Genomic DNA, 258,689 nt, shown 5'->3' on the forward strand with positions numbered 1-258,689 from the left:
ACATTGCGGACAAAGGTCCACCTAGTCAAAGCTATGGTTTTTCCAGTAGTCATGTATGGATGTGAGAGTTGGTCCATGAAGAAGGCTGAGCACCAAAGAATTGATGATATTGAATTGTGGTGCTGGAGAAGACTCTTGAGAGTCTCTTGGTCTGCGAGGAGATCAAAGCGGTCAATCTTAAAGGAAATCAACCCTGAATATTCATTGGAAGGACTGATACTGAAGCTGAAGCTCCAATACTTTGGCCACCTGATGGGAAGCACTGACTCACTGGAAAAGACCCCGAGGCTGGGAAAGACTGAAGGCAAAAGGAGAAGGGGGCAGTAGAGGATGAGCTGGTTAGACAGCATTACCGACTCAATGGACGTGAATTTAAGCAAACCCAGAAGTGACTTAGCAGCAGCAGCAGCAGGAGATAGTGGAGGACAGAGGAGACTGGAGTGCTACAGTGCAAGGGGTCACAGAGAGTTAGACGTGACTTAGTGACTGAACAACAATATGATAATGCAGTATATACGTATATATGGTATAGTGATTAACAACGGCATTAGTGGTGAAGAATCCACCTGCCAATGCCGGAGATGCAAAAAATGCAGGTTTGATCCCTAGGTCGGGAACATCCCCTGGAGTAGGAAATGTCATGCTACTCCCATTTTCTTGCCTGGAAAACACCTGGGCATAGGAGCCTGACAGGCTGCAGTCCATGGGGTTACAAAGAGTCAGACATGACTTAGCGACTAATCAACAACAAAACATCCTAAGCCTTCAAATAGTAAATAACAAGGTGTTAATTTTTCAAAGTATTCAGAAAACCCATTTTCTAGTCATTTTTCCTGTGTTTGGATTCAGTGTCTCTAATGGCAGCATAATAGAAAACTATATTAAATAACTTTTAAATTGTGGTTTATGAATATTGGTGATTGTTTATAGGCTAGTTAAATCCTTCCTTCCTCTCTATCCCACCAAGTATGTTTATAAATAAATAAAGTATTAATAAATAAACGTTTTGATATGTATAGGTATATACATCAAGGAATAGTTAGGCACTAGCCTAAGTATTTTATATATTTCATCATAAAGTCAGTGAAGTATTATCGTCATTAACAGATAAGAAAATGGATACATTTAATATGTGACAGAGTGGGAATTTGAACCTAGGTCTGTCTAATTCATAAGCACCAGACAAGTCTATTTACCAACATCTAGTTCACAGAAATAATTTTGTATAATATAATACCCATAGGGGTGGGTGATAAGATACAGCTGTCATTTTTTGACTGTCCTTTCATTTTTTCATTTTTACAGGAATTTTCAAGATGAATTATACCATGTCTAGCCCACTGGCAGAAGCAACTGCAGTAGGTTTTACGCCTGAGTTAGAAAGAATCCTACCTGTGCCTTCCAATGAGACCACTTGTGAAAACTGGAGAGAGATACATCATCTAGTTTTTCATATAGCAAATATTTTTTTCGCAGTTGGATTGGTTATTCCAACTACACTTCACCTTCATATGATACTTCTTAGGGGGCTGTTAGCTGTAGGTAAGATACTTAACTGATGTTATATAAAATTTTTCTATAACTTGCATCTGATGGGCTTATGTATTGGGGAGGGTCTATAGCGTACCAAAACTGTGAGCCTTCATTAGCAAATTAGCAGTACATCAAGTAAGGCAGAACATAGGCCTTCACCCTTTTGTACTTCAGATAAAGCTAACAACATGTTCATACATTGTTTAGATTTTCCAGACATCAGAAATCCGTTTGTGAGTAAGAGTGCAAACTTTGGAGCCAGACTGTGTTTTTACAATCCTGGTTTCAGCACTTGCCAACTGTTATTAACTGGGGTAATAACCTTTCTATAGCTCAGTTTCCCCAGGTGTCAAATAAGGGTAAAAATAATACCACCTCCTGGGGTTTGAGAATTAGGTGAGTGTTTATGAGTGTGTGTGTGTATGTGATATTTGACTTACAGTAGTGCCTGGCATCGGAGAAGGCAATGGCACCCTACTCCAGTACTCCTGCCTGGAAAAATCCCATGGACAGAGGAGCCTGGTGGGCTGCAGTCCACGGGGTCGCCAAGAGTCAGACACAACTGAGCGACTTCACTTTCACTTTTCACTTTCAGGCATTGGAGAAGGAACTGGCAACCCACTCCAGTGTTCTTGCCTGGAGAATCCTAGGGACAGGGGAGCCTGGTTGGCTGCCGTCTATGGGGTCACACAGAGTCGGACACGACTGAAGTGACTTAGCAGCAGCAGCAGTGCCTGGCATATAGTAAATACTCTATAGTTTTAACTATCATTATTTGAATAGTCGTTTACTTGCTGGGAGCAGTAAAGCAACACTGGGAACAAAAATAGTTGCCCAGACACAATAGTTCAAATAAAATTTTAGGGAGATACTCTGTTAACCCTGATGAAGCAAATTAAAATAATCCATATCAAAATACTAAAACAGATGAATTTACCATTTTAGCCAGTGATTCTGGACAAGTTACTCTCTATGTGATTATGTCCCTGGTGATTCATTTATTCAGATGCATTTTTGAGCATCTGTAAAATGTCAGACAGAAAGTGAACAATGAAGTCTGCATCCTTGAGAAAGACACTGTTTTGGAGGCCAGAGAGAAACAGGTGGGCAGTCACATAGGACACATCAGATGCTGTGATGCAGGTGGGCATTCCAGTGCCAGGGAGAAACGGACAGGGTGATGGGCTCAGCGGGAAAGCAGACCAGGGTGTGCTGCAGAGACGGCAGTGGAGCTGGCTTTGGGAAGATGAACAGGATTCCTCTGAGTGTGAGTGTGTGTGGTATCCAGGTCAAAGGAGAGGAGGGGGAGATCCAGCACATTGAGGGAGGATGAAAAGTAGCTCACTGTGCCTGAAATACATGATAACGACAAGGAAGGGTCAAAGAAAGTGCTGGAAGGGTGGCTGGAAGGTAGGGTTCTGTGGCTGTTACCTCTGGGTCAGGTAAGGATTATAGCAGGAGGAACAGAGCATCGAGGGAAGAAATAAAACCACACCCGATAAAAAAGCAAAATAATTATGCCTTTTAAGACAGAACTTTGGAGGTGGAACAGACCAAGGGAGATCAGCTAGTCCAACACTGTAGAAACAAAGCAACTGAGGCCTTGGAGAAATCAAATGAATCATCCAGGGTTAAGACCAGAGAAAACTAGCCAAACCAGGACTATAATTGGGGTCCTCCAGCTTCCCAGTCAGTCCTTCCATCATGTTACCCTGTCTCCTTTAAGTAATAAGATTTTACATGTCTTCAGTATTTGCTGTGGCAACCCACTCCAGTATTCTTGCCTGGAGAATCCCATGAACAGAGGAGCCTGGTGGGCTACAGTCCACAGGATCGCAAGGAGTCAGACATGACTGAGCGACTTCACTCACTCACTCATTAGCTAAAGAACATTAAAATTTTTACATTTTGGGTTATTATTCAGGTGCCCCACGTCATTTTAATGAAATTTTAAAATTGCAAGTGAATAACCTTTTAAAAATGGAAGACTTAGTTTTTCTGTGTGTATGTGCTGTTGATATATTTGTATTGATAACTGATATGGGTAATTTTAAATTTAAAATATATACTGATTCTCCCATCATAAAGCCAATCAAATTTGTGCAGATTTGAAACCAACCAACCAACTGATTTGTGCAAATTTGCACAAATCTTTTGGAAAACAGTCCTTTAATGTCATCAGAGTCTATAAAGCTTATTCTCTTAGCTCACTGTTGGGTCATCCACCCTAAGCAAGTAGTCACAAGAACAGATACATTTTTATATATAAAGCTGCTTTTATAAAAAATTACAGGGACTTCCCTGGTGGTGCAGTAACTAAGACTCTGCGCTTCCAATGCAAGGGGCTCGGGTTTGATCCCTGGTCAGGGAAATAGATCCTGTATGCCACAACTAAGACCTGATGCAGCCGAAATAAATAATTTTTTTAAAAATTACAGCCAAAGTATTTCACCTGTCCGCCAGCAGGGAGATAGTTAAATTATGGTTTATCAGTTACAATCAATTAAAACTATGTATTCAGTTCAGTCGCTCAATTGTGTCTGATTCTTTACGACCCCATGGACTGCAGCACGCCAGGCCTCCTTATCCATCACCAACTCCCGGAGTTTACCCAAACTCATGTCCATCGAGTCAGTGATGCCATCCAGCCATCTCATCCTCTGTCGTCCCCTTCTCCTGCCACCTTCAATCCCTCCCAGCATCAGGGTCTTTTCCAGTGAGTCAACTCTTCGCATGAGGTGGCCAAAGTATTGGAGTTTCAGCTTCAGCATCAGTCCTTCCAATGAATACCCGGGACTGATCTCCTTTAGAATGGACTGGTTGGATCTCCTTGCAGTCCAAGAGACTTCCAAGAGTCTTCTCCAACACCACAGTTCAAAAGCATCAATTCTTTGGTGTTCAGCTTTCTTCACAGTCCAACTCTCACATCCATACATGACCACTGGAAAAATCATAGCCTTGACTAGATAGACCTTTGTTGGCAAAGTAATGTCTCTGCTTTTTAATATGCTATCTAGGTTGGTCATAACTTTTCTTTCAAGGACCAAGCGTCTTTTAATTTCATGGCTGCAATCACCATCTGCAGTGATTTTGGAGCCCCCCAAAATAAAGTGTGACACAGTTTCCACTGTTTCCCCATCTATTTCCCATGAAGTGATATGAAGTGCTTTAATGAAATGAGAAAATCACTGCAATAAGTAAAAAAGTAAGTTTTAAATTGCGGATTCATTAGGTTTGCCATCAGTTAAAAATACAGAAAAACTGAGTCAGTATTAACTATCAACAATGGCTATCTTTTAAGTAGTAGAATTATGAGGTTCTGTTCTCCTTTTAAAAATGACTTTTATACTTTACAAGTTTTCTGCAACAACATGTGGTTTGGTTTGGTAATCAAACAAAAACCAAAATGTAACAAAGTGATATTTGACATGTATTTCCAAGATGTGTTTGGAAATATTTTATATACAGAAGATGACAAATGTATTAAGCTACATACTGAAGCTACAAGACAAGCTTGTTAAGCTACAAGACATCTTACATGCCTACCTCGTTGTTCACAGGATGTGCCCTTTATGTCGTCTGGGCCACTCTCTACCGATGTGCCTTGGATATCATGATCTGGAACTCGGTGTTCCTGGGGATCAACATTCTGCATCTTTCATATCTTTTGTACAAGAAAAGACCGGTAATTACTAACAATTAATTAATAAGTAAGAGATTTTAAAGCTAATCAAGTACTTTGTTCATATTTGAGAATGAGCATCTAATATCTTTAGGCCCTTTAATATCATTTTTCTGAAGATGAGACTTTTTGTGTATATATGCCTGGAAATGAAATATTTGAACATCATGAAATTTGTTCCACAAACGAGTTTTTAAAACATTTTTAATCATTAGGGCAATTTAGACATGAAAGAACATGACAGTATTCTCTCTTTTTAGTCATCTAAGCTCATTATTTCTTCTTCCTATTGGTATTCAAATGTCATTTGGTAATATCTTTGTCTAGTTATAAAATTAAGTGCTCATAGACAACTTTCAGAACACACTAATGATTTACAAATAGCTCATGTTATGTTTTATGCTAGTTTTTAAATGTAATAGCTTTTTTTTTCCTATGTCCAAAATACTCATTTAAGGAAATCACCATTTTCAGTGAGTTGTAATGAAGACAGTAATATTTAACTTTTTCTTTTCCACTCCAACTTATCTTGCTGTGTTTCCTTGGTCATACCAAGAACAAATTGGTGCTAACAGAAAAGGAAAGTAGCATGGCCTCTAGCAATCACTGCATAGCTGTTTGTTGACTGTTGACCGTCAAAGCACGTGCAAATATTCAGTAGAGCAAAAGACAACATGCTTGCTCTAATCTTATGTTCAAGGCCAGACATGCACATAGAAAAGTGTTAGAAACGATAATTCTTAGGAAATGACAATTTCCCTGATACAGATTGATATGTGTCATAGACATTCCACTAGATTGTGACCTCCTCAAACCTTGTAACCCACTCTGTTTTGCTTACTGTATTAGTCAGTTTTCACTATGTTATGCTGTGTAACAGTCTGAAAGTCTCAGTGCCATATAACAGCAACACATTTCTTCATCACCTAATATATGGACTGTGGCAGCTGTGTACAGCTGTAATTCTATTCCACGTGTCTTCTTCATTTCAGGGTCTCTGCTGAAGCAGCAGGTTCTATTTGGACATGCATTGTCACAGCAGAGAGAGAAATAGAACAAAAGAAACACTTACTGTTTCTTAAAACTTCTGCTCAGAAGGAGCATATATCAATTCTGCTTGCCAGAGCAACTGACATGACCAAGCCTGATGATGTGGGAGTAGGATGGGGTGAGAGGATACACGATCCTCTTTCATGGGTGGAAGCAGCCAGGAGCTGCAAACAATAGGATCGTCTACCACGCTTATTGTTGTGTTCTCTGTTCTGGCCAAGCATGGCTGGCATGTAACTGGTGCTCAAAAAAACCTTTGATAAGTGAATGCTTTCAAAGAGAGGAATTTAGAGGGCTTCATGGAAGAACTGGGACTTGAGCTAAGGCTGGCAGGATGAGCAGATTATGAATTTAAGTCAGTTTTTCAGTTCATATATTCATCGTGCCACACTGGCTAGTGTGCACGCTGAAAGTGAGACAGATCTGTGATTTAATTAAACACTCATTACGAAAGCTCTAGAGTGGAGAAGGTAGATGATAGCAATAATAAGGATTTCAGCTTCTCAATATCAGAACTTCCTAGAATCCCACATTCTGAACATAAGATTCAGTAGTTGTTGTTGATGTGATAGTGCCACCGAGGAAGTAAATCACTCAGTATCTGTGCTTTTGTTTCTTCTCAGGCTATAAGCCTATCTTTTTGAAAAATATAAATGCTAATTCTTCATTAAAATGAAACAGCAGGAAAGTGAGAGTGTCAGAACGGCTGCAAGTGACATCTGAGCAGCCCTGATCTCCTGGGTCTGTAGCTTCATGGCATAGCTGCTACAGATTTCATGGAGATGGAAGACCACTTGAACATCAAAGTTCATTTGCATGCAGTACAGATTTCCCAGACTAACGCTGAGCACACAGATAGGCTTGACTTGGGCCTTAGATAGTCTGACAACAGAGGCGACTGAGCCATTTGAATTTTACATTCTTCACTTTGCTTTGGAATAAATACATGAGAAGTAGTAATTACAGCTAAGGATATTTGATTTCCTGTATTAACTCACTAGATAATAATTGCACATAAGAAAAACATTTAATACATCAATCTTTGTAAATTTATTTCCAAGTTGATTCCTAATTTATATACTTATTTCCTTGCTGTAATATTTCAGTTACTGTAACTTCCTTCTGTGAAACAGAAATGTTCTAAAATGAAAAGCATTTATTAATATGTTATTTATAGAAAATGCTAAGATGGGCAAGGTGAATACTGTGACAACAATCAGAACCTCCACGGTTGCTTGACAGTGCATAGAAAGATGTAATCAACAGTGCAGATCTTCACCATATGCTGTCAGAGTTCAGCTTAATTGCAAAAGTGCCCTTTTAGCATCGAAACTTACATCACCACTTACTCTTGGTGTCAGATTCCACTGACCAAAATATAGAAGGGTGAAGGCATGAATTGCAGATCCGTTTATTCTGAAAACTCTATTAAGACCACAGCAGCTGATGTTTCAGGGTTGCTACATTAGGTGTGGCATTCGGTTACTGCTTGCTTTCAGGTAAAGATCGAAAAGGAACTCAAAAGCATCTACCGGCGATTGTTTGAACCCCTCCGTGTGTCTCCAGATTTGTTCAGAAGATTAACTGGACAGTTTTGCATGATCCAAACGTTGAAAAAGGGTGAAAGCTATGCTGTAGAGGAGCTAACCTCAGTTGACGACCGTCTGAGTATTCTCCTGAAAGGAAAGTAAGTGCTCTATGGAAATCAAAATGCCTTGTTTGCCTGGAATCTTCTGGCCTCTGGGTAGGAAATGAATGGAAGGGAATGTTGCAACTAATGGAGTAAGTGGTCATGAAGGTAAATTCTCATCTGGACAACTGCATTATAGAATGTTACAGAGTAATGTGGTAACGTTATGTAGGATTTCTCTCAGTGAATCATGTTGCTAATCAGGATTTTTACTTGTGAACAGTTTTCACCTTTTTAGTAAGTTTAATGAGGTAAAACTGGAATAGGTTTAAATTGAGTATTAAAATTTAAGAAGCTTATGCGTGAGTCTGAGTGAACTCCAGGAGTTGGTGATGGATGGGGAGGCCTGGTGTGCTGCGATTCATGGGGTCGCAAAGAGTCAGACACGACTGAGTGACTGAACTGAACTGATCTGATGCATATTTTAGAGGTGACTTGCTTATTTTTTTGAATATCACAAAAATGCAGCTTCTAGGAATATCAGTCTCCTGGGGAGACAGCAGTGTCTATTTTCTCTCAGAAGTGTACCAGTTTGAATAATGAATTATATGGTCATTCCAGCTAGACACTCAGAGAAGGCAATGGCACCCCACTCCAGCACTCTTGCCTGGAAAATCCCATGGATGCAGGAGCCTGGTAGGCTGCAGTCTATGGGGTCACTAAGAGTCGGACACAACTGAGCGACTTCACTTTCACTGTTCACTTTCATGCATTGGAGAAGGCAATGACAACCCACTCCAGTGTTCTTGCTTGGAGAATCCCAGGGATGGGGGAGCCTGGGGGGCTGCCGTCTGGGGGGTTGCAGAGTCGGACACGACTGAAGTGACTTAGCAGCAGCAGCAGCAGCTAGACACTGATGAAATTAAACATGTCTGCTTCAATATGGACACTTTTTTCCCCTTGTTGTTAGTGAAACTTATTTTGAAACTAATACGTGTGCCCTGGGAAGTGCTTTTTAATTATGTCAGTCTCCTGTCGGGTCTTTAAGATTTTACAAAATAAAAAAACCCATAAGATTAGGGAGATTTTAAGGCTTGTCATGTTATGTGTGAATTATTATGCACTTATTAACACTAATTTCTGTTTTATCAGAATGAAGGTTTCCTATCGAGGACATTTTCTGCATAACATTTACCCCTGTGCCTTTATAGATTCTCCTGAATTTAGATCAACCCAGATGCACAAAGGTGAAAAATTCCAGGTATGTTTTGGCATGATTTTTAAAAAGATTGAAACTAGTTAATGTCTTATTCAAAATCCAAAGGATATGGATGGAAAAGTGACCATGACTTATTGAAAAAAGAGATTACCATATGGTATAGATAGTATGATCCCATTTTTGCAAAAATTTTTTAAAATTTATTTTTGGCAGTCCTGGGTCTTCGTTGCTGCACGCAGGCTTTTGTCTAGTTGCAGAGAATGGGAGTTACTCTTCAGTGTGGTGCATGGGCTTCTCATTGAGGTGGCTTCTCAGGTGGCAAGGACTTAGTTGCTTTGTAGCGTGTGGGATCTTCCTGAACCAGGGATCAAACCTGTGTCCCCTGCACTGGCAGGCAGATTCCTAACTACTGGACCATCAGGGAAGTTCCTTGTAAAACTGAAAGTGGTGTGTATAGGTACACAAGAAGAGGCCTATAAATATATATCCTGATTTAGCCATTATGTTAACACTTATTTCTGAAGGTCTGATTGCTTTGTTTTCTTCCTTTTTGTTTGTATAATTTTTCCATAGAGAACATCTAATGCTTTTGTTATGAAAAAAAGGAAAAGGTCAGTTATGGATAATCAGTGTACTTAAAACATGTAATTGGTTACTTTTACTGGGGAAAAGCAGGAAACTGATTTTGCCCTAGAGAACCTACTTTGTTAATCCTCATGAAAAAAAATTTAACCACTGTACTCTTTTAAATGTAATGAATATATTTAAGGGCAAAGAATGAAGTTCTTTACAGTTAGAATAATTTGAAGTACTCAGCCTGACTCTTTCACTATCTTAAAAAAGAAAACAAAACGCTCCATTATGTGATACTTCGTTCTAATTCTTCCTGTGAATGTCCAGCTGTCCTATTTTATTCCCCTCAGTATTGTCAGGAAAGTAACCAAGAAAATGGGTGAGAGTTTCCTTAGTCTGAGCCTCTAGATAAACAGCAGTAAGGAAGTATCCTGGGAATAGGGTTTCTTATGAACAGGAGCCGTGTTAGGCATTACTGACAGGAGGGTTGATGTAAACATTTAGGTGGGAAGTGGAATAGAAGGGGATGCTACCACCTGGCAGAGGAAAAATCAGTGTTTCTTGGTGACAAAGTGTTATTGTTGAGTCTCATTTTGAGATGCCGCACTCTTAGGGATGCCACATGGAGATACAAGGGGACATTCCCAGACACTAGCTAAGTGGATTTACAATGGTTTCAGGCCTGCCCCGCTCCTACCCTGCCTGAGTAACCACACAACATGTTAAAGTTATGTGCGTTTACTAGAGGGTCTCATATAAATTTACTACCTGGCTGCAATGTTGTCCCCAGGCTTGCTGAGCTAAAGATACAGAAGGAAAAAGCAGAGCCTACATCCTGCCTCCTCTAACTTACACACTCCCTTGGGTTTTTCTGGGGTCAGCTCTGCACTGAGATTTATTCTTACAGTATCTTTAATCACCACCACCTATAAACTGGTCCAGGGCCACTTCTTTCCTCTCTCCCTCATTCCTCTGACCTGCTTCCAACTTCTTCTTCCAAAGCCCAACATTTATCTGTTGCATCTATTTCTGTTTATAGTAGCAAGTGATTTTACACAATAACTGTTTCATAGGATCCTGAGGAGACCAGCATTTGGGGAAAGGAAGGGGACTGAACCTCCTGTGTTTCCAGCAGCTTGTAGCCCCTGGGACATAGCATGTACTGTCTTTAACACTGGACTTCAAATTATATGTGTAATTAAATTAACATACAAAGGAATTTCTACCTCTCATCACAGTTCTCCTGCTTCTTCAGGACAGGGGATTGGGATTTGGCATTTGAGAAATAGTCCTCATGATTGATTTGCTTCTCATGTTTCTAAAAACATGACCAAACTCAAGGTACCCTACCTGGGTGAAAAATACTGGTTCAGCCTCCCCAAGCACTAGTTAGCTTTTCTCTGCAGAGAGTCTGGTGTGGCTGATTGATCAATGGATAAAAACTGCTCTGGCATCATCGAGCCTAAGTCCCATACAGTTGAAGACTCTCATCAGAGTAAGCCCTCGGGAGAGATTCTGTTTTCATTGTTCACCAAATGTTCCTATTGGCGGATACTCAAGAGTAAAAATAGCTGTTGCACATCTGTGTAGGAGTATATTGCCTCTTCCTGAAGCAAGTTCCCAGATGAAAACCATCATGTGCTCCCAGAGTCAGCTTTTCACTCTCTATGCCAGTGGCAGAGGACACGAAATTATCAGTGGCCAGACTTCTGCACCTACACACCCTCTTACCTGCTAATTTCATTTTTCTCTAACTCTGGATAGTTATACGTGTTCTGACAAGGCGCTGCTTCCTTTGCACTTTCGTTTCTTTAAATTCATTCTTTGGTAGGGGTGCTAGTGAATTCAACAGTAGGATGGAAGGAGGAAAGGAAGCCAGTAGAATTGGCGGCTGTCCCTTGAGATCACACAGTGAACATTGTTCAGGAACGTGCGGTAATTATGATGACAGGCAGTGACAGAGCTGACCCACCAACTCTAATCAGCCAGCTGCTCCCTTGGCACTCTGCTAGGACTTATAGACACAGGCTGCTGCTGAGAACTCTTGGGAGAATCTTGAGTATCAATACCACAAAAGGCAGAAGTAGTGTTTTGTGTCTTATTTCTTCTTTGTACAGTCATTTCATCTCCAGTGAGCTTTGCCATTTTCATTTTTCTTTCGGGTTCTACCTCCCGCTGTTGCCTTCCCATAATCGATAGCACATCCTGTGCTGTGAAGCTTGAAAAACAAACCTTTATTGACTTTAAGGGAAAAAGAATGTCTTGGAGGCAGATGTCCAGGCTCTGGTGAAATAAAGGAACACTGAGTTTTAACTCCTTTTAAATAAAACCTTCTCTTAGTGTTAAGTAAATCTTTGGGTTGAGTTGCAAAGCAGTTTAATCTGCCAGCTTTGGCTCTGCTGTGTTTTAGTGCGGATGAGAATTCAATAAAAATTAGCTGAATGGACCACTTCTGGGACATTTTCATGTGTGAAATGTTGTGCAGTACACAAAGAAAATAATAAGGTCTCCCCTGAGGACAGTCAGTCAGTCATAATGTCAGACTGCCATTTCCCACGCTAGCACATTCAGCATTTCCCTCCGACACCTGGTTCTTGATAAGGTGTTTTCATTGAGTGAGGGTGTAAGATTGATTTGGGACTAATCCAGCACCTTGAGTAATTGCAGCAAACCTGGTTACAAATGCTTTGTCTAATTCTCTACTTGAGAGAAATTCTTTTGTGTCTTCCACTACTTTTAGTTTATTTTTTTAGGCTTCTATTTCTTCTGTAAAATTCTTCACAAGAACTCAAGCATGGCGCTGCTGAAATACCCTAATAATCTAAAAAGCAAATGTATTTTACGGAAGCTTTAAGAATTCCTAGGTGCTTCAAAAAATTCCTCATTAAAGATATGTTTCAGTTGGCTGCTGTGACAGGAAATCATTAAGTAAAACTGTCTATTTGACAGAAATGAAGCATTAGCTATCTAGTGAAATGACCTCAGTCAAAATGCTAACTACCTGCTTCCAACTAAATGCTTGACCTTGTGGACTTGGAAGACTCAACTTCCCAGGTGTCACTAGTGGTTAAGAACTCTCCTGTCAATGCAAGAGACGTAAGACTCAGGTTCCATCCCTGGGTTGGCAGATCCCCTGGAGGAGGGCATGGCAATCCACTCCAGTATTCTTGCCTGGAGAATCCCATGGACAGAGGAGCCAGGGGGGCTATGGTCTGAAGGGTCACAAAGAGTTGGACATGACTGAAGTGACTTAGCATGCATGCATAGCTTATTATATGAATACTGTTACTATATTTAAATTGAATAATAATTTAAACAGGTTTAAAGTACTTTTCAACCATCAATAAAAAATGGTTTCCTAGTCACATATAAAGCAATGAAGTTAGAATACATCCTCTCATGCACACAAAAATAAACTCAAAATGACTTAGGGACTTAAACATAAGACATAATACCATAAAACTCTTAGAAGAGAACATAGGCAAAACATTACCTGACATAAATCATACCAATGTTTTCTTAGGTCAGTCTCCCAAGGCAATAGAAATTAGAACAAAACAAACAAATGGGGCCTAATCAAATTTACAAGCTTTTGCACAGCAAAGGAAACCATCAAAAAAAGTGAAAAGACAACCTACAGAATGGGAGAAAATATTTGCAAACGTTGCAGCTGACAAGGGTTTAATTTCCAAAATATACAAATAGCTCATACAACTTGACAACAACAAAAAGTCCAATGAAAAAAATGAGCAGAAGAACTAAATAGACATTTCTCCAAAGAAGAAATACAGATGGCAAATAAGCACAAGAATAGATGCTCAACATCACTAATTATTAGAGAACTCTAAATCAAAACTGCAATGAGGTACCATCTCACTCTGGTCAGAATGGCCTGGAGAGGGTGTGGAGAAGAGAGAACCCTCCTACACTGTTGGTGGGAATGTAAGTTGGTGCAGCCACCATAGAAAACAGTATGGAGGTTCCTCAGAAAACTAAATATAGAATTACCATATGTTCCAGGGCATATGTCCACACAGAGCTATAAGTCAAAAAGATACAAGCACCCCATTGTTCATTGCAGCACTATTTAAAATAGCTAAGACATAGAAGAAACCTAAATGTCCATCAACAGATGGATGGATCAAGATGTGGTACATACATATAATGGAATATTACTCAGTCATTTGCAGCAATATAAATGGAACTAGTGTGGATCACAATAAACTGTGGAAAATTCTGAAAGAGATGGGACTACCAGGCCACCTGACCTGCCTCTTGAGAAACCTGTATACAGGTCAGGAAGCAGCAGTTAGAACTGGACATGAAACAACAGACTGGTTCCAAATAGGAAAAGGAGTACGTCAAGGCTGTATATTGTCACCCTGCTTATTTAACTTATATGCAGAGTACATCATGAGAAACGCTGGGCTGGAAGAAGCACAAGCTGGAATCAAGATTGCCGGGAGAAATATCAATCACCTCAGATCTGCAGATGACATCACCGTTATGGAGAAAGTGAAGAGGAACTAAAGAGCCTCTTGATGAAAGTGAAAGAAGAGAGTGAAAAAGTTGGCTTAAAGTGCAACATTCAGAAAACTAAGATTATGGCATCCGGTCCCATCACTTCATGGGAAATAGATGGGGAAACAGTGGAAACAGTGGCTGACTTTATTTTTCTGGGCTCCAAAATCACTGCAGATGGTGACAGCAGCCATGAAATTAAAAGACGCTTGCTCCTTGGAAGGAAAGTTATGACCAACCTAGACAGCATATTCAAAAGCAGAGACATTACTTTGCCAAAAAAGGTCCGTCTAGTCAAAGCTGTGGTTTTTCCAGTAGTCATGTGTGGACGTGATTGGACTGTAAAGAAAGCTGAGCGCTGAAGAATTGATGCTTTTGAACTGTGGTGTTGGAGAAGACTCTTGAGAGTCCCTTGGACTGCAAGGAGATCTAACCAGTCCATTCTAAAGGAGATCAGTCCTGGGTGTTCATTGGAGGGACTGATGTTGAAGCTGAAACTCCAATACTTTGGCCACCTGATGCAGAGACCTGACTCATTTGAAAAGACCCTGATGCTGGGAAGGATTGGGGGCAGGAGGAGAAGGGGACGACAGAGGATGAGATAGTTGGATGGCATCACCGACACAATGGATGTGAGTCTGAGTGAACTCTGGGAGTTGGTGATGGACAGGGAGGCCTGGCGTGCTGCAATTCATGGGGTCGCAAAGAGTTGGACATGACTGAGCGAATGAAATGGAACTGAAATGGAACTCGTGACTATCTAAGTAAAGTAAGTCAGAAAGACAAAGACAAATACCATATGATGTTACTTATATGTGGAACCTAAAATATGGCACAAATGAACCTATCTACAAAACAAACAGACTCACAGGCATAGAAAACAGATTTATGGTTGCCATGGAGGCAGGCGTTAGAGAGGGGTAAAGTGGGAGTTTCAGGTTAGCAGATGTAAGGTATTAAGTATAGAATGTTTAAACAACAAGGCCCTACTGTATTGCACAAGGAACTATATTCAATTCCTATGATAAACAATAATGGAAAGGAATATTAAAAAAGAAGGTATATGTGTATAACAGAAGCACTTTGCTATATAGCAGAAGTTCAGTTCACTTGCTCAGTCACATCTGACTCTTTGCAACCCCATGGACTGTAGCACACCAGGCCTCCCTGTCCATCACTGACTCCTGGAGTTTGCTCAAACTCATGCCCATTGAGTTGGTGATGCCATCCAACCATCTCATCCTCTGTCGTCCCCTTCTCCTCCTGCCTTCAATCTTTTCTAGCATCAGGGTCTTTTCAAATGAGTCAGTTCTTCCTATCACCTGGCCAAAGTATTGGACTTTCAACTTCAGCATCAGTCCTTCCAATGAATATTCAGGACTGATCTCCTATAGAATGGACTGGTTAGATCTCCTTGCAGTCCAAGGGACTCTCAAGAGTCTTCTCCAACACCACAGTTCAAAAGCATCAATTCTTCGGTGCTCAGCTTTCTTTATAGTCCAACTCTCACATCCATACATGACCACTGAAAAAACCATAACCTTGACTGGATGGACCTTTTTTGTCAAAGTAACGTCTCTGCTTTTTAATATGCTATCTAGGTTGGTCATAACTTTTCTTTCAAGGACCAAGTGTCTTTTAATTTTATGGCTGCAGCCACCATCTGCAGTGATTTTGGAGGCCCCCAAAATGAATCTGTCACTGTTTCTGCATCTATTTCCCATGAAGTGATGGGACTGGATGCCATGACCTTAGTTTTCTGAATGTTGAGTTTTAAGCCAACTTTTTCACTCTCCCTTTTCATTCATCAAGAGGCTCTTTAGTTCTTCTTCACTTTCTGCCATGAGGGTGGTGTCATCTGCATATCTGATGTTATTGATATTTCTCCTGGCAATCTTGATTCCAGGTTGTGCTTCATCCAATCCAGCATTGAGCTTGATGTACTGTGCATATAAGTTAAATAAGCAGGGTGACAATATACAGCCTTGATGTACTCCTTTCCCGATTTGATGCTATAAGAAATGGTATTCAATCTTATAATAACCTATAATGAAAAAGAATCTCAAAAAGGAGAAATATATATGTATAAACAAATCCCTCTGCTATATACTTGAAACACTAAATCAACTAAACTTCAATTTTTAAAAATAGTTCTAAGCAATGGTTCTAAGCAAACTATAATATCATATTAAAAGTATTTTTGCCTCATGGAAAACTTAAGGTTATTAAAATGGTTGGAAAAAAGTTAAATGCATGTGCAATATCACCTGTGCAATGGCACCTTCTTTTCCTGGATGATTTCCAACTCCTCCTTTACTTCTTCCCCCACTGTGCATGAATTGTATCTTCCAAAGGTATGGATGACGTCTTTGCAGAATGAAGGGACTTCAACTTTCTTAACTCTTTCTTCAATGCTTGGATGCAGGACTGGGTCATCCTGAATGCCCAGTGCTCACCTTCTCTAAAAATACTCCCTCCTTGAGAATATTATTCAGTCGCCTTTTGTTTACATACACATCTCCTACTGTTTCTGGGAACTCGAAAGGACAGGCTTCTATGTCTCTTGACCTTATACTTCTCTTCCTATAAATCTTTTTGTTCTTGGTCACATATCCTTACTTATTACCAGCTTGCTCCACTAGAATGTAGGCTTTATGACACTATGTTCAGTTGTTCTTTACACAGAGGATTCTTGATGGTGAGTCAGCCTTATGCTCACTTCACCACATGGCTTTCTTGGTGATTGTCTTGATGAATCTAGAACATTTCCCAATCTAGAACAGAATCCCTCAGATGAAATGGAGTAGCCATCATGGTCAACAAAAGAGTCCGAAATGCAGTACTTGGATGCAATCTCAAAAACGACAGAATGATTTCTGTTCGTCTCCAAGGCAAACCATTCAATATCACAGTTATCCAAGTCTATGCCCCAACCAGTAACGCTGAAGAAGCTAAAGTTGAACGGTTTTATGAAGACCTACAAGATCTTTTAGAACTAACACCCAAAAAAGATATCCTTTTCTTTATAGGGGACTGGAATGCAAAAGTAGGAAGTCAAGAAACACCTGGAGTAACAGGCAAATTTGGCCTTGGAATGCAGAATGAAGCAGGGCAAAGACTAATAGAGTTTTGCCAAGAAAATGCACTGGTCATAGCAAACACCCTCTTCCAATAACACAAGAGAAGACTCTACACGTGGACATCACCAGATGGTCAACACCAAAATCAGATTGATTATATTCTTTGCAGCCAAAGATGGAGAAGCTCTATACAGTCAACAAAAACAAGACCAGGAGCTGACTGTGGCTCAGATCATGAACTCCTTATTACGAAATTCAGACTCAAATTGAAGAAAGTAGGGAAAACTGCTAGACCATTCAGGTATGACCTAAATCAAATCCCTTATGATTATACAGTGGAAGTGAGAAATAGATTTAAGGGCCTAGATCTGATAGATAGAGTGCCTGATGAACTATGGACAGAGGTTCGTGACATTGTACAGGAGACAGGGATCAAGACCATCCCCATGGAAAAGAAATGCAAAAAAGCAAAATGGCTGTCTGGGGAGGCCTTACAAATAGCTGTGATAAGAAGAGAGGCGAAAAGCAAAGGAGCAAAGGAAAGATATAAGCGTCTGAATGCAGAGTTCTAAAGTATAGGAAGAAGAGATAAGAAAGCCTTCTTCAGCGATCAATGCAAAGAAATAGAGAAAAACAACAGAATGGGAAAGACTAGAGATCTCTTCAAGAAAATTAGAGATACCAAGGGAACTTTTCATGCAAGGATGGGCTTGATAAAGGACAGAAATGGTATGGACCTAACAGAAGCAGAAGATATTAAGAAGAGGTGGCAAGAATACATGGAAGAACTGTACAAAAAAGATCTTCACGACCCAGATAATCAAAATGATGTGATCACTAATCTAGAGCCAGACATCCTGGAAAGTGAAGTCAAGTGGGCCTTAGAAAGCATCACTACGAACAAAGCTAGTGGAGGTGATGGAATACCAGTTGAGCTGTTTCAAATCCTGAAAGATGATGCCATGAAAGTGCTGCACTCAATATGCCAGCAAATTTGGAAAACTCAGCAGTTGCCACAGGACTGGAAAAGGTCAGTTTTCATTCCAATTCCAAAGAAAGGAAATGCCACAGAATGCTCAAACTACAGCACAGTTTCACTCATCTCACATGCTAGTAAAGTAATGCTCAAAATTCTCCAAGCCAGGCTTCAACAATACATGAACCGTGAACTCCCTGATGTTCAAGCTGGTTTTAGAAAAGGCAGAGGAACCAGAGATCAAATTGCCAACATCCGCTGGATCATCGAAAAAGCAAGAGAGTTCCAGAAAAGCATCTATTTCTGCCTTATTGACTATGCCAAAGCCTTTGACTGTGTGGATCACAATAAACTGTGGAAAATTCTGAAAGAGACGGGAATACCAGACCACCTAACCTGCCTCTTGAGAAATCTGTATGCAGGTCAGGAAGCAACAGTTAAAACTAGACATGAAACAACAGACTGGTTCTAAATAGGAAAAGGAGTACATCAAGCTGTATATTGTCACCCTGCTTATTTAACTTCTATGCAGAGTACATCATGAGAAATGCTGGACTGGAAGAAACACAAGCTGGAATCAAGATTGCCAGGAGAAATATCAATAACCTCAGATATGCAGATGACACCACCCTTATGGCAGAAAGTGAAGAGGAACTCAAAAGCCTCTTGATGAAAGTGAAAGAAGAGACTGAAAAAGTTGGCTTAAAGTTCAACATTCAGAAAATGAAGATCATGGCATCCAGTCCCATCACTTCATGGGAAATAGATGGGGAAACAGTGGAAACAGTGTCAGACTTTATTTTGGGGGGCTCCAAAATCACTACAGACGGTGATTGCAGCCATGAAATTAAAAGACGCTTACTCCTTGGAAGAAAAGTTATGACCAACCTCGATAGTATATTCAAAAGCAGAGACATTACTTTGCCGACTAAGGTCCGTCTAGTCAAGGCTATGGTTATTCCTGTGGTCATGTATGGATGTGAGAGTTGGACTGTGAAGAAAGCTGAGCGCTGAAGAATTGATGCTTTTGAACTGTGGTGCTGGAGAAGACTCTTGAGAGTCTCTTGGACTGCAAAGAGATCCAACCAATCCATTCTGAAGGAGATCAGCCCTGGGATTTCTTTGGAAGGAATGATGCTAAAGCTGAAACTCCAGTACTTTGGCCACCTCATGCGAAGAGTTGACTCATTGGAAAAGACTCTGATGCTGGGAGGGATTGGGGGCAGGAGGAGAAGGGGATGACTGAGGATGAGATGACTGGATGGCATCACGGACTCAATGGACTTGAGTCTGAGTGAACTCTGGGAGATGGTGATGAACAGGGAGGCCTAGCGTGCTGCGATTCATGGGGTCGCAAAATTTGAACACGACTGAGCAACTGAACTGAACTGAGAGCTGCTGATGCATTTCTTAAATGCCAATGTGTTTCGTTTGGTGGATTTATTATTTAATATTATTTAACATAATATTTTAATATTATTTAACATGATAAATAAGTACAGTTTTATTTTCCTGGGAACCCTGACCCATCTTTTGTAGTCAAACCCTCTGATTTACTGAAGATCAGATTTCAGCCACTTATACAAGGAGAGAAGCTGGGTTTTCTGTTTTCTCTCCTAGTAGAGAGAAAACATATCCTTTCATCTGAAATACATTTAGTTTTCTGACTAACAAGGGGTAAAGAGCTCCTTTGGAAACCTTTGCTCTGGGCCCAGGTATGACTTCATGTCAATTTTGAAAACTTTTATTAATCTCCCACTTGGAAAGGCATTGGGTTTAATGTTAAAGATATAAAAACACTTTTTGCCTTAAGTATTTGTGTTCATCTGTTAATTCCTTCTTCAGTCAATCTGCACTGAGCACCCCTCTGTGTTGAAAGCCAGGCACTCAGTATGAAGGTGCAGTCCCTGCCCTCAGGGTGCTCAGCAGAGAGAATGGACCACGGATGAGCTGGAGTCAGTGATAGGCATGCCATGTGAAGCTGACGGAAGGACCTGCCTGGCAGGAAGGGCATGTGAGGATGAGCTCCTCGTTCTGGAGAGAGGATTTCTTTACGGAATACTTGGGCTCTGCACAGTGCAATTACAATGCTCTCCCACTTTCTTATGTAATGACCCTAAAGGAAAGAGTACGGTTTCCCAGTTCTGAGCTAGCTGGAGCTTTTCTGTGTGTGTCCCCATCATGCTATCCCTTGGTAGTTCACACATGAGAAATACCTGTGACAGAAGGAACCAAAAAGGACCCTTACTAGCCTTATTCATCAATGGCAATCTGGGTCCTAAAATCAACTCACATGAGCTCATACTTTCATTCTCTAGTATAATAATCCAAGTATAAAGAAATATTTAGCCATCTTGAACACTGCTAGTACACTCTAGCAGTGCTATTGACATGGAGGCCAATCTTCTATCACCAGACCTCACAAAACAGAGCAACAAAACCTGAAGACTTCATTTCCACTTAGCCTGCAGAACGCATGCTCAGTTGCTTTGGTCATGTCCAGCTTCTTGCGACCCTATGGACCATAGCCCACCAGACTCCTGTCCATGTGGATTCTCCAGGCAAGAATCCTGGAGTGGGTTGCCATGCCCTCCTCCCGGGGATCTTCCCGACCCAGGGATTGAACCTGCATCTCTTATGTCTCCTGCACTGCACACGGGTTCTTTACTGTGTCCAGTGTACAGACTGCTTGATTTTAAACATAATGTTATATTTATAGAATCTTGTGTTTATGAATCTTATTTTAACTAATATGATAAAACATTGCTACAATAGTATCCATTAAATTATTCCACTCTTCCCTTGTCCCAAGTTACTGGCATCATAATTCGTATACATTTTTCTTTCTGTTTCTTTGGCAGGTCACCATTATTGCAGATGATAATTGCAGATTTTTATGCTGGTCAAGAGAAAGATTAACTTACTTTCTGGAATCAGAGCCTTTTCTGTATGAAATATTTAGGTATCTAATAGGAAAAGACATTACAAACAAGCTCTACTCATTGAATGATCCCACCTTAAACGATAAAGTACGTATTTTTCTGAGTCCCTTTACTTTGTTAAATACACAAGTAGAGTGAGGTATCCCTCCTTTATGCAGTGTATAGGTTCCTGAATCTTCATTAACTAATCATGAATTAGTTCTTTGTTAAATGAAGTGGGGATGCTTATAATTGAGAGACCCTTCAGGGGATCATTTCTCAAGAATGAGAAAATACCATGTAATTATTATATCTCCCATGACCTAGTGAAGTTGTCTGCACATGTCAGACACCTGATATGTAGTGAGGATGTGCTGTCCTCTTCATAAAATGCCTTTCAAGGAATCTAAAGAAGGTGGTAAGTGAGACGGAGGACTAAGGGCAATGTGTGTGGGCCAGGGAAGGCAGGGCAGACTGATAAATGCTGATCAACCCCAGCAAGCAGGAGGTTGGCATTTTAACCCCGTGTCTTCCAGTCTTGCACATCCCACTGATCAGGTCCCTTTCCAGAAAGCCCATAAGTGACAAGAGAGGTATAGGATGGAAGCCTGTGGCCATTCATTTAGGCATTTCAGAGCTATATGGATCTTCAACAATTTGCAGTTAGATCTTCATTTCCCCATGTTTGATGAGAAAGAAATTTAAATGATTACAGAAGAAAACTAGCAAAACATTGTTTCCATAAGTACTGTTCCCCAGGGACTATGAGTATGGGTGTATGCACTCTTCAAGTTATCTTGTCTAGGCTGTTATCAAATTAGGTTGGTGCTTAGCATTTTTCAGATTAATAAATAGTCCAGTGAGTATATTAAATTTTTATAATGTATTTGCAGTAATAGCTTATAATAAAAAAAATTATAGCTACTATTTATTTGGCACTATGTACCAACAGTTCTTTATTTCAAGGAAAAGTAAATGCTACTTACAGGAAAGCTATGATCTAAGTCCCATAGCTCTCAGAAATCTTAAAACTTTGCTTTACAGAAGATCAAAAAGTTGGACCACCAGCTCAGCCTTTGCACTCAGTTGTCCATGCTAGAAATGAGAAACAGTATAGTCAGCTCCAGCGAAGACGAAGACGGCTTACACCAGTTTCTTCGGGGCACCTCCAGCATATCCTCTCTTCGTAAGTTATCCCCTCCCTGGGATTCTGATGGATGTTGCTAGAAAAGGACAAATGACAACTTTGATCAGAAAAGTAACTTTTCAAGTTGAAATTATTTGACAACCTAAAGGTAACAATAAAAATAATCACTTTTTCTAGCTTTTTTTCTCTATTGCCCATCAGGTAAAATCTAACTAGAATTCCTATTTCCATTTCCATTTGCCATATACTTTTCTCAAACTGTTGAGTGGAGTAGTATGAAACAGTCCATATGGCTTTCTGGGCATGGTCTTCTTGTTTTCACGATTTTCGTGGAAACTACATCCAGTGTTTAAAATGGTAGGAGGCAACAGCTGGAGGTTATACTGCCAGCTGGTTATCTGGAGGTTATACTGCCAGCTGGTTATCTCAATGTGACCACCCAGAGTTAACAAGTGATCAGTTAACAGAACTTTCCCTAAGATGAAGGGGGCCACTCAGCTCTACTGTGAATCACCTCATTCACCGAAAGGCAAGTTTTTCAAGATTCTGCTATAGCTTAGATTGCTTTAAAACATTTTAAATAGCACTAATGACACGGACGTTAAAGTTAATAAGATGCAACAGAATTATTTCAAGAGATGCTTAATGTTAATACTTAAAATTATTTCATAATAAGTATTATTCCAATAATGGCGGTGTAAGAATGTTGAACCAATTTATGGGAAGTAGCAGACAGGCAGATTCTCTCACTGCATGAACTAAAAACTATTCATCTTTGCAATCATATGTAAAACCAAAGTAACTTTTAAGAATGTCCAGATACACATTCAACAATCCTAAACATGTATGTAAATGATCTTGTAACTTTGGATGCTTTAGAGAAAATGGATCAAGGATTTTAAGTATTGCACATTATTGCTGGAATTGACAAGGCCATGTAATTGGTGTAAGTGTCAAAGCAAAGACTAGGCACAGAAGTGCATTATGGGCCTAAAGGAGCTTTCAGAAATAATACAGATGAGAACCTAGAAATGGCTATATTTTATTCCAAAGTAACTTTTTGAAAGTACAACTGAGGTTGACCAAACTCTGAATCTACTAGCATGTCAGATGTATTATCTGCCTTATTGAAACAGTTTGGTGGTCATTAATAAGTATTTTTCAATGGACCCATCTTAATTACTCATACAGTGATTTCTAAGAAAGGCCAGCAGAAGGGGAATTACACTGAAATATTGTGTGTGATTATTCTTCCTGTTGAATGGCTTTTTTGTAGTTTTTATAGTTCTTCAGCATTGCTGAGGAAGCCCTGAGAACAAGCAGTACATGGGATGGCCATTCATTTTCTTAAAATCAGCTTGGTTTTTCTGTAGTATTTTATTGTATAATCTAAAGCTTTTGGACATTTTGAAAGTGAAAGTGTTAGTTGCTCATTCATGTCTGACTCTTTGTGACCCTATGGACTGTAGCCCGCCAGGCTCCCCTGTCCATGGGGATTCTCCAGGCAAGAATACTGGATTGGGTTGCCATTCCCTTATCCAAGGGATCTTCCCTATCCAGGGATCAAACCTGGTTTTCCTGCATTGCACGCAAATTCTTCACCGTCTGAGCCACCAGGGAAGTCCTTTGGACATTTTAACATTTTAGAAAAGAAAACCTTCTCTAGGGTATGTTGTTTAAACAGAATGAGAACATTTTTTCAAGATTAACATGTGTACTATGCTTGCCTCCAGAAGCCTAGATTTCCAGGTATTTTGTGGATAGATTACACATCTTGTACATACAGACCTGGCTCCTTGCTCTAATAATTATAGTTGTATGACTTGGAATAAATTGCAGGACCTTTTTAATCTGACATGAGCTGTCATATCAGATTGTCAGGGCACAATTCCTGGTCTGTTTCCTTCCCTCTTCCTTATAGTGAATTGTGAGTTTAATCCAAATGGCTGTTTCTTGCATGGGTAATTGAAACTTCCATGTCTGAAGAGGCAGGCAGCCCTGGGGGACAGGGTGGCAGCTTTCCTTCTCAGTTCCCTTGTTCAGTTGTACTTTGCTGTACTGAAAATGTGTACAGCCTGCTTATGTTGTTTATTTAATTATTAAATATATATTTTAGCCTCAGGTTTATTGTACAAGCTCTTACACATTATGATGTAAATGCATCGAGCCATATATATGCATAGTTTTGAGTGTGTGCATGTGTGTGAACTGTACAGAAGATGGATGTTCATCCCTGCTTCCTTTTAACAGTCCTCATTCTGAGTTTCTCTGCTTCACCTCTGCAGCTTAATGGAAGACATTAGTATTTGAGCACAACACTGATATTAATTATGAATTATTCATCCTACCATGTGATTCATTAAAAATTGGTTAGTTCTTACTTTTTCGTACTTAGATTTTTGTCCCAGAACTACAGAAGGCTGTTTTTGCTTTTCTTTTGCCCAACCCATCAATAGGGCATCAACTTATCCAATTTACATTCCTTGTAAAACAGAGAATACAAAACCAATCCCTTAGGACTATCAGGCTGAAATAACAAAATTCAGCACACTTTGAGCCTGTGAAGTCCCCAAAACAAATGCCTAAGCTCTGATTATTCTGGATTTCTGATATACACATGGGGGCAGCCAGGGCAGCTGGACTCAGCAACAGCAAGTATCAGCTTCATGAATGCTAGTGGAAAGACGGGAACACACGTTTATTAACAATAGCAATTATTATTTTTTCAGGTACTCTCTAAACATAATCACATTTAATCTTCACTGCAGTCTGCGTGGAAGAGAGGTATCTTAGCTCTCGCTAGACGACACAGTGCTAACAGATGGTTCCCCCAACCTCTGGCTACGATAGAGAGGCTGCTTTCTTTATTTCTCACATGCACATGGGTGCTGCTGGGTCCTCCTCACTCTGGGACACTGAAGGAGCAGCTGCTGTTTGGGTCACTGCCACTCATGACTGAGGGAAGACAGTGATGGCAGAATCACAACATGGCTCTTAAAGCTGTTTAATTCCTTTTTGCTCTCCTGTTGCTTCATTTGCTTGAGTTCCATGTTTGGAAGTGTGATTGTGAGACAGGATGTCCAGGATGTGTGAAGAGGATTTAATGCCCTTCAGTTCAGTTCAGTTCAGTCGCTCAGTCGTGTCCGACTCTTTGCGACCCGATGAATCGCAGCACGCCAGGCCTCCCTGTTCATCACCAACTCCTGGAGTTCACTCAGACTCACATCCATTGAGTCAGTGATGCCATCCAGCCATCTCATCCTCGGTCGTCCCCTTCTCCTCCTGCCCCCAATCCCTCCCAGCATCAGAGTCTTTTCCAATGAGTCAACTCTTCGCATGAGGTGGCCAAAGTACTGGAGTTTCAGCTTTAGCATCATTCCTTCCAAAGAAATCCCAGGGCTGATCTCCTTCAGAATGGACTGGAGTCTCCTTGCAGTCCTAGGGACCCTCAAGAGTCTTCTCCAACACCACAGTTCAAAAGCATCAATTCTTCAGCACTCAGTCTTCTTCACAGTCCAACTCTCACATCCATACATGACCACTGGAAAAACCATAGCCTTGACTAGACAGACCTTAGTCGGAAAAGTAATGTCTCTGCTTTTGAATATACTATCTAGGTTGGTCATAACTTTTCTTCCAAGGAGTAAGCGTCTTTTAATTTCATGGCTGCAACCACCATCTGCAGTGATTTTGGAGCCCCAAAAAATAAAGTCTGACACTGTTTCCACTGTTTCCCCATCTATTTCCCATGAAGTGATGGGACCAGATGCCATAATCTTCGTTTTCTGAATGTTGAGCTTTAAGCCAACTTTTTCACTCTCCTCTTTCACTTTCATCAAGAGGCTTTTGAGTTCCTCTTCACTTTCTGCCATAAGGGTGGTGTCATCTGCATATCTGAGGTTATTGATATTCTCCCGGCAGTCTTGATTCCAGCTTGTGTTTCTTCCAGTCCAGCATTTCTCATGATGTACTCTGCATATAAGTTAAATAAACAGGGTGACAATATACAGCCTTGACGTACTCCTTTTCCTATTTGGAACCAGTCTGTTGTTCCATGTCCAGCTCTAACTGTTGCTTCCTGACCTGCATACAGATTTCTCAAGAGGCAGGTTAGGTGGTCTGGTATTCCCATCTCTTTTAGAATTTTCCACAGTTTATTGTGATCCACACAGTCAAAGGCTTTGGCATAGTCAATAAAGCAGAAATAGATATTTTTCTGGAACTTTCTTGCTTTTTCCATGATCCAGCCCTTATATAGATATAAGCTTTCTTCCCTTTGCTCCTGGACCAAGGTGCTCATCGAGGTGCCTTGTCACTTCTGTCTTCCCCTCCTTACAGGTTTAGCTCCCTACACGTAGTATATAAACATGCATGCAGACTGACTGTCCTTGACAATTCCATCATGATAAGTGGTGCTGAGCACAGGCATTGTCATGGCAACAGGTGGACATATGATGTTTCTTTGCAAGTTGAGAACTTTATTTAATTGGAATTAAATAATCTATTGTTTGTTTTTTAAAAATCCTGAGTCAGTGTAGGTGATCCAGTCTGTTAGAACTCATCTTTGAAAGATTTTGCTAATTTAAACCATGTTTTTCAGAAATTATAATTAAAATTTATGATTTCTTTAACAGACTGTGGAATAGTTAAGAGATATTTCTTCCTGACCAAAAAAGCCTTTTCAAGTATTTTTTGATTATTAATGTCAAGAAGGCACTCTGGAAAGTGTACTAATTTCATATGACCTAGGGAAAAGGGAAAGTGAAAGTCACTCAGTCGTATTCGACTCTTTGGGACCCCATGGACTATAGTCCATGGAATTCTCCAGGCCAGAATACTGGAGTGGATAGCCTTTCCCTTCTCCAGGGGATCTTCCCAACCCAGGGGTCAAACCCAGGTCTCCCGCATTGCAGGTGCATTCTTTACCATCTGAGCCACGAGGGAAGCCCGACCTAGGGGTGCAGATCTGTGCTAAGCTGAGTTCGTTTGCATCTGGTTAGTATTCTTGTCTGCTAAGACTAGGCAGGTTATCTGACATAATAAGTTTCCCTCAGCTCCCTTATATATTTCTTTACCTGGAAATATACAAAAAGCCAATTCCATCTTCTGAGTTTCATGAAATAATCTTTTCAATCTAATTTGTATTTCATTTCCCCCTGTGAACAACTGTAGGCTTACAAACAGGATTATAGGGAGAGGTGGAAAGGCAGCAGGGACCCAGAGATGAACCTAAGAACTGTTCTCAGATCCACCAGAAGGGCTAGTGAAAAGCAGTGCCCCTACTTCGTCGATGAGCAGAGTGCAGCTTAGGAAGGTTAAATAACCTGCTCAGGGCCGCTTGTCAGCCCTGAAACTAAGAAGTACTGAATTGGTTCCAAGGTTTTGCTTTGCCTCTGACTTTACAAATACCCGTGCATGAGTGTAAACTTGTTTGGGAATATTCAGCCCCTGTTGCAGCCACTGACACATCCTGACCACTGTCATACATGTTCTCATTTCATCTTCACTCACCTTCACAAGGTAAGTCTTGTATTTCCCCCTTCTCATGGCAAGGAATATGCCATTCATCTCCTCTGGGACCTTAGCGCACCAGCTCCTCCTGGCTGGGGGACCGTCTCCAGGGCCCCAGCCCTCACCAGTCCTTTAAATGGCTTCTCTCCTCACCCAGCATGTTCCCATCTGTGAAATGACTGTAAAATAATTTTATTGGGCTGTGTACTTTCAGTCTTTTAATAAAATAAAATTAAAATCATTAAGTTAATATGCAGTTATCAAATAATAAAAAAAATTGTTTTCAATGAAAAGAACTGACCCCTTTCAACCTAACCACTCTTTAAGAGCAATCATATTGGAACAACTTTTGTCCAAAATGCTAAACAGTGTGCTGTTAATTGACTTATCCTCCTAACCTTTATCTTCTAACCTAACTTAGTTCACTTTTAACTTCCCTTCCCACTTCTGCTCAGTATAAAATATGACTAGTTTTTATCCCTTTATTGTTTACATTTGTAACATTAAATAATACATCAGTTCAGTTCAGTTCAGTCGCTCAGTCGTGTCTGACTCATTTTCTGAATGTTGAGCTTTAAGCCAACTTTTTCACTCTCCTCTTTCACTTTCATCAAGAGGCTTTTGAGTTCTTCTTCACTTTCTCCATAAGGGTGGTGTCATCTGCATATCTGAGGTGATTGATATTTCTCCCGGCAATCTTGATTCCAGCTTGTGTTTCTTCCAGTCCAGCGTTTCTCATGATGTACTCTGCATATAAGTTAAATAAGCAGGGTGACATATAAACCTCCATTTCTTTTTCTCTCTGAAGCACTTCTAAAGGTGAGGACATTAGCTTCCCTACAGTTACTTATTCTTTCCCCTTCTACCTTCAAACTCTTGTCTCTTCTTTAACTTTTCAACAATCAAGGTTGAAAACATATTTCTATTCCTTTTTTATTTATTTTTTAATTGGAGGAAAGCTGCTTTACAACATTGTATTGATTTCTGCCATAAAACAATGCAAATTAGTCAACATTTTATGTATATATATCTCTCTCCTCCCTCTTGAGCTTCCCTCTCAGCCCATCCCACCGCGCTGTGTTATCACAGAGCACCAGGCCGGGCTCCCTGTGTTATACAGCAACCTCTCAACAGCTGTTTTACACATGGTAGTTTATATATGTCAATGCTTTTCAATTCATCCCATCCCTTCTTTCTTGCACTGTGCCCACAACTCCATTCTCTATGTCTGCTTCTCCATTCCTCCCCTGCAAATAGGTTCATCAGTACCATTTTTCTAGATTCCACATAAATATGCAGTAATACACAATATTTGTTTTTCTGACTTACTTCACTCTGTATAACAGGCTCTAGGTTCATCCAACTCACTACCACTGACTCAAGTTCGTTCCTTTTTATGGCTGAGTTATATCCACTGTATGTATGTACCACAATTTCTTTATCCATTCATCTGTCATTGTAAATCTAGGTTCCTTCTATGTCCTGGCTATTGTAAATAGTGCTGCAGCAAATGTTGGGGTGGGTACTTGTGCCTTTTTGAATTGTGGTTTCTCGGGGTATATGCCCAGTAGCTGGATTGCTCCATCAGATGGTAGTTTTAGTCCTAGTTTCTTTAAGGACTCTCCATACTGTTCTCCCTAGTGGCTGTATCAATTTACATTCTCACCAAAAGTGCAAGAGGGTTCCCTTTTCTCCACACCCTCCCCAGCATTGATTGTTGTAGGCTTTTTGATTATGGCCATTCTGATTGGTGTGAGATGATACCTCATTGTAGTTTTGATTTCTCTGATAATGAGCGATATTGAGCATCTTTTCATGTGTCTGTTGGCCATCTGTTGTCTTAATTGGAGAAATGTCTGTTTAGGTCTTCTGCCCATTTTTTGATTGGGCTGTTTTTCTGATGTTGAGCTACATGAGCTGCTTACATATTTTGGAAAGTAGTCCTTTGTCAGTTGCTTCCCTTGCAATTATTTTCTCCCATTCTGAGTGTTGTCTTTTCATCTTGTTTATGGTTTCCTTTGCTGTGCAGAAGCTTTTATGCTTTTTTAATTGGAGGAAAATTGCTTCACAATGTTGTGTTTCTTTCTGAATTGTTTTTTAATGTGGCAAAAATACATGTAACACACAAATTACCCATCTTATCCATTTTTTAAATGTACAGTTCAGTTCAGTTTCAGTTTAGTCCTGTCCGAATCTTTGTGACCCCATGAATCGCAGCACACCAGGCCTCCCTGTCCATCACCAACTCCCAGAGATCACCCAAACTCGTGTCCATCGAGTCGGTGATGCCATCCAGCCATCTCATCCTCTGTTGTCCCCTTCTCCTTCTGCCCCTAATCCCTCCCAGCATCAGAGTCTTTTCAAATGAGTCAACTCTTCACATGAGGTAGCCAAAGTACTGGAGTTTCAGCTTTAGCATCATTCCTTCCAAAGAAATCCCAGGGCTGATCTCCTTCAGAATGGACTGGTTGGATCTCCTTGCAGTCCAAGGGACTCTCAAGAGTCTTCTCCAACACCACAGTTAAAAAGCATCAATTCTTCGGCGCTCAGCTTTCTTCACAGTCCAACTCTCACATCCATACATGACCACTGGAAAAACCATAGCCTTGACTTGATGGACCTTTTTTGGCAAAGTAATGTCTCTGCTTTTGAATATACTGTCTAGGTTGGTCATAACTTTCCTTCCAAAGAGTAAGCGTCTTTTAAGTTCATGGCTGCAGTCACCATCTGCAGTGATTTTGGAGCCCAGAAAAGTAAAGTCTGACACTGTTTCCACTGTTCCCCCATCTATTTCCCATGAAGTGATGGAACCGGATGCCATGATCTTTGTTTTCTGAATGTTGAGCTTTAAGCTAACTTTTTCACTCTCCTCTTTCACTTTCATCAAGAGGCTTTTTAGTTCCTCTTCACTTTCGGCCATAAGGGTGGTGTCATCTGCACATTTGAGGTTATTGATATTTCTCCCGGCAATCTTGATTCCAGCTTGTGCTTCATCCAGCCCAGCGTTTCTCATGATGTACTCTGCATATAAGTTAAATAAGTTAAATACACAGCCTTGACATACTTCTTTTCCTATTTGGAACCAGTCTGTTGTTCCATGTCCAGCTCTAACTGTTGCTTCCTGACCTGCATACAGATTTCTCAAGAGGCAGGTCAGGTGGTCTGGTATTCCCATCTCTTTTAGAATTTTCCACAGTTTATTGTGATCCACACAGTCAAAGGGTTTGGCATAGTCAATAAAGCAGAAGTAGATGTTTTTCTGGAACTCTCTTCCTTTTTCAATGATCCAGCAGATGTTGGCAATTTGATCTCTGGTTCCTCTGGCTCTTCTAAAACCAGCTTGAACATCAGGAAGTTCATGGTTTAAAAGGTATTAAATATGATTATTCTCTCTGCCAATTATAGTTATGTCTTCCTCCCTTCATCCATGGCTTATTTGATAAAGTTTAAAGCAAATAAATAGTATTGACATTACGCTTTATTCATAATTTAATAATGGGCTCTGACTACATCACTTTCTTTGGGTTCCCGTGGCATCATGATTCCTGATCTGTTCAAAAAGTCTGTTTCTGTTAAGTTCAAATGGATTCTCCTTTTTTAAAAACACAAATAAGTAATGCCACTGTAGTTTACTTCCTGCCATGCCTCTCCTTTTTTCCCTTAAAGTTTTTCTCATGCCTTACTGTCAGGACCATCTTATTCACCAGATCCCCAGTATCTGCTAGTGGCTTTTTGTTTTGGGTGAATCATTTCATTTCTTCTTAAAGTCTGAGTAGTTATTTGATATTTGAGTCATGCCTTTTCCTACTGCTTTTTGTTTTCATGGATATCTCTAGTGGCCTCTCTTTTTCCTTATCCTTACCTTTTTGGTCTCACATCCTCATTCTCCTGGGCCATCAGTTCCATGTCCCCTTTGTCTCAGACCTTCCTCATAAGGCCTCTCACCCTCCTACCTCATCCCATACTGGTGATTCTCTGGCTCTGCTGCACAGCTGCCATCCTTGAACTGCCTTTCCTATTCCCCTGAGCTTATCCACCAACTCTGCAACCCTAAAGCTTTCTCTTTAGGGCAGGAGAGGACTCAGGCTATTCCTTGGCTACTCACACCTGTTGCCCAGGCATCTCAGGGCCCTGGCCACCCATCTGAGAAGCCAGGAATTGATCTGAGAACCTCTTCATGAGAGCCACTAGCCTCCTTATCCTCCCCATTTGCCATAATTTGTATAATTCTTTGCTGGATCCCTCAGTGGTCCTCAGTCCCTTCAAGGAAATTAGGTCTAAAGGCATGCCTAACTCTTCAGCACTATTATTCAGAAAACTTCCATCCAAACTCAGTTTCTACAATCTGAAATAATCTCATGACCTCAATGAAAAACACATTTTTTAAATTTAACAAAGTCTTATAATACACATAAGGCAAAGGCGTAAAGGGGATGATAATCCTTTTCTAGCAAAAAAGCCATTACATTTTCCCCCATCCTCATACATCAAAAAATGTATAATCTAATTAAAATTCTAAACCCCTGTAAGGTTTTTAATTACTTGTTAAAGCAGTCGGCCAGATGGTTAAACATAATAAAAGAACACTTTGAAAGGAATGAAGAAAATGTCATCAAAGTTAACAAAGGAAAGGGGAAAAACATCTTACCACAATTATACTGGAGAGTTTATAAAAGTGTCATTCCTTGTTAAAATTTCTGAAGCAGAGAGAGAAGTCACTTGACAAACTTCATATCATGGTCCTTTGCTTACTTAAAGATCAAACTTGAGGTCACTTACTCATTCTCTGGAACAAGTGTGACCTTCACTCTGGATTTAATAAGAACAACTATGTCTGTTTACTTTCTCCTGCAAGGAGAAGCCCTCAGGCCCTCATGTAATCAGAAGCACACCAAAATAGAAATAAGCTCAATAAGGATAGAGTTCTGTCAAAGGGCATTTCTCCTACCTAATTTTTTAGCACTTATAGCAGAGTTTGGACGGATGGTTATGTAAGATCCCCTGGGTCTGTGTATAAAAAGGCTTCCTGTGTTTAATTCGGGACTTTAAGGTACAAGGCCTGGCAGGGCAGCCTGAGCCCATCCTCCGTGGAGGCGCCTGGCTGGTTTGCCCCTGCTGGCAACAACCCTCAAGGACGCAAAGCGCATCTTGATTGCCAGCTCCTTTTCTTTTCAGCTAGGTTCACGCACAAGCTGCTGTCTAAGCAGGTGTGCCGAGAAGAGACCCTGCTTCCTGGATCCAAAGCCACCTGTGGGTGTCCTCCTGTGGTCTGGCATGAGTAGAGGTGTCCACTGTTTGGTTCAGAGCTATTCCTCTAAATCTGTCTTCTGCATTGCTCAGAGGCCATGTTTTTTACTTTTACTCTCTTACGTCCTAAGGACGATGGCTACCTGGTTCTCCCATTCTCTTTCCCACCTAACACACCGAATTGGCACACAGCTCAGAGTCAGTTCTGCTTTGCTGGCTGGTGTTCTCCAGGCCTTGCTATCAATGGAAGCAAGTACATGTCTTCTTCTTGGCAGAATTTTTTTTTTTTTTTTTTTTTTTGCCAAGCAAAAGTAACTTTTGATGTAGCTGTTTAACAAGGCACACCTGATAAGTCTGGATTGAAGCTCAGTGAGACATTTGTTTTATTTACTTTTAGAATAAATTGTGTTAATTGGCAGCCAGGGGCAATTGGATGATATTGATAACTAAAAGCCAAAAATAAGGCTAGTGTTCACTTCTTGATTATAATAAATATCAAAGATACAGTTAACCACTTCTGTGTCTCAACTGTAGAAGTAGCTTTAAAAGAAGAATAAAAATCAGTTTCCTAGAAAATTTATGGAGATGGAATTATTTGCCCCTCTAGAATTTGGCGTAAATGAAAAGCGAAGCATTATACAGAGGTCATGAACCTCATAGTCATGTCCTCGAGAGGCGAAAGTAATTTGAAAATGCACTTAGCTAAACATGAGCTCAGTTTCTCTCTCTGTTCTGTCCTCATGCTCTCACACTTAGGGAAGGTATTGGGCCTTCTGAGCAAACTTCTGATGAGGCATCAGTGCACAAGGTTAGTGAAAAACTGGGCAAACTTGTAGAAAGAATTTTTATTAACCTTCAATTTTTGAAATATAACTAGTCTCCTCGAAGTAGGATCTTCTTTTGTTGCTGTTGTTCACACTCCAGATTGGGTTTTAATTAGTGGACAAAAATGATTTCTGGCAGCATGGTGATGGCCTCGGAGTCTTTCCACTGAACCAGTGGTTCTCCTACAGAGGGCAGAGAACACCAGATCAGGGTCAGTGAGCTCCTTCTCCAGGAAGCTCCTGGCTGTGACTGTGGCCAATTCCCAGGTAGGGCCAGATGACTATCATACTTGGCTCTCGGTGGCACAGAAGCCAGGCCTCCTGAGGTTGAGACAAGAGCGTGGGCTCTGAGACGCCAATCCCTCTCGGGGGTCAGACAGCCTGCTGGCTCTGGCGGCTTCTGGCAGCTGTAAGTCAGACTTCATTCCTGTCACCTTCCAGTGCATCGGTCTGCTCGATGGAGAAAACAGCAACAGGCGCGGTGGTGAGAATTGGATGAGGGGACTTGTGGGCTCTAATGCACCACAGAGCCTGAATTTAGTCCTCTCCGTGTGGGGGGGAAAAAATCTTTAGCTGTCAGTCTTGCTGGGCTGTCAGCATCTCCTGCTTTGCCCCGGCCAGTTTTGTTTCTCAGTGTTTCCCTCTCTGGTGGGAACGGGGTTCATCCACATCATCTCCCAGCTATTCTTCTTAGGTGTCCAGGTTGTCTCTGCTTTAGCCTCTGTGTAAAAATACTGATATGGATGCTGTAAGGATGAATTGCTCCTCTATTGTACAATGGAGTTTCTGAGAAGTAAGATGGAGGCAGAAACGAGGTTTGGTTTGCTTCTATTTCCCTAATGTTTAACCTAGCCTCTTGCACAGGGTAGTTCCTTGGGGTTCCTCTAGGCCGACTGGATGAAAACTCTGTAGCAGGTGATAGCACTGATGCACCTCGCTGATGCTGACTTGGACGGATGGTACTCCTGCCGGGGCTGCAAGCACTGTCGAACCATCAGTGATATGAAAGTGATTTCCCTCAAGGCACGTAGTACAGAAGGCAGTGATAACAATCACTTTTGCAGTGAGGTGTTACTGTAAACTGAGACCTGCATGCATCTGAGGGCCACTGATGGTGGCCCACTGGCAGGACTTGGACTTGACCCATCAGAGTTCCAGTGTGTGGTTGTGTGGTTTCCCCACGTCCTCAGGGAAGGCCCCATGCAGAGTTTCAGAGAGGGATTTTTCTCATGTACTAAGTAGTTATCAAGGACCTAGCTACATGTGGGTACTTCAGAGAGGCTGCAGGAGAGAAAAGGCTGTGATGACTCCCATAAGATGCCTGTTTTCTAGTAAGGGAGGGATGCAAGTACTTGTCTTTTCTTGAAAAACAGAATCACCCCAGAGAAGGAATTAGGGAAGACTACAAATGAAGGCGGTAGAGCTTGAGGCTCACCTTGCGGAGTGGAGAGGAATTTGGTGGGGAAAGTGGAGAAACCAGTCCACGAGGAGAGAAAAGCAAGAGGAGAAGAGGAAAACACTGGGCTGGATTTGGGGCACTGAGAGTTTGCCAGAAGGGAAGCGGGCCCCTGGATGTCACTCCAGGACTGGAAGTAAATCTTGTTTACTTTTTAATGTTACATACTAAGACTACAGTTCTTCCTTTCTCAGGCAAATAGAGCAGGAAGAGAAAAAATTCTTTCACAGAATAGTGGTAAACAATCTGCCTGCCAATGCAGGAGACAAAAGAGATGAGGGTTCAGTCCCTGGGGCGGGAAGATCCCCTGGAGTAGGGCATAGCCACCCTCTCCAGCATTCTTGACTGAGCACGCGTCAGTGAAAAAGAAATGCTTCCTGTCATATCAGTAAACAAGATGTTGCAGTCGTCAAGTCATCTCATTACAGCCACCCTGATGGTGAGCCCTGAGGGAACTCAAAATTCAAACAGGATGCCTGCCACATAGCAGTTAACCACTGGAGCCCCCCTGACCACACACTCTGAGGAGACTCAGGATGAAAAAGCACAGGACACTGGCTACAGACAGCTGAGGTGCACGGCCAAGGAGCGATTTCAGTCAGTGCAAACTCTTGCGTCTTCTCATACATAGAAGAGTGCTCAATTACTTGAGATGTCTGGTTTTCTTTAATTAACAGTAATCTTTTGATATTCTGACTACCTGGTCTTTGTTGCAAAAAATCCTGTATATCCAGGCCCCTCCCTTCCCTCGTGGGACCAGTTTCTCAGAGATATCTGAGAGACTATGTCCTGGGCTTAAGTCCTCAGTTTTGTCTGCTAAATAAAACATAGTTCTCAACTTTTAATTGTGCATTTTTTTTCAATTGACAATAGAGAAGCTAAAAGTTCTTCCAGAGTTTCTCTGGTCATTTCTAGTTGTATTGGTTCCCCTCTTCATTCTCTCTTTCAACAGAAAAAGGCAGTGATTGGTGAGGTAGCTAAAGGGGCAGATAACATTTTGGCCCCAACGTGGATAACTACCTCAGGTTACTATAGAAGCTGTAGTACCATGCCTTTGGCTGGATAATTCTAATGTTTAGTTCTCTAGTTTGATAGATGGGGTTAAAATCTTCAGACCAGTTCTCCCCACTTCCCCAGCCAAAATGCAATGGGCATGTTCGTGTTACGTGTATCGTACATCTTCGTACGTCTGGATGCTCTGCATAATTGATTTGGCATAATGCTCTTAGGCATGCCATTTTGCTTGTTCTCAGGGTCTATCTGATTGCAGATACTCAGCCTAAGTTAATATTTCATGAGATTCAATCATAACTTGAGGCTACAAATATGATGGAAGTCATGCCTATTGTTTTTCTTAAAAAAATAATAGACAATTTTGCTGCACTCATACACTGAGCAACACAAAATGCTATTTGAGCACAAGTCTCATTTCCTTTATTTGCTATTCCTATGAGCGATGATGAATTTTAACAAGTTTTCTAATGATTTAGGCCATTGCTCTCCTAAGGCCATGTTATTAAGTCATTTTACTGACTTATATTTACAAAGGGATTATGATATCCTAGGCACAGATATAAGAATTTAACAAGTTTGAGTCATGTAATCCTCTTAACAACCATATGAAATACATGCCATTATTATGACTTCTATTTTACAGATAGAGAAATTGGGGCACAGAGAAGTGAAGTAACCTGCCCAAGGTCACACAGATAGGTTACATTGCCATTTGAATAATTTACATGCAAATTCCAGGTTATGGTTGGTATGTCTGCTATAACCTGTGTGAAAAAGGATAAAAAGTATATGTCTGAGAGATTCTCCCATGCTGTGCTCGAGGCAGAATTGTGTTCCTAGACTGTTTTAATAGAAGCTAATTTTCAACCAGTTACATCAGTAGTTGTCTCCCTGTAAACTCAGTATTTTAACTAACTGTAAATGTTTAAAAGTGAACAATTTCCATTTATATATGACAAACACACTAGCTCTGCCAACGTCCAGCTCCGCACTGTACAATTATGATCTTTTATGTTGAAAGATGTAGCTGTGGATCATGGCATCTTCCAAGATGGCAATGACTATATAGTTAATAATAAATGGCAGTTACTGTATATAACTTTTTGTATATACTTTTTGCTTCCCCTTGTCCCCCTGAAAAAAAACTCAGCCATAAAAGAGAATGAAATGTTGCTATTTGCAACATGAGTAGACTTGGAAGGTATTATGCTAAAGTGAAAGAAGTCACACAGAGAAAGACAAATACTGTATGATATCACTTCTGTGGGGATCTAATAAAATACAGTGAACCAGTAAATATAACAAAAAAGAAACAGACTTACAGAAAACAAACTAGTGGTTACTAGTGGGGAGAGGGAAGGGGGTGGAACAATACAGAGGTAGGGAATAAAGAGGTATAAACTACTATGTATAAGTTACGAAGACATATTGTATACCACAGGAATATAGCTAATATTTTATAATAAGTGGAATATAACCTTTAAAATTGTAAATCACTATATTGTACACTTGTAACTTATAGTATTGTACATCAACTATACTTCAATAAAATTAACAAAAAAAATGTAATGTTTATGTAATGGTGTTATATGAATCTCTAACTGGAAAACAGTGATAAATGTTATATATGCCAAAGAGACTTAAGTGAAAATAATTTATATGTAAACGAATCCTTTCTTTGATGGTATTGATGTGCTAACAATGGGGACTGATTCTGAAGCTGTCAATGGAAGGAACACAGAGTCCCCAAAAGTTACTTTCCCAAGTATCTTAATCTTGATCTCAAAATTTGATCTAAAATAAGCAATGTATACTTTTTATCCAAGTAAGTTGAAATATATATATATATATCTTGAAAAAAAAATGACAGCAACATTTTATATGTGCCAAGCACATTCCATGATTATTTTGTTTAATCCCCTGAACAACTCCATGAGGCAGGTCCTGTGAATGTCTCCTTTCCACAAAGGTGGAAACAGGCCTAGAGAGGTTTAGTAATGGAGGACAGGTCACACAGCCAGGAAGCAGCGCAGCAGGGATCTGAACCTTGGAAGTGTTTCCTGAGCCTCTGGTCTTGGCCACTGTGCTCTGCACCCTTACCCCTGTGTGTAGGGTACACAGCTGCCTCTGGCTAGGGATTAAGAGCTGATCCTGATAAATTTCTTGTTGCCTTTTTATGTCTTCATAAGATCCCACTACTCTTCTTTGCTGTAGAGCAAGTATGTGAAGAGTCAGATTTCTCCAATTGTTCCTCCTTCATCAACCTTACACTTAGACTGAGTTCAGCATTTGCTGATAATATTGATTGCTAGCTGACCTCACCCTGCTGGAGGGTAGAGCAAGAATATGGCTCAAGCCTGGGTGGGGCCGAGGGAGACCCTCATAAAGTGGAGCCTGACACAGAACGTGGGAACTATACAGGAGGGAGTTTGTGTGTGCTATAATAGTAGGCACCTTGAGAAGCCTATGCACTTATTTATAATAACGTCTACTCTTACTTTTAGACAGTGTTTTTTCTTCCATCAAGCATGGTGTCCATTATAGTAGAAGCTCAATTAGCACTTGGTGAATGCATGAATGAATGAAGGATAGACAGAATGAATGGATTGTTTATTTGGTTTCTTTGATATAAGGGCCTCTGCTGCTTTTCTGGATTATATTTGCTCTATCCAGCTCTTCCCTCCTGCGTGCCTGGATTCTCCTCCTTGCCCCCTCCTTCTCTCTCTCCCTCTCCCCTGTAAGTCCAGGGAGTTACTGGACAGTTGGTGGCAAGAAATATTCTTGTGGGTGATGTTCCAGATGGTGGAGGTTCTATAGTTTCAGAGTAGAACCTTTCCTTAGGGAAAGTAGGAGTTAAATCCACCTTCAAGGGACTAAAATTACCACCTATGATATTAATGTAGGAACGTGCATTCTGAGCCCTAAGCAGACTTTGGTGCAAACCACTGGAAACTGCATATGTCTGAGAAGCTCATACCATCCAAGCACCTGAAGTGACATCCTCTCTACATCTGGTCTCATGGACTATCAATGGCTTATTGACTTTGTTGCTTTGCAGAACATTGGTCTATAAGACATCTGGTCCATGCTAAGGTCCTTGATGTTCACAGGACCATGTAGTGCTGTCTAAAATGTCCAAAGACATTCGGTCCATGCGAAAAGGTCCCTAATATTTGGTCTTGCCCAAAATGATTTGGCATGCACAGCAATTAGCGAAGAGGTAAAAGGGACCCAAATTGGAAAAGAAGTAAAGCTGTGACTGTCTGCTGATAACATGATACTATACATAAAAATTCCTAAAGATGCTACCAGAAAACAATACTAGAGCTCATCAATGAATTTGGTAAAGTTGTAGGATACAAAATTAATACACACAGAAATCTGTTGCATTTCTATACACTAAGAAAGAAAGATCAGAATGAGAAATTAAGAAAACAATCTCATTTACCATCACATCAAAAAGAATGAAATACCTAGGAATAAAGTTACCTCAGAAGATGAAAGACCTGTACTCTGAAAACTATTAAGACACTAATGAAAGAAATTGAAGATGACATAAACAGATAGAAAGATATACTGTGTTCTTGGATTAAAAGAATCAATATTGTTAAAATGACTGTACTACCCAAGGGAATCAACAGATTCAATGCAATTCCCATCAAAATACCAATGGCATTTTTCACAGAACTAAAAAAAAGAATTTTATGGAAACACAAAAGAACCCAAGAAGGCAAAGCAAACTTAAGAAAAATGGAGCTGAAGGAATCAGTCTCTCTGACTTCACACTATATTACAAAGCTACAGTAATTAAAACAGTGTTGTACTGGCACACACACACACACAAACCAGAAATATACATCAATAGAAGAGGGTAGGAAACCCAGAAATAAACCCATTAATCTATGACAAAGGAAGCAAGACTACACAATGGAAAAGAGACCACTTCTTCAATAAGTGGTGCTGGGAAAACTAGACCACTACATGTAAAAGAATGAAATTAGAACATTCTCTAACATCATACACAAAATAAACTCAAAATGGATTAAAGACCTAAATTTAAGAATGAATACTATAAAACTCCCAGAGGAAAACATAGGCAGGACACTCTTTGACACAAATCACAGCAATATATTTTTGAGTCCATCTGCTCCAGAAAACAAAATAAACAACTGAGACCTAATTAAACTTAAAAGCTTTTGCACAGCAAAGGAAGCTATAAACAAAATGAAAAGACAACCTAGAGAGTGGGAAAAAATATTTGCAAATGGTGCAACCAACAAGGGATTAATCTCTAAAACATATAAACAGCTCATGCAGCTCAATATTAAATGAATAACTTTAAAAATAAGATTTCCTCAGACACTTCTCCAAAGAAGACATACAGATGGCCAAAAGCCATGTGAAAAGATGCTCAATATCACTAATTATTAGACAAATGAAATCAGAACTATGAAATATCATCTTACACCAGTCAGAATGGCCATGATCAAAAAGTCTACAAATAATAAATGCCAGAAAGGGTGTGGAGAACAGGGAGCCCTAATACACTGTTAGTGGGGATGTAAATTGGTGCAGTCACTATGGAAATCAGTATTTAGTTTCCTTAAACTGAAAACAGAGCTACCATATGATCCTGCAATTTCACCTTTGGGCATATATCCAAAGAATACCATAATTCAAAAAGATACATGCACCCTAGCATTCACTGCATCACTATTCACAACAGCCGAGATGAGGGAGCAATGAAATGTCCATCAACAGAGGAATGGCTAAGGATGTGGCGCATGCATACACTGGAATATTACTCAGCCTTGCAAAAGCAAACGTGAGTGCCATTTCCTGGGCTTCCCAGGCGGCACTGGTGGCAAAGAGCCCACCTGCCAATGAGGAAACAGAAGAGACGTGGGTTTAATCCCTGGGTCTGGAAGATCCCCTGAAAGAGGGCATGGCAACCCATCCCAGTATTCTTGCCTGGAGAATCCCCGTGGACAGAGAAGCCTGGTGGGCTATAGCCCATAGGGTTGCAGAGAGTTAGACAAGACTGACGTGACTTAACACACACACACGCAGCGACATGGAGGGACCTAGAGATTATCATACGAAGTAAACCAAATATCATATGATATCACGTGTGAAATCTAAAAAAAGATACAAATGAACTTACTTACAAAGCAGAAACAGACTCAGGGACTTTGAAAATAAACTTATGATTGCCAAAGGGGAAAGGTGGGGGGAGAAGGGATAAATTAGCAGTTTGGGATTAACATATACACACTCGAGCTCAGTTGCTTCAGTCGTGTCCGGCTCTTGGCAACCCTTTGGATGATAGCCCACCAGCCTCCTCTGTCTGTGGGATGTTTCAGGTAAGAATACTGGAATGGGCTGCCACTTCCTGTTTCAGGGGGTCTTCCCAACTCAGGGATCAAATCCACCTCTCCTGCACTTCAGGCAGATTTTTACTTGCTGAGCCATCAAAGAAAACTCTACATATACACGCTACTACATATAAAATAATCAACAAGGACTACTGTATAGCACAGGGAACTTTACTCAATATTCTGTAATAACCTATATGGGAAAAGCATTTGAAATAGGGTAAATGTATGTATAACAGAATCACTTCACTGTACACCTGAAATATAGCATTGTAAGTCAACTACACTCCAATATAAAATAATAATTCAATTTAATGTTGAGGTATGGCAGAAACCAACACAACATTGTAGAGCAATTATTCTCCAATTAAAAATAAAATTTTTTAAATTAAATTAAAAAGAAAAAGAAGATGCAGTATTAGGGAAACTGCACTCTTGGTGCCAGCTATAGTCTCCCAGAGAGTTTTATTTTCCAGTTGGAGTTTTTCACTGATACATCTCGCCAGCATTAGGGCAGGCTGTACATTAAGTGGTTTTCCTTTCTGTGTCTTTGACAGATGTACCATCCCCACACCAGCGAGCCTCGGCTAGGATGAAACCGATAGAAGAAGGCGTGGAAGATGATGACGAGGTCTTTGAACCTGCGCCTTCAAATACATTTAAAGTTCGTCAGTGGCCTTGATCCCAAGAGAGGATTCAAGTTACCAAGAGGGAAACTGTCTTGGAGAGATCCTGAAAAATACCAGCACTTTTTCACGGCTTTTAGATTTTTTTCTGCTTTTATACACCCAGCTTGGTAGAGTCTGAGGGCAGGAAAGTGAGGGAAATTAAAAAATGGGAAGGTTACCTTCACTTTTACTGGTCAGCTTTCAGTTTCACTGAGCCTTCTGACTAAAATGTGTGCTATTTTTGGGAGAGACATTTTCACAGTGTTTTATAGATATATTATCATTTAAATTTTTAAAAAATCTTAGTGCTTTGTCATTTCAAATGCCTTCACTTATCTTTCCAAGTTGTTGTTCGCTTTCATCAGAGAGTTTATTCTCTGCTGTGGCAATGGGGTTGTCCATTTGATTGAGGTGGAGGGAATGTTTAAAAAAAAAAAAAACAACAGGGAATCTCAGGCTTTGCTCAATGGATTTTCTGGCTGGAACATTTTAAAGAAAGATGTGGTGCAACTCATGTATATCTTTCTCTCAGACCAGATACATCATTCTACTAGAACATCTCACATTTGTGGACCCTGTATGCATAGGCTGATAATGGACAAAGCTCATCAGACTTTACTCACATTACCCTGATATTACAGTGTTTGAAAGTTGGGATGAACCCTAGACCTGGAAAGGTAACAGTGGAAGCAGTTCTGAGCTCAGGGTCACCCTTTGGCTAAACCAGCTCAGCTGTGATGTGGAGCCATCTTGCCCCATGCTCTGAAGCACATTACTTCAGAGTCAAGTGGCCAAAGAAGCGCCGCAGAATGACGAGGCTGACACAGCCACTGCACTCTCTGGCTACTCCTCTGATGTTCAGATGGTTCCTCCAGGGGCACAGATGGCTCCTTACTGTGTGTGTGTCAGACACCAGATGCCAGGGCTGCAAACGGAGACACAGCTGTGAGGCAGACGGTCCACCACGAGCTCGGCCGTGATCACCCAACCTAGAGAGTGCTGTGAGGACCTTGATTCTAGATCTCTCTTTTCCACCAGTTGTGATTCTAGACACGGTGGTGCTTGGGAAATTTGCATAAATCATCAAGTGGGTCAGTGTGACTGTGGCCCTTCACAGGCCACCCATTTGGGGGAAGCCCTTGGGCTTCCCTGGTGGCTCAGACGGTAAAGCGTCTGCCTGCAGTGTGGGAGACCCAGGTTCGATTCCTGGGTCGGGAAGATCCCCTGGAGAAGGAAATGGGAATCCACTCCAGCACTCTTGCCTGGAAAATTGCATGGGTGGAGGAGCCTGATAGGCTACAGTCCGTGGGGTCGCAAAGAGTCGGACACGACTGAGCGACTTCACTTCACTTCCCCTGAATGGCTGTGCTCCATCATGCCCCACTACCTTTATTTTGTGTACTCCGACTCTGAGTTAGTCCCATTATGCTAAATAACAAGAAAAGTTCCATAAGAAATTATGTTCAGGTGAGCTGAGCCAAAAGCATCTTTTGCCAAGAGGTGATTTCTATGAGAGAAGATATAAAACTTAAGTACTCCAAGGTCACTTCATTTTCCTAAACTCATTTTTTAAAGCCAGTTATTTTAGTAATCTCAATTGAGTCAAATTTACATGCTTGATCACTCACTGAGAAAACTTCCCCAGACTGGGTATCCAGCTCCTAACACAATCAGCAAATGAACAGCTTGTTAACCTCACCATAGAAAGGCTGATTTCACTTTCTGCTGTAGTGGTCTCTTCTGTTTGCTAAATTAAGATTTTATTTTGGGGAAATGAAACAAAGGTGAGTGAATGACTTTACCTTGACTTTAAGACTTCAGAAACAGCAGACTGAACTCTCTCTTTTCAGTGCCTGAATCAAGGGTATGAAGTAATGGTATTAATACCACTTTAACTATTGAAGTGACGCTGTGTTGGCCATTGAGTTTATACATGCATAGGACTAATTTATAAAATCGTTCAACAGAGTAATTAGATATTACATCCTTGTCTAAGTAGAAAGCAATTTTAGATTCTACAAAAGCCATGTTTGTACTGTTCTGTGAGTCCACAGAACCTTGAGATTTTCTTACCCTGACCCATTTTCAGACGCGTCTCACTTAATCAACCTTAGACAGCAGAGGGGAGCATCTCTAATGATCAACCTGGATGTGTTTAGAGGTTATTTTCTGTAGTGTTGGAAAAGCACACTGTTTAAAAGCACACTGCTAAAATTAGGTGATATGAAGTCATTTACTTTTTTAATGTGTTTGTGTGTGTCAGTGCCATCGATAATGAAGATTATAATCTCAAGATTAGGAATCTTCAAAGAGCCACTTATCTTGAATAGGAAACACAGAATTATCTGTAAATACATCCCTCTAAGGATGACAGTGAAGGAGCCAAAGCCATTGAGTAGTCCTCCCATTAGACTTGATAGCAATGAAGCAGATAAGAAAACATAAAAGATCTCTTATGGATGATTTTTACAGATTCATGGACACAAGTGTATCTTTGTGTAACATGTAGATAAGAAACACATTTGTTGCCAAAGTGACCAATAAAATGCTTCCTGTGTTTCTTGGCCTTCACTTAGCTGTGTGACCAAGGTCCAGAAAATGGCCTACAAAAATTACTCTATTTATCACCCCAAATCCACTATGTTGAAATGTAACTTCAAGTTCCTTGTATGAAGCTGGAGTCAACATTTATACCAGAATGTGTGGCATTTATAATATTCTGCAAGCTCTCATAAGTGTTGTATTTATAAAATAATAGCACAAACCCTATGATGTTTATAGATTTAAATTAGCAATAATGGGTGCTATATAATTATTTTTCAGTTACCTCCTTGGCTTCCTGGGATCTTTTCTGTTTCTCCCTGTGGTTCACTTCACTTTAATCATTTTGTGCCTTTGTGCTTTGCTCCCAACAATGTGTTTTGCCTGCTGGGAGACACCACCTTCTTCGCATCTGGTTCTCCTTCCACACGCCCGAAGTTTTTCTGATTTTGTAACTTGGAGCTGCTGATTCTTGCTTCCCAGGTCCTATCGTGGCCTCAAAGGCAGAGTCACTTAGATGCTAGAAAAAATATTTGGTAGAGAAATTTATGTAACTACACACTTAGCTCTGCCCATGGTGCACCCAGGTGACGACCTTGCCCTCTGGTGTGGATTTAATGCTAGCATGTGTGGCACCCAGTCGAGCCCTTGGGCATGCTGGTTGGTCCAGACCCTGGGGTGCAGCTCCAAGGATTCACTGTTATTGTTTTTAAAATCCATTTTCCTGGTCATGTGTAAAGCTGCTCTGCAGAAACCATTGACTCTGCCATATTTCCCCTCCCTTCCCTCTTTCCTAACCTGGTTTCACAACCCTTTTCTAATTATGCCCAACTAGAGTGATTAGAAATTCCCACCCACTCAATTCCAGTTCTCCATGTGAAGGGATAGGACTGTGCGGGGAACTCAAGGTTGTTCCACACTCATGACACATCTCACTGACCCTCTGATCATTACAGGACCCCCCATGACATATTGTAGGGGAAGTTTAAGAAGCCCACTTTAAGCACTATTTACAGATTTTACTAATATACCTACAACTTAGTTTTAAAGTACCTGAGAATTTTGTGAATGCTTTATACAGACATAGTATTTATAGGAATTGCATTCTTTCTGCTTTTAGGTGCCATTTACATGGATATCATTTTACTTTATAATAAATTTACATTTTTGTCTGAATAGAGCTTTAGAGTTTAAAATATCTTCATATTTTGTCATTTGATCAAATAAACTTCTTACTTGGAATATGTACACTTTTTAAAAATTGTACTTTACAATACTGTATTGGTTTTTAAAATTTCATTTCTCTTATATGTAGCTGGTTTTCTCTAATGCCTAAAGGTTCAAGAATGAGCCTTCAGAGGCTATGGGAATTGCTCTGGTTTAGGCAATCTGAGCAGACATGCACAAGGCATGCTCCTGGGTTAGCTCCAACTGGTTCTGAAGGCCTGCTATCTTGCTGCCTTAGGTCATGAAAAGGGTGGGCCACGAGGCAGTGGACAATCCTGCCTGGATGCAGCGACTGAGAAGCCTCCAGAGTTTCAATGTGAGGATACATATATTTCAAATTTTTAATCCACTGTGTTTGAAACTTCATTTCTAGTTTTCGTAAGGTTCAGCAATACAAGGAATCACATGAAGGGGACAGAACACGTCCCCTGGGTCTACTCTGGTGGGCAGTCTTTCTTTTCATAAAGAAACTCATATTTGCTTCCATCACCTGTGCTCGATGTTAAACAGGGACTGGAAAGCCCATCTCTTAGCCGTTTGTAGTAGATACTTGACACCTAATTAACTTGCCCTGATCAGCGCCAAGATGAGACCCAGCTGGACCAGGCATCTTACATCACTAGTTAAAGAGTTAATTCTCTTGCCTGATAAGCCATGTCATTCAGGCCTAATGTCTGGTTCTAAGACCTGACTTTCAAGCTGACCCATCTTTGGGGCAACTTCCCCTTACCCAGCCTGTGCTGTGAGACTTAAGAGTTTCCATTATGCCCATGAGGGGTTTTCTGTGGATAGGTGTGGGTACAACCCAACATGAGCTAAAATCGACAGGACTTGGGTCCAGATTTGTGGGAGCAGAGATGGTGGTGAGAGGGGAGAGTGTCACAGAGCTCCAGCTGGAGTTGCTGCTGGTTACTCCCTGGTGAGCAGCAGGTTCAGTAGAGAGACTGCTTTCTTCATGTTGCGTTTGAGGGGCCTCTGGGACAGCAGAGGTGTCAAATCTGAACTCAGAGGTGGGGTTGGGGCTAAGGATACAGATTTCTGAGCTGAAGATGGCACCACGAGCTTGACAAATTCCCAATAGGTAAAAAATTTTCTGTTCAAGGGTGTGTGTGTGATGAATAAATATGAATGAATACACTACACCAATATTTCCTTAATGTGGATGGACCTAGAGATTATCATACTAACTGAAATAAGTCAGAATGAAAAAGACAAATATATGATATTGCTTATGTGTAGAGTCTAAAATACACAGATGAAATTATTTACAAGTCAGAAACAGACTCACAGACACAGAAAACAAACTGACAGTTACCAAATGGGAAAAGGGATGGGGACGGTATAAATTAGGAGTTTGGGATTTGCAGATACAAATCACTATACATAAGATAGGTAAAAAAAACCAACAACAAAAAAAACAAGGTCCTACTGTGAAAAAATTTTTTCCTTGCTATTTACTAAGGGCAAATATATCCCCACTTTCAGTTTCTCCCAGCCTCCTTTGTCATCCTTTCACAAGATGATTACCATCTTCCCAGCTTACAGCTAAGCTTTCTGCTTTTCTGTCCCTTTTGCCTGGTCCAGCTGCTCAGTACAGGCAGGACTTCATATCGCAGGACTGACCCCAGGCCTGCTCCTGGGAAAGCAGCGCCGTGGCTCAGGATTTCACCCTGACTTATTGCACGACAGACCAGCAGAGGCAAATGTGGCTTGAATGAAGCGAAACTACCTTACAGCTGAGCCAATGAAGGGTCACAGCCAAAACCCAACTGGTAGAGGAAGGGAGCCTTCAGGGAAAAATGACTAGCACCGTTTACCTCTTGATATTTCTCTGCAAATGCTGAAAACTTCAGAGCTGCTCCCGTTCCTTGGTGGTTACGTATAATTAGGTCATTTGTGTAGAGACGGACAGAGGTGAATCCTGGAGTCCCCTTGAAAAAGTTCGGACAGGGGCCAAGTTTCAGGCTCTGGCCTCCCACGGGGGCCTTGCTGCACAGAAAACAGAACAACCGTCAGCTGCTCTGAATTCGTTTCTCTTTAAAGGGTTTCTGTTATCTTGCAGGCCTCCCTAATGTTTTTCAGTGTGCTTCCCACTATTTCTGTTGTTCTCATCTAACCTCGTTAACTCTTCTCTTTATTAGTACAGATACATTTTGCTATAAGAATAATTACGATATAATGCAGTAGTAATAGCTGTCTACTAAGTACATATTATTTACCAGAGACTGTTAAAGACATTTAAAACAATTTAGTATTTTCACAAAAATCCCGTAAGGTGGTTAACACAACAGAACGGAAGTCCAAATAAGCTGATTTTGCCAGAACAAACCAGCCAGGAAAAGGGCCGTGTTCCATCCCAGATATCTCAGCCTGTGGCCCTGCTCGCCCTGCTGCTTTTTCCCGTCCTCTTCGACAAGAAGCCTGCAGCCGCCACTACCACCTGTTCTCAGCTTCTCACCTTAGGTTATCAAAGGAGTTTCCATGCTGGAATTAAAGACTATAATACTTCATATTTTTTGTACAGAAAAATATGTATTGTTTAGGGAGAGGCTTTTTTTTTAGAAAAATGAAAAGCCAAGATTTATATTGACTTGTAACATAATCTATCAGCTCATGTGAAAATACAAGGTCCTAAATACATGATGTCCCAAACTGGTTTCTAATCTCTGCTGTCCACCTCTCTTATCTCAAAGCACTGACTTGAAAAAGGAGGCAGAGTCTTTGCCCTTGGACATGACTTCGAAGGCAGGCAGATATAGTTCTGAACACGGGCTCTGACCATGTGATCTTCACCAAGTCCTTACGCCTTTTAAAGCTGCTGTGTCCTTACCTGTATTCCGCTGCTGCCAAGTCGCTTCAGTCGTGTCTGACTGTGCGACCCCAGAGACAACAGCCCACCAGGCTCCCCCGTCCCTGGGATTCTCCAGGCAAGAACACTGGAGTGGGTTGCCATTTCCTTCTCCTGTATTCTAGAGCCTTTCCAAAGGCATAGTTGGCACAAAGTACAAGTTCGTTCTCATCCCCTTTTCCCTTTGGTTGCCACGTTGAATCCTTAATGATTCTGGAGTCTCGGTAACCACAGTTCTTGTATAGAGTCAGAGAGTTGGTACCAGCAGGACCTGAAGGACGGGTAGCGTAGGGGACAGGCACCAAGGCCCCTCCTGCTCACAGCAGAAACGTCTGTAGGCCTAGGGCGCAGATTCCAGGCTGTGGTCTCTCTGGACATCTTCGGCTGAGGCAGAGAGAAGGCCATCTTGACTTCCACACGTGCCCCCAGAAAGCTGGAGGCGGGGGAAGGAGGCTGTAGGTGCCTCTTGTGGGAGGTTGCTGTGAGTAGAAAATACCAGCATTAGGTTAAATGAGGCTCTCCAGGAAGTGAAGAGATAACCGTCTTCAGCTGTGGTTGTTTTGAACAAATACCTTTTGTTCAGCTCCCCACGGGGACCACGTGAGAGCCAAGAGCAGGTGCACTGGATACGTGTGGATGGAAAGAAGTTCCTCTATACCCCAGAGAGTAAGGGTGGAAGGGGAGGTCTCAAACACTAAGGAGACGGGTATTCCTAATGCAATTTGATTATTCAAGAATGCTAGGACCCTGGGCAGCTCACGTCTCCCAGGGGAGCCCCAGTTTTATCTGTAAAAGGTGGTGCAACCAGATGAGAGAGATGCCAGTTCTGGTAGTTTAATTCCCAGTGTGTGGGCTTCTTAAGGGCTACCATGATGTCTTCTTGCTCCAAGTGTGCCTTGTGGTCCAAGCGACTTACGACTCTTTGTTTTATTTTCGCTTGAGGATGACTTGAGGGGTTAGACAAAGTCTCACCTGCTGTCTTTCTATCCAGAGTTCCCCCATCCTTGGACTGCCCTTCACAAATGCTGTATCGTCTGTGTGAAGTTGAATAGTATTATCACGATAATGACTCGCATCATTACAGTCTGTGTTTCTGGTGTATCATTTAAAGTTTTCTCGAAAGTTGTCTTCAAAACAGTCAGCTTGCTGACAAATCCCTTCCAGACCTTTCCAGAATGGTGTAGACTGTGGTTTTCCTTTGGAGGGAACAGAACTGTAGAATTTTAGAGCAGGTAGGTAAATTTCACCAGGATCACCTGGAGGCCCCTATTAAAAACCAGCTCGGGCACAGGTGTGGCATTCTGCCTGCCCTAAAAGTCTTGCAAGTTCCGGCCTCTTATTGGAACCTTTTGATGCTGCCCCGGGTTCTGCCCCAAGACCTCAGAGCCCTTGATGACCAGTATGTGAAGGACGCCTGGAAAAGGAAATGGCAACCCATTCCAGTATACTTGTCTGGAGAATGCCAGAGGTGGAGAAGCCTGGCAGGCTACAGTCCATGGTCACAGAGTTGGACACGACCAAGTGACTAAACACACACACACACAATGGGGCTTTCCCAGTGGCTCAGTGGTTTAAAAAAATCTGCCTGCAATGCAGGAGACTCAAGAGACTCTGGTTGGATCCCTGGGTCTGGAAGTTCCCTTGGAGGTGGGAATGGCAACCCATTCTAGTATTCTTGCCTGGAAAATACCACGGACAGAGGAGTCTGGTGGTCTACAGTCCATGGGGTCACAAAGAGTCAGATATGACTGAAACAACTTAGCACACACACGTGAAGGACAAAGTTAGGAAACATAGGACCATTGGTTATAAGGAGGCCAAGGGAGTCTTGCAGGAGTGCTATAAGAACAAGCTAATGAAAGCAGACGAAATGCAACTATAAAAGTTGTTTGGAATCTCCCTACCAGAAGAAAATCTTAATGCTATTTGTGGTGAACAGATTGGCAAATTGCAGGAGCTGATGCAAGAAGCCACTAAACCCAGTGGGCAATTTAGTACTAGTGAGTCTAGGAAACCAACATTTTAGTCTATGCAATAAAGTTTAACAAAGGGGAGGGGGTAACAACTCACCGGATCCCATCCCAGAATTTGATTCGATATAGCTGGGGTAGAGACCGAATGCAGCAGTTCTGAGTTCCCAGATACTGTTGATGCTGCTATTAAGGGGTCCATTCTTTGAAGTCCCCTTAACTAGCCCAGCCCCCTTATTAGCAGATGAGAAGGGTGTGGCTGAGAAAACCGAACCCAAGAAAAACTAGAACCCAAGTATCCTTGTCCATAGTCCGATGGCTTTCAGTTAAAAAAGCAACTTTTTTTTTTTCTCCAGATCAATAGTTCCCAAACTTTTAATGAGTCAGTTAAGGAATCAGTTAAAATTTGGTTCCAGTAACTCAATACACCTAGAAGAGTGAGTCTTAACCTTGGCTGTACATTGGAGTCAGAGATTCTGAAGTAATTTATCTGAGCATCAGGATTCTTAAAAGCTCCCCAAGTAACTCAAAGTGAAAGAAAGTGAAGTAGCTCAGTCGTGTCCAGTTCTTTGCGACACCGTGGACTGTAGCCCACCAGGCTCCTCCCTCCATGGGATTCTCCAGGCAAGAATAATGGAGTGGGTTGCCACTTCCTTCTCCAGGGGATCTTCCTGACCCAGGGATCAAACCCTGGTCTCCAGCATTGCAGGCAGACGCTTTAACCTCTGAGCCACCAGGGAAGCCCAAGTAACTCAAAGGGGAAAATAAATTTGAAAAGTTTTGGTCTGGAGGAAGGTCAGAAAGCTTCACTAATCCAGACATCCCAGGTGATTTTGCTGTAGCTGCAGGCTGGTCTGTACTTCGCAGGCAAAGGTTTTCCTGATCTTACTTCCTGCTTTAGGAAACAAAAAAAAAACCACTGAAGTGTTAGTGTGAGGTTTGAGGAGTGAACACCAGAGGCATAGGTGGGTCTATTTTCCTATGATAACAATATTTACTTTTGGGACATTTAGTCTCTTTTTATTAAGACATGATCAATCTAGGACAGTATATTTCAAGTGTACAACCTAATGGTTTGACATTTGTATATATTGTGAGATGATCATCAAAATATGTCTGATTAACATCCATCACCACACACAGTTACAAATTATTTTTCTTGTGATGAGAACTTTTAAGATCGACTCCCTTAGCAACTTTCAAATGCGTAAAACACTGTTTTACTAGAGTCACTGTGTTGTACGTCACATCCCCAGGACTCATTTGTAGCTGGAAGTTTGGGCCTTTTGACCACTGTTGGTGTGTGATTTTCATCCTTCCAACTCCCTTACTCTCTTTGGCTCCCTGTGGCTTCCTATGTATCAGAGTTAGAAAGAAGCTTTCTACCTGGTTTTGGTGTTTGGGAGGAAGAAAGTTAATTAGAAGCAGAATCCTGAAGTGTCTCTTCTAGCTCCAAGTCTGTTTGTGTAACCTGAGCAGTTAATGTCATCTCCCTAAGTACAATTGTACACTTCTTTGTAATACAGAAATAGTTATATCTGCCATCTTTATCTTAGAAGGGCTTTGTGAGAACCAGATTTCAAAGCCCATATAAACTATGAAACACTATAAAAGTGAAAGCTATTCTTAAATTAACCAGCGACACACAAAGGGAGCTTAAAGTGAAAGAAATATCTCTTCACTAAACTATGTCTGGGAATTCTGTTGGAACGTGTGTCTAATTTGTCCTTGCTCTTAGACTCTTAACATTCAAACCCCAGATCCAGAAGACCTGGGTGTGATAATGTGAGCACTTTAACAAAATATGGTTTCTTCTCAGATATTGGGAGCATAGACAGACTTAGTAAGATGTCTAAAGTGAAAAAAACACTGCCAAAGATTTAGGTAATAAAATACCAAACAAAAAAATTTAAAAGTCTTTTATTTCTTATAGCTTGAAAGGTAGATGGGAATTTCTGGGGTAATAATGCAACATGAGTATTTAATTCTCTAGGGTTGTTTACCCTTTTGAAGTTTCTTATGATAAGAAAACTTAGAAATAGATAAAATACTTTGTAACAAGTTAGCATTATCAGTATCCCTTCAGCATCATGAACTCCACAATGACAGTCTCTCTCTTGTTCATGAGAGCCTATAAAGCCATTACTTATAAGTACATATTTTTCTAGGCAGTAATTTTCCTAGATACGTTTTATCAATCATGATCAGAAATTCAAATATGTAGTAGCTGAGGTGATGCAAAGTGAGTGAAGAGTGCCCTCTGGTGGTGTCATGCATAATTGAACTGTATCAAGGTGGTTTTAGTTGCTAAATCCTCTCCGACTTTACGACCCCGCGGACTGTAGCACGCCAGGCTTTTCCTGTCAGTGGGATTTCTCAGGCAAGTATACTGGAGTGGGTTGCCCTTCTTTGCTCCAGTGGATCTTCCTGACCCAAGGATTATGCTTGGTCTTTAATTGAAGAATTACTATACTACTGTTCTACAGTTTCTTAAAAATCAGACTTTCATCTTTTTTTCTTTGACTAGTTTTATTTATTTTGGCTGTGCCGGATCTTTGTTGCTGCGCCGACTTTTCTCTAGTTGCAGGGAGCGGGAGCTACTGTTTGAGATGCACGGGCTTCTCATTGCGGTGGCTTCTCTTGTTACAGACCATGGGCTCTAGGGCGGGGGGCGGAGGCTTCAATCGTTGTAGCGTATGGGCTCAACAGTTGGGGCTCGAGGGCTCTAGAGCACAGGCTCAGTGGTTGTGGCTCACAGGCTTAGTTGCTCTGTGGCGTGTGGGAGCTTCCCAGACCAGGGATTGAACCGGTGTCTCCTGCACTGGCAGGCAGATTCTTTAGCACTGAACCACCAGGAAGCCCCCAAATCGGAATTTCGTCTTAATCAGAGAGAATTTTTATATCTCCAAAGGCCCATTGTACAATGGACTGTATTAGAACACACCTTTTAATTGTTGTGTTATTTAGGTTCTCTTTTACAGAAGTCCTAAAGAAAATTCTAATTGAGACAGTGTTCCATTAAGAAATAATTTTTAATTAAAAAGCACTGTAGGTTGTTAATATGGCACCTCCAAATGGAATCTCTTAAAAATCTGACCTTGGTCCAGAGTTTGAACATTTAGACATTGTCCTAGGGTTTTTACAGGACTTGTTGAATCTTTTCTGACAGGCTTGGGAATAAAATCTGGGATGATCCATGTGATCTAGGCAAAGACAGAATATTGGCCCAAATGACATTCTAGTGTCTCTTCCAGCCGTTTTGTTCTATGTTAAACTTTCCTTTGCAACCTGATACATTTCCATCATTGCTGTGCAGTATTAACAAGTAGAAGGAAAATACACACCTAAGGAAATAGAATGAGCTCCGCCACATCTCCAGAATGGTTCTGCAACGGCTGCTCACACTTTGGCCCCCTCCTCTGTATTTTTTCCAATTTTTTACCAATTTTTTATTGTGGTTGGAATGAGATTTTATTATTACTGTTTTAAATGGATTGCCCTGAATGAGTGGCAGAAGCAAGTTTAACACAGGACCAGCAAACTAATATCTGGACTAGCTAATGAAAGTTATTTGTTCAGAATTAATTTCATGAAGAAATGAAAGAATGTGAAGAGTTCATGTGAAGATAACAGTCGTGGCTTGAATACGTGAAATGATGAGCTAAATGAAAGAAGTGATTATAAATAGGACTTGAAATATCTGCCATAGATACTTGAGGCCACATTCCTAGAGGAAAATGTGGAAAATAGAAAGTATCATATGTCAATAACACACATATCTGAACTAACTCAAATCAAATATGGTTTGTGTCTTAAATTTGAAACTGTCTTTCACTATACCTTGATTTTGCAATATTGCTGCTGCTATAATACTTAGGTAGGAGTCCAGTTTTCCAGACAAAAGAACAGAATGAACCATGTCATTGGGGTGTAAGCAAAACACTCAAGGTTGAAAAAATTTTTTACAAACTGGAGCAGGCAGCTCTAGATGCTATGGGGCTCAGAAATTAACTAACAATTGAGGCCTTCGACCTTGAAAAAAATAATTCACATCTTCAAGAAACTTCATTAATTTTAGAAACAAAGTACACACACATGTCCTAAAGTCAGGAAGCTTTTAAAGTGGAAATACTATGCTAAGAAACATGCCTGATATGCAGCCTCAGAGACATTTATCATTTTTCAGGGTACCTAAGATACTTCAGAAAGTGTGTATGTGTGTGTGTGAGAGAGAGACAGAGAGAGGATTACACAGAATAACATATGATGAAGAGATACCCCACGCCAAGGTAAGAGAAACCCAAGTAAGATGGTAGGTGTTGCAAGAGGGCATCAGAGGGCAGACACACTGAAACCATACTCACGGAAAAACTAGTCAATCTAATCACACTAGGACCACAGCCTTGTCTAACTCAATGAAACTAAGCCACGCCCCACGGGGCAACCCAAGACGGGCAGGTCATGGTGGAGAGGTCTGACAGAATGTGGTCCACTGGAGAAGGGAATGGAAAACCACTTCAGTATCTTGCCTTGAGAACCCCATGAACAGTAGGAAAAGGCAAAATGATAGGATACTGAAAGAGGAACTCCCCAGGTCAGTAGGTGCCCAATATGCTACTGGAGATCAGTGGAGAAATAACTCCAGAAAGAATGAAGGGATGGAGCCAAAGCAAAAACAATACCCAGCTGTGGATGTGAATGGTGATAAAAGCAAGGTCCGATGCTGTAAAGAGCAATATTGCATAGGAACCTGGAATGTCAGGTCCATGAATCAAGGCAAATTGGAAGTGGTCAAACAGGAGATGGCAAGAGTAAATGTTGACATTCTAGGAATCAGCAAACTAAAATGGACTGGAATGGGTGAATTTAATTCAGATGACCATTATATCTACTACTGAGGGCAGGAATCCCTCAGAAGAAATGGAGTAGCCATCATGGTCAACAAAAGAGTCCAAAATGCAGTACTTGGATGCAGTCTCAGAAATGACAGAATGATCTCTGTTCATTTCCAAGGTAAACCATTCAATTTCACAGTAATCCAAGTCTATGCCCCAACCAGTAACGCTGAAGAAGCTGAAGTTGAATGGTTTTATGAAGACCTACAAGACCTTTTAGAACTAACACCCAAAAAAGATATCCTTTTCATTATAGGGGACTGGAATGCAAAAGCAGGAAGTCAAGAAACACCTGGAGTAAGAGGCAAATTTGGCCTTGGAATGCAGAATGAAGCAGGGCAAAGACTAATAGAGTTTTGCCAAGAGAACGCACTGGTCATAGCAAACATCCTCTTCCAACAACACAAGAGAAGACTCTACACATGGACATCACCAGATGGTCAACACCAAAATCAGATTGATTATATTCTCTGCAGCCAAAGATGGAGAAGCTCTATACAGTCAACAAAAACAAGACCAGGAGCTGACTGTGGCTCAGATCATGAACTCCTTATTACCAAATTCAGACTTAAATTGAAGAAAGCAGGGAAAACCGCTAGACCATTCAGGTATGACCTAGATCAAATCCCTTATGATTATACAGTGGAAGTGAGAAATAGATTTAAGGGCCTAGATCTGATAGATAGAGTGCCTGATGACCTATGGAATGAGGTTCATGACATTGTACAGGAGACAGGGATCAAGACCATCCCCATGGAAAAGAAATGCAAAAAAGCAAAATGGCTGTCTGGGGAGGCCTTACAAATAGCTGTGAAAAGAAGAGAGGCAAAAAGCAAAGGAGAAAAGGAAAGATATAAGCATCTGAATGCAGAGTTCCAGAGAATAGCAAGAAGAGATAAGAAAGCCTTCTTCAGCAATCAATACAAAGAAATAGAGGAAAACAACAGAAAGGGAAAGACTAGAGATCTCTTCAAGAAAATTAGAGATACGAAGGGAATATTTCATGCAAAGATGGGCTTGATAAAGGACAGAAATGGTATGAAGCAGAAGATATTAAGAAGAGGTAACAAGAATATACCGGAGAAGGCAATGGCACCCCACTCCAATACTCTTGCCTGGAAAGTTCCGTGGACGGAGGAGCCTGGTAGGCTATAGTCCATGGGGTCACTAAGAGTCAGACACGACTGAGTGACTTCATTTCACTTTTCACTTTCATGCATTGGAGAAGGAAATGGCAACCCACTCCGGTATTCTTGCCTGGAGAATCCCAGGGATGGGGGAGCCTGGCGGGCTGCCGTCTATGGGGTCGCACAGAGTCGGACACGACTGGGGCGACTTGGCAGCAGCAGCAGCAGCAACAAGAATACACAGAAGAACTGTCCAAAAAAGATCTTCATGACCCAGATCATCACGATGGTGTGATCACTCACCTAGAGCCAGACATCCTGGAAAGTGAAGTCAAGTGGGCCTTAGAAAGCATCACTACGAACAAAGCTAGTGGAGGTGATAGAATTCCAGCTGAGCTATTTCAAATCCTGAAAGATGATGCTGTGAAAGTGCTGCACTCAATATGCTAGCAAATTTGGAAAACTCAGCAGTGGCCACAGGACTGAAAAAGGTCAGTTTTCATTCCAATCCCAAAGAAAGGCAATGCCAAAGAATGCTCAAACTACAGCACAATTTCACTCATCTCACATGCTGGTAAAGTAATGCTCAAAATTCTCCAAGCCAGGCTTCAGCAATATGTGAACCGTGAGCTTCCAGATGTTCAAGCTGGTTTTAGAAAAGCCAGAGGAACCAGAGATCAAATTGCCAACATCCGCTGGATCATGGAAAAAGCAAGAGTTCCAGAAAAACATCTATTTCTGCTTTATTGACTATGCCACAGCCTTTGACTGTGTGGATCACAATAAACTGTGGAAAATTCTTCAAGGGATGGGAATACCAGACCACCTGACCTGCCTCTTGAGAAATCTGTATGCAGGTCAGGAAGCAACAGTTAGAACTGGACATGGAACAACAGACTGGTTTCAAATAGGAAAAGGAGTATGTCAAGGCTGTATATTGTCACCCTGCTTATTTAACTTCAATACAGAGTACATCATGAGAAACGCTGGACTGGAAGAAACACAAGCTGGAATCAAGATTGCCAGGAGAAGTATCAATCACCTCAGATATGCAGATGACACCACCCTTATGGCAGAAAGTGAAGAGGAACTAAAAAGCCTCTTGATGAAAGTGAAAGTGAAGAGTGAAAAAGTTGGCTTAAAGCTCAACATTCAGAAAACGAAGATCATGGCATCTGGTCCCATCACTTCATGGGAAATAGATGGGGAAACAGTGGAAACAGTGTCAGACTTTATTTTTGGGGGGCTCCAAAATCACTGCAGATGGTGACTGCAGCCATGAAATTAAAAGACGCTTACTCCTTGGAAGAAAAGTTATGACCAACCTCGATAGCATATTCAAAAGCAGAGACATTACTTTGCCAACAAAGGTCCATCTAGTCAAGGCTATGGTTATTCCTGTGGTCATGTATGGATGTGAGAGTTGGACTGTGAAGAAGGCTGAGTGCCGAAGAATTGATGCTTTTGAACTGTGGTGTTGGAGAAGACTCTTGAGAGTCCCTTGGACTGCAAGGAGATCCAACCAGTCCATTCTGAAGGAGATCAGCCCTGGGTTTTCTTTGGAAGGAATGATGCTGAAGCTGAAACTCTAGTACTTTGGCCACCTCATGTGAAGAGTTGACTCATTTGAAAAGACTCTGATGCTGGGAGGGATTGGGGGCAGGAGGAGAAGGGGACGACCGAGGATGAGATGGCTGGATGGCATCACGGACTCAATGGACGTGAGTCTGAGTGAACTCCGGGAGTTAGTGATGGACAGGGAGGCCTGGTGTGCTGCGATTCATGAGGTCGCAAAGAGTCGGAAACGACTGAGAGACTGAACTGAACGGAACATATGATGATTTCTATACTGAAGATGACTGAAATTACATTTGGATAACAGTAAAGGCTTTTCCTTTAAATTTCAATTGTTTCTAGAAAGCAAAACAAAGAATTCATAGAAGGAGTTTTTGAGGGGAAAGAAATCAATCTCATGAAAATAATAAGAAAACTGGAGCAGGATTTAGCCACAAAATTGTAGACTGGCAAACAAGCTTTTTTTTTTTTTTTAATTTAGTATCCTGGCAAGTAAAAGATTCATATAAAGCCTCTTACAAAAAGCTTATTCAAGAGATGGCTCAAATGCAGTGCTCTGTGTACATAGAAGGATAGCCTAGGATTCTGGGGCTCCCTCCTATCCTGAATCCTGTACTCTGTAAGGTTGTTGTTCAGTTGCTCAGTCCTATCTGACTCTTGTGACCCCGCGGACTGCAGCATGCCAGGCTTCCCTATCCTTCGCCATCACCCACAGTTTGCTCAAACTCATGTCCACTAGAAGGAATGATGCTAAAGCTGAGACTCCAGTACTTTGGCCACCTCATGCGAAGAGTTGACTCATTGGAAAAGACTCTGATGCTGGGAGGGGTTGGGGGCAGGAGGAGAAGGGGACGACCGAGGATGAGATGGCTGGATGGCATCACTGACTCGATGGACGTGAATCTGAGTGAACTCCGAGAGTTGGTGATGGACAGGGAGGCCTGGCGTGGTGCTATTCATGGGGTAGCAAAGCGTCGGACATGACTGAGCAACTGAACTGAACTGAACTGATGTCCACTGAGTTGGTGATGCCAACCAACCATCTCATCTTCTTATCATCCCCTTCTCCTCCTGCCTTCAATCTTTCCAGCCATCAGGGTTTTTTCCAATGAGTCAGCTTTTCACATCAGGTGGCCAAAGTATTGGATCTTTGATTTTAGCATCAGTCCTTCCGATGAATATTCTGGACTGATTTCCTTTCGGATTGACTGGTTTGATCTCCTTACAGTCTAAGAGACTCTCAGGAGTCTTCTGCAGCACCACAGTTCAAAGGCATCAATTCTTCTTCAGCGCATGACCCTTATTTCTAGGGTGCGCCCTCCTGGGATCCAGACAAAAAGCTCAGGTGTTTACTAAGGCCCATCTCACTCTGAGACTTCAGATTCTCTCTCCAGCAAAGATGGCTGAGGATACATCCAGTAATTCCCTCAGCCTCCCAGCCAGTGGCTGCACTAGGGCAGGGCGAGGATGCTGCCTTGGCCAAGGAACCTGCCTGAAAGTGAGCACTCCTGAAGTTTTACACCCCGGACACTTCTCTGGCCTCATCCTAGCTGTGACTCTGCCCTCAATTGCTATTTTCTGCTGGATCTGCAGATTGTCGATGACTTGGAAGGAATCTGTATGAAGATTTTGGGGGCTCCCTTTTTCATGAGCCCTCCTCTCCAGGATTTATCCTTTTTTTTTTTTCTGTTGCTCCGGTAGCCCTACCTTTGTCTCCTCAGCTCAGTGAGACTGCCACCTCTGGTGTGGTCTAGCCACCTTGTGTCGTCTCCAAGACCTAGGAAGTGACCACAGGGGAAAAGCCTGGGGCAAATGTGCTCACCTCTCATGGTTTTCCCTTTGCAAACTTGGACACCCCTCACATTCCCGGTTGCATCAGTAGCCCTCCCCTACATTCAAAATGTTGCTTTTTAAAATGCTTTGTTTGGGACTTCCCCAGAGTTTCAGTGGCTAAGACTCTGCCCTCCCAATGCAGGGATCCAGGGTTTGATCTCTGGTCAGGGAACTAGATCCCACATCCCACAACTAACACTCAGTGCACCCAAATAAATACTTAAAAAAAGTACTTCATTCCACCAAATTCATCTCTTTACTGGTTGATTAAACATGCACTGCTTCAATTGGATTCCGACTTTTGTTTATGCTATTTCTTCTGTCCCAGATTCTCTTCTCAGCCTCCCAAACCAAGCCCATCTTCCTGCCCACTGAATCTCACCTCCTCAAACCACACCTGCACTTATCAAAAATGTTGATTTTGAACAATTTTTACTGATATGACAAACAATATGTTAAAGTTGCAAACCATATATAATCTAATTTTATATTAAAATACCTGTATGTAATTTATTGAAAAAAAGACAATGAAGAATGTTAATGGTTATTTATAGGTGGTAAGATTATGTGTTTAAAAGGTTGTCCATATTGGAAATTAATAAAATTTAAATTTAGAATAAAATGCAGGTGATGGGATTATATACAATTTTCTTTCAAAGTTCTCCATATTTTCTGCAGTAAAGTACAGCACTACTTTTTAACAAAAAGCTACTATTTTAAATAATCAATGAAAGTAAACATGTTGAAATGTTTACTTAATAAGCTTCTCATGAGCATTCATGATCGAGCCCTTCACATCACTCACTGTTGCAAGAGGTAAATGTACTACACACTGCTGAACTGTACACTTAAAAATGGTTAAGATGATAAATGATGTTATGTTTTTCGCTTTTTACCATAATTAAAAGGTAAAGAGTTCAGTAGACCACAGGGGGGAAAAAGTGAATCATCCACGTATATAGACTGGAAATGAAAATCTATGTGATGGTGAGGCTGGTCAATTTATGGAACTCAGCAGTTTTATAAAGTTGGTTGCAGAGTATATCAAACCTACATTCACAGCTTAGATATTTGGTACTGGTGTCACATGTCCTTGACTGTTTTTTTCAAATACTAACATCCTTGGGAAAAAATTGCAGGAAAATTCTAAAATGGTTTCTCCAAGAGGGTGTGAACACTTTTGCTCCAGGCTACTTTTCCTGACCCCAGGAAGTATGTCTTGATTACCAAGCTTGCACAGTCCACGCTGGTTGACACAGGACGATTCCTAATGAGGACAGGACCCACCTTTTCTCCTTCATTCAAGTGGAATTTATTCACAATCTGTACTGTCACAGCTAAGTTTTATATTTAAAATAACTGCGACTTGAGGATATGTTAAAACTATTTAATTGATACTCATTTTGGTGTAAATACTAAGTAGCCTTTTTACCTATTCATTAAATTTAGCCATCACACACATCATGAAAACTCTCCAATACTCATCATAAATGCCAACGTTATATGTTTTATTTTTAATCAAGTAATTTCTTTAAACCTCAAAATATCCATAATTGACAGAATAAGACACTAGGCATGAGATGATAATATAAAATCCACAGTCTGCAGAAAGGCAAACAGTACTTGTAGTCCATCGAGATGACTGTACACAAGTGAAACGCCATTCCGACCATCTATTCCTTTTTTGTCCTTTAAAAACATACAGTTCAAGTGTTTTTTATTTTCACTTGTAAACAACATGAGCCAAAATGGACAATGAGGTCATCTAAAGACTACACAGGATAATTGTAAAACACTAGATAAAACACCATATTAAAGTCATATAGAAATCAGTGTTCACTTTGGTCTCTATTGTGGTTAAAGTTGTTAATACCAAAAAAGCAATACATACTAATTAAAGCCAGCTGGTGGTGGGTGCCAGTGGTTGGTAGCTGTAAGTAATTCAAGAGGTAGTCAACACCATCATTTTCAAGCTGGTTAACTCTTACACATGTGAAGCCACAGATATATTCAATGTTGCAATAGTTTCTCACTGTACAGTACTTGACCGTAACTTTGCAGCTTTGCTCCAAACAGACAATTTAACAATGATTCAGAGGTCAACCTCTCACTCTAACTGAACTATGACACAGATCACACAACCACCACATCTGAAAGAGGCTGTTGACAGTGATGTAAGACAGAATTTGATGCTTGTAACAAGTCGTTCTTCCCTAAAACAAATAAATCTCATTAAGACATCTAGAAAATTAAAGTCCGTGCAGCTGCACGTGTACACACTTTCCCAAATTTTATAACCAAAGGGGAAATACACATATATATCTTATGATAAACATTTCTTAGAGAAAACAGATAAATTAATTTAAATTATCTTTAAGACTTAATGAGATTTTCCATGTCCTGTATAACTCATCTTACAGTGAAAGTTACAAAGTCTATTAACACTTATGGGCTCCTATTCACAAACTACATACAACTAGCAGTAACTTGGGGCCACATTGGTGCAAAATAAAACTGGGCCAAAAAAAATATATATCGGCAATAGAAACACCTTTATTTGTAGATGGACCAATGCTAATAACATGATGTTTCTCGATCTTTTCCCATACATTGCACGCCAAATTTCCAAGTTATAAGCAGGTAAAAATCTTTCTAAATCTTTCAACTGTAAAAATACATCCAAAGTCTTCTAGTAAAGACGAAAAATGCAAGTATAAAAATGTTTCTACTATAATCTGCCACGTAGCAATGAATAGCTCACAGGGCTAGGAGACCGGTCGTGCATCTTTTCCTAGGAATTACATTTGTGTTGACATGGGTGGGGAGAGGTCAAAGGGGAACTATTTCACAGACCTCCTGCCCAACCCATTAGCAACTCCAGTAAACTGATGCTTCACACAGATCCTACCCCTCAGTAGCTAGAAAGGGCATTGCACGTCCACTGTATGTTCACTCCTTGGCAGCCAGTGCTGTTAATTATGTGCCTGGACAACAATGCTGCAATCACTTGGCCTCAGCGCAGCACAGACACAAACGAAGGAGACTGGCATCTTTGATACTTTTGCCCAGCACATACTACACTCATACAAGCAACCTCACTCCCTGACTTCTTCCCACTACCGACCTCTGGGCAAAGCAGCTATTCTGAAGATTGACTTGTGTGCTCTGTTTTGCTTCAGTAGAAGTGTCTATGTCTTTAAATACATGGTCACTTGAAGGAAATGCTCTGAGACTTCGTTAACTAGATGAGATGCTTCATTATTCACAAGTGTTTGTCAGAAACATGCAGTTATGAATTGCTATCTATATTCTAGATAAAAAGATTCTGTACCAGAGAATTATCAGCCACTGTAAGGCTGGAGCAGCATAAAGGTGTGCTATGCATCAACTATGAGGTAGCCTTTTGCTGTAAACAGAATATTTCACCCATGTAAATGGACACTGTGCTTATGTCAGTGATATTCACATCTGAAAGGAGTGGAGGAAGTCTCCTTGAGTAATTTTCACATGAAATTAAAAAAGGAGAGCTGATAATTGATATTTGGACATTTTGATCTATGTCAAACTCAGAGGTAGTTATTACTAACATCAGTACATAATACTTACATAAAGGTATAAGTTATTTGGTTTGTTTTGAGTAAGCAGGACTGTAGACTATTCTGTAAAGAAATAACAATTATTATACGGTATGTTCCCTGAGTGAAGTTCTTTGTCCTGAGTATGTTTATGTAATAGTGATAATATTCTTATATAAAAAATAAACCCCAACTTTTCATCAAAGATAGGTTTGGTATGTGCTTAGTTCAGTCTGGTGAGATGCTGAAAAGTGATTTCAAATTGCACCCATAAGGTCCACAGTTATGTTTCTTTTTTTAAATCGTGATCTCAGCTCTGAACTTTTTATATGTAAACAGGGAATGTCCAATTCTCAAGTCCATAATTTCCTATTTCTAATAAGGTCAAGGAACTTTGGTTTGAATTTTCAAAGTGACTTATTACATTTTGCATTTTTACTGTTAACCTGCTTATTATACCTGCTAAAAATTAAGCAATGCCACTTTGATTTGTCTACATAATTTAAATAAGCTTACACTCCTCACATAAGGCAAGGAAGTTCTTCTCTATAGCTATTTATCACATTCAATATCGTCAAAGGTAAGCTTTGCATCACAGCATACTGAGATTTCAGTACATCCCATGGAGACTCTCACAAACACTGTCAACTCAAGCTGAGTTGGGAAGGGCTGGTGGCCCAGCCCCAGGCTCGCTTGCTCTCCTTCCGCGTGGCTTGCTTGCTGAAACGGGGGCAAAACCGTACAACAAGTCTCCCTCGGCAGGACAAGTTGGGAGGGAGCAGAAACTGTTCAGCAGAACGTGTCTCATTTGAATCATGCTATTTTCTGTTTCTGATTATCTGAGCTTACACCAACAGGCTCATACAAGACTCTACTTACTGCCAATGTTAAGCCTTACTACTAATTGGTACCTTCTTGGAGATGTTCCCAAAATTCATCCATAAGATCTAGAACCAGGATGACAGCAAAATGAGTGTTTTTAATGACTGGAAGCTGAAGGGATCAATACTGTGGTTGGCCCCTAGCCATTGACACTTCTGTCTCTGTCTCCATCACTGAATGCTCATCCGGAATCTCCCGTATTCGTCCCTTCAGTACCAGTCATGAAAGAATTCTCGTAAGATCAACTGTATTGTATAAAAAACACTCCGCTCTCTGGTAGGAGAGGTTTGGGAACCTTTCTCCCCAGGCTCGTCACTCTAGTCGCCTGCCACCAAACATGATGCTTTTTCATATTATTCAAGGTCATACATCATGGGCAATTGTGAGCATCCACTCAATATTCATTCTCAACCCTGGCATTTTACTGTGCTGTTTTGCGTGTTTGTTTTAGAAACAAGTTAGGTAACTCTCCAGGGGGAATAAAAACAGCCACCAAAAACATACACCCAATGACTGGAGTTTTCCTCCAAGGTCTTCAGTAGTAAACAAGGAGGCCCCTGCTCGAAGTGATGGTTAGAAGGATTGACTTAGTCAAGGGGAGCTGCTGTCGCCACAGTCCCTCAAAAACCTCACAACAGTTAAGAGATTAAAATGAGCTGGTATCAAAATACCATTGAAAACAATCACTTCACTACATTTATACATTGCCCTCCCCCTTCATTTCTCTGAATAGGCATCTAATTTACAATCAAAACATTGAAATTGAAAACACTGAAATATCGGCACAGAGAATACACATTCATTGTCTTTTTGAATCTGGTTTGTATCCCAGATTCAAAAAAGCTTAAACGGCAGTTGGAGGCATATGGAGTTAAGGTACTGCCTTGAAAAGGGGTTGGGTGGGGGGATACACTGTACAGATACCAAGAAAAAGAGGCAATCCCAAATTCGGGACGACTGATGTTTTAAAAACCTTTAGTACCATATGACTGGCAGCTCTGAGATCTGAAGTATATCCTTTGGTTCACATAAAAGGTAACAGTCTTTTTTTTTTCTCTAATGTAATATAAAGGGAATGGTATTTCAAGAAAAACTCCAAGGGTTATTTTCAAAACCATGTAAAAATGCTTCACTGAGGGTTTTTAATTCTTGCGGGATGTCCAATTCTGTGAGGGAGGGTGTGTGCTTGTATCTCCATACACACATATATAAAGACAAGCCCTCTTTATATATATGTCTACATTCTAAAGAAAATCCTCCTACACACACACACAGACTCAGGCTCGCTCCCTCTCACACGTGTACATACAGATAACAGCATCTCATTCTGAGTCACATAACACATGACACCCTGCTCCAAGGTAATTTGCTTAGAGTGATTTGTCTGTTTAAAAACATTCACAGTTCCTCAACAGTAGTTAAAAATCCCAGGTCAGCTGCTGTATGTGAAATACTGTTCCCCTGAATTTGCATGAGGTAGACTTCCCAACCGGGGAGAGAAAATGATACGTTAAGGAAGGGTTATGTCTTTTTCCTTTTTTGAACGGAAGGCCCCTTTTTGCTTTGTTCTTCCGGTGCTGCAGATGACTTGGTGGAGGAAGCTTCTTGAGGGGCCCTGCCTGGCCACTCTGAGAGCTCGGACCTCGCCTCCTGAAATGATGGACAGCCGTGCCCCCCCCCCACCTCCCGAGGGAACGCCGACGTGCACGGCTGGGGCTCCGCTTCCTGTCTTCCCTGAGAACTGGCTGGCGGCTGCACCGCAGTTTTGTGGGGGCAGTTCGCCACCATGTGCGTGATGCTCTGACAGCAATGGCACTTCTTTGGCTGAGGAGGTAGACTGCATTCCTTAGCGTGATGATCAAGGCCACCACAGTTGTAGCATCTGCAGCAAGAACAATGAAAAACATCTTAAGTAGGACCAGGTGTATCATAAAATATCTCAGAAATCAAAATATGCTAAAATATAGTGTCAAAGAGATCAGCTGATTTCAGTATGCCTTCTTCACACACACACACACACACACACACACACACACAAAACCGTGTTGTACTAAACACAAAAATCAATGAAAAACCAGAATCTGAAAGCATGAAAGACTAATCACTTCCACAGATAAATGACTCCTTGAGATTTGAGTCAGGTTATGCTAAAGGAAGTTTAGTCCATTAGAGGGCAGCCGCGTTCAACAAAAAACAACCAGCTAGCTTGGAAAAAAGTTTTAAAACCCAGCAGTTGACTTAAAATGCAACACCAATTCAATCAACAAATGGAAAAATTATAGAGCAAATTAAATTTTATGAGTTTAACATTTCTTTAGGTGTTAATTATTTTGGCTATGGAAATTAGTTGAACTGGAGGAATTTTTTTTCCTTTTGCACAAATGAGTGCAGCGAAATATGATAAATAAAAAGTCAGACATCTATGGTGAATATCTGGGAAATAACCAAGTAATATTAGAGCAAAATAGAAAGTGTCTGATTCAGAAGAATGCTATAAAAGAAAGCTTCTAGATAGATACCTATGTCAGATTAATAAAGGTTGATGCTAGTTCAGGAACAGGAAAATCTTTCTGTAAGAAATTAAGTTTTCCTTCAGGGTAAATTCTAAATTGAGATAAATATAAATCCATCTTTAATTAATAAATGAATGCACACTGGGGGCACAGCTTGTACTATGTTTGAAATTTTGACTAAGATTCTAAAAGTTATTTGGAAGATATATTTCAATCAGATTTTCTTTTAAAATTTTATATTAAAAATAAAACATCAAGAGAAAATATATTTTTTATATTTGTGAAGGTTTTTAACCTACTTAGTTACATAATACAAAATTTGTTTGTCTACAAATGAAATGTTTTAAGGGTTTTTCTATTCTAAATTTATTTTCCAAATACATTTATGATTCCATTAATTCTCATCATGAAATACACACAATAGGTCATTTTACAAAATCAAAGCAAAACAGGTGGTAACTCTGGGAATCAGCTTAAGATCATGACAAAAAAGTTAGTTATAACTAACTAGCCAGCTAGTGTGTGTGAGACTAGAAAGTCAGTAACTTATATTACCAAGTATTTCCAAAACAAGCTACTATTAACCTACTGGGAAGTATATGTAGGATTGTTGTTATTGTAACTGTTCAGTCGCTAAGTCATGTCTGACTCTTTAGGACCCCATGGACTATGTATATATAGCTCATCAGGCTCCTCTCTCTATGCCATTTCCCAGGCAAGAATACTGGAGCTGGTATGCCATTTCCTTCCCCAGCGGATCTTCTCAACCCAAGGACTGAACACACATCTCATGCATTGGCAGGCAGATTCTTTAGCACTGAGCCACCTGGGACACCTGTTAATTAACTAGATGGGAGGAATTCTTTCAAAACACACATATATATCAAATAATCACAATGTACACTTTAAAAATCTTATAGTTTTACTTGTTGACTACATTTCAATAAACTGAGGTGGAGATGGGGCTTAGAATGTTTCCCTTAGAGGACTTCATGCCACCTTAACACTTTTTCTCTGCTCTTAGTTTATATAACTTTGCTACTTAATTCACTGGGATAGAAACTCATTTGAGACAAAAGGTCAGGAAACTTCTACTCGTTTTTAGTTCTACTGTTCACTAACTCTCCATCTCACTTGCAAGACAGTGCTAGGACTTGACACCTCTTGATTCTCTTCCAAGTTTATGATCTGGTGTCTCTCTACTTTCATAATGCGCAACTCAGTCTGATTTTAAGACTTTCTTCAAGAAATATCTGCCAGTCCTGTAGTGGGCAATGGAGGTAGAAAGGACCCAAATTCATCTAGAGTTGGAATTGGGAAGGTGGATGGCGGGAAGCGAAAAAAGGATGAGGGAAGACTAGTTTGCTCATAAAAGTGTTATTGAAATGACCCAGTCGAAGCTGGGGAGACTCCTGAGACCAGAAGTATCAATAGTCTCAATCTTCTCTAATTTCATTACCATATCAATTATATAATCTCAATTCCAAGAATCTCTGGAATTGAGATTATATCATAATTATCAATTATTAATAATGAAATTATACAATAATTATCACTCAATTGCCCCATGCAATCCTAGCACATCCAAAGCTGTTGGCAGAGAACATCTGTTTAACATTATTCTATTCTACTACTACTACTACTACTACTAAGTCACTTCAGTCGTGTCCGACTCTGTGCAACCCCACAGACGGCAGCCCGCCAGGCTCCCCCGTCCCTGGGATTCTCCAGGCAAGAACACTGGAGTGGGGTGCCATTTCCTTCTGAATAATATATTGATTACACAATTAAACAATTTTCTGATAATTGGCAAATAACCATATGGAATTTAAGGCTTTCATAGAAAAAAAAAAGAAAATTGAAAAATGATGTGATCATATAGAGGGATGATAAAATAATGAAATAAATAATGGCTATTTCATCATCCTTGTTATTGCACTGCCCAAACTACTGTCTTATCTTTCCAGAAGGTATAAAAGACATCAGGAGACAGGACTTTTGTTGTCTTTTTTTTCTAACTCTTTATTGAACACAGTTAAGAATTCAAAAATTTTTGTTTTCTGAATAATAGCAAAGAGAAAAAAACTGACATTTTTCAACTGTTAGATGGAAAAAAAATACAAATACAAAAAGACAGTAATACTCCAGACTCTAATGATGATGATGAAATTAATCACATAAGCTAAATCTCAGATTATGAGTCTTCACATACTGTATCCTAGAAATATATTTTATCAGACTCAAGAATGGATGAGCGAATAATACATGTCAGTGGACAAAAAGGAAATTTAGTACTTAGTTAATTCTTCAGGGAGGATGTTATCAAGCAATATTTTTTGATGATACATGTTTGCTAAAAGAACATGCAACAGTATTTTTTCACCTTTTATCAAGTTAGTGCTAGGGAATTTACTTGACAAGGTTCATAAGTGGAAAAATGCTGAGGCACTTACTGAAAGGAGATAAGTAGCACAGAAATGAAAAATCTCACTGAACTGATCATTCTAATCATATTTAGGAATATATATTTTATCTTCTAAAATAAGTTATAGAGTGAGTCTGTTTGTTTTTAATGTAGAAAAAACTAGGATAATGAACACCCTGCTTCTCCATTTATCAATATTACCTTGTAAATTTTAGAATAACGGAATCACAAGATGGGCTTTTATTTTTTTCAGTAATTAACAAATACTTATGTCAGGAAACAACAGTATCATATCTTCAAAAGTTAAAGGGAAAAAAATCACTTTTTAGGATTATTTATTATTATACTTTAATATAAAAAATTAATGAAATATTACAAAGCAGATTCAATATTGTTTTGGTGGTAATTTCTCGGAGATAATGCAAAATTAAACAATAAAAATTACTCACTAATGCTTCAAATTCAGGGTCCCCAAATATAGTCTAAAATGGCATCTTCGAGAAGTATAAGCCCATTACTTATAATAATGCTTTTCCACATACTTGTCTCCTAGTGCAAAGTGAATGCTTAAATTTGCCCATCTATAAAATACCTCCTTTTGAATTAAACTCACTTCCTTGAGGATAACACCGACTTAGGAGCTCATTTCTGAAGAGAGAGAAAATAGGTTAAAGGGTGAGTAATAGAGCTGCTCTCCCACGGACACATCAATTTCATCAGTCACTGTGGAATGCACACTGTTATCCAATTCAGGGAGCCACTTGCCCGCTCATTTACCAAGGGCCTCATGTCGGGATTTCATTTTTCCTCAAATGGGGTCTTCCATTATATTCCACATGTGCATTTACCACTACATTTATTTGGGTTCTGAAAGTTACTTTTAAGGACACTGCATCATTTTGGTTTCCTTGCATTTTGATCTGCATAGTTAATTCACTCCCTTAGCTTTTCAGATTTGTTCTATGATTACGCCAGACTGCCTTCCATGATGAAAAGACTTGCATTCAGTATATATGTGCTTAGCTTTAAAGGGGAGGAGTGGTATGTATTCTCCTCTTCTATTTAATCATTCAATGCCAATCACTCTTCCTAAGAGTGCAGATCACACCCCATTAGGAAACCGCTTCCTTCTCTAGGGACTGACACCAAAATGGAACAGCTCACAAATAATATCACACCACATTCTCTATACAAAGCTCTGCATGGTACCAGTCTCTTTTGTTCACTCTCTCAACCTCTCCAAATCAGTTTAATTTGAATGAATTTTATGTTATGATGTGAGCATTAAAACAAGTCCCAAAAGTGATTTTAAAAAATGAGGAGTGACACTACATAAACAGAAATCCAGTTTTTTCTAAAAATGTAACGGAAAAAGAACAAAACAAAACAATGTAGGTGCTTCTAAATATCTGAAAGTCTTAATAAGAAGATATATAGAAACTTATATTCTGAGAGCTAAGAGGGAGGCATTAAGGATAATGATACAGGCACCTCCCTAGCAATCCAGTGGCTAAGGTTCCACGGTCCCAGGGCAGCGGGTCCAGGTTCAATACCTAGTCAGGGAACTAGATCCCACATGCTGCAACTAAGAGTTCACATGCAGCAACTGAAGATCCCACGTGCTACAACCAAGACCAGGTGCAGCCAAATAAATGAACATTAAGAGAAACAGAAGATAAGGACACAGTGATCTGTAGGCTTCTAAAGAGGAAGGAAATGTTGAGAGAACCTAAGCAAGGCAGTCTCAGTGAAAGAGAACAAAGTGGGAAAAGTGCAGGCAACAGGGCAGGAAGGAGGGATAAATACAGGAAAGGAGTACATAAAAATCCCTGGAAGAGAGAGATGAAAGAAAAGATCAATAAAATTTCAAAGTGGAAGTCCAGAGGGGTAAAGAAAAGTCAGGAAATGTGGTTTATCAATGTTTTCTAACTCTCCTCTTGGTATTTTGGGGGGGTCCTATGGAGTGAATAAGCTATACCCAGTTGTGAATTTAGGTTGTTGGGAAACTTTCAGACAAAATGGGGTCTTCTGGAAGGTTGGCCTAGGAATCTGCCTCTCTTACCCTCAGAAGGTACAGGGGTGGGCAGATTGCATCTGTCACAGCAAGGCTGAACACACTGTTAAAAGAGTTAAAATGATAATTACAGGAATACTGAAGTTCGATTTATTAAGAGCTTACTACATTCCAGACACTGTGCAAAAGGTTTTGAATATGTAAAATAAAATCGAATTCTCCCCTGAACCTTATGAAATAGGTACTACAATATCAACATTGTATCAGGGCTGCCCTGATGATTCAGTGGTAAAGAATTGGCCTGCCGATACAGAAGACATGGGTGTGATCCCTGGTCTGGGAGGATCCCACGTGACACAGACCAGCTGGACCCACGCGCCACAACTATTGAGTCTGTGCTCTGGAGCCTGGGAGCTGCAACTACGGAGCCCACATGCCCCAAGCGAAGTCTGCGTGCTCTAGAGCCCACGCTCCACAACAAAAGCAGCCATCGCGATGAGAAGCCTGAGCACCGCAACCAGAGAAGCCAGTGCAGCAGTGAAGACCCAGCACAGCCAGAAATAAATGAATAAAAACTACTTTAAAGACTCACAGCGTACTGCTCTTCATTAAAAAAGTAAAACAGTGCATTGTTGAGAAAACCAAGTCTCAGAGAGTATACAGAGAAGGAAATTTTAACTGAAAAATAATACATTTCACTTGTATTTTCATTATATAAAAACATTATACCCAACAATATTGATGTAACTGTTATCACATGTAATCTAAAAAATACAGGGTCCTGAATTTAAAACAGTCACAAACACACAGATTTGACATCGATTTTTCTTGAGACTGGGTTATTGTTCTGTCACTGTGCTGTGGGGAAGCGAGCTTCTCTTTGCATCTATAAAATGAAAAGCAGCAACTAATCCAGGCCAGACTTTTGACTGCCAAGGCCCAGTTTCTTTCCTACTCCTCTTGTACTTTCTACTCTTCTTCTAGTGTCCAAAGTTTTTGTCTAAAAAAATCAGTAAATAATTTTTCTGTTCTTCTTAATCATATGTTTAAGACCATAAGTTGGAACTTCAGGTTAATAACCTATAATCAGAGCTATTAAAGTAACTTAAAGAAATTCCATCCAAAATAAAGAAAACGCGCCCATGCGATCGCACTGTGATATAAACAATGTATTCAGGCCTTGAAATACAAACTGCAATGAGATTCTATTGGCTGAAGCAAATATAAATTGCTCCTGGAGGAAAATGTGATAGCATAATTCAAAATATTAACACGTATCCTCTCTAAGCCAGCAACTCTAACTCTAGGAATTTGCCCTTCAGGAATATTCACTGATAAGCACAATGATCTAGGTACTAAAATATCACAGTGTTATCCATACTGGTAAAAAATTGAAAAATTAAAATGATAATAATATCAACAACAAGAATAAATATTTATAGTCAAAACCAGGTAGTCTGGTTACAGAATCTTTGCTCTGTTACAGTGAGCTAGATATGTGAAAATGAGAAAGAAATTAAAGCCCATATACTGAGAAACACTCTATAGATATTAAAAGGAATGAAGTAAAAGAATATTTTTTAAAATAAGGTAGATCTTTATGTATTGACATAGAAAGATCTCCAAGATAAATTAAGTGAAAAAAGCAAAACACATAATAATACATAAAAGAAGGTATGATCTCCTTTATGTTTCAAAAACACTATATACAAGTAAATGTATGCATTTTTAGATGCATAGAAAACCACTGGAAGTGGTTACATCTGGAGAGAGTAGATGTAAGGTGAAGGGGAACTTTCATATAAGAATTCCGTAAGTTCTTTATAGTTTCTTTTTAAAATAACCACCAGAAAATTTATAATTATTTGTACAATTGAAAAAGGAAGAAGAGCAATTATAAAGCTGCATTTCCATTTTACAATTTGACCATTATTATCATCAGTCATCTAACAGTTAACTTGCACATGAACAATTCTAGGACCACCTTGGAAGCTTTTTAAAAAATACCTATGCCTGGGTCCTATTGCAGACCAATAAATCAGAATCTTTGAAGGCACACCCCGGGGATCAATACTTTTTAAAAAACTTCCCTGTTGATAGTGAGCAGCTACTTGAGAACCACCACTATATACAAACCTGAGTTTACCACTGACAACTTTAACCAAGAGATCACCTCGTAATCCCAACCACAAGAAATGTGGCTCAAAACTGAATACCAAATATTCCCCAAACACTGTTTCAACAGTCCACTGATGCCTGGAAAGGAAGAAGGCAGAAAGGAGGAGGGGAGAGAGGAAAAAGGTTATGTATGGATCTTGTTTCTTTACTATGAACTAAAAATGATTCCCTGAAACTTCTAACAGCACAAAACCTACATCTTTTTATCATCACTGTGTGTGTCAGTCGCTCAGTTATATCCAACTCTTTGCAACCCCATGGACTGTAGCCTACCAGGCTCCCTGCTGTCCATGGAATTCTCCTGGGAAGAATACTGGAATGGGTGGCCATTTCCTTCTCCAGAGGATCTTCCCAATCCAGGGATCAAACCTGGGTTTTCTGCATTGCAGGCAGATTCTTTATCATCTGAGCCACCAGGGAAGTCTCCTGCTTATTTTGGTAGGAAAAGACTGCAAAAATCTATGGAGTCTAGGTTCCAAAGTAGTTTCTCTGTTTCTGAGGCCATTACTCAACTCTTAGTTCATCGTTATGGGTTAAATGTGTATGCACCCATATCATCAAAACAGGTGATAATTCACAGGCATTGAATCAACTGCTCCTTTCTCTAAATTTCACTATTATCACCAATTAATATTTATTGACTTCTCATAATAATTTTTTAATTCTCCATTTCTGTTGCCTCCATCTATAATAATTCTCAAAACCATATAAACTTGTTTCCTGTAGAGATATTCCTGCAAATATTTCTAATGGCCACATGCAAAATTAATATAAACATAATAAAAAGATGTTATGTTAGCCATGGAATTTTTAAAACCTCTAAAATGTAAACTACACTTCACCTAAAAGACTGCCACTGATAAAATTACTCCTGCCTACTGTTTTTTTTTAAACTTAAAGATAAATAAAATGTATAACAGATGGTATTGTTGTTCAGTCGCTAACTTGTGTCTGACTCTTTGTGACCCCATGGACTGCAGCACACTAGGCTTCACTGTCCTTCACTATCTCCCAGAGTTTGCTCAAACTCATGTCCACTGAATTGGTGATGCTGTCTAATCATCTCATTCTCTGGTGCCCTCTTCTCCTTTTGATGTCAATCTTTCCCAGCATCAGGGTCTTTTCCAATGAGTTGGCTCTTTGAATCAGGTGGCCAAAGTATTGAGGCTTCAACTTCAGCATCAGTTGACTCATTGGAAAAGACTCTGATGCTGGGAGGAATTGGGGGCAGGAGGAGAGGGGGACAACAGAGGATGAGATGGCTGGATGGCATCACCGACTCGATGGACATGAGTTTGGGTGAACTCCAGGAGTTGCTGATGGACAGGGAGGCCTGGCGTGCTGCGGTTCATGGGGTCGAAAAGAGTTGGACACGACTGAGCGACTGAACTGAACTGAACCTCTTTTTAACACCTGATTCTAGATACCTAGATACCTTAGCTGTGATGGGATCATGCAGGCTGTGCTGTCAGAGTGCCCACTGCATGTGAGATTGGGTCCTATTTTATAACGGACTGTTTTGGCCATTATATCTAGATAAAATTATCTAGATACCTTGTCTGTCAGTGGATTCAATTGCTTACAATACCCAAGAAATCACTTTCATAAATACATAGGAAAAATAGAAAAAAAACAAACACTTAAGAATATCTACGATGAATATCACTTCATACTAATGAAATATATGTGAATAGTTAGCTAAATGGTAATATACACATGTGTGTGTGTGTGTGTAAAATCTTGTTTGATGTCTTCGCCTAACTGCTTTTTGGATTGCTTATGTTTATTAGTTTTTGGACACTCTCTCTGATTAATGCCATGGTCTGTCATCTGTATCATAACACCAGCTAAAAATGTACCGCAGTATCTTGACAACCGGCTAAAATATAGTAATAGCTCTATTCGCAAACCTTTCATCATCTTATAAAAACAAGAAGATAAGATGGAAAATGTGTGGGACAGACATGTGATGAATGATGGTGCAGGGTCAAGAGAAGTAGGGACTGAACATACAGCAGATTTTAAAGAGCTGAGGACATGAAACGGGAGAGGAAAACCACCGGAAAAATTGGGGCAAAGGCACCCTTTTTCATGTAAAGGCCCTTCCATCAGTTATAAATATAAGCCAGGCATTTTTGTATTTCATTCCATTATGTTTAAAAGTACTTGGAAGTCATACAGCAATTCCATGGAACAATAATTGCTTGTTGAGAATTGGCCACTTTGTACCATAACTTGAGAGGGAGCATTATAATGAATTCTAGGTCATAAGTTAAACCTGTATTTGGAATAGAAATGTTATCTCTCTTTTAGGTGGCAAACAACATGCCACACAGGTAATCTCTTCTGGCTAATGGAAAAGCTGAAAAAACAAGGAGAAAGATAGACTCAAACATAGATAGCTTAATGCTTTCCAGTTTCTGGGGAAGTCAAAACAGTCTGTTATAAAATAGGACCCAATCTCACATGCAGTGGGCACTCTGACAGCACAGCCTGCGTGATCGCATCACAGCTAAGAAGTGTCCAGGTCAGGACAACATGCAGACACACACACACACACACAAACACACACACAAAAGTCACTGTATTTTTGAAGTGGCAGAGTTGCAACTATCCAAACTGCTGGTTTAAATTTGTTCTAGTTGGAACCAAGGTCAATTTATCTACCATTTTTGGTCACACCGAACTTTAGGTATAAAGTGTTTTTAGAAGGTTAATGCAGGTAGTAAAGTGAAAGACAGACATTCAATATTTATCTTATCTTGAGGTGTTTAAAATTAGATATTTACTCCGATGAAAGAATCAGATTATAGTAATCTGATTACAGCAATGTGAAAATGTTGGTTCATTTATCTATTACAGCAGTCCTGCTGAAAACTTAAAACCCCAGACCATTTCACATTCACCAGTGTCAGAGGTATGACACCTGCTATAAATAAACACTGGTTTGCCCTGAAGAAAGACAATTCCACCACTGCTTTTATGTCAACTTTTATAAATTTTGGGGGGTGTTTTTTTTTTTTTTTTGCTCATCACATGATTTTTTTTAAGGCACTGGCTAAAAATTAGCTTTATTTTTATGGCTGCCATATTTCACAAATCATTCTGAAGTGGTATCTTTCTCTTTATGTGTACATTGAATTTTTTATTAAACTTTTGGTTCAAAACACAAGAAATTTAAGAATTTCATTATGATTACTTGATAGGTGAAATAATAATTTGTTTTCTAGAGAAGTAGATATAAATATCAAAACAATTTATGAGATAATTTAAACACATAATAAAAAATACTTAAAGATGAAAATACCTTAGGTATTCAAATAAGGACTGCAAAATTAAAAAGTGACTAGCTCTATTTTGTCACACACACCTTCTCAGTTAAAGCATAAAAGGAAGAGACAGCATGAGAAATTTCAAAGGAAAGAATGATGTACAGAGGTCAAGAACCAATTTTAGTGGCATGACTGATGAACTGCACAGAATAAGGTTAGATAACAGTTCCAGATTTATGCTGGTTATTTGCAAGCTGGAAGCAAAAAAGAGGGCTGGATTAAGATGCAATCCTACTTTTAGCCAACTGAGGTATTGTTGTTGTTTTATTTAGCCAAACTGACTATAGCTTTGAAGTTACCAGGGCTTAATTACCTTTGTGCCAATAATAATGTTGGTAGCGTTTGAGTTTCTATGAAGACAGTGTTAAAACAACTCCCTATTACTGAATCAATATTTTTCATATTAACATTGAATTGTTGCTATATTCCTGAATTAATAAGAACTACTTGTAAGCTTTCTACATTGACAATGTTTATACAAGTCGTATTAAAATATATTTTTAAAGCACCTATTGCCCTAGAGCATGTTGCTTGGTGTGATCTATCCAAAATGTCTTTCTCAGGATTAATTCATGTGAAAGATGCAAAAGAAGATTGTGCCAAACCATCTTCCATCACTACAGCTACTCAAGAATCAGAAGGAGTTAAAAACTATCCTGCTGAAATCACCAAAGAAAGGCTTTTACTGATCGATAAGTTTGATCTCCTTCTGTTCCAGCACCAGCTACTGCTGAGGAAAATAATGAAGTACAGATGAGATGTAAATGACCTCTGTCCACTTCTCCCTCCAGCCCAATTGGTCTTCCTGTGACTGGCTATATAATATTGCGCTTTGTCAAGAATCAGCAGTTCTTATATCGTTTACCATGTCGGTATGTAGGTAAGTGCAAACTGAACAAAGAAAATCGCCACTATGTTCAGACAACCTTCATAAACTGTGATGTTATCCCCTCTCTGTGTAGGTCTCATTCTGAAAATTAAAGCTTAAAATCATGTAGGGGTTCCCTGGTAGCTCAGCTGGTAGAGAATCCGCCTGCAATGTAGGAGATCCCAGTTTGATTCCTGGGTTGGGAAGATCTGCTGGAGAAGGGATAGGCTATCCACTCCAGTATTCTGGCCTGGAGTAGTCCATGGGTTTGCAAAGAGTTGGACATGACTGAGCGACTTGGCTACTTCTTGTTTTCCTCCTTACTCGTTGCTGCTGCCCTTCATGTCATCCCACCTTTTTATATGACTAAAGATTGATGGCCAAGCTGCTAAGGTATTCTTACAGATCTTCACTGATCCCTTAAGAAATTTTGATTCCCTATTTGAGCATTTAAAGGCTGTGATTCTGTGAGTACACAGTCACTATAACAAAAAGAGACAATTGAGGAGCCAAGGATGGAGGTAAAATATGAAGTATGAGAAGGGCAGATAGATCCATGGACACAGCTAAGCCAGGACTGCTTACCCACATCCAGGGACTTTTTAAAAAATATATTTATTTATATTTGGCTGCACTGGGTCTTAGGCGGGGCACCATGTGAACTCTTAGTTGCAGCATGTGAGATTTAGTTCCCAGACCAAGGATCGAACCCAGACCCCTTGCACTGGGAACACGGAGACTTAAGTCACTGGACGACTAGGAACATCCCCCAATACTCTTAATAAGTAAAAACCATTAGGACTAGATTCGGCCCATTAACAAATTTACGTTTGCAAATTCTATAAGCCAAACTATGGCTTGCCCTGGAAACAATTCCTTTAACATTTGAATGATAGTCTTCATCTCCTTTGGTCATCCTTTAAATTTGGCTGATAAAGTTTACACGAAGAATCTCGTGTATCTTCTCAGTAGGACAAAAGAAATAAAGCCACTAAAGAATTTTTCTATGTGTCTCTAACAAAAAACTCTTTTTTTTTTTTGCTGTGCCACACAGCTTGCAGGATTTCAGTTCCCCAACTTGGGACTGAAACTGGGTAGGTCACAGCAGTAAAAGTCCAGAATCCTAACAACAAAGACACCAGGGAATTCCCTAACAAAAAATTCTTGAAAAATATCCCGGTAGAAGTGGTAAAAGGAGGTGCCCTTCTTTAGATAATACTTGATCTTTTCACTATAAAAATGTATGTATTTCAGAGAACAAATAAACATTGAAAAATATGACAGATGCAAGCGGCAAAGTGCTATTATCACACTGAGTGTGAAGTTCTCTTTATGTTTTATTTTTATAATTAATTGAATACAGGTGTGCTCAATCACTTCAGTCATGTTCAACTCCTAGCGACCCCACGGACTGTAGCCCACCAAGCTCCCTGTCCATGGGATTTTCCAGGCAAGAATACTGGAGCGGATTGCCATGCCCTCCTCCAGGGGATCTTCCCAACCTGGGGATGGAACCCCCATCTGCCTGCGTCTCCTGCATTGCAGGCGGATTCTTTCTTTACCCACTGAGCTATCTGGGAAGCCTGAACACAACATATGTGTAAGGAAAAAGTAGTGCTTCACTGGAAAACTGCATTGTCTAGACCCAGCACTCACAATTATGGATTATCTGATTCCGATTCTATGGGAGTTATCTTACAGCTCTTTAAATTGCCGATAACTGCAAAGTTATTCTTGCCCACACAGCGGCAAATTCTGCCCTGTCAGGTTCAATTAACTTTCCTTTCCCATGTGGAAAAAGCTAGTGCTGCCTCTATTTGCATGCTAATCTCAATATTTCTCATCTACACGTGTCTGTTCTGTGGATTCTCCTTTGAAAGTTTGTAGCATCTGCTTATTTCCCTCATTTGACTTAAAAAAAAAATCTTTAACACTTGCTTATTTTATATCTGTATGAAAGTTATGATGTCATCTTTTTTGAAAACTATCCTGTTAATTCTCATAGAGTAAATCTATATTGAAGCCACTTCATGAGATGCAAAGATCATTATGACCTCATGATGACTTTGTTTTTTAAGCACACAGAATCTAGAAAAGAGATCAGATGCATAAATGCACAACTAACTTTAACCCTCAGGTTTTTTGTGTTGTTGTTGTTATTGTTTTGGTTGCACTAAATCTTCACTGCTGTGCAAGGGCTTTCTCTACTTGCAGCGAGTGGGGGCTATTGTTCATTGTGGCACACGGCATAGTTGCTCCACAGCATGTGAAATCTTCCTGCACCAGGGACTGAACCTATTGGCAGGCAGATTCTTATCCACTGCACCACCAGGGAAGTCCTAACACTCAGGGTTAATGGACCCAATTTAAGTTTTTGTGTTTCTCTTCAGGAATGTTATTTTTCCTATACCTTGAAACATTTTGCTCTTTCATGATCCTGAGAAGTATATCCAACTATTGTAAGGAGTTGAAAAAAATAAGAAAATTTAAATTTTTCCAGAGAAGATATACAAACAGCCAACAGGTACAAAAAAAGATGCTCAACATCATTAATCAGGGAAAGAAAATTAAAACCACAATGAGTTTGTCACCTTACACCTGTTAGAATGGCTGTCATCAAAAAGACAAGGAGTAACAAGTGTAGATGAAGATGTGGACAAAAAGAGAAAGTTTGTGCACTGTTGGTGGGAATGTAAATTGGTGCAGCTATTATGGAAAACAGCATGGAGATGCTTCAAAAAATTAAAAATAGAACTACCATAGGATCCAGCAATATCACTCTGGGTACAGACCTAAGGGAAATGAAATCCTTACCTGGAAAAGACATCCCACTCTAACATTATTTACAATAGCTAAGACTTAGAAACAACCTAAGCGTTCACTGATGGATGAATGGATAAAGAAAATGTGGTATTTTTAAACACACAACGGAATATTATTTAGCCATAAGAAAGACAGATCCTGCCATTTGCAAAAACATGAATGAACCTCAAAGGTATTACATTAAATGTAATAAATCGGACATTGAAAGACAAGTACTTACATGGAACCTAAAATAAAAATTGTCAAACTCATAGAAAGAAAAGTGGTTGTCAGGTGTTGGATGGTGGGAGAAATAGGGAGAGGTTGGTAAAAGGATACAAACTCTCAGCTATAAGTTCTAAAGATCTAATGTATAATATGGTGACTACAGACGACAATGCTGTATTGTATAACTGAAAAATGCCAGGAGAGTAGAACTTAAATGTTCTTGTAAGAAAAAAATAAGATAAATATGTGAGGTGATGGACATGTTAATTAACTAGATGGGAAGAATTCTTTAGTAATGTATACATATATCAAATGGTAATAATGTACATTTTAAAAATCTTACAATTTTACTTGTTAACTACACTTCAATAAAGCTAGGGTGGGTAGAGGACTTAGAATGTTTCCTTTTCAGGACTTCATGCCACTTAATGCTTTTTCTCTTCTCTTTCATTTTACATAACTTTGCTATTCTCAATTCACTGTGCTGGACACTCACTGAGACAACTATCAGGAGACTTCCACTTTTGTTTTTAGCTCTACTATTAACTAACTCTCCATTACTTTCCATGCACTTGCTGGGCTTCCCAGGTGGTGCAAGTGAAAAAGAACCTGCCTGCCAATACAGGAGGCATAAGAGACGCAGGTTTGGTCCCTAGGTCAGGAACATCCCCTGGAGGAGGGCATGGCACCCCACTCCAGTATACGTGCCTGGAGAATCCCATGGACAGAGAAGCCTGGTGGGCTTTGGTCCAAAAGGTTGCAAAGAGCTGGACACAACTGAAGCCACTTAACACACACACACATCTCCGGTGCTAGGACTTGACTTCTCTTGATTCTTCCCAACTTAAACTGTCTATATCTCTCTACTCTCATAATGCACAACTCAGTCTGATTTAATGATACTCTCTGAGAAATATCTGCCAGATCCATAGTGGGCAATGGCAGGTAAAAGAGACTCAAATTTATCTCACGTTGGGGTTGGGAGGGGACCAAAGGATAAGAGGGACTAGTTTGCTTATAAAAGCATTATTGAAATGAGTCCATCCAAGCTGGGAGAGGGGCACCTGAGATCAGAAGCAACTCAAAGGATGAAAAAAGGGGATGGGGATAGGGGTGGGAGGGAGGATTTTAAATACCTAGACTCAAGAGTCTCAATCTTCTTTAATTTCATAACCCTAAATATCAATTATACTAAATCATCACTCAACTGCCCTGCACAAACCTGGCATCCAGAACTGTTGGCAGAGTCTGTTTAATATTATTCTGATCTGCCTCCAGAATAATCAATTAATTATACAATGAAATAACTTTCTGATAACTGGCAAATAACCATACTGAATTTAAAATTTTCACAGAAAATAAAGGAGAAAATTAAAAAATGATGTGATCATCTAGAGGGATGATAAAATAATGAAATAATCGCCATTTCATCATCCTTGTTATTGTATTGTCCAAAGTATTGTCCGATCTTTCCAGAAGGTATAAAAGACATCAGGAGACAGGACTTTTGTTGTCTTTTTCTTTTTACCTCTTCACTGAACACAGTTGAGAATTCAGAAATTTTCACCTTTTGGATAATGGCAAAGAGAAGAAAACTGACAGAAAATATTTTGCAGTTGTTACATGAAAAAGAACACAAATACAAAAAGATAGATGGTAATACTCCAGGCTGTAATGATGATGATGAAATTAATCATATAAGATAAAGCTCAGATCATGAGTACTCGCATAATATATCCTGCTACTGCTGCTGCTGCTAAGTGGCTTCAGTCGTGTCCGACTCTGTGCGACCCCATAGACGGCAGCCTACCAGGCTCCACCGTCCCTGGGATTCTCAAATATATTTTAGCAAACTTGTGACTCAATGAGTGAAAAATATACTTCTATAGACAAAAAGGAAATTTGTTACTCAGTCTTTCAGGGAGGATGAAATCATGTAATATTTTTTGAAAAGACATGTTTGCTGCAAGGACATGTAACAGTATTTTTTTTCACCTTTTATCAAGTTTGTGCTAGTGAATTTACTTGATATGGTTAATAAGTGGACAAATGATGAAGGCACTGACTGTAAGGAGATAAACAGCACAGAAATGAAAAATCTCATTGAACTGATCATTCTAATCAGCATCTAAAATGAGAATATTTTGTTGCTATTGACTGAGGAAAATTACCACACTCTCTTCCACAAAACTATGAACCATAAAAGTTTTAAAAGCACTGTATTTTGACAATACAAGTACAAGAAGAACCATAGGTAATAAAAAGCTGGAATTCTTAGAAATATATTTGAAATCTTGATCACTATTTGTAAGATGGCTACGTTCCAAGCTCATCCATGAGGAGTTACGTTCATTCAAAGGATACTGCCCATTTTGGGTGTCTATATCTTTACGTCAGAAAAGTATGGAATAAAATTTGAGTTTGTTACATTTAAATTCTTATTAATTTCCAATCCAGTTGTTTTTCACAACATCCCTTCATTTTTGTATCTGTAAATTATTTATAAAATGATTTTTAAAATATGTTTTACAAGAGGCCACTGAGCTCAGAGAGTAACTGGTGATGACTATTCTTCCTGGTATGCTGGTGGCTAATAAAATGTAGAGTTTGACAAATGGTGTTTAAGAGATAGAAAATGTTATATCTTTTCAAGATTAAACATGGTCACACTTTTTAGGAGCAATCAGAACGGTTTTGTAAGGGAGCTGACCTGGCTACAACAAGTTAAAGCTACTTAAAATAAGTAAGATTTGTATAGATGGAAGAGACAGCACGCCAGGTGAATCTATGGCTTGAATTAGAAAATGGAAGTGGAAAACTGGAGGATATATCTAGGAAGGCAACTGGTTAGCTTGCAAAAGCAAATGGAGAAGATTACTGAGCAGAATATTAAATATATTTTATAATTTAATATTTTTAAATCTTTCATCTTAAGAGTTGAAAAAAAATTGAGTTTCAAAGCTGATATATGCATTGCTCATGACCACAAACTTAATAATGGACAGCCCAGGATCTCCCTCTACAACTCTAGTGATGCATGATAAATGACTTAATATCTCTGGGTTTCCTCATCTAAAATAAGTTTCATCATTTAGGAATCCTTTTATAAAGATGATAATGATTCCCACTTACTTTTCATGCCCACTGTGGGTCTCAAGTGAGATAAATATTTTAAAATGCTTTGCAAACTACAAAGCTCTATATAAACAGTAGGTACAATTTCTCTCCCTTATCTTGGATATTATATTCCTGAAGCACTTCCACTTCATTGGTGGTGAGATAATGGTAGAAGAACTGAAGTTCTCATGAGTTAGGGTAAGAGAATGCAAAAATGAATTACAAGAGAAGCTTAAAATATCTTTTCAAGAATACTGAAGAAAACAAACTAAATAGCCTAATAATAATATTTTGCTTATCTTATAATCCTGGGTGTTCTTTGTAAGGAATGATACTAAAGCTGAAACTCCGGTACTTTGGTCACCTCATGCAAAGAGTTGACTCATTGGAAAAGACTCTGATGCTGGGAGGGATTGGGGGCAGGAGGAGAAGGGGACGACCGAGGATGAGATGGCTGGATGGCATCACGGACTCGATGGATGTGAGTCTGAGTGAACTCCGGGAGATGGTGATGGACAGGGAGGCCTGGCGTGCTGCGATTCACAGGGGCCGCAAAGAGTCGGACATGACTGAGGGACTCAACTGAACTGAACTGAACTGATAATGCTCTATATTTAATTTGTATTTACCGTTCTTTGTCCACTGGGATTTTCTTTACTATCTCTTACTCTGAACTTTGATGAGCTCTTAGCAAATTTATTTGGTTTGTTGCAGATGCCAAACATTTTTTCTTGTATATAGATAATTGTTGAAATGTTCAGTATTTTTCTGATTTATATCTTGGAGTACCTAAAAATCAAATGTAGAGTAACTTTAATAAATTCTATCAGTAATTCTATAGATGAAGAAAATTATAAAGACAATCTGGGTATACTGCAATTTTATGTATGGCAAATTGGCTTACTATTTGCATATTCTAGAAACTACTTTTTTCATCTAGCTCTTAGGATACTGTTATAATGACTTTCTTTCTACCTTTCTGACATTATTTGCCTAACTTATTCTCAGTATCTTCTTGGATTCACCAAGATCTAAATGTATGCTTATCTATTATCATCTCTCCTTTGAACAACTGATCCATTTCCTTAAGCAATTTTATTTATGCTGATCACGCATAAATTATTTCCACTTTGATGTCTTTCTGTAATCTCAAACTCAATTCATCTCTTCAAGGCCATCTGACCCCTTGTTTCCAGATGTCTTCCAATATTGATTAATTTTTCTGTTAGTTCCTTCATTTATCACTGCATTTCATAGTGTCTACTGTCTTATTAGTTGGTTGCCTCAAAGAAAAAGAAAAGGTATTATTAAAATCTACACTAACTTTTTGTCCTTTAGAAGCAAAATGGAAACATAAAGCTTACTCTTGGGTCAACTTTCCTAAACCTATAAACAGTCTTCTCAAGTACCTTGTCCATTTGGGGATAGACTTCTGGTCTTCCATCATGATGTCATACCAAAGACTGGTCATTCTAAGTGATATTCCAGGTACATCTATCAACCCACCTGTTCCACTCAATTACAAACCAGCAATGATCATGTTAGTATTATCTTAAATATTATAAGTGAAATAAAAACTTATTAAGTTAGTCACCCTGTATTATTTTTAATAGCATGATAAAAAATTAACAGTGAAAAGGAAAATTACTATGAGCTGCTGGAATCTGAAGGTGGAAAGAGAGAATTTAGTACCAAAAGGCTGAGAAGGCAATGGCAACCCACTACAGTACTCTTGTCTGGAAAATCCCATGGACGGAGGGGCCTGGTGGGCTGCAGTCCATGGGGTCGCTAGGAGTCGGACACAACTGAGCAACTTCACTTTCACTTTTCACTTTCATGCACTGGAGAAGGAAATGGCAACCTACCCCAGTGTTCTTGCCTGGAAAATCCCAGGGACGGGGGAGCCTGGTAGGCTGCTGTCTATGGGGTCGCTAGGAGTTGGACACAACTGAAGTGACTTAGCAGCAGCAGCACCAAAAGGGCATCATTATGAAAGTGATTGAGGTATAGAGTAACTAATGTCAAAAAAAAAAAAGAAAGAAAGAAACAAAGGCATGCATTCCCACCTACTTTACTCTCTGTATTGTCGTTACCATCATGTATTCTAGACAATACTGCAGAGGAAGAGGCACCTACTAGGCTGTCATATAACCCGGGGCAGCAGCCTCATCTCCTGGCAAAAACTACCAACTCAGCTCAATTTCCTCATCTTTTGACAAGTCTTTTGGACAAGAATCAGTAATCACTACATAAGGAGTTTGCACAGACTTCCCTGGTGGTCCAGTGGTTAAGAATCCACCTTTCAATGCAGGGGATTCAGGTTCAATCCCTGGCTGGGGAACTAAGATCCTACATGCTGGGGGGTAACTAAGCCTGTGTGCCAGAATTAAAGATTCCGTGTGCTGCAAGGCAGCAAAATAAATCAGTAATTTTTAAAAAGGAGTTTCCAAAGAAGTTGTAATGGAAGAACTAAAAGTTATCTGTCAGCTGACATGCATTCTGGAGGTACTGCTATTCTGAAACTTGAGGAGGTGCTAATGTTGAAGTCATGGATTTGGCAGACATCACTGAAAGGACAGATGGTAGTTTAAACTATAGGACAGAGGTCAACCAGCAAAACGTGAAGAGTGAGAACAGATCTGCAGACAAAGTTTTCAGAGATACTCCTATTTATAATTTTCAGGTGGAAGAAACAGCAAAGTGTCTAACAAGAAATTGTCAAAAGGAGAGCAGTGTTGACTGAAAAAAATTGCACAACCTAAAAATTGAGAGTTATGTGCAATTTTTTTTTCTGTTGACAGCAGGAAGGTGAGAAAAGAAGGGTTTCCCCAGTTAAAAATGAAAATAGTTTTGTAGTGGAGAAAGTGGCTAATAAGATGAAGTATTAAAATAATAGGTTGATGGATTTAGCAATCAGGCAGTAGTGAAAAGCCTCAGATAGAACATACAATAAAAACTAAAGAATTAAGGATCTAAAATTGAACTGTAGTGCCAGTATCAAACTTAACTTCCTGAGTCAAACATGCGTATCTTACTTAGGAAGTAGAAGTCTGTCAAAGAGTGCAGAAAAAGCCCTTTCCAAAGCTGTACACACTTTTTTGGAAAATCACCAGAATCAAATAGAAAAGCAGGGGAAAAAAAAAAAGAAAACACAAACAGGAAATTTACAAAAAGAGAAAAGAAAAATGACATAAAAGATTTTAAATACACTAGCAAAAATAAATTTTTTTTGAATCAACCATACCAAAAACCCCATAACGAATTATATTCCCCTCAAAGTAGCATATAAAAATACTCTGACCATACCACCAAAAAATAACTAAAAATACTGGACGAAATATTTTTAAAACATCTTTTGAAATGCATTACTGATCAGGCAAGAAAATAAGGAATGCTTAGAAGTCAAAAAGGAAGTGAAAACAGGAAACCAGGGCAGTAAGTGGAGCATTGAAACACTCTCACCCTGGAGGCATCCACAGAACCCTGCAAACCTTAAGCTTTGACCTTGTAAGGGGGATGATGAAGCAGAAGGGGAGGAAACAAACTCCAGGATCTGCCCGGAAGTTGGGGCTGTCAGAGGAGATCCTGTCCCAAGAGCCGGAACCCCCTCAAAACTAAACCCACAATGGAAAGATAAATGAAAAATAAATTTTTCCTGAAGAAGGGGATGGTATGGAAACTTTCCTAACCCCCAACATGATGCTGGGTGGAAGAGAAACCAATCTCCCCTGAGAAGTGATAACCACAACCCAGACTGCAGCTCACGTGGGGATGTGGCATGAGCTGAGCATGTCTTTAAAAATAGTTTCCAGTTGGTACAAATGTCTCCAGGCAAACACAAAAAATTCCTGGAAAAAAAATGTATTTTTCAAGCCAGGAGCCAAAGAATTCCTATAGGTAAAAGTCCAAGAAATATGATTGGTTAAAAAAAATAATGAAAAACAAAAGGAAAATAGGGTACCATGAACCAGCCAGCAGAATCAGACCCAAAGATCTCAGATATTGCATTGATTAGATTCAAACTGTAAAATAACTACATTTTGATATGTTTAAAGCAATGGTGTTTATCAGGCCCATATCTACTTTTTATAATAAATATTTTTGTAATGCCCCTATTCTTTTCATGAAAGAAATTTGATATAATCTACATACACATTATGTACCATATATTTATATACATATATGCAAACTATAAAATATAGGAGAGAAAGTAATAGTAAAGTAATATATATTTCCATTAAAAAATGCAGTAACAAAACCACACTAGATGACATAGTAAAATGGTCAGTGGATGGTATTTGTTTATGAGAGATAAATTTGAACTTAAGAGAAGCCATTCTGTACAAGTAAAGGAAAATGAAAAGAGGTACAGAGGAATACTAGAAAAAAAGTGTGAATATACTATACGCAAGGAGAAAGGGAATGACTGTAATTGAAATAGCATGTCAAGGCAGGTTTGAAAATAATCAACATATAAAAATGAGAAAGTAACACTCTTCAAATGAGCTACACCTTATTTATAATTGCAGTAGCCCACTCCCCATACTGTAACATGGTAGACAACTGTGCTGAAGTACAGCAGAAAACATACATCTTTCAACTCTACCTCATAAATTCAGTGTCAAGTGTATAAAAAGACCTTGGAAACCATGCCTTTTAACAGGTGACAAGAAATAGCTGATGAACTGGAAAATAAGATGATAATACAAGAGCTTATAGAAAAATTGTTTCTGGAGACAGTACCACAGTCGCTCTGATAAACAACCTGCAACTCCCAAATAAATAATTTCTATGTGCAATTTTTAAATCTCTATGTTATAGAAAACTTAAGATTATACAGATTCAGTAGGCTTCTGACCCTGACAGACTCACTAGACTTGCTCTTCTTCAGTAAACAACAACTGAAAAAGATATATGAAGTAACTGTTTACAGGCACTGGATGGGACAACAGGCAGTGAAAACCTGATGCTTTACGGGAAGGTAACATTCAGTATAAGCACCGTGTGTGATCTGGCTTCTCAAGCGGACCTGAGACTAAGAGAGTCAGAGAGACAGAATCCAGGCATAGCACAGTGATGTCAATGAGCAGAAGATTTAAAGATTTGAGTTAAAGGTTTACAAAGCAGTTGAAATTGTGGAACAGACTACTGGATAGAAGAAATCTATGCAAAAGAACATCCCCTACCCCCATAGACAGAGTGAGATTACTAAGCACAGCAGAAAGAAGCTGTTATTTGGTGGAAATATAAGCAGATACCCAAGGTCACACAGTGCTGTAAGATAACAGGAGTTCTACACAGACAAAGTAGTAAGACTACACTGGATTCCTAATCCAGTACCTTGGGCATTCAATTGAGATCCCAGAAACTAATAATTAGGAATAAGGAGCATACCCCAGAGGAAGGGCTGCATCCTAGGACTAAACACAAAACCAAAATAGATCTACACTAAGTTAGAATAAAAACAAGGCTGGCAGAATAAAAAAAACTAACAGTAATTCAATTTCCCAGAAGAAAACTCAACATCTGTAAAGAAGGTTAAAAACCCAGACTCCCTACAACTATCAGCAGTAATATTCTGCATTAAAAAAAAAAAAATTACTAGACATATAAAGAAGCAGGGGGGAAAAAAGGCAGACAAAAGATGCTGAAAAGACCCAAATGTTGGAAATAAAAGCACTCAACACAACTATGAGAAATATGTTCAACAACACAAAGGAAAAGAAAGACTCGCGGAATTTTAAAAAATGGGGAATCTTGGCAAGAAGATAAACAAAATAAACTGACTGGAAATTCTAGAACTGAAAACTATAGCTAAAACAAAAATTGCACTGACTAGAAATTTCAGAAAAAGAATCAGTGACTTTAAAAACAGACTGCAAAATAACATGAACTGGATTTCAGATAAAACAAAGGACTGAAAAATAAGAACAGAGTGTCTGTGACATGTGAGATAATATGAAATAGTGTGTTATATACGTAAGTCATCCCAGAAAAAAAGGAGAGAATGGAGCAGGAAAAAAATACTTGTAGAAATAATGGCTAAAAATTTCCTAAATTTTATGAAAAACATCTTGGATCAACAGATTTAAAATGCTCAGAGAACCCCAAACATGATAAATGCAAAGAAAACATACCTTAGCACATGATACTTACTACCAAAAATCCAAATATAGAGGCAAGGGGAACAAAAGGACACATTTCACACCATGGAACAAAGAAATGAATGACATTTAATGCCTTTTCAGAACTAATGGAGGCCAGATAACAAACAACATCTTCAAAGTAGTAAGATAAAAAATATACACTTTCAATTGAGTATTTTGAATCTTTAAAAATATCCTTCACAATTGAGGATAAAATAAAGATACCTGAGAGAACTTGTGGCCAGCAGACCTCCATAAGAAGAAATGCTAAAAAAAAAAAGGAAAAAAATTTCTTCAGGCTCAAGGGAAATGCTACCACATGAAAATTTAGATCTATACAAAGAAATGAAGAGAAATGGAAATGGGCAGTGTGTACATAAACATAAAATGCTATTTTCTACTCTTACTTATTTCTAACATAAATATCAATCTAAAGCAAAAGTAATAACACTAAATTGTGGAATTTATAAGTTTTATCAAAGTAAATATATGACATTATAGGACAATGAATGATCTAATAGCACAAAGCGTGACATAGGAGTGAATGAAATTACCCTTTTGTAAGTGCTTACATTTTACAGCACATTAAACAATATAAAGCAAAAAAAAAAAAAAAGACAGGGAATGAATAAAGACAGGAAAACAGCAAATAAATAGCAAAGTTGTAGACTTACATCTAACTATATCAATAATTAAATACAAATAGTCTCAGTTCTCCAAATAAAAAGCCGATTGTCAGGTTTGATTAAAAAAAACAAACAAACATGTTTTTAAAATCAGTGTTTTTCTTTTAAAACACTGGTTTTGTGTCCTTGGAGCTCTCTATTATACCTTCTATCTATTAAAGAAGTTGAATTAATAATAAAAAAAATTTTTAACAAGTCTGGTGGTTTTACTGGTGAATTCTATCAAATTTTAAAGAAAAAATCTTAAATAAATTATACAATATTACAAAATCTTTTTCATTATAAGGAAGGAAATTTTTTATAAGATCTAAATAATCCCAATACCAAAGCCTCACAAATACATTATAAGAAAATAAAATTATATACCCATATCCTTCATGAATACACAAATCATAGCAAAATATTAGCAAAAAGAATCCAGCAATATAAAAGATTATGTATCATGACCAACTGAGGTTTATCCCAGAAATACATTATCTCTTGGTACTATCATTGAAAAGTCAATTAATTGACTTAAAAGTCATATTAATAAAGGAGATAAAAACAGCTGATCATTTCAGTATATTCACAGAAAAGCACTTGAGAAAATCCAACATTCATTCACAATTAAAACTTTTCAGAAATTAGAAACAGAAGCAAACTTCCTCAAGCTGGCAAAGGATTATCACAAAATAATTAATATTGAAATACTGAACACTTTCCTCCAAAGAATGAGAAGGTAATGATGTCCATCACTCCTAAGGAGAAAAAAAAATCGAAAATAAAACCAAGAAAAAGGAAAGAAATAAAAGGCATAAAGATGAAAAAAGGGTTATCTTCATTGTAGACAATATGACTGTTAACACATAAAATCCTAAGGAATCTACAAAAGATAACAGAATTAATAGATAAATACAGTACTTAAGAAGTCAATCGTATTGTTATATACTAGCAGCAAACGGTAAACAAAATTTAAGGAAATCATATATAATGGCATCCAAATACATAAAATACTCAAGAAAAAATTTAACAAAAGACATGGAAGGCTTTTAATACTAAAAACTGTAAAACATTCCTAAGAGACATAAAAGAAAGCTTAAATAAATGGTTATACATCAGATTAATGAATCCAAAAACTCAAAACGATTAAGATATAAATTCTCACTGAACTAATCTACAGATTAAATGTAATCTCAACCAAATTTCCAGTTTACAAGTTTATTTGTAATTTCTATAAAATGCAGACGACTTGGAGAAGGAAATGGCAACCCACTCCAGTACTCTTGCCTAGAAAATTCCATGGATGGAGGAGCCTGGTGGGCTACAGTCCATGCGGTCACAAAGAGTCGGACACAACTGAGCGACTTCATGACTTTAAATATCCAAGGCAATTTTGAAAAAGATAAACAAGGTTGAAGGACTGATACCACCTGATTTCAAGCGTTACTGTAAAGATAAAGTTTTCCCGACCCAAAGACCGAATCCGCATCACCCGGGTCTCTTGCATTGCAGGCAGATTCTTTACCCACTGAGCCACCTGGGAAGCCCAAAGATACAGTAGGGTTGATCAATCTCAGCACTATGACACTAAGCCAGAAAATTCTTATTGTGGGGGCTGTCCTATATACCGTAAGATTCTCATCAGTGTCCCTAGCCTCTAAGCACTAGATGCCAGGAGCAACTCGGCTCCTCAACTGTAACAACCAAACATGTCTCCAGGCATTGCCAAATGTCCCTGCCAGGGCAAAATCAGCCCCAACTCTCATACAATAAACAAGACAGGGTGATACTTGCACTGGTTAGTATAAAAGAAAAGAATCCATAAACATGCTACCTTTGTGCAGCCAGTTGAGTTTCAACAAAAATTGAAGTTAAATCAATGACACAAAGAAACTCTTTATCAAGAAGACATTACTAAAATGGAGGTAGGACAATGTGTGGGTCCTCTGAGACGGTCTCACACAATGAAATTATCTGACATTCCTAAATAGTTAAACTACCCCTTCCCACTACTGACCAAAGCAGAGGAGATAATAAAAAACCCCTTTCCCATCACTGACTCCATTTGTAGGGAGAGTAACCACATCTCCCCCACAAATTTCCAAACATCTGTGTGATAGAACTGTGCTCATAAAGAACCTCTGATCTAGAGAAATAATAAATGACTGAAAATATGATCATGAGCTAAAGGCAAAGAGATTAAAAAAATAAACAGGATACCTAGAAATTTTTTAAAATGTAATTGGAACTAAAAAGTAAATGGATGTTTTTAAAAGTAGATCAGAAACAGCTGAAGAGAACATTAAGGACTTCTGCTTCCAGCAACATGACCAACCAGGTTATCTAAACAATGCAGATTAAAAAAAACACATATACCAGGCTTGCAGAAAATAAAGGTAACAACCTCCCCAAATAAAAAAAGGAAAGTTAGAGCAAGGAGCAGTGAGCTATAAGCAAGCTGGAAAGGCAGGGCTTCCCTAAGGATGAATAATATTAGTGCTGTAATAGGTGACGAGACTGAGTCATAGGCCCTGCAGCACCTCTTCTATACCAAGGCAAAGATCTTTCAAATTAGTTATAACAATCAAGACTATGGAAAGCCATAGTTCCAGGCAGAAGCAAACACAATTCCTTCTAGAGGAAAGTTTTCTCACTTTCAGTTCAGTTCAGTCACTCAGTTGTGTCTGACTCTTTGTGACCCCATGAATCACAGCACGCCAGGCCTCCCTGTCCATCACCAACTCCCGGAGTTCACTCAGACTCACGTCAATCGAGTCGGTGATGCCATCCAGCCATCACATCCTCTGTCGTCCCCTTCTCCTCCTGCCCTCAAATCCTCCCAGCATCAGGGTCTTTTCCAATGAGTCAACACTTCACATAAGGTGGCCAAAGTACTGGAGTTTCAGCTTTAGCATCATTCCTTCCAAAGAACACCCAGGACTGATCTCCTTTAGGACGGACTGGTTGGATCTCCTTGCAGTCTAAGGGACTCTCAACACTCCAAGAGTCTTCTCCAACACCACAGTTCAAAAGCATCAATTCTTCGGTGCTCAGCTTTCTTCACAGTCCAACTCTCACATCCATACATGACCACTGGAAAACCCATAGCCTTGACTAGCCGGACCTTTGTTGGCAAAGTAATGTCTCTGCTTTTAAATATGCTATCTAGGTTGGTCATAACTTTTCTTCTGTACTATTTCCATAGATTATAATCAAACACGTATGACCTTATAATCAAAGATGATGAGACACCAGGAAATAAATCACCATGAGGTAAGGGTCAGTAGAAACAACAAACCACCAAGTTAGATTTCTAAAATACTTAAATCGTAAAGAACAGCTCATTAAATAGCTAGAGACAAAGTTTATAAAGAAATAAAAGATGAAGTTATAAAAATGAACAATCAACAAGAGACCAGCAAAAATAACCAGGTATATTTGAAAATATAAAGTTCAAGAGAACTGTTAGATACCAAACCAATACTGCTGACATTTCAAACTTAGTGGAGTTATAAAACAGCACTTAGACACAGCTAAAGGTTAGATTAGTAAACTGGAAAATAAATATGAAGAAATTGCATGGAATACAGCATAGACAGTATGAAGAAACTGCATGGAATACAGCATAGACAGGTAAGATTAAAAATTTTAAAGAGAGTTTAAGAGATATTGAGAATAGAGTAAGAATGTCTAAAGTACATCATAAACGTGTAATAAAGAGAGAGCATAGAGAAAATAACGGAAAGTAATATTTGAAGATATAATGGTTGAATATTTTCCAGAAGGGATGAAAAACGTGGAATATATACATAAGGGACTATTACTCATACTAAGCAAGACAAAGAGAAATGAATCTACATGTATACATAATATACTGAAACAGTAAAAACCTAGAACAAAAAGATTTCATCAGCAGCTAGACATAAAAAAATCATCTGCAAAGAAACAGCAACTAGAATGATGGCAGATATCTTAACTACATTAATGGAAACCAAGAATCACTATCATAATATCTTTAAAATGCTGACAGAAAATATCTGTTAGTTAGAAATGCATACCCTGGGAAACTAGTTTTTAGGAATCAGAGTAAAATAAAGATATACTGAGATAAAAACAATAGAGTTTACTACAAACAGGTGTACTTATGGAAAATTCCAAAAGATATACATTGAGAAAAATTATCCCAGAAGGAAAGTCAGAGATGTAAAAAAAAAAGGAGTATACAATTCATTAAGCATGTATGTAACAATGACTAATATACAAATTATGATAATAATTATTTATAAGGTCAAAAAATAAAAATTGAAACATAACATAAAGGTTTGGAGGAGTTTCCTAGGCTTTACTCTAGTATTACTGTTTGAAGGAAAGGAATCAAAGCAGAAATAATACTAAAAATATTTAACAATTATTACCTCATGGATACTAGCCAATCAGAATGATCAATAAAATAATCAGTATGATGACTATACCAGTGCATTACTGATGAACATCAGCCTTAGTTAAGCTGCAGACGAACTTTAGACTTTGATAACTTATGTTAAGCCTGGGAGAATCTCAAGGGAATCATAAAAGACTAGAAATAAATTACATAACTTCTATACAACTGAGGGGGAAAGGTGAAACAAAGAGTAAATGACTGAAACTTCAATCAAGCAAAGGAGAAAGGAAAACAACATAAAAAAAAAAAGAAAAAAATCCAGAGTGAATAGACAGCACAAAACCTATAGTAAAAATATATCAATAACAGCATTAAATGTGTACAGACTACATGTACAAGTTTAAATACTGATTGTTAGACTAGATTTAAAAATATAAAAATCAGATATATGTTTATAAGGAACATATAAAACAAAATAATATAAATAGATTGAAAAAAAAGAGATGGAAGAAATTATATTACATCTTATATATCCCTTCCAACTGCAGACAGTGACTGCAGCAATGAAATTAAAAGATGCCTGCTCCTTGGAAGAAAAGTTATGACCAACCTAGATAGCATATTAAAAAGCAAAGATATTACTTTGTCAACAAAGGTTGATCTAATCAAGGCTATGGTTTTTCCAGTAGTCATGTATGGATGTGAGACTTGGGCTATAAAGAAAGCTGAGTGCCAAAGAATTGATGCTTTTGAACTGTGGTGTTGGAGAAGACTCTTGAGAGTCCCTTGGACTGCAAGGAGATTCAACCAGTCCATACTAAAGGAAATCAGTCCTGAATATTCATCAGAAGGACTGATGCTGAAGTTGAAACTCCAATATTTTGGCCATGTGATGCAAAGAACTGACTCATTTGAAAAGCCTGATGCTGGGAAAGACTGAAGGCGGCAGAAGGGACAATGGAGGATGAGATGGTTGGATGGCATCACAGACTCAACTGGACATGAGTTTGAGTAAACTCTGGGAGTTGGTGATGGACAGGGAGGCCTGGCGTGCTGCAGTCCATTGGGTTGCAAAGAGCCGGACATGAGTGAGTGACTGAACTGAACTGAACTGATCCCCTCCAAGGGGCTTCCCAGATGGCTCAGTGGTAAACAATTCACCTGCCAATGAAGGAGACACGGGTTCCATGCCTGGTCTGGGAGGATCCCCACATGCCATAGGGCAGCTAAGCCCATGCACCTGTGCTCTCGAGCCTGTGAGCGCCAACTACTAAGCCCATGTGCCACAACTACTGAAGCCTGTGTTTCCAGGAGCCAATGCTTTGCAACAGGAGAAGCCACCACAATGAGGTGCCCATGCACCGCAACATTAGAAAGTAGCCCCTGCTTGTTGCAACTAGAGAAAAAAGCACACATCATTGACGGCCCAGCAGAGTCAAAAATAAAAATAATAAATAAATAAAATTACACACACACACACACACACACACACACACACATATATATGGCAATCAAGGTTAAATAAAGTCTTACGGGTGATACTGTAATACAAAATGACTAGTACCCTTATAAGAAGAGGAAGAAACACCAGGTTGTGAGGACATAGTGAAAAGGCACCATCTGCAAGCCAAGGACAGAGGCCTTGGGAGAAACCAAACCTGCCTTGATCTTTTATACCTTGATCTTAGACTTTTAGCCTCTAAAACCGTGAGAAATAAATTGTTATTTGAACCACCCATCTGTGTATTTGGTTACGGCAGTTTCAGCAGACTAGAACATTAGACAAATATTAACCAAAAGAAAGCTGATTTTATTGATATTTACAGTAAAAATATACACTGAGGCAAAAATATATTCTTAGGAATAGAGGAGTATGCTACATAATGAAAAATAGCTCAATTTATAAATGCTTCTATGCATACATACAAAAATGGACAAATATAGAGGGAGAAATTCACAAATTCACCACTTTAGATACTAGTTATGTGAACCACCTGAAGAGGACATTTTGCAGTTATTTAGAAGAAATTTGAATATGGTATGGGTTTCAGTTAAGATAAAAATGTGTAACAATGGAAAATAGATTAATGACTAAAAATTATCAGGTTATGAAATAACCATATATTTAGGCAAATATGAATATATACATATGTAGACAAACACCCACACACAGACACTGGAAATATTTACCAAACACTAGTTAGATACCACACTAGATATCTGAGCCGCAAGGGAAGCCTAGTTATATATCACACTATATATACAATAAGAAATAAGGGATATCATATCCTATTCTCATGGATTTTATATGTCAAAGTAACTCAGATTGTAGGTCTCATGGCCTTTTGATCTATGACATATGCTTCTCTGAATCTTTTTTAAAAAGTCCTTTGAGAGAACTGAACACAAAGCTAGAACAAAATATTCTTTAATAATTCAATTACAACTAGGTGTCCCCTGATTATCTGTTTCTTAAAAATTGAGTTATAACTGATATACAACATTTCAGTAGTTTCAGTTGTATAACATAATGGTTCAACATTTTATATATTGTGAAATGACAACCACAAAAATATCCATTACAGAGTTACAAAATATTTTTCCTGTGATGAGAACTTTTAAGATTTACTCTCTTGGGAGGGAGGTGGGAGGGGGGTTCAGGATGGGGAACACATGTACACCTGTGGCAGATTCATGTAAATGTACGGCAAAACCAATAAAATATTATAAAGTAATTAGCCTCCAATGCTATGCTATGCTAAGTCACTTCAGTCGTGTCCGACTCTGTGCGACCCCATAGACGGCAGCCCACCAGGCTCCCCCGTCCCTGGGATTCTCCAGGCAAGAATACTGGAGTGGGTTGCCATTTCCTTCTCCAATGCATGAAAGTGAAAAGTGAAAGTGAAGTCGTTCAGTTGTGTCCGACCCTCAGTGACCCCATGGACTGCAGCCTACCAGGGTCCTCTGTCCATGGGATTTTCCAGGCAAGAGTACTGGAGTGGGGTGCCATAGCCTCCAATAAATAAATAAATAAAAAGACTAAAAAAAAAAAAAAGAAGACTCTCTTAACAACTTCCCATTATAAGTGCTTTTTTTCTCATTTAGATATACCTACTTAGCCTACATGAGTCCTACATACCTTTTACATCATTTGTAAAACACAGTCTTACATTTTATACCATGTATTGAATTTCCTAATAAAACAAAGTGGCTAAATCAGCATTTCTCAGATATTTTGGTAATCTATATCTGATTTAAGAAACAATTTTTTTAAATTAATGAGGCCTATAATTGACCCAATAATATAAAAACAGTGATTTTAAAACATTAAAATCCACTTAGTATTGATCAAAATTATAACTATAAAAAATGCCAAATAGAAGGAAAACAGTTCATGAATGAAAGAATATGGGAGCTTCAGATTTTTTAAACAGCAGTATTAGATAGCAAGGACATTGTATACTGACCATTTGGAGGCATGTGGTAAAGTTTACAGATCTGAGTTCTGGCCAGGTTTTTGCTTAGCATACAACCAACCGGACTTTGAAAAGGAGCCTGGCCATGCACAACAAGACATCAGACTTCCTTCCTGAGCCAAAAAATGAGTGATTTTTTAAAAGCATGGCTCAAGTGTTTGCCCCTGGGTTGGGAAGATCCCCTGGAAAAGGAAATGGCAACCCACTCCAGTATTCCTGCCTGGAAAATTCCACGGGCAGAGGAGCCTGGCGGGCTATAGTCCACCAGGCCACAAAGAATTGTACATGACTGAGCACACAAGTGTTTGCAGACGTGATAGCTTTTCAATTTCTTAAGAAAATATAATTTTAAATGACCGGGTAAAGGATCACTCAGTATTTAATTAAACAGATCTACCTATATAAAATATACCTAGAATAGACAAAGAAACAAACGAAGCCTTCAGTTACTCCCATAATTTTCAGTCTGTGATGGGATTATTTATCTGCTTTTCCTATTTCTACTTTTAACAGTTTAACTGCTATACATAAACATGTACCTATAGAATTATTGTTCCCTTTATTTAAAAAAGTCTATTTATTCATTTGGCTGTGTTGTGGCACATGGGATTTTATATCTTCGCCACAGCACGCGAGCTTCTTTTTCGCGGCACATGGGATCTAGTTCCCTGATTAGGGATCAAAGCCAGGCCCTCTGCATTGGAAGTACGGAGTCTTAGCCACGGGACCACCAGGAAGTCCCCTCTCTTCTGTCTTTAACAACATCTTTCAAATACACCAGAGATCCAAATTTACTTATTGCTGCTGCTGCTGCTAAGTCGCTTCAGTCGTGTCCGACTCTGTGCGACCCCATAGACAGCAGCCCACCAGGTTCCCCCATCCCTGGGATTCTCCAGGCAAGAATACTGGAGTGGGTTGCCATTTCCTTCTCCAATGCATGAAAGTGAAAAGTGAAAGTGAAGTCGCTCAGTCACGTCTGACTCTTAGCGACCCCATGGACTGCAGCCCACCATGCTCCTCCACCAATGGGATTTTCCAGGCAATAGTACTGGGCGGGGGGCCATCGCCTTCTCCAATTTACTTATTACATAGAGGTAAATTATTTTGAACAAATATAAAGATATTAAACTGTTGCAATTAAGTAATATCCAATAACTGTATTAATACAATTTTTAGAGCATGAAAAAAAGATCAAGGTATATAAAGTAATAGTTTACAGCTATGATCAGACTTATGACTCTATTATGAAAATTTAAATTTCTATTTATAGTATTGTTCCTCAGATTTATCAATTGTAAAGTTGGGATTCCTATACCTCAGGATTGAATAAAATGACTTGAATTCCTATCAAAATACCAGTGGGATTCTCTTGGTAGTGACAGGAAGACTTGACAAAGGGATTTAAAGTTCATCCAAGAGCTACAAGAATATTTTAGAAGAGTAATAAAGGGAGATTTGTTTTCTAGGTATTAAAAGGTATTAAAAATACAGAGAAATAAAGACAACTGGTTGAAGAAAAATCAAGATAAACAATTAGAGTCCTGAAACATACACATTAGAAATAATAATAGAAGAAATAATTATATAACAAAAGAAACTTCATAAATTAGTAGAAAGAGTTCAAACAAGAGATCCTAAGTATGGGGAAATTTAGAATGAAGCTTTATTTTAGGTAAATTTTAAAAACAAATTTTAGATGGATTTAAGAGTTAAAAGAAATAAACCAGAAAAAAATGTAGATCAGTATTTATCTGACATATAAGAAACAAAGACAGAAACAAAACACAGGAACTCAACAAATGAAAAAGCAGTAAAATTAGATACACCAAAATTTATCAGAGATGAAATAGAATTATTTGTAGGTGAAAACATTTCATACATGGGAAACCATAAATACTTTGAAAAATTATTAAACAAAATCAATTCTATTTAGAAAAAAGATGATAAAAATAAAAGAAGGAAAAACCGTCACTTTTAATAGTACCCAAACACATACACAATGATAACAGAATCCAGGATAGATTTTAGACGTGTTTACTTTTCTTTTACGCTAACAAAGCATTCATTTTCTCTATTTAGGTCCTACATATTTCTCATTAATATTTGTTGCTAAGTGTTTTCGTGTTTTGTTCTTTTGGTAAATTAAATATATTCTTCAGTAAGCAGAGGAAGATAAAGCTTCTCTTCTCTGCCCTCCATCCCCTCATCTCCCTATCTCCCTTAGCAGAAGGGTCATGTTTTCAGTCTACTGACAGCTCAGAACAGCAGAAACTATACCTTTCACAGCTTAGAGATTTGCCTCTACATAAGAAATGCTAAAAGGCAGCGCTGTATTCTTGTTGAGGGAAGGAAAACCATGACCTGAGAAATAAACAGTTGGGAGAAAAACGTACGGACAATGTAATCTGATGAAGAAACACATACCTTTAGAAAACGCGCCCACTGAAATTTCTCTGAAGAAAATTTTACCCTAAATCGCTAGTTCAGCACAGGGTGGGGAAAGTCTGTCTGGAACTAAAAGCATGATTTTAAATTTAAATAGAAAGTACAGCAAAGGGAGCGAGTAACACCTGAGAACTCAATATTCTGGAAGTTCAAGAGGGACAATCTTACAACAAAAAGTAAGACAGGAGATGGAAATGCTAAGGAAAGAAGAAACATTAAAGGCCAGTTTTGAAACTAATGGTTGAATAAAAGGGCTCTAAAAAGAGAAAAAGGAAATAAGAAAAGAAATATGTGAACAAATTACAGTAGAAAATTTCTAAACACATAAAGAAATGGATATTTAGCACAGGCAACCCTGTTTTTGTACTATGACTTTATCAGTGAAGGAAGTACGATGTTTTACATTACAGCACAAGTTCCTAGTGTTCAAGAACGGAAGCAAACAGTTTGCAGACCTGCTTCTCTGGATAGCACTGTTTTATGGATATCAATTGCTTTTGCCTAACTCATCCAACATTTCTTTTCATAACAGCACTTTGGTTTCTTTTGGAGACTTCTCTTTCCTCTACTTTAAATCCTTATGATTTGGATAGGGCTCACCTCACTCCTCAGCTCAAGGGTAGGCAAATGACTTCTGTCTAACAAATTAGAGTCCCACATTACAGGTTAGCCATAGACTCTATCCTGGGCCTCTGCTAGAACTGCTGTTAATTCTGTCCCTCCTGGCATGTGGATTGAGCACTTCAATTCAGGTATCTCTAAAGCTATTCTAATTCTTGGAATTATAAAATTCTGTGTTAATACCTTTCCTCTTTTCCTCCTTAAGGAGGAACCAGTGGTTTGCAAACTTCAGAGCACATCAAAATTACCTGGAGGGTTTGTTAAAAAATAAAAGACAGACTGCTGAGGTCCATATCCTGAGGTACATCTTGATGAGGCCTGAGAATCTGCATTTCTAACAACATTTCCATGTAATGTTGGTACAGCGACCACTGCCTTCTTGGTTCATATTATTCACACCAGAAGGAGTAGTAACCAACATATCTCCAGCCAGATGGACAAAAAATATGAAATAATCCTTGAAGCAAAAATGAAAGTGTTAGTTACTCAGGCAAGTCCGATGCTTTGCGACCCCACAGACTGTAGCTCACCAGGTTTCTCTCTCCATGGAATTCTCTAGGCAAGAATGCCTGAGTGGGTAGCCATTCCCTTCCCCAGAGGATCTTCTTGATCCAGGGATTAAGCCAGAGTCTCCTGCATTGCAGGAAGATTCTTTACCCTATAAACCACCAGAAAGCAAAATGAATACTAAAATGAAAATTTTAAGTTATCTAGAAAATAATTAGAAATTCACACCCAAAACTGCAACACAGTGAAGCTTTTCTTAAAGGAATACTTAAGTGAAATCTTTATGGTTAATAAAAATAATGACTAAAAATAAGTTAAATACTCAACTTCAGAAAATAGAAAAATACAATAAAATTAACAAAAGCTGAAGACTCTTTACTGTAAGATCTGAAAGAAAAGAAGTACAGAAAACCAACAAAAGCAGCAGAAACTATAAACAAGAGAAAAGCTAATTCTTTGAAAAGGTAATCCTCAAGAAGCCTGAACAGGAAGAGAGAAAATAAAAATGTAAAATCCTAGAGAGTATTAAAATCCAACTGCATAAATGGAAGAGACTAAAAGAATTAAGTGACTCTCACTGCAACTTTATGGCTATATATACTGGTGGCACTAGTGGTAAAAAGTCCATCTGCCAACGTAGGAGATGCAAAAGTCGAGTTCAATCACTGGTCAGAAAGATCCCCTGTAGGAAGAAATGGCACACCACTCCAGTATTCTTGCCTGGAAAATTCCATGGGCAGAGGAGCCTGGTGAGCTACACTCTATGGGGGCACCAAAAGTCGGATGGGACTGAGCACATGAGAAAATGTAAAGGAAGTAAATAATTCCCCAGCAAAATATACTAAATTTGACCTATAGGAAGCATAAAAACCTAATAAAAAAGACTCTGAAAATTAAAATTTTTAAACTATAAAAGGCAAATGAGGGGCTTAGATGTTTTGTAGCTCCATTCTATAACCTTCTAAGCTGCGGGTTCCAAGCCATTTTGATCACACACACTTATCAGTAAAATATTTTTGAATATCCATCCCAATATACATATATTTGTTTGTATTCATAAAGTAGATGCATGTGAAAGTCGCTCAGCTGTGTCCAACTCTTTGCAACCCCATGGACTATACAATCCATGGGATTCTCCAGGCCAGAATACTGTAGTGGGTAGCCTTTCCCTTCTCCGGGGGATCTTCCCAACCCAGGGATCGAACCCAGGTCTCCAGCATTGCAGGCGGATTCTTTACCAGCCATGCCATGAGGGGAGCCCTAAGTGGACGTGTGCTACTATACATAATAAAACAAAATATAAATAAAATAGTATCAAGACGTATTTGTTTCATGTATGAAGAAAATGAATCTATTACCTTGTCTATCTATTAGAGTGTAGATTTTCCAATTTGGAGACCAGTACTTTAGTTCTTGGGGCTTCCCTGATCACTCAGTGGTAAAGAATCCACCTGCCAACACAGGAGGCCTGGGTTTGATCCCTGGGTAGGGAAGTTCCCCTGAAGAAGGAAATGGTAACCCACTCCAGTATTCTTGACTGGGAAATCCCATGGACAGAAGACTGGCAGGCTATAGTCCACAGGAGTCGAGCACAACTTGGTGATTAAACAACAACTTTAGTTCTTATGTATATTAAAATTCCTCACAACATAGAAATAGACAGAAACCTCCCTAAAACATGAAACAAAGTAAACTTAATTATAAAATATGATGAGGAAAACACATTTTACAGCCCAAGTTCATGAAGACAAATAAACATTATGAAACTGAATACATTAGCATGTCATGACTAAGATGGGTTTCTCCGCCCCCAAGAATGTAAGAGTTATTCAACTTCACAGACTTTGTAGATGTAATTCATTTTATCAATAACTTGAAGTAAAAAATTACAGAATTATGTTAACAGATGAAGTCTTTTGATATAATCCAATGCTATTCACAATAAAGAGAAGGGAAGCAATTAAAATGATTATTAACTGAAAAAATTAACAGATTAAATCTGAAATTTAATAAAATTAAAATTTAATTTTTAAATTAAATTTTAACTATCAATATTTTAAAAATAATCCAGATTGATAAAGGTAGCTGTGTATTTGCTCATTTGGGCTTTTACTTCTTCTTGATTTGTCATCCTTTATACATTATGGATATTAATTCTTTCACACTACACACATTGCAAATATCTTTTCCCACCCTATATTGTATTTTCTGACTTGGTTTACACTGTTGGTGCTGGACTATTTTATGTCAATTTGGTTATGTCTGGTAACTATACTTCCCAGAGTCTTTTTCCTGGATGATTCCAGGTTGAATAATACTGCATGGATCACTCTGCAACTTGCTTTATTATTTAACATTATAGTGAGATTTTTAAAAGCAATCCAGATTGATAAAGGTAGCTGGAGTCAGCCAAAAGAGAACTCGGTATCCTACAAAAGAAAGCAAAAATAAAGAAGCTACAGTTCTTGGAAGGGTATCATGGTGAGACACAGCAGCCCAGAGTCTGCCCAGCATGCCCTAGTGTGTCCTCTGTGGCGCTCTGTACCTAGCTTGTCTTCCCAAATTTGGTCCTGCTGACCACCAGCCTGACACCATCACTTGTTTGCAAACCCAGAGCATGTGCATGCTCAGTGACTTAATCATGTCTGACTCAGATCCCATGAGCTCTTTGCAAACCCAGAGAGGTTGTGGCAACACAGAGGCAGCAGATTCCACAGCTCTCCCCAGTTCCTCTGCAATGCCAGATATGCTTGGCTTTTCAGATTTCCCTGCAAGCTCTGATTTGTCTATCTAGTTCAGGGCTTCTGAAGACTGGTTAGTGAACAGTTCTCTAATGAGCTGACTCTTCCCTTCCCCACCAACTCTCCCACATTTGTCTAAGTTCTAAATCTTTGGTTTTCATAACCCTTAAAGTGGTACTATCTCCCCGACTGAAATCTTTGTCAGGTAGAAGTTTTGAATTCTGAAATAGTCAATTTAACCTTATCCCTTATAGTTTGTGTGTTCTGAGTCTTGTTTAAGAAAACTAAAATCTTTCCCAAATCTAAGAGCTGTAAGTTTGGCTTTACACTTTCAGATCCTTAAATATCAGAGTTTAGACACCCAACTTCTACTTATTATGAGTTGCTTCTGGACCTTTTTTTTCCCCTAATAGGCATTACTTTAGTATTTATTTTGATTAGAATAAAACAGCAATCAGAAAATCAACAATTGTGATTATTTGCCACTTGGCTTCTGACCATTTTTATCAGTCATCTTGGGAGACCTATGCAGCGCCAAATGAAACTCAGCCCACACAATGTCTTGTGGAGGGTGATGAGAACCGCACATTGTCTGCCTGGTCTGAACAGAGGTCTCAGCAGGGAGAGCATCTGCTGAAATAATGTGAATGAAGGAAACAACCATAATTGCCTCATTAAGAGATCTCTAGCCAAGTAATCACAAGAAGAAAGGAAGCACCCTAAAATTAAGTATATAATAAGGAAAATTTGGGGGAGAATAAAAAATGCAGGAGAATTAAGGAGACTCGGGTATTCCTTTGGTGTTACTAATTTCCTTAGTCACTGTATGAATGAATGGAAATGTGGACTCAACAGTTCAGTTATTCAACTCTAGTCCTTGCCAGTAATTAGTAGGGAAGCAGAAGATGCAAATTCACAGCTGTCCAGGCTACAAACAAATGTAAAAGGGTGGTGGGAATTGCTTACTACAAACCAAAACTTAGGAATTAAGATTTAAAGTCTATTTTGAAATTACAATGAAAAGCATACAATTAAAGGCATAAGCAGGAAAGAGGTAAAATATGAAAGAGCAAAGTCTAGGAACAAGGGGGAAAAAAAGGGAAACTGTCTCCGCTTAACCAATTTACTTTATTTTCCATCTCTACTTTTTAAAAAGAGATTTTTCTTAAAAGTCAATAGCATATAGTTACAACTAAAGCCTTGGTCACTTTAAATTATATACAACTGAACATATATTTTATTCAACATGTTGATAAAATAAAACTATTTCACATTCAAAGCTAAAGTAAATATGTTCCTAATTTTAATTTAAATTAAGCATCTAAGTTGAATGAAAAACTAAAATGTACTGAAATTGTGACATTTCCACATTTCCTGATATTTCAAAAGATTAAGCTTTATTAATTTGTATTATACAGTTAATAACATATAAATAGAATCTTGAGAATTATGATTATTAAATTTTTCTGATTCCAGAAAACAGAGTAAAATTAGCTTGTTACAACCACAAGCCAGGTTTAAAATAAGCAAACTATTTGATGACTTTGATGTTTTGCACCCAAAATGTGCTGGCTAATTTTTCCATTCCATTTACCATTCCAGTCTTTAAACTGCCTTAATCTCCTGCCCTCAGATGTTGACCTTGTAAGAATAGGGGTCATAGGTCAGACTAGACAGACCTCAAAGGATCTGAACTATCAATTCATGCCTGAGAGATTTCTCTTCCACAATAGGAACCTACTAAACAGCAAATTCCTAAATCTAATCACACAAGGATCAGGGTGAAACAGTTATTTATTGGAATTTGTTGATTTACATTTTTCAAACATCTTCAACATTTTTATTTTTCTTTTGGGAGCAGGTTCTGGGACATAATAAATTAAAAATAATCACTGGGAGAACTTTTAATATAAAACAGATATCCTTAATAAAATAGCACCATAAACCTAGGTATGGCTTCATTATTTCTGGAAATGCTATGTGGATTTCAAAAATATAGCACTAGAATTCCTAACTATAAAGTACCTAGAGAACTTCACATTATACCACAGAGATAATAGGAAGAGATTATTTTGCCATAGAGGTTTGTGGGGAGAGGTGTGGAGGAGGCATACCACCAGTCAATTTTGAGCCCCCTTGCTCTAAAGGTGAATGAGGGCATTAAATAAATATTTTTTTCTTTTTAATAGACAAGTGAAAATATACAGTCCTTCAATGAGGACAAAGTAAATAGATTAAAAACAAAAGCAAAAAAAAAAAATCATTAAGACTTCAAAACCTTGCAAATTTAAAGAATTTGAAACCACAAAACTAGGACCCTGTAAAAAATAATTCTTCTATTGTACTGCTCTAATTTTTTTTAAAAGACAAGTAAGCTCTTAGAACAGAGAATAATTTAGACATATATAATGAATTTCTATTTACATTCACCTTGTTCTGGCCATAGATGGTAAATAAAACATAATGTACCATTCTAACACCATTTTAATACTGAACTATAATGATTTTCAAATTTCATAATCAATTTTTAAGTCTAAATGAAAACATCTTAAAAATGATACATTAATAAGTATTTCTAACATGAACAAATAAAAGGAATTTCCTGCACTTCCATGCCAAAAGCAGTAATAACGAACATCTTAACAATCAGCCTTCTTTCTAAACAAAAAACATTTAAACTTCAACTCATGTAGAAAATCAGGAAGCTTACTCATGTGCCAATGCAGTGATGCAAACGTATTACTGCTTGAAATAGAATAAAAGCAACACAACGTTGACATTATTTTCTAAGTTATTTTGTAAATCTCAAGTAAACATTGTTGAAAAGGAACCTGCATTATTATTATGAATAGCACTTCTTGGACTGTGTGGTTGGGTCAAAAGATGTGGAAGGTTCAGGAGAACAAAGAAGATAGTCACTCTGCTAGAAAAAAATCAGAATAAAAGAGGAGGTTTAAAAACAACATAAATTAAAAAAACAGTTTTATGTATACACTCAATGTGTATATACCTATCATATATATACACATTTCAAATATTTTTAAAATTACACATATTTTTGTTCTCAAAGGATTAAAATCATTTAACCTACATATAGAAACATTATCATACCATTTGTTTCAGTTCACATCCTTTTTACTAATCTGAACTAAAATTTTATTATATAAAATATTTAATTCTATATTATAGGTTGACATGATTATTTCATATAAATAGGAAAGACAGTGACAAAAAAATCATTCTCCTATCTTCCCCCACAATTTTATTCTATTAGAGGTCACTTTTTTTCCCTCAGAGTAAACTGCAGCTCTTCAAAGAATAAAAAGGTACCAAATATAAGCCAGTTTTTGAGAATGAGTTTTTAAATTTTTAATTAACAACAATTTTTGTTTTATCAGTAGCATAAAGAGAGCTTTTATAAGATCATTAAACCTCTTTACTCTCTGATAATGAACATAAGAAAAAAGTAAACAGCAAATATAAATAAAAAAATTATCCCATTTAAAATTTCAAGAGAGTATTTTAAATGAGGAGTTAAAATAAAACCAGTTAACATGTACTGCTATGACATAACGACACTACTACTATTGGCATACTAAACAGCATTCAGCAGAATTAAGAAAGAATTTAAAAGTAAACCCATTTTCTTCTATTAATAGTTTATTTAAAATTGACAATCTTTAAAATTATTTTTATTTCTTGCCACAGAATATAAATATTCACAAGATATAATTCTATTATATGTATATACATATATAGAACAAATAAGTTCTGAGTGATGAAACCAAATTTGAATGTATTAACACTATATAATATAACTTTAAAGTTTTAATCTTTTAACCTGAAATGATAGAGTTTTCAACAGATGGTGTTTCAACAATTCATGTTATTCAAAGGTGAAAAATGAGCCTAGACTTCAACATCACACCTCATACAGGGGAAAAAACTTCGTGATTAATCAAACCTGGGGTTAATCAAAGATTTTTTTTAAACATGACATACAGTAACAGATTGATAAATATCTTTACCAAAATTTAAAACTTTTGCTCTGTAAGAGATTGGAAAGATAAACTATAAACTCACAGGTAAAAATATCTGCAAATCACATATCTAAGGACTTATATCCACATTTTATATAAAGAACTCTCAAAATGCAACAATAAGAAAAGAATCCAGTATGAAATAGGCAAAAGGTATGATCAGACACTTCACTAATGAGGATATAAGGATGACACAAAAACATAAAAGGAGCTAAATATCAGTAAATATCAGTAGCTACTCGGGAAATGGAAATTCCATGATGAAATCTCACTGGAGATTAAAATGCTTAAAATTCTCTAAGAAGTACTGACAATACCTAATGCTGGTCAAGATGCTGAGCAACTGGAATACACATATGTTGTTGGAGGGAATTCAAAATGATACAATCAGTCTGGAGAAAAATCTGGCAGGTTCTTATAAAGTTAAACATAAACTTACAGCCAGACTATCCAGCAGCCTCACTCTTAGATAAATGAAAACTTATGTTCACACAGAAACCTGTGCACAAATGTTTGCAGCAGCTCTATTCATAATTGTCAAACTGAAACTACCTAAACGCCTTATTCCCTCACTAGCCCCCATTGTCTGTAGGGGATATTAATATATTTCAGGACTCTGAGAAAATACCTGAAACCATGAACAACACCAAACCCTATACATAAGATGTTTTTCTATATACATACCTATGATAAAGTTTAATTTATAAATTAGCATGTGTGCTTAGTCGTTTAGTCCTGTCTGACCCTGCAACCCCATGAACTGCAGCCAACCAGGCTCCTCTCTCCATGGGGATTCTCCAGGCGAGAATACTGGAGTGGCTGCCATGTCCTTCTCCAGGTGATCTTCCCAACCCAAGAATCAAACCCAGGTCTCCCACATTGTAGGCAGATTCTTTACCATCTGAGCCACCAGGAGATTAACAACAACTAATAAGAGAAACATTATAACAATATAGTATAATAAAAGCTACATGAACGTCTCTCTCACTCAAAACATCATACTGTATGAATTTAATGCCTTTCTCATCTTAACTATGAACTTACCATGCACTGTGACCATGACTTTTGCAGTTTGGTGTGCAACAGCAGAATTATCACAAACTTCCTTTTCCTTCTCACAACTTCACACACAGAAGACTTCTTCATATATTAGTAACCTTAGCATTTAATTTTTTTTTCATTAAGTCAAGAACTTTCTTCTTTTCACTTAAAAGAAGCACTTCGTGGATGTTCTTTGGCAAATCCCAATTGCCTGCATCACTATTCCTCTGCTTTGGTGCCATTAGTAAGTTAAAAAAAGGGTTATGTGAACACAAGCACTGCAGTATCATGACAGTCCATCTAGTACACAAGATGGCTACTAAGTGACTGATGACAGTGTATGCTGGACAAAGGGATGATACAGATCCCCGGTAGGACAAAGAAAATGCTGCAAGATTTCATCACAGTACTCAGAAGAGTGCACCGTTTAAAACTTACAAATTGTTTATTCCTGGAATTTTCTATTTACTGTTTTTGACAGTTGTTGACCATGGATAACTTTCTGGGGCTTCATGAAGTCCCAGAAAACAAAACTGCAGATAAGAGGGAAATACTGTATGGATATATTCAAAAACTTGGATAAATTTCAAAACCATTATATTGAGTAAAATAAGTCAATTTCAAAAAGTTGCAAATGAACGAAGTCCAGATTAGTAGAAAGAAGAAAATAAAGACCACTAAATAGACAACAGAAAAGATAAATGAAACTGATATTTCGAAAAGATAAACAAGACAGGCAAAGCTTGAGCCAAACTTAAGAGAACTCAAATAAATAAAATTGGAAATGAAAGAGAAGACATCACAACTGATACAACAGAAATACAAAGATTATAAGAGACTACCATGAGCAATTTTACACAAGCAAATTAAACAAATTGGCTTCCCTGGTGGCTCAGATGGTAAAGAATCCTCCTGCGAATGCAAGAAACATGGGTTCGATCCGTGGGTTGGGAAGATCCTCTGGAGAAGGAAAAGGCAGCCCACTCCAGTATCCTTGCCTGGGAAATCCCATGAAGAGGAGCCTGATGGGCTATAGTCCATGGGGTCGCAAAAGAATTGGACACGACTTAGTGATAAGCAACAACAACAAATTGAAGAAACTAAAATAAATAGATAAATTCCAAAAAACTTGCAACCTACCAAGCCTGTATCATGAAGAAAGAATATCTAAGCATATCAGTTACTAGTAAGTAATCAAAAGAGACTGAATCAGTAATCAAAAAAATCACACCTTATCATTCCCATCAAAATAAACAATTTCTTAATATTACTCTAATATTAATTCATATGAAAGGTCCCCAAGTCTCCTCTGGCAACCACCAATCTGTTTTCTGTTTACAAGACCTTGGTTTTTGCTTTTAGATTCTACATGTAAGGGAGATTACGTAGTATTTGCAAGGTAAATCGTATCATATTTTATCATATACTATTTGATCATATGGTATTTTACTTATATGTATATTATGTAAAAAATACATACAAACACACACATACATATGTATATTTCATAAGCTGAAACAGATATTTCCTATCTATTTGAGAAAAAAGATTAATATGGTAAGTGTACAAAGAGAAAGTGAGATAACAAGAAATGTATCGGTCTCTGCCCCTAGTTCCTGGCACAGAGCTCCTAAAACCCTTGTAATTTCATAAGTGATAAGAACACTAGGAGTACCTCTTTATCTGTTATCAGTTTTTGACGTCTGTTCCTGACACAGGGCTCTTGAAACTCTTGTAATTTCCTACATGATAGGAGGGTCTTCTATTTAATGAGGTGACAGACACTGAGTGGGCTCCTAGATGGCTCATGAGTGAGGGCTGGTCACTGCAAAGACCAAGCTATGACCAGAAGCTTGGAATTTTTAGCCCTATCCCAATTTTCTTGAGAGAAGTGAAAGGGGCTGAAAATCAAGTCTATATGATGAAATCTCCACAAAATTCCAAAAGTAAAGATCCAGAGAGCTCCCAGACTGGCATACACATCCACACTGGGAGGATAAAGCACCCAAACCCCTGGGAACAGAATCTCCTATGCTTGGGACCCTCCTCGACCTCACCCTATGTAAAATATCTCTATCTGTATCCTTTATCTGCTGTTATCATAATCTTTAATAAACTGGTAAATGTAAGGGTTTCTCTAAGTTCTGTGAGCTGCTATAGCAAATTAATCAAACCTGAAGAGGGGGTCTTGGAAACCTCTGATTTAAAGCCAACTGAGAAAGAAGTTGCAAGGCAATCAGCATCTGAAATATGGTAGGATGGTCTTGTAAGACTGAGCCCTTAACCTGTGGGGCCTGATACTATCTCCAGGTAGATGCTGTAAAACTGAGTTCAACTGTAGAACATCCAGCTGGATTGTGGAGAATTGCTTGGTGTGGGGGAAAACCTCCACACATTTGGTTATCAGAAGTTAAATGTTCTGTGTAAAAGTAATGGAGACAGGAAGGAGTGAAACACAACATGGAAGAACTGAGTTTTTCCCAGCATAGGAAAGAGGAAAACTGCGATTTTTTTTTCCTAAAGAGAGAACTTAGAAATCAACAATAACAAATGAACATCTCAGAAGAAATAAGCAGAGGACAAAGAACATGCAATTCATAGAAGAAAAAAATACAAATGAAAATCAACATACGAAAATATATTTAACCTTAGTGAAAGGATGCAAAGGGAAAAAATGAGCTGCATTTCTTAACCTATGTAATTGGCAACAACTTAAAAGATGACATTATTCAATGAACAGTCCCACTTTTAAAGGGGTTATCCACTGACCTTATCTTTGAAGAACAGTTTGGAAATAGATACCAAAATTTTAAAGGGCATAGTCTCTAATCCAGATTTTTCAGTATTAGGTATGTATCCCCTAATGACAGAATCAGACAATTTTTAAAATATACATATAAGTATTCTTACTACGATGCTATTGGTAAATTAAAAAGATTGGAAATAGCCTAAATTTAACACTTACATTAATTTAACAGAGCCTTGATTAAATTTTGTTACATTCACACAATGGGAATTTACATAGATGATAAAGACTGACATGAAATATTCCACAATACACTGTTAAGTGAAAAAAAATGCAAAATCAAAAACATTGCACATATATCATGATTCCCATCCACCTGTAGTTAAGATATTTGGTGATTTTTTAATATTTGAATTTTCACTAGTGAATTATCTTTCAAACCAGTCAAAACAATAAATGTATTCTCATTTGAAAAAAACAGGTGAAGTGTTAGGATGTACTGAGGGGCACCTACCTCTGTCTATTGGGAACTTCACCTATCTGAATAGTCTGGTGGAAATAGTGGTTAAGGGACTGCCCAGTGCCTAATGCTGAAGGCTCAGTTAAATATATTCTGTAGAAGAGTTCAAATTGCAGGATAGCCTATATTTCTGATAAATTCTATTCAAACACTCAGTGGTGGCATTTTATTTTATTGTGGCTAGATTTAATAGCATAATAAAAATATAAATTGAGATTTCAGAAATCTTTTCCAAATAAACTCACAGACTAACAAAGTAAAATGATTACCTGTCTCCCTTTGGTTTTCTTTTTTGTAGTGTCTTCCCTTTGGGTCTTCTTTCGCTTCCTAAACAGGGACTCCCACCAGGTCCTGTTACCCGTATTGATTCAAGGCCTTTGGAAGATTTTTTAAATGTGAACTCCACTGGTTCTCCTTCTTTTAGGCTTCTAAATCCTTCCATGAATAATTTGCTCTGAGAAGAGCAGAAGAGGAAGAGAGAAAAAGAGATTATGATTATTATTAATGCTTTATAAATTATCTCATGATTTTAAGATTAACATAGCAAGACATCTCCAGTTATTCATTATTAAGTATAAAATCATTTTTTTTCAAGTTCAGTAAAAGGGCTATCATTTAAAAGTTTCCTGTTGTAATAATGTGGCAGTGAAAGAATAAACTCATACCATTTCATAAAGAATCTGCCTGCTTCTGCTAATGCAGGAGATGCAAGAGACAAGGGTTGAATCAGTGGGTTGGAGAAGGAAATGCCAACCCACTCCACTATTCTTGCCTGGGAAATCCCATGGTCAGAGGAAGCTGGAGGGCTGCAGTCCATGAGTTTGCATAAAGGGGACACAGCGACTAAACAACAATCACCCTAAAGTCCACCAATGGGGAACTGATTAAATACATTATAATAAAGCTACATAATGTAATACCACTGAGTCACTAAAAGATCTACATGTATTACTGCAGGCAAGATAAATCTGTAATACTGCTGAGTAAAAGAATTAAGGGGAAGAACAGTGTATCTACCACAATATTCAGAGAAGTTTTTCAATGGTACATGTTTAACTGATATAGTTATGGGGTCTGGAATAACTGACAGAAAATTATATACAGTCATTTTCTCCAATCTTTTTTGGGGGGAAAGTGGGGAAGCTCTTGGATACACACATTATTGTACCATTATAGCTTTTTTTTTTTTGGAATTTGAAGAATAACGATTTTTTTTAAAAATTTCCTGATTGGAAAAATGTAACTTAGGTTACAAATAATAATCAGCTCTTTCAACCTATGTGCCAATTCAAACAACAATAAAGTAATTAAATCATTCTAATTTTATTTATTTTTCTGAACTCCCTTGTACGCAACAGATCTAGGTTCAAGCACCACCTAGCAATTCTTAAAGACTTTTCTGAATTTTGGGGAAAAAAGGAAGCCAATCTGAATAGGGTAGGTAGGAGACCCTGATTCAAGTCTAATTCTTTAAGTCAACAGTAATGCAACTTTGAATGAGTCAATTATCTCTTTTTTGAATTTATCTGTAAATTTAAGGAACAGTGTTCTGAGGAACAATGGTTCGGAAAAAGATTTCATGAGAAAAGGATGGTGGTAAAATAAGTTTGTGAATTGCTGCTAAATGTAGTTTCCTCTTAGTTGGATCATATATATGTGTATGTGTGTGCTCAGTTGCTTAGTCATGTTCAACTCATCTCAACCCCATGGATTTTAGCCTGTCAGGCTCCTCTGTCCATGAGATTCTCCAGGCAAGAATACTGGAGTGGGTCGCCATTTCCTCTGCCAGCGGAATCTTCCCAACGTAGGAACTGAACCCAGGTCTCCTGAATCTCCAGCACTGTAGGCAGATTCTTTACTGCTGTTAGCCTGTTTAAGTCTCTGATATTTCATACCCTCCCCCACCTCCACTAAAAAATCTTGTTTAACAATGTTTAACCCAGCAAATTCTCAACCTAATTGTTCCCAGAGACCTTTCTTAGATATAACTACAGAAGACTAAAATCCTTAGAGAAATGCTGAATTAGAGAAAAGTCTAACTTTCCCAAGTAATGACTCTAAAGGCAGCTAAATAATTACATATAACCAAATAATTACATGGAAAAGATAAAACCAACACTTCAAATTCTAATGCAAAAGGAGAATACTCATTGGAAAAGTAATATGACACACAAAACAGGGTTTTTTTTGCCACTTAATTTTGTAAATTGAAGGATATTTGCTTTACAGAATTTTGCGATTTTCTGTCATACATCAACAAGAATCAGTCATAGGAACACTCATGTCTCCTCCCTCCCAAAACTCCCTCCCCATCCTACCCTTCTAGGTTGTCATAGAGTCCCCAAAACAGGTTTTTCTTTTAAAACAAGTTTCTCATGCAGGTAATTTGACACTGAGAAGTCCCTCATGTGGAAGTATAATTTGGCAGCACTTTTTCTGTTCTCTGATGCTATGTAGGAATCAGAAGGAAAAAAAAAAATCACTGCCTATACACTATAAGATTGTTTAAAAATTGTTTTTAGAGCTTTATATAGTATTTCAGAAAAACATCTATTTCTGCTTTATTGACTAAACCAAAGCTTTTGACTGTGTGGATCACAATAAACTGTGGAAAATTCTAAAAGAGATGGGAATACCAGACCACCTGACATGCCTCTTGAGAAACCTATATGCAGGTCAGGAAGTAACAGTTAGAACTGGACATGGAACAACAAATTGGTTCCAAATAGGAAAAGCAGTACGTCAAGGCTGTATATTGTCACCCTGCTTATTTAACTTCTATGCAGAGTACATCATGAGAAATGCTGGGCTGGAAGAAGCACAAGCTGGAATCAAGATTGCCGGGAGAAATATCAATAACCTCAGATATGCAGATGACACCACCCTTATGGCAGAAAGTGAAGAGGAACTAAAAAGCCTCTTGATGAAAGTGAAAGAGGAGAGTGAAAAAGTTGGCTTAAAGCTCAACACTCAGAAAATGAAGATCATGGCATCTGGTCCCATCACTTCATGGAAAATAGATGGGGGAACAGTGGAAACAGTGTCAGACTTTTATTTTTTTGGGTTCCAAAATCACTGCAGATGGTGATTGCAGCCATGAAATTAAAAGACGCTTCCTCCTTGGAAGAAAAGTTATGACCAACCTAGATAGCACATTCAAAAACAGAGACATTACTTTACCAACAAAGGTCCGTCTAGTCAAGGCTATGGTTTTTCCTGTGGTCATGTGTGGATGTGAGAGTTGGACTGTGAGGAAGGCTGAGTGCTGATGAATTGACGCTTTTGAAGTGTGGTGTTGGAGAAGACTCTTGAGAGTCCCTTGGACTGCAAGGAGATCCAACCAGTCCATTCTGAAGGAGATCAGCCCTGGGATTTCTTTGGAAGGAATGATTCTAAAGCTGAAACTCCAGTACTTTGGCTACCTCATGCGAAGAATTGACTCATGGAAAAGACTCTGATGCTGGGAGGGATTGGGGGCAGGAGGAGAAGGGGACGACAGAGGATGAGATGGCTGGATGTCATTATGGACTCGATGGACGTAAGTCTGAGTGAACTCCAGGAGATGGTGATGGACAGGGAGGCCTGGCGTGCTGCAATTCATGGGGGTTGCAGAGTCGGATACGACTGAGTGACTGAACTGATAGTATTTCCAAATCTTCTGTTTTTTTCTCCTAAGCTCCCTCTTCACTAATTATAAATTGTCCTTTACTTTCTCTCCCTTTCTCACTCCCCACTCTAGAAAGTGCAGATTATCAACTCAGATGAAGTGGAGCACTGGTCAACTACTACAGTTAAGAGAAGGGAGAAATAGCAGTTTTAATTAGAGCTATCATATGTTCATGCTTTGTTTGTGTAATCAAAATTCTGTCACTTATTTCCCCATAGTTCCTAGTATATGGGTACACTTAATTTGATATCATTTCCTATTATTACAATTCTTGATATGGATCATTTGTTCTTGAACTGCTTTTCCAAATCTAAAGTAAAATCCTGCTCTTCTAATCTTCATGATATTCTGAAAAAAAAAAAACAAACACTTTTTTCCATTCTATCATATACTCCCATCCTTCCCCAAATGAGCACACAAGGCAATCTGGATTCACAATCATTCACCAAAAAAAAAAAAAAAAATCCCTAAGAAACTATAATGGCCTGCAAGAAAAGGACGCGAATTCACAGAGAATATTCTATCTTTGCTATTATACCAAAATTGCTGCTACATAAGTGGGAAGGATTTGTTGAAAGATGGGGAATTAGCTCATCTTATTACTTCAAAAAAATCAACTTCTTGCCTCAGCAATTTTTATTAAAGGTGCCTCTGTTTTTCCAGCCACACTGGTTCCAATCTTACATTTATCCAATCATTTATTGAATTGCATGTATCCTTCCTTTCACCTGCCCCAACCATTTCATTGGATTGCCACTGCCCTACTTCTGGTCCTAACTACCTTCTACCTGGATGAGTGTAATAGTTTCCTTATTGGTATTTCAGCATCAGATCTCCTCTCTTATGCTTAGCTTCTTCTACGCCTGTATGTGTTCTCTGAAGAAACTGTAGCCGGTTGGTCTCCCTGTCTCAAAAATTTACAATACTTGTCTTAAATTGTAGGTTAGACCACTCATAATGTTACCTCTAGAAATATTTTCCACTTCCTTTCCCATTACTCTAATCAAGCTGGCTAACTTAGCTTCCCTGGTGGCTAAGTGATAAAGAATCCACCTGCCAATGCAGGAGAAGCAGGTTTGATCCCTGGGTCAGAAAGATCCCTTGTAGGAGGAAATGGCAACTCACTCCAGTATTATTGCTCAGAAAATTCCATGGACAGAGGAGCCTGGTGAGCTACAGTCCATGAGGTTGCAGAGTCAGACACGACTGAGTGACTGGGCACACAGGCACAACTTGTACTTTCCTAAACACACTTCATGTTTTCTCATCTCTGTATTTCAACTTAGGCTGATGGGGTACATTATTCTCTTCGTCGTGGCTGTCTATCAAAATCTTACCGAAGAGTAAAGTATCATAACTCGTGATCCTTTATGCATTCATTCTCAATCGCCCAGGTCAGAAATAATCTTCTCTCTCACTTAATTGATTCTTTTATCTAGTTCTTACAATATATATCTATATAATATGGTATTTGTGTATGCATTTGCACTTTTGGATTTATCTTCTCCTGAAGGCCAGGGGTTGTGACATATGTATCTTAGTATTTCCCAAAGGATTTAGCCTAATACCTGCCAACAACTATCAAACAACTATCATTCAGTAAGTACTTAAATAATCCCGGATTTAGTATCAATAAGATCGTTAATGATTATTTAGTCCAAACCTCACTTGGAAAAAAGGTGGACTGAATTATAAGGGGTTAAGTGAATTGCTAAAGCCAAGTCGAATTTCTCAGCTGCTACTTCTGCTATATAAAATAACTTCTATTTTTAGTGCCAAGGTGACACGACACATGGTACCTCTGAAATAAAATGCTGATAGGATTATAATGATTCATGGTAATACGTTATTCTCTGACTCCATTCAGAGGTTTAAAGTTAAAGTGTTAGTCGCTCAGTCATGTCGAACTCTTTGGGGACCCCTTGGACTGGAGACCACCAGGCTCCTCTGTCCCTGGGATTCTCCAGGCAAGAATACTGGAGTGGGTAGCCATTCCCTTCTCCATGCGATCTTCCCAACCCCAGGGATCAAACCTGGGTCTCCTGCACTGCAGGTGGATTCTTTTTCATCTGAGCCACCAGGGAAGCCATTCAGAGATCAGTATGGATCTATTTTTGTTGTTCTTCCTTCTTTCAATATTCTCTAGTCACCCTCATTGATATGCTTCACAATACATGATATTCTGCCTATAAGGACCAAGAAATGCAGATTTATGTAGATTTGTATTCAATCTACATGTAAGACTTGCTTAAGGAGAAACATTTGGTGTTTGGGCTTACACTGTCATATGTGACATCTGTTTGGACAAAATAGGCATTTATTTTTTATAGGAAGGAAAGACAATTGTTGAATAAATAAATGAACAAAGGAATGATGAGAAAAATATAGAAGCATTTAGAAGCTGCAGACATGCCTGCTAAAGATATCCGGCACTTAGAAAGGGGATAGGCTGATTTTGAATGTGCACATATTAACCATCTTCTAACATCTCTAAGCCTCTCCCACTTCCCTTTATTCCACATTTTAAACTTCATCTTGGAAAAAAATTATTTCAGAATTATAAAAATACTGATGCTCAACTGTCTTGCTATATTCCTTTTCCTCCTCTCAATTGTTTTTAATTGACTTTCAATGAATGATAGAAACATGGAGTCAAATCAGAGTGGTCCAAATACTATACTTTGTTTGCCAAGTATTCTACCTACAGTTCTAATTAGTAATGAGACTCCTTATCTCTTTTGGCATATGCATTTTCTCTCCAACTAGACTGGGAAGGCAATGAAGTGTTGCCACAGTTTTATACTTGATTCTCCTTAGAGAAGCATAAGCTAACTTCCAAGTTAAGATGGCAGGCTGAATAAACATGTTTCATGTTACTCTTTATGGCATTCTATCATGTATACTATCATGTAAGAATTGAATCACCAGTCTATGTCTGACGCAGGATATAGCATGCTTGGGGTGGGTGCATGGGGATGACCCAGAGAGATGTTATGGGGAGGGAGATGGGAGGGGGGTTCATGTTTGGGAACACATGTAAGAATTAAAGATTTTAAAATTAAAAAAAAATAAAAATAAAAATAAAAGCCATGAAAACTAACAATAAAATAATATAAAAAAATAATAAATTCACAATAAGGAAGAGAAAAAGGAGTGTCACCAAGAAATAGCAGACTTAAAGAAATTTCTGGAAATTTAGAAAGATTGTGGACTGATCAACCAAGGTGAAGGAGCCATACCTTAGGAAAAGCCATAAAAGGATCTGCAGCAGAAGCAGGAACCAGCATTCCTAACAGAACTCAAAGAGACTGTGCTGGGACACTACAGATACTATGAAAACAGAACGGTTCATGGAAAGTTTGTATAAAGACTAGATGCCCATTTAATTCTCCCACCCCTCTCCCCACCTATACATGTGAAAACAGGCAAACAATATCCCCGTGCAAATAATGTGAGACTCTTCTGTTAAGAGACTAAAGGAAATATCTGGACAACTTGTGAAATACTGGATACCACACACGAATCTCTATTCATTCTGACAGTTAGGAAGCTGCTGGTAAATGAGCTGTCTCCCTACCTACCCACTCAACTCTAAATCATTCCGATCCCTTATTCTTTCATGTCCCCCATTCATACATCTGAAGGGTCAACCAAGAATCACTAAACATGCAGCACGATGAAGAAAAGCCAAGATAAATGAAGAAACAAAAGAAATTTTATCCACCATCTAATTAATATCTCCAGATATTTGAGACAATATACTCTCAATAAAACAACAACAAAAACAATCAGAGAAATTTAAAAATACACTCAGGTAGTTAAAAATGACTGCTGAAATTGTGAGTTGGAAATAAACATTTAAAAAAAAATCTCTCAGCACACAGAATAAACATAAATGGATCCCCAAAATATATGAAAGAAAGGAGAAACAAAGGATGAATCCAAAAGGGCAAATATCCAAACCTTGGACTAGGGTGTCCAGGAAAAAGAATATAAAAGAAGAAGGAAGATAAACTATGAAATGAACAGTATGAGAAAATTTCCCAGAGCTAAGGGGAATGCCAAGGAGAAGCTTATAGTGGGTAAAGCATATTTTATGGAATATATATCATGGAAGCTTTTACATGTGAGCTACAATTTTGCATGCGTGAAGAGAGAGTAAGATTTCAATGGGGAGTGAAGACAGTAATCCAAAGTGAGCTAATGGTTTAACCATGTGCTTGTACAGCAGGAATAATTAATAGATACTTGGGGAAGACAAGAAGCTTACTTTAAGTGTATTAGTATGAAAAGGGTGACCAAAATGAGGCTGGAAAATGCAAGTTAAAGCTAGAAAATGGAAAACTTTGACTAATATCCTAAGCATTTTATTCTATGTGACATAAACAATGATACATTTTTGCTTTCACAAGTTGCAAGATCAAATCTGTGTTTTAAAAAATATGTAACTTTTTTGGCAATACCATGGATGCATGGAGACATGAGGAATGTATGCCAGTTACAGGTGGATACCTGTTATAAGGTAACAGTCACAGTCTTAGCAAGAGATGGTTACAACTAAACTAAAAAATTAAAAGAGCAACTGGTTTTGCAAAACACATTCTGAGTCATACATATCACCTGTTATAAATTATTACTTGTCCCATGTAACAAATAGTTGCTAAATGGATAGCTATGTTATATAAGTTACACAAACATCTTTGAAAGACTGCTCCAAGTGTTTCATCACAGAAAAGATTATCTGTTGATAACACCGTCCACTGGGAGACAACAACTCTAAAAATCAAAATTTGGCATTTTTTAAAACTACCACTCCCTGAACAGGCCAATTAATACCTTCTTGATAGCTGCCTTACTCTAATAACAACAGTCACTTCATTGTTAGACAGTGTAATAAGAATACAATTAAAAATCAAGTTGTAGAATAATGTCAGTCCAATAAAGCTGGGTGATAACAGGTTTGTTAGAAAAAAATTCTTGAATACCTTATAATATTAGAAGGTAAAAGTGCTGAAAAGTCCAATATATTGTTTCTTTCAATATTTTTATATATTTTTTTATAAGGGAAAGTATTTTTTCTAAGGTATCAGTGGAAAACTAAACAATTAGTGAAGGGCAAATATGCAGTAGAGATAGCACACAATGTGCATGAGTAACAGTCAGGACTCTTTAAGGACTATATGCTTTTCATCTGCACACCAAGATACTCCAAGAATCAGTAAGTCTGAAGTCTGAACAATAACACAACAAAAATATCATGAGACTAAGTGTTAGGCAATCTGGGATCTAGCCTTTGTACAATCTTGCACAACAATGGACAAATTGCTTACAATTGAGTGGATCCCCTTCTTTTCTTTCTGTTATAGGACACAGGTCTCAATCCTTTGTTAAAATATATTTTTTAAATTCTACGACTTCACTCTATGTGGACATAAATTAAAATGAATGAGTATATATTTTTTAGTCAATGCTCAAATTTCCCTTTATGCTTTGTTATTATTTCCCAATTTACTAAAGAGGAACAAGGCTTTAATTCTTAAACTTAAGTCAAATCCCTTAAGAAAACAGAAGCTAAAAGAAGTATGGTGGCGCTGTAGAAAAGTCAATGTTTACTGAGCTTTATCTGAACAGATAAAACTCAGTTTAGCCCCAGTCAAATCATTCAATTTCACATAAACGGGATTAAAAATAATGAGTTTTATACTTTTCTTGATATTAAAGTAAACCTTAACTAAGTCCCTTCACCTGATCTGTACTTCAAAACTGAGAAGGCTACACTGAGACTGACAACATTGCTGGCCCAGTGGTTAGGAATCCACCTGCTAATGCAGGGACCATGGGTTCAGTCTCTGGTCTGGGAAGATTCCACATGCCACAGGGCAGCGAAGTCCATGCACTGCAGTACCTGAAGACCACATGCCCTAGAGGCCATGCTCTGAAAGAAGAGCAGCCACTGCAATGAGAAACCCAAGCACTGCAAATGAAGAATCGCCCCTGCTGGCTGTAACTAAAGAAAGCCCACACGCAACAAGTACTCAGCACAGACAATAAGTAAGTAAAAATATAAAATAAATATATATTTTTTAAGTTTTTTTAAAACGAGACATAATGTAAAGCAGGCAAAGGTTAAAGTTGGATTTGAATACTGGTTTAAATCCTAATTTTACTACTTACAACCTCACACTGCATGACTAGAGACATGTTAAAAACTCCTGTGCCCAAGTTTCTTTATCTATCAACTGGGGATAATAATATCATCAAGAAATAAAAAACATCTACTACTCAGTGGACATGATTTTGACCAAACCCCGAGAGACAGGGAAGGACAGGGAAGCCTGGCATGCTATATACAGTCCATGGCATCAGAAAGAGTCAGACAGGACTGGGTGAACAACACCAATTATTAGATTCTAAGTAATTAATGTAAAATGCCTAGAACAGTGCTTAGCAGGCTGAACAGCAGCTCAATAAATGGTTTATACTATTTCTATAAGCATCCACTCTGCATATGGGAGAGAGGTAAGAGAAAAACAAACAGGTTCAAGAATCTATTCAAAAACAAGTGCTGTCTCCACTACAGTAAAACAGCATGGTACTGGCACAAAAACAGATATATGGATCAATGGAACAGAACAGAGAATCCAGAAATAAACCTACACACCCATGGTCAATTAATCCTGACAACGGAGGGAAGAATATACAATGGAGAAAAGACAGTTTGTTCAGCAAGCGGTATTGAAAGAGCTGGACAGTCAGTGCAAATCAATGAGGTTAGAACACATCTTCACAGGATACACAAAGATAAAGTCAATGGCTTAAAGAATTAAATATAAGACATGACATCATAAAATTCCTAGAAGAGAATATAGACAAACTATTCTTTGACGTTAGTCATACCAATGTTTTCTTAGTCTCCTAAGACAATAAAAATAAAAGCAAAAATTAACACATGGGATCTAATCAAATTTATTAGCTTTTGCACAGCAAAGGAAACCATAAACAAAATGAAGACAACTTACAAAGTGGGAGAAAATATTTGCAAACAATGCAGTTGACAAGGGCTTAACTTCCAAAATATACAATAACTCATACAACTCAATAACAAAAATACAAACAAGTCTATTAAAAAAATGGGCAGAATACTAAAAGACATGTAGATGACCAACAAGATACTCAACATTACTAATGATTAGAGAAATGTAAATCTCAATGACATACCGCCTCATACCAGTCAAATGGTCATCACTACTGTTACTGTTACTGTTAAGTCACTTCAGTCGTGTCTGACTCTGTGCAACCCCATAGACGGCAGCCCACCAGGCTCCCCCGTCCCTGGGATTCTCCAGGCAAGAACACTAAGAAGCCTACAAATAATAAAGGCTAGCGAGAGTGTGGAGAAAAGGAGAGCATACTACCGTGTTGGTGGGAATGTAAATTGGTACAGCCACAGTGGAAAACAGTACAGCAGTTCCTTAAAAACACTAAAAATACAGTTGCCGTGCAATCCAGCACTCCCACTCCAGAAAAACTCTAATTCAAAAAGATACATGCACCCCTTTATTCAAAGCAGCACTATTTGTGATAGCTAAGACAGTGGAACAACCTAAATGTTCATCAATAGGTGGATAAAGAAGATGTGGGGTGTATATATATATAGAATACTAATCGGGCATAAAAAAGAATACGATGTCATTTGCAGTGACATGGATGGACCTAGAGATTAACTGAAGACAGATATCTTCAGATATCTTCATTAACTGAAGACAGTCAGGCAAAGACAGATTTCATACGATATCACTTATATGTGGAATGTAAAATATGACACAAATGAATTTATTTATGAAATAGAAACTCACAGACATAGAAGACAAACTAATGGTTACAAAGGGGAAAGAGGGTGGGGGAGGGATAAATTAGGAGTCTGGAATTAGCAAATACAAACTGCTATATATAAAACAGATACATAAGGTACTGCTATATAGCACATGAAACTATATTCAATACTCTGTCATAAATCATAACGGAAAACAAAAACAAAAACAAAAACAAAGTATTTTCTGAATGCTTTCATTTTATCCAACCTACCCTTACCCCTGACCCCCACTTGGCAAATGTCTGCACATTACCAAGTTTCAGTTTAAACATTATCTCATCTTTAAACTTTTCCATGACATTGTTGAGCAAATACAGGTACCTTTTAATCATATATGACATGTATCAACATTTTAACATCTACCATTCTGCATTACCATGTGTTTTCTTATAAGGCTACAAACTTCCCCAGAAGAAATACCATAAATTTTCATTTATATCCCCACCCCAAAACCATTTCTGAAACACAGCAGGTGTTTAATATATATTCAAGGCTATATATATACCAATCAGGCTGGTAGGGAGCAAAGAGAAGAGGGAGGGAGGAAGGACAAAGTATCTGTGACTTTGTCTCTTTTAGATGAGGACACTGAGAGATAAAAATCTGATTAATGGTAGAGCCACAACTCAAAGTCTGATCTTTTGACACCAAAAGTCCTGTATGCCACAATGCCTAATGTAACATTCTCCAGAATATTTCAACTGTCCTTCAATATGAAGCTCAAAACATTAGGCTTAGAATCTTGAAGCTGCAGGTCTCTGGCAGGCCTCCCTACTCAACTCATCCCTTAATTGTTTGGTTAAATACTTTCAAAAAATTTTTGCAAAACTTCCTAGCTGATACATTGAATTTTAAGAGATTCTTTGGAGGAGGGCATGGCAACCTACTCCAGTATTCTTGCCTGGAGAATTCTATGGACAAAGAAGCCTGGAAGGCTACAGTTCAAGGGGTTGCAAAGAGTTGGACATGACTGAATGATTCACACTTCACTTCATACATATTTAATCTATGTCTATTAGGACAAAGTGATTAATTGTACTTTTTAAGATTTTCTTTTGGTCCTAAGTGATTTTTGTTCCAGTTCTATCAATTGCTGTGAATAACATATTTAAAAAACTCCAACTATGATTGGGCTTTGTCTGTTTCTCTTTATAATTCTGTCAATGTTTGATTTCTACCTTTCAGAGCTCTATTACCAGATACATATTTATGATTGTTATCATTTATTGCATGCATGTATGCTAAGTCACTCCAGTTGTATCTGAGACTTTGTGAACCTATGAACTGTAGCCTTCCAGGCTCCTCTGTCCATGGGATTCTTCAGATATCAATACTGGAGTGGGTTGCCATGCCCTCCTCCATGGGATCTTCCCCACCCAGGGATCAAAGCTGTGTCTCCTGCAGCTCCTGGACTTCATTAAAATAAAAAATTTCTGTTCTGCAGAAGACAACGTCAAGAAAATAAGATATGCCACAGACAGAGAAAATTATGTGCAAAAGACACATCTGATAAAGGATTGTTATTCAAATATAAAAAGAACTCTGAAAACTCAACAGTAAGAACATAAACACTCTGGTTTTAAAATGGGCCAAAGATCTTAACAAACATCTCACTAAAAGATATAAAGATAGCAAATGAACACATGAGAAGACATTCCATATCATATATCATCAGGGAAGTATAGATTAAAAAGAAATGTCATTATATATCTTTTAGAAAGCCCCAAATCTGGAACACTGACAATGCCAAATGCTATCAGGACATTTAGCAACAAGAACTTTTATACGTTGCTGGTGGGAAGACAATTTGGCAATTATTTTAAAAAAACTAAACATACTCTTACCACAAAATCCAGTAACTGCATGACACTCCTTGGTGTTTACTCAAAGAAGCTGAAAATTTATGTCTACACAAAAACCTTCACACACATGTTTAATGCAGCTTTACTCATAACTGTCAAAACCTGGAAGCAACCAAGATGTCCTTCAGTAACTGAATGGATAAATACAGACAATGGAACATCTAGACAACCAAATACTATTCACCATTGAAAAGAAATCAGCTATCAAGCCACAAAAAGACATGGTAGAACCTAAAATGTATATTATTAAATGAAAGAAGACAATTTGAAAAGGCTGTATATTGTCTGATTCCAATTACATAATTTTGTGGAAACAGTAAGTTCAGTTCAGTTCAGTTGCTCAGTCGTGTCCGACTCTTTGCGACCCCGTGAATCGCAGCACACCAGGCCTCCCTGTCATCATCTGCAGTGATTTTGGAGCCCCCCAAAAATAAAGTCTGACACTGTTTCCCCATCTATTTGCCATGAAGTGATGGGACCAGAGGCCATGATCTTCGTTTTCTGAATGTTGAGCTTTAAGCCAACTTTTTCACTCTCCTCTCTCACTTTCATCAACAGGCTCTTTAGTTCTTCTTCACTTTCTGCCATAAGGGTGGTGTCATCTGCATATCTGAGGTTATTGGTATTTCTCCCGGCAATCTTGATTCCAGCTTATGGTTCTTCCAGCCCAGTGTGGATGTACTCATGTAAGTTGATGTACTCATGATGTACTCTGCATGTAAGTTAAATAAGCAGGGTGACAATATACAGCCTTGACGTACTCCTTTTCCTATTTGGAACCAGTCTGTTGTTCCATGTCCAGTTCTAACTGTTGCTTCCTAACCTGCATACAGGTTTTTAAGAGGCAGGTCAGGTGGTCTGGTATTCCCATCTCTTTCAGAATTTTCCAGTTTCTTATGATCCACACAGTCAAAGGCTTCGGCATAGTCGATAAAGAAGAAATAGATGTTTTTCTGGAACTCTCTTGCTTTTTCCATGATCCAGTGGATGTTGGCAATTTGATTTCTGGTTCCTCTGCCTTTTCTAAAACCAGCTTGAACATCTGGATATAACTTAAGATGTCATAAAGATAATTTTTAATTAAAAAAATATGTAACTCTGATTTTACTCAAAGTGTGGCAGGATATTAAGTCTATGTACATTATGAAAAGTTTAAGAATGAACACTTTGAGACAAGTATTTCTCAACCTGTTCTTCATCATCCCCAGCATAAGAAGCTTTTTTTCTTATTTGTCTCTCCCATGAAATTTAAATAACATAGATATACTGAATATTAACTTATATACTGTGGCTCTTTGCATGGCCACAAACTAATACAATATCCAGGATTTTTTTTTTTTTTGCTCCTACCCCTAAAACCAATTTACACATTCTTGAGATATCATCCTATTTGAGAATGCAAGCCTTAAAGCAACCACTAAAATAAAGCCAAAAGGTATAATCAAAAAGTCAATGGGTGAATTAAAATAGAACTTTAAAAATATCATACCGAGACAAAAGAAAGCAGAAATAGAATATAGGTACAAAAAAAAAAAGAAAAAAACACCAAGATAGGGTAAACAAAAATAGCATAGTGATAGATCTAAATCAAAGTATATAAATAATACATTATATATACATGAACTTAACACCAACCAAAGCACAAAGATTGACAGAATGGATAAAAAGGCAAGATCTGACTACTGGTTGTTTACAAAAGATACAGAACACACAAAAAAACGTAGAGGACTGAAAAGACATGATGTGAAAGCAATAAGCAGTAAGAAGGCTACAGCCATGTTAATAACAGAGTCAGATACGACTGAAGGGACTTAACACGCACGCATGCAATAAACCGTAACGATCATAAACAGGTATCTGATAATAGAGCTCTGAAATGTATAAATCAAACATTGACAGAATTATAAAGAGAAACAGACAGAGCCCAACGATAGTTGGAGGTTTTTTAATATGCTATTCGCAGCAACTGATAGAACTACAACAAAAATAACTTAGGACAAAAAGAAGATCTTAAAAAATACAATTAATCACTTTGTCCTAATAGACATAGATATAAATATGGATGAAGTGAAGTATGAGTCACTTAGTCATGCCCAACTCTTTGCAACCACATGGACTGTAGCCTGCCAGGCTTCCTTGTCCATGGAATTCTCCAGGCAAGAGTACTGGAACAGGTAGCCATTCCCTTCTCCAGGGAATCTTCCCAATTCAAGGATCAAACCCAGGTCTCCTGCATTTCGGGGAGATTCTTTACCACCAGGGTAAAGAGCCACCAGGGAAACCCATAAATATGGATATACAGATATTATATGGATAGATATAGATAGATCACATACACACATACATATATACATAAACTACATCCATTGACTATAAGATACAATTCTCTACAATTCCATATGGCCCATTCACCAAAAAAAGAGTCTCAATTCATTTTAGATGATCTTACAGAGTCTTACAGAGATCTCACATCAAAACAATTAAATAGAAAACAATACTAATTAAAAAATAGAAAAGTAGGTAAATGTAAATATTTGTAAGTAAACAAGATACTTTTGATTAAACTGGTAAAGAAGAAATCCCCCCAAATTAGGAAAATGTTTTATATGAGTGATAATGAAAAATACAACATAGCAAAATTTGTAGAATGTGGTTAAAACCATCCATAGAGAAAAACCTATAGATTTAAATGCTTATATCAGAAATAAAAGAGAAGTCTCAAATCAGTGTCATAGAGTTTCACCTAAGAATCAAGGAAACAAGAAAATCCAAAGTTAGCAAATGAAAAAAATACTAAGAGCATAAATCAATATAACAGGGAAAAATAGAGAAAACTAAGAAACTCAAAAGTCAGGGCTTTCAACAAAACCGATAAACCTTTAGGTAGACTAGTAAGAAAAAATTAGAACAACATTACTCAAAGAAGGAACCAAAGAACTAGAGCCTACATTGAAAGAATAATAAAGGATGTCATGAATAAAAGATTGCCAATAAAATTGGAGACCCAGGAGAAAAGGACAGTTCTTCGAAAAATAGGACTTAACAGCTGAAAGAGAAAACAGTAACTGAAGATAAAATAAAGCTCAACAAAAATTGTCAGCAAACTAGGAGCAGAAGGACATCCCAATCCATTAAATGACATGTATGAAAAACCTATAGCAAAATCAAACTGAATAAGTATTGAACACTTTCCTTCTCAGACTGGGGCTAAGCGAGGGTGCTCACTCCCAACACCTGTATTAGACATTGTGCTGGATGGAGGTCCCAGCCACCGCAACAAGAAAGGGGGAGGGAGAGGTAGCAATATATTTGGTCTTCACCCCAATTTCTGACATAGAGCTCCGAAAAACCTTTGATTTTATTTAAGGTGTCTTTTGTTATGTTAATAAGGTAACTTTGGGATAGCATCCTGGGGCAGGGGCTGGTTACCAAGGAAACCAATTTTGTGATAAGAGGGTTGGAACTTTCACTCCCCAACCTCTCATCAACCTCTGGGGATGGGAGCTGGGCTAGAGATTGAGTTCAGTTGCCAGTGGACAATAGTTTAATCAGTCATGCCTTTATATTGAAGCCTCTATAAACACCAAAATAACTGAGTTCCGATAGCTTCTGGTTTGATGAACACGAAGAGGTGATGGAGAGCTGTGTGCCTGAAGAGGTCAGGGAAGATCTGTCCCTCTTTCCACACACCTTGCCCTATGAATCTCTTCCACTGAGTTGCTCCTTATTGATACTCTTTTATAATAAAATAGAAATCTAATCAGTAAAATGTTTCTCTGAGCTCTGTGAGCTGCTCTAGCAAATTAATCAAAACCAGAGAGAGGGTCATAGGAGTCTCTAATCTAACAGTCATTAGGTCAGAAGCACAAGTGACATGGTGGGCTTGCAACTGCCATCTGAAGAGGGGGTTGCAGTTTGAGAGGACTAAGCCTTTAACCTGTGGGTTATGATGCTATCTCCAGAAAGACAGTGTCAGAATTGAGTTGAATGTAGTACACCCAGTTGGTATCACAGAATTGCTTGGTAGTATGGTCAAAATATCCACAAATCTAAATTGGAGTCAGAATCTTATGCAACAGTTAAACTATCATAAATTGTAGGTAGGAGTATAAAATGGTAGGTCTACTTTGGAAAAAACTTTTGCAATTTTTAATAGACTTAAACATATGCCTGTCATATGGCCCAGTATTTCACTCCTACGTACTTACCCAAGAGAAATGAAAACATGTCCACCCAAAGATTTGTATGCCAACGTTTATAACAGGTTTATCCATAATAGCTAAAACCTAGAAACGGTATCCTTTTTTTATCCTTCAGTGAAAGAACAAATAAATAAATTGTGCAATGCATATACAACAGAACAATACTGAGAAATAAAAAGAAATGAACTACTAGTGTACACAACACAATACTTGTCAAGAACTATAAAGGGTCTTTGATTTTACCTCAAATGCAAATTAAAAAATTAGCCTGCTAAAATTTCAGATTATGGCAGAAGGCATAATACTACAGATTCACACACAAAGAACAGTTTATTATTCAGACCAACATTAGTAACCAGGGACTATCAGCCTCTTTATGCTGGTTCAATAAGTCCCTATTCCTACAGGGTGATGTGAAAAAGGTCAAATAAAACATATACACTATGGGTTGCATTATGAGAGAGAAACACTGGCCTTAGGGAATCTGAATTTTTATAATGGGCAGTGAACATTGCCCTTTACACTGGAAGGAAACATCAGTCTCTATGTTCCAAGGCTGTTTGCTATATAAGTATTCTTGAAAATATAGCCGAGAACAAAAGTGTGTCAGTGCCTCACACACAAAACAGGCAGCAACCTAAGAAACCAAGAGAAAATTGTCTCCCAGTGGTACTGAGTGAAAGTAGATCTATACAAAAAGAGTACAGAATTGACTAGGAAGGACATAAGGGATCCTTCTGGAGCAATAATAATGCTTAACGTCTTAAAAGTGGCTTAGGTTACAAAAATGTAGTCATCTGTCAAAGTTACTGAATGGTGCACTTACACTTTGTGCATTTCATTGTATATCAATTTTTACTCAAAACAGACACTGAACTTTAGTTAATGATCTGCATGCTGAAGGATTTAGAGAGTAGTACATTGATGTTTGCAACTTCTTTTGAAACACATTAAGAAGACAGATTAATAGATCCATATTTAAAGATGTAGAGTTAAATGAAAAAACTAATTAGGAAAATGCTAACTGTACAATCTAGATATTGCATATAATGGTTTACTATTAAAATTCTTTCAACTTTTTTGTATATTTCAAATTTTTCATTTAAAAATATTGTATAAATACATCTTTGATAGATACTTTGAATGAGAGATATGTTGCCATTCTTAAAACTGCTTTAAAGTATTAAGTTGAAATTAAAGTTATCATTATTATATTTATAAGGCATTTAATAAGACCAGGTTGTATATGGCACTATATTGGTGGTTACCCTCTAATTTTAGAAAATTAAATATTCTAGTGACTTCAACATCTGACATTTTTAGGGACTGCCCTGATGGTCCAGTGGTTAAGAATCCACCTGCCAATCTGCATGGGACTCCGATATGATCGGGTTGGGGAACTAAGCTCACACATGCCACAACTAGAGAAAGCACACACACTGCAATGAAGACCCAGCACAGTTCCCCCAAAACCTGCCATTCTGTATTACTTGTATAATTGGAAAAGGGGAGAAGTGGATGGTGGGGAGAAAGGAAAGATGAGTAAGAAATAATGAATATAAACATGATTAGAACTGAGAATAAATGAATATAAGAACTTGGAATGAATAAGCGGAATTATTTGCAGACTCTACATTCTGGGCTGCTGCCTGAATTTGAAAGGCAGCAGGAAGGTGATTTAGACGACAGCACGGAAGAGATCTTGAACCTGAAGAGGACAACTGAGAGAGGAATACTGCTCTCCATTTTAGCATATATTCTGAGAGGAGTGACATTTGCTCCTTTCCTCCAAGGCAGTTTCTGCATGGAGCTGATGTGGGTTTGAGAGCAATACGCTATTCACCTTTTCGTACAATGAACATTGGCAGGGATGGGTAGCAGAGAAGATGATTCAACAAGAAGCACATCCACTTTCCCTTTAGAGCTAAGCAAAATATTAGGGAATTCTCAAGCTGCACAGATGATAACAAAAACTCCGAACTTTTCTTTCTAGGTTTATCCAATGCAGAAAAAAAATCAATAACTAAGACTTTCCACAACTCCCCTTACTTACCCCCATCTGAGGCCCTTTGAAAGAATGACTCTTAAACTTTGTTACTTAAAAAACTCTGGAATTCAGAGAAATACTTCAGTGATTCTACAATTGATTTGAATTTCTATTTTTAATTATCATTTTTAACTCTGTAAAGATCTATAACTTCCAACAACCATAATATACACTTAAATTAAGTCAGTAGGACATCTTAACATATTACTCAGTGCCACTAGCTTTACACATTTGGGTAGGAGGCGTGCAGATTTCAGAAGTTTCAACTAGTATATTTCAGTGCATATATTAAAACTTGGGCTTCTGATTTAAAATAGTACAGCCTTGTATTGCTCTTTCATTAAAGCTTCTGACTTGTTCAAAGCTACTCACAAAAAAGAGCAATTACTTCTAAAGCACGTGTGACATATACAAATGTGGCGAGACCCAGCCATATAATGTAAATTGTCAGCTGTGCATTAGGAAGTGAACACATAACAAGCTTTGTTATATTTTAAGTGTTCCTCTGAGTTCTTTCCTGATGGCTCCCACAGTAAAGCATCTGCCCGCAATGCGGGAGACCCCGGTTCGTTTCCTGGGTCGGGAAAGTCCCCTGGAGAAGGAAATGGCAATCCACTCCAGCACTCTTGCCTGGAAAATCCCACGGACGGGGAGCCTGATAGGCTACAGTCCATGGGGTCAGGCTACAGTCCATGGGGTCGCAAAGAGTCGGACACGACTGAGCAACTTCACTTCACTTCACTGAGTTAAGTATCAATGCGATGTGAGCTGAAAATAACTACTTTTAAAGTTAAAAAGAATTTTCTATTTCTTCCCTAAAAGTGGGACATTTAAAAATACATGTGAAAAAGTATATACATAAATAATATACCTGAATCACTCTGCTGTACACCTGAAACTAACACAATAAATATTGCAAATCAACTATACTTGAATAAAAAATAATTAAAAAATATGTTGAGTCTATTTAGAATTAAGGCAAAACACATTTCCATTATACTGATAACAAACTGGTCAATCGTTTACACTATGTGAACAGTGTCCAAATCTTTCACATAAATCATCATTTAAAGGCAAGAAAATATTATAACATTATTTCATGTTGGCATATTCCTTTTTGAAAATAAAATGTGATCAAACATACATATATTTCAAATAATGAGGCTGAACAAAGTGTTTGTATGGTCACTGTCAAGATACTATATCATTTTCTAAAACAGAATGAAAATAAAGCTGTTAATTTATTTTGAAAGGAAATTAAACAACTTAGTGGTTTGGAAAACAAAATTCTATCATTTCTTTAAAAAGTACTAAGTGGAGTATTTTGGAAAAACAGTCATGGACAAAGAAAAAGCTTACTGGGTTAGCATGTGGTGCTGCAGTGTCCCTGGGCTTACAAAGATAACATGAGCGGGAAAATTACAACAAAGTTTGAACATAAAGCACAAAATAAATGAAAGTTAGATTTAAAAAAAATGTATCTAACTGAAAAGGTAGTAAAATATTTGAAGTATTTTTTTAAATGATAAGATAGAATAATATAATTTTTAACAAGATATGTATTTTTTAAATACATGTTTATTTTCAACCAAGACCATTTAAGTTAACTAAGGTATCTGGTTGTTTAAAACCCCCAGTTGGATGTTTATAATTCAAGAATCAAGGCAGCTGTTAAACACTGCCAGTCACTCAACACAAAAACAAAAATGTCCTACCATTCTCTCAAGCATCTGAATCTTGAAAAAAATAAACTGCTTTTGAGGAAAATAGTTCCTATCTTTGACAGCATATTAGTGGGTTTATTTTTACAACATTTTTGGAACACAGTAATTTTCAACAAGTTGTCAGGGGTGAGTGGCAGTTTGCAAGTCATACATCCATAGACTTTGAAGCTGTAAGGGAACTTTAGACATATTCTCTTTTTTAATGCCTTTTCATACTGAGCTATTTCAAATTCTAAAAGATGATGCTATTAAAGTGCTGCACTCAACATGCCAGCAAATTTGGAAAACTCAGCAGTGGCCACAGGACTAGAAAAGGTCAATTTTCATTCCAATCCCAAAGAAAGGCAATGCCAAAGAATGTTCAAACTACTGCACAATTGTACTCATTTCACATTCTAGCAAGGTAATGCTCAAAATCCTTCAAGCTAGGCTTCAACAGTATGTGAACCAAAAACTTCTGGATGTAAAGTTGGATTTAGAAAAGGCAGAGGAACCAGAGATCAAATTGTCAACATCCATGGATCATAGAAAAAGGAAGAGAATTCTAGGAAAACATCTACTTCTGCTTTACTGACTAGGCTAAAGCTTTTGATCATGTGGATCACAACAGACTGTGAAATTTATAAAGAGATGGGAAAACCAGACCACCTTACCTGCCTCCTGAGAAACCTGTATGCAGGCCAAGAAGTAAAACTTAGAACCGGACGTGGAACAAAGGACTGGTTCAAAATTGGAAATGGAGTACATCAAGGTTGTTTATTGTCACCCTGATTATTTAACTTATATTCAGAGTTAATCATTTGAAATGCCAGGTTGAATGAAGCACAAGCTGGAATCAGATTGGGGGGAGAAATACGAATTACCTCAGATATGCAGATGACACCACCCCTAATAATAGAAAGCAAAAAGGAACTAAAGAGCCCCTTGATGAAGGTGAAAGAGGAGAGTGAAAAAGCTGGCTTAAAACTCAACATTCAAAAAATGAAGATCATGGCATCTGATTCCATCACTGCACGACAAACATATGGGGGAAAAATGGCAACAGTGATAGACTATTTTCTTGAGCTGCAAAATCACTGCAGGCAGTGACTGCAGTCACGAAATTAAAAGACGCTTGCTCCTTGGCAGAAAAGCTATGACCAACCTACACAGCACATTAAAAAGTAGAGACATTACTGTGCCAAGAAAGGTCCGTCTATTCGAAGCTATGGTTTTTCCAGTAGTCATGTACGGATCTGAGAGTTGGACTATAAAGAAAGCTGAACGCTGAAGAATTGATGATTTTGAACTATGGTGTTGGAAAAGACTCATGAGAGTTCCTCGGACAGCGAGGAGATCTAATCAGTCAATCCTAAAGGAAATCAACTCTGAATATTCACTGGAAGGACTGATGCTGAAGCTGAAGCTACAATCCTTTGGCCACCTGAGATGAACAGCAGACTCACTAGAAAAAACCCTGATGCTGGGAAAGATTGAAGGCAAGAGGAGAAGGGGATGACAGAAGATGAGATGGTTGGATGGCATCATCGATGCAATGGACGTGAGTTTGAGCAAACTCCAGGAGATAGTAAAGGACAAGAAAGTCTGGAGTGCTGCAGTCCATGGGGTCGGAAAAAGTAGGACATGACTGAGCGACTGAACAATTCTCTGTTTTAAAAATAATTTTATGTATTCGTTTATTTTTGGCTGTGCTGGGTCTTCCTTGCTGCATGGTTTTTTTCTCTAATTGTGGTGACTGGCGGCTATTCCCTAGTTGCAGTGTGTGGGTGGCTTCTCATTGCCGTGGCTTTTCTTGTCGTGGAGCACAGGCTCTAGGTCACTCAAGGCTTCAACAACTGCAGCCTGTGTACTCGGTAATCACAGCTTGCCAGGCTCTAGGGCATATACTCATCAGCAGTTGTGGCACATGGGCTTAGCTGCTTTGAGACATATGGGAATTTCCCAGATCAGGGATCGAACCTGCATCTCCAGCACTGGCAGGAGGATACTTTACGACTGAGCCACCAGGGAAGCCTAGGCATCCCATTCTTGAAAGAGAGATCTATAGTACAATCCATGAAAATGCAAGAGCATAAAGAACTTAAAGAACATACATAAGTGGAATACCATTGTGATAGCCATTATAGCTATTACAAACATTCTGGTTGTTCTCTCCCTCAGTACAAACCATAGGCTTGTACACCTCTGTCTTTTAAATTAGGCATGGCCATGTGACTAGCTTTGGCCAACGAAATGTGAGTAGAAATGACTTCCATAACTTTGGGTAGAACTTTTAAGGGCTAGTGCACAATCTGCTGTATTACCTACTCCTGCCTCATCAATTAGAGAAGGAAGTTTCATGATATAGCCTCCATTAGCCTGAGTCTTGAAATGAGGATCATGAGTACAAGGTCCTGCAGACCACACTGTACATGCAAGAGAAAAAAACTTTAATTGTATATGTCACGAAAAAATTGCGGTTGTCTGTCATCAAAACATAGATTTTCCTATGTGGTATAGAAAAAGGAATCTAGAACTGAGTTGTAACCATACCCCAAACCTAAAAGTATCTGCCATTATCTCACAGGCTGGCAAGTGGGAGAAAACAAAATTATACTAGAAGGCAATCCATGCCATGTGGTGTCAAGGCATTCAGTGAAACTGTCGCATAACAAAACATCTTGGTCATTCTTAAGAATGGACAGCCAAGAATCACGGTGCTTTCAACATGGGAGAAAGAGGTCAACGTAGGCAAACAGAAAAAAAGAGTCTGAAGGAAACATGGCAAATAGGGAGAAGAAAGCTTTAAAAATTTGCAATTAACACCTCAGATACACAAAAGATTATATTGCATTCATAAAACAAGTTAGAGTTCTCCTGAAAACAAGAGCTCTTAGAAATTGAATATGTGATTAGAGACACTGAAAATTCAACAGAAGTGTTAGAAATCTGATTAAATACTCCAAAAGTGCATAAAGACAAAAAATGATGGGCAATAATAGTGAAAAAATTTAAATACAGCATCCACCTGTAGGAATTACAGAAAGAAAGAAAGAAGAAAGGAGGCAAGGACTTTAAGAATAGTTTCAGTAACAGAAGGGCATGATTTTCTGTTCGGAGATAATCTCTCAAACCTCAGAACAACCCATGTTGGTGAGAAGGGAGTGACCTAAAAGTTTCTAGGGAGAAAGAAAAAAGAAAGGTGAAATCTCATAAAAAGGGGTAAGTATCAGACTGGCATCTGACTTTTCAACAGCAACAACAGACACTAGAACAAGACAGAAAAATATTTGCAAATATGAGGAGATACTATTTCCATATGAATTCTATACCTAGCCAAACTAACAGACATGTGGAGTCTTAAAATATTTACCTCCTTTTTACTCTTTCTTAGGAAGCAGTGTAAGGATGTGCTCCATCCAGGCATGGGATAAAACCAAGAAAGCTGATGATATGAGTTCCAGAAATAGTAAAGAGGCAAAAAATTTCACAAAATGAGTTTTTTTTAAAAAAGCATAGGGACAAGAGCTATCTAGTAGGTCTTCATAGAATAGAGTTTAGACTGGAGCAAGAGCATGGCAAACTTCAGGAGCAATGCTCCAAGAAAAATGAAATTAAACTGGCAAATGATCTGAGATGTCTGAAGCTACAGAGCAGCTTTCCAGTTCTGTTGAATATTTTGGAGACATAGTAATGATGTATACATAAAAAATTAAGAAAAAGGAAAAAACAATTATTAACTCTAAAAATTGCTTTAAAAAAAGGGAAAAAAATCACAGTACACTGTGATTCCTATCTTAACTTTCATGCACTACAATACCACTAAATACTTCTTTAATCAAAAATTGTACTAAACTTTTTTTTTTGAGGACTGAGGAGGTAAAGGTAATTTTCTGCAGTAGAAAGCCTGGCTTAAAACCCAACATTCAAATAAATGAAGATCATGGTATCGGGTCCCATTACTTCATGGCATATAGATGGGAAAAAAAGTGGAAACAATGACAGACTTTCTCTTCTTGGGTTTCAAAGTCAATGCATATGGTGACTGCAGCCAGGAAATAAAAGACACTTGCTCCTTGGGCCATGACCAACATAGACAGTATAAAAACCAGGGACATCGCTTTGCCAACAAAAGTCTATATAGTCAAAGCTATGGTTTTTCCAGCAGTCATGTACAGATGTGATAGTTGGACCATACAGAAGGCTGAGTGGTGAGGAATTGATGTTTTTGAATTGTGTTGCTGGAGGAGACTGTGGAGAGTCACTTAGACAGCAAGGAGATCAAACCAGTCAATCCTAAAGGAAATGAACCATGAATATATATTGGAAGGACTGATGCTGAAGCTGAAGCTCCAATCCTTTGGCCCCCTGATGTGAAGAGCCGACTCACTGGAAAAGACCCTGATGCTGGGAAAGATTGAAGGCAGGAGGAGAAGGGGACAACAGAAGATGAGATGGTTGAATGGTATCATTGACTCAATGGACACGAGTTTGAGCGAATTTTGGGAGATAGTGAAGGACTCTGAAGCCTGGCCTGCTGCAGTCTATGGGGTCACAGAGAGTCAGACATGACTGAGTAACTGAATAACAACTCCCTACTATGTCTAAAATTAACTAATTTGTATCCTCCATGAATAGTAACAGCAAATACATACAATGATTACTTGCCAGGCATTATTCTAAGCATTTTACACATACTAACCCATGTGTAAATGAATCTAATGAAAGAAACAGGCAAAGTAACCAGTCCTGCACCACAAAGCTAATAAATGGCAAAGCTAATATTTCAGACCAGGCAGTCTGGTTCAGAGATATAGCCTATGAGACACACACTGTGTTACCCCCACCAGTCACATCACTGTTTTCCTTGCTGCTGCTGCTGCTAAGTCGCGGCAGTTGTGTCCGACTCTGTGTGACCCCAGACACGGCAGCCCACCAGGCTCCTCTGTCCCTGGGATTCTCCAGGCAAGAATACTGGAGTGGGTTGCCACTTCCTTCTCCAATGCATGAAAGTGGAAAGTGAAAGTGAAGTCACTTAGTCGTGTCCAACTCTTAGCAACCCCATGGACTGTAGCCTTCCAGGCCCCTCCGTCCATGGGATTCTCCAGACAAGAGTACTGAAGTGGGTTGCCATTGCCTTCTCCACTGTTTTCCTTACCCAGTGAAAACTGACCATCATCCATCTAGTTGCTTCACACAGAGACATCCATCTCCCTCAACCCCCATATCAACCAGTCACCAACTCATATTTTATTTAACACTTGTAAGCATCAGCTCCTTTCCCCCCATTTTCCTAATATGAATTTTCCTCATATCTCACTTTAACTGGATTAATAGGTTCCTACTTGGTCTCTTTGCTTTTAAGCCGTTCTCCACACTGCTTCAAGAATGAACATCTTGGGGGTTTGTTCCTTCTCTCATACTTCACAATGATGCTCACATATCCAGTCTTGAAACTTTCAGTGTACCCCTGCAGGGTTCAGCATGAAGTTTAAACTTCTTGGTCCTTTAAATTTCTAGCCTCTGCTTGTATTCCCAGGCTTAAGTTGTACCACATTCCTCTAATCCTTTTCAATGTCTCACCTACTTACCTTGCATCCCAGTGTCCATGAGCACTCTCCTCTATCCGGAATACTCTTCCACTACTCTATTCTCTACCTTGGCCAGGTCTCAGGTGACAACCTTCCTTTCTGTTTTAAAATACCTGGCACATATGTATAATAGACTTTCCCTCTATTACTATAATAATGTGTCTTTCCCTCCGAATTGACTGCAAGTTCCAAGAGATACCACTTCATTTCACCCATCCAACTGGAAATGGAGACAGGCAGGTTATGTAACTTGCTCACAGTCACACAGTTGTTGATCAGGGGAAATGCTATCAAAATCCAGATCTGCATGAGAAGGTTTTTAGGAAATTTGTGATCAACATGTTCAGTTCAGTTCAGTCACTCAGTCGTGTCCGACTCTTTGTGACCCCCTGAATCGCAGCACACCAGGCCTCCCTGTCCATCACCAGCTCCCGGAGTTTACTCAAACTCAAGTCCCTCGAGTCGGTGATGCCATCCAGCCATTTTATCCTCTGTCGTCCCCTTCTCCTCCTGCCCTCAATCCCTCTCAGCATCAGGGTCTTTTCCAATGAGTCAACTCTTCGCATGAGGTGGCTGAAGTACTGGAGTTTCAGCTTCAGCATCAGTCCTTCCAATGAACACTCAGGATTGATCTCCTTTAGGATGGACTGGTTGGATCTCCTTGCAGTCTAAGGGACTGTCAAGAGTCTTCTCCAACATCACAGTTCAAAAGCATCAATTCTTCAGCGCTCAGCTTTCTTTACAATCCAACTCTCACATCCACACATGACCACTGGAAAAACCACAGCCTTGACTAGATGGATCAACATGTACATACTGCTATACTGAAAATGGATAACCAATAAGGATCTACCGTATAGCGCAGGGAACCCTGCTCAATGCTATGTGGTACCCTGGGGGGATGGGGAGTTTAGGGGAGAATGGATACATGTATATGTATGGCTGACTCCCTTTGCTGTCCAGCTGCAACTATTACAGCATTGTTAATTGGCTGTACGCCAGTACAAATTAAAAAGTTTTTTTAAAAAAGAAGGTTTTAAAAAAACAAAAGATTTTAGGCAGAAGGAGTGAACACAATATTTTAGGGTGACCTGCTAGAACTTAAGACCAACAGAGCCCTTCTCATATTCCTGGGCAGTGGTTTAGTGGTTTCTAACTGCTCTCTCCTAAGATGATTGTGAACAGGGCAGGTTCTCTTAACAGCTTCATCAATACCTTTTTTTCTTTGCACTACCTCTTCCATCAGGTCTTTGATCAAAAGTATATCTGAGGGAACAAAGGGCCCAGAATTTAATATTATAAGAAAAAAGATGTTAAAAATATTTTATTCAAACCTATAATACAGAGATAAAGAAATTAAATTGCAAATTAACTTTGGAAAATTAAATGCCTAAAGTCTTATAACTAGTTAGTGGCAAAGCTAAGACAAGATCACATTTCCTGTCTTCAAAGTTACAAAATGCTTTTTCCCTCAAGCTCAACTTTTTGTTTTACAGCTTAATACTGTGAATCTCCATTACTGATTAACTTGAATGAAACGCCCCTATAGTAGAGTTAGCTAACTCACAATTCCACTGCCACTGTAATGTACCATCAAAGTTACAAGAACAACATCTGCTCAACTCGAAAAAACACAATGGTTTCTCATCAATAAACCTACACTTTAAAAGCTACAGATAAAGCAAAATCAATGACTGCCTCAAAACATATATCCTCCAGAGGAATGCTGACCAATAGAATTTTATGCAGTAATAAAAATTCTCTGTATTTCAGCCATCCAAGATGGTAGCTGCTAACTAGCCACATGTGGCTACTGAGCACTTGAAATACTGTCAGTGTAACTGTGGAACCAAATATTTTGTAATTTGTACTACTTTCAATTTAAACAGCCACTCAGGTTAGTGACTGCCATCTTTAACAGTGCAATTTTAGAATTATGTCAGAAATCTGATAGGTACTTTACAAAGGAGGTTTGGAAATTGATCACTATACTGTTTGACTGAGGTTTCTGTTGTTGCTTCTGGCTGCACAGGGCAGCTTGTGGGTTCTTAGTTCCCTGACCAAGGATTGTACCCAGACTTTCAGCACTGAGAGCACAGCCGTAACCACTGGGCCACCAGGGAATTCCCTAGATAGCTATACAGTTCAGTTCTATTCATGTAGAAGAATGAACATAGGTATGACCATAAGATAGATTATTTTGAAATTTCTTTATAAACTGCATGACCACTTTCATTTTCCAAGCAATGTATCAGATTGTGGGGTATTATTTATCATGGGAAAAAAATCTTTATGGCTGGTGCAAGGTTGGGCAAAAAAATGAACAAACCCTCCTCCTCTAAAAAAATGAGAGGATCTCTTCAAGTGTCCAGCCTGCTCCAATGATCACAGAAGGGTCACAAAGCCCAGGGGATCTTCCCAGGCATGAAACAAGTTCCACAACTCTTCTCTTTCACTGGATAAATCACTGGATATATGTACGGCAATGCCCCAGGTATGCCACAATACAATCTCTACATTATTAAAAATTGATCCAAATAATCAGACAGAAAAAGATGTAATTTTAAGCAAGGGCTTCATTAATTTATGATGTGCTATGTATTTTATCCTTCCTCCCCTTTTCGTCTATTGTTTAAATGCTTGCTAAAAAATCAATTTCCAGCTTGGAATGTGTTCTTTTTTTATTATCAAGAAAATCTTAGAGAAGGGCTCATATATCCCTTTTATTCATACTACTACTACTACTACGTCGCTTCAGTCGTGTCCGACTCTGTGCAACCCCATAGATGGCAGCCCACCAGGCTCCCCCGTCCCTGGGATTCTCCAGGCAAGAACACTGGATAGGGATACAATATTTCTACAATTAGCTTATCATCTTTCAGTAATACTGTTTCAGTATCCATGATATTTTCACTAGCATGTTTAACCCAAAATTTATATTCTCCTGTCTTCCCTATCCAGTTGTTCTGAATACTTCATTGCCCTAGTTAATAATTCTTCCTTTCTCTTACACATGTCCCATTTTCCCTTAGAATCTTCGTAATTTTTAAAATTTTGGAAATGAATGATCTCTTCTTGAGAAAAAGCACATCCATAGAAATGACTGGTGTCTAAATGCACCTGGATCTCTCCCAACTTTTTTTACCTAGCTTTGTGAAGGCCCACAGGATCACAGATAACAGAGTATGTGAATGCTCAAGACAATCAGTTACTACCATAAATAAGTCAGGCATAAATCTCACTGACAGTGGGAAGTCTGGACCAGGAAACAATACTAAAAGAAATGCCATCTTCAAATATAAAAAACTGATTTGTGTATGTTACAAGGACAAATGACTTATACATGTCCCAGAGGCACAGTATATGGACATCATACATTTCTATATAAGTGTGGTGCTCAACTTACTTTAAAGCAAACACAGTAACTCAGGGCCACGCCTACCAAAGACAGGTTTCAAAAATGTTTTAACAAGAATGGGCATTGATTGACTTAGAAGATCCTCTTAATTTCCTTTCTGCATAGATAGTGGCAATGAGTGAAGCAACAGCAGCAGCAGGTTTTAAACGTTTCTAACAGGATGAGATAAAAACACGGAAAATCTTTAGACTTCTCTGATGGTCTGAGACTAGGACTCTGCACTCCCAATGCAGTGGGCTGGATTCAATCCCTGGTTGGGGAGCTGAATCCTACATGCCACAACTAAGACCTGGCACAGCTAAATAAATATTAAAAAACAAACTGAACGTTCAAACAAAATATAAAATATATACAAACATGTCAGTTCATTTATATATTTTGAATTCTTTGAAAACGAGAAGATATACTTATGTACTCTGAATATGACCTTGGTCATATTACTTAAGCTCTCAGTATATAATAAGAGTACCTAAACTGAGTTATTATAAGAATTCTATAAGTTAATATATATCAACCACTTAGAACAGTACATGGCATATAGTAGATCTTATAATTAATAATTAGTTGCTATTATTCTTGGGTAAAGAAACATTTTTTTTCTATGTTTTTAATTTAATACATATTTTTAATCCAAGTTCTGCTTATTGCCCTTATATATTCTTTAAACTTAAACCATTTTATCAATTAAAAAGAGTAATGAAAGAGAAACTCAAGTTACAACATACCATCTATTATATAAATAAAGTTCTCATGAATAGCTGGCCAACGAGGCCAAAACTAGTTCTGACTACATGCACATTTAAAGGGAAATTTGTATGTAAATTTAATAACATTTTAAAAGTATAAGTAATTGCTATTGCCTTTTCTCTTATCACAAGTAGTACCTGTAATTTTTATAAATTTAATAAAATAAAAATTTAATTAGAACATTTCATAAAAATATAAAATCTACAAATATAAAAAAGAGTAAAAGTCACCTGAAATTCCATCATACCACTGCTATCATTTTAAAAATCATTCTGTTACTCATCATCATTTTTTCCATTTTTTCATAGGCATGGATAGACAAGAGATTTGACTTTTTTCAAACAGTGAATGTTACTATAACCCAATCTTTCACACTACTATTCTTCATTTAGCAGTAACATGTGGAACTTTTCATTGCACTGAACCTTTTAAATTTGCACATGGATTACCCTTTCTTCAGACAGACTCTTATTTGAAACTTTTGTATAAAAACACTACCATATGATCTAGCAATTCCACTTCAAAGTATTTCTAAAGAAAACAAAAACATTAATTCATAAAGATATATGTACCCCTATACACACTGCAGCCTTACTGATAACAGCTAAGATATGGAAGCAACCTAAGTGTCCATCATCAGATAAATGGATAAAGGAATTGTGGTGTGTACACACACCCACACACCCACACACACACAATGAAACAGTACTCAGCCCTAATAAAGTATAGTATCTTGCCATTTGAGACAACATACATGGACCTAGATGGTATTATGCTAAGTGAAGTAAGTCACACACTGAAAGATGAATTCGGTACCATCTCCCTTATATGTGGAATCGAAAAAACAAAACAAAACAGGAACAGTCTCATAGATACAGAGAATAAAGTGATGGCTGCCACAGAGGAGAGAAGGATGAGCAAAACAGATGGGAGATTAAGAGGTATATACTTCCAGTTATAAATAAGCCAGAGGGAAAAAAGTATAGCAAAGGGAATACAGTCAACAATACTGTAATGACTTTAAGGACAGGTGGTGACTAGATGTATTGTGGCGATTATTTTGTAGTATATAATACTGAATCACTATGTTGTACATCTGAAATAAATATAGTATCGTAAGTCACTTATACTTTAATAAAAACAAAACCAAAAACAAGTAAAACAAAGCTGATGTGGTTGAAGCAGAATGAGGTCGTGTTCTGCCTCCTCCTCTTCGAGGGTCCTCAAACTTCCTCCAAAGAAATCAAGGGCACTTCCGAACACATTTGAACAATCTAAGTTTGAAAACATCATTTTATAAAACTGGCTACACAGTATTACATTATATGGGTGTTCATAATTTAATTACATAATGAACATTTAATTGCTTCTAATGTTTTGTTATAAAAAGTGTTAGAGGGTCGTCCCCAGCAGCCCCGTGGTTAAGACTCTGCACTTCCAAAGCAAGTTCAATCCCTGGTCAAGGAACTAAAACCCTCTGTGAGAAACACTGCATAGCCAAAAATAAAAAGACCCAAAAGATACTTCCACTAGAGGGTAAGCATCCCTGGTAGGGGAACTTCAGTCCCTGGTGGGAGAACTTCAGTCCCTAATGGGGGAACTAAGATTCCATATGCCAGGTGGAATAAATAAATAAAATAAAAGTTAAAAAGATCCTATGATAAAAACATTGTGTACATCCATCCTCACAGATTTTTGATATGTATCATCAAATTATACCCTAGAAATTGTATCAGCATGTACCTCTGCCAGAGGTAAATGAAACTGATCATTTCTCTACTTACATCAGGTATGATCATTAAAATAATAATAAAAATTTGCCAAACTTTAATGCATTAAATGCTGCTTTAAACTTAATTTTTATATATACTTATGAATTTCTATGTTCCTGTCCTTTGCCCATTTTTACAAGGATGCTTGTTTTTTCTTACTAAGTCAGAAGACTCCTTTATACTGCAAAGATAGTAAACTTCTCCCTCTGCATTGCAAATAGTTTTATTCTGCAACTTTCCTTTTAATTTCCTAACAAGTTTCTATAAGCTTTTTAAATCTAAGTAAAAATTAAAATAGAGTTAATATGAAAAAGATTCATGGTCATGCATAATATAATCTGGTTTATCCTATTCTATATTGATTTATGCACTTTATATAAATGTATACGACTCCAATGTGTAACTACACTGTAGCATATGGAATTAAAATATATTTGGAATAAAAGATTTCACTCATTAAATTGCTCACTACTTTTATAAACAATAGGTCATCTAAATTAAAAACTGACTTTAAGTGTCCATGTCAGTGAATGATTAATAATACTGGATTCTAAGAGGAAATGAATGAGCAAGAAGAAATTAATTTTTTATACATGCAGCTGTAACATGACACAGCTGGCACATTTGGAGAGCAAAAGGCAGTTAAATATAAGTGGTGACAGTCAAAGTTTTAAGTCACAAATAATTACTTGGTCATTATTGCTATCTATAATTTAAACATAAATTATTATACTAAGAGTAAAATTAGATAAAGTAAATCTAACCCTAAACAATTTTAAGGTATGTTCGTTGTTAAGTATGTTTCCAGCTAAAGTTTAACATCGAATAATCTAAATAAAATGACAAACCGTTACTTTTACATCCTTCTTTTTCTGAACATTATGAATGCAGTCTCAGGACTTGAATTATACAATAAATTGTACTGCAGTGAACTTCAACCATTTCCAACTTCTTTACTTATTAATTTTTACAACATGAAAAACTTCTTAAAATTATGATCCAGGAATTAGACATATGAACTTCAATATTCTGTTATACTATGGTTTGATTTGTGTAACAGTACTATAACTAAAACCATTCTAAATATAATTAAAACAAATCAGGTGGATAAAAAAGTACTCGTTTTATGCTATAAAAACATTAAAATAATTCTTTGAACAATCAGACTGCTCCAATAATGGAAACTTTCTGTCCTCAGTTTATTAGTGTGTTTAAATAAGACAGTTTTTCAAAGGCATCTAAAGAAACCACCTTATCAAATAGGCACCAGGGAATAAATTAAGGATGAAAGGCTAGTGTTCCTTCCGATGAATACCAACACTAATGGGGATGCTAGGCATCGAAACCCGTTACATGTCAGCCTTCACTAATGCTCTGAGACTAATTTTTATGGGATGTGAACCCAGCCACACATAGATTACAAATTCTGAGTTCAGTGTAAGTATGAACTTCTTAGCACTAGCACATTCTACCACCATCATAATCTTCTCATTGTCATCAAATGTAAAATCTTTTAACTAAAAACACATTTTGATAATCAGGCATTTTCAGGGTACTTTAACAAAAATAGCATTGGTGGGTATTACTTACTTTTGTTGATACTCTATTATTTAACAAAGAAACTAAGTTATGACCAACCTAGATAGCATAATAAAAAGCAGAGACATTTGCCAATAAAGGTCCGTCTAGTCAAGGCTATGGTTTTTCCAGTGGTCATGTATGGATGTGAGAGTTGGACTATAAGGAAAGCTGAGCGATGAAGAATTGATGTTTTTGAACTGTGGTAAATATAGTATGCTCAGTTGCTCAGTCATGTCTGACTCTTTGCCACTCCACAGACTATAGCCCACCAGGCTCCTCTGTTCATGGGATTTTATAGGCGAGAATACTGGAGTGGTTGCCATGCCCACCTCCAGGAGATCTTCCCAACCCAGGGATTGAACCTGCATCTCTTGAGGCTCCTGCATTGGCAGGTGGATTCTTTACCAATAGTGCCACCTGTGAAGCTATACTTCACGTTTGTCATTGTCGAGGCTTCAAAATTTTTTATTCTTCTCTTCCTTTACTCCATTTATCTGTAATAGAGGCTTGTTAGTTCTTATTCTAAAATGTTTGCCATTTCCCTATATCACTGTTTTTACTGTCTCTCCCTTTCTGAGAAAACTGATAGCCTCACATAAAACTATTGAAATGATCTTCTTCAAAAAAGTAATCAATCAATTCACTCAGTCGTGTCCGACTCTTTGCAACCCCATGGACCAGAGCACGCCAGGCCTCTCTGTCCATCACCAACTCCCAGGGTCCACCCAAACCCATGTCCATTGAGTCGGTGATGCCATCCAGCCATCTCATCCTCTGTTGTCTCCTTCTCCTCCTGCCCTCAATCTTTCCCAGCATCAGGGTCTTTTCAAATGAGTCAGCACTTCACATCAAGTGGCCAAAGTATTGGAGTTTCTGCTTCAACATCAGTTCTTCCAGTGAACACCCAGGACTGATCTAGGGATGGACTGGGTGGATCTCCTTGCAGGCCAAGGAACTCTCAAGAGTCTTCTCCAACACCACAGTTCAAAAGCATCAATTCTGCGGCGCTCAGCTTTCCTTATAGTCCAACTCTCATGTCCATATATGACCACTGGAAAAACCATAGCCTTGACTAGATGGACCTTTGTTGGCAAATGTCTCTGCTTTTGAATATGCTATCTAGGTTGGTCATAACTTTCCTTCCAAGGAGCAAGTGTCTTTTAATTTCATGTCTGCAATCACCATCTGCAGTGATTCTGGAGCCCAGAAAAATAAAGTCTCTCACTGTTTCCACTGTTTCCCCATCTATTTGCCATGAAGTGATGGGACTGGATGCCATGAAGAAAGGTAAAGATGCAGAATAAAGTGTATCATGGTGCACTGGGCAAAAACTTTTTAAAGTTTAGAATATAAAATTATAACTATAAAAGTGCAAGAAAGTATAGGGACAAGTATTTTTAATAAAAAGAGTTATTTTAAGTTACAGGCAAGGTGAAATGGTCATTAAAATCATTATTAGACATTTAATAATTTCAAAAGCAATTGAATTGCCCACAAACATTCACTTTCATCACACCATGACCTGATTTAGGAATCTACCTGAACTATATTCTAAGCTGATCATTTAAAACATTTCACCAATGGTCTCTCCTTACCCTTCCAACCCTCCTAATCTTACTATCCTTACTGTATTCCAACTACAAATTTACTAGAGTAATTCCTAATGTCATCCAACATTTATCTTTCCTACCATGTCTTTCTATCTTTTCTACCTATGTGTGGATCACAACAAACTGTGGAAAATTCTGAAAGAGATGGGAATACCTGACCACCTGACCTGCCTCCTGAGAAATCTGCATGCAGGTCAAGAAGCAACACTTAGAAATGGACATGGAACAACAGACTGGATCCAAACTGGGAAAGGAGTATGTCAACACTGTATAGTGTCACCCTGCGTATTTAACTTGTATGCAGAGTACATCATGAGAAACACTGGGCTGGAAGAAGCACAAGCTGGAATCAAGAATGCCGGGAGAAATATCAATAACCTCAGATGTGCAAATGACACCACACATATGGCAGAAAGCAAAGAGAAACTAAAGAGCCTCTTGATGAAAGTGAAAGAGGAGAGTGAAAAAGTTGGCTTAAAGCTCAACATTCAGAAAACTAAGATCATGGCATCTGGTCCCATCACTTCATGGCAAATAGAAGGGCAAACAGTGGAAACAGTGACAGACTTTATCTTTTTGGGCTCCAAAATCACTGCATATAGTAACTGCAGCCATGAAATTAAAAGATGCTTGCTCTTTGCAAGAAAAGTTATGACCAACCTAGACTGCATATTAAAAAGCAAAGACATTACTTTGCCAACAAAGGTCTGTCTAGTCAAGGCTACGGTTTTTCCAGTAGTCATGTATGGATGTGAGAGTTGGACTATAAAGAAAGCTGAGCGCCAAAGAATTGATGCTTTTGAACTATGGTGTTGGAGAAGACTCTTGAGAGTCCCTTGTACTGCAAGGATATCCAACCAGTTCATACTAAAGGAAATCAGTCCTGAATATTCATGGGAAGGATTGATGGTAAAGCTTAAATTCCAATACTCTGGCCACCTGATATGAAGAACTGACTCATTGGAAAACACCCTAGGGGCTGCAAAAGATTGAAGGCAGGAGGAGAAGCAGATGAAAGAGGATGAGATGGTTGGATGGCATCACCCACTCGATGGACATGAGTTTGAGTGAACTCCGGGAGTAGGTGATGGACAGGGAGGCCTGGCGTGCTGCAGTCCATGGGGTTGCAAGGAGTCAGACACAACTGAGAGACTGAACTGAATTGAAGTGAACCATGCCTTTGCTAAATTCTCTTCTCCTCTTACTACTGTTATAGACTGAGAAAGATAAAAGCAGTGCCCGACAGCTGGGGGCGGGCCTGTCACTCTGAGTCAGGCTCTGGGATGCTGGCTTCGCATTCATAGCTATGCTACAGTGTGCAGAGCATAACACTGTATTCTCAACACAAATGATTTCAGAACACCAACACCAGACAAGGCCACTCTGACGTTACCTGAACAGAAACCAAAACAAGAAACAAAATCATTGCCTAAATGAAACAAATGATCAAACACTCCTTTTTTCTGGCTAATTTGTATGCTTCCTTACCAATTCCAGTTATAGCTACACTCTGTTCTTCCTGCCTTCTAGAAAAGTATTATTAAGATACCCATCATAGAATGATTCCTTTCTTCTCATAGCATCCATTCCAGAGCAAATCTCAACTTCCCTGACCACTTTCCAAGATCATAAAGCAAAACCTCTAATCTTTTCTAACACCCCCTTTACTGAGACGCTCCAACTCAACACATGATATACCATGCTCCTTGCTGCCTCAAGATCATATATCCAATTTGTTTTTTTACTGTTCAGGTATATTCTTGATGGCAGTTACACATATATAATTATATAATGCTTTTTACTTTTACCTTTTAATCTTGTTCAAATCACATATTAACTAAAAAGTCTCCATTATCGGAAACTAAGCCATTTTTAGTTTCCGCACATACTTATACAGGTCATATTGAATTTTATGCATTTACTGATACAATAAATGTGTTTCCACCACAAGCCAATATACACTTGTTCCTTAAAAAAAAAGAAGATAAGCTTCTTGTGATCCAAACATTTGTATCTTTATTTCATACAAAGAAGGAAGGCACACATATGTCATTAATCCCTTTTATTAGTTGATACAGCCCCAAATTCTACACTGGCAGTAGAACAGACTGGTTCCAAATAGGAAAAGGAGTACATCAAGGCTGTATATTGTCACCTTGTTTATTTAACTTACATGCAGAGTACATCATGAAAAATGCTGGGCTGGATGAAGCACAAGCTGGAATCAAGACTGCCAGGAGAAATATCAATAACCTCAGATATGCAGATGACACCACCGTTATGGCAGAAAGCAAAGAAGAACTAAAGAGCCTCTTGATTAAAGTGAAAGAGGAGAGTGAAAAAGTTGGCTTAAAGCTCAACATTCAGAAAACTAAGATCATGGCATCCGGTCCCATCACTTCATGGCAAATAGATGGGGAAACAGTGTCAGACTTTGGCAGGTGTATCACTGCAGATGGTGACTGCAACCAGGAAATTAAAAGACACTTGCTACTTGGAAGGAGAGTTATGACCCACCTAGACAGCATATTAAAAAGCAGAGACATTACTTTGCCAACAAAGATCCGTCTAGTCAAGGCTATGGTTCTTCCAGTGGTCATGTATAGATGTGAAAGTTGGTCTGTGAAGAAAGCTGAGGGATGAAGAATTGATGCTTTTGAACTGTGGTGTTGGGGAAGACTCTTGAGAGTCCCTTGGACTGCAAGGAGATCCAACCAGTCCATTCTAAAGGAGATCAGTCCTGGGTGTTCACTGGAAGGACTGATGTTGAAGCAGAAACTCCAATACTTTGGCCACTTGATGTGAAGTGCTGACTCATTTGAAAAGACCCTGATGCTGGGAAAGATTGAGGGCAGGAGGAGAAGGGGACAACAGAGGATGAGATGGCTGGATGGCATCACTGACTCAATGGACATGGGTTTGGGTAAGCTCCAGGAGTTGGCGTGCTGCCTTTCATGGGGTCACAGGGAGTTGGACAAGACTGAGCGACTGAACTGAACTGAACAAAACAATTTAGCATTTCTGAATCAAGTTGAAAACACACATACCATATGATTCAAAAGTTCTATTTTGAGATACAGTCTAGAAAAATTCTTGTATATGTGTACTGGAAGACTTATAATAGAATGTTCAGTACAGTATCGTTTTAATGGAACAAAATATTTAAACATCAATTGATAATAATGATGATAATATGGTATATTCATAGAAGAGAATGCTGCTGCTGCTGCTGCTAAGTCGCATCAGTCGTGTCCGACTCTGTGTGACCCCATAGACAGCAGCCCAACAGGCTCCTCTGTCCCTGGGATTCTCCAGGCAAAAATACTGGAGTGGGTTGCCATTTCCTTCTCCAATACATTAAAGTGAAAAGTGAAAGTGAAGTCACTCAGTCATGTCCAACTCTCAGCGACCCCATGGACTGTAGCCTACCAGGCTCCTCCGTCCATGGGATTCTCCAGGCAAGAATATATAATACCAATTATAGATAGGTGAAAATCCATATAAGAATATGGATTAACTACAACTATATATGATGTCTTTAAATATTAAGCACAAAAACCAATTTTAAAATAGTTTTTAAAAAGCCGTAATAAACAATGATTTAATCAATTTCTAATCTCCTAATCCCAAAGAAATATAAGTGGGAGAACTATGGTGTAACTAACAAATTAAAAAATTCTTAAAATTAAAAGTTAAGCTGACAACTACTAAACTATTATTTCCTTTAAAATAAAAATGAATAATCTAAGTCAGCACTGTCCAACAGAATTTTCTGTGATGATGGAAATGTTCTATATTTGTACTGTGCAATACAATAGCTACTAATAATATTAGCTTCTGAGCACTTGAAATGTGGCTACTGCAGCAGAGAAATTAAATTTTTAATTTTAATCCATTTCAAGAGTGATTTTTTTATAAGTGATTTTCTGTATAAGTGATTATCTCATGAACAGCATAGACTTAAGTATTTCCTTCATAGAAATATAACCTAGAAGAATAATTATTCAATGCATAAAATATACAGTTTTGGCATCTTAATAAGTTGTTGATTTTCTTTAATAGTAAGTTTATATAAATTTATAACATTCTTTGCTCTTCAAGTTTCACCATTAAATCGAACATCAGATGTTAGATAGAAAGATGTTTCATTAGAAAAAAGACATTTTACATGTTTTTCTCTAGGCCCTTCCACATCTAAAAATCTCCACCGAAACTGTGTAACTACTGAAAGCACACAACTAAATTAAATTTCCATTCTCCCACCAAAAATGTAATAGGAAAGTCTCTATTGTCACCGATGAGAATACTAGCTAAGGCACTTACTACTCTATGATGTCAGTCAAGTTTATTTAACCTTCTGAGCTTCAATCTTCTCATTTTAAAATGAAATAATCTCTAATCCACATGACATGAAATGAAATGATACATTTACATTACAGTGTCTGATCCTTATTCAGTTCAGTTCAGTTCAGTTGCTCAGTCGTGTCCGACTCTTTGCGACCCCATGAACCGCAGCACGCCAGGCCTCCCTGTCCATCACCAACTCCTGAAGTACACCCAAACCCATGTCCATTGTGTCAGTGATGCCATCCAACCATATCATCTTCTGTTATCCCTTTCTCCTCCTGCCCTCAATCTTTCCTAGCATCAGGGTCTTTTCAAATGAGTCAGTTCTTTGCATCAGGTGGCCAAAGTATTGGAGTTTCAGTTTCAACATCAGTCCTTCCAATGAACATAAAGGAAGGACCGATCAAAATTTGGGGGGGGGAATTCCCTGGCAGTCCCATAGGTTAAGGGCCTGTGCTTTCACTGCTGAGGGCACAGGTTCAACCCCTGGTCAAGGACATAAGATCCTGGAAGCCACATAGTGTACCCAAATGCATTAAAAATGTATTTATTTTCAATTTTTCTATGCATATCAGTAATAGTACTAAAATTGTACTTAATAAGTTTAGCTTTATAACATTTAACAGCTCATAAAGAACATATTCTGAGGCATTAGTTATTCTTCAAGTTATTTTTTTAACAAATAACATATTTTATGCAAAGCCAAGCAAAATAAATACCTACATGTAGTAGGTATTCAATAAGTACTGGATGAATGAATAGGCCTTAATTTTTCCATTGTATGGATATATTATCATTTAAAGATATGCTGATTCTTATAGATTTTCTTCATCTCAGTATTTGCACTATTATCAATAATCAAATAAATTCTGCCGTAAGCCATTGCTTAACTGTTTCCTTATAAACCTGACTCTTCAACGAAGAATAATTTTTTATCTATTATGAGTTTCAACCTTTTTCCTTCTACCTTGGTGAAACTCCCTTTTCTTGAGAAAGCATATTAGTTGGACTACCTCTTCAGGCACAAGAATTTATATTTTATACAACTGTATTAGGTACCTACATTTAGGTAGGTACCTTTATTTTCTGAACAAACATTTAGATGTTAAAAATAAATTGCCTTTTTAATTAATACAGTTTAAGTAATTAAATACTACTTTAGACTTAAGAATTAAATACAATCTTGTCTTCACTATTTTATAAATGTTAATACCTTCACTCCATTATTTTAAGTTGCTCATTCAAGAGATTAAATTGTTATGTATATTAAAAATTAATTTCTATTCTGAAGGAAACAGCTATTGGGTTCAGATATAATTTTTAAAGTTTTATTACATGCAAAGTGTTAACACAGCCATTATTATATTTAAGTGAGACATGATGCATTTAGTACTTGCAGTAGACAGAATTCTGTCACTCACATACAATCATCCCTAACCCTTTAATAATTCCCTCCTTGGTGAAGGTGATGGAATATCACTCCTGTCATTATGTTACACAGTTGTAATTACAGTTACTAACAGTTGACCCTGAGTTAATCAAAAGGGAGATTACGGGGTGTGTCTTGGGTTCTATATAACCACATGAGTTTTTTCAAAAACAGAATTTTTTTCTGGCTGGTGACAAAAGGGGAAGGCAGAGAGATTTGAAGCAGGCAAAGAATGTGACCCACCATTGCTGACATGAAGATATTGGGTCCATGAGGCCTCCAGGACTCAAGAGTGGTACCTGGCTCCTAGCTGATGAGAAAATGGATTCTTCAGCTCTATAGCCACAAAGAAGTATTTTGTATTAGCAATAGGAATGAGCTAGATAGACAGCATTAAGCTAGAGATGAGAACAAGTTGACTGATACCTTGATTTCAGCCTTGTGATAATCTGAGCACCCAGCACTAGAGAGCCCAGCCATAGTGAGGAGATTTCCGACCTATAGACTGTGAGCTAATAAAAGGGCACTGTTTTAAGCCACTAAGTTTGTGGTAATAGAAAGCTAATTCAGTACCAAAGTGGGAGGAAGGAAAAGAGGAAGAAGAGAAATATAAAAAAACGTATACCTCATAAACAGCAGGAAGCAGTGTAGAATGTAGTGCTCAAGGACTATCGTACAGCTCAAAAATAACAGCCCTAGAGTAACAATAGCTCTTACACAGCAACTACCTACCAACGCAGTGTGGAAGGTTACAAAGAAAAGACCACACAAAATTTTAAGTCTTTGGAGTTTGTTTTCTACATTCTTTCTTATCTGTGAGTGCCTTTCCTCATCCATTGAAGATTACAAAATTCTTAAGACTAACAGTAATTCACTCTCTCAACCAAAACAGAAAAATATTTGAGTGATCCCTGGTATGTATTCACTAGCTAATAAAAATTAGCTTCATTCGGATGCTACTTACACTATCCAGGACAGTACTTCCCTTATAGCTATGCAGAAACTTGTATGACATTTTAAATACTGCATTGTAGAAATGCAAAACATAGGGACAATGTCAATGCTTGCAAGTTGTCTTTCTTGGGGTTCTTCCTTTACTCAGAGATGATATCCCTCTTATGAACTGAAAGTAATTACAAATACATGTCCTTATGTGGCAAAATAAGAAACAGGCTATGCAGCAGCATGCCAGAGCTAGCTCATACCAGCTAAAGACAGCTCATTGTTAAATCTGTAAGAATTTCATGAGATAGTTGTTAAACATGGCCAGTATTAAAAGTTAACATAAACATAAAAGTAAATAAATTATATGAAAAAATGGTTAAAAAAAATACTCAAAAGTTATTGCTCCCTAATTATTTTACTACCTTTACTATTACCTACATTGTGAGGTTATTTACATCTTCTGAATATGTACAGTGGAATTAGTACATAATTGTGTGTCACTGTGCATTTCACCCCAGTTCCACATCACTGACATTACATTGATAGCTTCAGATTGGCTATGGTGGAAGTACTGATACCATGAAAACTGGCAAGTAGTACAAATCATGGCACGGTGTATTGTTTTACTGATTGTCTACACACTTAGGAAAGTGATGGAGAAAATGTTAATAATACAGATTAAATGTAACAGTGATTCCTTTCTACAGCTGTTAAATTGTAAACAGCACAAAATTAAGGAAATATTTCAAAATATTCAAAATCTGTTATCCAGTTCAGCAAAAAAGTCACAATAAAATTCGAATATACATCTTTGTCTTTGTTGTTTGACTTACGGGCTAACTCATTAGTGCAAAAATATCATTTAACATTCATATATGAACTATATTTGTTCAGTTGCAAGCACAGTTTGGCTATAGATAAAAGTTCAGAAAAAAAAGATATTCTGTGAGAATCAACTGGCCACATGGAATTTATAATAAAAAGTATTATATATTATTTGCAAATTGTATTCTACATTAGAACTTATATGACACATTTTTATTTTAGAAAGCCAATTATTAAAAAGTTACATCATCCTATTTGTGTGTGTGTGTGTGCCTTTACTGGTCCACGAAAGTAACAAAATTACAATCTCTGAAACAGCACCTAAATTTTTAAACCACTTTTTTCTCTGGTTGTAGAACAAAAGGTTTAGTTTGTAGTAGGAAGAATTTCTGGCAGTTGTAAGTGGTGAGATATTTACCAGTTGAGAGCAGGGCGGAAGTGGTGATAATCTAGTAATAGTGCTGGTGCAGTCTGAGGATAAGTGCTGCTAAGTAAGCGGTTCATTACTGGACCATGACAAGTATACAAACTGAGAAAAGACTTGCACCAAGGTGTATCATCTGCAAGAGATCAGAAATTATTAACACTGAAAAAAAAAAGCTCAGAATCACTACTCTAGGACACCTAGAGTTTGCCAGGAGACTACACCTGATATAATCCTGTTGAGTAACGGAGGAAGCCACCTTCAGACTCTGCTCAGTTCAGTTCAGTTCAGTCGCTCAGTCGTGTCCAGCTCTTTGTGACCCCATGAATCGCAGCACGCCAGGCCTCCCTGTCTATCACCAACTCCCGGAGTTCACTCAAACTGACGTCCATCGAGTCGGTGATGCCATCCAGCCATCTCATCCTCTGTCGTCCCCTTCTCCTCCTGCCCCCAATCCCTCCCAGCATCAGAGTCTTTTCCAATGAGTCAACTCTTCGCATGAGGTGGCCAAAGTACTGGAGTTTCAGTTTTAGAATCATTCCTTTCAAAGAAATCCCAGGGCTGATCTCCTTTAGAATGGACTGGTTGGATCTCCTTGCTCTGCTACTACTCAAAAAAAGGGAGACAGCCATAAAAAAGAATGAAATTTTGCTATTGCAACAACATGTATGGACTTGGAAGGTACTATGCTAAGTGAAATAAGTTGTACAAAGACAGACAAATACTGTACGATAGCACTTATAAGTGGAATTGGGATTCCCTGGTGGCTCAGACAGTAAAGAATCTGCCCACAAAGTAGGTGATCTGGGTTTGATTCCCGGTTCAGGAAGATCCCCTGAAGAAGGGAATGGCAACCCACTCCAGTATTCTCGCCTGGAGAATTCCATGGAGAGAGAAGCCTGGTGAGTTATAGTCCATGGGGTCAGAAAGAGTCAGACACGACTGAGCAATTCAAACACACACATATGTGGAATTGAAAAAAATACAACAAACTAAGGAATAAAACAAAAAGGAAACAGACTCACAGATATAAAGAACAAGCCAGTGGGGAGAGGGAACAGAGGAGGGGCAAGACAGGGGTAGAGAATTTAGAGGTACAAACTTATGCTTAAAATAAATAAGCTACCAGGATATTTTATACAACTTAAGGAATATAGGTAACATTTTATAATAACTATAAATGGAGTATAACCTTTAAAAATTGTGACTCACTATGTTATACATCTGAAACATATAATACTGTCCATTAACTACTGCTCAATTTTTTTAAAGTAAAAAAAGAAAAAAAGATGCAGGAAGCCAGGTGCCACAGGCCAGAGGCCCAGAAGCTGCTAGTGAAAGACAAATGTGTACCATTTTTCTTTTTATTCCACTTAACACAGAACCTTCAGCCAAATTACAACTTTCTTATAATCACCACCAATACCATTTACCAATCTTGAGCTATTTTCACTCTCCTTAAATGCCCAAATGCATGGCTAATGTTTTCTAAATGTTTACCTGATTTTAGTTCATCTCTTAAGCTATTTTTATATGATGAACCATTCCCTTCTCCCAGCTTTAATGGATGTCCTAAATATTATTCATATCTCTGGTTTTATAAAATAAAAATATATCATGAAAATGTTTAGAAGGTGTTTAAAAGACCTTTAATTTCTTTCAATTTAAGGATAAATTATGAGCTAAAGAGTAAAGATGTTAGCATTTACTGATACACAGTATTACTACACAATAATAATTATATGATAATTGTAAAAAGAAATGGCAACCCACTCCAGTATTCTTGCCTGGAAAATCACATGGACATAGGAGCCTGGAGGGCCACAGTCTATGGGGGTTGCAAAGAGTCAGACACGACTTAGCAACTAACCAACAAATTAATTACTATTGATTAATTCGTGACCGTGCTGCAGTCCATGGGGTCGCAAAGAGTCAAACACGACTGAGCGACTGAACTGAAATTTGTGACCATCACCCAAGAATTTCTCAGTTTGTTCTCATGGAATCATGCCCCATGAGATGATTCTTTAAAAAAAAAAAAGAGGTACCACCAAGGTGCCAATGTTCAAGTATGTAAAATATCATAATCTGCATCTTTATCTTAGAAGCTGATAGCATACTTAAGTATAATATGGCATTGAAAAGTCATACATTAAATGAATAAACTAGCTGAACTTTGTGTAACCAAGAATTTCCAGAACTTAATGAATAAGGACTTTTTTTTCCTTTCAGGGAACACTTACTAAAACACCACAGAATACTCATTTGCAAAACATGCTTTGGAGCATTAGCCATCATTCAATTTCACCACTGGGCCTGAAGTCATTCAAATTAACTCCTTCCTAGGAATAGTCTTGTCTATTATCTAATACCACTATGTGTAAACACCTTTATATAATACCTAAGGAATAGTCCAGATATATTTTGGTCATTCTGTAAATTCTCTCATCAGATCGTATAAACCTTATTATCAGGCTAACTGGCAGCTCAAACTTGCCCATGACCTAAAGACAAATTCTTTTAACTCTGTATCTAAGTATAATAGTACTTGACATGTTTAAAGAAATACCTCTATTAAAGAAAAAGCAATATAGTAACTCTCCCTGGTTTCTCTAGATCTCACTGCATTAGTTTCTATGACAGTATGATTTTCTTTTAAGTGCTTTGGAAGTGCTCTGCCTTGGTTTTGTAGGAAAGTCAACAAGAGTTAGGAAAGAAATGCACTCATTTTGATTTGCAATCATTCCCTTATGAATAGGAAACAGCATTACAAATTAAATTGTGCAAGTATTAAAATCAGCTGTAACTGTCAAGGATGTATGAATTAAATGAAATTGGCTGTTCATCCTCCAGTATAAATGAGGTGACAAATTCAAGATTTAAAAGTTTATAATAAAAAGCTAAAGTGATAGATAGGAACAGAAGAGCAGATAGACGCTTGGCAGCAATGGGCAAATGACTGAAATTTCAAGCTAGTTTTCTTTTGTTAAAAGCAGCTTCTCCAGTAAAGAAAAATTGATTAATCAGAGAAACTGACAAGGATCACAGGAACCTGGTCAATTTCTCTTAGCAGCCAGCTCCATGTGTTAAAGACTTTGAAGCAGAAAGTCACCGATTATCAATTTCCTACAGAAGCTCTTTACACCAGGAAGAGAGAGTGGGGGTGGAAATTGAGCAAGAGGAGAAACACACACACACAACACGGTGAGAGGAGCAAAATGAGTGAAAGATTTCAAAACAGCAGTATTTTAGAAGAGATGGGGAAAATAATAGCACAGAGAAAGCAGAGGCAAAGGTGAATTTTAAAACGAGAAAGAATATATCCAGGATCCTTTGTGGTGCTTTCTTTTTACTAGCTAAAATAAGATGTTCCCAAACCGTGAAGTCCAACCTCCATTCTGATTAGCATTTATCTTGAGAATGGGCCAAATATCCAGGAGACAAGAGAAAATTTATAGCATAAAATCCATAGCAGAAACTGATAGCAACAGGCGTACCTTTGAATATGTGGTAGGAACAAAATTACTGACATTAGACTAAGGATGGACATTAGATTTCTCAGCACAACTGTTTCTCGTGGTTTTGTTGAGAAAATGAATGGCCTAGACAACAATTTAAGTGCACACAATATGAAAATGTTAATCCAATCTGAGTGTAGAAGGGGAATCTCAATGATTAAAGATACATGGGTGACAACTAACAAATATATGGATGAGCAGATAATGAATCAATTGCTGTTGAGAAACAAACATATACAGAGGGTACAATAAAGGCTATTTCTTTTCATAGTAAGTGAAAATTAATATAGGTTCCTTTAATATAGGTTTTTAACTCCTATAGTGTCAGACAGACCTAAAGTATATCTGCCACTGAAATCTAGGTCAGCATGTAATCTTCTGAGCATAAAAAAGGAATATATACTTTTGTGCATCTTTGAAACCAATTTGGGAATTTCAAGTTGAGAAGGGCTCCAGGGAACTCCTTATGTCATATATAAAAATTTTCAAACTCAAAATACGGACAGTTTTTACCTTTGACTATCTGCATTAATTTTCCTGCCAAGAATGTTTTTTTTCACTCTTTGATCTGTGGCCAAACATCTTCCTTTCTAAAAGAAATAAAAACTCACTTTCTCTCAACTGCATATAACACTAACAAGGTACTTAATATGCTTTTGTTATATATATAGATTCATCAAAGCTTGTACAAACTGATAAATTTTAATAATGGTTCTTTCATGGAATTTTACTTAAAAAATTTAAGATACTAAATTATAGAATTTCAAATAGTATATTTTAAAATGAAGGTCATCTCTAAATATAACTAGCAGAACTGAATTCCATATCAGCTAGGAAAAAAAAATATTAACTTGCCTATAAAACTGAAAACTAGTCAACAATTTAATAAAGACCTTCTAAATTTTTATACAAAATAAACAGAACATACCAATACTTTCTATATTTAGCATGCAAAAATTAAGACATATTAATATAATGCCACTGATTTTTATTGAATTTTCCCAGATGACAAAACTTTCTATATTAATTCATAAATTTATTTTCCTATTATAGTTTAATTAGTTTAAAATTTCTCTAATTTAAATTGGCAATAATTTGACAATTGAAAGCTATTTTCCCCATTTGCAAAAAAAGAAAAAAAAATTTTTTTTTCCAGTAAATAGCATAAAAAAATAAATGAAAGGTAAGCAGTGGTTAGCTCTGGATGGTGGAATAATGGGTGATTCTTATACTTTCCTTTGTCTAAATTTCCCATAGTCAACATATATGACATTTATCATCAGAATCATATGACATTCTGAAATTAAAATGTTAGAATGTTTCATACTTAGCTTTCAGTTCACACTGTTATTTAAATATGAATTTATTGGTCTTATCCCAAATGTTCAGGCCCTCTAAAATCACTTAGACTAATTCTGTATAAACAAAAGACTACAGATAATAATTATGAAATGTTAGATATTTAGTAAAGCACTTAACAAAGTCATTTAATCAGAGGTTCTCAAATAGGGGCAATTTTGTCATCCAGGGGACATTTGGCAATGATGAGAGATGTTTTTGGTTAACGCAACTGGGGAGGTGTGTTCATGGTATCTAGTGGATAGAGGTCAGAGATATTGCTACATACTCTATAAAGCAAAGGATAACCTCTCACAACGAACAATTATCTGGCCCCAAAGCTCCAACTTGGCCCAAAGTGCTAAGATTGAGAAATCCTGCTGTGAATCATTAACCTCTACTTCTCTTTATTGAGAATAATACTATATGTACCTCAAAGTATAATTAATTCAGACTTAAAGCCATCATCTCATATGTGTTTTTATTTTTTTCTTTTCTCCCAAAATAAAACCTTTTTTTAATGCACATGTGCCAATTCTCCTGAGATTGTTTTCCAGAGTTCAAACATCACTATGGAATTTCTTAGAGATACCATATTTTGTACTGAATATTGTTAGTCTATGTCCCTATTTTTTACAGTGAAACAGAAGACAAAAAAAAGAGGCAGGGGAATAAGAGTTAATGCATGAAAAAGGTATTTTTGTTCATCTTCTTCTGCTCATTGCTATATCTCACAAACTAGGTGTTAATCTGCTGAATGAACTGAAGGAGCTAAGTCCTGATGAAGACTGCCTACCACCAAGTCCCCTCTGGAAAGCGATATACTTGCAGAAGCTCACCAATGGAAGAAAGACCTCAACATCACATCTTCAGTCAGTCAATTCAGTCACTCAGTCGTGTCCGACTCTTTGCGACCCCATAAATCGCAGCATGCCAGGCCTCCCTGTCCATCACCAACTCCCGGAGTTTACTCAAACTCATGTCCATCGAGTCGGTGATGCCATCCAGCTATCTCATCCTTTGTCATCCCCTTCTCCTCCTGCCCCTAATCCCTCCCAGCATCAGGGTCTTTTCCAATGAGTCAACTCTTTGAATGAGGTGGCCAAAGTATTAGAGTTTCAGCTTCAGCATCAGTCCCTCCAATGAACACCCAGGACTGATCTCCTCTAGGATGGACTGGTTGGATCTCCCTGCAGTCCAAGGGACTCTCAAGAGTCTTCTCCAACACCACAGTTCAAAAGCATCAATTCTTCAGCGCTCAGCTTTCTTCACAGTCCTTCTCTCACATCCATACATGACCACTGGAAAAACCATACACTTGACTTACGCCTGTCTAATTCCAAAGCTTCTTTCTCTGATTTGCCTAACTTTCAGGTCTTTGCTCTTTTAGGTATGGAACCTAAGTAGCTAATCAAGGTTGGGTTCTGATCATTAAGATCTCAAGTACAGATGACAGGAAATTGTGTGACATTTTGAGATTATAAAAGCAGCAACAACAATTACTGGTTGGACACAAAGAAGAGATAGGAGTCAGAAATGACACTAACTTTTCTTAGCCAACTAAAGCACTTTGGTGAATGTCTGCGATAGGGAGAAGTGAAAAGGTATGTCCTACAGACTGGAAATCAGTATATATGAAAGGAATTGTCACAGGTGGAAGTTTTACCCAAGGAAAAAGAATAAAGTTCAAGCTCTTTGGACTTAAATAGAAAATGAGACACGTAAGTTCCTCCCCTCCAATATACTGCAGACATTTTAGACTTAGCAATAAACTGTGACAATAAATGCAGCACAGAAGCCACCATCTTTTCTGCTAAAAAAAAAAGAGAGGGGCAGAAGCCCCAAAGTGTTCTGGGCAGACAAAAGCAGAGTTTACCATGTGTAAATTGATGCATAATGAACATGTAAGAGTGATATTAAAAGAGAAGCAAATATAAGTTGAACACTAGGTTTTCTTAAAGAAGAGTTTACATATGCTTTTTTGAATAACATCCATATCTTTCATTCAATGGAAGATAGGGGAAATGTTCCTAATATATTACACTTTTTTAATGTTCAAGAAATATTTTTGTGTATGAATTATGAAAAGCGTTATACTGCACAAAATACAAAATTTGGTAAGAAAATTCCACTCAAGAGTTTACAATTTAGTCAGAGACACAACAAAATTTAACAGAAGACAATCTATGACAAATAGAGGTTTGAAGTTTCTGAGAAGTAAGCGAGCAATTCTAGCTAGAATGATGAGGAAGGTCTTCAGCAAAAGAAGGATCTGAATTTGGGGCTGGATTTTCAAAGATGGCAAGAATTTTCAAAGGCGAATGTAGGAAGGAATTTGGGTATTGTCTGTGCCAAGAGGAAGAGGCAAAGACATATAGGCTATGTTGTGATTTGACAAAAGACAACACTTTAAATAAGTATGACAAGAAAGACTGTAAAAGTAGATTCAATCAGGTCATGAAGAGTTGGAATGCCTGGCTAAAAAATCTAAATTCTATTTAAAAACAAATAGCCAATGAAGCTTTGGGGGGCAGAAGCACTTTAAAGAAATTAAAAAATAGCAACGTTTAAGGTGAGAACCAACGGATAAACCTGCCTAATGTCTAGCTGGCCCACCCAGGCCTGAGAGTTTCATCCTCCAGCACAGTTCCACCATGCCCTTTGCCTATTCCTTCCACCCAGTACGCATCTGGCACCCTACCTACTCACTGGCCTATAGAGGCTCTTTCACTTGTCATCTCTGCGCAAGTATGATGCGAAATGCCCTCCCAGGCTACCAAGTTCCTAGGTATTTCCACAGCAAATCTCAAATGGCCTCTTCTTTCATCAAACTTTTCTCACTACTAAAAGCACAGGCAATGCCTTAATGCCCTTATCCTAGCACCTATCACTCTGTGGTAACCACTGGTCACACACACAACACACACACATACACACATGCCCCTAACTGCAAGTTAAAGACAGGGACAGGATATTACTGATCTTTTAATCCTAACACATTGTAAAGCTAATGTTCATTTTCCCTCCTGCCTCTCTACACTCTCCCTTCCTCTGTTGAAATATTCTTTCCCTTATTCATTATCTACTAATTTTTCTACTCTCATCACAAAGCAGTCATCTCCAAAGTAGTCATCCTGACCCTGAAACTAGGTTAGAGCCCTCACAATTATATACTCACAGGACCATGTACCTTTTCCTCTAGGCACTCATTGTGGTTTTTATGTTACTTTCATTTATGTGGTCTGATTGTCTGTCTCCCCTACTGTTCTTTAAATTCGTGAAGTCAGAATCAGAATCCCTGTCTGCTTGTGGCTCACAACTGAAACTGAAGCACTTAGCATAAGATAAGCACATCAATATAAAATTAAAACAGCTAAAAATGTGGCTGGAACCCAGAGAGTCAACAGCACTGCTCTGGAGTCATATTGCTGGCTCAATTGTGTAAATTAGGCAATTCTAATTCTAAGATCATTTTTTTCATCTATAAATATGAGACAATAATAGCAACTATCTTTCAGACGTGAGAAAATTTAATGGATGTAAAACCCTTAGCATGGTACCTTGCACATGCAAACACTATAAAATTACATGATACTATTATTCTGTTGTTATTGATGTCACTGTGATTGCTACAATATTGATCGGCTGTAGCTGAACGGTCTCTTGTGTTGGCGGAATAGAAACCTTGATACAGGGGAGTCTGGACGATGGGAAGACGGGATCAAATGATGGTAAACTGGGGTCTATCCCCAGGGAATGATAGCAGCGGCTATAACAAACCAAATACAAATGTCTGTTGATTTGGAGAGGGGCTAGAGTAACAGAAAGGAATATATGATTATATTCTGTCTTTTTCAAGTTATTCTACCAAAATTTTACTTATACTCATCATTTTTACATTATTTGAAATATGCATGAAATTTTACTTTTATATTTGCCCTTTTGGTAAACAACATTCAAAAATTTCAAACATCTTTGATTTATTCTATAAAACATAAGTATTACACAATATTATTTATTATATTATTCATTTTTATCTTTCAGACATGAACTGTAACTTCTAAAATCCTCTTTAAGTTCATTGTGAGATTCCATGGCCATGCTGCTTAATTTTTTCAAAGGGTCGAAAGTATGAGAGACCTAAACACATGTGGAGCTAAGAAAAGGGAGTGCCCTTCAAAATGAAGAAATGCTGGCCCAAGTATCTACAGCACAAAGAAACTTGGGCCCTTCAGCAAGCTTATGCCAAAATTTACAGTGTTTACCCTACTAAACCTGCATTTCCTCACTCATCCTGAAACCAACAAAAAAAGCACTTTATGAACAATCTAAGGAAGCAAATAATTAAAACATTTCTAGATCTATCAGTATCAGTTTATTTTCACTGTTAGCCTACTTTATGAGTCAGTCTGTGGTTTAAAAAGCCTTCTAGGCAAAAATGTGTTAGACATACATTATCTTTAGATGACAACTTACACTGAGTGAAACATTTCATATATACTTTCTTTTGGAAATCTAGGAAAATACTTCGAATAATCATTAAGTGCTGAGAAACATTAAAATTACCTAACCACTCATGGTTTTCATTCAGAACTCACTCTCCTCTTCAAAGTTAGGAAAACTGCTGGCAACACCCTTTAGAAACAGTATAAAAGATTTAATTGAAGCTAAGAAAGAAAAGCGGTGAAGGACTAAATTTGACTTTGCTAATGCCCGAAACAGACAAAGTTGACTTAACACCATAATACCACAATAACACCACAATATCCAGCTGTACCAAAAATGTATTCTAAATAAATGTAATGTAAATTTGATCAACTCTAATTAATCTGTTTTTAACCTCTTCTCAACTACACGCTTCTGCAAGGGATGATACTTCTGCTAAAGACAGACACTTTCTGCTGAGTGATTGCTTTTCCTGGTATCTCTAGAGCCAGGGCCCCAGGCTTCCTTCCCGAAGGGGAGTGGGGGAGGGGAAAAAGGGAGGCGGACACTAAAGACAGACCACTTAAGGCAGTAATAATTCCTGGTGGCAGATCAAATGATAATGTTAGGGCAGGGAATCATTTTGGGACAACATAATACCTTAATAATTGGAGTAATTTCTTTTTTCAATTTACAGCTGAAAGTGGAAATCTATACATGTATATCAAAATAATGAATTCTATTCTGTCAAAATCTTACTCTGAAGACATTATTCTATGTCTTAAGAGATATTCAAAAAAATTGTTTGAATTTTGTAAATTTGAATAATTGAATACATGTTCAACACTGAATCTCACAGGGCATTATGGATTACCTTTAGGAATATTAATGACTTAATAGTGACCAAATACTTTAAAAATAAAGGCAGAGAATCAGGAAAAGTGGTCAATAACTAACAAGACAACTTCCCTAAGGTTACATACTAGGGCTTTTTTATATTAGAATATCTTTAAAAGAAAATACCTTAAAGAACATGTACTGAAACAAATGTCCTGTTTACTTGGACCTTCAGATATTTCAACAATTTGAAAAATCATTTCCCATTTAGTATAAAGTTTATTTTAGGAGAAAAAAGTCCAGAAATCAACTGATTCATCAATCATATATTTACAATAACCTTCATGAAAACAAGTAGCAATATCCCAGGTGGTACTACTCCCCACAAATAAACCTTGCATTAATACTTCTGACTGAACATGAAGAGACTTAGAGTCATCTAAATTCATTTAAAAGTGACTTTTCTCCACACAAGTTAAAGAAAACTTTAGCAGGAGGAAAATAAATGATAACGGGGAAAGCAACCAACTTTTCACTTTCTGATATCAAAGTTTAAAAAAACATGTTACACAGAAAAAGCTGGTAGTAATCTTTTATAATGTCTTTATTTCTTAATCTTTTATGTTAAATTCAGAGTGACACTAAGATACTAAATGGATTATTTCAACCAAAAAATGCCAGTACAAATTCAAAACCTTAAAAATAGACTGCTGGTGTTTTATGAATACTTTGTTATCCAAATAGTAAATAAAGGAGCATCACAAATTTGAAATATTTAGTATCTTAAACCTTTTCTCAATGGAAAATTTTAGTGGCAATTTATAAACATTAAATAAAAGATCAATAAATATTTAAAAGTAACATTAATGAAATAATTGGAAGCTCAAATATTCAATTGTACAACACATGGAAAATAAATCACTTACTATGAATTTTAATGCCCATGAAAACATGGACTAGCACATTACTGACTTCAAACCAGATCCTGGTTATTTACAAACTGATAACCCAGTATTATTAAACTTAAGCAGCTTTTCTACACAACTTCACAACATTTTCATATTAAAAAATCTAACCAAATAACTTTGGATGATAGCAAAATCATAGCATTAAATATCATTGCCTTTTTTAAATCTCTTAGACTTCGAAAAATGTAAGAAAAAATGCTTTTATGTATATTTTATTGAAACACATTTTAAATAAAAATGCATACAGGATTTTAAAACACAGACGCATTCTTCTTAGAAGTCTTAAAAATAATTATTTGCAGGGAAATAGCACTCTCAAAGAATATTATATTTTAAAAATCATCGACAGGATACTTCTTTTAGAACTACTGTTTTTAAAAAATCTTATTTATTATTTGAGGACAGGTCTACTGTTTACTAAAATAGATTTTAAAGGTTTGGGAGAACAGCTTAAAAACAGATTAAAACAATTTTAAAGATTAAAAATTTAATAGTAAATTGTAACATCATGACTAAATCACCAAATTGAGACTAAACATCAGCGTAAATATTCTAAGAGCTGGATAGCATTTTCCAACAGCTAGCTACACCACTTACTATTACAGAGAGGTGAGAGAAAAGAGGAGCAAAAAGAAATATACCCAATTAGTTCCTTCTTGCTATCAGCAAATTTTCCTTGCTAAAATCATCCCAAATACCACTCCTACTTTTTTTACACTGTGAGTTCTGAGAAATAAGCTACAGTTTAGAAACCTCAAACAATGCTAACAAGATAAATTTTTGAGTGAACTAAGCAATTACCATGATATAGATAAAAAGATCAGTATTCTTTTATAAATCTATTTAGTTATCTTTTTGGCTTCCAAAAAAACTGCATGGATGTAAAGTAAGTTATAGTTATTCAAAACAAATATTTTAATGCATAAAACACAGGAATTAAACAAGGGGCACATTTCAATAAATACTTCACATAACCTTTGATATCTTACATATTTTGAGATTCATTTCAACTCTGCAACTAACTAATAGGGAAGTCACATGACTTACACAATGAGAAAGAAAGAACAGTTTTCTTTCCTTTCCTTTCCTTTCTACAGGAAGAAACAAAAGCTCGGTATTAGCTATCCAAGGCCAATGGGTGGGGCCTGTAAACCAAAAAGCTGTAATGGATTGAGGTTAATCTTAATGGACGCCCACTCTAACCTTCTGAAAGCATCAAAAACGTGAAAACTGCAACCAGCACTTGTGTAAAATAACACATTTAATGTAAATTAGGTTTTTACAACTAGGAAATTCTACGGATACTGAAAACATAATTCAGTTTATAAACAACGGTGCTGTTCTGTTGGGATAAAATCACCTAACTGTGATTCCCTACACAGATACACACACCATCCCCCCACTGACACACAGATACTTCACAAGCTTCTTGAATAAATAGAAGTATCCAATGTCCAGGGTGATGGGTGGTCCTGAGGTCTTGAACCAGAGCTGTATACTTTTAAGGGATGCTGAGATAAGAACAAAGTGTTTTGTGTTTGTTTAAACCTGGGTTTATATTTAAAGTCTTTACACCATTATTGATACAGTTCATAAACTTGTGCTATAATTGATTCAGGCAAATTTTCAGTGTCAGCATACATGCTAGAAATTAAGCACTTCAAAACAAAATACTTTGGGGCTTTTTATAGATTTAATTCAAATTAACTAATTTAATTCACTTAAAAGTAATTACTATATTTTAAGGGTGTTAAATCTCAACCTGAGATATAATATTATATATCATACTTTCACTATCAAGAGGATACTTTTGAATGTCTAATGCCTAATGTCTAATGAAATAGCATGCATTTAAACAAAATTATGTACATCAAATAAGCTATAATGCCATGAAAAACTTCAAAAAGTGAAATTAACCCATGTGGATTCACAATCAAGCATCAACTATTAGGTTTATTTTCATTCTCCAGACTTTATTATAAGTCTAATATAAAGAGATTTTTTTTGCAGAGCAGAAAGGCAGGATTTACAAGTGGCCCAAGGAAAAGATAAGCAATGAATAGTTCTGACCCTGGCTTCTCTGGCTTGATCAAGTGGGTCTGCAACCTGAGCCAAAGGGCGCAAATTCCTCCCCATTCAAAATTCTTCAATGGCATGGGGGAGGAAACAGCGAAAGGGGCAAACATGCAAATCCAACTGTCCTGAGATTTAGTATTCAACTAAAAATTTTAATTAGAGAGCTAAAAAAAAAAGTGAGGTCAAGACTGTGATTACGTTTCTGACTCATAGTTTACCCGATCTTAAAAAGAGCTTTTTGTTTTTTCTTTTAAAATTGAAAAAGATTTATTCATTTATCTTTTTAAATGTATGGCTTATACTTAACTGTGTTAGGTACATGTCTCTAGTATCATTTAATCTATTTAAAGGAGTTGCTGAAAAGTGGAATTAGTTTCCAAGCACCAATGTTGCCATATTGTAAGCAAAATGATGTGTTATAAAAATCTGAGCTTCAGAGAAAAGTTGATGGGATTCATTCCAAGCTGTACAACACATCAATGATCTATTAAGTATTTAAAGTGATATATCCTGTGTTGTCAGACTTCTGTTACAGACTGAATTAAAGATAAAGATAATTCATTTGAAAGAAAACATGTTAGGATAAAAAAAATTTAGAAATTATAGTTAGGAACATTCTAGTTTCTATCAATAATGACTTAGGGAATTGCTTACAAAGCTTAAGAAACGTTCATGAACAGATGAAAGCCAAAGTATAATTAATTTGAAATTTACAAATAAAGAATAAAACAATAAATATTTTAGCTATTAGCAAACATACAAGATTTTTAAATGGAAGCTACCTTTAAGATTAACAAAGGTAACAAATTTCAGTGGGGTTTGATTTTTTAGGTGTCTTATAACAAAAGTTGGTAAAAATTAACCATTTTATTAATAGCACAATAAAATAACCTGACTCAGCAATACTAAAGATAGTTTAGTTTCTATACATGAAATCTGAAAACTATATAAGACTTATGAGAATGATTGTGAGGAACCATTGCATTTAGTTCAGAAGTTTAAAAACAAACATTTTTTTCATCATAATTATCTCCAAATTACCGGTAGAGGAGCACAATTAAACTTTGTAAAAAGAAAGTGAATAGTACATGGGAAAATGAGTCCCTGGCTCCATACCGTGTATGAAGAGAATGTGAATTAATTGGAAAAATCTTATTAAGAAGTTTGCTAAAAGGAAGAAAATAGGAAGAACATACAGCAATCTGGAGAGCAAAAGTCTTATTAAGTCTTTACAGTTAGTATGTGATCAGTTAAAAAAATAGTTGAATAGATAAATTACTGAACCGTAAGTTTTTCTTAGAGTAACCATTTTCTTAAAAGTTAATACTTGGATACAGCCATCTTGCTGATTTACAACTCTAAGAATATCTATACAAAAACTCAGTTGAGAAAGAAATCCATTAAATTTCTGACAAGAAATATGAATATCAGTAAGCTTAATTATGTCCTTTAGGCAAGCAGTTTACGTGTGTGAAAAAGTACCATTAGGATAAATGAAATTAAGATTGAAGATTAGTGAAATGTATACTAATTAATCTTACTTTCACAAGCACAGAAAACTACTGGTGGGGAAAAGGTCATTGGCAAGCAGAAATAAACAAAAACAAAGAACGTAAAATAAGGGTGGAATGTATTTCATAAAGGATACTGGATTGTTGCTTATAGCTAAATACACAAAGTTAAAAGAAAACAGGGCAGTTAACTAGTTAATATGACATCGATATCATACAGGACAACAGAGCCTTTCTTCTTCAAGGATGACTACAAATGGGCACAAGGGATCTTTTTGGGGTGATGAAATGTTCTGTATCATGGTGGTGGTAGTTACACAATGTGTAAAAACTCATCTCATTTTATACTTAACTTTGACGAACTGTATTCTATATAAATTATACCTCAATTAAGTTGACAAGGCAAAAAATAATTGACATGAGCTTAGTATCTTTTGAAAATTCTGACAATGATTTATTTGGTGAAAGTGTTACTAAAAATACAGTGCTTAAAATAAAGACTAAAACTAAACCTGGATCATTAGAATTGTTAAATGATTTTCATGTATGCTCCCTCAGTTGACCCCTACCACACCCCTCAAAAATAGAGACCAAAATTATTATTGCCACATTTTACCCATGAGAATACTGAAGCTCCTTCGAAGCAACTAGTCAAAAGAAAGAATTCCACCAAGTGGCACAGCCAAACTCAAACCTTCCTTTCTGGTATTTTCTCCCTCATTCTACCACATGACATCTCCTTTGTAATAGTAACTATGTACAAACACTGCTGAGTCCTTATGATCTGCCCAGCTCTGTGTTTAATGCTTTACATGTGTAGTAACATTTAATCCTCATAATAACCCTATACAAAGCAGGTATGTTCTTGTTCCTTCCTTTGTAAGATACTGAAACACTGACAAGGTAACTTACTTGCCCTACAAACATAATAAACTGGGATTTGAACACTGATCTATTTGACCAAATTCTATCCCACTGTATCTCATGAGGATTAAATAATTATTAATAGAGCAATAGGTATTAAATTGTCACAGCAGGTCTATTGAAGACAATATTTCATATCTTCCCCTTAGCTTACACTGAAAAACATACAAACTGAATATGTATACCTGAATACACAGGTAAAACCTCACGATACAACAAACCATTAGCAGTAAAACAAAAACATCACAAAATTAGGTCCAAGTCTCACTTTATATGCTGATGTGTTAAACAATATTAAACCATGCTGTATACCATAAAATTATAATAATAAGACTTATAGTTCAGTCATTAAAATTAAGCTATAATATTATGCAATACATTTTGTCTAATTTGACAGAGAGCACATAAAAGATACCAGTTTAATTTTTGACCACAAATACACACTACTGAGTTACACATCATATATATAACTTACTCAAGATTTTATCGTGGCAAAGACTAGTTTACATTTTATTTAGTCAACACATATTTGCTAGGCAGTTTATACAACAGAGCTCTAGTCTTCAAAACCCACCAAAAGTTAGGTATTTTTATTCCAATTTACAGTTGATTATAGAAAGAAATATAAGACTAAAGCTATCAATTATCTATAAAAGTTACTTGAGACAGCATTTCTAAACTGTCAAAATTTAGATATAGGAAGGGGGGCAATCATCAGATAATCTTCTAATTTTTTGCCAGATAGAAGATAAGATTAATCCTGATGTATCAAAATGCAACGCAATGAACACTTTCGTTACTCAATTGATACTCTTCAAAAAGTCATTTCTAAATGTACTCCCACTGATCTACAATTTGTTTTTTAACATATTACTGCTATCAATTTGTCTGATTATTAGAAAATATTATCAAATTATTTTAGAGAAGAATACAAATAATTTGTTTCATATAGACTGTATGTTACAGTGCCATACTACATACTGAACAAGTAGAACTTCCAAGGGAGAAATTTCTCAATATTAAGTTTCAAACCAAGTCTACAAAATATCATATTTAATGTGAAAATTTTCCAGTTTCATTAGTCAGAAATATCCTTTACTTATTGAGGTTATACTTGGTTTAAAAATAAAAACTACAGTACATCATATTTTTAACTAGTAAATTTAATTCCCAATACCAATAAAACTGCTCAGTTAAGATACACAAAACTATCTGTAATAGAAATTATATAATTCCTGAACAGGAAGATAATTCAAATTCAAACCCTTATTAGGGTTCCTTGGTGTCAAAAGCAACAAAATTTACAACAAAGGACCTAGCATGTTGAGGGCAGGTAACAAGTTTTTAATTTCTTAAGAAATCCAACAACTCTGAGATGAGTTAAAGATAGCTTATAAGATGTTACGCTACACTTGAAAGTGGCTTGCAACTTACGTATTGGTTTAAAAAAACAATTCTTCAATTTATCAGCTTCATTTGCTGTGAATGGTCTAAATAAGAGGGAAATATTTAAGCAATACTGCTTAAAATGAGGAGGAAAGACAAGGTCTTAATTATGTACACAATTCACATTTTATGTTTAAACCAAATGAGAATATCACTTTAGAAGTATAAAAGGTCCTGAAAATGGATCACCATTTGAAAACTAGAAGGAAAGTACCCAGTATCTTTTAAAATAATTAAAGCCTTATAAAATTTTTATTTAAATACCTTTAAATGTGACTTTATGATTAAATAACTTGAAAGCATTTCACTTGGGATTCTTTCGAATTGGTCAACTGGGAAATTCATCTGGAAAATTTGGTAGTTTTAGGAACCATTTTCAAAATGTTAATATGCATAACTCACTAACAAATTAGCTATAATTGTTACATGATCACATTTTAAATTTCTAAGATTTCAATCTAAATATATGTATTTTTTTACAGTGACATTTATCAACAGCACCAAGGATAAAAATAATCATATGTATTCTGAGTTTGGAAAATGTTTTCATACTAAACTATAACAAAAGTGATATGGCTAGTAAATTAACAATTAACTATTATGAAAAACCCTTAAACATGAGCACATTGTAGTAAATTAACTTTCATAACTGTGTAGCTAATTAATGTTAAAAACACTGAGTCATGAACTTTGTCCCATGTCAATTGAACTGTGTATAATACTTCAATTATTATATATTAAATATTAGCCATCTCCAATTATTTTTACATCCTATACTGTAATAATTACTCTTATTTCTTCTATTTCCATTATTCTTTGATATGTTTTTGAGCAAAGTAATAAAAGGAACATAAAATATATAACATCTTTGTAATACAGGCATTTGTATTCTCCATACACATCAAACTAAAAATCAGAAATAGAAAGCATAAGAAGAAAACATCAATAGTTAAAAGGTAAATAAAGACTTCAAAACCAAATTAAAATACTATTGAAGACAATTAAGATAATTGCTAAATGATGGTTATTTTTGAAAAAAATTCTTCCATAAATTGTGAAGCAAATGAAATATTTATGTTAAAAATTCTTTGTATCCTAGTTGATGGCTAACACTCCCAAATATATAATTCAACAAGAAAATATTATTATGCAAATGAGCTGTAGAGACAGTAATAAGGAGAATGGATTCTATACTTCCTCTGGACAAAACAAAGTTCAAATGATCATTTTATCTTATTAGTTGAGGTAATGACTTTAAAAATAAATGTAAAAACATGTAAAAAATGTAAAAACATAAAGAAAAAGTTACATAATAACATCAACAGGTAGTTATTGAGTAATAATGCCCTCCTTCATAAAGGTTCTAGTATTTAATTACCATGCGATTCATTTAAAAATATCATCACATATTAAGTTCTATTAAAAGATTACAATATTTCAGAAAGTTGACAAGAGACCTTTCCAGGTAATTTAAACATATTACTATATAATCTGTGGGTGCAAATTTTTAAAAATTTATTAATAATAATAAACTGATAAGAGTATTAATTATTGGCGCTTACATAACTTGACATAACCTGAATAGGAAGCTATACTTACATATCTGTATTAACCATCTATATTCTTCCTTCAGTTAAGAGACAAGATTCTGTTTTGCATTGTTTGCTTACGTAACAAATTTCTACAAATTTATTCAATTTACAAACTAAATCATTATGAAAAATTTTAAGGAACACCTTAAAACTATGACAAAATTCACAAATATAACATTTATACCTTTTTGTGAAGTTTTAAAAAATACTGAATGCTATCAATGTTTCACTATTAACATGTGTCAAAATACATCTATTCATTACAAATCCATAAAAATATGATTATTTAAATCACCAGTTAACATCAGGAAGTCCAACGAAGACAGTCATTTTAAACCAGTGGTCACATACCATGTTCAAATAGCAGTCTCATTATATTTATCAACAAGTCTGAAGACAGAGAAAGGACAGTACCTAAGTCTTGGGATTTATCTTTTAGGACATGGTGACATTATAGAAACTAAATCAAAGTTTGACTGTATTGCTGCCAATAAATTTTAAACAGAATTATGTAACCAAAAATGTCCAGCTCTATTCTAAGAATACATTCATATATTCTCTTAATTTTCATAGCAGCTTAATGCTTTTGATGTGCAGTTCTTTGCAGTCAATATTTTTAAAGGAGAAAAAAATATCCTGGGTGCTTTGGCATGAATTTTTAAATATTATTTTAAAGTAACTAAAACCATTTTTTAAATTTTTCCCGAATATATACTCTTAAAAACATGTTTCAGAATACTTTTTTAAAACTCCAGTAACACATGTACTTCTAAACAGTTTCAAAAAACTCCCATTATTTCATATATTTAAAATAATAATTAGATGCCACTGTAAACATTTAAAATTCCTAATTATCTATGATGCTTTTTCATTACAAAATAATACATATATAATGTATAATACATATTATAATTTATAATTATACACAAAATCTAGTATGCTTTCAAAAATGCTCATACAGTAAAAATGGGAGCTAAGAAATAATTTTTTAAATGTCTTAAAAACTTTTATGAAATCGTCATGAAACACAACCTGATTTTGTAAAGTGATGCTCACATGATACCTGCACACATCATTATGGCCATCAAATTGTTACTTGCAGTTGCGCTGCTGAAATCAGTGGAATTCTGCCTTCCTCAAAATTTTATATGTTATCAATATAAGACAGAAACCCCTTCACCTAGACATCAAAGTCAAGAAGAAACAAAAGCAGAAACGATAACAAAGAAATGGATTGAAAATAATTTTCCCTGTAGAAAAATAAATATATTTTAAAACACAAATACTGTAACCATTAAAAAAGGCCCTTAAATATCACTTTTTAATTTTAAATTTGAAGATTATTACTGCCCTGATATTTCTTACATCACAAAAATACTAATACTTGAGTTTTATTGACTTTCACATACTTTTTCCTAAGAATATATCCAGACTGTTCTTATGAAAACTACACATATATTTGACACATTTTAAAAATCACATATATCATTTTAATACTCTTCTTTAGTAAATACATGATGTGTAACAAAAGATTAAAGTAAATCTTATATGAATAATCAATGTTGTACTCTAGAAACTGTTCACCATTTATATAAAAAAACTTTTTCAGCAATACAGCATTTCTTAATTTGGTAGATATAGAAATGCTTATCAACATATAACCATGAAATAGCTTAAAATTGGATGACTCATTGTTCTAAACATTAATATCAGTTAATAAAATGTCTAATATTTGAACATATTAAAAGGTAAACATAGAAAACCAAATTATAACAAGGTGTGATAAGACAAAGAAAAAAGGGCTATTTTTTTTTCATTCATCTATAAAACAAATTTATGAGATTGTAAAGAACAATTTAACAACCTAAAGAAGGTTCAAAGAGGGGAAAGCCAGAGCCTGAGAGAAAATGCATTTGTCAATGATTTCAGTCATTCTGTGTAGGGAGGAGAAAAGCAGAAAATGGGGCTTCATTCTGCCATATAAAATAGGAGGCATAAAATCCAGTAGCCTGTCTGTGGACTTCTATTTATGTATTTAAACCCTGTTTCAATTCACAGATTATGCTGATCCTTCCACATGTAAACAGCCAATAATGATAGCCAGGCCTTTAGGAAAGGAAAACACAGCACACAGCAAGGTCAGGAAGCTACCAAGCACAGGACAACAGATCACAACAAAATGGTTTCATGTGTTTCTATTGTTTATATACTTAATTTGAAGATGATATTCCTTAGGGAGGAAAGGAGGCTGTAAATTATTACCAGGAACATGCAACATACTATCAATCAAAACATAATTTTTTTGCAAATACACTAAGTATTTCCTGCATGTATCTATGTTAGTGAACCTGTAAGACTGATATCCATGCATTCAATTCTTTTTAACTCAGATGTCAAGCTAAAATAAACCTCTTTAGTCTTAAATCCCTTTACTTCGAATAATTCTTTACAGATCATTTATATTTCTCCAACTTCTTTGGATTAAATAATCAAGCTTGCAAACTTGTAGATACCTTTTTTTACTAAGAAGAGAAGAGTGAAAGGGGAAGATGTATTCATTTTCTTGTTTCCAGATAAAATTGCGAAAATGAGAAGAAAAGACATCATACTTGTTATTTAAGCATCTTTTAAAATTACAACACAATATAAGCAACGGTGGAAATTTGCCTCAAGTAGCCAACTAGTACATTTTAAACACACAAACTAGAGCCGCCACTGGCCACGTTTTCTTTGAGTTCAGTCTCTTAAAGAGACAGTATCCTTGGATCTATGCCCTACACGGAGCACGTTTCTAAAATCTTTGATTACCAAAAATCCTCTCCTACATTTCTTCATATCCATACTAGATCAACAATGTCCGACTTTATTTTACTGTGAAATCAAATTATTTTAACTTGAATCTACAAATGACTATAGGCAAATATAAAATAATTGGGGAAGCTAGTGATTATTAGAGGCGTCTAAAATAAGGATACCTAGAGATTCTTATAGTAAAAAATTGGCGTTTTTTTTTTTAAACTTAGTATGATCACCGTTTCTTAATTCATTTTCCACACACAAACCACATAATATTGTAACCAGTAACACCGGAAGCTACATTACAATTTCGCTGTGCAAAGAGGGGAAATTACTGAAGTCAACAAGCACCCAGAACTGAAATTTCAAAGATTTCATTTTCTGTTTAGGAAAAGACACGCAGGAAAGAGCCCATGCACATACCCTAAAAACTACAATCACTCGTGATTTTAAAGATTTTGAAGGACACATTATTGTAAGTCAGTTGACAAAACTACCGGTCAGTTCCTCCACATAGAAACAAGTAAAGACGGGAAGCAAAAAACAAACAAAAAAACCACAGTCTGGCTTACTTGGTGTACAAATACATCGACTGGAATATCCAAGGGGCTTCCCTCTCGGCTTATCATGGAGATGAATCCAAATCCCATTCGCACGTTGAACCACTTGCAGTGGCCAGTTCCGTGCAAAACCTGGGATTCGTCCTCTGCCTGCTCTGGCAGCTTCCCGGGCTCTTCTCCACCACCTTTGCCTGCCCCGCCTAAGTAGAACAGGACAAAAAAGTCAGTTAGTCAGTAGTCCCAAACAGTTCACTGAAGGGGGGGGGGGGGGGTACTGCCTGGGAGTGGGGATCGGGGAGCGGAAATGGGGGGGGGGAGTTACTAAATCGTTGATTCCTTTTTTTCTGCAAAAAATAAAGGGTTAAAGAGGGAAGCGGAGGAGGGAGGAAGCCACAATGTTCTATCGATCACAACTTCCACGTTTCTGTACATACGTGTACTTTTTCATTTAACTCCGTTTTTCATCCACATATTACAGTACAGCAAGCGATACTTTACTTGCATATTGCTGATTTAACACTCTCATTTACAAAAAGAATTTTTCAGCGAAACTCTTTCCGGCATGCACGAGGAGGAAAGAAATCGTGAAGATGATTAGAACTAGTTAATGCACATGCGGCAGCACTGAATCCAGGGTTATTTGCAATGTGCATTCCCCTCCCCCCCAATAACTTTCGATTAAAGTTGGGGTGGAATGGGGGAGGGGGCAGGTGTATAAAAGTTTTCTCGGGCTCACTAACTGAAACTGCGCTTAATCACACTCAAACAATTCAAACAATAGCCCCCTGAAAGCTTTTCAAGTTGTGAATCAGTGTGGGCGGTACAAAACATTTTTGGAGATCTATAACAATAGGTTGCAGAAAGCCCCACTGCGCGACGGGGGGTGGGGGTATTGCTCAGTATTGGGGTAAAAAGGGGAAGGGAGGGACGGGCAAAGAAGGGTGGGAGAGGGGGAGGGGGAGAAGGAAGAGAGAAAATCACAGTAAAACAATAGAAAAGAAAATTAACCTTCGGCCATGTTGCCCCACGGGCCCTCTGCTCCAAACTCGTGAGATGAAAACTTTCCCTTTGGAACGGAGTGGTCTTCTGCATCAATCTAACATCTTGATTTTGTGCGATCACAAATTTAGCTCGCATGGTCTAATGTGCTTTCCCTCTTTTGATTTTTTTTCTCTTCTCTCTCCAGTTTCTGGCCCCCTGAGCACACGTGACTTTGTCAATTACATGCTTTCTTGCTACTAATTTCACCTCGGATCCTTAAGGGGCTGGCAAGAGGAAGAGATAACCAATCGCCATTTCATCTATGCTGACATCAAAATAATTTATGAATGAACACGAAAAACTCAAACATGTTATCTTAAAGACAATTTGGGACGCTTCTTTACGATAAATCAGAATGCCGATTTCGTGCTTTTACTTAAACACAATGGAGGGTCCTCTTGAATCGTCGATTTAAAGAAACGGCAGTCATATATGTGCACACGCGTGCCTTACACACAAGCCTGTCTAAATAATCTCATTTAGGGGGGAAAAGCCATTTAAATAAAGCAACCGATGTTATGCTCCCCCCTCCCCAAGAATTCAACTGATCGGTAACAACAAACCTGCTTAGGATGCAAATTTCACATTTAATTCAATTCTTAGAGGAAAATATGCAATTTACAAAGGACCTAATTGAACCTAATTACACATCCATGAAACTTTATATAATGGTAATCTACACCCACAGTAAGAGAAACGCACACAAGTACCTGATTGTGCCCTGAAATATTTCTCAAATTTAAAATAAAATCCTACCGGAAAAATCGCTATCACCTTCATGCAGTCAAATTGTGTTTAGGTTACCGTTTCGGAACATTTTGGAGGGGGTTGGTAAGGAATTGTACTTCACAGGTTTCTCCGCCATCTCTTTCCGGGGGAGGAGATGTGATTAATGACTTCCTAAATAACAGCCCAGTTTTCCAGCCTAACATAGAGTGAACCTCAATCAGTGGCGATTGTTCCCCAAGAGCAAGGCGACGTATGTATGGGCAGGGAGGGGGAGGGGAGCGCCAGGCAGGCGAGGTGAAGAGGAGCCAGAGAAAGAGGTGGGGGAGAAACAGCGGGCGAGAGTGGGGGGAGGGGTGAAAAAGAGGGGCCATTGGGAGGAAAAAGGTAAATTCACATCTTATTGACTGGACCCTGACATTTTAAAAGTGCACTACCAGTGGATACAAGAGTTGAATAAACGAAAATTTAATAACGGATTAGGCTCCTACAGTCCCTTCCACGGCCAGCACCCCAGTTTCAAAATGCTTACCCTTTTACCTTTCAGATTGTTACAAACGATTGTTGATTACTAGATGCTGACACCAATATTGCCTCCCTCATCGACTACTAAATACTATAGATCAACTGGAAATGCTTGATTTCCTTTAGAATATAAAATAACACTGATCTTTGAAACATTGAAACGCACCACCACCCTTTCCCCCACCCCACCCCCCATTTTCTTAAACAAGCAGTTTACCGAGAAACTGTACAGATACCACTTCCCTTCGGCAAAGCTACCGAGTTTACCCTCCCCCACCAAACCCGCAATCCACCTCCCCCCCAACACACTCCTAACTCTTAACACTGTTTCACACAAACTAAAACGTAGGGATTCTGAGTCCAAAAGCTTTGGAAAACCCACAGAATCCACCTATTTACACCTCCTCCCCATATTAAACAATGAAATGGACAATTAATTAGTTCAGATCTGAAATAAATGGATGTATACAAATAAATGTTATTTTCAGCTGTTTGTGGTAAAAGGCTTCATTGGAGACTGATGAATTTGAAAAGATTTTTCGTCCGTTTCTTTCTTTTGTTGTTTCTCAAGAGAGGGAGCAAAGCTATCTCATTTTATTTACTTTGGTGGAGAGGGGGAGATAACCATGTGCCAGCTGGTAGGGAGGAAAGAAAAAGTATAAAAATGCAAATTATTTTGCAAGAGTCCCAAAAGCTTGAAGCTCTCAAAAAAAATAAAAAATGCTAACATTTATTTGGCATTACTTTATTAGAAATCAACTGATTACACTGACCTATAATGAAATAACTTTAACAATGTTACTCCAGGTTAAATGTTTTGAATAATAGGAAATATAAAAATTAATTTAAATCAATAGTGGGGGTTTTAATATTTTAAATGAATCACTTTTAAAAATCAACATCTGGTAACAGAAATAACATGAAAAGTATTAACACAAATTGAGGACATGTCATTATGTAAAATTATCATAAAATTCACAGGCAGTGTAATTTAGTTTTGTCACTGACACACATCTGATAAACAATATTTTATGTTTGTTTTTAATCAGAAAATGGCCTAATCAGCATAAACTCAGAAACATGTAGGTGGGTTCTGAATTCTTATTTGTTCAATATGATGAAATTCAAACCTATAAATACATAGATGGAAAGTGGGAAATACCATAAGTGAACCACATTGGATGATATACATTATGAGATTCAGTTTTGCAGGAATGGGGGCCTCCAGTATTAGTGGAATTAAGGTAGGGTTCACTGGACTGGTCACTGGTGTCAGAGGTTATCGACTCATTCATTTCCTGAGAGGGACATCGGCCTTTCAAGTCGTGTAGAAAGCTTTTTCCAACCGGGAACTTTGAGAAATCCTCTAACATTCATTCACAGAGAATTTAAGGCAAATGCATTTACATACCTGGGGGAGGGAGGGGGAGTGTGGAGAGTAAAAGAAAGGAGAGGAGGGGAGAGGAGAGGGAGGAGAAGCAGGGAAGGGAATGGGTAGGGAGGCAAGAGAAAGGAGACAGTGACATAGAAAATACCAGTTTCCATTTCAGGGATATGGCACTGTCTTTGAACACAGACTCATCTTTTCCTGCTCCCTGCCCTCAATCTTTGGAGCCTAAGATCCTTGTTTAAAACTAACCATAATCTTTTTAAGCTCATAAAGTTCTTCTTTCACCTAAAATGGTCCCTTGAATCTCCTAGAACGCTTTCCAATTTGTCACCTTCCTGAAGTCTTCTGGTTTTAATTTTTGTCTCATTTCCTACTTGTTTTTAGTGCCAGAAAGACCTGTGCTTGACTCAAAACGAATGTTTTATACTTGTGGAAGCCAAATGTTTCAGTAGCTTGATTTATCATACTTCTTTCGAAATGTCTTTAAAATGAGTTCAAGTAGCTACAAAGAATCCTCAATGCACTAGGGGTAAAAAAAATATATATATACCAAGGAAATAACCTATTAAATCCCCGTTGGTTATCACAATCTAAAATTTCTACAGTTATGAAACGAAATACACAATTTTTTCTTTCTTTTAAAAATTCCAACAGTACAATGCAAGGAGCCGAAAAAGGTTCCAGAGCCCACCGTTGTTGTTTTCAAGTAAAAGCAATGAGTGACTTCTATACAGCTGAAACAATGCTTCGGTTCTTCTTAAAACTAGGAGGAGGGGCTGCGGCACCATGGCGAGCGGCTCCACCCGTGCTCCCCTCCCGGCAAATGAGGCCGGGGTCTGCAGCCCGCTCTGCACTCGCAGCCGCGGTGCTTCAGGCGCAGCCCCGCGCCCCAGGGTCGCCGAGACCCCCAGGTCAGCGGATCTGCCCCTTCCCTCCACCGCCCGCCCTTGCCACTTCCTCTCCCCTTTCTCTCTTCAGTCACCTTTTCCTTTATTCACCACATCACCGCCTCAGTTCTAGAAGCTGAGCCCTTCCAAAGAAGGCTGAGGATTTTTCACTAGTTAGGGTACTTTCACAGTTGTCATTTTGTCCCAACCAAATGAACACCGAACAAAAGGAACCCTTGCCTCCACTGGGATGGAGGCAACGTTTGGCACAATCTGCTACCTTCATTGCATTTCCAGACATATATCATTTATAATCTGATCTCTTCATCTCTGATATGTCAAAGTCTCCGCAATCAAAAAAGTGAAGTCGGGGGGTGGGGAGCGGTTATCAGAAGCAGCCAAGAAAAGGAGCACCCCACCCCCTACTCCCCGACCAGGCCATGCCTAAAATGGAGCTGTCTTCAGACCCCTGGCGCCGCCGTCCTTTCGGGAAGCCACGAAAACGTCGCCGTGCGCCTTTGGAGGGTCAAGAAAAGCCGTCTGTGGGGAAGGCGGTGGGGGGCAAAGGGAGTGGAGGGCGACCAGGGGCGATTTTAGGGAACCCCTTCTCTGGCCGCGGCGTGAGGTTTCCCGCGCAAAAGCTGCGGACCCGCACGTCGGGCAAACTGTTGCCGATCCCTCCCACTGCGTTTCAGTAAACTCCTTTACTGGCAAGTAACTTTCTGGAAATTCTTACAATACGGAGTCAAATGAAAGGAGTGCCTCTGCTGTTGATCTTACAACAGAGGCACTTTAGCATATGGGGGCTATTTGTTTTTTTTTTCCCAAAGAGCACAATTCCGTTCTCGTTTAATTTCCTAATCTGAAAGCAAAATGCTCTGTCTTAACACAATTGTTTCGATTTGGTAATTTTTACACAGCTATAAAAACCTCTTAAAATTTTTCCTTAAATATTTTAACATATTTCCCTAGGTATAATTAAATAAAATTACGGAAATACAGACAACTATAGCATTTTAAGTTTGCCAGACAAATTGCCTCTATAGTTCAAGCATTGAACAACAATGCTTGAAAACAACCATTTGCAAACGTTTTCTTCATTTTGGTTAGTTAAGTATTTAGAACAACAAAATTATTTCAGAAAGGGGATATTACTTTAACACCATCATTTTGTAAAAGTTTATTTTTTAAAACGAATAGCAAAAAATCACTGTTAACATACTTCAATTGAAACAAAAAAATTTTATTATTCACTCCTCCCAAATATTTTCTGAATTGTCCTAAACAAACACTTGGCTATGTAATTTTAATTATGACCACAATGTGTTAGAGAAATCATTTAGTAAGCATTTAGTTATTTTACCTTGCCCAGAATAGCACAGAATGAAGGTTGTGTTTTATTTGAAAAAAATGAGTCCCATGTTTTTCACCTGTACTACTTGAACAGGTATGCTTCATAATTTAAAGATCTTTTTGCAATAAATATTGAGTCTACAGAAATGACACTAAATAATGTAAGCATACAATTTTTTCCCCTCTGAAAGCAATGAATCAAAGTTTATTCTTTAAAACTTAATCTCATCAAAACAAATAATTAAGAGTAGGGGCTGTTTCCTAGGTATTTCCTTTAATGTCTTCATTTTCAGTCTATTTGGGGGAAAAAGGTAGGTAGGAGGAAAATGGAAAGGGAAAAAACACTACAAGAGTAAAAGATGAGGCAAATGAGAAGAAATCTTCAGGCTTTAAAGATGTCTGTGTGAGAGGAAAATCTGTGGAGAAAAAGTATCCAGCTACAAACTGGAGGCCAGAGTTCTGGTCCCATTTAATGACCTTGTGATCTTGGATCATTAAGCTTCTCCAGCCCTCAGTTTCCTTACCTGCAAAGTGAGGACCTTGGAGCAGTTGATATTCAAGTCTTAGGCATAAATGTAATATCTGACAATAATCTTTCTTTTGAGGAAAGTGCAACCCTTCCCTGGCCAACCCCTTTTTAATCACAAGGTAACAAAGACATGAAACTTTATTGCACTCACTTAACACATTGGTGTTAACATTACTTCCAGCAGAAGAGAAAAGGGGCTCTGGACTGCCTCCAGTATGCCCCCAGAGGAAAACCACAATCCAGAGTAAGGGGAAACTAGTTGGTAAATTAATATATTGTGGCAACTTTTCAGAATCTTCTTTTTCATGGTACTCTTTAGAGCATCACCTCTATGTCAAAGGATTCACTCTAGAAAAAAAGTAAAGTGCTGTCAAAAGACAATGCCAATCAGTGGTCTACTCACTAAACCTTCTGATCCCTACTGCTTGCCTCTCTCTACCTACAATCCTGTATTTGATAAGCTTAATACTAGAATAATATCTTTTTACTTGTACTTATAAATACTCATGAACTCTGTCATCTTATAGCTTTTAAGAGTTTTGATACATTCGTCAAGAGAAGAGCCAAGACATTAAATCCTCAAGAGCAGAAGCCAGAATAATACATTAACCGCATTCATGAGTGCTGAGGGGCTCAGTGCGTCCAACTCTGTGCAACCCCATGGACTGAAGCCCACCAGGCTCCTCTGTCCATGGAATTTTCCAGGCAAGAAAATTGGGTTGCCATTTCCTCCTCCAGGGGATCTTTCTCACCCAGGGATCGAACCCCCATCTCCTGTGTCTTCTGCATAGCAGGTAGATTGTTTTACTGCAGAACCAAGGGGGAAGCCTGGCAATAAAACACTGTTACTAATAAAACCATTTGGAAAGAAGAATGCTGTCAGTTTTCAGTTAGTTTCAGTAATACAAGAGAATATTTATACATCAAAAACCTAGGTTTTAAAGTACACCAAAACAAATGAAAGGGTATATATATTTTTAAGTGTAGGTTTAAGATGTTAAAAGTTCACATGACGAATTTTGTATTAATAGCATGTTAGTTGCTCAGACATGTCCACTCTTCACAACTCCATGGACTGTAGCCTGCCAGGCTCCTCTGTACAAGGAATTATCCAGGCAAGAATACTGGAGTGGGTAGCCATTCCCTTCTCCAGGGGAATCTTCCTGACCCAGGGATCAAACCAGGTCTCCTGCACTGCAGGAGGAATCTTGACTATCTGAGCCTCCATAGAAGCCTATTAATATAATGAACAACTAATTTGATACAAACTGGTGAAAAGCAAAATAAATGGGACTTTCCTAGATTAGGAAAATTCTCTAATTTCCTGAAAAAAAAAATGTCTAATATATCGCACTATTTATCTTATAGTAAATTATTTAAAAGCAGCAGCAAGTCTCTATTGTTAATTTAACAAACACTTGTGAGGCCTCTTTTCAAAATGAACTTACAAAAGGACTTACAAAAGTGAACAAGCCACAACTACTTTTTATTCAGGTCCATAAGCATTTAAATATTATCTATTTTGCCTGAGACAGGGAAAAAGCAATCACGAAATTCAATACTGCTAAAATTAGGAGGAAAAAGAGTTAATTAGAAGATTTCACCCTTGCAATTCTGGTGGGAGTTCTAGTTTATAAATGAAGCGATCCAGAATACAGTAGAATATATGATTCCCATCTTGCCACAGTGGAGAATTTCTGAGAGCTGTCACATTTCCTCATATGCCTCCAGTGATCTTTTTAAATAAATGTCAGTTAAGTAAAAATGTAATTGAAAAAAAGACTAACCTGGGGCTGATGAAACCTGGTTGAATGACCTCATTGTCTTCTGAAGAACCTAAAATCAAAGAGCTCAAGTCAGTACTACATTAATTGCTCATTTAATTGACTCTTCTTCAGCTTAATGGCTCATTAGAAAGCAGTAAAATGCTTAGGTTTTGACTCTGTGAAGCGACCTGTAAACTTTTCTCTTTTTTTTTACAATTTAAGACTCACCTAGCAAAATTAGATAACCAATTGGCATAAACTTGCCTTTCACTCCAATTCAAGGACAGTATTTTTAAAAAGTTCTAAAACCTATTAAGATGTAGTCAAAGATTCAGATTTCAGAAACGATGCAGTTAAAAAAAATTTAATATTTAATTTTACACTGCAATTCAAGAATCCCATTCTTTTTTAACCAGTTAACAATGAACCCAACCCACAATATTGTGTTCCTTGATGAACTTATTTGACTATTCTCTTCAGATATCTTTTAGAAGACAAATCATGAGACTCTAATTGTGATACTACACCACTGATCCTGGGTCTATTACATATAAATACTTTTGGAGAAAAAATTAACTTTAATGGTGGTAAATTTAATCACTGAATAAACTTAACTAAAGGAATCTAATGTGCATTAACACAGATTTTTAAGAAAAGTTCTTTTTTAAAAGATGAGTAAGTGATGCTTTTCAAACATATCCACTGGCAGATGTCACAGCACAGTAAAACTTGCAATAAAGAAGTCACTGAGCAATGAAATACAGCAACTGCAACAAAAACTCCTGATGACCACTGAATTATTATTTTTATCTTCAGGTCAGAGTTATTATGGCTTGCAAAACAGATTGGTTTGAACATGCATCCACTCACCTGCTACTACTAGGATGTCATTCCACTCTTAACTAAGTTTTATACTCTATATCTACTAAATCAATTCACAAAAAATAAATCATTATGTGTAAATTCTCAAATCACAATCTCATTTTTTTCTCAAAGCAAAATGGAGGGTTTTCCAAATTCAGAGTTCTACTGAATGTTGACCCAAGACTTTTCTTACAAAGGATGACAACCCTACTGAGTAAGATTTGAAAAGAATAGAGGAAGAATGTGAACAAAAGGCACGTGAACCTCTGTACATTAAATCCTTCAGTTATCCTCTGTTTACAACCAAAATACAGAGAAAATGACAGATCCTACTGTTAACAAAATTCATTATCAGAACTTACTGAAGTACTTTTCCTTTACATTGGCCTATATTAATTTTACACATTTGGTTTATGTGAGGGTGTATTTAAATATTATACATAAATTTCAGCAAAACCTAGCTCATATTTTTCTAATAGCCCAAAGCCCAGGCTTAATTTTCTCTGCTTATATTTACAAAAAAGTTCAAAATAACATATTCAAAAGCTGTGAAAAAAACAGAAAGTGTTTGCAAAAATTATTTTTTCAAATAATTCAGGTGCAAAATTACTATAAATGATAGATCTAATAAACTAAACATCAAATGGTGTAAGAATTAACTAACATTCAATTTTAAGATTTCTAACTAAGCTTTCTGGGTTTAATGAAATCCAGTCAATGTGAATGATAAAGATGTTCAGATTTTTCACTATCCAAACTTACATGTGATGCTTTCAGTTATTGATAGTTTTAATGTTATCATCCTTTTCAAAGGAAAAGGTGGAATTATTTCACAGATATCAATATATTCCAATGATGTTAAATAATGATTTAAAAATTTTCAAAAACAAAAGAGTTGGAAGAGAAAGTAGAATTGTTTAAATACGAATATTAAAATCTACCTATATGAACAACTACGATAGGAATGACAGATTGATGTTATATAAAATATTCATAATATTAAATGTTCATATTCTTACTATAGGTGACAATTTTTTGAAAAGAAATGATAATGAAAATAATTCTTTAATTGAAATGAAATATTCCCAAAATGGTTTTTTGTAATTTTATACATAAGCATTTTTGTTTATTATAATGTATTTATCTGCCCCTTCACTAGAATAATCCCTAATTAACATTTACATCTCCACTTGGCCCTGTTTTTCTCACTGTTCCATACTGAGTACAATGCCTCTACCATCCAGCACTGTACTATAGCTAACTATAAGTGCTCAAGAAGATGCTGTTCACTCTCCCAACTTAACTCTACGCTCTATGGTGGGAAGGAGAGTGCATATTTAGCTCATAATTGTAATCCTAATATTCTTTAGTGTTTAATACATTTTTTTTTAAATGAATCAATGACAATGAACTTCTGAACCTGGGTTGACTATCTCCAGGATGCCTTTTATGAATTAAATGGACATATAAATAAATTTTTCTTAAAAACTATCTTTTCTTCAAGAGAATGTGATACACAATCATTTGATTATTGCAAATAAAAAGTATGTACATATAAAGTGACTTCAATAATTTTATTTTAAATATGCCACAGACCTACCAATATAAAATTGCCTAATTTAACACCACTCATTACACTCGATTTCATATTTCCTCATAGTAAAATATGTAAAATAATATTCTCAAGTACATTACATAATGTTGTTAATCCACTATTGTAACTATTCAATGTAAAAGAAAACGATTACTACTATGCATTATACACTATAATTTATTTAAACTGACAAGCTGTTAAGCCCAGAGAATTGAGTAATAATAAATAACATACTGCTACATATTATTGAGAACTTTATTTAAATTCAATTTACATCATGTTAGCTTTTACTTCTAATATTAATAAAATGCAACAGTAACTTCAGGTTGGCAAAGAACGGTTTAGTAATCAAGAATAGTCACCATAATAAAAGCAAATTTATTTCATTATTCTCATCACCATAATTTCTCAACATCTACAAAAAGTTTTGTTTCTTATGAGTAGTATTTTCAAAATAATGTAAGCATAAAGTACATTATGGTTTGCTATTCACTTCATGCATGGCTTATAAAAAATTACAGTCTATTTACAGTATGTCTCAATCTGTCTTTGTAAAGCAAAGTAGGCAGGAATGTGACTTTCCTTGCTTAGAAGAACAGTTAGTTGGGGGTAAAGTTTTTAAATGATTAAAGTCACACAGCAAACCTAGTACAAACACCAGAGTGAACACAGTACAAACATCAGAGTAATAACTAAAGCACAGTATTTATTTACATTTATTATAACTTAAATATAGCATATACACATATGAAATAAAACATTACATGTGGAAGTTCAATGCTAACACTAATGTGTGCACTTTATGAAAAATAGTTTCTGAAACTGTCCTGTAAAGCAATGGTTCACAGGTAGGAAATGTTTCACTGTAATTATATTTTTACAAATTAGTCAACAGACTAAATTCAAATGCCACCTAAGCAAAATCAGGGTAAATTATTGTGTAATTTAACTCAACATCCTACTGTAACTTCAGAAAAAACTGAAAATGCTACACCTTCAACTATACAGATACAGAAAATTTAAAGAAATAATTTATTTGAAACTGAAGTTAAGACAAATGTTTACTTGTGACTTTATGTAATTGTTTTCCTGTTAAAACAGGAAACCTCACTGAACTACTTTAAAATTATCTTTAGAGAATGGAAAAAAAATCAATATCACTTTAGAAAACATTTCAAAATTATATTTTTTATATTTATGGAGCAAAATTACTTTTCATAATATATTTAAAAAAGTTAACCTTAAATTAGAGGCTAGTACTTGTCATACTGCTACTCGATCAGAGATGAATTTAACTTTCTCGACCATTTTACATATTGAAATTTTATTGATTTCACATAAAATATGGGCAGCTCTAGTCTTCTCTGCAACTACTGTAGTGAAAGATAATATATTCTAGAAAATAAAAAATTTCAAAGAGTAATCATTTAAGTCAACAGGCATATTGTCAAGATTGTTTAAAGGTACCAACCATAGCACAAATAATTGGTAAACACAATTCTTCAGCTTAAATGTGAATGTTGTAACACAACTAAGCCATGGCACAGTTGGGTTTGCTAATGCAAATAGTTTGTATTTTCTACCATATCAAACAAGTTTTATATGATAAAGCTCACAGCTGAGTCATTTGTTGAGGTCATATTGAATAGGAGGAAAAAATTAGTGGTTTTAAATTTAAAAGAGTCAAAATAATGGCAGAAGTCCCATCTTTAAAAAGCTGATCACATATATTTTGAAGGCTTACCATAATTTTAAGACAAAAACTTTAAAATAGCTTCTTTTTTTTTTTGGATAGGTAAGAAGTGGATTTATTTAGAGAAACATACTCCACAGACAGTGTGGGCATCTCAGAAGGCGAGAGCAGCCCCAGGGTATGGGGCTGTCAGTTTTTATAGGAGTGGGTAATTTCAAAGGCTAATGAGTGGGAGGAGTATTCCAGCTAGGGGAGCTTCTTGATATGATAAACAAAAATGATTCTAAGTAAACCTGAATATTTCTATATAAGTACATTAACAAGAAAATTTTATTTGATATACGTTTTAAGTTTTGATATACATTAATGATTAAAAATTTATATCATGAGATTAACAACTAAATGAAAACTTTTAGTGCACTTGAAATAGTTTTAATAAACACTTTATAAAGATCAAGAGATGTTTTAGAAGCTGCTCACTTTTACACACAGCCAGTGACCAAATAGTGTAATAAATGTAATTTTTTTTTAAATCAGGGTTTTTCACTAGCAAAGGAGATTATACCAAAAACCTAATGCAAGAAAGACAAAACATAATTTATACATGTCTTCTAAAATTTTTAATCTATAAAAAAGTAAATTTTGTTTTTAACTTATACAGTATAAATTATTTAGCTGAAATGGTTTTGTAGTACCTGAAAGAACTGTTTGAAAAATATAAATATAGTATTTTGGCTCTCTCATGCCCCAATAAGAAATATTGATTTGAAAATTTATAAAAAACTTAAAACATGTTTTCCCACCAATAGAAATGGCCATTCAATGCTAAGTCCTTCTTCCTATATAATTAGGCTTTTGTTCAGCCATGAAAAAACTAGAAACTGATTGCTTGAAATGAGCTGCATGCCCTTTGTCCTGGTTTGTCACCTTTGACCCTTAATTTGATGATCCTGCATGTCAACCCATTCTATTTTAAGGAAAATAATGTCAAAGTTCTATGCGTAAAATAGTACTTTTTACTGAAATATTAAACACATTACAACATTCCTTTCAGGTAATTTCTACAATGGTTTCATATCAGTGTTATTTTCATACAATACAGAACACAATAATATTGTTAGGGGTGACAACCTGGTGTTTATCTTGCTTCAAACAATAGAAAATTCCCACAAAATGCTAACTCAAGATTATTATAATTTCAAATTTATATTTTTCTCTTTATTTAAAAATGCATTTATTATTATTATTTCTAGTAGAACTTATTTTTATGAGTCATTTAATTTTATTATTTTGGTAACCACATGTTTTGATATTGGTTTTCATAATGCCACTTTGACAGTGATATAAAACCAAGTCAAAAATTGCAAATATCAAATTCATACTGAAGTTTACAGTGGTGTTCCCTAGAATCGGACAGTTTTTGAGAAAACTCACTGGTCTCTTAAATTGGTTTTAAAATCTTGTCTTCATCTGTAAGTGGCAATTTGCAAAGAAAGAGAAAACCTCTAGCACGCATCCCATTGATTTTACTGACATTACCCAAAATCAATGTTATATTAATATACTTCAGAGATGAAATTTCTCTATCATAATTTTTGGTTGATTTTAATGATTACCAAGTTTCATCTGGGTAAAAAGAATATATAAAAAATTATATATGAGATATATATAATTTTTTCTTACAGTGATGATGTTATTTGAACATCTACACAATTTCTGTGTGCAGTTTTCAGTCAGATTTAGCAATGGCCAACATGGCTGTCTTGGTTCAGCACTATGGTCAGCGACTTCATAGAGAGTCACTGTCAGAGAAATCCAACACAGTGTACACGTATATACCAGTAAGTTTCTCAAACCAATATGATTCTATACTCCATACATTCCTAGATATAGCCATATAAATCAATTTTAAGTATTGTAATGCAAAGAATTTTTAGTTATGTGTGACAAAGTAGAAATTCTTTACAATGTGGTTCATCAAAAACAGTTCAAAAACAACACTTACTTATAATCCAAACACAGTTCCTTCAAAAGGCAAGAAAATCAAGTACAGGCTCTAAAGCAATTAAACACAAAACCTTAGAAGTATTTATGACTACAGATTTTTAAAAGAAAATAATATTCTATTAAAAATTAACAAATAAGAAAACGCTTTAGCTGACCAAAATTTTGTATAGTCCTTTTCATAATCAATAGCTTAATTACTTCTGAACTGATTCATCTCTAAATCTCCATTTTCCTTTTTCTCCAATCAGTTCCACTATGGATTCAGATAAATGTTAACAGATCATTTCCTCACTTGCGCTTCCTAATAAGGTCCCCAAAATTAGCAGTTTTCAATAGCATTTTGTTTAAAGAAACATCAACTCTATACCTGAAGACTGTCATGAATACCATTACCTGAAAACATGCATACAAGGTTTATTTAATAACTTATTTTTCCCTTAATCATGATTTGTAAATTATGATAGCAGTGTGTTATAAATACAAAAAAGTTACATGATTAGATACCAAACATTATCAAACTATTAGGTAAAATCTGCTTAATCTCTTTGTTCAGAGTAAACAGGAAAAAAAAATGCTTATATCCACTTTATTTATTAAAATTCTAGTGTTTGTTTTTTAATTTACATGTACAACACACTTTAAGTCATTCTGAAGATTAATTTTGAATACTACCATACTAAAACTTAATCTATTTCACTTACACAAAAGTATAGTTCACTTCATTTACCCCCATTAATACAATTTTTAATCTAAATCCCGATTAACTTCACAAATTTTTCATTGTTTCTGAAAGAAATCTGGCACAGACATATAATAAGACACTCTACAATTTGACAAGGATTAATGGGACGTGATCGCTGAATTATTTGGTTCCAGATCTATTGAGGAGCATCAATAAACAGTTCTAGTAACCAACATGAACTACGAAATAATTCTATCCTTAAATTCTCTCGATATTTTAAGATCAAGCAATGATAAGCTGATCCTATTTGTGAAATGGAAAAGTCAAGTAAAGCATTTTATTCATTTTTAGTACCTTCCCCTCCCCAGCAAGTACTAGAAAGAGGCCTATGTCAATTTAATTCTTAAAGCTCTTTAGGAAATTTGGGCACACTGGATTGCCCTATTTCACACATTCAGAGAGAAAGAATAATGGGAAGCAAGAGCTGTCCCCCAAATGAACAAGAATATATTTAATCACTAATCTATATGGAACAGTATTACCTATTGTTAATTTATAATATGACTTCTCTCTTACATTAGTGCAAACCCATAACAGAAAAAAAACTAATGGCATAAATTCCATAATAATTAAATTTGTATTTTGAAAATCACACAAATTGGCATACATTTCCAGTAGTTCAATTTAAAATTTTGAAGTTTCCCCGAAGTCCTTAACAAATTAAACTGTTATGTTTCATAAGTTATTGTTGGACTTAAAAATATCCTTTACCATCAGATGCATTTTAAAAAGCGATACTGCATTATCACCTAACTAAATACGCTAATAATCTGAACAAAAAAAGAAAGGATTTTTTTAATCCGAGTAAAAATCATTTTGTCATACTTTTCTAAGGATGGTGTTAAATGTTTTAAATTCATTCTAACATCAGTTGTCATGTGTAATTTTAACTTCCACAATATTTTGACCAAGAAATTAAAAACTGCAATAAAACACGAGTCTATTTTCCCTTGCGTTAACAGCTATAGGGATAAAAATCCTCAATGGAGAATTTAGTTCTATGAGCAGTAATAATACTTGATAATGTTAATATCCTGTGGATGAAAACAAATCCACAGAGAGATCAGAAAGGAACTCAAGGAAACACAGGAACCTAAGATTTCAGTCTGTGTTACATGAAACAATTCAAAATGGCGGACTATTACTTACATTTTAAAAATTTCCGCAATGAGGGCACTAAATACATACTGCAAGATGTTACTCGAAAACACTCAATATTTACCAACGTGTAGTTTAAAAAAAAAAAGTTTTGGGAGTACAAATCCTCGTAAGGCACCCGCATTCAGTGTTCCAGTCAGTAGTCAGTTACTGCTCTTGCGAATGTATCGATTCTTCTTTGGCTTTTTTCCTTTTCAAAAGCAACCTAGATCCAAGTGCGTTTTTCTCTGTTCTCCTCAAATCCTTAATTTTAATTCATGAATTTACATTACCAATCCCGAAGCAAAAAGGATCCCCGACGCCTGCGGCTACAAAGCAGCTCCGCAGCGGAGTGCGCGAAGGGCAGGAGCGGACGCCCCCTGGCGGCGCAGCCCCGCGGGCCCGAGGCGCCCGAACCGGCCACCAGGACTCCAGCCCGCGCCGCACCATCGCACCCGAGTGGCCCGCGCCCCCTCCCGACCCGGCCCGCCAGCTCCAGCGGCCGGGCGGCAAACGGCTACGGTGAGACCTGGCTGCCGCGTAGGCAATGCCGCGCCGGCACACAGCGCCGATCCAGCGGCTCGGAGCTGGGAGAGAAAGGTGTGAACCCGGAAGTACATCGCCTGCCCGCATCTCGGTGGGAACACGGGGGCAATAAATCAGGGCCGGCGAAGGCAGGACACAGCTCCGGCTCCCGAACAGCAAGTTGCTGCGAGACCTGTTACTTCCCCACCTGGCCCCGTTCTGCCCCCTCCCTGGCGCTCACGCCTCCTCCCTTCTCCCGGCTGCGCCGCACCAAGCTCCCCTCGACGTTGCTCACGTGCCAGACCCGGGGCCGCGAGCGCCGTCTGCACCCGCGCGCACACCCAGCCCCTCGAACACTCGCCCGGCCGCGGGGCGCGCTGCTTACCTCCGGGGCCTCATGGTCGCGTTGCTCGCTCGGGTAGAGCGGGGGAGAGGGTGTGAGTACGTGTGTGGCGTTCAGTCCGGGGACGGGGCGGAGGAAGGGGCCTGGACTCTGTCACTTCCTGAGGGAGCGCGGCGGCCGGACACCCGGGATGAGCGCGGCGGGGCCGGGCCGCTCAGCACATTTTGAGCCGGCGAGGGGACGCGGCGCGGAGGGGCCGGGGAGCGAGGGCGGCGCTCGGCTGCCGGACTGGAATCCGCTGTCGCCGCCGCTCGGCCGCCACAGCCCGGCGGGGAGGAGGGGGCCGGGCCGGGGTGGGGGGGCCGCGGGGCACGGCGGCGGCGGCGACACCAGACTGCTCGACTGGAGCCCTGCGTCAGGCGGCGGCACGCGCACACCTGCCCGCCGCCGCTCCGGGCCGCACTATTGGCTGTCCGCGCGGAGCGCGCGAGATTGAACTTTCCATTCATTCTTGGGCCTGCCGGGCGCGCGCGGCGGCGGCGGAGCTTTCCCCGGGGTCTCTCGAGGACGCGCGCTACCCGCCCCAACCGAAAGGCGCGTCCCCGCGCGAGCTGTGGGCGCGCACGGTCTCTGCCGCCGGCTCTTCGCGTGGAGGTTGCGAGCGTCGGGGCCTGTCACTCGGGTCCCGCTGCGCGCTGCACGGGCTCCTGGAGGACCCTCAGCCGGCGGTCCCTGGGCTGCGCCTGGAGGGAGGCAGCAGCGAAACTGTAAGAAGGTACCAAATAGTATCCTCAGCCCGTGTCTGCTCCTTAATCAACAAACCCTCTGGAGGTACTGGGAGATAATGAATTCCTAACGGCAGTTCAGAGCAGTGAGCAACATCCCAGAATCTAGTGAGCATCGTAGTGTCAGAAGTTTGGTGGAACCTAATATCAGCTCTACATTGTATTTCCTAAACAACAAAATACTGAACCTCAAATTAAATACAGACGTTGTGTCACACAATGCCCAAAGATCTGTGGCCAAAAATATTGTGCTGTGTGTATCTATGGTATTTCCTTCCAAAATAACGCTTCCTTCGCCCCTGTTATTTTCTACCTAACGACTTCATAGTTATTTCTTGTCAAAGTTTCTATTTTCTCAGAACCAGATGCGAAGTCCTGATCAGTCGTTATCTGACCAGCTACAAAAATTACAGCCTTGTGATTTGTGAATGGATATGATCAAATATAGACTATTTGGTGGAACTGATTAAAAGGATTAAATATTTCAGCCAACTAAAAACTAGATGTGTATATATATCTAATTAAAGTCGAAAAATTTAAACATGACCAGTAAAGGCCAGTTAGCTGGATAACCTGTAACGAAAGGGCAAGCCTTGAAATCATTCCTATATAACGTTGATCATATTTTCCCTTCCAGCTCCTGGATTAGGATTAGGAAGCCAGTTCATCTGTCAGAGATAGCCACAGTCTAGAAAAATCACTTCTAGCCTGGAGTTGAGATAAGTGCAGACAAACTAATCAGAAGCAAAATCCCATTTGACTCCCTAAGAATTTTCCAGGTCAACCACCTTTCAAACATTCCCTAAATGGCTGCCTAATTGTCCACTGAGCATGTGTACAACTTGACTGACTTTAAAGTTGCCTTTTCATTGGGAAGTTCATAAAGTAGTTCACATTACTTATGGAGCAATACTGAGGATTCTTTCAGATACAATTCTTAGTTTTAACCATTGTATCAATCCATTGCAATTGATTTGCTACAATGCTGCATACTTTACAGTATGATTTCAAAGATAATTTAGTGGAAAATGATGCAGACATTGATCACTGGAAATAAAAACAGCAATTAATTATATATCACTACCTGAAATATATGATATGCTTTGATTTAGAAGCATTATGGTAAGTTTTTATTTATGAGTAGAGTTTACAAATGATACACTTAAACCTACCAGGACACTTAAGGTCCCTTGGCTACACCTGGAGGGAGACAGCAGCGAAATGGAGGACGGTACCAAATAGTATCCTCAGCCCAGGTGTCTGCTCCTTAACCAACAAACCCTCTGAAGATACTGGGAGATAATGAATTCCTAACGGCAGTTCAGAGCAATGAGTAACGTAACGTATCTCAGAATCTAGTGAGCATAGTAGTGTCAGAAGTTTGGGGGAACCTACTATCAGTTCTGGGTTTCCTCCCCGCCAGTACTCTTTCGGATGCTTTGTAAGACTTTAAGTATACTTATGTAATATCTGTTTAAACTACTGAGAAGACTTGTAATCAGAAAACAAAAATTAAAATGTTAAAATATAACCTAGACTTAGTATTCCAAACAGTCACAAAGTCATCTTTCTTTTTTATTTCTAACTAATTATTACAACGGCTCCATGCCACAGTTACGAAAATGAAAAATGAGACATTGTAATACTTAATGTATTATTTCATATCAGGTGACAGGAAGGGGAGATAATGAAGTTTGATAGACTAAGCACTTAGTAAAGAATATCTTAGCATGATTAGAAGTGGATGAAAAGCCACAAGAGAAAGTTAAAAGCAAATGAATTTATCATTTGGGCATGGCTCATGGCAATTATTAAAAATGTATTTTTCTACCTGGGGCTGTGGTGATAATTTGTAAGTGAGTGAGAGAAGGTCGCTCAGTCGTGTCTGACTCTTTGCTACCTCATTTACTGTAGCCCGCCAAGCTCCTCTTTCCATGAAATTCTCCAGACAAGAATACTGGTATAGGTAGCCATTCCATCAGCAGGGGATCTTCCAGACCCAGAGACTGAACCTGAGCTTGTTCTCCTGCATTGCAGGTAGATTCTTCACTGTCTGAGCCACCAGGGAAACCTAATTTGCTATACTTTAAAAATTATATCTGATAATTACTCCCAAGGAGCACAAGTTTTGTTTTGTTTTTTTTACCCATGTTAATATCCTCAATGCCTACAACAGTGCCTGACATGATGTGAAAGAAATGTCATTTTTTAATTAATGCATGAGGATGCATTCTGAATATATTTTCAAGCAATAATTAACAAGACACTGAGAAAATATAGAATGCAGTGTGTTACATCTCACCTTCCCCTTTTTAGTGACTGTAGTATATGAAAATAAATCCCAGACAGCATGACATTTTACTTATGCATTAGAAGTATTGAGTGTTATCATTTGAAAAACTAGGCTCTATATGTCTTTATTCTCCTGCTCAAAAACAATTTCTAAAATAGAGTTTAAGAATAATGAAAGATTAGATTTTTAAAAAAGAATAAATGTTGTATTTGTTTGCTGGAGCCTTCTCTAATTACTTCATCTTCATTTGATCATCTGCAAAGACCCTATTTCCAAAGTCACATTCACGGTATTGGGGGTTAGGACTTAAGCAATTTTTGGAAGGGACACAGTTCAGCCCATAAGGTATCGTTGTTAGAGCCGGATGGTTTTGCTTCTTAACTGATAGCTTTCTGCAGGTACTGACTAGATGCACATAGGATTTTTTTCCTCCATATTGTGGTAAGAGAAATAACTCCAGTCATGAAAGCTTGTTTTAGACTGCTATATGCCTGTCACAAATGTAATTTATCTTCTTTCCAAAATTAAAAGTTTATAAAGCAAGCACTGTCACCCAGATTGTAAGGTAAGGTATCTATTGAACTCTCTCTCATATACAAAAGAGAAAAATGAAAATGGACAGGAAGCTTAGCCTTCACAAAAGTTATAATCAACTTGTACTTGCCAATAGAACTAGCAAAAATCCTAGTTTGACAGCACTGAGTGTTGGCAAGACTGAGTAAATCACTACCTTCATACCCTACTGAGGGAATGCAAAAGGGGTATGACGTTTAGTAAGGGCAATTTTGTGACATCTTTTGAAATTATAAGTGTAGCCTATGACCTAGCAATCCCTCTTGTGGATTTGTATCCTACACATACAAATGCCCACATGGCAAATTATGTATATACCTGGGTTGAACATTCTTATCATAGCAAATAGAATAGAAATAACCTGGATCCATCGACAGAGGTCAAAGAAATAAAAAGCAATGGTACGTTGATACAATGGATGGAAAATTTCTCTGTGCACTTGCATGGAAAGGACTCCAGAATACATTATTAAATATGAAAAGTCACATGCCAGATTTCACATATACTGCCTTTTGTGTGAGAAATAGAGGTGATAATATGAGTATACTGCTTATATTTGTTGTTATTTGCATATAGAAACACTGGAAAGATACTTGGGAAATCAAACATTTGCCTATTGGGGATGAATAGGTCAGTGTGTATAGGCTAGGGGTGGGAGCAAGATGATATATGCCTGTTTAATAGTTTTGGTATGTGAACCATGTGAATGTGTTACTTTTTTGAAAAACTTTTAGTGAAAACAGTGAAGAATGACAAGGTATTAACCCTGCTTCTATGAAAACAAATGCTACTTCTATGAAAACAAATGCTGCTTCTATGAAAACCAATGCTATTTCTATGAAAACCACTATTTAAAATCTTTCTGCTTCTTGAAAACTCATTTGTTAAAAAATATCTCCAGAAAATGAGAAAGAATGGACTAATGAAGCAAATGTAATAAAACCTTAACTGTTGAATCTTGGTATAGGCATGTTCATCATATTAGTCTCTCTAATATGATGTGTTTGAATACCTTCATATTTCTAAAGTTCTCTCTGTTTATATGTAGGTTTTTCGTTCTTCTCATTTATTTATTTTTGGCTGTGCTGGGTCTTCATTGCTGTGCATGGGCTTTCTCTAGTTCCAGAGAAAGAGAGCTATTCTCTAGTTGTGGTGGGTGGATTTCTTATTGTGGTGGCTTCTCTTGTTGCGGAGCACAGGCTTAGGTGCCCAGCAGAATGTGGGATCTTCCCAGACCAGGGATCAAATGCATATCCCCTGCATTGGTAGATGGATTCTTAACCACTGGACCACCAGGGAAGTCCCTCTAATGTTCTCTCAATCATTAGGATTTATAAAATCTCATGAGTTATGTAAAAATTGGATAAATTTCTAAAAAGTTAGAGAAATCAGATATCACTTAAGAATTGTTAATACCAGGCTTCCCTGGTGGCTCAGTGGTAAAGAATCCACCTGCCAATGCAAGAGACAGGTTCAAAACCTGGTCCAGGAAGATCCCACATGCCACAAAGCAGGTTAAGCCCATGTGGGAGAACTATTGAGCCTGTGCTCTAGAGTCCAGGAGCTGCAACTACTGAACCCACATCCCACAACTTCCAAAGCCCACACGCCCTAGAGTCCATGCTCTGCAGCAAGAGAAGCCACCTCAGTGAGAAGCCAGTGCACCACAACTGAAGAGAGCCCCCACTCGCTGCAACTAGAGAAAAGCCCACAGCAATGAAGACCCAGCACAGCCAAAAATAAATAAGTAAAATTATCATTTTTTAAATTGTTAATGCCTAAATTTCTTGGCTTTGGAGGAGTCTGCCTAATTCAGAGCTTTAAGGCAGTTGGCTAGAAATAACTAGTAAAGCCTCCTTTGAATGGTAGTCTGGTCAAGTGAGCCAACCAGGAGAAAAGGAATGCTTGGTTGAAAGATTGCTTATTATTATAGTATCTTTCTATATGCAACCAACAGCCTTGCCAATAGTATATATCATAGTCGTACACAGAACTGTAGACCCCAACTTTTTAAAATTGAACTTCCTCATCTAGCTCCAACTTCTAAAAGAATCATTATAGTTCAATTTAAAATTTTTCATTTTAATTGAATTTTAAATTATTAGAGCTATGATGGTAAAGCGTCTGCCTACAATGTGGGAGACCCAGGTTCAGTCCCTGGAGAAGGAAATAGCAACCCACTCCAATATTCTTGCCTGGAAAATCCAATGGATGGAAGAGCCTGGTAGGCTAAAATCCACAGGGTTGGAAAGAGTCCAGACATGACTGAGTGACTATCACTATCACATGGTATAAAACTTGTATGTTTTACCTCATGAATGAGCATATATCTCCTCCAATATATATATGTATTTATAGCATGTATGCATACTTGTATACTAAAACCAGTATACTTTCTGCTCCCCTTTTCCCAGCATGTGTAATTCAGTGTTTACATTATTGACTATGATTAAGAATGTTTATATAGTTAAGATTATATAACATAATCTTACATAAGTGACATGTTATTCTTACTCTGTACTGCATTTTTATTTCTTTGAGTTAATAATTGACTTTGTTTGCATAGGTTTCTGTGTACTTATTGCTGATTCAATCCAAAACTTTATGTTCAGACCATAAAATTATATTGTGTACATGGTAAAACATGTACAAAGTAGAAATTTAAGATAATGAGGTAAAAATCAAATTTTGATTTTGTATTTTCCATTTCTCATTGGATTGTCTTCTGTGCTCTTTCCACTTGGAAACCATTGGATTGGAGCATCCATGTTGGATGCCAAGGACAATGCACAGTCCTGATCCTGCCCTGCTATTGCTTAAGGGCACAATGAAAATAGAAAAGTACAGATTAATAGAAAATGTATCCTCCTTTTTGAGCAAACTCTGGGAAGTAGCAAAGGAGAGGGAAGCCTGGTATGCTGCAGTCCACAGGGTCACAGAGAGTCGGCCATGACTTGGTGACTGAACAACAACATCATCCCCATTTCTTTACTTCTGCAAGACTAAGATCCAAGATTTAATGATGTGCATCAGTAGCATCATTTTTGTGTATTACAAGATAATAATATAGCCCCATAAGGACAGGTGTGTTTGCTTTATTCTTTGGAGTTGGTACACAAAAAAACAGTTGTGGATTAGATCCAATAGATGAATACTTGAACCAGTTTCACCCAATTCTCCCAAGTCTTTGAGACAGGAAAGGATTTATTAATACTAGCCACAGAAGGTCCAAAATGCTGGGTCTTGCAGTATTAAAAAGGCCACTACATGTTTACCTCATACAGTAAAACATAAAGAGTTTGGAAACCTTTGGCTAATTAAAAATTAGTCTTGAGGGGCTTTCCTGGTGGCTCAGTGGTAAAGAATCCACCTGCCAATGCATGGGACACAGTTTCAATCCCTAGTCCAGGAACATGTCACATGCTGTGAAGCAACTAAGCCCACATGTGACGACTATTGCAGCCCACATGCTCCGTGTGCATATGTAATCACAGGCAAGAATTCTTTTTATGTGGCTTCTCACACAACTTCTCCTACCTTTGCTTACTAACTAGGAAGCAAAGACAGGCGATTTTAGTTATTTAGGGAGGCAGGGGGCAATTGCTTCTAACTTTATTTGAGAAAAATAGAAGGTAAACGTATCAAAATAGAATAGAGGCTTTGTGGGTGGGGATGGTGAGTGTTGGCTACTGCAGGGTGGGCGGCTGGGTTAAGTCATTTACTTGGTTGCAAGCTGTTTGGACTTTGCAACTTCTGGGCCCCTGAGCTGGGCACACACCTGGAAGGTGACGGTGATGGTCATCTCTGCCAGTGGGGTGGCCAGTGTGGGCAACAGGACAAGAATTTCCAGGATAGACACACTTGTTCTGAGTTGCTTGCAGGGTGGGGGGAATAGGGGGTGGTATGTGGGCAACATAGGTGGAGGCCCTTTTGTTAATCTTCAAAACATACCCATCTTTTTTTACATAAAATTATGATTGATTCACTAGCCACTGAATGAAAAGGTTAATGAATGACATGCATATAAAAATAAATTCAAGTACTTCCATCTCTCTTCAATAATATTACTCAGAACTTCTAAATGTAAATCGTAAGAGGTACTCAGGCAGTATAGTTCAAGGCTCTGTTGTGTAATCATCATTTAACACAGAAAAGGAGTGCCTGGCATCATCTGCTTTTAGTTTCATCAGAAGCACAACATATGAGACAATATATTTTAAATAATTTTTATAATGGTTTTCTTTTTTTAAACTGGAAGTGCCCTTCAGACTTGTAGGTGGCGATAGCCATGAAGCTGTATCTACTCATTTTTAGAGCCCATTTTCATTTAGATTTTCCCCCAATAAAAATTCTCAGAGGGGTCAGGGACTGGCCTTAAAAATAAAATTATTGAGAAAAAAAAGACATTGGATTTATGTTGCAACATATTTTGAAATGTCAAAAAAGGGAAAAAAGGATGCCTCAAAACTTTGCAGATTTGCACACAGCTTGTCTTGTTATTTAACTTTAGGATAGATTATATTAAACACTTGACTTTTTAAAATATAGAGTTGATGCATGAAGAATTCCAAATTGAGATCTGCCCTGGGTCATTTTCTCCTTTAGTCTTACCTTAGTAACTGAAATTGCTGTGCTTTCAGCACTACAGATCAAGCTAGAAAGCTAGTGTTAAAGTACAAATTGCACTTGGTATTTAAGATAAGCATGGGAGCTTAAATTCCCTTCTTTATTTAAGATAATCATGGGAGCATCCCTGAGTGGTAGAGAAACCACCTGCCTGAGCAGGAGCCACAGGTTTGGTCACTGCTCTGGGGGGATCCCACATGACGCAGAGCGACTGAGCCCATGAACCACAACTGCTGAGCCTGTGTTCTAGAGCGCTGAGGCCCTGTCCACAGCTACTGAAGCCCCTGCACCCTGGAGCCCGTGCTCTGCAGCAGGAGAAGCCACCGCAGTGAGAAGCTTGCGCACCACAAGCAGAGAGTAGCCCACACTCGCCACAAGAGAATAGCCCACGCAGCAATGAAGACTCAGCACAGCCAAAAGTAAATAAATAAAATGGTATATAAAGAGGATAAGCATGAACAAGTTAGCTCAAATTATTCAACAGAATTAAAATATTGTGATAGCCATCTTGATTCCCATTTATTAGAAATGCAATATAATAATGGATGTTAACCTGAAGCAGGTGATAAACTAATGTTAAGCAGTCAGTAAAGCTATTCAGAAGTAAATCTAGCTGAAAACCAGAATGTATTTATTGTAAAGTGAATAGGGAGAATTTATATTGTAATTCACCACTTTTTTGTATAGTGGAAAATAACTTCTAAAACTGAAAAGACAGGGTGTGGGTAAAGAATTAACATGTATGAATCCTAAGTGCCAGACCCTGTTCTAAGCACTCACAGACATTATCTCATTTTCATCTCATAAGAAATCTATGAAATAAGCACAATAGTTTCCCTTTAGAGAGGAGGATTCTGAGGTTCCTCAATGTTTCTTACAGATCACCTATACCAAAACCACCCAGAGAGCTTAATAGAAGTTTAAATTCTTATACCTCAAATCAGATTCCCCTGAATCATAATTCCTGGGGCATCTTCAAGAGAACCAAAAGGCATTAAATACATAATCTCTTTTAGTGAGTGGATGTTAAAATCATCAGTTAATCTTTTTCTGTTCATGACAGAGTTCCTTAGTGACCAGTATCTGTATCTGTGATTACATTTCTATGTTATAAATGGTCAATTAGAGATTTTTCAACCTGTAAATAAAGACAGCATAATCAAGAGGAAAGAGACCAGCATTCTAGACTTTCATGTTTACCTAATCTCTTCCTCAGTTGACTGTCAGGAATAGCATCAAAAGCAATTGTGAGCACCATTCTTAAGGCACACTAGTAGTTATTTTAGTAATATATCCTTTTTATTTTGCTTTCCTTATTTCAGTCTCTCTTTTTGAATATCTTATTGTACACCAGTTTTTGTTCTCCCCTTACTGTGCCTTGGGTTTGTTACTAGTTTCTGCTGACTTGATGAAGTATTGAATAATAACTCCATTCTACTTTCCCAGTACTTAACCACTTAAGATATATACAGAGAAGCAAGACAGATGGAGATTAAAAAGCTAGATTGAAAACTAGGGCTTAGATCAACAACCAATCAAGCTTCCTAATACTTCTCACCATACAGACCTTGGAATGACCCACTTACCTGGAATCACTGCTTCAAATGTCGAGCCTGGAGAGTAGGAACAGAGACAAGTAGTAGCCTCCAGCCATGCTTTTAGAAGAAAGTTTCAAGTCAGGTATGGGTATTAATACAATTGTATTGAGACATATTTAGAATATGTATGAGTATGTATTGTGACTGTGTAGCAGAGAGTTCTGCTTTTTTTTTTTTTTTTGCTGCCATGTAGCAAAGAGTTCTGGATAGAATAGTATGACACAGTCTGTGGCAATGGTGACATTAATGGTGGAGTCGCTCAGCTTCAGATGAAGCCTCCTAAAGTGGTATACAGAGAGGAAAAAGACTGTCCCACCCTCACAACATTTATAATTTAGTAAATAAAGGAGATAGGAAGAACTTATATCAGTAGTAGAAATAAGAAGAGTCACAACAGCCAACATTTATCATGTCTTTACTGTATTCTAGGTGATCACTGATCATAGTTGATCCTTACCACAGAATCAATTCTTCTAGATACTAAAATAATTTTTTCTGTATAAATGGATAAACTGACACTTGGTGGGGGGAGGAGTTGGTATTAAATAGTGTGCTCATGGACACACAGAATAGTAGGTCCTTAAGCTAAGATTTAAACTCAGGAAAAAGAATATGACAAGTATTATGAACACAAAACCCAGCATATAAGATGGAAAGTCAGACCTAACTGGAAAAATGGTTGGAAAGCATGGTTGCTTTCCTCAACAGACCAACCCCTTGCCTAGAACACTATAGCTCTTGTTGAATTGTGGGTATATGAATAACCATGAAGAGCTTACCTTGAGTTTTGGAGAAGGAAGTGGCAAGAGTCTTATTATGTGATTTTTGATTCGAGTCTGTGTTTCCATGTTTTGCTCACGGTCTGAAGAGAGACAGAAAGGAGAGGGTTTAACAGGCGTGCTTCAGAACAGACGGAAGCCAAATCTGACGGTAAGAGAAGTGCCAAGAAATCAGGTCCCAGAGATTATGGTGGGTTCAGACATAGATAGCTAGGGCAATTAGAATATGCGAGTAATTAGCGAGAACTAATTAGTTAGCAACAGACTTCCATCTTAAGCCTTGACCGCATAAAGTTGCAAAGCCACTGAAATAGCTAAAGTAAAGCTTTAGAATAATGTTCCCAAAGTAGAACATTTAAATTGAAGCAGCAAACATGATTGTGAACAGGTCCAAAATACCTGAAGTGGGATATTTCTATTTTTCATAGTGGTAGCAAAGAAAACTAAACATCATCATAGATACAAGTTAAGATTCACTTTGTATAATGAATAACTGTGGATTCACCAAGCGAAAATACTGGAGTGGGTTGCCATGCCCTCCTCCAGAGGATCTTCCTAACCCAGAGATCGAACCCAGGTCTCCCACATTGCAGGCGGGTCCTTTACCATCTGAGCCACTGGAGAAGCCCCCAGTAAAAGTTTATTTACATTAAACATTTACTTAGTTTAAAGAATTGTCATAGATTCCAGTTAGTAGCCTGTGCTTTATAATCCATGTAGGGCAGCCCAATGCTATCTTATATGAGGAACTATAAGAAATATCTGATGGACACGAGATGCAAGGATGCAGAAAGTGACATTGCTTATTAATCTACCCATGTAAACCTCAAAGCAGGTCACGGAATTTCCTTTATTGTTTACAGACTCAGGAGCCCTTGGAGAAAACTTCGCACCTTAACAGCTAGGTCCTTGTGATAATGAAATTAGTAAAAAAGGGAGATGAAATCCCCTCAACATCTATACAGAATGAAGGTTGAGATTAATGCATCAAGCAGAGAAAACAGTTGACCACATAGCAAAAGAAACGTTCTTGCTGATCATCAGGAATAGAATATTCCTTTCAGCCTTTTTTTTTTTTTTTTGTCTGTCATTCAGGTTCAGTGAATTTTGTTTATCTGTCCTTTCCTGTTTCCATCTGTTCTTGCCCAAAGGTGCCTGTAGGAGGTGAGGTGGAGGGTATGAACATCCTGGGCCTGATGGTGTTTGCCATCATCTTTGGTGTGGCCCTATGGAAGCTTGGTCCCGAGAGAGCACTGCCCATCTGCTTCTTCAGCTCCTTCAGTGATGCACCCTGCTGCTGGTCTCCTGGATCATGTGGTAAGTGGTGGAAGGAGGAACATCTGCTCCTTCAAACCAGATGGCCTAGATTCAAATTCAGCGTCAACTATTCCCTGGCTATGTGACTTCTGGCAAGTGACTTTCTCTGTGCCTGTTTCCTCATCTATAAGATGGGGACAGTGCTGTATTCCATCGGAGCTAAGACTGATCCCAGAACCTTCTTGATCCCACTGGAAGGCAACAAAAAGACAGCTGAGCTGTGGCCACAGCCTGGCTGTGGGCCATCTTAGTTTTTGAGATTTCAGTGTCATCAAATGTTCACCTTTGGATCGATGACCAAAAATAGTGCCTGCTTGATAGGGTTGTTATGAAGATGAAATGAGTGACTGAGGCATAAGTAGAGCACTTAGAAAGTGTTTTAAATGTCTAGCACCTACTAATCATTGACTTAATGTCGGCTACGATTATTACCATTATGTATGTGCTTTTGTTAAATGGCCTCAGATAAGGAGGGAAAAAAACACATGCAGAGACATTCGACTTCACCCTTTCGACTTCACCCATGCCACTTCCCTCTGCCTCATCTCCACATGGTAACACACTGATACTCAGGATGCGTCCTGGATCAGAAGGTCAGAAATCAGAAGGCGAGTGATTTCCTGGAGGTCCAGTGGTTGAGACTCCGAGCTGCCAATGCAGGGGGTGTGGGTTCAATCCCTGGTTGGGGAACAAGGATTCCCACATGCCATGCGGCACAGCCAAAAAAAAAAAGAAAAAGAAATCCGGAGGTAAGTTAGGGCTTCTGCATTTTTACCGAGTGTTCCCCCAGTTCAAACCTGAGTCTGGGGTAGTTGATATCTAAGTTGCTATGTGGAATTAATAGAAACAGGTGGTCAGGTCAGAGCAGGCTCTGCAGCTGGACAGCCTGGCTTCTCATCCCAGTGCTGCCATTTCCCAGCTCTGTGCCCTCAGTAACAACAAGTTACTTATCCTGCTGTTCCTCAGTTTCCCCATCTGGAAAATGGACTTGATGGTACCAGGCACAAGTGAGTTAATACATGTAACCTTCACAGGACAGCGCCTAACCCATAGCGTGGCTATAGTAAACAAGCTTAGCTTTGTCAAGTACTTGTATAATTTTTGGGCACATCCCATTGGCTAGAACCTGGGCATTTGGCCAAACCTAGGTGCACAGGTGGCTAGGAAATGGTGCTTTTCTTCTGTTATTAAAGAGGAAAAGAGGTTTGAAGACTGGTGGCTCAAGTGGTAAAGATTCTGCCTGCCAGTCCTGGGGACATGGGTTTGATCCGTGGGTTGGGAAGATCCCCTGGAGAAGGAAACAGCAACCCACTCCAGTATTCTTGCCTGGGAAATCCCATGGACAGAGGAGCCTGGCAGGCTACAGTCCATGGGGTCACAAAGAGTCAGACATGACTTAGCAACTAAACAAGTTCACTGCTTCTATTCTGTCATCACTTTACAAATGAGCCCATCCAGTGATTTTTTTTATTTTGGTTATTGTGCATTTCAGTTTTCTATTTTCCATTTGGTTCTTTTCCTTGTATTTCTTTGCTGCAGTTTTCTGCCTTTTCATTTGTTTCAAAGGAAATCATAATTGCTTTTTGAAGCATTTTTATGATTGTTCTCTACAGTCCATGTCAGATAATTCCAATATCTGATGCACCTCAGTGTTGGCATCATTTCTTTTTTTACTCATTCAGCTGGTGATTTTCCTGGCTGTTAGTATTACAGGTGATTTTCTGTTGTATCCTGGACATTTGGGCTGTTGCGTTAGGAAATTCCAGGTCCTATTTAAATCTTTTTATTTTAGCAGCAGTCACCCTGTTTAGGTTTAGCATGCAGAACCTGGTCTACTTGTAGCCTGTGGTTTTAATGACACTGTAATGTTGAGCCTTTGTTGTTCTATTTTAGTTTGCCTGGCTTCTCTGCTGCCTCTAGGGTTTCCACTCATCCTTGCTGTTGCCACCTGTGGGGATGAAAGTCACTTCCCCAGTCCCAGCTACCTGGTCTCTGGGTTTGAAAAGGAAGTCTTCAGCCCACACCGATGACAAGTTTTTCCCCTGGGCCACTTGTTTTCAGAGGAGCTTCCATTTCTGTCCCCACTGCCAATGCCACTTGTCCTGCCTGCTGTTATTGGCAGGTCTCTTACTTGACTTAGAGGAGGAATGAGTCTACCTGGGGCATCTTCTGCCATCAGATCGGGGTTTAGGAGACATGGAGTATGAATTGCTTTTTATTGCTGGATCAGTTCAGTTCAGTCACTCAGTCGTGTCTGACTCTTTGCAACCCCTTGGACTGCAGCACTCCAGGCTTCCCTGTTCATCACCAACTCCTGGAACTTGCTCAAACTCATGTCCATCGAGTCAGTGATGCCATCCAACCATCTTATCCTCTGTCATCCCCTTCTTCTCCTGCCTTCAGTCTTTCCCAGCATCAGGGTCTTTTCCAGTGAGTCAGATCGTTAACGTCAGTTGGCCAAACTATTGGAGTTTCAGCTTCAGCATCAGTCCTTCCAATGAATATTCAGGACTGATTTCCTTTAGGATAGACTGGCTGGATCTCCTTGCTATCCAAGGGACTTTCAAGAGTCTTCTCCAACACCACAATTCAAAAGCATCAATTCTTCGGCACTCGGCTTTCTTTATAGTCCAACTCTCACATCCATACATGACTACTGGAAAAATGATAGCTTTGACTAGATGGACCTTTGTCAGTAATGTCTCTGCTTTTTAATATGCTGTCTAGGTTGGCCATAACTTTTCTTGCAAAGAGCAAGCATCTTTTAATTTCATTCCTGCAGTCACCATCTGCAGTGATTTTGGAGTCCAGAATTTATTGCTGGGTAGGGAGGATCATAAGATACCCAGCCACTGTGATGGTCCTTTCTTCTTGGGTCCCTAGACAGTCTGCCTTTCCCTTTTCACCTTTCAGAGTCCTCTATGGTTGCTTCTTTTGTTATTTCCAGGGTTTATAGTTGTACTTGGATAGACAAATCTATACCATTTTGTCTGGACAAAGCCCACCAGAAAGTCTATTTTAAAAGGCAGTGTTGTCGTAAATATTCTCCAACCAATCCTTGAAGGACCTAAAACATTCACTGAGCAAATGTTGTTGAGCACTTACTATGTATCAGGAAGTGTCATGGAGATAAAAAATGAACAAAGTATATTTGGTGCCTTCCCTCATAGAGGGGACTGACTGTTCAGTAGAATGGGGAATTATTTCATAGTAGAAGTTATACTTGGAGGCCAAAATGGTACCACTTAGAAAGAACACTTTATCATCTCTGTCTTCCACTGTAGGGTCAATATAACAAAGACCAGGAGCACATTATAGCTAGAGATGCAAAGAAGAGTGCCGACTTCAGAATGACAGTGAAAATAGTAGCCCAGAAGGCATTGCCAAGGAACAGAATCCTGCAGTGTTTACCAAAGAAGAACATAAGCTACATGGGTTGGTCAAAGGAATGGACTTGAGAGTCCTGGTCCTGATAGTAGGTAGAAACTCAGGCCAATTCTCATCACCTCCCAGAAACACGCTGGGGAGAGATGCAGAAGATGGTTTGATTAGTCCAGAAGTTGTTTGGACAGTAATAGGAAACATGTACAGCAGACAATTAAGGCTCTGTTTCACACAACTAATTAAGAAGCCAAATTGGGACAAAAATATCATCTCTGATATTGAGTCATGGAACAGTGTTTTTATCTAACAACTCCCTTTGCTATGGTGATGCTCCGACCTTCAAAATAAAGCTGTGGGGTAACTGGCCATAAAATAAACAGTGGATTCAGAGTGTTGTGGAGATGCTCAAAATCTTTAGACTCTCAAGTTTCTTCAGGGTTCACTAAAGCCTTGAAGCGCAGGCATCCCTATTATGCTGAACAGGTAACCTGAAAGGGGTTTCAGTAATCATTAGAGTAATATGAGAGAACTGTCTGATTCAGGTTATAATATCTGTGTGTTTGTGAGCATCTGCAATATAATCATCGTCTCACAGAAACACTTGGGAGGTTGTTTCAAGGGCCAGTGATTGATGCCTGTGGTCTACTGAGCTGAAATAGTTTTCATGATTATTGGGAAAATCAGAGTACATCTATAAATGCAAAAGTAGTCCCAGCATCTTCAAATATTTGAATATTTGTAAAGTCAGTTAATTCAATAAGAGGCCCTAGACCCTTTTTTCTTGAATATTTTCTTCAAATTGATAATTAGATTATATTGAACACAATTTTTGATAATTAGATTATATTGAACACAATTTTTGTTGCATTCCAATAAGATTAGTGCCCTTTCTCGGCCTGTGTACTTGTTCTAGTGTATTTATCTTCATTTGGAAAAAATTTTATTATTGCTGTTTCTTTTTAGTCATCATTCTATCAATTCTTCTACAAGGTGTTTTTATTTATACATAACCATTCCACATGTAAATTTCTGGTACTACAATTTTATTTTCTGAAATATTAAAGCTGATTAATTTTCTAAACGTTAATCTTAAAGTTATTGAAATGAAACAAGTTCAGAACAGGATAGAGGACATAATGTACCAAGTAGAATTTTCAGAGATAAGAGTTTGATATATACTTTACTATAGCATCAACAAAGCATTCCAATACTTCTGGTCATTTGTAGTTATTATCAGAAGTAAATCAAGATAATCAGCTGCCCAGTGTACCCCCATTTAAAAAAATTTTTGGCTGCACCGAGCGGCTTGCAGGGTCTTAGTTCTTGGGCAAGGGACAGAGCCCAGCACCCTTGGCAGTGGAAGCACAGAGTCCTAACCACGGGACTGCCAGGGGATTCCCTGTACCCCCATTTTGAAAGTACATGACTAAAAGCATGGGTGGTACCAAGAACAGCAGAGACCAAGCTGCCTGGAGCCCATTCTCTAGTGCAGATGATCAGTTGTAACAGACCCTGTGGTCCCTCAGTTCAGTTGTGTCACTCAGTCGTGTCCGACTGCGACCCTATGAACCACAGCGCGCCAGGCCTCCCTGTCCATCACCAACTCCCAGAGTTTACCCAAACTCATGTCCATTGAGACGGTGATGCCTTTAACCATCTCATCCTCTGTCGTCCCCTTCTCCTCCTGCCCTAATCTTTCCCAGCATCAGCACAAGCTTCTTCCAGCCCAGCATTTCTCATGATGTACTCTGCATGTAAGTTAAATAAGCAGGGTGACAATATACAGCCTTGACGTACTCCTTTTCCTATTTGGAACCAGTCTGTTAGCTACCATTAAAAAAAATTCTCCAGTCTGGATTCTTGGACCTTCTCAGGTGGCTCAGCAGTAAAGAATTGCCTTCCCAGCAGGAGATATGGATTCAAGATTGGGAAGATCCCCTGGAGAAGGAAATGGCACCGCACTCCAGTATTCTTGCCTGGGAAATCCCACGGACAGAAAAGCCCAGTGGGCTACAGTCCATGGGGTCGCAAAAGAGCCTGACATGACTTAGTGACTAAAAATGAAAACAACCTGGATTCTTAATCAGGGCAAGAGGGCACTGAAGTATGAGAGAGAGAGGAGTCTATGTTGGAAGTCAAATTTGCTGCAAAGGAACAAAAATGATGGGATGAAAAAGGATCAGGAAAGAAAGAAAGGAGGGAGGGAGGGAGGGAGGGAAAGGAAGGAAAGAAGGGAAAGTGAAAGTGGTTAACCAGTCAGTGTCACACTGACCTGATTTCTTAACTAAATTCTTTGGGGTTTTGTTTGTTCTTTGTTTTTATTGAAGTATAGTTGATTTACAATGTCCTGTTAATTTCAGATGTACAACATGGACATTCATATGTATGTGTACATATATATGCATATATGTATATGTACTCTTTTTCAGATCTTTCCCGTTACTGATTATTATAAAATCTATAGAGGTTAGGGCTTCCTAATTCCTCGGTGGTAAACAATCTGCTTGTCGATGCAGGAGACAAAGGTTTTATCCCTGGTCTGGTAAGATCCCACATGCATAGGGCAACTAAGCCTGTGCACGACAACTACTGAACCTGTGCTCTAGAGCCTGGCAGCTGCAGCTGCTGACCCAGGTGCTACAGCTACTGAGGCCCGCACACCCTAAAGCTCTTGTGTGTTCTGCAACAGGAGAGGCCACCCCAGTGAGAAGCCTGTTCTCTGCAACTAGAGTAGCCCCAGCTCTCTGCAACTAGAGGAAAGCCTGTGCAGCAACAATGACCCAGCACAGCCAAATAATTCTTTTAATATTAAGGTTAGTTCCCTGTGCTGTACCCATTGTTGGTTACCCATTTTGTATATAAAGTAGTGTGTGTATTTAACCAAATTCTTTGACTCATCCTTAAAGTAGAGAAAAAGCCAATACCCAAGGACATTCCACTGAATAAGAACAATAAAGTATTTTTCACAATTTGGCATACCTGGACAATGGTGGAGCTATAAAGCTATAACACTGTGGCGTCTTTCAGCCAAAGGCTTCTAACCCCATCCACCCCTCCACCCTTAGGCAACCAGGGCACTGGTTGATTATAGGATAAAAAGCATCAAAATGAAACCTCCACCTTTGTATTCGAAGGTAGTGATTCAGAGGTCCCCAAGTGAGTAAAGACATGCATTAAGATGATTCTACCACACTATTTTTTCAGCAAATTGCAATAAACACTCCTATGAAACCTGTGCAAAAATGCTAGAACAAAAACAGAATGGACTAGAGGATGAAGAGCACACTTTGGAAGAACAAAATTTTACAAAATTTATTTGATTCTAGATTAAAGAAAATAAGGACTCTACAGAGCAAGAAAAGAATGTCAAATAACCCAAATTCTATCTCTAACTCTCCATATAGTATTTACTAAAACAAGTAAACAAAAGCATTCTAAGAATCTTTTTCATCTTTGAAATGTAAAGGAAAACGTATGATCAAGTTGTGTAGGAAAGACCTGCCAATACACATTGAACCCACTTAAATACAGAATTAAGTTCAAATAACTCTGGTAATTATACTTAGAAGGCAGAATATAAATCTTATAATCACTAAAAGAAAATCTTGGTGTGTAACAATAATTTGACTAATAGTATGGGACAAAATTCTCAGAGCATGCAAACAAAATGGTGAGGCTGGGGAAAATGGAAAGCAGGATTAGTGCCTTATTTTCCTTCTCTGTCATAAGACCTGCTCAATAGAAATGTTAATTCTGTGGTATGATTTTTGCCATGTTTTTATTTTTAAGTGAGAAAAGCCTTTTTCATTTTCTTAAAACTAAATTCAGGTGATGCAACAGGCCAGCTGTATTATAGAGCCTCGCATATTGTACAACTGTTACAGAAGAGATCTCTGAGGCTATCTATGAAAATATCTAATGGCCTGACACATTCTATTGTTTCATTTCAGACTCGGAGCAAAATGATGCCAGTCAGCTGAGCCAAGTGTGTACATTCCTCACTCAACCCCAGACAGCTTAATAATGGTTCATTAAGCAGTTAATTAGACTTGCAGTACTTTCAGCCAGGCTCACAGACCCCGCCCAGTCGACACACCTTTGCCATGCTCCTTTCTCTTGGTGCTTCTCACTTGGTTTTGCTGTTTAGAAGTGGCCCAAGAGGGATTTTTATATTCTAGGAAAAACAAGCAAACAACTTTTGTATTTAAAGCATTCTGTCGGTGCAGTGATTTTTGGTTTGTTTTGTTGACTGTGCAGCAAAAGATGTGCACTAGGGAACTCAGTGATTCCATGACCTAAATCTAAAAGAAGAGACTGAAAATAGCTGGGCAGGTGCCAAAAACCTACACAGGCAGCACATCTGCGGGACCATAACTAGTGTGGTTCTTTCATGAAGAACATCTTGCTCTCATGACCTGAAGGAAATCCCAAAGACAGATTCAGATGATCGGGTATTGCTTGTGGAGAATCCTTGCACTTAGAATTTTGTCCTGGTCCTGCCTTTGCAAAGTGCCAGTTTGTGAACCTCCAGGGTCTGCAAACTGGTCACTTAAATTGAAATTTTTGTTCTTGTTTTGAGAATTGTCATAATTGAATTTATTATTTTCTAAATATAGTGTTTTATGTATTTCAAGCAAACATTTTATTTATTTACCAATTATCTTTTATCATCAATCATAATAAAGAAAAAAAAATTAAACGGACCTCAGAACTGTGGGCAGGATTGCCGTTCATAAGTGCTGACATCTAGTGGTTGCACTTTAATAAAGTTCTTTATTAAAGTACTATCCAGGGAGTCTTTTCTGCGAGTTCTATCGTAAGTGATTTATTTATTTATTGTCTAAAAGACACTTCATGGTACACATTTTGTTTACACTTTTGTACATTATCTTAATATGAGTGGGACCGCTTTTCTACTTGAGCTGTTTTTTAACCAAAGCAAAATAACCTATGTAGTACAAAGTGTTAAAATACAGCATAAAGATACAAAAACAGAGATACTAATTCTAACTGGGGCTTCCCTGATGGCTCAGTGGTAAAGAATCCACCTGCAGTGCAGGAGACGCAGGGGCCTCAGGTTCAAATCCCTGGGTCAGAAAGATCCTCTGGAGGAGGGCATGGCAACCCCCTCCAGTATTCTTGCCTGAAAAATCCCACAGACAGAAGAACCTGGTGAGCTACAGTACACGGGATCACAAAGCATCGGATGCAACTGAAGTGACTGAGCATGGCAATTCTAATTAGTAATGTAATCATCATGTTATTTTTTTTATAATCCACAATTTTGTCTAGAAAATCACACAAACATAGATCACTGATTTGAAAGAAATGCATAAATTTGTAGCAAGTCTTTGTAGTTACAAAAAAACAAAATTACCAAAGAATGCACAGATTAATGTTTATTTCACCTTTGTGTCATATTCCTGTATGCTTCACTAATGTTACATAAGGAAAAAAAAAGAAAAGCAAAACATGAAAAACTGAAATCACTAATGTTATCACTAACATTAACTAACATTGTCACTAACATTAATTATCACTAACGTTATCACTAATCACTAATGTTATCATTAGAAGCACTAATGTTATCAAGTAGGGAAACAAAATCTAGAAGCCATCAGCAGGAGTACAACACAGACAATTCTGTAAGAAGAAACAAAATTGCTAGAAAACTGTGCATCATATTCTTTCAAACTAGCAAAATGTGCTCCTGCATTCAATGGAATATAAACAGAATTGTTCTCTTATGAGGCACAGAAATGCAAATTCTTTTTTTTTTTTACTATTGTAGATGAATCAAATGTGTTTGTAGGTTAATTAAGCTATTACAGAATGGGCCAGGAACAACACATTTATGGATTCTGGAGATGATACCTACTCGAATTCTTTAAGGACAGTGGACCTGGTGATGTAGACCTAGTGAAAGTCGCTCAGCTGTGTCCCACTCTTCGTGACTCCAGTCCATGGACTTCTCCAGGCCAGAATACTGGAGTGGGTAGCCTATCCGTTCTCCAGGGGATCTTCCCCACCCAGGAATCGAACTGGGGTCTCCTCATTGCAGGCAGATTCTTTACCAACTGAGCTATCAGGGAAGCCCCAGTGGACAGTGGACACTCTAGCCAAAAAATTTTTTAAAAATATAAGCACAGAAGTACAGGATAAAGGTGACTGAGGCTTCTCTTATTTCTTAACATCATTTAGATGGAAATCAAATTTAAATGCAGTCCAACGTGCCTTTGAACAGGCTTTGGTTCAGCTCCCAAATCTTGATTGCTTGACACAGTCTCCTATGAGAATACTCAGAAGGTGTCATCTTAAACAACACACCTACTTTTTATGGTGGAGCCACTCTTAGTAAATGTGTCTTCGTGGGACTGATAACCTATCGCTATCTTTGGAAGTTCTAACCTTTCCTTGTCTCAGTTCAGTTCAGTTCAGTCGCTCAGTCGTGTCCAACTCTTTGTGACCCCATGAACCGTAGCATGCCAGGCTTCCCTGTCCATCACCAACTCCCAGAGTCCACCCAAACCTATGTCCATTGAGTCGGTGATGCCATCCAACCATCTCATCCTCTGTCATCCCCTTCTCCTGCCCTCAATCTTTCCTAGCATCAGGGTCTTTTCAAATGAGTCAGCTCTTCGCATCAAGTGGCCAAAGTATTGGAGCTTCAGCTTCAACATCAGTCCTTCCAATGAGCACCCAGAACTGATCTCCTTTAGGATGGACTGGTTGGATCTCCTTGCAGTCCAAGGGACTCAAGAGTCTTCTCCAACACCCCAGTTCAAAAGCATCAATTCTTCTGCGCTCAGTCTTATTTATAGTCCAACTCTCACATCCATACATGACCACTGGCAAAACCATAGCCTTGACTGCTGCTGCTAAGTCGCTTCAGTCGTGTCCAACTTTGTGCGACCCCATAGACGGCAGCCCACCAGGCTCCCCCGTCCCTGGGATTTGCCAGGCAAGAACACTGGAGCGGGTTGCCATTTCCTTCTCCAATGCATGAAAGTGAAAAGTGAAAGTGAAGTTGCTCAGTCATGTCCGACTTTCAGCGACCCCATGGACTGCAGCCTACCAGGCTCCTCCATACAGGCAAGAATACTGGAGTGGGTTGCCATTTCCTTCTCCAATAGCCTTGACTAGATGGACCTTTGTTGACAAAGTAATGTCTCTGCTTTTGAATATGCTGTCTAGGTGGGTCATAACTTTCTTTCCAAGGAGTAAGCATCTTTTAATTTCATGGCTGCAGTCACCATCTGCGGTGATTTTGGAGCCCAGAAAAATAAAGTCTGACACTGTTTCCACTGTTTCCCCCATCTATTTCCCATGAAGTGATGGGACCAGATGCCATGATCTTCGTTTTCTGAATGTTGAGCTTTAAGCCAACTTTTTCACTCTCCTCTTTCACTTTCATCAAGAGGCTTTTGAGTTCCTCTTCACTTTCTGCCATAAGGGTGGTGTCATCTGCATATCTGAGGTTATTGATACTTCTCCCAGCAATCTTGATTCCAGCTTGTGCTTCTTCCAGCCCAGCATTTCTCATGATGTACTCTGCATATAAGTTAAATAAGCAGGGTGACAGTATATAGTCTTGACGTACTCCTTTTCCTATTTGGAACCAATCTGTTGTTCCATGTCCAGTTCTAACTGTTTCTTCCTGACCTGCATACAGACTTCTCAAGAGGCAGGTCAGGTGATCTGGTATTCCCATCTCTTCAAGAATTTTCCACAGTGTATTGTGATCCACACAGTCAAAGGCTTTGGCATAGTCAATAAAGCAGAAGTAGATGTTTTTCTGGAACTCTCTTGCTTTTTCGATGATCCAGTGGATGTTGGCAATTTGATCTCTGGTTCCTCTGCCTTTTCTAAAACCAGCTTGAACATCTGGAAGTTCACGGTTCACGTATTGCTGAAGCCTGGCTTGGAGAATTTTGAGCATTACTTTACTAGCGTGTGAGATGAGTGCAATTGTGTGGTAGTTTGAGCATTCTTTAGCATTGGCTTTCTTTGGGATTGGAATGAAAACTGACCTTTTTTAGTTCTGTGGCCACTGCTAAGTTTTCCAAATTTGCTGACATATTGAGTGCAGCACTTTCACAGCATCATCTTTCAGGATTTGAAAGAGCTCAACTGGAATTCCATCACCTCCACTAGATTTGTTCATAATGATGCTTCCTAAGGCCCACTTGACTTCACATTCCAGGATGTCTGGCTCTAGGTGAGTGTGAGTGATCACACCATCATGATTATCTGGGTCATGAAGATCTTTTTTGTACAGTTCTTCTGTGTGTTCTTGCCACCTCTTCTTAATATCTTCTGCTTCTGTTAGGTCCATACCATTTCTGTCCTTTATTGAGCCCATCTTTGCATGAAATGTTCCCTTGGTCTCTCTAATTTTCTTGAAGAGATCTCTAGTCTTTCCCATTCTATTGTTTTCATTTATTTCTTTGCATTGATCACTGAGGAAGGCTTTCTTATCTCTCCTTGCTATCCTTTGGAACTCTGCATTCAAATGGGCATATCTTTCCTTTTTTCTTTTCTCAGCTATTTGTAAGGCCTCCTCAGACAGCCGTGTTGCATTTTTGCATTTGTTTTTCTTGGGAATGGTCTTGATTCCTGTCTCCTGTACAATGTTATGAACCTCCATCCATAGTTCATCAGGTACTCTGTCTATCAGATCTAGTCCCTTAAATCTATTTCTCACTTCCACTGTATAGTCATATTGGATTTGACTTAGATCATCCCTGAATGGTCTAGTGGTTTTCCCTACTTTCTTCAATTTAAGAAATAAGGAGTCATGATCTGAGCCACAGTCAGCTCCTAGTCTTGTTTCTGCTGACTGTATAGAGCGTCTCCATCTTTGGCTGCAAAGAATATAATCAATCTGTTTGTCTACCCTCCCTATTATGTGTAACACCGTCTCTCTTTTCACAGTCAAGGGTCCATATTGCTATTTTATCAGCTTTAGCTCTAACATTCACAACAGCACCACATATATTATCACTGTGAAAAGTGAAAGTGAAGTCCCTCAGTCATGCCCGACTCTTTATGACCCCATGGATAGTAGCCTGCATCTAGCTCCTCCGTTCATGGGATTTTCAAGGCAAGAGTACTGGAGTGGTTTGCCATTTCCTTCTCCAGGGAATCTTCCCAACCCAGGGATCGAACCCAAGTCTCTCACATTGTAGACAGACGCTTTAACGTCTGAGCCACCAGGGAAGTCGGTAGTCATCAAAAGATTCTTCAACAAGGCACACCAGCATCTCTAGCCAAAAGCGATTGAGATCACTTCACCTCTGCTGTTTGTTCAGTGTAATTAGCCATCATCCTCCTCGTTTGTTTTTCTCATCTTCCCACATAGGCTTAATTCCATCCTTAAAAAGTGAGTATTCACAACCGGGCATTAAATTACTAGGCAACTGGATATGGTTGTACAGAGCCCAAAAGCCTTCAAGAAAATCAAACTTAGAGACCAGTTGAAGGTTTGCTTTTGCCAAGTTTTGCTTTTATCATTTTTAAGAAGCCAGAGTGCCCATCTGTTCTGTAAAGGATGTTTCATATATTGTTCTGGATTAGCTACCTCCTGATTAGATTTCTGGTTTCTCTGTAGACAGGGATTAGGAGTAGAGGTGGTTTCTGGTTCCACAGTCACCATCTTAGATCCCTCTCCATAATAAGTGATTTTAAAAGTACTTCAAAGCATGCATTATTTTATTTCTCCTTATAAAGCTCTGTATTTCAAATGCTTTGGTTAAGAAAAACCAGTCTAAAACTTTGAAACTAAACACAGGGTTTTCAATCTTCTCCCCCATGCAACTATGCCCTTCACAAGTATGTTGTTTTCTCTTCATAACATCCTGCTCGATGCAGTGATTTTCAGGAGGGTCATGGAGGAGAGGTAATGAGTCCTAGGGTGCAGGTAAGGAGTTTCCTGAACCTCTTGAAACACTAGTTTTAAGTCAGTCTTTAGTTACTGCTTTTGAATGTGGATAGCATTGCTGGATAGTCATGATGCTTAAATTTGTTGGAATTTCCTGGAAGGTTAGATCACATACTATTTTGGTGATTAAAAAAAAAGACCACTTAGAATAAAAACATACAGTTTTTAGGCATGTGCCCAGACTAGCCCTAGGGATACAAGATGAATTGTTGTGAACCTTTACACTGAGAAATCTTAAGATCAGGAAGCCAAATGTGTCATAAAATAATTTCAATTTAGCATGAGAGGTAATGCATTGGAATTCCAGTAGAACTATTCGAAACTCAAAAGGATGATGCCATCAAGGTGTTGCATTCAATATGTCAGCAAATCTGGAAGAACCAGCAGTGGCTACAGAACTGGAAAAGGTCAATCCTCATCTCAATTCCCAAGGGTAGTACCAAAGAATGTGCTAACCATCGGACGATCGCACTCATCTCCCATGCTAGTAAGGTCATGCTTAAAATCTTGCATGCTAGGCTTCAGCATTATGTGAACCAAAAACTTCCAGATGCTCAAGCTGGGTTTAGAAAATGAAGAGGAACCAGAGATCAAATTGCCAACATTTGCTGAATCGTAGAGAAAGCTAGGGAATTCCAGAAAAACATCTACCTCTGTTTCATCAACTACACCAAAATATTTGGCTGTGTGGATCATAATAAACTGTGGAAAGCTCTTATGGAGATGGGAATACCAGACCACCTTACCTGTCTCCTGAGAAAGCTGTATATGGGTCAAGAAGCAACAGTTACAACCCTACATGGAACAACTGATTTGTTCAAGGTTGAGGAAGGAGTACGACAGTACTATGTGCTGTCACCCTGTTTGTTTAATCTATACGCTGAGCACATCATGAGAAATGCCTGGCTGGATGAGTTACAAGCTGGAATCAAGATAGGTGGGAGAAACATCAACAACCTCAGATATGCAGATGATACCACTCTAATGGCAGAAAGTGAAGAGGAACTAAAGAGCTTCTTGATGAGGGTGAAGGAAAAGTGTGAAAGAGCAAGCTTAAAACTAAATATTAAAAAAAAACTATGATCATGGCATCCGGCCCCATTACTTCATGGCAGATAGAGGGGGGAAAGGTGGAAGTAGTGACAGATTTCCTCTTCCTGGGCTCTAAAATCACTGCGGATGGTGACTATGGCCATGAAATCAGAAGATGTTTTCTTTTTGGCAGGAAAGTTATAACAAACCTAAACTGTGTATTGGAAAGCAGAGACATTACTCTGCTGACAAAGGTCCGTCTAGTCAAGGCTATGGTCTTCCCTGTGGTTACATACAGTTGTGAGAGCTAGATCATAAAGAAAGTAGAACACAGAAGAATTGATGCCTTTGAACTGTGGTGCTGGAGAAGACCCCTGAGAGTCCCTTGGACAGCAAGGAGATCAAACCAGTCAATCCTAAAGGAAATCAACCCTGAATATTCAGAACTGATGCTGAAGCTGAAACTCCAGTATTTTGGCCATCTGTTGTGAACAGCTGACTCATTGGAAAAGTCCCTGATGCTGGGAAAGCTTGAGGGCAGAAGAGGGTGTCAGAGGATGAGATGGCTGGATGGCATCACTGATGCAATGTACATGAACTTGGGCAAACTCTGGGAGATGGTGAGGGACAGGGAGGCCTGGTGTGCTGCAGTCCATGAGGTTGCAAAGAGTCAGACATGATAGGACGACTGAACAACAACAGTAAAGGAAAGGTAAAACTTTTGACTGTGCAAAGCACAAAGGAGAAAATCATCCGAGAGATGGAAAATCTTTACAAAGAAGTGATCTATAAGCCAGGTTTTGAAAATTATTTATGAATTACCTAAGTGACAAAACAGGCATTCCAGACAGGCCGTTAGCCATTCAATAAATATTTATTGAGTGTCTACCAAATAGTATGTGCCTCATGGGGTATAACGTGCAAAGGCTGGAGATATAAGTGATATTTTAGAATATGTTATTGCCAAAGCAGAAAATAGAAGAAATAGATGGAGCAGTAGGAAATGAAGATGTGAACTGAGGAAAGACAAATTCAAATCCCATATCCACCACACTTACTTGGTCTGTGCTGCTGCTCCTGCCAAGTCGCTTCAGTCGTGTCCGACTCTGTGCAACCCCATAGACGGCAGCCTGCCAGGCTCCCCTGTCCCTGGGATTCTCCAGGCAAGAACACTGGAGTGGGTTGCCATTTCCTTCTCCAATGCATGAAAGTGAAAAGTGAGAGTGAAGTCGCTCAGTCATGCCCAACTCTTAGCGACCCCATGAACTGCAGCCTGCCAGGCTCCTCTGTCCATGGGATTTTCCAGGCAAGAGTACTGGAGTGGGGTGCCATTGCCTTTTCTGTACTTGGTCTATAGACTTCAGCAAATAACATAAGCTCATTAAATATCAGCTCTCCCATCCAAACAATATAAGAAAGACTGTGTATTAGGTTATTGGGAAGTTAAATGAGCTTATAGTTGTAAAAGTTCATGACATCGAATAAGTACCAAAATATTAATTATTTTATCTATCACCTTTTGCTGAATAATAACTAAAAATATTTGTGGCCTACAATAATTAGCATTTATTTTCATGTTCATTGAATCTGCAGTTCAACTGGTGATCAACTGATCTAGACTGTGGTTGGCCAGGAAGTTCTACTTCAGGCTTGTCTGCTTAACCCACGTATCTCATTCTGGGCTCAGATTGCAGGGACAAAGGCAATCAGAGTATGTTCTTCTTAGAGTGATGGCAGAAGCACAAGCCCAACCATGCAAGCTCCTTTCAAGCCTCTATTCATGCCACATTCCTAACATACCTTCAGTCAAAGTAATCACATGGTTAAGTCAAAAGTCAGGGCGGGAAAGCACTCTATGCCTCCATGTAAAAATGACAAGGATGTGGATGAATAATACAGAGAGGAATAAGGATTGGCAGTGATTTACTTTTTTATGTATATATATATATATATATATATTTATTTATTATTATTATTATTTTTAATAGCAAAGGCCTTGTGTATCACCCTAAGGAGTTTGAACTTCATTCTTCAGGTAATGGGAAAACACCTGCTCAAACCTGTGATTTTATTTATTTATTTTTGATATTTATTTTATTTGGCTGTGCTGGGCCTTAGTTGTGGCATGTGGGATCTTTCTCTTTTTTTTTTTTCATTTTTGACTGTGCTTGGTCTTTGCTATCGCACCAGGGCTTTTCTCTAATTGCCGCTAGCAGGGCCCATTCTCTAGCTGCCATGTGAGGGCTTCTCATCACAGTGGCTTCTTTTGTTTTGGAGCATGGACTCTAGGGCACATCGGCTTCAGTAGCTGCTGCATGTGGGGTCAGTAGTTGCCGCTTATGGGCTCCAGAGCACAGGCTCAGTAATTGTAGCCCATAGATTAGTTGCCCTATGCCATGTGGGATCTTCCTGGACCAGAGATTGAACTGGTGTTCCCTGCATTGCAAGGCAGACTCCCAAGTGCTGAACCACCAGGGAAACCCCCCCAGGCAGAATCTTTAATCTTGGTTGCAGCCCATGGGCTCTTTTAGTTGCAGCATTTGGGATGTTTTGTTTCAGCATGTGGGATCCAGTTCCCCAACCAGAGATCAAACCCAGGCCTCCTGCATCGGAGCTCAGAGTCTTAGCCATTGGACCACCAGGGAGGTCGCAAACCTGATTTGAGAACACAGGTTGCCCTGATGTCGTGGAGAAGAGACACATATTGAAGACAAATATGACTAAAAGCAGAAATACCCTGACTAAATACAAATAATCTGTTGTAGTAATTTCTTAAAGATGACAAAGGTCTGAGCTAGAGTGGTGCCTTGGCCTGCATCGAGGCAAGAGACTCCATTGAATAAAAAGAAGACAGTAATACAGTAGGCTAAATCCTGAAGCTGATTCTTGAAGAATTTATTAATTTTATTTTATTGCTTTGTTCTTTAAAATTATTGAATAAGTCTGACCAGAGCAGTTCTTCAGGCCATGGAATTTAGACTTAATAAATGAGAAGTAATCTTGAATTGCATAAAATAGTCTCCTCTTGGATGATGTAGAAAGTGAACTCAGAGGTTTACTGCTGCTGCTGCTAAGTCGCTTCAGTCGTGTCCGACTCTGTGCGACCCCATAGACGGCAGCCCACCAGGCTTCCCCGTCCCTGGGATTCTCCAGGCAAGAATACTGGAGTGGCTTGCCATTGCCTTCTCCATCAGAGGTTTACTAGAGGCAGCTTATACTGACTTGGTAAGAAACAACAGTTAAGTTATCAGGAATTTTGTGAGCCAGTTTATTTACATATTAAAAATTAAAATATTGATTTATATTATTAAAAATTAAACTGTATAAACTTACAATGAAATATACTGAAAATAAAGATAATTACTCTGCTTCCAGTCAAGATGAAGTAACAGGAAATGGATTGACTTGTCCCAGGTGGCGCTAGTGGTACAAAACGCACCTGCCAATGCAGGAGATGTAAAAGACGTGAGTTCAATCCCTGGGTCAGGAAGATACCCTGGAGGAGGGCATGGCAATCCACTCCAGTATTCTTGCTTGGAGAATCCCATGGACAGAGGAGTCTGGTGGGGTCTCAAAGAGTTGGACACGAGGTGAAGTGACTCAACACACACATGAAAAACAATTTTTTTTTAACTTAGACAAAATTTATGAAATAGCAGTTTTCTGGACATTGGACATCTGGTAACAAAAGACAGTGATTCCCCAAGAGACGAGAAACAAATGAAAAGAAGCCTGGCCCCAGCTTCCTGCCCTGAGAAAGCTTCCCAGCCATGGAGCAGAGAGGGAGCATGCCAGGAGAGCCCAGGACTCGCTGAGCTGAGGAGATAGACCTGAGGGTCCAGGGTTAGCAAGGGAGCTCCAGTTCTCAGGCCAATACCAGGAGAGAGACCTGCAGAGAGAGAGCATCTTAGAATTCTGGATAGGGTCCCACTGGAATATTATGCAGAGTACCAACCAGTACGTGCATGTAAGAAAATAATTTGATCCTGGAAAAACAACTATCTGAAAGGATTACAGGAAATAGTAGTCTGTGCTCACACATGATCTGAAATAGTGCCTGTTCCCACAGCTGGAAAAACTCATAATTTGGATAAAATACTCAGAAAGGGCTTGCCTTTTGGTACTAGGGAACATCCAAATCTAGACTAAACACTGCTCTGGCCTCACCTTAAAAACCCTGAAAATTGAGGCCCAAAAGGAACAAACCGTTTTCAAATAACTACATCTCAGAAAAAGCTTAAGAAGATGTACAGGCGTACATCAATATGCTGCACTCAACCAAGGAAAATTCAGAATGTCTAACCCAAGATTACAGGATTGCAAAGAAGCAGGAAAACAGGAGCCAGAGAAAGAAAAATTAATCAATTAAAACCAACTCAGAACATCCAGAGCTCATAATTGGCAGAAAGAGTATAAAACTGTTGTTTATTTAAGCTATATTCCATGTGCTCAACATTTAAGTACAAATACAGACGTTAGGAAGTTGGTGAAGTTGAATACATAGCAATAGAAATATAACCCAAAGAGTAGAAATAAAATTTTTAAGTGAAATGAGCATCATTGAATTTGGAGATAGAAACAACCCAAATATCAATCAGTAGGTAGATGGATAAACAAATTATAGTATGTTCATACAATGGAATATGGCTCAGCAATGAAAAGGATAAGTTATTGATATGTACAATATGGGTGAATCTCAAAATAATTAGTCTCTGAGAGAAGTATAATGAAAGGGTATATACACTGTATGATTCTACCCATATAAACTTCTAGAAAATCCAAAATAGTGACAGCAGTTATCAGTGATTCCCTGAGGAACAGAGTAAGGATAGGAGGGACAGAAGGAAGGGATTATAAAAGGGTACAAGGGAAGTTTGGGGGGTGATGGATATTATACTGATGGTTTCATAGGTACATAAATATATCAAAAAATATCAAATTGTACACTTTACACATGTGCTTTTTATTTTATGCCAATTAGACCTCAGTTAAAAAAAAAAAGTCTGAACCACAGTGGTAATTGAGTAAAATTTAGCTGTATTGAACACACACACACAGGGATAAGAAATATTCAGAACTTATCATTTCCTAATTATTTTTCCACATTCTAATGTCATCTATGTTCTTGGAATCACTGTTTACGTCTATTGTATCAGTATGGTGACATGATACTGTGCCCCTTTTCATCTCTGCACAATTCCACATTCACTGATATCATGCTGGTAGCTTGAAATGGGGCATGGTGGGAACATATACCTCACAGAAACTGGCAAATGCTACAAATCACGGCCACTCACCTTCCACCCCACCCCCACCCCAATTCCAAGAGCTGTAGTTAGTTAGAGATACAGGTCTAAAACCAGGTATTCTGTTCCTAAGTCCAGTGATCCTTTCACCAAACCATGCTACGCATCTCACCAGCATACCTAGAAACTGCTCAGAGACACACAGGGGAGAGGCAGACTGAAGCTGAGACTGAAAGGGCCATTTTCTCTGCCTTCCAGCCCAAGGAGCAGCATGAGTTAACACTTTGAAACAGATCTGCTCTCAGACAGCAGTGCTTAACAAAAAGGGATACCTTATTTATAGTGGAATTTCATCAATCTCTGAAAATGATTTTTCTTTTAGCAAGGGTTCTTCCCAACACTTCTTGATGATAATATATGAATGTGTCAACTATATTTCTGCTCCCAAATGGGACATATAATTTAAAGATGAAATTTATGCATTTTCATGGTTTATTTGAAATCTGGATTTTACCAGAAAATCCACATATGCCAAATTTCTGTCTTCACAAGCCTGTGTGTATAACAAGTAGAGTTAAATTAGTTAAATGTTAATCACTTAGTCATGTCCAAATCTTTGTTTCCCAATGGACTGTAACCCTCCAGGCTCCTCTTTCCATTGAATTCTCCAGGCAAGAGTACTGGAGTGGATGGCCATCCCTTCTCCAGGTGATCTTCCCAACCCATGGATCAAACCCAGGTCTCCTGCATTGCAGGCAGTTTCTTTACCATTTGAGCCATCAGGGAAGCCTGGAGTTAAATAAGGGATCAATCAAATGTCACATTCCTGCCCCCAACAACTATCACTGGACTTCCAGAATCCCTCTGAATTCTAGCATGTTTCACATCAGCTTGGGAAGTCCTCTCAAATGCTCTGGGGTTCTGGTTACCTGGTTAATGTGTTTCCCAGGAAGGGAAGCCCTTGAAAGTTGTGCCTGGCACTGTTGCCTATGTCCAGTATAAGGTAGAATCTATCAAAGGTGCCATCTTTCATTGCTTTCAGAGCGGCCAAATCTGGAGGTGCCAGAGCAGCCCTATATTTTCTATTGCTGGTGATGCCAAGTCATGCTGATCTGTGAAAAGACAAGTGGGAGGATACTCCTTTTCCTGGATTATCTCAAGCTGTGTTCCCCTAGCTCCTAGAGTGCCATATAATACATTCCTTGAAATTTTTGGTAACTTTGCTTTCTGGAGGGCTCCAATAAGAACAAATGGAGTGGAGTCTGGGGACAAGTATCCAAGACACAGAGCTTACTGTTTCTTCCATCTTTGGCTTCAGGTATGTGATTGGGAGGGAGGGGGGCTATGCAGGTGTCGGAGATGGCAGAGGAGAAAAGAAAAGTAGAAAAACAAGATAGAAGTCTGGTCCAGACATGTCTAAATGCTGGTTTCGGCTCAACAGGGCTCTGCTACATCCAATAATGTGAATAACCTTTAATTTTTCCTATCGTGGTAAAAATTGGTCTCATTTGAACTCCTTGAACTAATTCTTACCATACTGGTGAGATGTCTGGGTGGCACATACAGAGATGGTCCGTGGTTGTTAAAGGAAATTATACAAGTGTTAGATCATATTGCCCAGTAGCTTAGCTTTTGTTTTGTTTTCTTAACTAATGGTCCTTCTCATTCTATCACTGAAACTGGTATTTTTGTTTTTGTGGGAGAAAAATTGAGAAGGATGCATTCAAACGGCAGGAAGAAATGCACAATAAAGAATCTTTTTTCCTTTTCCTTCTTTCAGATAATGTTAGCACTAACTAAGGAATAGATCCTAGCACATGCAGTCAGTTTTATAAAGAGAAAAATGAGGCTCTGAGGGATTCAATGTGTTAAATTCACAAAGCTCTATAAGGAAGAGAAGAACTAAAAGTCTGTGTCCCTTGACTCCTAAATCAGCAGCCAACCCTCTGTGTTGGCTGCTTGCTTATCACTTTATATTATCTGCTGAAATCATAAAGTCCAATCTGCTGATGTTATGGAGGGAAATCTTCCTGTTACATTTTGATATTTGTTCATGACTGCTACCCATGCAGTTGTTGAGGATTTTCACTTGTACAGCCTTTACATGGTGGGTATTTTGGAAATCATGAAAGCTTTACAGAATAGTAAAGTAAGAAGTCAAGAGATACCTGGCTGCTGCTGCTGCTGCTGCTGCTAAGTCGCTTCAGTCGTGTCCGACTCTGTGCAACCCCTGAAGTAACAGGCAAATTTGGCCTCGGAGTACAAAATGAAGCAGGGCAAAGGCTAACAGAGTTTTGCCAAGAAAATGCACTGGTCATAGCAAACACCCTCTTCCAACAACACAAGAGAAGCGTCTTCACCTGGACATCACCAGATGGTCAACACCGAAATCAGATTGATTATATTCTTTACAGCCAAAAATGGAGAAGCTCTATATAGCCAGCAAAAACTAGACCAGGAGCTGACTGTGGCTCAGATCATGAACTCCTTATTGCCAAATTCAGACTTAACTTGAAGAAAGTAGGGAAAAACACCAGACCATTCAGGTATCACTTAAATTAAATCCCTTATGATTATACAGAAGAAGTAAAAAATAGATTCAAGGGATTAGACAGTGCCTGAAGAACTATGAACGGAGAACTAAGAACTATGAACTATTGTACAGAAGGCAGTGATCAAGACCATCCTCAGGAAAAAGAAATGCAAAAAGGCAAAATGGTTGCTTGAGGAGGCCTTATAAATAGCTGAGAAAAGAAGAGAAGCTAAAGGTAAAGGAGAAAAGGAAAGATATACATATTTTAATTGCAGAGTTCCAAAGAATAGCAAGAAGAGATAACAAAGCCTTCCTCAGTGATCAATGCAAAGAAATAAATGAAAACAATAGAATGGGAAAGACTAGAGATCTCTTCAAGAAAATTAGAGAGACCAAGGGAACATTTCATGCAAAGATGGGCTCAATAAAGGACAGAAATGGTATCGACCTAACAGAAGCAGAAGATATTAAGAAGAGGTGGCAAGAATACACAGAAGAACTGTATGAAAAAGATCTTCATGATCCAGATAACCACGAAGGTGTGATCACTCACCTAGAGCCAGACATCCTGGAATGTGAAGTCAAGTGGGCCTTAGGAAGCATCACTAGAAACAAAGCTAGTGGAGGCAATGGAATTCCAGTTGAGCTCATTCAACTCTTAAAAGATGATGCTGTGAAAGTGCTGTGTTCAATATGTCAGCAAATTTGTAAAACTTAGCAGTGGCCACAGGACTGGAAAAGGTCAGTTTTCATTCCAATCCCAAAAAAGGGCAATGACAAAGAATGTTCAAACTACTGCACAATTGCACACATCTCACACACTAGCAAAGTAATGCTCAAAATTTTCCAAGCCAGGCTTCAACAGTACATGAACCATGAACTTCCAGATGTTCAAGCTGGATATAGAAAAGGCAGAGAAACCAGAGATCAAATTGCCAACATCCGTTGGATCACTGAAAAAGCAAAAGAGTTCCAGAAAAAAAAAAAACCCTACTTCTGATTTATTGACTATGCCAAAGCTATTGACTGTGTGGATCACAACAAATTGTGGAAAATTCTTGAAGAGATGGAAATACCAGGCCACGTGAGCTGCCTCCTGAGAAATCTTAATGCAGGTCAAGAAGCAACAGTTAGAACTGGACATGGAACAACAGACAGGTTCCAAATAGGGAAAGGAGGACATTAAGGCTGCATATTGTCACCCTGCTTATTTAACTTATATGCAGAGTAGCCTGGAAAATCCCATGGACGGAGGACCCTGGTAGGCTGCAGTCCATGGGGTTGCTAAGAGTCGGACACAACTGAGCGACTTCACTTTCCCTTTTCACTTTCATACATTGAAGAAGGAAATGGCAACCCACTCCAGTGTTGTTGCCTGGAGAATCTCAGGGATGGGAGAGCCTGGTGGGCTGCCATCTATGAGGTCGCACAGAGTCAGACACAACTGTAGTGACTTAGCAGCAGCAGCAGCAGCAGCAGCAGAAGCAGAAGCAGAGTACACCATGAGAAATGCTGGGCTGGAAGAAGCACAAGCTGGAATCAAGATTGCTGGGAGAAATATCAATAACCTGAGATATGCAGATGGCACCACCTTTATGGCAGAAAGTGAAGAACCAAGAGCATCTTGATGAAAGTGAAAGAGAAGAGTGAAAAAGTTGGCTTAAAGTTCACATTCAGAAAACTAAGATCATGGCATCTGGTCCAATCACTTCATGGCAAATAGATGGGAAACAATGGAAATAGTGAGGGCCTTTATTTGGGGGGGCTCCAAAATCACTGCAGATGGTGATTGCAGCCATGAAATTAAAAGATGCTTGTTCCTTGGAAGAAAAGCTGTGACCAACCTAGACAGCATATTAAAAAGCAGAGGCATTACTTTGCCAAGAAAGGTCTGTTTAGTCAAAGCTATGTTTTTTCCATTAGTCATGTATGGATGTGAGAGTTGGACTATGAAGAAAGCTGAACGCTGAAGAATTGGTGCTTTTGAACTGTGGTGTTGGAGAAGACTCTTTCTTGGACTGCAAGGAGATACAACCAGTTTATCCTAAAGGAAATCAGTCCTGAATATTCATTAGAAGGACTGATACTGAAGCTGAAACTCCAATACTTAGGCCACCTGATGTGAAGAACTGACTCACTAGAAAAAACCCTGATGCTGGGAAAGATTGAAGGCGGGAGGAGAAGGGGACAACAGAGGGTGCGATGGTTGGATGGCATCACTGACTCGATGGACATGATTGTGAGTAAGCTCTGGGAGTTGGTGGACAGGGAAGCCTGGAGTGCTGCAGTCCATGGGGTTGCAAAGAATCAGACACAACTGAGTGACTGAGCTGAGAGAATATTTCAATAAATCATAAGCCCCCAGGAATTCATTATTGTTAAATAGTGTGTTTTTATATCTCCTGTTATTCCTCAGAGACACATCGCTTGAAAATCAAAACTTCAACATTTAAAATCATACTTCTAAACTTCTAAAGCTGCAGAAGCAACTGAATGATTTAGTTCAGACAGGGGGTTTGTAGGACTTGGTTCTAATATTAGACAAATCAGTTCCTTCAGCTCTTGCTGACCTATTTGTTCATCCATCCAAGTCATTACCTTAATCTCTCTATAGCTTCTGTGTTCTGTACAGTAATTAGGACATATGGGATCCATTTGTAGCAAGCAGTGTCACAGACTGCAGCAGGCAGTCTTTGATAATAAGTTTAAATGCAAACATTTATGAAAAACTTCCTCCCCTAAGAGGAGCAGCAGATTGATTAATTAAAAACAGTTAAGGAGTACATTGCTTCCCAGGCGGTGCTAGCAGTAAAGAACCCGCCTGCCAATGCAGGTAGATGTAGGAGACGTGGGTTCAATCCCTGAGTCAGGAATATTCCCTGGAGGAAGGCACGGGAACCCACTCCAGTATTCTTGCCTGGAGAATCGCATGGACAGAGGAGTCTGGTGGGCTGCCGTCCATAGGATCGCAGAGTCAGTCACTACTGAAGAGACTTAGCACACAAGCAAGGTGTACCTTGGCAATGGTTGACAGGCAAGTGCAGAAGTCTCTTCACTGCAGATATGAATACTGCTCTACAGTGTGGCACTGGAAGACCTCTTCGCTAAATGAATGGGTATGTCCTATACCTTATGGGATGGGAGGCACTGATTGCAAAACTAGATGGCTGTGCAATGACCATTTTTACTCATCCAATCATACTGTTAGCTCCTTTATATATCTTTTGAAATTATGTATGAAAGCTGTGTTCTGCAAAAGTGGGAACTGTGAACTAGAGAAAATATGTAAATATAACTATATGTACACATATTTTATACATTCATTATTATAGGTGTGTGTATACATATACATATATATAGACATATATTTTATATATTTCCTATATCAAATACATACACCTATACTCAGATGGTAAACAGTCTGCCGGTAATGCGGAAGACCCAGGTTGGATCCCTGGGTCAGGAAGATCTCCTGGAGAAGGAAGTGGCAACCCACTCCAGTATTCTTGCCTGGAAAATCCCATGGACAGAGAAGCCTGGTGGGCTACAGTCCATGGAATTGCAAAGAGTTGCATACGACTGAGCGAATAATGCTGACAGATGATACACATACAGATTTTCTCCACATAACACAGAAGAAAGTTTCTTCTCTCGAATTGTTGCTTAAATGGCTCTGCTGTGAGGAAGAAAATCCAGGAGGATAATGATACTCCCCCGAGTCTGATTAGTTTACTCCTCAGTCTTTGCAATAAACACTGCTATAAATGTTGCTGCTCATATGGAATGGACATATCATACTCTTTTCCAAAGGACAGTGTCAAAAACAGAACATATACAGCATGGCCTTATCATTCCTTTGAAAAACAGAGTCGCCCATCTTTAGAAAGTTATTTATATTTCCCTGGTTTTCATTGATAGGCCCTCATCCCAGTACTTTTCTTTAGGCCAAGTAACTCTAATCTTCTAATCTTTTTCCTGGCGGGAGTTGACAAACTGTTTCCCATGGGTCAAATCTGGCTTGTTGTCTATTTAAGATTTTTTTTTTAACATTTTTAATTTTTGTTTAAACATTTTTTTTAGTGAAGGAGGATATGTGCTGGAGAAGAATATAGGGCCTACAAAGGTCTAAAAATACTTACTCTATGGCCCTTTATAGATACAGTTAGTCAATCTCTATTCTAGGAGTTAGCTCCAAGGCCCTAACCATTGCATGGTCAGAATGAAAATCATGATGGTCCAGGCTTGTTTCTTGATAGTCCTAGTTATTAGGCAAGACCTGACTGTGTTAAACACTAGTATGCTGCTGCTGCTGCTAAGTCGCTTCAGTCGTGTCCGACTCTGTGCGACCCCAGAGACGGCAGCCCACCAGGCTCCCCCGTCCCTGGGATTCTCCAGGCAAGAACACTGGAGTGGGTTGCCATTTCCTTCTCCAATGCATGAAAGTGAAAAGTGAAAGTAAAGTCGCTCAGTCATGTCTGACTCTCAGCGACCCCATGGACTGCAGCCTACCAGGGTCCTCCGTCCATGGGATTCTCCAGGCAAGAGTACTGGAGTGGGGTGCCATTGCCCTCTCCGAACAGTAGTATAGTTTCCTCTATATCTCTGACCAGAGAATGAGTCTCTTATCTAGAAAGTTATCCTGTAACCAACAAAGCACAAGTTTGGCAAAAGTACACATGGAGCATTGAACAAGTTTGAACCCAACCACATAGTCACATTATACCAAATCCACTGAAGAGGTCAATGAACTTATATCAATACCACATTACAGTTGCATCCATGATAATTATGCAGGTGATGTAGCAAAATAAAGTGGGTATATGGTCCTCTACTATTTTTGCTTGCTCATTTGCCAAACTCTTGAACTTCTACTTACAGGTTCTTTCTGCTTAATTTGCCAGTGTTAATCTCTGAGGAAAGAGTCTCTGATGATAAGCGTCTTACCTCTTATACTCTTGGTTTGTTTCTTTAAGACTGCCCTTTATTTAAAGGTACTTCCCTGGTGGTCCAGTGGCTGGGACTCCAAGCTCCCAGTACAGGGGGCCTGGGTTGGGGAACTGGTCCAGTTGGGGAACATGCCACAGCTAGGAGTTTGCATGATGCAACTAAGACTCAGTGCAGCCAAGTAAATAAATAAAATGAAATATTTAAAAATATGTAATAAGAGATTATAAGGATTCTGTTTTTACCCTTAAGCAAGAGGTGATTTTCTTCTTGAATGGAAAAAGGACTTTACCCTATATACTCTGCTTACTTGTTTATTTTTCCCAGTTGTTTTGGCGTCTCTTTATCTATTTTGGATAAAATCAAGACAAAAAGGTTTTCTCAACCTACATGCATGTGTACACACACATACACACACACCCACATTTGTGGTTTTCTTCCTAAAGCAGGTTCATATAAAGTCATTTTTTGTCTCGAAAGAAAAAGTTAAAATGAAATTCCTCACATAAGGATGGGAATAATCATGTCAGGTCTCTTCAGTTTTCCCTGTTCCCCGGTTACCTCACTTTCTTTTCATTTTTTTAAAAACTCTTCTCTGGTTCCCTGGGTTAGTGCAAATAATCAGTAGTGGATTAAGTTATTTGCTTCCAAAATGTCAGGACCATGAGGGCTCCAGAGGACCTAGGTCACAGATGTGACCTCCAGTCAGTGGCCTCCTATTAATGGTGCTCATGACTGTGAGCATTGCAAATGTTAGCTCTTATCTGTCCACACAGGATCATTGTTTAAAATGATTATCTCACTATTATTGGCATGCATTGAGTACTTTTGAATTTGAATCAACTTGAATCGAATTGAATCAGATCAAAGGGCAGGAAGACCTTACTCTCTCTGCCCTGTTGTTGGCATACGCTTGCCTGCTTCTTCACTTCAAAGTGCTGTTTCTAGTTCTGAAGTCTGAATGCTTTCCCTTTTCTGTTTTATTCAGCCTCAGCTTATGCCTCAATCCTTTTTGTCCTCAGATTGGACTTTTCCTTTCCCCAAGTGTGATTTTTGGACGCCTGATATTAAGACCTTTACCGTGCCTCCTCCTGGGCTCTGTGGATGCCATATTGGCCTCTGTAGTTGCCTGCTGAACTGTGTCTGTGCTGTCACTCCAGCCACTCCTGCCTGATACACAATAAAATATGCTTTTCTGTAAAAGCAAACGATCCAAAGTAGAGATGTTAAGGGGCCACGTATCCCTGTCCATGGTCCTGAACCGCCAATTTACTAAAACACCATGGTGGTATCGTCTTCTCAGATCTGCCTACACTCCATTTATCTTACCCTCTAGTCTGGTTCATGGTCTTGGCCTCTGAGTTCTATTCTGCCACGCTTTGGACATGATCACTGTTTTTAAGTTGTGAAGCACCTCTAGGAGGATGCTATGTGGAGACCCTGAAATAGTGGACTTGGCCTGTATCTGCCACCTGAGTTTATTTTCACTTGATGAAAAGATGTTTAAAACCAAAGGCAATGGCTTGAAAGAAAATGTTGTGGGTGTAACTCTTAGATCTTTCAGATCTTTTTTCCAAGTTATTTTATTTTCCAATCCCTCTATATTACTCAACACTTTAACTATGCCCTGCCTGGGTCTGTGTGTCAGTGTGCACTGATAGGTTTATATACATAATTATCATTTTGCTACTTTGCACAGGATTTTTATTTATTTATTTTTGAACTTTATTTTTGTCACAGGGACAGAGAAAATCTTAGAGCATCTAGATGTTAAATAAGTTTGCCCAAAGAGTTGTGAAACTCTGATAAATGACTATATCATTAATAAAAGCTGATTTCAAAGCCTAATGAACACCACTGAGAATGCTGAGTTGATAAGAATGCAGATATAAAAATTTTTCCTTTATCTTTAGATAAAGATGATTACAAGGAAGAATAGGTTATATGAGTAGAGAAAGTAAAGTTTTCGTTTTAGGCAAATAAATTTGGCCATAAATTGATAATCATAGAAGCTGGACTATCAATATGTGGGGGCTTCTTACATATATTCCCTCTACTTTTGTTCATGTTTGAAAAACATAAATTTTTTAAAAGTTGTTTTAGATAGTTGGAAGTAAGAGACTTTTGAAAAAACTTATACTACATCTATATGCTAAAATACCAGATACATATTAAATTATTTCTGAGTGTTTTATGTAAATAGGCTTATAATTAAGTCATAGAAACAGAGCTGTTAGAAACATGGAAAATTACATCAAGTCTGTGTCAAATTCTGTTTAACCAATTCATGAAGTTTTATCATTTTGTTTTTAAACTGTCAAGAGTAATACTTAATACAACTTGGGATTTTGATGAAAACCTTAAAAAATATAAAGACATGAAGAGTATAAATTTCTGCATATCGCCTTAGCCTTTCTTCTCTTGATACAACGTCTCTCCTCAGGAGCGACACCTTTATCAGGTCCATGGTATTATCCTTGAAGATTGTTTAAAAAGTGAATTAATATCAGTGTGTAAATTTATAAATACATAGTTCTATTATACATATATGTGTTAACACATTATGCAATGTTTTCCTGACAACTGAATTTTAAACTTAACTGTATTTGGAAGATAGTAGTAATGGCAACTCACTCCAGTGTTCTTGCCTAGAGAATTCTAGGGACAGCGGAGCCTGGTGGGCTGCCGTCTATGGGGTCGCACAGAGTCGGACACGACTGGAGCAACTTAGCAGCAGCAGCAGCAGCAGTAGTCATTTGAAGGAAATTACTCCTCCATTTAAAATACCTATTTCATCTTACAACTTGGTCTGTCATCCCACTATTCTAGTGACAAGATTCTGAGCCTTTCTGGTATAGAAGAGGGAAAAAAAGGATACAATTTTAAAGATAAAAGAAAATATTTACCACCTATTATTACCACAGTCCATGTAGGTATGACTAATTGTTAGCCTGAGCTAATATCTGGCAGTATTTTATAAGGAAATACTTATCTAGTTTTCTGAGAGTCTTGGTACTGAGCCAAAATTAGACCTCCAATCATGGTGAATTTTGCTCTGGTCCATAATTACAACCTAACCTGCAGAGTCCGACAACATTGTTCTGGGTCATCCATGTGCTCAGACTGCTTGTCAGTTGTTCTCTGTTAGTTTTGTTGCACATACAATTACTGCAATTACAGCATCAAAGCTCTGTCAGGGACATAAACAATTATCTAATTTGCTTAATGAGGGTGATAGCATAAAGCCACCTCATATTATTGACATGTCAGTGTTTTAAAACATTACCTGCTCCCTTAAACGCCAGATTATTTTTTCCTCTTGCATTAGCAGTTTTCTTTGTGTTTTTTCCCCATTTTATTGGGATGTGTTGATGTAAGTTTAAGGTGTACAGTATATTGATTTGATACATTTATAAATTGCAAAATGATTACCACTTCTCTGCCATCACATTGTTACCATTTCTCTTCTATGGTGAGCACATCTGAGATCTACTCTGCTCAGTTCAGTTCAGTTCAGTTGCTCAGTCGTATCCGACTCTTTGCGACCCCATAAATCACAGCACGCCAGCCCTCCCTGTCCATCACCATCTCTCGGAGTTCACTCAAACTCACGTCCGTTAAGTCAGTGATGCCATCCAGCCATGATCTTGGTTTTCTAAAAAACCTCTTGATGAAAGTGAAAGAGGAGAGTGAAAAAGTTGGCTTAAAGCTCAACATTCAGAAAACCAAGATCATGGCATCCAGTCCCATCACTTTATGGCAAATAGATGGGGAAACAGTGGAAACAGTGTCAGACTTTATTTTTCTGGGCTCCAAAATCACTGCAGATGGTGACTGCAGCCATGAAATTAAAAGACGCTTACTCTTCGGAAAAAATGTTATGACCAACCTGGATAGCATATTGAAAAGCAGAGACATTACTTTTACAACAAAGGTTTGTCTAGTCAAAGCTATGGTTTTTCCAGTAGTCATGTATGGATGTGAGAGTTGGACTGTGAAGAAAGCTGAGCACTGAAGAATTGATGCTTTTGAACTGTGGTGTTGGAGAAGACTCTTGAGAGTCCCTTGGACTGCCAGGAGATCCAACCAGTCCATTCTGAAGGAGATCAGCCCTGGGATTTCTTTGGAGGGAATGATGTTGAAGCTGAAACTCCAGTACTTTGGCCACCTCATGCGAAGAGTTGACTCATTGGAAAAGACTCTGATGCTGGGAAGGATTAGGGGCAGGAGGAAAAGGGGACGACAGAGGATGAGATGGCTGGATGGCATCACTGACTTGATGGACGTGAGTCTGAGTGGACTCCAGGTGTTGGTGATGGACAGGGAGGCCTGGCGTGCTCCGATTCATGGGGTCGCAAAAAGTCGGACGCGACTGAGTGACTGAACTGAACTGAACTGAGCTTTAAGTCAACTTTTTCACTCTCCTCTTTCACTCTCATCAAGAGACTTTTTAATTCCTCTTCACTTTCTGCCGTAAGGGTGGTGTCGTCTGCGTATCTGAGGTTATTGATATTTCTCCCAGCAATCTTGATTCTAGCCTGTGCTTCTTCCAGCCCAGAGTTTCTCATGATGTACTCTGCATATAAGTTAAATAAGCAGGATGACAATATACTCTGTTAGCAACATTCAAGTATATGATACCATGTTGGTAGATTTAATCACCATGCTGTATACTACATCCCCAAACTTGTTAATTTTATGGCTGAAAGTTTGTACCCCTTGACCAAGATCTCTCCCCTTCCCCTCACCCCATCATCCTCTGGTAACCACCATTCTACTCTCTATTTCTCTGAATTTGTCTGTTTTGGATTCCCCATATAAATGATATTATAGATTATTTGTCTTTCTCAAAACCCGAATTTCATTGCCTTTGTGTAAGTTACATCACCTCAAACATCACTGAGGCAGCTCAGCAATGGTGTTATAAGATACTGACTTTTTTTTTAAGAAGAGTTTTTTTTTGGGGGGAGGTGGGCTGTGCTGGGTCTTCGCTGCTGTGTGTGGGCTTTCTCTAGTTGCAGCAAGTGGGGGCTACTCTTTATTGCAGCACTAAGGCTTCTCACTGCAATGGTTTCTCCTGTTGTGGAGCAGGCTCTCGGGTACAGGCTCAGGAGTTGCAGCGCATGAGCTTAGTTGCCCCGAAGCATATGGAATCTTCCCACATCAGGGATTGAACCCATGTCTCCTTCATTGGCAGGTGGATTCTTAACCACTGGACCACTGAGGAAGTCCAAGACATTTACTTTTAAATACATTATGATAGAATTTCTGTGTATATGAAATTGGTAAAACCTGGGTAACTTTTCCTGAGGCAGTGTAGCTTCTTATCAATGAGATTTGCTGCTGGGGTGATAACTTTTAATATTTTCTACTTAAAATCATATGTCCCTTCCATATCATGGTGGTAGTGGTTTAGTCACTAAGTCATGTCTGACTCTTGAGACCCCATGGACTCTAGTCTGCCAGGCTCCTCTGTCCATGGGATTTCCCAGGAAAGAATACTGGAGTGGGTTGCATTTTCTTCTCCAAGGGATCTTCTCAATCCAGGGATTGAATTTGAGTCTCTTGTATTGCAGGTGGATTCTTTACCACGGTTGTTTTTCAGTTGCTCAGTCATGCCTGAATCTTTGCAACCCCCTGGACTGCAGCACACCAGGCCTCCCTGTCCCTCACCATCTCCTGGAGCATGCTCAAACTCATGTCCATTGAGTCAGTGATGCCATCCAATAATCTCATCCTCCATCATCCCCTTCTTCTCCTGCCTTCAATCTTTCCCAGCATCAGGGTCTTTTCCAGTGTGTCAGCTCTTCACATGGCCAAAGTGTTCAAGCTTCAGCCAAAGTGCTGGAGCTTCAGCCTCAGCATCAGTCTCTCCAGTGAATATTCAGGTTTGATTTCCTTTAGGATTGCCTGATTTGATCTCCTTGCAGTCCAAAGGACTCTCAAGAGTCTTCAACACCACAGTTCAAAAGCATCAATTCTTTGATGCTCAGCCTTCTTTATAAGTCCAGCTCTCACATCTGTACATGACTACTGGAAAAACCATAGCTTTGACTAGACAGACCTTTGTTGGCAAAGTAATATGCCAAGTTTTTTAATATGCTGTCTAGGTTTGTCATAGCTTTTCTTGCAAGGAGCAAGCACCTTTAATTTCATGGCTGCAGTCACCATCTGCAGTGATTTTGGAGCCCAAGAAATAAAGTCTTTCACTGTATCTATTGTCTCTCTATCTATTTGCCATTAAGTGATGGGACAAGATGCCGTGATCATAGTTTTTTGAATGATGAATTTTAAGCCAGCTTTTCACTCTCCTCTTTCACCTTCATTAAGAGGCTCTTTAGTTCTTTGCTTTCTGCCATAAGGGTGATGTCATCTGCACATCTGAGGTTATTGATATTTCTCCTGGCAATCTTGATTCCAGCTTGTGCTTCATCTAGCCTGGTATTTTGCATGATGTTCTCTGTACATAAGTTAATAAGCAGGGTGACAATATACAGCCTTGACATACTCCTTTCCCAATTTGGAACCAGTCCATTGTTTCATGTCCAGTTCTGACTTTTGATTCTTGGCCTGCATACAGGTTCCACAGGAAGCAGGTAGGGTGGCCTGTTTTTCCCATCTATTTAAGAATTTTCTACAATTTGTTGTGATCCACACAGTCAAAGGCTTTGGCATAGTCACTGAAGCAGAAGTAGATGTTTTTCTGGAATTCGCTTGCTTTTTCTATGATCCAGTGGATGTTGGCAATTTGATCTCTGATTCCTCTGACTTTTATAAATCCAGCTTGAACATCTGGAAGTTCATGGTTCATGTAATTTTGAAGCCTAGCTTGGAGAATTTTGAGCATTACTTTGCTAGCATGTGAGATGATGAATGCAATTGTGTGGTAGTTTGAACATTTTTTGACGTTGCCTTTCTCTGGAACTGGAATGAAAACTGACCTTTTCTAGTCCTGAGCCAGCAGGAAAGCCCAGCTCTTCCCTATACAGGAGCATATTTCCAGAATCAAATCTGTAGTAAGATTTTTATAGGAGGCAATATGTTTTGAACAAGAGTAGCCATAGTAGGAAGGAGAGAGTAGTGAGTTAGGTATTTAGAATTCTAGTTTTAGTTTTGCCATAACTGGCCTTGTAGATCTGGACAGCTCATCTAATTTGCTTAGATCTCAATCTCATCTGTCCAATGGAAAGTCTTTTCTGCCTGCAATGATGCTTTTTTATCCATCAGCAAGTATTTTTTGAATATTTAAGGCAGTGAGAATACAGAGATGGAAAGACTACCTCAAAGAAATCACTTAGTGAGAACTTCCTTGATGGTCCAGTGGTTAAGACTCCAAGCTTCTGATAGCTTACAGTGAAGGGTGTCAGATTTGTGATCTCCAAAGAAGAGAATTTAGCTTCAGGACCAGAGACGAGGCTTGATCACTCAGAGCTTTTGTGTAGCAGAGTTTTATTACAGTCAAAAATGGACAGAGAAAGTTTCAAATATAAGAAGTGGGCAGAGTGTGCCCTGCTTAGTAGTTTGGATGAGGCTTTATATCCTTTTTCCACTGGTTACTAAGAATAGATTAAAGAAATGCCTCAAGGTTTTAAAGGTCTTACCAGACCCACTCCCACAACATAGGTCTTAAAATAACAAGATTAGTTAGAAGGTTCTTAAGAAGGAGAGTCCAGGGTTCAAGTCCCTGTTCAGGCACTAAGGCCTTTTATTTTTTTTCTGGAGAAGGTAATGGCAACCCACTCCAGTACTCTTGCCTAGAAAATCCCATGGACAGAGGAGCTTGGTAGGCTACAGTCCATGGGGTCGCAAATAGTCGGACATGACTGAGTGACTTCGCTTGCTTCGCTAAGGAGAAACATGTCCTGGAGCAAGATATATTGTTGTTAGATAATCATTAGTACAGAGTTTCAGGAAAGACATACTGTTAAGCAAGATGAGTGTTTTTGTTGTGTAATCATTAGCTCTAGGGTTAAAGAAAAAAAACATCTTATGTGACTGAGAAGAACGAATATGGAAAAAAACATTTCTCCTTTTCTCCTCTTCAAGGATTCTGGACCCCTCTCTCCTCCTCGAGGGCTCCATACTCCTTATTAACCTACCTAAGCATTTGCTCTCTCACTTCCAAGAGCTTCTAATGCAAGGGCCATGGGTTCAATCTCTGGTCAGGGAACTAAGATCTCATATGTCATGGGACATGGCCAAAAAAATATTTTAAAAACGAAAAAGAAATCAATTTGTGAGGAGGACAGTAAGATAACCTAACGTGGTGATTAAACTGTAATGTATGAAGTGAAAGTATTAGTTGCTCAGTTCTGACTCTCTGTGTGTAGAATAAGCAGTGGGGTCCCAGAAGCCAGACCCCCTAACTCATCTAAGGAGTGGCACGAGCTGAGTCTTGAAGAAACAGTCGCAGTTAGGCAAGTAAATGAGGCTGGAAGAACATTTCAAGGAAAGGCAACAGCACGTCATAGATGTGATATGTGAGAAAGCACTACAGAGAACAAGTATTTTGTCATGGTTGGAGTGAGGGGTTCATCTACCAGAATATCAAAAGAAGATGAAGCTGAAAATGGAGCTTTAGAAGAGCCTTTTATGCCATTCCACTAATCTAAACTGTGTCATTAACATGATAAAGACCACTTGATAGTGAATTCTCTGGCAGTTCAGTGGTTAAGACTTCGGGCTTTCAGCTGCTGAGGGTCAGAGTTCAATCCCTGGTTGGGGAACTAAGATGCCACAAGCTGCATGGCGTGGACAAAAAAGACCACTTGACAGACTTTGAGTAGGGGAATGATATGATTAAATATTAGAAAGAGACTTGTATTATAGGAGTATGAAGATTGACTGCAAAGGGTGAGGCCTGACTCAAGTGAACCAATAGAATACTATAGCAGATATTCAAGAAGAATATCCAAGAGGAGGGGATGAGTGCCTAATTGTGGCCATGATAATGGGGATAGAGATAAAAGAATAGATACAAGAAAGGCTTAAAGGATGGAGGAAATGGTGAAGGTGATCAAAAGGTGCAAACTTTAAGCTATATGGTAAGTAAGCTTAGGAGATGTAATTTACATCATGGTACAGTTAATACTGCATTTTGTAGTTGAAAGTTGCTAAAAGAGTAGATCTTAAAAGTTTTCATTACAAAAAAAAGTGTAACTAAAGTGAGTAAATGTTAACTAAACTTATGTGGTAGCCATTTTGCAACATACACATGTATCAAATCAATATCTAGTTTACCTAAAACTAAAAGTAAGAAAGCTGTGGTACATATACACAATGGAGTATTACTCAGCCGTTAGAAAGAATTCATTTGAATCAGTTCTGATGAGATGGATGAAACTGGAGCCGATTATACAGAGTGAAGTAAGCCAGAAAGAAAAACACCAATACAGTATACTAACACATATATATGGAATTTAGAAAGATGGCAATGACGACCCTGTATGCAAGACAGGAAAAAAGACACAGCTGTGTATAACGGACTTTTGGACTCAGAGGGAGAGGGAGAGGGTGGGATGATTTTGGAGAATGGCATTCTATCATGTATACTATCATGTAAGAATTGAATCGCCAGTCCATGTCTGACACAGGATACAGCTTACTTGGGTTGGTGCATGGGGATGACCCACTGAGATGTTATGGGGAGGGAGGGGAGGGGGGTTCATGTTTGGGAACACATGTAAGAATTAAAGATTTTAAAATTAAAAAAAATATAAAAATAAAAGTAATGTCAATAGTGTCTCAATAAACCTGGAGGGGGAGAGGAAGTTCTTAAGTGGCGGGGGTGGGGGGTAGTACAATTCAAAGATGATGTGTGATTTCTGGCTTATGCGTTTGGATGGATGTAGATAAATACTCGGGGAAGGCAATGGCACCCCACCCCAGTACTCTTGCCTGGAAAATCCAATGGATGGAGGAGCCTGGTGGGCTGCAGTCTGTGGGGTCGCTAAGAGTCCGACACGACTGAGCGAATTCACTTTCACTTTTCACTTTCATGCATTGGAGAAGGAAATGGCAACCCACTCCAGAATTCTTGCCTGGAGAATCCCAGGGATGGGGGAGCCCGGTGGGCTGCCATCAATGGGGTCGCACAGAGTCGGATGCGACTGAAGCGACTTAGCAGCAGCAGCAGCAGCAGATAAATACTGAGATAAAAATATGGATAGAATAACAAGATAGTGGACATTTGTTGTTTTTGTGGCTGCCCAGCAGCAGAACTCCTTTCTTTTTTGGAGGGCAACTCTCCATAAGTCTTAGCTACAGTCAGCACCCACCTCTCACCATAGAAGCTAAGTACCAGTTCTGCTGTGGCATCCAGTGTTTGTGTCAGCAGCTAGCAGTTGATAGCAGCCGTGTGGCTATGGTGCCTGGCATTCATCAGCAGTCACACTGGACTCTCTGTGCAGTGATCTGGCTGCTGTCCAGATCCCCATATGCTTTCTAATGTCTTCTCTTCAGTTTAAATCAGTCAGATAAGTTTCTGATGCTTGCAGTTAAGTTCTTTGATGATGCTAGCAAATTTGGAGGGTAAGTGTGTAGGGCTGTAGAGAAAATATTTTTATGTTTCTCTCTAGATAGGGCTTTCTGAACAATGTTACTGGAACTTGCTCTAGCAAGCTCTTAAAAGTGACTTATGACTAATAGATAATGAGAGAGTTCTGGAGAGATTTACCTCAGAGAGGCATGTATTTAGAGTTGAGGATGAGGCATGTGAAAGCCAGGATGTTGGAGGCATTTCTGGGCTATAAAGCTGAAGACAATTGTCTTACCTTTTCCATGAGAGCTCTATTTTCAGAGAATAGAGCCAAGGACCCTTTTCCATCCCACCTGAGAACACAGGACCCTTTCCATCCCACCTCTAAAGAGACTTTCTGAAGGAAAGGGGACAGCTGCCTGATTCCTTTATATAAATGTAGTAGTAGTAGTAATAGTGTTAGTTGCTCAGTTGTGTTCAACTCGTTGCAGTCCCATAGACTGTAGCCTGCCAGGTTCCTTTGTCCATGGAATTCTCCAGGCAAGAATATTAGAGTGGGTAGCCATTCCCTTCTCCAGGGGATCTTTCTGACCCAAAGCTTGAACCCAGGTCTTCTGCACCGCAAGCAGATTTTTTACCATTTGAGCCCCCAGGGAAGACCTATGTAAATGTACTGATTGCTTTTTGTTGGTGGTGGGAACTCCTTTCCTCCAACACAATCCCTCTATTTGTAGAGTAATATCTGGCTTTTGTTGTATTACCCCAGGGGAAAGAATAGGGACTTGGGGAACCACAGGGTGGTTATTTGCTTTTTGTTAAATTAAAAAAAAAATTACTTAGACATACTTGCTTTGCAGTTATGGTTAGTTTCTTCCTGGTTAGTTTCTTCTGACAAAGTTAATCAACTATATATGTACATATATAGAGAGAGCTCCCTCTGAGAGCTCCCTTCCACCGCACTCCCTGTTCTTTTGTTTTTAAGTGAATAATAAGGATCTGTCTCTACTTTAGAAACTTCATGTGTGTGTGTGTATGTGTGTGTATTCAGGATAATATTAACAAACAAGGAAAGAGAGGAAGAACTAGTACATATGTTCATGTATCTTAGAGACATCAGTGGACTGAAGATAGCAATTTTCAGATGATCATAGAGTAATGACTAGGGGACTAAAATTTTGAAGTGGTGGCAAAAGATAAGAAATGGATTAAAGTTTTACTAAGAAAAAAGTTGTGCTGGTAGAGAACTGATAGTTGGAGAGAAACAGGAGCAGAGAACTAAGGGCTTACCACCTGGAGGATACACATCCTCAGGGACAGGGTCTAATCCAACTAGTCAGGAAATTAGAATAGGAATCATTTCCCTCCTGAACCTCATTCTTGCCAACAAGTATTTGTGCGCCTACACTTGCCAAGTACTATGATAGGTCCTGAAGATAAAGACGTGAGCAAAAATAAACAAAGGTCCTGCCCTCACAGATCATACATTCTACTGTGGGAAGATTAAATAAACAACTCTGTGTGTCAGGCAGAAATAAATATGATAAAAAGTAAGATGAATGATCTTGAAAAATGACAGAAAGAATCAGATAGATATTGTTTAAAGATAAATTGGAGTGGGTTGCATTTCCTTCTCCAGGAGATCTTCCCAACCCAGGGATTGAACCCGGGTCTCCCGCATTGCAGGCAGATGCTTTACCATCTGAGCCACCAGGGAAGACTAAAGATAAACTGAGGCATGTTAAAATTTTTAAGGGTTTATTTGAGCAAAAATCCATTCAAATTGGGCAGCATTCAACTGGAAGTGGTTAGAAGTGCTCCACTAAGAGGAGCTGGGGCAAGACTTTAATAGAGAAGACATGAAACCTAAGCAGGGAAATTATATTATGGCTATAGGTTGAGTGGTTACCTTATTTGGGAAAGCCTAGTTGGTTATTTGTGATTGGCTGTTCTTAGGTTTTGCGATCTTAAAATCGAGAAACTAACAGGCTTAGTATGTGTTCAGTGAATTAAAATGTACGTCTTAATTGTTTTCTGTCAAGTATTTCACCTCTCTCTTATCTCCACCACCAGCTTTCACTTGCTCTTTTCTTAAAGGCAAAGATAGCACCTTAAATTTAACCACTGTTTACTTCAGCATGAAACACATGTTCTGCCCTTGTTCCATCTATTGAGCACATGATGAAATAGGGATTTGGAGAAATAAAGAGGTGTCAGAAGGATGAAAAGCTTTCTTTTAGCCTTACAGTCTGATGATATCTTCCAAAAATCTTTAAAGTTATAATCAACTCAATTATAAAAAGCTGTTCAGAAAAGAATAGCTAATAGAGAAGCTATTCTATAATTATATTAGAATAGCTATACTAGAATAGTGCTAGCCTACTGGCACTTCTCTGAGCAACACTGAAAGAGGTTCATAGTCATGTGGGTCTCTCACTGAAAATCTGACTTCTTCCCACCCTCAATACTCCTGGGAACACCCCTTCCAGAAATGAGGTGTTCAGGGCCATCTAATTCAATAACAGAAAGCTTGGTCTGAGCACAGGAGTGTAGAAGATCCCCCCCAACCCCGACTATTTCTCAGACATCCAATCTGGAGCACCCACTTCCCCTTTCATCTGCCTTCTGCCCCAGTCCCCACCAAACCTCTCTCCACGTGATGCAGGAAGTATAAGTGGACCTATTGTATTGAAATTCAGAGAGAGAGAAGGAGAAACTAAAGATTCTATATAAATTAATTCAGAAAATGAAAAGAAATTATCCCCCTCCAACCTATTGCTCACCTAAGAAAGTATCATTAAGCCTCAAAGATTTGCTACATCCTATTTCTGCAACTGCATACTTGCATTTCCAGGTATCTACATTTTAGGTAATTGTGAAGAAGAAATAAATCCAGTCATCTTTATTGTTTTTTGGCACAGATTTCCATATGAAGTGAAACCCTGGGCTTTGTGAATGCTATAGGTATACTAAGTCACAAATGTAATTTGAAGAATCAATGCGAAAAATGTTAAAATGTAGAGGAGGTCCAACCAGTCCATCCTAAAGGAGATCAGTCCTGGGTGTCCATTGGAAGGACTGATGATGAAGCTGAAACTCCAATACTTTGGCCACCTCATGAGAAGAGTTGACTCATTGGAAAAGACCTTGATGCTGGGAGGGACTGGGGGCAGGAGGAGAAGGGGATGAGAGAGGATGAGATGGCTGGATGGCATCACCGACTCGATGGACATGAGTCTGAGTGAACTCTGGGAGTTGGTGATGGACAGGGAGGCCTGCTGTGCTGAGATTCATGGGGTCGCAAAGAGTTGGACACAACTGAGCGACTGAACTGAACTGAACTGAGAGGATAAACTGGATTGTGTGATTAGGTGGGAAGCAGGGTGGGGTCCCAGGATTCTCTTGTAGCTCAGTCAGTAAAGAATCTGCCTGCAATGCAGGAGACCAGGGTTCAATTCCTGGGTCAGGAAGATCCCCTGGAGAAGGAAATGGCAACTCACTCCAGTATTCTTGCCTGGAAAATCCCTCAGAGCAACTAAAATAACAAAACAGTTATTATAACAAAATACAGAGTTATAAATAACAAAACAGAGGGGCCCAGAAGTCAATGGTTAGTTGACTAAGGTTAAATAAGGACTTTGGAATTGTGGTATGTATCTAGGTGAAATAAAGCTGTAAGAAAATTGCTCTCCCTTGATAGCATGAAATACACCACCTCCAAGGCTCAGAGTAGGGACCAAATATTCTGGACCTTGTTCCAAATGGCTAATTTGGGTGAGGAGGCAGAATCTTCCATGATGGCTATTATGGAGGGAAGGTGGGACAGCAGGTTCTGTTAGATCACCTCAGCTTACTTTTTTTTTTTTTTAACCCTTCCACCCCTGCCCTAAGTACTAAGGTATTCAATTAATCAAGAATTCTTGGGGTTGTGATAGTGCTAAAAATGAAGAATTCAAGAGACAAATGCAAGGCTGGGGAAAAAAGGAAAGACAATTAAAAGAAGAAAAAAAAATTTGGAAGAATAGATGTCAAGGTTGTGTCAGGTAAGGATGTTATTTTCCAGACACAAGACATAGGGTTGAATAAATAAGTCTACTTCCTCTATATTGGCCAAAATTATTTTGCATCTCTCAGCTTCTACCTTTTGAGGAACTATAATACATCCTCCATGCACATGGTTTCTAAGAAAACAGCCTATTTAAATAGTTTGACCCTGTGCCTTGATCCAGGAATGAGCCATCAAGAAAAGCTGTAAAATGTGAGATCATGTTTCCCACCATGAAATGCAGAATGAAATGAGTGAAATAAGACAGATTACTAGAATTACCCCCATTTTGCAAGTGATGAAAATGGAGGTTTCCAGAGGTTAAGGAAGTTTTTTCAAGGCACATGGTTAGTAGGGATAAAGCCAGGAATTCTAGTCATAGCTTGTTTCCCTCTAAGACAAATCCTGGTTGCAGTAAGCACTCAGTAAACACAGGCAACAATTAAAGCAACCCTGGAAAATTTGTTTGAGAACAGATTGTGTCAGGCTTTGGATATTTGCTTAGGAGGTTAAATTATGGAGAATGAGGACAGCTGCATAGATTCTGAGGCAGGAAGTAAAATGTTTCCAGTTGTTCTTTAAGAAGATAACTCTGACAGAGACCAGAGAACACTCTTCTAATAGTGCTTCCTTCCATCAAGCCATCCTTTTGTATTAATGAATTTTTATTTTATATATGCTAGCTGAAGTCATGTTTCTGTCACTTGCAACTGGAAAAGTCCTGATTAATAAATTTCAGTTTGTAGATGAGGAAACTTGAAACCAAACAGTTGAAATGAATCACAGTTTTTTTGGTGTCAACGTCAATACTATGTCTCCAAACAGAGTTCCAGAAAAATATCTACTTCTGCTTTATTGACCATGCCAAAGCCTTTGACTGTGTGGACCACAACAAACTCTGGAAAATTCTTCAAGAGATGGGAATACCAGGGCACCTGACCTGCTTCTTGAGAAGTCTATATGCAGGTCAGGAAGCAACAGTTAGAACTGGACATGGAATAACAGACTGGTTCCAAATTGGGAAAGGAGTATGTCAAGGCTGTATATTGTCACCCTGCTTGTTTAACTTATATGCAGAGTACATTGTGAGCAACTCTGGGCTGGATGAAGCACAAGCTGGAATCAAGATTGCAGAGAGAAATAACAACCTCAGATATGCAGATGACACCACCCTTACGGCAGAACATGAAGAAGAACTAAAGAGCCTCTTAATGAAAGTGAAAGAGGAGAGTGAAAAAGCTGGCTTAAAACTCAACATTCAGAATACTAAGATCATGGCATCTGGTACTATCACTTCATGGCAAATAGATGGGGAATCAATGGAAACAGTGAGAGACTTTATTTGGGGGGGCTCCAAAATCACTATGTATAAAAGAGATAGCTAATGAGAACCTACTGTATTGCATAAGGAACTCTGCTCAGTGTTCCACAGTGACCTAAATGGGAAGGAAATCCAAAAAAGAGGGGATATATATATACATATAGCTGATTTACTTTGCTGTATGGCAGAAACTGACACAGCAGTGTAAAGGAACTATACTTCAATAAAAATATATATATATTAGTAGGAACTGTGAAATTTTTGCAATAGGTGTATGAAAGTTGAAACATCAAGATTATTTTAGTCATAGCACAAAGCTCCTACTTTCCACAATCCCAATTTATATGGAAATCCCATACTTTACATCTCTCTCAAGAGCTAATACATTTTTAATCCTAAACTTTATATAGGCTTGCAGTAACTTACTCCTGAGATTGTTCTGGTGGCTTGCGATTCATATCCATGAGGAACAGTTGCTGTTGGCATAGACTTCCTTCTCAAGTTTGATATGCAGTGAGGAGAATTGGTTTTTATAGTGCTTTGAATTCATAGTTAGATATGGAATTTTTTTTAATGGATGAACCCTTTTTTTTTCAAATTGAAAGATAATTGCTTTACAGTATTTTGTGGTTTTCTGGCATACATCAACAAGAATCAGCCATAGGTACACACATGTCCCCTCCCTCCCAAACCTCCTTCCCACCTCCCCACCCCATCCTACCCTTCTAGATTGTCACAGAGCCACTGAGTTCCCTGAGTCATACAGCAGATTCCCATTGGCTATCTATTTTACATATGGTTTTGTAAATTTCCATGTTACTCTCTCCATACATCTTACCCTCTCCATTCTCCACTACCCCCTAGATATGGATTTTTAATGTATATCCTCTATGTTTGTAGTGTGTTATCTCAGGACACAAGAAAATAGAAATAAAATTTATTGCAGTTATATTTTTCCAGAACTAATTCTTTCCCATTTATTAAGCATATATGTTGTCTGGAAAGGAGAACATCTTCCACCGTATCTGTTAATATTTTCTGTAATTATGGCCATAGATATATTAGGACTTATTTTTACCATCTTATTTTTGTGTTTTGTTTCTACAATGGTGGTTCTTTACTTTGTTCTCCCAATCTCTTCCTGTTTTTTAATTAAATTAATTGTGTTCTTCTTTTAAATGGAGAAACTTAAGCAAGGGTATATCCAATAAAGCCAATTTTCAGGGAGGAAAAGAAAATCCAGAAATAGAAAAAATAAATTTAAAACTAGGTCAGAGAAAAATCTAGATTCTTATCAGTGAAAAGCTCTATGCTTTTGATAATGGATGTTATGATACAAAATATCCTTTTAAAGCTTTCATTTGATATTCTTGGTGTTGGCTTTCACCAGCAAGTGAGAATCTTAAATTCTTCAACTATAACATATGAGGAGCTATTTGGTTTTTTTTTGTGCTCATGGGCAGTTCCTTCTTGGTATGATAAACTGTTCTGTCCAATATGGAAAACAGTAGGCCCATGTGGCTACTTAATTTAAATTAATTAATTAGACTAATTACATTTAAATTCATATTTAAAATCTAATTGCACTGGCCACATCTCAAGCACCAGTTGCACCATTTGGTTAGTCGCTACTATTGTGGATAGTGTGGATTATGGAACATGGCTGTCATTGTAGAAAGTTCTATTGGACAGGCAGTGATAAGCCTGTAGTGGTACTACAGTTTCATATGCCTTACAGCAGAACTGTTTGAGAGACTGCATCACATTACAGAATTCAGAGCTGACAATCCACTGCTGCATTCTGTAACTGTAATTCTTCCATCATCTTCTGCTCCTATGGTAAATAGTGACCATCATAGGGAGTGTTGCTTACTATGGAGGTTATTGGGGGCTTCTGCTCTGCACATAAACTCCACACTTGGTGCCCACAGGGCATCAGAAATGATTTATATGGAGTAACAGCTTAAGGAGTGGCAGCGATAGAGGCTGAGATGCTAACATCTGTAGAGCAGTGGGGATCTTGACTTTCTGAATGGTATGAGGAAGCCAAGAGAAGCAAGGGCATTTCCAGCTGAAGCTAGGTTGCCAAGGGTTGGACATGGCCTGGTCCATAGTATTTGAATTCCTTTGAAGCTCTGACATCTCCACCTTGTTTGATTGGTTTAGGTCTCATCTAAATCAACTGGTTAGGAGGTCTGTCCTGAGCCTGTTGTATCACTGGTACGCATGACTGATGGCAGCAGGTGGAACTGATTCAGGATGGCATTGGCAGGGAACACCCAGAACCAGCCACCATCTGCCTTTGTATATCCTGGCAGGTGAGATTCTCTTATGCCTCCTGGGCCAGCAAATATATAACACCAACATACATGTGCTCATTCATTGCAGGAACAGCTTTGCCTCTGAGGAAGGAGAAGCTGAGAAAGACCAAGCTCTTTGGTTCTCTCTTAACTCCAGCATTATTTGGACACTGGTTATATTCAAGAAGAGAAAAATTCTCCCTTTTTGTTGTCAGTGGTGTCAGTAGGCTCTTATTCACTTGACTTGGATTAATTCTTTCAAGTTTTAGCTGCTTCAAATTTGTTTTTATCCTGACTTGTGCTTAACTTCTGTGTTGAGCTGACAAACATGATTTTCCCCCATGAATTTCTCTGTAGTTCATTTCTTCCACACATTGTTGGTACTGTCGAGTTTTTTGCAGCTCCCACAATCAGCCTCTGAATTTTCCACTGGTATCTATGATCACCTCGATGCTTTAGCATTGTGCCAAATAAACAAGTTTTCTTTCAGGGTATCATCATCAATATCTTCCCCAGTTTTAACTTTGTATTAGGTGCTATGGTAAATACAAGAATGCAAGGCACACGATAGAGTAACGGCTTTGCCCTCACGAAATCGCCCAGCAGGTAATTAAGCTACAGTTAAGTTACTTGACTCTGTGGATCACAACAACCTGTGGAAAATTCTTCAAGAGATGGGAATACCAGGGCACCTTACCTGCCTCCTGAGAAATCTGTATGCAGGTCAAGAAGCAACAGTTAGAACTGGACATGGAACAACAGGCTGGTTCCAAATAGGAAAAGGAGTACGTCAAGGCTGCATATTGTCACCCTGTTTATTTAACTTATATGCAGATTATTTCATGTGAAATGCTGGGCTGGGTGAAGCACAAGCTGGGAATCAAGATTGCAGAGAGAAATATCAACAACCTCAGATATGCAGATAACACCAGAAGGGAATGGCAAACCACTTCAGTATCTTGCCTTGAGAACCCCATGAACAGTATGAAAAGGCAAAATGATAGGATACTGAAAGAGGAACTGCCCAGGTTGGTAGGTGCCCAATATGCTACTGGAGATCAGTGGAGAAATAACTCCAGAAAGAATGAAGGGATGGAGCTAAAGCAAAAACAATACCCAGTTGTGGATGTGACTGGTGATAGAAGCAAGGTCCGATGCTGTAAAGAGCAATATTACATAAGAACCTGGAATGTCAGGTCCATGAATCAAGGCAAATTGGAAGTGGTCAAACAGGAGATGGTGAGAGTGAATGTCAACATTCTAGGAATCAGCAAACTAAAATGGACTGGAATGGGTGACTTTAACTCAGATGACCATTATATCTACTACTGTGGGCAGGAATCCCTCAGAAGAAATGGAGTAGCCATCATGGTCAACAAAAGAGTCCAAAATGCAGTATTGGATGCAATCTCAAAAACAACAGAATGATCTCTGTTCGTTTCCAAGGCAAACCATTCAATATCATAGTAATCCAAGTCTATGCCCCAACCAGTAGCTCTGAAGAAGCTGAAGTTGAACAGTTCTATGAAGACCTACAAGATCTTTTAGAACTAACACCCGAAAAAGATGTCCTTTTCATTATAGGCAACTGGAATGCAAAAGTAGGAAGTCAAGAAACACCTGGAGTAACAGGCAAATTTGGCCTTGGAATACAGAATGAAGCAGGGCAAAGACTAATAGCGTTTTGCCAAGAGAATGCACTGGTCATAGCAAACACCCTCTTCCAACAACACAAGAGAAGACTCTACACATGGACATCACCAGATGGTCAACACCAAAATCAGATTGATTATATTCTTTGCAGCCAAAGATGGAGAAGCTCTATACAGTCAGCAAAAACAAGACCAGGAGCTGACTGTGGCTCAGATCATGACCTCCTTATTGCCAAATTCAGACTTAAATTGAAGAAAGTAGGGAAAACCACTAGACCATTCAGGTATGACCTAATCAAATCCCTTATGATTATACAGTGGAAGTGAGAAATAGATTTAAGGGCCTAGATCTGATAGATAGAGTGCCTGATGAACTATGAACTGAGGTTCGTGACATTGTACAGGAGACAGGGATCAAGACCATCCCCATGGAAAAGAAATGCAGAAAAGCAAAATGGCTGTCGGGGGAGGACTTACAAATAGCAGTGAAAAGAAGAGAGGCAAAAAGCAAAGGAGAAAAGGAAAGATATAAGCATCTGAATGCAGAGTTCCAAAGAATAGCAAGAAGAGATAAGAAAGTCTTCTTCAGCGATCAATGCAAAGAAATAGAGGAAAACAACAGAATGAGAAAGACTAGAGATCTCTTCAAGAAAATTAGAAATACCAAGGGAACATTTCATGCAAAGATGGGCTCGATAAAGAACAGAAATGGTATGGACCTCACAGAAGCAGGAGATATTAAGAAGTGGTGGCAAGAATACACAGAAGAGCTGTACAAAAGAGATCTTCATGACCAAGATAATCACGATGGTGTGATCACTCACCTAGAGCCAGACATCCTGGAATGTGAAGTCAAGTGGGCTTTAGAAAGCATCACTATGAACAAAGCTAGTGGAGGCAATGGAATTCCAGTTGAGCTATTTCAAATCCTGAAAGATATTGCTGTGAAAGTGCTGCACTCAATATGCCAGCAAATTTGGAAACTCAGCAGTGGCCACAGGACTGGAAAAGGTCAGGTTTCATTCCAATCCCAAAGAAAGGCAATGACAAAGAGTACTCAAACTACTGCACAATTACACTCATCTCACAAGCCAGCAAAGTAATGCTCAAAATTCTCCAAGCCAGGCTTCAGCAATACATGAACCATTAACTTCCTGATGTTCAAGCTGGTTTTAGAAAAGGTAGAGGAACCAGAGATCAAATTGCCAACATCTTCTGGAACATGGAAAAAACAAGAGAGTTCCAGAAAAACATCTATTTCTGCTTTATTGACTATGCCAAAGCCTTTGACTGTGTGGATCACAAGAAACTGTGGAAAATTCTGAGAGAGATGGGAATACCAGACCACCTGACCTTCCTCTTGAGAAACCTATGTGCAGGTCAGGAAGCAACAGTTAGAACTGGACATGGAATGACAGACTGGTTCCAAATAGGAAAAGGAGTAGGTCAAGCTGTATATTGTCACCCTGCTTATTTAACTTATATGCAGAGTACATCATGAGAAATGCTGGGCTGGAAGAAACACAAGCTGGAATCAAGATTGCCGGGAGAAATATCAATAACCTCAGAGAAGCAGATGACACCACCCTTATGGCAGAAAGTGAAGAGGAACTCAAAAGCCTCTTGATGAAAGTGAAAGAGGAGAGTGAAAAAGTTGGCTTAAAGCTCAACATTCAGAAAATGAAGATCATGGCATCTGGTCCCGTCACTTCATGGGAAATAGATGGGGAAACAGTGGAAACAGTGTCAGACTATTTTTCTGGGCTCCAAAATCACTGCAGATGGTGATTACAGCCATGAAATTAAAAGATGCTTACTCCTTGGAAGGAAGTTATGACCCACCTAGATATCATATTCAAAAGCAGAGACATTACTTTGCCAACAAAGGTCCGTCTAGTCAAGGCTACGGTTTTTCCAGTAATCATGTATGGATGTGAGGGTTGGACTGTGAAGAAAGCTGAGCACCGAAGAATTGGTGCTTTTGAACTGTGGTGTTGGAGGAGACTTTTGAGAGTCCCTTGGACTGCAAGGAGATCCAAGCAGTCTATTCTAAAAGAGATCAGTCCTGGGTGTTCTTTGGAAGGAATGATGCTAAAGCTGAAACTCCAGTACTTTGGCCACCTCATGCGAAGAGCTGACTCATTGGAAAAGACTCTGATGCTGGGAGGGATTGGGAGCAGGAGGAGAAGGGGACGACAGAGGATGAGACGGCTGGATGGCATCACTGACTCGATGGGCGTGAGTTTGCATGAACTCCTGGAGTTGGTGATGGACAAGGAGGCCTTGCGTGTTCCGATCATGGCGTCGCAAAAAGTCAGACAACTGAGTGACTGAATTTGAACTTGAACTTGAACTATGGCAGAACGTGAAGCAGAACTAACGAGCCTCTTTATGAAAGTGAAAGAGGAGAGTGAAAAAGCTGGCTTAAAAGTCAACATTTAGAATACCAAGATCATGGCATCTGGTCCCATCACTTCATGCATGTCAAATAGATGGGGAAACAATGGAAACAAATAGTGAGAGACTTTAATTTTGGGGATTCCAAAATCACTGCAGATGGTGCCTGCAGCCATGAAAGTAAAAGATGCTTGCTCCTTGGAAGAAAAGCTATGAAGAACCTAGACAGAATATTAAAAAGCAGAAACATTACTTTGCCAACAAAGTCCATCTAGTGAAAGCTATGGTTTTTCCTATAGTCATGTATGTATGTGAGAGTTGGACTATAAAGAAAGCTGATGCTTTTGAACTGAGATCAAACCAGTCAATCCTAAAGGAAATCAGTCCTGAATATTCATTGGAAGGACTCCAATACTTTGGCCATCTGATGCAAAGAACTGACTCATTTGAAAAGACCCTGATGCTGGGAAAGGTTGAAGGCAGGAGGAAGAGAAGGGGATGACAGAGGATGAGATGGTTGGATCGCATCACCAACTCGATGGACATGAATCTGACCAAGCTCAGGGAGTTGGTGATGGACAGGAAAGC

General features: G+C 38.3%; 2 protein-coding genes and 1 pseudogene across 3 annotated transcripts; 1 reads left to right on the top strand and 2 right to left on the bottom strand.

Annotated features, from left to right (window-relative positions):
• Positions 1-1,316: 1,316 nt before the first annotated feature.
• On the top strand, positions 1,317-42,441 carry POPDC1 (popeye domain cAMP effector 1). Its single transcript, XM_068985090.1, has 7 exons — positions 1,317-1,542; positions 5,094-5,218; positions 7,765-7,952; positions 9,048-9,156; positions 21,126-21,293; positions 22,230-22,371; positions 42,317-42,441. Exons 1-7 carry the CDS (start codon positions 1,317-1,319, stop codon positions 42,439-42,441), a joined length of 1,083 nt encoding a protein of 360 aa, XP_068841191.1.
• Positions 42,442-66,421: 23,980 nt separating this feature from the next.
• Positions 66,422-188,012, bottom strand: LIN28B (lin-28 homolog B). 2 transcript variants are annotated; one of them, XM_068985409.1, is made up of 4 exons: positions 187,979-188,012; positions 179,753-179,940; positions 113,976-114,160; positions 66,422-66,782 (listed from the first exon to the last, which is right to left on the bottom strand). In XM_068985409.1, exons 1-4 carry the CDS (start codon positions 188,010-188,012, stop codon positions 66,422-66,424), a joined length of 768 nt encoding a protein of 255 aa, XP_068841510.1. The 2 variants fall into 2 exon arrangements, with proteins under 2 accessions (XP_068841510.1, XP_068841511.1); XM_068985410.1 differs by lacking the exon at positions 187,979-188,012 and adding an exon at positions 180,749-180,758.
• Positions 188,013-218,531: 30,519 nt separating this feature from the next.
• LOC138089804 (eukaryotic translation initiation factor 4E-like) lies at positions 218,532-221,872 on the bottom strand (annotated as a pseudogene).
• Between the last annotated feature and the right edge of the window lie 36,817 nt (positions 221,873-258,689).

The sequence above is a fragment of the Capricornis sumatraensis genome, chromosome 13, assembly GCF_032405125.1.
Source record: "Capricornis sumatraensis isolate serow.1 chromosome 13, serow.2, whole genome shotgun sequence".
NCBI lineage: Eukaryota > Metazoa > Chordata > Mammalia > Artiodactyla > Bovidae > Capricornis > Capricornis sumatraensis.

Coding starts and splice junctions, on each gene's coding strand:
- POPDC1 (XM_068985090.1), top strand. CDS start 1,317: ATGAATTATACCATGTCTAGCCCACTGGCAGAAGCAACTGCAGTAGGT. Junction 5,219..7,764: donor TTTTGTACAAGAAAAGACCG/GTAATTACTAAC, acceptor GCTTGCTTTCAG/GTAAAGATCGAAAAGGAACT. Junction 9,157..21,125: donor ACAAAGGTGAAAAATTCCAG/GTATGTTTTGGC, acceptor TTTCTTTGGCAG/GTCACCATTATTGCAGATGA.
- LIN28B (XM_068985409.1), bottom strand. CDS start 188,012: ATGAGGTCATTCAACCAGGTTTCATCAGCCCCAG. Junction 114,161..179,752: donor TCGATGTATTTGTACACCAA/GTAAGCCAGACT, acceptor TGCTCTTCTCAG/AGCAAATTATTCATGGAAGG. Junction 66,783..113,975: donor AGAAAACCAAAGGGAGACAG/GTAATCATTTTA, acceptor TTCTTGCTGCAG/ATGCTACAACTGTGGTGGCC.